Source organism: Jaculus jaculus, chromosome 10 (genome assembly GCF_020740685.1).
Source record: "Jaculus jaculus isolate mJacJac1 chromosome 10, mJacJac1.mat.Y.cur, whole genome shotgun sequence".
Lineage (NCBI taxonomy): Eukaryota > Metazoa > Chordata > Mammalia > Rodentia > Dipodidae > Jaculus > Jaculus jaculus.
This window is the reverse complement of record NC_059111.1, coordinates 73,137,457-73,425,814: the sequence shown is the minus strand read 5'-3', so window position 1 is coordinate 73,425,814 and position 288,358 is coordinate 73,137,457. Positions and strand designations below refer to the sequence as shown.

The 288,358-nt window shown below is 38.5% G+C and overlaps 3 protein-coding genes and 1 pseudogene across 7 annotated transcripts; 2 read left to right on the top strand and 2 right to left on the bottom strand.

Moving 5' to 3' along the window:
- Positions 1-74,512: 74,512 nt before the first annotated feature.
- Positions 74,513-158,152, top strand: Bmt2 (base methyltransferase of 25S rRNA 2 homolog). Its single transcript, XM_004671588.2, has 5 exons — positions 74,513-74,669; positions 92,183-92,324; positions 120,124-120,294; positions 150,064-150,178; positions 154,888-158,152. The coding sequence occupies exons 1-5, from the start codon at positions 74,516-74,518 to the stop codon at positions 155,515-155,517; spliced, it is 1,212 nt and encodes a 403-aa protein (XP_004671645.2). The 5' UTR covers positions 74,513-74,515; the 3' UTR covers positions 155,518-158,152.
- On the bottom strand, positions 101,975-102,196 carry LOC101617883 (ubiquitin-like protein 5). The gene has a single exon (XM_012951967.1). The coding sequence runs from the start codon at positions 102,194-102,196 to the stop codon at positions 101,975-101,977; it is 222 nt and encodes a 73-aa protein (XP_012807421.1).
- A 6,420-nt stretch (positions 158,153-164,572) lies between the features above and the next one.
- LOC101593588 lies at positions 164,573-165,111 on the bottom strand (annotated as a pseudogene).
- Positions 165,112-174,206: 9,095 nt separating this feature from the next.
- Positions 174,207-222,137, top strand: Tmem168 (transmembrane protein 168). Of its 5 annotated transcripts, none has more exons than XM_045160524.1 (5): positions 174,207-174,327; positions 178,347-179,592; positions 204,774-204,916; positions 206,932-207,206; positions 217,806-222,137. In XM_045160524.1, the coding sequence occupies exons 2-5, from the start codon at positions 178,465-178,467 to the stop codon at positions 218,351-218,353; spliced, it is 2,094 nt and encodes a 697-aa protein (XP_045016459.1). In that variant the 5' UTR covers positions 174,207-174,327; positions 178,347-178,464; the 3' UTR covers positions 218,354-222,137. The 5 variants fall into 5 exon arrangements, with proteins under 5 accessions (XP_045016459.1, XP_045016460.1, XP_004671646.1 ...); XM_045160525.1 differs by lacking the exon at positions 174,207-174,327 and adding an exon at positions 174,353-174,468; XM_004671589.3 differs by lacking the exon at positions 174,207-174,327 and adding an exon at positions 174,557-174,795.
- The last annotated feature ends 66,221 nt before the right edge of the window (positions 222,138-288,358 follow it).

Below are 288,358 nucleotides of genomic sequence, written 5' to 3'. Positions count from 1 at the left end.
ACACTATCAGAAAAAAAGAATTACCAAAATGGGATCTGGAAAGGTGCCTATGCAATCCTGAGGAATGGAGTTTAGATCTCCAGGATCCAGGTAAATGCTAGATGAGTGTTCAAGGCCTATCTGGGGCAGGATGGGAAGGGATTTTCCATATATTATTTTGAATGGAGTGATTCCTTTTACATAAAGAGTACAGCTGGCCCTTAACAGGGAAAAGGGAAGGAGTCCCACCCAACCTTAAGGGTTAATTTACTTAGAGTCTCCTTCAAGGTCCAATTTGTCCTTTCTACCTGTTCTGAACTTTAGGGATGATAGGCACAATGTAATTTCCAACTAATTCCCAGAATCTTAGTTAATTTCTTACTGATTTCTGACATAAAGGCAGGCCCATTATCTGATCCTGTTTTGAAGGGAAACCCATAGTGGGGAATTATTTCCTCTAACAATTTAAATAATTTGACTACTATTTGGGCTGTCTCAGTCTTGGTTGGGAAAGCTTCCACCTATCCTGAAAAGGTATCAACATAAAAAAGTAAATATTTATGTCCATACTGATCTGGCTTAACCTCTGTGAAATCTACTTCCCATTATCTATCTGGCTCTGTCTCCCACTCTCTCGCCTCCATTGGTGGTACCTTACCAGAGGAGGCATTTATCTGTTGGCAGGCCTGACAGTGGATGGTGGTGTCCTTGATGATTGAGCCCATACCTGGGAAGAAAAACTCCTTATTAGTTTGGATAGCTTGTTGCTTCCTAAGTGAGTTCCATAATGTAGCTGTTGAGCCAGTCTCTATCCTATGACCTGGGACAGCAGCAGTCATCCATGCTCCAGTTGGTGCCTTCCTTGTGGGGTCTGTTCCTTGGTCAGGTGAGAGGTGAGCTGCAGGTCCTGTTTCATGTATGTTGGCCTCTCAGGAAGACTGGGTGCCAGAAGAGTGACCAGACAATCTGATGGATGCTGAGAGGCAGCTCTTTTTGCTGCTATGTCTGCCAGTCTGTTTCCTCTTGCTTCTGTTGTCTCTCCTTTCTGATGACTCAGACAATGGATTATAGCCACTTTACCAGGCACCAAGATGGAAACCAATAAGTCCAGAATTTCATTATTGTTTTTAATGTCTTTCCCTTCTGCTGTTAATGGCCCTCGTTCCAGGTAGATGGCCCCATGTACATGTGCAGTGCAAAGGCATAAATACTGTGTAGATATTCACTGCCTTGTTTTTTCTCAATATCAAAGCTTTGGTCAGTGTTGTTGGTTCAGCTTTCTGAGTCACTGTACTCCTAAGCAGGGCCTCAGCCCACAGGGTCTCTTATAATCACCACAGCCACCCCTGCATACCTAATTTTATCGAAGACAAAGCTGCTGCCATCAGAATACATCACCAGATCAGGATCCGGCCAAGCCATGTCTGGCAGGTCTGGGAGGAGTCCGTGGAAGGTGGAGGTAATCTCTAGTCAGTCATGCAGAGTTGATGCTTCATCAGTTTCTGGTAGCAGGAAGGCTGGGTTCAAAGCCTTGGTTTGGTGAAACTGTATCCTTGGTTGATCTAAGAACAAGGCTTGATAGTGGATTATGCAAGAGTTTGAGAGCCATTGGTCCACAGGACTTTTTAGAAGAGTCTCCATTGCATGTGGGGCTGTAATCAATAAAGTCTGTCCCAAAGTTAGTTTGTTTGTGTCCTTTGTCAGAATAGCAGCAGCTGAAATAGCATGAAGACAAGATGGCCAACTAGCAGCTACTGGATCTAACTTCTTAGACAAGTAGGCCACTGGGCAATGCTATCATCACAGTCTCTAGGTTAGGACACCCCTTGCTTTCCCTTCTTTTTATCCATGCACAAGTGGAAAGGTTTGGTTAAGTCTGGGAGCACCAGGGCACAGTCTGATGTTAGAGATGACTTCAGTTCCTGGTATGCTTGTTCCTCATTTTGTGGGGTACTGTGTCACACAAGTAAGACCACTGACTTACAGAATGCTGGGTAAGAGCTGATGCACCAGGGCTACACCCTAGAGGTCAGGATCTCTGAGTGAAGCCTCAAATTCCTGAGTGTCAGCATTTACTGGACAAAACCACAAGATGTTCATTGCAAAAATAGGATGGGAGTTAAACCAGAAAGTTACATAAAGTTACTGTTAAACAAGGGGGGTCATTACAAAAAAGTCACAAGATATTCAATACACAGGTCATGTAGGCAGAACTGAGGCAAGGAACATTCTATGCTATGTAATCACAAAAGTATTTCAAAACAGAGAGGTGCAGGAAGATCATGGTACATTGCACAGAGGAGTCATCCATTCCTTATATAACAGAAAACACCTGTATTTTGCAATGAGGCCTGTGCTAATGACTCCTGAATCCTCTCCTTTATCTGTCAGGAAGTTCAACTTGGGTAGTGACCACCATTATGTGTGCCTAAAGATAAGGGCTGTACAGAAGAATATTTAACCAGGTCTATTATGTACTTTTGCTTTCCATTTTCCATGTGTGTCTTTAATCCCAGCACTTGGAAGGCAGATGTAGGAGGTTCACCATGAGTTCAAGGCCACCCTGAGACTACATAGTAAAATCCAGGTCAGTCTGGGCTAGAGTAAAACCCTATCTTGAAAAAAAAATTTTATGTTGTCTATAAGATACTCCTTTCTCCCTAAAGGTATGCATAGGCTGAAAGTAAAAATAGAAAATAATCCATACAAATGGCAAGCAAAGAAAGCTAGGGTAGGGATGGAAAATTTCTTAATGGTTAAGGCACTTGCATGCAAAGCCAAAGGATCCAGGTTCTGTTACCCAGATCCCATGTAAACTACTTACACAAGGTAGTACGTGTGTCTCTCGGTCTCTCTCTCTCCCACTTTTGCTGTCTCTCTCTCTCAAATAATAATTTTTTAAATTAATAAAAAAATAAATATAGGGTACCTATACTTAGGCTAAATAGAAATTAAAATATTGTTGCAAGAAACAAAGAATGTCATTGTGTAATGAAAATGAGATCATTTTATCAAAATAATGTAGCTATTGTAAATATCTGTGCATTGCAAAATCAAGAAAATAAAAAGATAAAGCATATGTTAACACTAATAGAAGAGTACCCAACATTTATACAGAAAATCAATAAAGACACAAAAGATTTAACTATCACCACAACTTAATGGCCATGACATGTGCGAAATATCAGCTGAATATACATTCTTCTCAGGCCCACATGGAACATTCTCTAAGACACATCATACATTAAATCATAAGGTAAGTCTTAGAAGTTCAAGAATATTGAAATTATATCAAGTCCATACTAAGCAAAGCAAGGCACAGATTCAATGCAATGTCTACTTAAATCCCAATGTCAGTTTATGCAGAAAGAAAAGAAAAATTCTAAAATTCATTTAAACCAAGTGGCCCTAAATAATCAAGGCCTCAAGATTGTTTATCTGGTCAAAAAGGAACAAAAACAGATGGGCATGGTTGTGCACATCTTTAATTCCAGCACTTGGGAGGCAGAGGTAGGAGGATTGCTATGAGTTTGAGGACACTCTGAGACCTCATAGTGAATTCCAGGTCAGCCTGAGCTAGAGTGAGACCCTACCTCAGAAAACCAAAATAAATAAAGAAAATAAAGAAAAGAAACAAAAGTAAAAATAACACATTACCCAGTTTCAAAGCTCTTGCAATCAAGATGGCATGGACTGACAAATACATACATATACATACACACACACACACACACACACACACACACACACACATATATGGAGAGAGAGAGAGAGAGAGAGAGAGATACACTCATGGATCCGCTTGTAAGCCTAGAAATAAATCTAGGCATTTATGGACAAATGACTTTCAACAATGGCACTGAAAACTTACAGTGAGGAAAGGCCAGTTTCTTCAATAAATAATGGTGTTGCCTATATCACTCCATGCAAAAGAAAGAAATTAAACCATTACTGGATATCACATATAAAAATCAATGCCAACCGGATGTGGTGGTACACACCTTTAACCCCAGCACTTGGGAGGCACAGATAGGGGGAAGGCTATGAGTTCAAGGCCAACCTGAGACTACATAGTGAATTGTAGGTCATCCTGGGCTAGAGGGAGACCCAACCTCAAAAAAAACAAAACCAAAAAAACTCCAATTATACTGAAAATTAAGTGTAAGACACTGAAACTATAAAACTACTAGAAGAAAACATAGGGGAAAAGCTATATGAATTTGATCAGGAAATGATTTTGATGCAACTCTGAGAGCTCAGACAGCAAAAACCCAAATAGACAGAAAGATTACAAACTATAAAGCTCCCCACACAGTAAACGAAACAATCAATAGAATGAAGAAATAACCCAAGAAATGGGAGAAAACATTTGCAAGTCATATACCTCATAAGGCATTAATGTACAAAATATATAAGAAACCCCAACAGCTTGATAGAAAGAACATAAAATATCCAATTGAAAAATGGGCAAAAGACCAACCTGAATAGGCATTGCTGAAAAGACATGCAAATGAAGAAATGCTCCTTATCACTATTGTCAGAGAAATACAAATAAAACCCACAAGGAAGTATCACTTCCAATCTGTTACAATCACACACAAATAAATAAATAAATAAAACACAAGTATGGAGGGAACCAAACCTTTATACATTGTCAGAGAGAAGGTAAATTAGTGCAATGATTGCAGGAATCAACATGAATATCCCTTAAAAACTTGAAAGTAGAGCTTCCAAATTATCCATCACTCACACTCCTGGCTATGTATCCAGGGGAAATGTACTCAGTACATTCAAAAAAAAAAATCTTTACCCCATGTTTTTTATAACATTTTTTACATTAGACAAATGCGGAATCAACCCAAGTATCCACTGATGAATAAATGGACAAAGAAAATTTCCTCGATATAAAAATAATAAATCTTGAATTTGTGATGTTTCACATTTTGTAACCCCAAAGAACATTCTTTTAAGTGAAATAATCCAGGCCCAGAAAGACAAATGTTGCTCCATGCTGTAGAGTCTAACAAAGTAGGGCAGAGACACAGGAAGTAGATTGATAAATGGCTGCCAGAGGCTGGAGGTAGGGGTGGGGTGAGGAGATGTTTGCCAAAATGTAGGATAATTTGGTTGGAAAGGATCAGTAAGTTCTTGGGATCTAATGCTTAGCATGGTGACTAATTTATGATGCATTATATATTTGAAAATCATTAAGACGGTAGATTCTAAATGCTCACACTAAAAATGATTAATATATGAGATTGTGGATATGTTCATTTGCTTCATTTAATCATTTTACTATATATATGCATATATATAATATATATGTACATATATATATGTTAGACACTGCAAATATAACATTTTTGTCAACTAGTAGTAAGTTATTTCAGAAAAAAGAAAAATTGAGACTTCTTTTGAAAAAATTATTTATTTATTTGTGCATGTGTGTGTTGCATGTGCATGCTCCAGGGACTTTTGCCCCTGCAAATGAATGCCAGACACATAGGGCACTTTGCATGTTGGAGAAAATACCCATGAGGAATTAAATCCAGATCAGCAGACTTTGCAAACAAGTGCCTTTAGCCACTGAGTCATTTCTCCAGCCCCCAAATTGAGACTTTTGTCTCATTTTGATCAGTACCCTGATTTCCTAGCCTGATTCCCCAAATCATTTCCTACCATACCATACATAAATAGAGCCATCTGAGTCTTAAGTGAAGTTCAGGGTTAGTCTCTGACAACATTGGCATGACATTGAGAATACTCCTGACAGAAAAGGTGCTGGGCTTAGATTAACTAGGTACAATCTAGCTTGAATGAAAGACATTTGAAATTTGATCAGTATATAACTTACTCTTACTCAAGTCAGAAAGATACAATGGTCTTCTTGCCAACCTTGATCATCCTTTTATCAGTAGCCAGTACAAATGCACTATGCAAACCTAGGTCTGTCTGCCTTTATTTAGTATCTCAGAAACTTCCACTGACAGCAGTCCACTCTTTTATGCTGGGTTTTCCTGGAACGGGGTAAAGGACAGGCCAGATTCAGCTCACAAAAGGACAAGATGGTTTTCATGAAGCAACTTCTCAAGTGACAGTCAAGGAAAAGACACACTGTGCAGATAGGAAGCAGTTGTTATGATAAGCGTATTAAAAAGCACAGCCATCTATAGTGCTGGAAGACTAAATATCTCAAATTTCATTCAGTTTATCTAAGTTCTATGGTCATATCAATGTGCCACTGCTTTTCACTGAGCTAAGAGATGATGTGTATCTCTGAGAAACAAGATCTTTGTTCCTAGGGAACAAAAGGCTTGTAAAAATCTTTCACATTTACAGTAAGAAAGGTAGAAAATATAATTATATCAACTGGTAGAACTTCATACATTTGTTGAACCAAACAAATGGAATGTAACATGAAAATTTGACTCAGACTTGATACCCATGTGTGCAAAGTTTTGATTAGTCAGTTAAAGCAAGATATTTGGCCTGTTCCCTGATTACTGCTTCATCATTATGGACAGGTGCAGAAGTGTAGGATAAGATTTGGATGAGAGCCTTGCAAATCATATCACAGAAAGCATTATTTTCTTTCACTATGTGCAAGGCCTCCACCAGTCCCGATTAGATAAACAAATCACAGTTTGAAGAGATTGTCTATCTTGTGGAACTACTGGAAAGTACAGAACAGAACTGTGATAGTTAACCTCTGTTGCCAGCTTGACAGGACTTAAAATCACCACTGGAACAAATCTTTGGGCATGACTGTAAGGGATTTTCTAGATTAGGTTAACTGAGAACCATCCTAAATGCAAAAGGCATCATTGGAATGCTAGCTGAGCACCAGCATTCATTGCTCTCTGCTTCCTCATGGTGGATGTAATAAGAGTAGTTTCTTAATGTTCCTGCTGCCATGTTGGATTGGAACCTTAAACTGTAAGGTGAAATAAATCCTTCATTAAGTTCCTTTTATCTCAGCAATGCAAAAGTTAACACAAGGAACAAGAGTGATCTGGTTGTTACTACATCTATGCCAACTGGGATACACACCTGTAAAAAATTAGACACCTGCTACCACACCCCATCTTTAGCAGCAGCCCCTATGCTCTCCAGGGTAAAGACTGAATAAGTTATCTCAGTTGAAGGTTATGGATGTAAGCTTCTGTGGCCTCTGGGAAAGCTAGCACTCCATTCAGTAAGGGTTATAAGGTTTAATTGGTTAGTGCCTCTAATGTGTGAGCCATCTAACTGTAGAGTTTGTAGTTTTAGTTTTATAGAATTAATTCCTTCCCAAAGGAGATATTTACAATTTTCTTAAGTGATAGATTTAACCTAATAACCTCTGTGGTTAAAAATCTTGATAGTTAAAAATTAAACATTAATGGGTTTCTAACAAGCTGAGTCCCAGCATATGCATAATTTGTTTCCCTTTCCATGGGAAGTCCCAGGTTGAATTTTGTTTCTCAGAAAATTTCAAGGACCAGAAAAGAGATATTTCCATTTTTGTTGGGAGCTATGAACCAAACCTCGGCCATGTTGACAGAAACCGCCATATAGCAAGTTAAGTTTCTATTTCCTCATCTAATGATCTATTGCCAGAAATGAAGAAGCCGTTACGCCTGGGTGATAGCCTCTCCTGGTGCTGCTGGTAATTGATGAAGAAACAAAGAAATTGCATTTAACCATTAACCCTGTGATCTCTGGCATGAATATGACTCCTTCCCCCTACAACCCTATATAAACCTACATGTAAAAATAAAATCTCAAGACCTTGACAAATACCTAGCTTGGTCTCCTTCTTGGGTCTGTTTGCCTTCTCCCATTCAGGTTAACTTCCCCTCGAGTCCTTGTTCGACTCCCTGCTGGCCGGGGCACATTTTCAGTGAAAAAATGGAACATTTCCATTTATATTGATCAATACTATAGTTTCTCATTGCATTGGTCATGAGTATTGGAGTAAAATTCTAGTACTTATCACCTATGTGAAGTTGAGCAAGTTGATAAATTTACATGTCTTTTTCAACAACTATAAAGTAGAGATAAATATTAGTTGTCAATATTGCTAAAATAATGCATGAAGAACATTTTAACACTTGTTTGGTTGATAAATGTATTCCACACATTTTTAAAATTTTTATTTTACTTTTTTTTTTTTTTTTTTTTTTTTTTTTGGTTTTTCGAGGTAGGGTCTCACTCTAGCCCAGGCTGACCTGGAATTCACTATGGAGTTTCAGGGTGGCCTCGAACTCATGGCGATCCTCCTACCTCTGCCTCCCGAGTGCTGGGATTAAAGGCGTGCGCCACCATTATTTTACTTATTAATCTGAGGGAGAGAAAAGAGAAACAGAGAGAGAATGGGCACTCCAGAGCCTCTGGCCATTGCCAAGTGAACTCCAGATGCATGAATCACTATGCATCTGGCTTTACTTGGGTACATGGGAATTGATCTGGGGTCGTTAGGCTTTTCAGGCAAAAGACAAAGTCAGCTCTCCAAACCTCCATCCAGTTTTATTGTTATTAAATGTCTCTGGGATATATCTTCTTATGAACATATAAAGTGTGTTAATTTATGTGTGTGTTTGTATGTGTGTGTTTTGTGTGTATGTGTGTGTGTTCAAAATCAAACATATAGCCTTGTATATGTTAGGGAAGAGCTCTACCATTGAGATATACTACAACTCTATATGCAGATATTTAATATGAAAAAGCAAACTTGAATTCCAAAGGTCAAATAAACACAATTTCAATGACTTTTGATTCTTATTTTGTTATAACAGAAATATCCTATCTCAAATCTTAGTCTAATTTATCTGGCAAATATCCATTAAGATAAAGCAATAATTGGCCTGACACTTTCAATTATCCAACCAAAAGATCCTAATGTGAGTATATTTTTCACTGTAATCTTCTGATTCTTAAGGTATTAAAGAATGGCTTATTTGCTGAGACATGTCTTTATATATTTGTATAAAGGGGCACATACTACTGTGCCATTTTATTGATTGAAGTAACTTGTAGAATATGCTGATATCCTAGGACAAACTTAAATAATAACTTCTTTAAATTCAACTCTAGTGTTTAAGCAGTATCAATAATACTGCTATGTGCAAGGCATGAAGGCTACATAATTAGAACAAGAAAGAGGAGAGGCATGTATATGTCCTATGCAATTGTCTGTTCCAGACACTGGTACATCCTGAGAGAAAGTTGTTTTAACAATTAGAGATTTCTTGAGAATTTTACTTTAATAAGAGATTTCTCAGGGATGGGACTGGGGAAATGGCTCAACAGGTAAGAGCACTTGCTGGGCCAGCATGAAGACCTGGGACCTCTGAGTTGATACCTACCCAGCACCCACATAAACAGCTGGGTATGGCCATGTATGCCTGTAACCCTAGTCTTGCAGGGAGCAGAGACTAGAGAATTGCTGGAGCTCACTGGTCCTCCAATCTGAGTGAAAACCACAGTTCCTGCTTCAATGAGAGAATCAATCTCAAGGAAACACTCAAATAAACAATAGAAGAAGACACTCAACTTTTCCTTCTGCCTGCCACATAAGTGCACATGGGGTATACACATCCATACATAAATGTGCATATCACACAAACACACACACAGACACACACACACAGACAAGAGATTTCCGAAGGCTGATATAAGATGTAAAGCAAGAAGAGTAAATGAGTGGGTAGATGAGAACATATCATAATAAAAGCCAATACCAGCTGGGCGTGGTGGTGCAGGCCTTTAATCCTAGCACTCGGGAGGCAGAGGTAGGAGGATCACCATGCGTTTGAAGCCACCCTGAGACTCCATAGTGAATTCCAGGTCAGCCTGAGCTAGAGCGAGACCCTACCTCAAAAAACCAAAAATTAAAAAAAAGCCAATATCTATATTTATATTTAATAACAAGATATTGTTAAAAAAAAAACATAAAATGTGGGTCTTGTTGATATATTTAACTGGGTCCAAACTACTCTCTGTTTTGTGACAAACATCAAAAAATATATAACAATATGTTCCTAGCAACAGGGAAAATTCAGAGAATCTCGTGATTCAAGAGGACACACCATTTGTGTTGTCCTTCTGGCCATAAAGCAAATTTATAAAATTTAGAATCATAATAAGCCACATTTAAAACATGTAATTGTATATTTGAAACTTTTAGTCATCACACTGAAAGCATTTTATATAGGATAAAAACTGACCTTCATAATGACTCTCCAACCATAATTTAGATGATAAAAACATTTATTGTATTTATAATGAAATTACTAAAGGTTATAAATTTAACAGATTTTTCAAGTCATATAGCTAATTCAATAAGGTATATTTTAATTTTATTATTTTTAAAATATAATGTGCTGAGCTAGGGTTGTCATTCAGTGAAGGAACACTTGTCTAGCATGCACAACACCCTGACTTCAATCACTAGCGTGCACATGCACACACACTCACAAATGCTAACATGTGCTAAGTATACATATTAACTGGGTTCCTTACGATATTTTAACACATGAATACAGTGTGCACTGATCAAATCAGAGTAATTAACATTTCCCTCTGCTTAAAATTTCTTTATATTTGGAGCATGTGTGCTCTTCTCATCCAGACCTTGGTTAAACTACTCACTAGGTTACTGTGAATAATAGCCATCCCACTGAGCTGCAGAACACCAAAAGCTGCTTCTTCTATATAACTCCTTTGGTGCTGATTATGTACCCTCCCTTTATATGCTTCGTCCAAACATCTTCTAATTACTACCCAACGTTCTGGTTGCATTTGCCTAACTTCCCCACATGGAAGACACATGTAGTCTGTGCCTTTTGTGTCTGGTTTGTTTCACTTAACATCATGACTTCCATTTCCACCAGTTTTGCTACAAATTACAGGACTTCCTTCTTCATTATAACTGGGTAATATACCATTGTGTATATATAGCACATTTTCTTTATTCATTGATTCCCACAAGTGCTTGGCAACCTAATTTGGTTCCATATATAAGGTATTTTGAATGGTGTCAATAACTGTGAAGAACAGGTATCTCTTCTATATGTGTACTTCATGTCCTTTGAATCTTTAATCACAACTGGGATAGCTGGGTTTGATAGCAGATCATTTTTCAGTTTTACTGCCACATTATTGGCCACAATGGCTGCATTAATTTATGTTCCTTTTTTTCACCATCCTTACCATTTGTTGCATTTTTGTTTGGTTGACAATAGCCATTCTAACTGATGTAAGATTGTATCTCATTGTAGTTTTAGTGAATATTTCTTTCATGGCTAAAGATATTAGGTATTTTCTGGTATATTTCTTGATCATTTGTAGTTCTTCTTTTAAGACATGCCTATTCAAATTATTAATTCGTTTTTACATCAGATACTTAGGGTTTTTTTTTTTTTTTCTCTCTTTTCCTTTTTCTTTATTAGAGACAGGGGAGAGAGAGAGAGAATGAGCATGCCAGAACTTCTAGTCACTAGAAGGGAACTCCAGATGCATCATGTGCATCCGGCTTATGTGGGACATGGAGAATCGAGCCTGATTCATTAGGCTTCTCAGGCAAGCACCTTAACCTCTAAGCCATCTCTTCTGCCTTTTTTTTTTTTTTTCTTTTTTTTTCAAGGTAGGGCTTCACTCTAGCTCGGGCTGACCTGGAATTTACTATATTATCTCAGGGTGGGCTTGAACTCACAGAAATCCTCCTACCTCTGTCTCCCAAGTGCTGGGATTAAAGGCATCACCACACCCGGCATCTTCTGTCATTTCTTTTTTCTTTTAATTGTTGTCATTTAGTTTTCCCAACCTCTTTTTTGTGTGTGTGCATGTTTGTGTGTGAACAAGTGTGTACAGAGGTGCATGTGTCCAGAGGCCAGAGGAAAACATCGAGTAGCCTCCTTTCTCTCCCATTTGCATATTTCTTTAGTGCCCCCCCCCCACCATCAATTTGGAACCAGACACAGTTTTCTATTGGAAGAGCTGCAGTGATTCTTCAGTCTGCACCCCCTGCAGGACTGAAGTCACAGTTGTGCATTGCTGAGGGGTTTGGGGTCAAGTAGCTCTTTTAGGCTGTTAGGGTGACTGTGACCCTAAAAATAAGAATCAGGAATGTGTTTGGGCCTATCTATGTGGTCTCCACTTTGCTAGAGATAAAAGTATGATCTGACTTCTTATCTCTTCCCTAGGTCTGTTTTTCCACAAACATCCTGGGCCCCCTGGAAAATGGAATGTAAAGGGACACAATAGACCTGGTTAAACATCCTCCTGTGCAGCCCTTGCCTTTAGGCATACATAATGGAGGCCACCACCCAAGTTGATCTTCCTGACAGACAAAGGAGAAGTTTCAGGAATCCTTATGCAAAATTCGGGTGTTTTCTGTTATCTAAGAAATGGGATGACCCCCTCTGTGCAATGTACCATGACCTTCCTGTACCTCTCTGTTTCTAAATACCTTTATGATTACATAGCACAGAATGTTTAAGGCCTCAGTTCCACCTGACTTCATATTTTAACATCCATCCTGTTTTTACAATGAACATCTTGTGGTTTTCTCCACTAAAAGCTGACACTCCCAGCAGTTCAAGGCTGCATGCTGAAATCCCTAACTCTGGGATGCAGACCTGGTGCACCAGTCTCTTTCTGTTTTCTTTTTCTTTTCTGTCTTTTTTTTAACCCAACAAAACTGCCTCACATTCTGTGGTTCAGAGTCAATGGTCTTACTTGTGTAACACCAGATACCATAACACCCTCCTGGGAGAGATTTATGTCCTAGGATTTAAATCTACCCCTTACATTGTGACTGGTCCAGCTAAAATCCTGAACTTGGCTGGCCTCTTCCTGAGACAGACCCTAGCCCAAACCAATCAGCTGTCCCTCAGCTCACCAGAGCCAGAAGGTTGGGCCCACCACCACAAGGTTATAAATATATTTGAAAGGGGAGAACAAAGTTTCTGAGCTGTCTGATGACTCACAAACTCACAAAACTCCAGCTGCTGGTGAATTTCTCTTTTTCTCTGCCCAAGTGGGCTAAACTGAAGGGAGTGCACCCTAACCCTTACTTTCCAGATGGGCTCTTTCTCCATATGGCAAGAGCTCTTTGAACTCTCTTTTCCATCCTTCCAGTGGTTTTTGCAGGCCCATCATATGGGCTCTCAAGCCACATGGGTGTCTCTGCTTGGTTCTGTACTTCCCTAAGTATATATGAGAATTTACTAATTATCCTGCTCAGTCATATTTTATTCAATTCTTTGATTAAAATGAGACGTGAACCTAGGGTTTAGGGTTCAAGGACTTTCCTAAAAACCCTAGCATGCTGTTTCATGGCCATGCCTATCTTTTATGGCAGGTACTGAGGAACTGTTTGGCAGCCTCAGACCTTCTCAAGCACTCTTGCCCACAGAGCCATCTCTACAGTAGCTCCAAACTTCTTTTTTTAGTCATGTCTTTCAGGCCCAGAGTGGTGGAGTGGTGATGCACACTTTCAATCCCAGCACTGGGGAGGCAGAGGTAGGTGGATCACTGTGAGTTCAAGGCTAGTCAAGGAGTACAGAATGAGTGCCAGGTCAGCCTGGGTTAGAGTAAGGCCTTACCTTGAAAGCAAAACAAAAAGTCATGCCTTTCAGACTGGGAAAATGGCTCATCTGTTAAAGATATTTGCTTGAAAAGCCTGCCTGCCTGGGTTCAGTTCCCCAGTACCCACATAAAGCCAGACACACAAAGTCGTCGATGCATGTGGAATTTGTTTGCAGTGACAAGAGGCCCTGGTGTGCCCATATTCTCCTCTCTTTCTCTCTCCCCGCAAATAAATAAATATTTTTAAAAATTAAGTCATGTCTTTCTTCTCATAGAACATCTCGTCACTCATATTAAAACGCTTAGTATTTAAGTGAGCAAAATGTTTTCCATAAAAATATTTGTAATATATTTAGCAAATGTCAGATTAATAACCACATATACTACTATTATTAAAGAACAGTAAACTAACCTGCATGCTAACTAACAAGCTAGCCTGCTATACTCTTCATGGACAATGACAGAGGGCCAATCTCTCTCAGAAACAAAAGGCAGCCTTTTGCTCTGAACAATAGCACTAGCCAGAATACCAGCATTTGCATTTGAACTCAGAGCCCCAATTCCCATAGGGTTGTGTTGTAGAGAGGAACTTTGAATGTCTGTGCCCACCCACTGCTCCAGGGCACACAGTGTCTCCACTTTCCAAGGTTATCAGCACTCTAACCCTTTTCTCTGAGGGAAACACTATATCCTCTGAATCTGTTCTCTTTCAAACATCCTTGAAAGGATAGTTCAGAACAAAAGACAGCTTGTGCATTGCTTTGCAAGCCCCGCAGTTCTTCAGAGATCAGGAGAGGACTACCCTCCCTACACTAAAGTGGTGGTTCTGGGGAAAGATTAGAGGGAGAGAGTAAATAGCCCCATGGTGATGTCTCAGGTGATGAAAGAAGCCTTTAGTACTCAGCAGGCTGGTGAAGAATGAGCTTCTGCTGTCCCTTGGAGCCTGAGAAAAACACTCCATTCCCTAGTCTGTCTTTCTTTCCTTCTTTCTTTCTTTCTTTCTTTCTTTTTCTTTCTTTCTTTCTTTTTTCCTGCCCCAATCTCCAAGTCTTTTGGAACACATTATAGTTAAGGCTTGGCCTACTGAGTACTGACTTGAAAATCAATAGCCTCAAAAATAATTTATAGTAGCAGTCAGAGTCCCAGACCATTCCTTTCACTACTTCCCAACTTAGTCTCCCCAAAGGCCCTCTTAACCCACAATGTATCTGATTTATAGAGCATTTAGTTTCAATTGCATTGTAAATTAAATAAACTTGGCAGGCTAGGTGAAGGCCATACCACCATTTCTGGAGTCTCAAATGTGGGGAAAATGTGTTTTAACAAATGAATTTAATGCATTTAACATATGAATTTCTGAACCATGGTTCTTATTAGGTTACATTATTTGATTTAATAATCCATGTTCAGGAGGAAGTTTACTTTTGCAACTGTCTGTTAAAATGAATAATGTGAAAAATGGTGCTGTTTTCTGTGGCAAAAAAAAAAAAAAAAAAAAAAAAAGTGTCCCCAAGCCAAAAGCCTGGAAAAAAAAAAGAAACTTAGTTTCTGACAGGGGATTAACATTACTATGTATGAGCCAAGAGCTCTGTCAGGTTATAATATTCTCTCCCAAGAGAACTATGATGGCCAAAAAAAAAAAAGAAATGAAGAAAGAAAAATAGTAAAAGTAAAGAAATTAATGCGCTTTCACGAAACTCCTGCAAAATGAGGAGCTGGATAGCATATATGTCAAAGAAAGAAAGAAAGAAAGAAAGAAAGAAAGAAAGAAAGAGAGAGAGAGAGAGAGAGAGAGAGAGAGAGAGAGAGAGAAGGAAGAAGAAGGAAGGAAGGAAGGGAAGGAAGAAAGAAAGAGAGAAAGAAAGAAAGAAAGGGAGAAAGAGCTCAAGAAAATCTATCCTCTTGTTGAAAAAAGATCATATCCCTGAGAAATAGTAGTCCCAGTTTACTCTCAGATGCTCTGATACTGTCAGCTCTTAAAATTCAACAGGACAGTGCTATTTGTCATCAAAATGTCATTTGGGATAGTTTACATTTGTTTAATACTACTCTAGTTACCCAAATCTTAAAAAAAAAAAAAAAACAGCATTTTTATTCCTTTTCATAATTTTAGAATTAATATTTTTTCCAGTGAAAAATAATCCAGTTAGTTGTGGGTTTTTTTTTTTTCTATATAGAGAGACAGAAAGCAGACTAAAAAAGCCACCTGTGATCTTTCAAGTTGTTGTGAGAGAGGCAATCACTATTTCTGTATTCTAATAGATTGCTAACATTTTATGTTTATCAAAGTGAAGATTCTGTTTTGTAAATTTGCCACCTTAACTATCCTTTATAATATTCTGTGTTCACAGGGTTTTTTATTATTGTTGATCTTGAGGAAAGGATGCCTCTTGGTTACTTTGCAATAGTGATTCACCATCACTGTTCCTCTTTGTAATGTATTTTTAATACTTCTAAGGTATACACACATGCAAAATTTTGGGGAATTCTTTTAAAGAATTTAAATTTACAAACTGCTGCTTAAAAAATAAAGTTATAGTAAATCCTTATTCTTAAAGTGTACATGTAATTTTCATGTAGAGATAATTGTCATCTATGATCTGATCAAAAACTTTGATTCTGACAAGAAGTCTAATTGAGCCTAAAATATTGGGTTATTAAAGAATGAGGGTGGATACATAAAACTAGCTTCAGTTCTGAAAATAACTTTAAAAATAACTTCTAGAAACTTCTGAACTTTCTCAGAGGCAATTGGCTCCACATTCTTATGACTCTTATGGCTCCTGAAAGATCCCTGTTTCAGCTAGTGGGAGAGATGTGCCACCTATGTCCTGGTATGCCATTGTTCTGAACTTATCTCATAAGCAATTTACTACAAGTAAATAGGGAGTTATTATAGGATTGTGAATAAATGAGTGACCTAAGTGACATGTTTGAAAGACTCACTCTGGATGATAGATTGAGAAAATACTTATGAGCAAGATTAGATGGGTAGACACCAGAAGTTAAATTAGAAGGAAACTATAATGTACAAGTAAGAAGTAATGGTGGCTGGAGCAAAGATATAAAATGGCAGTGGTGGAACTGAGAGGTGGCTCAGCAGCTAAGGCTCTTGTCTGCAAAGCCAAGTGACCCATTTTTCATTTCCCAATACCCACATAAATCCAGATGCACAAAGTAGGGCATGCATCTGGAGTTCCTTTGCAGTAGCTAGAGACCCTGATGCACCCATTATCTCTCTTTGTCTCTCTCTACATGAAAATAAATAAATTGTTTAAAAAATTGAAGTGGTAAAAAGTGATAGGAATCTGAACATATTTTGATGACACAGACAACAGAAATTCTAAATCTTGATCTAGATTTGACCACAACTGGGGGTCATCCCTCCCAGCCAGTGCACAGAGCTTTATCTGGAGATGATTTTGGTGGTCATATCAGGAAGGATGCTATAGATATCTAGTGAATAGAGGCCAGGCTGCTTCCAAGCATCCAACATCTCACAGGAGAGTCCCCCGGAATATGTACTGTTGAAAATCATCCGTCATTCATGCTGACACTGAAAAGCTAGGCTCTAGCTACTCTTGGGGCTCCACCCCCTGAGGTTCCCTACTAGACACTTTAAAAACCACATTATTGGGCTGGAGAGATGGCTTAGCGGTTAGGCGCTTACCTGTGAAGCCTAAGGTCCTGGGTGCTAGGCTCGATTTCACAGGACCCACGTTAGCCAGATGCACAAGGGGGCGCACGAGTCTGGAGTTTGCTTGCAGTGGCTGGAAGCCCTGGCGCGCCCGTTCTCTCTCTATCTGCCTCTCTCTCTCTCTCTCTCCCTCCCTCTCCCTCTCTCTCTCTCTCTCTCTCTCTCTCTCTCTCTCTCTCTCTCTCTCTCTCTCTCTCTCTGTGTCACTCTCAAATAAATAAATAAAATGGACAAAAAATATTTTTAAAAAATCACATTATGAGAATGTTGACAGTAAACTAAAACTATTCTTCAAAATGTCTACAGGAGAGGATGGGTGCTTGCAAAACCCATTTTACCAATAGACTCAGTGTCTAAACTAGATGGAATTCTCCCCAGTGGTCAAGGGATAATGAATAAGTCCATTTAGTGCAGCTTCACCCCAAAATTAATTCAGAAGGTTGATAGCTAAACTTGACCTTGTATTAGATGCCTGATACCTAGCCTTTGTAGCAGCCACTGAAGTTTACATTCACAAAAATTCCTTCTGATACTTCTGCCCAAGAGAGAAAATCTGTTGTTCATACAGGAGGACAACCACTGGACAGATCTGTCATTTTAAGGAAGAATCTACAATGAACTGATGTAGAACTTCTAGGTTCTCACTCCCAGAAGACATTTTGAGCTGTATGATGTGAGACAAATAATTAGACCTTGAAAAACTACTTTATGTTTGCAAACATCTTTTCATCTTTAAAAATAGTTAGTTTGAGCAAAGGATGAAGTTTAACTTTGTAAGATAGATATATAGGGTTAAAGTTAATTTGGAAGTAATATGAATGTTTTTATTGTCAGCACTACATAGAACTGGGCAAAGTCACACAGCTCTTGTGCTATCTGAATATGCAATAAAATTACAAAGAACCTGCTGGTTATCCATATATTTATTAGTGAAGACTCAGACTTATAAAATTTCTTATAAAACTGAAAAGAAATAAAATTGACTAACACTGAAGAATTCCTGTTTGACACTAGCTTTTACCTTATGCATCACATTGATGTGTTTGCCAACTTCTTATGAAAATTCTTGTGTGTTATAATAATCAATGAAAATGTAAATCTTGTAAAAGGTACAGGGTTTCATGATATCCACAAAATTGACTTGGAAAACAGCTCTCACCAATAAGAAATAAACTCTTTAAAAGCAGCAAAGAACACAAAGAAGCACTCCAATACTTTGTGAAGTGAACCCTTGTCATGAGTATGCTATAAACATCATGTGGGGAGGGAAAGTTGCTCTATTGTACTCTTGTATAATTTTGCTAGAAAATTTCATCCTCCAACAAGCTTTGATTTATTTTTGTATGCACACAAAGTCCTAAGAATTAGCACAATCATATGAAAACTCTAGCCTAGATGTTTCTCATTAGGATATAAAATAAGGTTCCAATGATAATTCAGAATAACATCTTTTTGTTTCCTTCAACATAAGATGTGGGGCTCCTTCCCAGTCAGGTAGGTAGTGCCGAGGGAAGGACCAGGCCTGCTGGTTCCTCCCTAGGGGTTGAGAAGGATGATGAGCGTCAGACGACTCAGACCTCTCCTGGCCACCGGAGAAAATACACACTGAGTCGGGAGTCTTTTTGATGCAGGAACTCACAGAAAAAACTTGCTTTATTACTCTGAGCAGTTGCCTATGTCATGATGGGGACGAAGGTGGGGATTTTAGGATGGGGGAAGAGGTAAGGGCCAATAGTAAACTTTAACTTTTGAAATGGTAATTACAACTGCCATGCAGAAGTGGCAGGCCAGAAGCCATTAGGTGTCTTGCTGAGTCCTAGCTGGGCAGAGACAGGTCGCCAAACTTTAGCTAGGCTCAGGAAGTTCCACTAGGCCTCATGCCTGGGCCTTTCAGAGCCCAACAATAAATATTGTGGTGGTTTGAATAGAATAGATGGCCCCCAATATATTCAGTTTTTTATTTGTTTGTAGTTTGCATCTGTAGCCACCTGGCTGGAGGCAATAGCACTGGGTGATCTTAAGGTGTGGTGGTGGGTTTCAGATTTCAATCTAAATATGTGCAAAGTGTGCCTAGCTGGAGTTCCTGAAGTGTGCTGTGGCTTTTGACCTTTAGGCTTGTACTTCTCTCTCTTTGCTTGGTCCTGTGAAGACAAGCCAGCTTCTCCTGCCATTTATGGAACTTCCCCTGGATCTGTAGGCTTCAATAAATATCCCTTCCTCCATAACTATGTTTGGTCTGAAAGTTCATCTCAGTGAACCTGAAGCTGTCTGTTACAGAATTTGGTACCAAGGAGTGGGCTGAGATGAACCTGACCATTTGGATGTTGATCTTTTGGAACCTTTGTTTTGGAGGAATAGGCATAAACTTGGAGCTTGCAACTGAGGATGTCTTTTGGAGTGGTAAGCCAAAAGTTTTATGGACTATTCTGATGAGAGTCTGAGAATGCTAAGTGCAGACAGCATTGAACTTTGAGGCTTGACTTATGAGCTTTCTAAGGGGAAGGAAAGACTGAAGAGGACTTTGCTCAAACTGGGCTACTGGCATAAGGGCTGGCTGTGTCCTGCTTCCCAGGCCCAGAGAGTTTGATCAAAGTTAAATTTGTAATGGACTGATGTGCTTGACTAAAGATATTGGATTGAAAGATTTAAGATTTTAAGCTGGAAAACCTCACGCATTGGTTTTAGGTTACTGAATCTGCTATTGTCAAACACATTTGCAATCTTAAAGGAAGATGGTCCAATTGCTTTACCATGGAAAGGATGCCTGAGGAAAGACTATCATAGAAATGCAAACACTTTTGGAAAGAGTTGACTGGAGAAGGAACCTGCTTTTCAAGGTTATGATCTATTTTATCTGTGAATTAAGAATATGACTGTGTCCTGCACATCTAGTATTGGTTTCAGAAGCATGAAAAATATGAGAAGTGGTCGTGAATTGCACATGCTTCCAGGAGCTGATGCTGAGATGTGGCATGGAGTAGGGCCTGATGCCCTGATAGGCTAAAAGAGCCTTTGGAAAATGTGAGGAGTGGTCATGAATTGTACACAGTTCCAGGAGCTGCTGCTGAGAGGCAGCATGAGGCAGGGCATGATGCCCTGATAGGCTGAAAGAGCTTTTGGAATATGGACTGTGGTTTGCATGAAGACCTCAAGATGTTTTGGATATACCAGGACTATGCAAGGGCTACCATAGAGCGCACTACTGGCCTGGAATGGAAGTGTTCCCTGGCTACTCTGCTGTGCTGGAAGGTCAGAATTGGAAAGTCTGGAAACTGTTAGTCTCTGGTTAGATTGAACTTGAACTGCAGAAGTTTGATGTCTGTTTGATGGTGGTTGAGTTTGCATTGTTTTAGTCTCTCCTTCCTATGCATAATACCAGTTGAAAATGTTTACTCTGTGCATTTATATATTAGAAGTGCATAATTAGTTTGATTTTACAGGTCTTAATATCTTAAATTGGTCAAGACTTTGGGGTCCTTTGAAATTGAACTGAGTAGAATTTACTATGTGTAATGGTTATAAATCTATTGGGGGCCAGGGGCGGAATGTGGTGGTTTGAATAGAATAGATGGCCCCCAATATATTCAGTTTTTTATTTGTTTGTAGTTTGCATCTGTAGCCACCTGGCTGGAGGCAATAGCACTGGGTGATCTTAAGGTGTGGTGGTGGGTTTCAGATTTCAATCTAAAGATATGCAAAGTGTGCCTAGCTGGAGTTCCTGAAGTGTGCTGTGGCTTTCGACCTTTAGGCTTGTACTTCTCTCTCTCTCTGCTTGGTCCTGTGAAGGCAAGCCAGCTTCTTCTGCCATTTATGGAACTTCCCCTGGATCTGTAGGCTTCAATAAATATCCCTTCCTCCATAACTGTGTTTGGTCTGAAAGTTCATCTCAGTGAACCTGAAGCTGTCTGTTACAAATATAAAGGGGGCTTTCACATAAATTCCCTTATAACTCCCCATTCCCACCTTTTACACCACAAACTCAGTCCTCAAAGCTGAATGGGACCTCCATGTGCTTCTGAGATCTGACACAGAATCTTGAGTTGTACTTTGTTTTCTACTTGGATTTCTGTTAAACGTTGGCTGTCTGTTCTCTTTCAGCTGTTGACAGTGAACACAAGTGTGTTAAGAAATATTCAGCCAGCTTCAATATACCTCAAGAAGTTCCTGAATCCATTGGTAAGTCCAATTAGGTTAGGTAAAAGCCTTCTTGAGAAAACTACTACCTAGAAAAGTAGATAGACTTCTTAGTGAATGAGAGGATTCTCAGCCCAAAGGTACCTTCAAAATAGTAAACAACTTGAGAGGAACATTCCAAGTACACCTAAGCTTTAGGCAACTCACTTGGTCTATATTTGAGCAACTCTCTTCTCACTTTCAGATAAAAACAACACCTCCACTGTGTTTCAGAAGAGAGTCCCTTCTCTGTACACTTCAGAAACTAGCCAAGATCCATAATGGATTTATGTGGGATTTCCCCTTTCATCACTCCAGTAAGAGCAACTCTCAATCTTTATTTTACAAATTGGGAAAACAGACTTAGAAAGACTGAAAAATGCCTCAAAGTCACAACCTAGTATGTTCTACAGTTGAGATACGAACCATATTAACTAGATCCCAAAGCCTACTCATGTTATCATAGCCTATATACTCTATAAACTTGAATACTGATGTCAATTTTGTGTTGAAACTTGAATTACACTGGAACAACTGTAGTCAGCCCCTTCTTCATGATGATGATCTCACTTATATAGAAATGAATAAATTCACATCCCTTGAAATTCCTTTAAACACAAAAGCTGCTGTATCTTGTGTCAGGAAAAGAGTGTGGTAGCACGCTTCTGAAGGCTGAGGCAGACAGAACATGATTTTGAGGCTAGCCTGGACTCTACAGCAAGACCCTGTCTCAAAAATGTGGCTTGGCATTTAAAACCAGACTAAAATTTAAAACAAGTAAGCCAACAAATCCTACCTTTCTGATCAGTATTGATGCCAACTTACTGCACACTCAATCTTTCCATGCCCATTATAAAGACACAACAGAAGGAGCAATAATACTTGGCCACTCCCCCTTAATGACTTTGTTAGTTAAAATTGGTGGGATTAATTCTCAGTATTTATTCAGGCCATTAGAAAAATAAATGTGCAAAAAATACCCAACTTTTGCTTAATTTTAGCCATTCCTTATATTAACTTTAACTTATATATTCATTTATTTTGCACTGATAGCATTCCTGGTTTGGTCATTGTAAGTCATTTGCTTTTACTTTGCACTCTGTGCTTTTACAGCTATATGAAGCATAGCCTTCATTCCTCACTTACTACATTGTTTTACAGTTGATAAGCCAAAAAGATGCCATCAAAAAATAAATACACAGAAAACTAGATTATGGTTTAAAATAAAAAACAACCATTATTCATCAATTACTTTGCCACCCTTTATATCATTTTAATGTAACTAAAAAGCCATGAATATTATTCTTCTATTTCAGGTGTCAATTTTGAATATTTTTATATAATTCACTTAATATTTATATCTCATTTTCCTTACAATCTTTCTTCTTGTGTTAGTAAACTAAATATCACTTATAATCATGAAAATGGTTTTTTCATCTAGTTTTATTTCTTCATTTCTATTTGTATGCATGCTATGGAGCACAATTATATTATTCTTTTGAAGTTCCTTGAAGGTACTATGTTAACAGGAAAACAGATGACTGCTTAAAGCTTCAATATTTTTCATTTGGTCTAAACAACAAGGCTTTGACATGTTAAGTTTTCTAAATGTTAGTACTCTCCTTTTGATGCTGTGAACATAAGAAGTATGACTATTTTCAAGTTTCTAAAGAGTAGGGTTTGTTTTATGGGGGGGGAGGGTTGTTGTTTGTTTGAGGTATTGCTGGGAATTGAACCTAGGTCATCATTCGTCCTACTCATAAATTCTACCACTGAGCTGAGCTGTATAACCACAGCCCTCTTTTTAGTTTTTAATTGAGACAGTATAACTTGCCCAGACTGACATCAAACTCTCTAACTCACGTAGGCCTTGACCTCACAATCTATCTGCTTCAGCCTCTTGAGTAGCTGAAACTACAGGTCTATTCCATGGGCCAAGTTTCCAGGCCTGTACTGACAGATCTAACTTAAAAAGTTACTTTTCAGGGCTGGAGAGATGGTTTAACAGTTAAGGTGCTTAATATAAGGACCCAGGTTCTATTCCTCAGTACCCACATATGCCAAATGCACAAGATGGTACATATGTCTGCCCTGGCACTCCCATTCTTTCTCTGTGTCTAATAAATTAGCAAAATAAAATAAAAAATCTACTTTTCAGAGTGTGTTTCCAGGTAACAGGCCATGGGAAAGTTTTAGAAATGTAATTGTTTGTTCCCCTCCCAGAATTACTGAATGAGAAGGCATAGGAGCAGGCTCCAGGCTACTTGTGCTTCAACATATCCCCATGCTGGTCTGATGTTCAACAACATATGAGAGCCACTGCAACATAGAGCTTATATTTTAACTTCCCTGAGATTATGAATGATAACTTTTATATTGTATGACTCTCATGAGTTCTCAAATCTGTTACCAGAACAGAATAGGTGCTTGTTGAATAGTCTTAGGATGAATGAATCCATTGAAGAGTGAGTCATTTCTATGATTAGCTTAGCAGTCTGTTCTCCTGACTTCTGTCTTCCTCCTTTGTCATGCAGAAAATTGAGATAATAACGTGGGGAAGTATTAAGCATGAACAAACCTACCCACACTGGGTTCTGTCACTATTCTCACAGCACAACATGTTCAGTGTGTAGTCCTCCCTGAGGAGTCATTTTTTGGGATGCTCAGAAAGTACCTCACCCAGGAAGCAAGAAGAGTGCAAAGAAACTGCAGGACACTCAGCTCTGCATCAGGCTGATACCATTGTATCACCTCATTTCCCTCCTAAATGCAAGACAAGAAGTCTATAACCAGATAAGCTTTTAGTTTAAGCACACATACAGCCACATTGTGCCCCAAATATAAAGCCAGGAAGACTAACCTTGGTATGTGAAACTATAGGCTTCATAACCATATGTGAGGTGCCATAGTGCTGTGCCACATAAATCTTATTTATCTGACTTGAGACTTAAAGGAGGAACATAGCTTGGTTTGTCCTTCCTTAAAGGAAAAGTAACTCTGTAAAGCTATGCAAAACATGATATGCATTTTTGTTTTCCATGATATAGCCATAATGACAGGTTTGCCAAAATTATGTAATCAACCATGTTCAAAATGGTACTGGTATAACTAATGTTTATTTGAAAATCCTCAGAGAGAAACAGAAGATATATCTCCAGTTTTGTAATGGTCCTGCTCTTCCAAAGACCTGGGCTGACACCTATGTAAATCCGATAATGTTTATGTGTGCATATTAATGAAGGTCAAGCTTTAATGTTTCCATGGGTGATCCAAAGGGGGAAAACATACCTCCTTCCCTCCCTGAGACAATATTGCCAACAGATTCTTATCCTAGCAGATCTAAACAAGACTAAAGAATAGAAACCTCCCTGTTAATGCTTCTAACACTCTGTTGTCTTATGTTACTGTCTTCTTAATTACTTTTTAAAAAATATTTTATTTTTATTTATTTGACAGAGAAAGAGGGAGATTGAGAGAGAGTGAGAGAGAGAGAGAATGGGTACACCCGGGCCTGCCACTGCAAACTCCAGATGTGTGTGCTCTCTTGTGCATCTGGTTAACATGGGTCCTGGGAAATCAAACCTGGGTTCTTTGGCTTTTCAGGCAAACACGTTAACCATGAAATTATAGAAGATCTGCGTTTTTTGGGGGGACAGGTTTATTTCACTAAGCCATCCCCCCACCCTTTGATTATTGTTTCTAATAGCTTAGTTTCATATGTTGTGAAGAGATCACTATAGAGAAGGAGCTTTGCTCTTCTACTCAGAAAACCTATATTTCAATCTTCTAACTACCATTAAGAAGATTTCTCCTTTTTGAAAATATTTTTACAGGGGGCTAGAGAGATGACTTAGTGAAATATACCTGTCCCAGAAAATGTAGATCTTCTATAATTTCACTTCTCTAAAGTATCAAAAATAATCATACTCAGAGAAAGGCAAAGTAGATTTCTGGTCTCCAGAAGCTAGATGAATGGAAATAGAAATGGAGAATTGCCCTGTGGCCATACCACTGTGGATACTCTGGATCTCATCAGATCTTGGGAGCTAAGAAGGGTTGGGCCTTGTTGTACTTGGATGGAGAATGGAGAATTGCCATTTAATGGGTAGAGTTTAGACCTAAAAACAAAAATGTCTTGGGATAAGCTGTACAAGGTGAATATACTTAATGCTACTGAAGTGCCCATTTCAACACACTTATGGCAGGAGCTTTCACACTGTGGTACAATTAATCATAAAATAAGAGCAGTTGCTAAACAAAAGTTAACTGCTTAAAAGAAGGGGTCCTGTATTGATTTGTTGTTTATCATGAGTTAATACTGTAAGTATTCCCAAAAAGTATAATTTTTAGGAGCCAGGCATGGCGGCACACACCTTTGATTCCAGCACTCAAGAGGCAGAGGTAGGAGGATTGCCAAGAGTTTGAGGCCACCTTGAGAACACACAGTGAATTCCAGGTCACCCTGGGCTAGAGTGAGACCTGACCTCAAAAAAAAAAAGAGGATAATTTTTAGAAATGTAATAAGAGTTTAAGGTTATTATATACCCATATTATAGTTGTCATATGTGGACAACACAGTGAAGGATTAGAAAGGTTACAAATATGTTTCCACTTAGGCTTGACTATGAATCCTGCACTGGAGATATGAATAGAGAAATTTCCATGAAAAGTATACCTTTCCAGAGTGAGAAAGAAGGGAATTCTTCTGGCTAACAGTGTCATTTTAATTCAAGTCAATAGAAGTCCACAGCAAGGATGAAAATGGGACAAGGTGGATGGCAAGCACAAGAAGCATGGCTTTGGCTACCACATACTCTTCTCTTCCCTTTGCTTCCCACACCCCCTTTCCTATCTCCTAGAATCATAGAGGAAAACACTGATTAATACTAAGACCAGGGCCACACAGTAGCTGTTTTTCTCAAGTCCCCAATGCAACAAGTATGACAGTTCAGCCAATCTCTGGAAATTTTGGCAGAAAGCAATTTGGAAGCAATTGGTTTCCATTTCCCTTTACTGTCACTCTCACTCTCTAACCTGAAGACACAAAGTAAACAAAGGCAGTAAGTCAGGCTGCTCCTCTTTCATTCATACCATATAACACTCTCTTTCTGCTGCACCCTACTTTCACAGAGAAAACCCTAACCCAGCCCTTCTGCACTGCTTCACACTCTGAATGCAAACCTTCCTTTTCCATCCCTCTTTCCCAAGAAACAAAATTGTTTTTCTTAGACCTCTCAGATCAGTATATTGCTTTGCATTCGGTTTCAATTGTTGACTGTGATATATTCCCAGAATATTTTCCAGTTTCAAATAGCATTTAACACCCAATACCAAAATATTCATTTAAATCTTCCTCAGCACTTTACTCTGTGCCTGTCAATCATGCCAAATAATCAGCTCCCTCATTGTAGGAACTACTCTTGCTCTTTGATACCTGGCCAATAACTTTGTCATTCTATAACTATTCCCTAGTCAAGCTAGTCAAAACAGGCCTATAATGGTAGCTACTCCAGTGGCTGAGGCAGGAGGATTGTCCATGCAGGATTTGTCATGATGGTGTCTTTAAAAAGCAACATATGGTAAGCAAGGCAAAGAAAAGAATGAGGGAGTAGTATGCCATCAAATCTGGGAAAATGATCTAGTTTGGATGTTTCACAATCTGGAACATTCAGTGGAAAGATACCTATATGACCAAGACATGAATCACAGGAAAAATAACCAGTGAAGACCTGATGTCACAGTTTAGTTCTCTGTGAATCTTTAGCCAGTGGCAGAGAAATACCATTTGCAAACCCTAACCAGAAATTACCTAATTCTCTGCACTGGAAAGAGGCATGTGTTACTGGTGTGAAATACCAGGGTCCTTGTGGTACTTTCTGAGCTTTCAGTGCTAAGATGGATGCCCCAGAAGCACAGCTAAAATGGAAAACAGAAAAGCTGGTCTCTTGGTACACAGAATCTGGTAGGCTGTTCAACTGAAAAACTGGAGGAACAAGGGATGGACTGATGGCTTCATGATGGAGACTTTACAAAACATCATTAATAGCAATGACATTGTTCATAAGCTTCCTGTCCTACAAAAACCACAGGTGAAAATGTCATTATGACTCCACATATTGTGCTGCTACACATTTAAGGTATGCAGAACTTCCCCTTGACACTGAAGATGCCCTGAATGAAGCTGTGGCTGATATAGAACCTGGGTCTCTTGCAACACCTGCCAGTTATCCTTCCTCTTTCCTCTACAGAAGTGTTGGGGATGACCCATTCTTGCACTCAGACTGAGTCATGGCATATTAGTTGACTATGGTGACCTTCATGGGAAGCACTACTGGCTTGTGAAAAGCATCTGGGACCTCCAGTTTGTTGAACAATATATTCATAAACAAAAAATAGTAAAAATTGTTGTGGGGTTGCTAGTTACTGCTCTTATCCAAAACTCTAGATGATCTTTTCATTTTATAACAAATCAAGAAGAAATATTCTCTCAACTATATTTTAACTATGGGGTCCAGAAGAAGTGAGTGTGCAATAGTTCATATATATTTACAATGCTAAAAAGAAAATATTTTAAAAGCACTTACCCATTAGCATAAACTGACAGCAAGTTGGCATAAAGATATCTAGAATTATTATAACTGGAGAAAACAACCTACACAAGACAATAACAGTCTTAATATACAATTGATTATTCAAAAATATATTTTAAAAGCTGGACATGGTAGCACACACCTTCGATCCCAGAACTTGGGAGGCAGAGGTAGGTGGATCACTGTGAGTTTGAGGTCACCTGAGACTACTGTGAATTCCAGGTCAGCCTGGGCTAGAGTGAAACCCTACCTCAAAAAAACAAAACAAAAAAAAAAAGCAAAACCAAATTGTGTGTGTGTCTGTGTATTCTAAATAGCAAATTTACTCAATAATGTATCCCATAAAGAAAGTTAAATAGTAACCATTAATAATCTTAGTGAGAAACAAAAATGTTTCTATCTTTCTTTGTTTTTTTTTTGTTTTTTTTTGGTTTTTCGAGGTAGGGTCTCACTCGGGTCCAGGCTGACCTGGGATTAGCTATGTAGTCTCAGGGTGGCCTCGAACTCTCAGCGATCCTCCTACCTCTGCCTCCCAAGTGCTGGGATTAAAGGCGTGCGCCACCACACCTGGCTAAATGTTTCTATCTTTTAAGGTGTTTTTTGGTTAGAAATATATCTCCATCTAAAAAAAATATGAAGAAAAATAACATGACTAGAGACCTCAGTGTTAAAGTGAAATACAAATGGAGAAAGGTTGTATAAATCATTAAGTTAACCTGAATAGTCTTTACAAGTACAAATCTTCAGCAGATGATAAACCACCAGGTAGCTTCAAAAAACTAAGTGTCTAATAACGTTCAATAGCTCATCACCTTCAAAATTATGCTCTAGAAAACTTCCATTTTCCAGCACCTATTTTCTTTGTTCAGTATTATATGCCACAGCTCATATAAAAATCTGGCCCATCTTCTAGCACAAGTAGGATGCTAGAAAATGTTAATGTCAAGAGTGTTCTGAGCCAAAATTAGCCAACTGTGTAATATGAAACCCTGTTCCACAAAAGGCGTATGGTGTCATGCCTCTACAAAATGGAACAGAAGGGCTGAAGAGGCAGCTTAGGGGTTAAAGCATTTGCCTAAAAAGACTAAGGGCCCAGGTTTGATTCCCTAGTACCCATATAAGCAAGATGCACTAGGTGGTTCATGCTTCTGGAATTCATTTACAGTGGCTGGAGGACCTATTGCACCCTTTCTCTTCCCTTCTCTTCTCTTCTCTTCTCTTCTCTTCTCTTCTCTTCTCTTCTCTTCTCTTCTGTCTCTCCTTCCTTCTCTTTCTCTCAAATAAATAAAATAAAGTAAAAATCTTCAAACAAGAAAGGGAGCTGGAAAAGAAGGGAATCATCAGTTTTCCATATTCTTCTGTCTAGTTTTTTGGGGCGTTTTTAATTTTAATTTTAATTTTTAATTTTTTTTTTTTAGCCTAGTATCAAGGTGCATGCCTGATTTTGCCTTGGAGGGCCTAAGGCAAGAGCATCATGAATTCAAGGCCAAATTGGGCTATTTGAAGGATTCTGTCAATATATATATATATATATATATATATATATTTTTTTGGAGGACACTGTTGCCATATATATATATATTACATACACACACATATGTATGTATATAGTGACAGGGTCCTTCAAATATATATTTTCTAATAAAAATATATATTATGTATACATTCTTTAAAATATTATAATGGCTACAAGTTACTTTTATAATTAAAAAGTCTTGACGCTTATGGTCAAATGGCAAATAAATGATGCTTCTACAGTTTGTTACTGAGAGAAACATCCTGTGCTCATAATCCATAAACTGAATTCCCTGACTCTCTAGATGTAACTTTCTTCCATTCTGTTGAGCGTGCCTCCATACATACAGGAATTACTTAGAATTATTGTAAATTGAGCCATGTAAAGTAGATAAAAAGCATCAATCCAAGCAGATGGGTATTTTATAGGTAATTGTTGCAGTCCAGGTCACATTGCTGGTAGAAATCACCCAACCAAGAGCAGCTTCTGGGAAAAAGAGATTTATTTTGGCTTACAGGCTCGAAGGGAAGCTCCATGATGGCAGGGGAAAACGATGGCATGAGCAGAAGGTGGACATCACCCCCTGGCCAACAGAAGGTGGACCACAGCAACAGGAGGGTGTGCCAAACACTGGCAAGGGGAAACTGGCTATAAAGCCCATAAGCCCACCCCCAACAATACACTCCCTCCAGGAGGCATTAATTCCCAAATATCCATCAGCTGGGAACCTAGCATTCAGAACACCTAAGTTTATGGGGGACACCTGAATCAAACCACCACAGTAATCTTATGCATTCAAAGAAACCATAAGAGAAACTGTGGAGAGGATGAACAAACTCCAAATCCAGATTATCAAGCCTGGCTGTGGCCTAAATAAAGTACTTCTTTATTTTACTTTATTTCATATTTTGCACTTGTAATTTAGTTCACTAAAATTCTAATTCCCCAGTCATCCATCTTATGGTTTATGTTCCTCTTTAAAATGCAAGATTGAATGAGTAACATATTATCTACTGCATGTTAGTATTAGTATTTATGCCCAATTAGCCTTGCAAAAGGGAAAAAAAGATGATCCATTTGAAAGCTTATTATTAGTGATAGAATATCTAGATGTGGAGCTATGAAAGGCTGTGAGTCTGGGAGTACTGAAAAGGACCCTATGGATAATCAAGGGTGACAGACTATAACAGAAGGTGATAGATTCCAAAATTCTGTGGGCAATTAAAAATAAATCTAGAAAGAAAAGCATAAACTAACTTTTCTTCTTTTAATTTCTTTTACTCATCTTTTTACCTTCTTTTCTTCATTCCTTTTTTCTCTTTTACTTCAAACTCTGAAGGAAGTACTAGAACTGGTCCCTCCTTATTTGAAATTTTGCATCCTCCTGTTTCAATCACCAGTAGTAGACCACCACCTGATGATATTAAGTGGAATAACCCCCAAATTTAAAAAAAAGTCTTGTCTCACATCACTGTGAGTAATGTGATGAAATCTCATGCCATTCTGCTTCATCTGGCCCAGGACATGAAACAATTCTCTTACCATTTATTAGCTGATTTGGTTATCTGTCAGGTATCACAGAGTTTGAATCACATAACTTGTTTCACTTAACAATGGCCCCACACCTCAAGAGGAGAGCACAGGAGTGGGACATAAAAGACAAAAGGACAATTAATTATGGTGCCATGTGGAAACACTTGAAGCATATAGGAATAAACCATAAACATCACATTCAGTGACACCTGCACTTTCTGTATCCAATAAGGGTCTTGGCATGTATTCCTTGTGCATAAGGAGGATACACTGTATTACAATTCAGTCACATATAACAGTATAAATAAAACTTTATTAAAGCTCTCTATACACACTCTTGCCCTTAGAACTTCCCACTGTCTCCTATATCCTAAACATACAATCCTTTAGCCCCTTCCCAAGGCAAGTTGAGGGAGAAAGCTCATTGAAAAATGTCAATAAAGGCTGGAGGGATGGCTTAGTGGTTAAGGCACTTGCCTGCAAAGCCTAAGGACCAAGGTTCAGTTCTCCAGGACCCATGGAAATCAGATGCACAAGAGTTCATTTGCAGTGGCTGGAGGCACTGGCATACCCATTCTTTTTCTCTGTCTAACAAATAAATAAATAATAATAAATCTTTTAAAGAAAGAAAGAAAGAAAAATGTCAGTCAAAAATGCATTTTGATGTTGATATGAAATTGACACGGGAAAGGATGAATTACACCCCAGAGGACCATATCTGACAAATATTAGTTGACTGATTCTTCAGCCAATAGAGAAATGGAGGCCATGAGGGAGAACTAAATTGCTGGGACCCATTGAGAGGAACTGAAAGATTTAAACAGGAGGCCAGAAGAGAAAAAGATATTTGGCATGAAAGAGGAACACTGAAAAAGGAGAATGTGGAAAGGCCCAACAGGAAGTGGTAAGTTTCTAATGTCTGCTGTGCAATCTTAGTATTCTTCCCCTGTTCCTTACAAAATTAGCTCTAAGTTGCACATAGATTGAAGAGTTGAAAGGGGTAAGGGTAAGGTGAAACAAAGGCTTCCCTTTGGGGCCTGCAACACTTCGTATGTAGAAAAGTATTTTGCTAATAACACAATAGTTTTGGTAGCATGGGGATCACCTGAATTTTTTTTTTATTTTTCATTATTGTCATGTTGTAGTCCTACATAAATATTCACATAATTTTTCCAAAAAAGAATTTTTAACTCAAGAGTGTATGCATGTGTGTATATAGGGCAGGAGGGAGATCAAAAGAAAGACTTGTTTGTCTAAAATGTGGAGATTCCAGCAAGGTCCAGTTTGCAGCCTGGTCTGAGTCATGCTGCTTTTACTAGACTAATGTTATGCTTCCCTACAGGTTTCATAGCTGCTCAGAACCACCAAATACACCTGTGGATTATTAAATCAGCCTATACATGTCACAAAGACAAAACAAGCCAGCAGGAATAGAGTTGGCTGTGCATTGAAAAAGCCATGACTAAGAGATTCCAGCAGGAAGGCACAGGATAAAGAACTCAGTGTACACACTGTCAATAATGGCCACAAATGCAAGCTAAATAAAAATGTAATATATTTTAGAGGTGTTTTCTTGGTTTCTTGGCATCATTTCTCAACTGAATAATGATAGTCCTGCTTTGAAGGAGTACTGTGAGTATAAATGAGATAACATAAATTGTTCCCCACCAAGGCCATGGACTATAGGGCGATACAGGAAAACCTTGTTACTAAAAATAGTGATACATAAATAAGTACAGCTTATAAATGATTTCAAAAATCATGAAATATGTTTTTACCTCCAATTTACGTTTTCCCCACTCACACTGTTCCCAACTATGTCACCTGTTTCTTCTTCTCAATACCAATGCAGTAAAGGAACACAGTCATCCTGCCAATATAAAAGCAGTGAAAGCCTTTTCATAGGCAACAGCTCCTATAAAACCAAATGCTCATGACCTAGAAATGACAAAGAGAATTAAACAGCTTCTTTGGAGAATGCCTTCCTTTCTCTAGCAGGCTTTCTTATTTAGATCTCATTTTTTTGTAGTTTAGTTAATGGTATTGTTTAGAAATGCCACTGTTTGGTATATTCAAATAAAAAGGGGAACATGTGTCCTCCAGAAGGAAAAAGATAAAAATACTTAAAGCTCAAAGGTATTGTAAAATAATAACCTTGGGTCCAATTGTCAAGATTCAAATTCAGCTCTTCCTCTCATGAATGATGACTCTAGACAAATAGCTTGAGTTTTCCATGCCTAATTATCCTCCTTGGTAAATAGATATAACAATTACATGCCCTAAAGGAATGGACACATTGAATAAATGCATATAAATTTTCAGGACATTGCCGAATACTGTAAGCCCTAAATAAATTTGAAACATCATTAACTTTTGTGGCATTTTTTTATAAGGAAGCTTATAAAAGTTTGATAATAATGTGATTTGATAAATGAATTTCACAAAAAGTTTAGGTGTCAATTAAATTTCTAGTTAACCAAATGCACTTTGGTATAAATAGCAATTTCTAAATATGAATTTTCACATGTTGACAAAACTATAGAAAGGGCAGCCTAAAATTTAAAATATTTTTGGCATTGGGCTGGAGAGATGGCTTCAGAAGCTAATGCATTTGCCTGCAAAGCCTGACAACCCAGGTACAATTCCCCAGTACCCACATAAAGCCAAATGCACAAAGGGGTGCATGTGGAGTATGTTTGTAGCAGCTGAAAGTCCTGGCATGCCCACTCCCTCTATCTTTCTTCTCTCTCTATCTCTCTTTCTCTGCTTGCAAATAAATAAATAAAATATTTAAGCAAATACTTTTGATCTTGCATAATTTTAAATTCAACTGTAGTAAAGACCGACTAAAATATGAACAAATGTGTACACTTGATAAAAACTGCACTGAGAAAGGCCCAATTTTAGCATGAGAAAAATAACTCATTTTTTTCTGACAGTTTAATATCCTACATAAAAATGAGGTGAAACCATAGCTGCAGATAAGACAGAGGGCCAAGAGAAATTGATATTGGCCAACAACATGTACTGACAATTAGCAAGTTGAGAAATCCAAAGACTGAGCAAAATGCTTCATAGTTGGTAACTTGATACTGTAGTGGGGAAGACCAGTAGGTAGGGAAATTTGAGAGACACGTGAAAAATTGCTGAAAGCTATGGGATCGGAGTATGAAGTTAATTTTTAAAAATCAACAGATGTCTGGAGTTTGCAGCAGCTGGAGGCCCTGGTGTGCAGATTCATTCTCATTCTCTCTCTCTCTCTCTCCCTCCTCTCTCTTTCTCCTTCCCTCCCCCTCAAACAAACAAAATTAAAATATTTTTTAAAAAATCAACAGAAATTTCTTGAAAAAACGACATTTACAAATATTGCTTAACAACCACCATGGGTGTTATAGTACTGTTATTACTTGTGTTAGAGGACAGGAAAAAAAAAATCTACCTATTGAACAACCTAAATTATAATAAATGGAATGGCTGAAGATAGCATCATTTCACAATAAAATAGATTAAGGTTACAATAGCTGAACCACATGGGATATGATCAAAAGTTACTGATAAAAATTTAGGGTACACATCAATCATGGGCTACAAGAGGACCTACACCTACTAAACTCTGTATAAAAAAAGTAGCCGGGAGTGGTGGCGCATGCCTTTAATCCCAGCACTTGGGAGGCAGAGGTAGAAGGATCACCGTGAGTTCGAGGCCACCCTGAGACTCCATAGTGAATTCCAGGTCAGCCTGAGCTAGAGTGAGACCCTACCCTGAAAAGCCAAAAAAAAAAAAAAAAAAAAAGTAGGGGCTATCTCATTTGTCCTGGTGCTAACTTACTCTCTGTTGGAGAATCTGCTTCTCTTTTTCAGATAGATGCAGATCCTAAGGAGAGAGCCACTCCATCATACCTCAAAAGAGCCCCGGCTGAAACTAAGGAAAATTGGCATAAACAAGCAAGGGTGCTGTTTTCCCGATAAACCGGATACCAGCACAAGGGGGAAGGAGACCAACACACAGAAAAATCCACGCCTACCAAATCAGAGAGCCAGAGCCCCAGAGGCCCCCAACACCTCATCACTGAAGCAAACCAAAAATGAACCCAACATGGCTCAGGGAAATTTTTCGGAAGAGGGGGTGGAAAGAATGTCAGAGTCACATGTTCGGTCATGATATGCAGAGACATTTATAGTACCAATAACTGTGGGCTAACTCCACAATGCACGACCCATATACCTCAACAAGGAGGCACCAATGAGGAGGGGGTAGGTCATGGATGAGCCTAATAATGGTACCAAACTGCCTGTACTTGCAGAACAGAAAACTAATAAAAAGAAAGAAAGGAGGTAGACTACCTATACAGTACGAGGTGTCCCCAGAAATGAGATACTGTTAAAGAAAGTAAAGCAGAAAGCTCCCCACTTGGGAAGGAGTCCCAATAGATAATATGCATAGTGACTTTTGGGTTTCTTTTAGGAATAAGGCTTTACTAGATGAGGTAAATGAGCTGGTTAGTCCAGTACCCAACTTATTTGTCTATTATTTGTCTAGGTGTCTTCCTCAAATTCTCACATCCTGTTTCTAGGAAAGGAGAACTCGTGGCGGGGGGGGGGGGGGGGGGGGGGGGGGGGGGGACACGGACGGACCCTCCTTATTCCTTTAGGCATTTCTGGCCTCTGACAAAAGTGGAGGTGCTGAGAACTCCTTTGGGAAAAAATAAAAAAGGGAAAAAATGTATTCCCTACCCCTTCTAGATACTTTCCACTTTTAAGTAAGAGGAAAAATAAATAGAAAATCTGCAGGAAAAAAAAAAATAGGGTACAGAACATCATCCCAATGGAATGCATCAGCAGCATATGACTAGAATCATTTCTGTGCCTATAACCCAGAGAAGCTCTTTTGCAGGCCTTGCTTCCCATGTTAACCTCACTGCTGTCCACAATGCCTCCACTGCTTCCTTGCCCTCAGGAATTCTCTCTTCACCATCTGTCAACAAAGATGGGTTGTCTTTACAACTTCAAACTCCTCTGCTATCCCCAAAGACAAACACCTCTCATAATCTCTGAGGGATGATAAAACCAAAACACATGGGGGAAACTAAAAATTTTAAGCAGTTTTACAATGGTGTTATGATTATATTACCTATATGATTATGTATCTTTGGATATTGACTTCTGAGTAGTTGCTGAAATGATCACGGAACTTCTCTGAGATTTATTGTTGTATAGGAGTTCTTCATCCTTTTCCTCTCCTTGCATTGTCCAGCTCAGGTTGTTTGACCCAAAAGAAGGGATCTTGACCACCTTCATGCAAAAAGTATTCTCATACTCTATCTGAGACCCCAACCAGTGAAGACCAAGTATGGGCCAGAGTGATGGCCCCTTGTGCATCTGGCTAACATGGGTCCTGGGGAATCTAACATGGGTCCTGGGGAATCAGGCCTTGAACCAGGGTCCTTAAGCTTCACAGGCAAGTGTTTAGCTGCTAAGCCATCTCTCCAACCCAATTTCTGACTTTTTAAAACTTCAAATATAAGCAATAAATATATTGCTTTTATTTCTGTTTTTTCCATTTTCATATATACATAATTCTTTTAATTTGTACTTGAAGTTATAAAATTCTAGAAAAAAGGTAACATTGGCCTTATTCACAAAGAATAGTAAAATTATAATGTCTCAAGGCCCAAAGTGCCAGATTTGTCAGCTTTCATTCTTTGCTTTGCATTATGGAGTTTAAGAGAACAGATAAAATGTTTCTGTAAGAAAGTGGTTAAAAATCAGTTGAAAAAATGATGTATAATTCAATGGGCTCTTCCTTCTCTCTCTCGCTCCCCCTCTGTCTCTCTGTCTAACTCTGTCTCTGTCTGTCTCTCTCTCTCTTCCATACACACACAGACATAAGAATAGGAAGAAGAGGGCTGGAGAGATGGCTTAGCGGTTAAGCGCTTGCCTGTGAAGCCTAAGGACCCCGGTTCGAGGCTCGGTTCCCCAGGTCCCATGTTAGCCAGATGCACAAGGGGGCACCCGCGTCTGGAGTTCGTTTGCAGAGGCTGGAAGCCCTGGCGCTCCCATTCTCTCTCTCTCCCCCTCTATCTGTCTTTCTCTCTGTGCCTGTTGCTCTCAAATAAATAAATAAAAAATTAAAAAAAAAATAGGAAGAAGATTCATTGGAGGAAGGATTTTAATGAGAGTAGGAGGGAATGGGGGAGGATAATGGGAGAGTGAATGATATCAAAATACATTTTATGCACATATAAAATTGTCAAAAATACAAAATCTAAAAGCAGAACAAGTTATGATCATATGGGTTCCTTCTAGAGGGTGATTCAGAAGTTTATTCTGAGCCAACTATTTTGAATTTGGAAACTTACATGATTAATATCATTTGATACTAATCAAATTTCTCAGTCCAAATTAAGGTATTAACATAAGAAATTTTAGTAATCACTTATTGGCTTATTGTAGCTATCAAACCATTTGAACATGAGTAGTTTAGACAAATACAAAAATGTATATTAATCAGACATTTTCTCAATATGCTTGTTAGGGAATAGCAGTAATTATTAAATATATGGCTAAATTGTTTAATACTTATATAGACTAAATCTAAATGAGATTCGTTTTTATTCTTCTTTCCTCAGAAAAACAGACCAATATGTTTTCAGTCACTTGCCTTCATAGTCAAATGTTTTTAAAATAGTACTGATACAACGTGGCACATGCATCTGGTGTTTGTTTGTAGTGACTGGAGGCCCTGGTATGTCCATTCTCTGTGTGTGTGTGTGTGTGTGTGTGTGTGTGTGTGTGTCTGTCTGTCTACTTGGAAATAAATAAATAAAAATATTTTTAAATAAAGTGATAGTAATTGATAGGTTCATGTACTTTTTGAATTACTATCAATTCTTTTCATAAAGCAATCATCTTATCAAAATGGGTACAGCAAAGTATTGTTTGCCAAACAGTCAACATTGTTGAGGTCAGATTTCATAGTTAATGTCTTCTTTTATCCTTAGAGAAAAAGTAAGTGCCACATACAAAGAAAACACTTAAAGGTTATCGTTTCTGAATCAATAACATTAAAGACTAACGTCTTTTATATTGTATTTTGAAATAGCACAGAGTGCCAAGATGTATAAATAAATCTATCTTTTTATGGGAAAGCTTTTTTAGATGTAGATAGATATGCCACACTTGGACTTATATCTTAATATAGTTGGGTCTCTCCCAAAGATAGGTTTCAAGTAAGCTTCCATTTTCAAATATAGAAACACATTATATCCATGTAACTCATATCAGAGAGAATTCATGCATCTTGAATAGGAATGGACATCTCAAAGAGGTGTAACTTTTAAAGATAATTTGTAATTAGTGATACTCTGAGGGCATGAAGGATGAGGAGGTTGTCATGGGCACAAAACCAACTGACTGCGTATGTGGGATCTCAGATGTTTTATGATACCACTGAGCACAGGAGGGCACATACCAAGAAGCATATGCAGAAGGTACAATGAAGTGTGGGCAAGGAGTTCACTGCCTGTTGCCATGGAGGCAGACAGTACTGGTGTATAAGGAACAAACAGGACATAAAAGGCATGACTGTGCACATATTCTGAGAAATGCTCATTTCCCATTGGTTGTCACTATGGAGACAGCCTTCAAAAGCCCATAGGAGATGGAAACTAGGTTTGATTGAGGCACACACACAATATTACAGAGGTAAGCATCAGCATAGAATTATTTAAGGTGAATTTATATGTTTATGTATTCTCATAAGCTGTTTCAGCTTTGATATGTACTTTAGTAATATATTTCAGGGAAAATCCACCTATATATAATGAAAATGTTGGCATTATTGAACCTTTTCTACAACTCTAGTACTCATTGCAGAAAGAATCAAAAGTGCATCCAATTTTATCTCCAGAATGCATGGCAGTTGTATTCCAACCTGTGCTACTCATTCCCATGAACAGGTCACCTTTTCAAATAATGAATACACTGTCCTGCTAAAAATGTTTATCTTCTTATGTTTGGCAGGTAGATACATTCCAAATTTATTTAGTTCTTTATACCTTGGGTGAATGTTTTGCAGTGGATCATTATTCACAAGGCCCCCCTTTATATCACATTATATGAAAGATTCCAGTGAGCTTTGAACTGATGCTCATGAAACATAAAGAAAATATTTGTTCCTTAAATTTTCTTCTGCATTTTTCACAATATAGCAGGTTGCTAAACTCAGGTATGAGACAAATACATCCATTCTTGAATACTTTAAAATTTTTCACTTGACCAAGTATCCTGTCATGTATAGTATCTAAGTAATCTAAAACCAAGGTTTGTTAGGCTAGAACTCAGAGCTAAGGCAAGATCATTCAAGTTTTATGCTAGAATGAGATACATATCAAGTCCTAGACCAGTATGGAATTTTTTTTTTAATTTTTATTAACATTTTCCATGATTATAAAATATATCCCATGGTAATTCCCTCTCTCCCCACCCCCTGGAATTCTTTTTAAAAAGGAAGGAAGCAGAAAGAGAAAAGAAAGAAAGAAAGAGAAAGAAAGAAAAGGCAAGTGAGCTTACAGTTATCCCATCTTAAGAATGATACTAGGAATACTAAACTTGGTCTAAAGAAAGTGTATCTTGTAGGAAAAATATGAAAATGATCTCACTGAGAATATGGAAATTACTTAACACTTTACTAAGAAACTAGCAAACAAAAGCATTAAATATCCTATTAAGAGAAGAATATTTCTCTTACTATTGCAACATAAGTTTATTTAGATAATATAATGGGACAAGTATGTGTTTTAACTTACTTGACAATACCCACTGAGATGAAGTTGTCCCTAAAGCTAAATTTTTAGGGAGCATAGAGCAGGTATCATAAATTGCACCTTTGAAGTGACTTCAAGGTGCAAATCATGGGTCATTATTACTCTTTTCAGTTGAGGACCATTGCATTCATTAAAGGGGCCTAACACAGAGAGAAGATACAGCCACAGGCAACAGAACTCCTCATATCCCCCTGAAAATACATTCTTTAAAATAAGATATGCTACAACAAAGGAAGGCAAAAATATGTTTTGCAAAAGTTGAACTATTAATAAGGTATAGACATTGCTGATCTACCCTTTAACCTCCTTTCCTTGGGGCCCTAACCAGTGGGAAGGACTATGCCTTCAGTCAGAAAGAGCAAACTCTGAAAGGTCAAAATCAAGGCAGACTCTCCACGAACCAAAAGATCCAAACATGAATCTGTCTGCCCTCCAGATGTCAGAGCCAAACAAGCCACCAGTCAGGCCACAGAGACTTAAATGAATTTTCTTCATACATAGGAATTCTCTGGAATTACAGATTTTCTTGGCTACAGATCAGCCAGCATTTGGAAGCAATAAAGTTCTGTCTATGCATTTGGTCTCAAAAGTAATTCTGTGCTCAATGTGCCTTGATATTTGTGGAATATATCTGCCACAAGCTGCCTATACAACAGTATGACAGATAAAAGAAATAGCAGCACCATTAAGATGATGAACTGGATTTTACCAGGTAGGCTATGCAATGTACTCACATAGTCTGTTAAATGCTCCTCTGGGTCTAACTTTATTTCTTTGATACCTAAAAAAAAATGCAAATCAGGGCTGGAGAGACGGCTTAGTGGCTAAGCACTTGCCAATGAAGCCTAAGGACCTGGGTTTGAGGCTTGTTTGCCCAGGACCCATGTTATCCAGATGCACAAGGGGGTACACGCATCTGGAGTTTATTTGCAGTGGCTGGAGATCCTGGCGCACCCATTCTCCCTCCTTCTCTCTCTTCTCTCTCTGCCTATTTCTCTGTCTGTCACTCTCAAATAAGTAAATTTTTAAAAATAAACAATAAAATTTAAAAATGCAAATCAACCTTCAAGTATGACTGATTTGGTATTTTTAAGCAGAAGGATGGATCTTATTTAAATATAAATTATCATTGTTGACATAACTCCTTCATACTGATTTGACGTGAAAATTTAGCAATGTGCTGAATGGGTTGTAGCATACAATAACTCCATGGTAATGCAGAGGCTGGGAAGTAGCATCAAGAGTAAGCTGGTCGGGCTGGAGAGATGGCTTAGCGGTTAAGCGCTTGCCTGTGAAGCCTAAGGACCCCTGTTTGAGGCTCGTTTCCCCAGGACCCACGTTAGGCAGATGCATAAGGGAGCACACACATCTGGAGTTCGTTTGCAGTGGCTGGAGGCCCTGGCACCCCATTCTCTCTCTCTCTATCTGCTTCTTGGTCTGTTGCTGTCAAATAAATAAATAAAAAATTTTTTTAAATTTTTTGAAAAAAGAGTAAACTGATCCATATTTCTAGGTTGGAGTAGTTTGAGTGAGCTAGCTCTGGCTAGGGGCAGGGCTTGAGCAATAATATTCCAATGCCCAGCTCAAGAAAAACTCCTTGCAGTCTTCCTTCCAAACTGGCACCAGCTGAGGATTGAGTCTTAATCACAAGTAACTGGGGCTATGGGGCACATTTTATATTCTAGCTCCCACAATGCTACATAGTATCACCTAAAAGTTCATTTAAAGAATGAATGTCATACTGGGCATGATTGTGCATGCCTTTAATCCCAGCACTGGGGAGGCAGAGGTAGGAGGATCACCGTGAGTTCAAGACCATTGAGAAACTACATAGTGAATTTCAAGTCAGCCTGGGCTAGAGTGAAACCCTACCTCAAAATACCAAAAATAAATAAATAAATAAATATAAAAAAAAAAAAGAATGAATTTCGCTTTTAGGACTCCTGTAAATAACAATAGTTATAGTTGTTCATGTGGATGTCAGAGGACAATCATGAGGTATCTGTGTTTTTCCAATTTCTGTAAAACAGGGCCTCTTGCTGCTGCAAAGAAACACCATCTAGTGGACCCTAGAGCTCTGGATTCTTCTAGCTCTGCCTCCCATTGTCATAGTTGCATAGGGATCACAGACATAAGAGCCATTTTGCACCTGGATTTTCACATGTGCTCAAAATGATGGAACTCAGTTTATCAGGGAAGGAAGGAGGGAGGAAGGGAGAGAGAGAGGAAAGGGGGAAGGAAAAACTAGAGTAAGGCTAGTTGGCCCCATGACACTGTCAGGGATGTTGGGGGTGGAAGCTAGAGACTGCTAGAGCATGGGGAAAAGCCCCAGTATGGTACCTATCCTCCCAATGGTCATACCTGTTCTCCAGAAATAGACCTAGAATTAGCAGTTTAAGATTTCATCCTAGCATTGCATGCATCTTTATTGTGTATCTCTTCTTATCTGAACCATGACAGATCACCTAGCAAATTCCCAGTCCTGTATATCAGTGGACGTTTTTTTGTGAGGATTAATATCAACTTATGTGTGGAGATCTGCAAACGAATGTGCTAGCTCCTCAATTTGTAAAAGCCAGAAGCTTGTTTTAGGGCCCTTGATAATTCTCCTAGAAGTTCTAACAAAATATGCTCACTTCAAAAACACTGAATTAGCAGTTAAAAATATAGTTCTCATAGTATAAACTTCTCTGTTTCATTCCAGCTTGCCAGGCTTCCTGCATTATCTGAAATAATACTTCCACATTTGCACAAACTTTATTTCTCCACTTGTGTTATTTGTGGAGTGCATGTCACTTTTTGTTGTTTGTTTGTCTGTTTGTTTGTTTTTTTGTGGTAGGGTTTCGCCCTACCAGGCTGACCTGGAATTCACTATGTAGTCTCAGGTTGGCCTTGAACTGATGGCGATCCTCCTGTCTCTGCCTCCCAAGTGCTGGGATTGAAGGCGTGCCACACCACACCTGGCCAGTATTCACTTTTTAATTGACCTTATAAAAATTTGTCATCTAATCATTTATTTTTAGTCAGCTAGAATTTCATACCATTCACTTTTGCTTAACAAGACACTTATTCTTAAAAATCTATATTTCTCAAGAATAGTTAATATAAGTGTGAATATCCTATTTTTGTGTACTCTATCTTTTGTGTACTTAACGAATGTATTTAGTCTTGTCACTCTGGCATTATATACTGAAGGAGAATTGAGTTTCTTAGTCTTATCTGATCCTTGCCTAGGTTCCTTAACAAAACTAACTCAAAATAATAATCTCACATACTTTAATATATAAACAAGATGCCACTGTCCACTATGTAAATTCATTCTTTAAGAAAAATCAGATGTTTTATACTTATTTCTTTGGAAATTGTCCACATCTTGTGAGAAGTTGTGACCTAAACCCTCAGTACCTCATGAATTCCACACATTCAACTGAATTCTTATGAAAATAATGGTCTAACAATCTCAAGAAGCGCAAAATCTGCTGAAGACCTCAAATACCTGGTTTCATATCCTTACTTTAGGGAAAACTGTTTGTTAGTACAGTTTAGAAGATTGCTCCAAATCACCAACTAAGTAACAAATATAAAACCAGAATACAAATTTCTTGGGACTAGGCCATTAATTTCCCAGGTCACTATGCCACTTCCTTCCTCAGCTATCTGATTCACTAAAATTTTTATGAATAATCTGAAAAAAGAGACTTTTTAGAGATAGAAAATATGATAAAATTAAAGTCTGTGGGAATTATAAGCTTCATTGTTACAATCTAGATAAATGTCCTACAGCATGCAACAAGCCCATTGTCATATTTTAAGGGAAAATTGCCTCTCTCTTTTATATTTTCTTCTTTATAGTCCCAGAAGCTTTGATACCAGTGTTCTCATTCCTTGCTAATCTCTGAGGCTATCACATAAAATGAAGAATCATTGGGCTGGGATATAACTGGTTGAGGGTTTGCTTAGCATGAGTAAGGCCATGAGTTGGATTCTTTAATTTTAGGACCCTTAACATCTAGCTATGAATAAGCCAGTCTTAAAGCATCCTTTTAATGTTTATTGTGTGAACATTTTCCTAAAACTATTTTATTCTTTCCCTGCTCTTTTCTTTTTCTTGTACTATTGATTCATTTATCATTTTAAATGTTTTATTGACCACCTCCATATGTTAAACAATGTATCATTATCCCCTCAATCATCCTGATTGAATTGACAGGTCCACAAACAGATGAAATTAAAATATTTGTACTTCCATCAAAATATCAAGATAAGTTTTCAGTTACATTCACTTAATGCCTTCTGGCAATCAGCCAAGAACTTGCATAGTTCTGCATCCAAATGAATAACCAATTCCATAGCAGAAGAATGCCTGTTAACAATCTGAAAAATGCTATGGTAGCCATTTATGTCTATATACAAAGACCTATATCTGTTAGTAATATTCAAAATAGGGCTTAGAACTTTTTAAAATTCAACTTAGCCAATTAAAAAATAAGAGTACCTTATAATTTCCTCAATTTTGTTGAATACTTCTGATAAAATTTTTAAAAAATCCTTGGCAATTTGTGTTTTCTTAGGCTGCAAGTTTTATGTTGAGCCTTTTGAGTCCCTTCTCTAAAAACCTCCAGGTACTTTTGCTCTGTGATGTGCTTTGTTGCTATACTCTCTCAGTTCTCATTTCTCATACCCTACTTCCATTTTTTTCTTTCAAGTATCAGCATAAACATTTAATATCTGCAAACAGAAAGCTCTGCTTGTTTTTCTACATACACAGAATATGATTCACTTGGAGAAATACCTATCAATAAAGCATGTTTAAAGAAACACTAAATCAGATCTCTATCTTTTCCACCAAGACTCAGGGAGTATCATGGAAAAGGAGGCAGAAAGATTTTAAGAGCTTAAGAGTGGGTGAGAGTAGCCTGAGACACCATGCTTTCCCCATCCTTGCAGAGACTGATTGAGGCCTCTAGGTCCCCACAATGAATACCAATAACCCCACCAAAGATTCTCAGCAGAACTGGGGTGGTGGGGGGAAGGAGGACTATGTGTACAACCATTTCATTAAAATAAAAAAATCAATGAGCCAGTTATGGTGATGCATGCCTTCAATCACAGGTCTCGGGCGATAGGAAAATTGACATGAATTTGAGACCACCCTAAGATTAAATAATTCCAGGTCAGCCTGGGCCACAGTGAGATCCTACCTTGAAAAACATATATGTGTGTGTGCAAATGAGGGTTAGAGAGATGGCTCAGCAGTTAAGGCACTTGCCTACAAAGACTAATGACTCAGGTTCGATTTTCTAGTACCCACATAAAGCCAGACACAAAGAGTGGCACCTACATCTGGAGTGTGTTTGCAGCAGCTAGAAGCCCTGGCAAGTCCAACTGTCTCTTGTCTTATCTTGTCTTGTCTTGTCTCGTCTCCTCTTCTCTTCTCTCCTCTCCTCTCCTCTCCTCTCCTCTCCTCTCCTCTCCTCTCCTCTCCTCTCCTCTCCTCTCCTCTCCTCTCCTCTCCTCTCCTCTCCTCTCCTCTCCTCCCCCCCCCCTCTGCTTGCAAATAAATATAAAGAATATTTGTTTTTGGTTTTTCAAGTTAGGGTCTCACCCTGGTCCAGGCTGACCTGGAATTCACTGTGTAGTCCCAGGGTGGCCTTGAACTCATGGCGATCCTCCTACCTCTGCCTCCTGAATGATGGGATTAAAGGCATGCACCACCATGCCCTGCTCTAAAGAATACTTTTTTTAAAGCAATAAATTTAAGGGCTGGAGAGATGGCTTAGTGGTTGAGGTGCTTGTTTGCAGAGCCTAAGGACGCAGGTTTGATTCCCCAGTACCCATGTAAAGCCAGATGCACAAGGTGGTGCATGCATCTGGATTTCATTTGCAGTGAGAGGCCTTGGCATTCCAATTCTCTCTCTATCTTCCTCTTCCTCTCTCTCTCAAGTAAATAAGTAAAATATTTTTAAAAAAATCAATAAATATATAAAAAAACTGGAATCAGGCATATAGGAAAAGAAGACTACCAGTTTAAAACTGTCTACTTGTTTCATCTTTCTGATCTGCTTCTATGAACTGGCCTTTGTCATCTATAAAATAAGAATTATAAAATACATAATCTAAGATTAAATAAATGGACATGTAAAAGGCCACTTGAATGTGTATTCCATAATATAACATAGATACATAATCTTGTACCATACACGTATGAGTTCTTGAACAGTCAAAAGGACGAGGATTGTAAATCATTATCAAAGATGTTTATGGTCAAATATAATCAAAATGAGCAAACAGATATTCAAACCTCTATAGAAAAATGAAATGAAATTTAATTATCAGGAAATACAAAATGGAAACACAACAAAATATCATTTCCTGCTCTTAGAGTAGCTGGTTTCCAAGTTCAATACTAAATGTTGGCATGGATGCAATGCAACTGCAACTTTCTCACATTGCCAGGAGTGTGTAAAATGACAGAGAGTATGTGGAAAGTTCTGGCACTTTCTTATAAAGTTAAATGTGCACCTTTCCAGGACAAGTAGCATCGCTACTACTCCTAAAAATTTCTTCAAAGTAAATGATAATACAACTCTACATGTACTAGCATACAAAAAGTTAGCAATAAAAATAATTTAAATGTCCACTGATAGGTGATCTGTTTACATAACAGAATATTACTCAGCAACAGAAAAAGAGAACGTACTATTGCACAACATGAATGACTAAGAGGTCATGTTATTTAAAAGAAATCAGACATATATTGTATGATTTCTCTAATAAGAAGCATAGGGATAGGAAAATTAATCTTATAGTGATATATTCAGAACCTTTATTTCATATACAATATGAAGATTAACAAGAAGGAATACAATGTAAATTTATGAAATAATGAAATTCTCCAATCTTTTATTTAACTTGATGTTTATATGCCTATATTCATCCATTTCAGCTTAGTAAGTTGTATATATGTTGTATCATGAGAAGAGAGTTTAAGCAATGTGTTGAGATTGCACTCACTTATAATTTAAATTCTTCAGTACCTCTAGTGAAGATAAACTCATTGTGCAGAATTATTCCCCAGGAAAATTCACTCTTGTACATAGTTCCCTATGCAATCACATACTACAAATAACAATGGTAAATATAGAAAGTGATATGAATAGAAAAAAAACGGAAGAAGAAATTTTCCAATTTTACCAAGTAGTGCTTATTTGAGCAAGAGAAACTACAGTGACTTTCTGTTCCTTGTTAACTCTCTTTTTGCCTTCAAGATTCAAGTTTTCATTATAAGTGGGAGAAAATGCAAACTGGCCCACATAATTGAATAGATTCAGTTGGAATGAATCCTGTTAGATCGCTGTAACATGAGATTTTATACTCTATATTCATGTCAATCTAGTATCTTGTCATTATAAAGCTAATAGTGACATATTGAAAGCTAACTCACATTTAGATTTTTAAAAATTGTCATTAGAGGTGGATGGTTAAAAAAACAAAGCCATAAGCAGTATGTTCTTAACCTTAGTGTGATCATTTATATTTGTTGTCAACTTGACAGGACCTGGAATTACCTTCGAGAGTTTATGTAGAATAAGTCAGCCTCTGTGCACATGTGTGGGGGATTATCTGCATTCAATTAATTAAGATGGAAAGATCCACCTTAAATATGGCCAGCACCATTTCATGGGCTGGGGTCCTAGACTATGAAAAAGAAAAGTTGATCTCTGCTTTCTCACTGTGGACTGAATGTGACCAGCTGCCTCAGGTTCCTGTCACCATGTCTTCCCCACCATGATGGACTGTAACCAGTAACTGTAAGAGCTGAAAAACAAATTTTCCTAAGCTAGGAAAGAGATATAAAGGGAAGAGAAAGGAAGGGGGGGGTGGTACTTAATAGGATGGTATTGTATATATGTAGGTAGAAGAATAGATTAATAGGGGTGAAAAGGCCCAAAGTGAGGTCAGGGGAAGAGATTAAGTAAAGATGAGGTAGAGGGAGGGCTAATCAAAATCTAAGAGGATATAAATAAATCATATGGAAACCTACTTTTTTGGACAATGGAACACTCAGGAGCCATAGATTGTTGCTAGATAATTTTCAGTGCTAGGGATGGGATACCTTCCAGTGAATTGTTGGCCAGGGAAGTCTCTGATGCCCCCAAAACATTATAGGCCATTGCCAAGGCCCTTGGTTTCCCACCAGGAATAGATGGTAAGACTCTATTGCTGAAAACTCCACATACTCGGGCTGCAAGGCCACTGAGAAATCCTGCTGGAACGGAGCTGATAACCTCCTCCATATAGACCAACTGACAGAAAGCTGGAAGAAGCCATTCTACATGCAGTTTAATGGGAGAAAGAAAAATCACCAGTGAAGATACTCAACAGTGGACACTGCAAGCCTTATATTTTGTTAGCCAGGCCGAATGTGTCAATGGGTACAGTAGTGGCACATCTGTCATGGTGGAAACCAACTGCCCTCTAATTGGACTGGAAGGCCACTCCATGGGAGGGAATACATCCCTGATAGTGAAAACTTAAAACAGGGGTAGTCATGAGCCCTAGGGGTGTAATGTCTGCTGCTGTCTGGCTAAATGTATATACCATGCTTATCAACCTGCCAAGTAATCACTTCTCTTAATATTCATACCCTTATATTAATGCTACTCTCACTTTTGGTAGAGAATCTTCTCTTTTCAGATGGCAGTGTCCTTCGGATGGCTCAGAAGGAATCACGGTGCTGGAAAGAAGTGACAGGAGTGCTCAGTACTGCAATATCTCTATCACACCTTCCAAGGCTCAGGGTCTATTGTGCAAAGACTGTAAGAGCCAAAGAAAGGATAGGACTTCTTACAATGTGCTCCCCCCAGACACAAAATGGCCTGAATATCCATGACCTCACACTACCTACACAAGACCATCATAATAGGAGATAAAGATGATGACATCAAAATAAGAGAGACTGATTGAGAGGGGGAGGGGATATGATGGAGAATGGAGTTTAAAAGGGGAAAGTAGGGAGAGGGAGGGAATTACCATGGGATTTTTTTATAATCATCAAGTTGTTAATTTAAAAGCAATTGAAAAAATTAAATTAAATTAAATACTTAAAAAAATTTTCGGGCTGGAGAGATGGCTTAGCAGTTAAGCGCTTGACTGTGAAGCCTAAGGACCCCAGTAGGAGGCTTGATTCTCCAGGACCCACGTTAGCCAGATGCACAAGGGGGTGCATGCATCTGGAGTTCGTCTGCAGTGGCCAGAGGCCCTGGTGTGCCCATTCTGTCTCTCTATCTGCCTCTTTCTTTCTTTCTTTTTTTTTTTTTTTTGGTTTTTTTTTTGAGGTAGGGTCTCACTCTGGCTCAGGCTGACCTGGAATTCACTATGTAGTCTCAGGGTGGCCTTGAACTCTTGGCGATCCTCCTACCTCTGTCTCCCGAGTGCTGGGATTAAAGGCGTGCACCACCACACCCGGCTTCTATCTGCCTCTTTCTCTCTCTTTGTCCATCGCTTTCAAATAAATAAAAATAAAAATAAAAAAAAATTTAAAAATTTCCTCCCTTAAATTTATTTTTGTAAGATTTTTTTTTTTTCAGCAATGAGAACATAATTAAAACACATAGCTGTCTACTAGCCTCTCCTAAGCAGATTTTGAAACATTGTAACCAAGGTTTGAGACTCACTAATTATAGCAGAATCTTTAGGAATGTTAATTCTACTGAATTATAAACTTCATGAAGAAAGAAGGCTGTTTCTTCTATTTTGTTCATTGGTATGTCCTCGGATCTCAAAACCACACCTGGAAGCTAGCAGACTGTCAATAAAAATATCATGGATGAATGAATAAGCATGGAATAAATGAGTAATTGTCAGTTAATAAATCATTTTCATTTTAAACATAATGGTAGAATTCCTCCATATGGTGTGGGACACAGTAATGCCATGCAATTACTTTACAAAAATATTTGATAATTTGCATTCCTTTTTACTTGAAAATTGCCTAGCCATTTTAGTGGAACTTCCCTATGATTCAGACATTATGCTCAGAGGATGGCATATAAATGCTAATTAGAAATTGGCCTGAATTTGAAAAAAAACACTGGTCTTTCATGTACTATAATATTACTTACATCTAGATATTAAGTGTCTAACACATAAACAATCATCTCTGTACCCACTGTTGAATTTAGTTAGCACTTATGTATCATCTAAGCATAGACTGGGATACTCTGTGGCAGGAAGACAAACATGAGCCTCTAGACTCACTATCCAGTGAAGGAAAAAATAATAATCAATGTTATTAAGGAACCAATTATAATATCATGTAGAATTTGGGTTTGGAGCAGGATACTATTTTGTATGTTATGGTTAGGAACTAATCCTCTAGGGAGGAAGCCATGGTGTGGAGATTTTAATGATGAAAATAAGACACAAAGCATAAAGGGTGGAGAATTTCTAGCAAAGGAAATACTGTATTAAAAATACCTGAAAAGGAATGTGGCATGTTTAAGCACCTGGGAAAAAACCAATGGCTAGAACATAAATGGAAGTAGAAAAATAGGAAGTAGAATAAGAAGTGGGATTATACAGTTCAAAACCTGGCAAGCCAAGGTAGAGTTTGGAATTTGTTCTGAATACAATATGAATAAATTTTAATAAATTTAATAAATTTTAACAAATTTAATAAATTAATAAATTTTAGCAAGAAAATAGTATGATATAACTTATGTACTCAAAAACCTAGTCTGTTTTCCTCATGTAGACTGAAAGAGAGAAATGATGCTGAGGGTTAGAATCTAGTTAAGACCCTTTTACTGAAGTTCAGGTGAGAGATGGCTGAGGCAGGATATTCCAGTAGCAGCTGCTGATATGGGGAATGTGAGCAGCTGTTAATGTATGTGGAGAGAATCAATAGGGCTTAAAGGAATCAGTGTGATGAGGGAAAGAGAGGAGTCAACAGTAACACCAGGTATCTAGATTATATCAACTCTAGAAATGAGGAAATTGCTTTGTAGGTGGGAAAACATAGGTCAACTCCAATATTTATAGTTTAGATAGAAACAGAACAAAAGAGGGAAGAGAAAGCACTAGCAAATGGGGACTGTCAGAATATGAAAATCTCCCTTAAACTGGAGAATATTTCAGGAAGGAAGAATTGATCGAATGTTATCAAGATGCAAAGTGACTGAAAGAAAAGCGAAAAGGTAGCCATTGGATATAGAAAAAAAAAAGTGGTTAGTAATTTTGACTAAGCAATTTCAGCATAATTTTTAGAATAAAATTCAGCTTGCAGGGCAGTAAAGGATATTTGAGGAAGCAGTAGTCCAAGCAGCAGCAAATGAGATCACTGGGTCAAATGAAGGCACCAGAACATCCTGGTACATAGATGGGCATGTTCTGGTATAAACCAAGGCTTAAATAGTCTAACAAAGAAGGTAAATTAAAAAGGAAGTCTGAGAAAGCAGCAAGGTTTCAAAAGATTGATGTCCGATAGAATATAAGCTAGAAAGGAGGAGAGAAGACTAACAAGAAATGACAATGTGACAGAAATGATACAAACATATGACTAAAGAAAGCTAAAAATAGCAATGAGTAATTTTCTTGGAAGGAAAAAGAATGACTTACAGGGAGACTGCTACTTTCTAGTCCTCTCCCCCCACCCCGCCCACTCACTTACCAAATACTGGCATTGTAGCAATATTAAGAAACTGTCACAGTGTTCAGAGAGATGATTGTGTCATGATGGTACTACCTTCATGAATGGATAAATGTCACAATGTGAAAACTGGCTCACTATCATGGAATGTATTTTTTATATATATATATATATATAGAAGGAAACTTTGGCTCTCGTCTCTGTCACTCTCCTTTTCTCTTCTCTCTCCTGTCCTCTGCCCTCTGCCATGGGATGGCAGAGTAAGGTCTCTTCCCTTGCCAGATGGCCAGCCTCTTCATCTTGGAGTTATCAGCTTCCAGGTTCAAAAAGAAAATTGTTCAGAATAAATTACCAAATCTGGAATACCAATAACCCCACTGAATAAGGCCGTCAGCAGAACTGGGGTGGAAGACAGAGGAGTCCAAGAGTACAACCTTCTTATAAATAAAAATAAATAATAATAAAAGCTATTTTCAATTGGGACACTAAAGACAGAAGCATAAGTATGAAGAAATGTGATATATTTTGAGGTTATAATGAATGCAGACAAAGACAATGATATTTCACGTTTGAGAGCTTAATTCTGAAGGTCATTGTATAACTTTCCAAAGGTTTTGCACTTAATTTATTAACAATCAATAATTGTTAAGACTACTTGAATTACAAATAATAGAAATCTACTTAGGTGAATTTAACAATACAATAAAACAATGAAATAAGATGGGTTGTTTAATGAAAATATATAGATGTTTTATAGAGTCTAACAATGTATCTGATGGGAACCTGGAAACAAAGTAGAATAGCGTCCATATTTTCCCACCAATCTCTCCATTTCTTTTCTAGTCTATGTTTCTTCTCCAGTCTTCATATTAAAATATCATAACCTCATAACTATTCACTGCATTTTTTTACAGGGAGTAAAATGTTTGCCTCAGTGTGCATCCACTCCTATTTCAGTCATCTATTACTGGAGAGTAGAACATCATTTAGAATAAACATGACTTCTGTGAGCCAATTCTCACTGATCAGCAGCTGGACTTATAGGAGATAATATTGTTTGATTATAGGCAGGCTTTGCTCAGTTGTGGACCCTGTGTGCTTAATCTGCCAGGAAAGATGTGCCCATTTATGCAAAAGTAGCATTACTGTTTTGGGGATAATAATATCTGTCTTCTGATTGGGTTTGAGGACCCCTCCACAGGGAGGAATTCATGCTTGCCACTTATGGCAAAACTTATCAAAAGCCCTGATTTGGAGGGTCACAGGCCCTTACAGGGAAACCTCCTATTGCTGGTATGCTAAATAGTCAGGTTGTCATTAGCTTCCTTCAGCCTTAATCACAAAAGGTTCTTTTTGTAGTGGGCACAGGTTAATGTAGATTTGCATAGCTGGTGAAAGTACTGAAAATAAGTGACTGAGCTCAGCAATATACTGGACACATGTATCACCCCTCCAAGGTGCAGGAAGAAGAGAATGGAATACCTGGAGGATGAGATCAGGACTGTGGAATGCTGGCTCTGGACAGGACATTGTTGTTGCACTCATGAACTCAGGGTAGCTGCACGCAATTGAGTCCATCGCATGCCATCATGGATGAGGGAGGATCATGAGGCCCTATTGGGCACTGCCAGACACAGGTTGAAGCCTTCAGGAGACAGGCCTGAGCTCTCCACTCATGGTCATGCAAGCAACCTCAAATGAACTCAGAGGCACTCTCTATATAGACACGTGATCAATGATAGATGGATAGATAGATGGATGGTTACATAGATAGATGATAAATAGATAGATTATAGATAGTCAGCTCACATAGACATGCAAATCCATAAAAGTAAAGAGAGGACTAGTTAGGAAGAGTAAGTGTGGGAGGGGAGTAAGATAGGGTAATGGCAAAGGATAAATATGATAAACATACATTATAATGTATGAAATTGTCAAAAAATAAAATGGCAAAAAGAGAAGTTAGGCAGATAGTCCTTAAGCCATGAAGACATAGATATAGTTAGCTTTTTTATTCTTAAATATAATATGATCAAGTCTATTACTTAAAAAAATACAACTCCCAGCAATAATAGAAAAAATAGAGTGGAACAGAAACAGATATAATCCAGAGGTAAATTAAGAAGACACTAAGAATATCTCAAGCTAAAAAGATAATAACAGGGGCTGGAGGGATGGCTTAGCAGTTAAGGCATTTGCCTGCAAAGCCAAAGGACCAAAGTTTGATTCCCCAGGACCCACATTAGCCAGATGCACAAGGGGACTCAGTGTCTGGAGTTCATTTGCAGTGGTTGGAAGCCCCAGCACACCCATTCTCTCTCTTTCTCTCTCTCTCTGTCTCTCTCTCCCTCTTTCTCTGTTAAATAAATAAACATAAAATATTAAAAAAATAATAATGATATTTATTTCAGATAGAAACACTGGCACTAGAGAGGCATAAACAGACACCAGACCCACTATAGAAAGAGAATAGACTGCATCTGCATATAGACAGTGAGGAAAGATGTTACATGAAAAGATGCTCTGAGTGTGATCAGCAGAAAGCCTAGGACTGACGATAACTGAGATGTGAAAAAGAATTTTAAAAATGTGAGGCTTGAGGGAACAAGCTCACATGCAGAATGTTATAGTTGTTATCCCCAGTGTTGGATATGAAGCCCATGAAAGTTTATAAGTCAGAACCAGAGAGGCCTATTGGTCACAGGTGGAACTTTAGAATTGCGCAAGATGGACAAGCCTGACAAGATAGACAAGCCTGTGCAATAGTGGCACCCAGCCTAGGTGGGAAATCAATGGTTCTCTGATTAATAGATGGGCTCAGTGGAAAGGAACCCAAAAATGAAAGTGGAAACTGAGTCAGAATACTATGGAGACCAAGATCCTGGACTCCAATGAGAAGTTCCCACTAGTCTTTAGACAAAAGAGAGGCTACACCTATCAAAAATCTCTCTTAATTAACAATTCTTACCCCACTGAACCTATGCTAACCTCATTCTCCACTGGAGAATCTGTTCTTCTTTTTCAGAAAGCAAAAAGAACTGAGGAGACAAACCACCCGTGGAACATCAGCCAGGGTATAAGTAAAGCCACAGAGATGCTGGTGAGATGAGCAAGAGTGCTGTTTCAATGGCAAGCCTGTCAACCAGTGCCAGGGTGATGGAGACAGTCACTGAGGATACTCAAAACGCACCAAAGCAGAAATCCAAAACTTGTTGAGAGCACAACACCAAGGTAGACTGAAAACACACCCACCACAGCTCAGGGAATTTTGCAGAAGAGGAGGTGAACATTGTAAGAGCCACAGAGTCAAAGGGAATGTCCACAGATATTGCCCCCTTTCTTTCAATGACATACTGCTGCTCTCACATCTCATAACACACAACCCCGTGGTGAATACCTGCAATCCCACTGAAAAGGGCCCCCAGTGGAATGGGGGCAGGGAGGAAGAAAATGATGGTACTAACACATGATATGACCATACAAAGTTTCTACTTAACCAAAAATAAAATAAAATAATAGGATGTGAGCTTCAAATATGGTAAAGTATTGAAAAATCATATCACAGCTGACCTTCCTAGAACAATGTAAGTAGAGGGCTCAATTGCAGTGAATAAAGAGTGGCTGGGAGAAGGAGTGAATGAAGTGCCTATGACAGGCTCTTTTCAGAAACTATATATAAATTAGAATACCTATCAGTATATAGAGATTTCTATTCTTTAAACTTATCACTGTATTGGTTGAATAAAAATACATCATTGATGAAGTTCTAATTAAACCATGAACTCTTGATTCTCAAATTTCAAAAGATCATCTTACCTTTAGACAAATTAATTTCCAGACTTTTTGCAAAAGTAGACCCAATTGTATTATATTTCATCCTTATTTGCACTTGTTTTTGTGGCACTGTTTTTAATGATTTGTCCCATCATAATTCCTTTTTCTCCTCTCCGCTCTCAGAAACATGACCTTTTTGCCAATCTCATTAAAGCTTGTGCTCATTTTCTCAAGTTTCCTATCAATCGAGGTAATTGCTTCCTACAGAAAACTCAGTCTTCCATTAACTAGCTCATTACCTTGAGTTAAAAGTTCAGAAACTTCTTCAAACTAAAATCACTGCAGTGTCCTGAAAAGAAACTCCTTGTGAAGATGCTAACACATCTGTAAGCTAATGCCCATCCAATTGGATTTGCTGACTTACAGATCCAACCTATATCTATCTAATTCCCATCTGCATGGCTTTTACTCCCTCTGTGCAATGGCACATTGACCACTCTCCACATCCTAATAGTGGTTGGTAGGCACAGGACATAGTAGAGGACAAAATCAGTGAATGTAGTGAACATAGACATAATGTGCTTCTGAAAAGGAACACTCTTAACGGACCTATAGTTCTCTCTCCTGCTGAGTATGATTAGGTTAATAAACATATCTACTCATTAGTTCCATGCTAACTAGTTTAATCTTTGCATTTTCTAGGCTTAGCTTGCTGATTCTAAGCAGTCTAGCAAGCTTTGGCATCTTTAGAGCTGTGAAAATGTCCAAGAGCTCTGAAGTTCAAAAAAAAAAAAAAATCTTTTTTTTTTCCCCATGAAAATGCAATAAAATAAATTGTCTGAGCTCATTATACTTGATGAGTAACTTAAATTCTTTCTTGGTACTCTAAGTAAACACCTTTTCTAACAGATTATTTAAAGCATCTGCTTAAGTTCAAGATGTATATCACTTTAAGTGGAAACCATCTAAAAGGAATTAAAGCAGTGATGGTGGCACATGCTTGTAATTTCAGCATTTAGGGGGCAGGAGCAGGAAGATTACTCCAAGTATGAGGACAGCTTTTTCTGCATAAAGAATTACAGGCCAAGCAAGGTTGCATAGTGAGATCTTATCTCCAAACCCCTCCAAAATGATTATAGATAAATATAAAATAGATAATAAATAGGTTGTAGATAGACTGATTGATGATAGATAAATATAAAATATGCCAATGTACAACTGTCTTCACTTATAAATATTTATGTAAAACATCTTACATGCTTTGCATAGACATAGACTTTAATTTATGTCCTCAAGGAGACAGATATACTATGTGTATGAAAGTTATAGTACAAGATAATGTGTTTAGTGAGAAATGAATAATACAGGGCCAAGCATATGGCTGAATGGTTAAAGGTTTGCAAACCCTGCCATCCTGGATTCGATTCCTCAGTACCCATGAAAAGGCAGATCACAAAGTGGTGCACATGTATGGAGTTTCTTTGCAACCACCAGAGGCCCTGCCATGCCCATATGTGTGTTCTTGTTCTCTCTCTCTCTCTTTCTCTCTCTCTCACTCCATCGCTTTCTTTGTTTGCAAATAAATAAATAAAACCAATTTTTTGAAATTTTTTGTTTGTTTTTATTTATTTATTTGAGAGCGACGACAGAAAGAGAAAGAGGCTAAGAGAGAGAGAGAGAATGGGCGCACCAGGGCCTCCAGCCTCTGCAAACGAACTCCAGATGCATGCACCCCTTGTGCAGCTGGCTAACGTGGGTCCTGGGGAATTGATCCTCGAACCGGGGTCCTTAGGCTTCACAGGCAAGTGTTTAACCGCTAAGCCATCTCTCCACCCCAAAGAAAAGAATTTTTAAAGAAGCATCAAAAACAAATGAACAGTATGGACAGTAAGGCAATCAGATTTTAACAAAAAATAGCTAAAACATCACAGTTGAATAATTTGAATATTTTCATGAAGAAACTCCTGTACACTTGCACAAGTGTTCCTTGTACTGGACCTGGGAATAAGTATAGGGTGTGGACTACAAAATAAAATGTGCATGAGGACAGCTTCATAGGTAAGAGAGACAACCAGGAAATGATCTAGAAGAAATACATTGCTGCTCAATATACATTAAATCAACTTGACCAGCAAATAGCCTGAAAGCTCATCTTTTGTGTTCTGGGAAAAGTTAGCTTCCATGTAAAGAGCCTAGCCTCCACAAGGTTGCTACACTGTGAGAAGCCTCATCCCTCTATTTTGGAATAGAAGCTCACTGGACCCGAGCTTCCAGTGGAACAAACCTATGGTTCTCTAAAAGTTATGACAACCAGTTCATAGTATTGATAACCCTGCCTGAATTTTGGGATTTTCAGCAAATTAATTATCAATGCTATTTAAATGGGGGAGTGCCATTGATATTTTCCTCCATATGGGGTAAGTGAAATAAGGAAAATTTTCTATGTGAATTAAGGAAATAGTTCGAGGGACTCATCCTTCACTATGATTCACTTTACCAACATTAAGTTTTTTCTGCTTGCCATAAGGATTTATCCTTACAAGGACCAGTTAAGTAATTTACCTTTATAAAATTCAAAGTTACCTTTCTAATTTCATTTATCTTTTAGCAAAGGAAAACAGGAATATGTCCATAATCCAAGCACTGTAAAGGTGGGTGGTTGGGTGGGAGTATGTAATGAAGTAGAAAGAAACAAACAAGTAAAGGTACCATGTAGAAGCCCAGAATTTCCAACTTAAGTCATTTTGCTTCAGATTATTTGTTCATTATTTTTGCTTGATTTCTCTATATAAAATACCACTTGTTGACTGAGGGTGTAACGCAGTTGGTAAAGTGTTTGTGTAATGTTAGCAAAGTTCTGGGATCAATCTCCAGCACCACAAACACTGGACTTGACAGCACATGTCTGTGACCCCAGTGCTCAGGACAAGGAGGCAGGAAGATGAGAAAAAAAGTTCAAGGTCATTCTTTGCTGCATAGTGAGCTCAAGGCTAGCATGTGATATGTGAAATCTATCTCAAAAACAAGCAAACACATAAAACACAACCATTCCATTCATAACAGTATTTTAAATTGAAAAAAAAAAAATCAAAATCAACTACTATTGTTGTATAAGTGTTATCTATCTTCCAATCTGTTATAGGGCACAACTGAACTGGCAGATAAGTATTTCAAAATAGTTGACAAGGGCTGGAAAGATTGCTTACTGGTTAAGGCTCTTGCCTGTAAAGCCAAATAAACCCAAGTTCGATTACCCAAGACCCAAATAAGCCAGATGCACAAGGTAGTGTATGTATCTGGAGTTCAGTTGCAGCAGCTAGAGGCCCTGGCATATCCATTCTCTTCCTCTCTCCCTCTCTATCGCACAAATAAAAATTTAAAAAATATTAAAAATAGTTGATAAAATATATTCTCCATGTAACGGTTTTCCTGATACACATAATAGTAACCAATGAAAAAACAAAAACCAAAGAAAAGCATAATTGTGAGGAGCTGAGACAGTCGCCATTACAAGATGGCGCTTACTTCCTGCCAAGGGGCAGGACAATCAACTCCTTACTTGGTCATGTCTTAGCGGCAGTCATGCTTGATGCTGCGCATGTGCGTGATGTAATGCACCCTGGGCCTATCCCGTGGCCCTGGGTGGTGGGTGAACAGGTGGCAGCCAATCCGTAGGTGCCTCATAGTGCTACACCCTATAAAAGCAGCTACACTCCCACGCCCCGGCCCCTCGCCATCAGCTTTCCTGTTAACCAAGAGGCTCTCCAATAAAGTGTGATCAAGAAGGATCTTCATTTGCTGGTCGTTCTTTTCCTGCTGGTCAGGGGGTTCGCCGCAAAGTGGTGCCGAAACCCGGGACGCCAGGTGCCTTGTAGGCATCGGGCGAGGGGCCGAAGAGGATCCAGAACTTGACACACAGAGAGGAAGGCCACGGTAAGTTACCCCAGTCATGCTAGACCCGTATTTGATTCTTGCCATTTTTATTCCTGTGTGGTTCATTTTTCTTGTTGTCTGCTGCTCTTGGTGCCGTTGTGACGAACCTGGAAGGGAGTGCCGCTGTTTTGAAGAGGATTAGCCTCGTGGTACGAATCGAAAGTAAAAGACCTTGGTAGATAACAGGGTTTTTCGATCTGTCGCACACTGCCTTGCCCTCTTCTTCTGGCCAGTAAATTCGCTGGTAGATAACAGCGTACGCCATGGGCAATTCCCAGAGCGCGAGCTTTGCACCCAACAGCTTTGTCCAACCCATAAAGGAACTGCTTAAACAGAGAGACATTAAGGTCTCGTCCGCGACCACTAAAAAGATTGTTAAAGACATGGATGAGATCGCACCGTGGTTTGCGGTGTCAGGTGATCTTTCACTCCTTACGTGGGAAAAATTGAGTCGAGATTTGGAGCGGGCAAAGAAAGAAGATAGAATAGGCAAAGGCACATTGCCATTCTGGCGCCTTATTCATTCTTGTTTGAGTAAAGGGAACCACATAGAGATCATTAAAAAAGGGCGGGAGGCTCTAGCAAAGCATCAGGATAGTCTTTCTGAGTCTGATTCAAATGGGGAGTCAAAAGTTAGGCCTAAGAAAAAGGGAGATATAAAGAAGGAGAAACATATACAAGATAAAGATAAAAGCCTGCAGGAGGAGCTTGAAGAGATGGGGGAAATGAGTCATCGCTTGCCTGAGAAAGGGACTAAAGGGACCTTTACCAGGCTGTATCCCCCTATTGAAGAGCTTGCACGTCTAAGTGTATTTGAGACAGAAAGGGAAGAGACAGATGAGGAAATCACCTCCAACTCAGACCTGGAGGAAGGGGAGGAGGAAGAACTATTACAAAAAGGGGGGGAAGGAAATAAGGAAGTTATAAGAGGGCACCTTTTACCTCTGTCTAGGCGCCCCCTACTGACAAAAGGAAAACAGGCCCAAGGGAATGGATCTCCGCAATTAATAGAGCCTTCTGCACCTCCCCCCTATAACTCTGCTAGAGACACATGCCGCTTCATAAAACCAAAAACATGGTCGCGGCTAGTCTCAGTTTTCCCTGTATTTGAGGATCCAGTAACCCAGCAGAGGAGGTATGATCCAATTTCTTACAAACAATTAAAAGACCTAGTTCAAGCGGCAAAAGATTTTGGGCCGGCTGCAGATTATTCTATAGTGCTGCTGCGCAGAATTATTACAGATCCTTTAACTCCTACAGATTGGACAGAATTGGGTAAAGCTTGCCTCTCAAAAGGCCAGTTTCTAGAGTGGAAGGCCCTAGTTACGGACAATGCTCAGGCACAGGCCAGGCGAAACATTCAGAGTGGCCATCCAGGATGGACGGTTGATATGCTCTTGGGGCTTGGCCCTCATATGGCTGACCAAGTTAACTTTCCACTGGAAGTTTATCAACAGATTAATGATATTCACTATCGGGCCTGGAGGGAAGTCCCTAATAAGGGAGAAGTAGCTGGTAACCTGACAAAGATTATACAAGGCCCGACAGAGCCCTTTGCAGATTTTGCCACCAGGCTGATGGAAGCTGCAGAAAAAAACCATTGGAGCTGCAGATCATACTCTGCCTTTTGTACTACAATTAATTTATGAACAGAGCACAAAAGAATGTCAGCGAGCTATAAACCCAGTTCGGAAACAAGGACTAGAAGCCTGGATTAAAGCCTGTCGAGAAATTGGGGGGCCACTCTGTAATGCTGGGCTGGCTGCCGCGGTCCTAGCGGCTACTAAGTCTCAACAGGCTCAGAAAAATAAAGGGTGCTTTAAATGTGGGCAGCTAGGACACTTTAGACGCCAATGCCCCAGAGCTGAACAATCCGCCCCGCCGGTAAAGGAGGGGTGGAAGCAGAGGCCTCCGGGTACTTGCCCGAGATGTAAGAAGGGTAAACACTGGGCAAATGAGTGCAAGTCAGTAAGAGATATTAATGGTCTACCTGTACCCCCCCTTCAATCTACTCAGGACCAAAAAAAAACGGGATGAAGGGCCCCCGTCCCCAGGGCCCTCAAATTTATGGGACACTTCAAACCCCAGCCCTGGCGCTGGGCCCGCCTCCACCCTCTCATGTAGGAGAGCCATGTCAGGCTCTGCAGGGCTGGACCTCTGTGCCGCCTCCGGATTGGTCCTAACCCCTGAGATGGGGATCCAAGCCTTGGAGACTGACGTTTGTGGTCCTTTACATAAAGATACTGTGGGGCTTCTTCTGGGGCAGTCGTCATCAACCTTGAAGGGGTTAATTGTCTTTCCTGGAGTCATTGACCCTGACTTTACAGGCATCATTAAAGTCCTCTGCCACTCCCCTTATGGGACGATCTCCATTGCACCAGGGGATTGTATTGCTCAGCTGTTGGCTTTGCCCTCCACTTATTCACAATTCCCTGCTGAACAGAGGGAAAGGGGGACAGGATGTCTTGGGTCCACAGGGGTGGACCTGGCCTGCTTGTCATGGGAATTAGATCAGAGGCCTCTCTTACAGTTAATCATTGAAGGCAGGATGTTCTCAGGCTTAGTCGATACAGGTGCGGACAGGAGCATTATAAAGCTGGACTCCTGGCCAAAGTCTTGGCCCCTTCAAAGATCCTCTCAGACCCTTCAAGGTTTGGGGTATGCAGAGACACCCCAGATGAGTGCAAAAGAACTAACATGGTATACTGATGAGGGGCAAAAGGGAAGAATACAGCCTTTTGTATTAGCGGTCCCTATCAATTTGCTGGGAAGGGATGTTCAATCCCAGTTGCGCCTCCGCCTGACTAATGACTATTCGAAGGCTAGTAAAAATATGATGAAAATACAAGGCTTTGTCCCAGAACAGGGACTAGGAAAGTTCCTTCAGGGGCGCCCCGATCCAATCATTCCAAAAGAAAAGCTGGACCGCTGTGGATTGGGTTTTTCCTAGGGGTCGTTGAAAATGCTGCTTCCGAGAGAGTCCAGGTGCCCATTCCTTGGTTAACTAACAAAGCCGTTTGGGTTCCTCAATGGCCCCTATCCCAAGAAAAATTAGAAGCAGCAAAACAACTGGTTCAGGAACAGGTGGATCTAGGTCATCTGGAGCCCTCTGTTTCTCCTTTCCTGCACGTAGCGCTTCTGCCAAAACTACCATCCGTGGGCTTACAGAATGCCTTATCCACCGTCATGGCATTCCACACAGCATTGCTTCTGACCAAGGAACTCACTTCACTGCCAAGGAAGTACGGCAGTGGGCTCATGATCATGGAATTCACTGGTCTTACCATGTGCCCCACCACCCTGAAGCAGCTGGCTTGATAGAACGGTGGAATGGCCTTTTGAAGAAACAGCTACAGCGCCAACTAGGTGGCAACAGCTTGGAGGGCTGGGGGAGTGTCCTCCAGCAGGCTGTATATGCTCTGAATCAGCGTCCTATTTGTGCTTGCTTAGCTGTAGACCCCCCCCCCTCGATTCCTCGGACCCAAGAACATTCCAGAGATACCTAGCCATGGAGGTTCTGCCCTCTTGCAAAAGATAGGTTCTGCAAACAAGTTACTGACCTAAGTAGGCTGGAGTTCCCACATGCACCCTCTCTGAAATTCCCGTGCACGTCCTCTTAGAACCAATCATTTTAAAAGTCACAATATGATGTAACCTTTCCTTTATAAATCCCTTTCCTCTGAGGGTCGGGGCTCTCTCCCTCACTACCGCTGTGCTGTACTGTGTGGACAGAGCCCAGGCCTAGCCTTGCAATAAAGAAACCTGGTGCTTTTACATTCGAGTGTCTCGGCTTCTGTGGCAGTTCTCTGGGTGACTTCTGGGTGACTGGGGGGTCTTGGCTCCTGGTCAGGAGTGTTGGCACAACAGTATACTCAAGCTAGGGAGATGGCTCAGCAGTTAAAGGAGTTGGCTTGCAAAACATGTGTGCCCAGGTTTGATTCCTCAGTACCCATGTAAAGCCAGATGTGAAATGTGGTGCATGAATCTGGAGTTTGTTTCCAGTGACAAGAGGGCCTAGTATACCCATTCTCTCTCCCTCTCTTTCTCTCTCCCTCTTTTTCTCTTTCTTTGTGCTTGCAAATAAATAAAAAAATATTTTATAAATAAATAAAAACCATACTTTTCTTAAATTAACTCAGCCTAAACTTCTGAGTAATAGTTTTAGTCTCTATCATTATCAATTACTTGTAATTAGATCAAATGAATATTTAAGACTTTCCTTATCATTTTCAACGTTAAATTCATGGACATTGTCAAAGAATTGATTATCAGGAATAATACAATATTGTTTTTTCCACTTTTGCTGTGTTCTTAGCTAACAAACAAAGCTGAGACTTTTCTCTTTTTACAACTGACTATTTGGCTGATCTAGGTAGCAATGATACATCCAACATCTGTATCGTTTCTTAAATTTATTTATTTTTTTGCTTTTTTTTTTTTTACACTGTGTGTGTGTGTGTAATATGGTGTATACCTGTATATGTGCCCTTGCAGCATCCTGTGAGCTTATCTGCAGTGACATTGTGGGTCCCCCTACATCATTTCTCTTCCCAGTTTTATTTTAACCTAAGTCTATTGCTGATACTAGAGTTTGATGGATTTTGGGGAGCCATGGGCAATTCACTGATCTCTGTTCCCCCTTTCAGAACTAGGATTACAAGTACTTGTGGCCTTAGCCAATTGTCTACATGACATCTAGAGATTGGAACTCTGAAGGTTTCAGGGCCCCCACAGCCCCTCATATTTGCATAATAAGATCATATAAATGCTGAGCTTATCCATTCAGACCTTAAATTTATTTTATAAATAAGAAATAAACAAGAATTTTGATGGCTTGTTTCCTCTTACTATTAACTATAAAATTAACAAAAAACCAAGATTTTGTTGCCATCAAAGCCATGTGAACTAAAGTTCCCAGAAAAACAGCTGTATCGGCTGCACCTACTTCCAGCAAGGCGGAATGGACTGATAAAGTTCTCTGATCACAGATAGATGGAATGTTGCAAGTCAGAGCTAAATTTCCTTGGCCCATCTTTAGCTCCTAATAGCCATTTATTGCCCACCTCTGTGTCTGAACTAACATCCTGGTAACTATCAGCTGATCAAGTGTAATCCTTTTTGGAATGCAAGAACAAGGCCCCCCCCACTTCCACCAAAGTCATCAGATAGCATCTGAAGCCTATGGTGATTTCCACATTTTACTATAACCCACCAACCTGATGGTCAGTCAATGTATTAGAAAATTGCCTTGATTTATGAATTTCTTTTGTTCTGTAACTATAAAGCCTTTATGAAATTGTTAACACATTGGAACATGGAATTTGGGGTAACCTCAATCAGTGTTCTGGGGCCATAATCACTCATATTAGTTCCAGAATAAACTATCTCTTATCCCCTTTGAGATGAAAGCTGTCAGAATGTCTGGCATATAATAATTATTTTATCAGCTTATTGAGTTAATAAATTAAAAATTTATAGTTTTATATTTAAAATCTACAGTTTGATAATATTTTCAATAAATTTATTTATTTATTTGCAAGCAAAAAGAGGAGAGAGAAAGCATGAATGGGTGTACCAGGGCCTCTAGCTGCAGCAAATGGACACCAGATGCATGCACCACTTTTTGCATCTGGCTGTATGTGGGTATTGAGGAATCAAACCCTGGTCATTAGACTTTGCAGGAAAATACTTTGATGCTGACCCATCTTTCCAGCCCTAATTTGATAACTTTTAACATAGTGACAGACTAGAAAAGCCACAATGAAGCTAAACATAATGTGCAAATCCTTAACCACCTATGTATCTTAACACTTCCTTGTCCCTTCCCTTCATCTCTCCTTATCCACACAACATCTATTGTATTTCTTGTCTGTGGTTGGTTTGAATGGAAATGTTTCCATAGGCTCACATGTTTGTGTTTGAGCTTTCTGCTTAGTCCCCATCTACTGGAGTCTTTGGCAGGTGAAGCCTGGCTGGAGGATGTGTGTTGGTAGGAGTGGACCTCGGGTTTGTGTTCAGAGTGAGCGAGTCCTTACTACTCTTGCTGTTGCCTCTCTGCTATCGATATATCATGAAGTGAGCGAGTTTCCTCCACCATGAGGAAACTTCCTCTTGAAAGTTTAAGCCTGAAATAAACACTTTCTTCCCATAAACTGCTTCTGATCAGTGCTCTGTCCCAGTAGCAAGAAGTAACTACAACACTGTCACTACATATTAGTTTGTGTTTCTAGAATTTCATATAAGTTAATGATGTAGTTTGTATTATTTTCTATCTGGCTTCTTTCATTCAGGCCAACTACTTTGAGATTTATTGAGATATTGTGGGGCTCCCCAGAGGGGTCCCCGCTCAGGGCTGTCTACGCGACCCCAAAAACACTCACGCAGGACGCTCTCAATGCAAATCGCACGAGGTTTATTGATTCCGATGCATCGGGGCTCGACACAAATTTCCTCTCGCAGGAAGAAAGGTGAAGAGCCCCTAGCCACGTGTTTGGTCAGCTTATAAAGGCTGAAAACCATAGGTATGCAGAGTCATAGGGGCTTTTTAGCCGTGGGTTCCCCTGATTGGGTGGGGCCCACGGGGTGGGCTCGTGAGGGTCCCTCTGATTGGGTAGGGCGTACAAAGGACCAGGTCCTCATGGTATACTTTTTACAAAATGGAAGTAGTTGCATACTTTTTACAAAATGGAGGTAGTTGCAAAATGGCAGTTCTGTGATTCAGTGCAGCAGCAAGCAAGCCATATTACAGAAGCTTAAAAAGGCAAGTTAGCAAAGCAGCTAGACAACAGGGCAGCAGAAATAGGGCAACTTGTATCCTTTCAATATGTGAAACTCTTTTCATGGCTCACTCTTATTGGTGGGTATAGCTATGCTACAGTCTATATTCATTCACCTGTTGATGGAGGTTTGTAATCTTCAGAGTTGAGGCTATTGTAGATCAAGCTACTGTGAACACTTACATATAAGTTTTTGCACAAACATTTTCCTTTTTCTTGGGTTACTATTTAGTAGTGAGATAGCTGAATCATGTGCTAGGGATATGTTTTATTTTATTTTATTTTTGAGGTAGGGTCTCACTCTGCCCTAGGCTGACCTGTAATTCACTATGTACTTTCAGGGTAGCCTTGAACTCATGGCGATCCTCCTACCTCTGCCTCCTGAGTGCTGGGATTAAAGGTGTGCACCGCCACACCCGGCTATGTTTGATTTTTCTTTTTTAATTAAAATTTTTTTTGTTTATTTTTATTTATTTATTTGAGAGCAACAGACAGAGAGAGAGAGAGAGGCAGAGAGAGAGAGAGAGAATGGGCGTGCCAGGGCCTCCAGCCACTGCCAACAAACTCCAGATGCCTGCGCCCCTTTGTGCATCTGGCTTACGTGGGTCCTGGGGAATCAAGCCTCGAACCGGGGTCCTTAGGCTTCACAGGCAAGCACTTAACTGCTAAGCCATCTCTCTAGCCCTATGTTTGATTTTTGAAGGGGCTACCAAAACTGCTTTCTAAACTGATTATATACGTCCCACTCTATTCTAGCCAACACATGATATGGTCAGTCATTTGAATTGTAACCCTTCAGATAGATACGGAATGGCACATTATTGTGGTTTTGCTTTTTGTCTCTTAATGATATTGAGCCATCTATATATAATTTTTAAAGGCTTTCTTACATTTTCCCCATTATTGTAAAAAGGGAATTGTTTTTAGTGTTCTTTGGTAACCTGGATACAAGTCCTCATGAAGTATTTGACTTCATTCACTTTCTCCCACTCCTTGTCTTACTATTTAACTTTCTTAACATATTGTTCAAAAAGCAGAAGTCTTAAATTCCAATAAAGTTCAAGTGCCAGTTTTTTCTTCTACAAATTGTGCTTTATGTTATATCCATAATCCATATTCCCTTGACCCTAGGTTATAAAGATTTTCTCCTGTATTTTCAACTGGAAGTTTCAAAAGTTCAGCTTTTATATTTGAACCTGTGCTATATTTTGAGTACTTTCTTTTTAAAGACATGTGGCATGAATTAAAGCATTTTTGTACATTTGGATGCCCAATTTGCCCAACACAACTTGTTAAAAGACTAACAAGTCACTACAAACTTAATCTTTGTACCTGTGTGGAAAAAACAGTATATACATGTATAACCCTACTTCTGAACAGTCTCTCCTGTTCCATTGATTATTTATCTATTTTTTTTCCCAAGACAGGGTCTTCCTCTAGCCCAGGCTGACCTGAAATTCACTCTGTAGTGTCAGGGTGGCCTCAAACTCATGGCAATCCTCCTATCTCAGCCTCCCAAGTGCTGGGATTAAAGGCATGTGCCACCAGGCCCCACTAGATTTATCTTTTTACTATTACTACACTACTATAATTAATATTATTACATAATATAACTTGAAATTTCTAGTTTTGTAAAAAAAGTTTTTTGGATTTTCAAATTTCATTGCATTTTCATAGGAACTTTTGAGTCAACATGTCAGTTTCTACAGAAACAAAACAAAACACCCTTGATAGTATTTTTGTTTTATTGCTACTTTATGAATCTTTGACTCGATTTAGAGAAAATGAAGTTATTAGCAAAATTGAGGCTTCTGACCCCATGATTCAAGTTACTTATTGAATAAAAGAAAATTCTTGGAAATTTGGTTTTAGAATGAAGAATGCGGGCTGGAGAGATGGCTTAGTGGTTAAGCGCTTGCCTGTGAAGCCTAAGGACCCAGGTTCGAGGCTCGGTTCCCCAGGTCCCACGTTAGCCAGATGCACAAGGGGGCGCACGCGTCTGGAGTTTGTTTGCAGAGGCTGGAAGCCTTGGCGCACCCATTCTCTCTCTCTCCCTCTGTCTTTCTCTCTGTGTTTGTTGCTCTCAAATAAATAAATAAAATGTTTAAAAAAAAAAAAAGAATGCTTAAGAATTGCTAGGCAAATTGAAAATATCAGGTTTATCGCCACATTTAATGGTAAACTTTAATCAGATTATTAACAAAAAACTAAGAATTCTAACATTCTTACAAGAAAATTTTGGAGAAACAATAGTCAACTTTCATAAGTCCATAGTGATTGCTTTATACTTTAACCTATAAAAATTATATATTTTATAATTATAATTATAAATTTTAATTGCTGAGGTATACAAGATTTTCTTAGAATATTCTACCATTAGAAAAAATAAAAATAATGGTCCAGTGACAAACCACTGAATTCTGAAAGCAGACTGCTCTAGGTACAACTTAGTTTCCTGTGTAGATTCTTGATTTAAGAAAAAATTCTTATACAGGACCTTTGGATACTTTGTATGTATACTTTTTATTGATGTTTATAATATTTTTTAATATTTTTGTCCAAGATTTCCTCTATTCATATAACCCAGCAGAGAACAAATCACCAGTGGTTACAGTGAGACCTTCTTCCAGGTTACCTGATTTTCTTTCAAAATGTCTCTTCACTAGACACTTGGTACAAAAAATAGACCACATTCTAGACAGTTCAAATATAAAAGGCATTTATTACAAACTCTTGAGGAGCCCACATCCCCAGAAGAACAAGAAAGGCTGACTTGGAGACTATCCAGTCAGACACAGCATCTGCTTTGAGGAAGGCCTGTCTGCTTTTAAGCTGACCTTTGAAATTGAACATTGGGGGTCTGGAGAGATGGCTTCAGCACTTAAGGCTCTTGCCTGCAATTCCTAACACCAGAGTTCAATTTCCCAGTACTCATGTAAAAACAAAACAAAACAAAACAAACAGAAAGAGTGAACGTTGGGCAATGGGAGATAGAACACCATCTGTGCAATCCTAAAAGACCCACACTCTCTAGTCCTTCCCAACACAGTACAGTTCCTTGTACCTTCTGACCCACACTTCTCTAGTCCTCCCCAACAGAATATCACTCCTTGAAACTTCTGCTTTGCTTTTTGACTTTCATATGAATAGATGCTTGGAGAATTTGTGAGCAGAGTGGTGGTCATTTAGCTGACAAGTTTCATTATGCGAGAATTTCCCAAAACAAAAGGAGGATATCCAACAGGAACTGAGCAGCTTCAACTCAGCAAGGAACATCTCACAAAGGTTTTCTCAAAATTGATGTGAGTCATGGAATTGTAGAATGGGAGCTAAAAGAAATTTTTCAAATTGCCAGTGTTTTCTACATTTTAGGCCATGACTCATTAGATGAACATAAAATTAATATAGGGTACTCCACACCTCTAAAAATAAAAACAAAATTAAAATGACTATGATACCATTCACTTAACCAAGGCAAGTCTTATTTGGTATAAAGTTTTTCTTTATGACACCTGTGTGGAGGGAAGAGAGAGAGAAAAGAGAAAGAGAGGGAGACAGAATGAGAGAGATGTTTAAATGTTCTGAGTTCCAGTATAAAATACATTTCTTTCTTAAATCTTGGTACACTAAGAATAAATAGATAAATTGAAAAATATTACCCAAGTATAACCCTTTCATTTTACATTTGGTAGAGGACAAATAAGGCTCAGACATCAAGACCTTTACTCTGATTATTAAGGAAATCTGGAACCAGAACATAATAAAAAATAAATCTGTCCTTTTTTTCAATCCAGAGATTGAACATAAGGCCTTTCTCATGCTTTACATCAACTCTGCCATTGAACTATACCCTCTCTCTCTCTGTTTTTAAATTTAACTTATTGCCTTTATATTTTGAGATTGGACCCCACTAAGTTGCTCAGGCTGGCCTCGTTCACTCTGTAACCTTGTTTCTGTCTCTGCCTTACAATTCATTATAAAGGCACCATGATGGTTAATCTGTGGTTGTCATTTCAATAGAATTTAGAATCACCATGGAAACAAATCTCTTGGCATGTCCATTAGGGATTTTCTAGGTTAGGACTCATCCTAACTATGAGTGGTGCTATTCCATGAAATGGGGTTCTGAACTTTATTAAAAGCAGAAAATTGGGGATGGAGAGATAGCTTACTGGTTAAGGGCCTTGCCTGCAAAGCCTATGGACCTAGGTTAAATTCTCCAGTACCCATGTAAGCCAGATGAACATGGTGGTATATGCATTTGGAGTTTGTTTCCAGAAGTTAGAGGTCCTGTTGTGTCATTCTCAATCTCTCTCTCTCCCTCTCGCTCTCTTTCTGCCTCTCTCAAATAATAAAAAAATTTTAAAAAGAAGAAAATTGATCATCAGCATTCATTGATCTTTACTTTTTCACTGCTACTGTGATGACATGAGCAGACTTCCTGCTATTGCCATGCCTTCCCGCCATCATGGCCTTCCCCTTGAAACTGTTAGCTGAAAATAACTTTTCCCTTCCTTAAGTTGCTTCTGGTTTGGCAGATTTTCCAGCAATGACAAAGTAACTAACAGCATCATAATCTATTGCCATTTTCTGGATAAAACTATTCATATCCAAAGGAATTAATTTTTCTCATAGGGTTAACTGTAAACCAGGTGGACAAGGTGTTTATCTTACCACTCAATAGAGTTTTTCTTCCTCATGGAAACCTTTTTAAGACACACCTGAGGGAGGGTGCAGAAGCTGGTCAAAACAAAAACAAAAACAAAAAACAAAGAATGGCAAAGAATGAGGATGAGAAATTAGTTACCAAGAGTGCGTATAGTCTTTAGAAATGACACTGCCTCCCAGACTGGTATGTCCAACAGCCATTTAAAATAGTAATGTAAAAAGTTAAAAAATAAGATGCTTGTGGTAAATAAAAATTTGTCATTGGATGGAAGGAGGATATGCTATGGTTTCCTGGGCTTACATCCCTTTTGAAAGCAATTAGAATAATTATTTCAAATAAATAGAAAATCCTATTCCCATTTCTTTGTTACTATAGCAAACAGGAAACTTTATGTTACATTGTTAATTATGCCAAAGAAAAGTAATTGCTATCCTTTTTAAACTTTTTTCCTATGGCCACTTGCTATGACTTTCTTTCTTTCTTTTTTGTAAAAAGAACACCTCAATATTAGTATTTACTAGGATACATTTGCCCATGATCCAATTGAAATTTTAAACAAAATATGACTGTTCAATTTTCATTTCTAGTGTTGCTTTTCAAAAAAGAGGTCAAGGGCTGGAGAGATGGCTTAGCGGTTAAGTGCTTGCCAGTGAAGCCTAAGGACCCCGGTTCGAGGCTCGGTTCCCCAGGTCCCACGTTAGCCAGATGCACAAGGGGGCACATGCGTCTGGAGTTCGTTTGCAGAGGCTGGAAGCCCTGGCGCGACCATTCTCTCTCTCTCCCTCTATCTGTCTTTCTCTCTATGTCTGTCGCTCTCAAATAAATAAATTAAAATAAATTAAAAAAATATTTTTAAAAAAGAGGTCAAAAAACAAATTAAAACATGTGGCAATTTGTGTAAAAAATGACTATTTGTCTAAACTATACTAGCTTTATTTGATTTTATAATAATATATTAAGCTAAATATTATGCCATCCAGAATAACTACTTTAGAAATAGCAGGAAGTTTCCTTCTATTTTTTTAAAATTTTTTTGTTTTATGTTTATTTATTTATTTGAAAGTGACAGACAAAGAGGCAGAGTGAAAGAGAGAGAGAACACCAGGGCCTCCAGCCACTGCAAACGAACTCCAGACATGTGCGCTCCCTTGTGCATCTGGCTAACGTGGGTCCTGGGGAATCGAGCCTCAAACCTGGGTCCTTAGGCTTCACAGGCAAGCGCTTAACCACTAAGCCATCTCTCCAGCCCTCCTTCTATTTTTTAAAATAGTAACATTTTGTAAATGGTAATAGCTGTATTTGGTAAGGATGTAAGGAAACAGACATTCCCATGCACTGCCCAACATGACATAAAGTCTTATTGTATTTTCTTAAAGGCTATTTGACAATCTATCCCAACAAGCTTAATATGTTTGATGTTTTGAATCAGGAATTTTACTTTAATGAGGTTTCCTTAATGATATGTACAATAAAATAAATAAACAAATATACACATGTGTTCCTCACAGGATTTGTAATGCACAAAAAAATGGAGACCACATAAGTATGAAATAATTTGGGGACAATTAATAAAATGGGAACTTAATAACAATGGCCACATAACCATTAAGAAATGTTCCGTTTTAATTGTGTGTACAAGCAAAAAAATGTTATACCAGTCAGGCATGGTGGTGCATGCCTTTAATCCCAGCACTTGGGAGGCAGAGGTAGGAGGATCACAGTGAGTTCAAGGCCACCCTGAGACTACATAGTTAATTCCAGGTCAGCCTGGACCAGAGTCAGACCTTACCTCAAAAACAAACAAACAAATAAACAAAAAAATGTTATACAAGGAAAAATTTTAAATATTTCTTCTTCCTCAGTGGAGGAATTCTAGGTTCCTTTTTTCATGATTAATCCTTCTTGTATTTTCCAATTTTCCTTTAGTGAACAACTTTAATTTTAAAAAGATCTTTGGAGCCTGGGCAGATGGATCAGCACTTAAAGTTTTTTTGCAAAATTGCTGCCCTGCATTCAATTCCCCATAAAGCCAGATGACCATTCATTTGCAGTGGCAAGAGACCCTGGCACACCCCATCCACACACACATACAAATAAAAGCAAAATTAAAAAATAAAAAGATCTTTGATGCTGGTTGTGGTGGCACACTCCTTTAATCCCAGCATTTGGGAGGCAGAGGTTTGAAGCCACTCTGAGACAACATAGTGAATTCCAGGTCAGCCTGGGCTAAAGAGACACCCTACCTTAAAATAAATAAATAAATAAATGAAAGATTTTTAAAATTCATGTTTTATAATGGTATGAAGGGAAATTTAACAACACACTTGCTATTCAGTACATGAAATTACTGCTTTCTTCACTGTCATTTTAGCTTTCAAATATGCTCACTTCTGTTTACCTAGCACACACACTAATATGTGGAAAGAACCACAAGAACATACGTGGTTCAAGCTCTTCTTTCTTCCCAAATGTAATTCCCCTCAAATAAGATCTCCATGTTCTCAGTTTATTAGTTATTTCTGTGTAATGTCTCTTCACAATTATAATTATAATAGTCCTTTTGAAGTTTATACACCCTGCTTCGCCTCTTCACTGTGATGGTACAAACATTATCTTCCACGAGTCTTTTTTCACCTCGCACCTCCTACTCCTCCTGAGCTACTACGGCAAGTCTATTGCTTTGGTCCTGAGGATCAGCTTAACTCAGAAGGAAACATATAAAACTGAGTGTTGCTCATTTTTACAAAATCATTGGGGAAGTTTTCATTGCAACAATGTCCATGCAACGTCACGTAACCAGCAATTTCTACATGGAGTCTACAATGTAACTTAATTCATTCCGGACTCTCTGCTTGTTGCATCTCTGAAGCTAGCAGGCCGAGTGCCAGCTAGGCAGCTAAAGCAGTTTTATCCAAAATTATGCAAAAGCATGAAGGCAAATGGTGACTGCCCAGCCCTTCAAACTCAAGTGAGACAGGTACCCTGAGGAGACTATTCTGAGTTCTGAGGAGAGCTATAATCAAGGTAGGCTTCCTGTAACATCGGTCACGAAGAAAATTCTAAGACATCCGTTGTGGCCTGTGTTTCCAAATCTGTCCTCCCACATCTCCTGTTGTTTTTCTCATCCCTCTCCTTTCCACTCGTTCTGACCTTTGTCTAGCAGCAGCATGACAGGCATTAGCCTGCGAACTAAATCAGGATTTGGTACCCTAACCTCTTTTGCACCCCCTAAACCCTCGCCAGAAATCGTGTAAACTCCATTCCTGAGGCTAAAACATTGTTTTCTTTAAAAGGCATCTAGCTAAGAGAATCTCCATAGATGTGACAGGATATAGGGAGTATTCAGGTTGGCAACTCTGTCCTGTGGCTTCATATTATAACCCCAAACCGGAAAAAAACGTTGGAAGACTGGTCAACGCTGGACCGTAGGGAGAAACACAAGTTAAGCATGCTGAGGCACTTGCGCCTTGCCTCTCACGTCCCCCCAGGCCGCACCACGGCGCCTGCGTGGATCCGGGAAGAGGCGTGGCCTGGAGCCCTGCGCTTCCGTCGGCAAGCCCCGCCCGCCCCCAGCTGCTCGCTTTCCCAAACAACCCGGTGCTCCGTCGCTGCTCACCGTCCATTGGCCCCTCGGCCTTTTCCGTTTCCGCCCAGCCCTCCACAGTCCACCAATCAACTGGCGCGTCTTGGAAGGCGGGGCCAGCTCCGCGGCTGGTCGCTGGGGTTCCTTCAGCCTCCTCTGGCTGCTGCCACCGCTGCTGCCTCCTCCTTCCCCACCTCCTCCGAGTGGGGAGCGACCGCGGGGGCCCGAGGGGCGGCGGCGGCGGTATGGAGCCAGGGCTGGGTGGCCGAGGCGCGGCTCGCAGGCAGGGACCCCCGGACGCCCCTCAGCCCCGGGAGCAGGAGCGGAAGCTGGAACAGGAGAAGCTCTCCGGGGTGGTGAAGAGCGTCCACCGGCGACTCCGCAAGAAGTACCGCGAAGGTAAACCGAGGCCTGGCCGGGTGGCAGGGGCGCAGGGAGGAGGAGCGGAGGGCGGCGCGTCACTCCCGGCGTCTTGTCACCTCTCCTCTCCCACCCCCGAGAGGCCACCATTGAAACGGGAAGGAGCTGCACGTCGGCCCGGTGGGTCGGTCGGTCGGCGTCGGGCGCTCCTCCGCCCCCTTTTCTGCCTGGGCCTGTCGTAGGGACTTGGGGTCTGGGCTTGAGCCGCGTCCCCGCGTCCACTCCCCAGCCCCTGTGTTCTGCCGGGGTGCTGAGTCGACTGTCAGCCCCCTACCCCTACCTCCAAGCGGGGCCCGCGGAGGTAAGCCGCGGAGACAGGTGGAATCCAGTGGGAAAGATGAGGAGAAGCGGAGTTGCCTCTCGCTGGGCCTGGCTCGGCCAGCCTGTTGTGCACCCCGCCCCCTCCGTCGCCCTGGTGGCTCGTTGCTCGGACCGGGCCTCAGCCTTCCCCCGCCGCGGCTTCCAGGGCTGCGAAGTCAGCTGGCCGAGCTCATTGGGAAGGGGCCATGGCTGTGCCCCACCCCCTTGCTCGGACACTTGACCTTCGTGTTTGTGGTAGGCAAGATCTCGGCTAGTCTTCTAGAGCCCTCTGATATGCATAGTGTCCAACCTTCGAGCCTTCTGAAGAAATGCCACCGGCCATCGGTGGGAGCCTCCTTCAGGGAAGACCATAAAGGAAAGCAAACCTTTTCTATGTGAGGCTTTTCTATCTGAGGTGTTTATAGTTGGAGCCTGACAGTCATCCTGGTATTTTGAAATAGAGGCTTTTGAACAAGAGCTACTTTGGAGGATTTTTTTTTTTTGATAGTGAACATTTTGTTTTTTTTAAAGAGAAATTTCTTACAAGTATCTAAATGGAATAACTTTCAAGCCCTTCTCGTATTAGCTCAATTGCAAATTCAAAGTCAGCAGCCTCCTGATGTTAGTCTTATACTTAGTTGTTAATTTAGGTTAGAAGCACAGTTAAAACTTGTAGGGAACAGAGGCATGTGAGATCATGTTTATTTTCAGTCATGCATACTTTTCAGTTACAATAGAAAGTCAAAACTGAATTATCTTTCTTTTTAAAAAATATTTTAGGGCTGGAGAGATGGCTTAGCGGTTAAGTGCTTGCCTGTGAAGCCTAAGGACCCCAGTTCGAGGCTCGGTTCCCCAGGTCCCATGTTAGCCAGATGCACAAGGGGGCGCACGCGTCTGGAGTTCGTTTGCAGAGGCTGGAAGCCCTGGCGCGACCATTCTCTCTCTCTCCCTCTATCTGTCTTTCTCTCTGTGTCTGTCACTCTCAAATAAATAAATAAATAAAAATTAAAAAAAAATAACTTTATAAAAAATATTTTATTTGAGACAGAGGCAGACAGAGAAAGGATGGGTGCGCCAGGACCTCCAGCCACTGCAAATGAACTCCAGACGCGTGCGCCACCTTGTGCATTTGGCTTACGTGGGTCCTGGGGAATTGAACCGGGATCCTTAGGCTTTGCAGACAAATGCCTTAACCGCTTAGCCATCAGCCCCTGAATTATCTTTTAACTTTGAATGAACTTGATGAGTTTCTTTCTTTGATAGCTTAAGCCTAGCTTTTAATAAAGGGCACTTGGAGTCTCAAAGATGGCTTATAGTTATTGTTTAATAGGAGCCAATAGAAGAGACTTGTTAAGCATGATTACAATACTGAAATTTTTTTAAAGAATGCTTTAATCCCCAACCACAATTCAATAAAATAAGTAGTTACTATAGCAACAGCTGCATCATTCTTGATATTCAAAGAACTCACTTACATAATGGTATTCATTACAGATTTTTGTATGAAGAAATAAGTGGACCCACTTTTCCGCAATTTGTCATGCTGTTTTATACAAATTTAAGTTCATCTTGTAAAAAGAAAGTTACTAGTACATAATTCAATTTTTATTCTTACCTTTCAATAATAATTTCATTGTTCATTTATTTATAAATGAATAGGCTCCTTTAAAATCTACACACTACTAATGTGGCAACTCTTCAAGTGCTGTTCATGCATGCTTATTTCTACACGTTTAAACATGTCTTTAAACCCAAATATTAACCACTGGGACATTTACCTATAATATGAATTGGCACTTGGAAGTTGCCAGAGCTAGCACAAATGTAGTTCAAAAGTTAGTGATCTAGTGTGCTTTCAGGACAGGTAGAGACCTGGCAGTCTAAGCATTTGAATGAGGCTATCCTTGAGGCATTTAAGTGCCCAGAATTCCATCATTGAGCTAGACTACACTAGGCTTTAGGCTGGTGGTATTCAACATCCCATGAGTTATCTAGAAAAGTGAATAGTTTTACTGAGGACGGTGTACCACCATTTCATTTGGACATTGCCAAATCTTACTTGTCAAACTGCTGTTTTTTAAAAAATGTCTGATTATGTACATAATCTCAAAGAAATAATCTCTAGTATTTTATTTTGGGAATATAAAGTTGCAATGCTGATGGTCCTCAGTCTGTAAACACAGTTTACATGTTCATTGGCAAATCAGCTGTTACCATAGTGTAAATGATGGTTTCGTGCTAGGCCAAAAGGCCTATTTAGTCAGTTATATACCTGAACTGTAATACCAATACCTATGGAAACCATATTCTGTATAACAATTTTCTTACCTGGAAATACAGTGAAAATTCTAGCTTAAAATCTTGAAATGTAACACATTAAGTATTTATTAATGATTCCCAAACATAGATGATCAGCAGATGTATCTGGGTACCTTTGACAAATTTTCTACATTCTATCTCAGGTCTGTAGTTTCAGTACCCCTATCATTAGGGCCTGGAAATTTGTCAGCCATATTTTTATTATGACTTACATTCTTTCATTTTATAGTTGAGTAAATTAAGTCCATAAAAGAATGAAAAGATTGCTTGAAGCTTGGCTAAGTTCATTAGTGCTATACATATTTTCTTGGAATATTCCCATTTTCTAAGCCTAATACATTAAATATTAGAAAGTAAGACAAAATGAAAAGAAAGAAGCGGCCCTCGAACTTGGGTTGGTGGAAATAATATAAATTGATGGAGATGGGTAATCCATGGGAAATGTATAATTGAGTTGGAGAAATGTTAAGTATGGGTTTTTCAGGGAGCTGTGGTGGAGAAAGAAGAACGTTGGATGAATGAAGTAGGAAACAGTACCATCACTGAAAAGCAAGAACATGATGGAGGACTGAATAAATGAGTGAAGTGTTGAAAAATAGTTTTCCTTCATCTCTGGTAGTGGCAGTGAAATGAAGAAGGAAGAAGAGTAAAAATGAGACTTTCCTGCTATGATAGGAAAAGTTTTTCTCCACTGCTGTAATCTGTCCAACATAGATAGTAATGAGCAAGATTTGGAGCAGAAGGTTTGATGCTCTCATTTACCACTTTTTCACTGTCAACTCCATTTTACTGCCTGTTCTGCATCATCACGTATGGGTTTTGTGGCCATTTGTATAAAGGTAAACTGAAAATTGGAAGTACAGGTCAGTGTTTTAGGAGGTACTTTATATCTGAAGTATAATTTCTAAAAGAGAATGTCAGAGAAACAGATTGCAGCAGTGATGCAAAAGGATGTTTCTGGTGTCCCAGCACTTGCAGATAAGCATTGCTGTAGATTTGGGTTTATATGAAGGAAAATGAGCTTTTCATATAGGTGTTTTCTGTCTCTCTGCTCTATAGAATTTAAAAATTTGATCTTCATTCCAATTAAAACATTTTAAATACTCATAGGAATTATAGCTAGCTTATTAATAAGAAACAACTAGTATTGCTTTCCAAAAGAAACTTAATCAGATTTACCTGATGAGTATATCTCAGATTTAGAACTCAGCTAGATATGTGTATTTTTAGTTGTATGGTTTGTTACTTGTTTCTATTCCTATCCATGTATCTCTACAATAATTATTGTGCACGGTGTTTTTTTTCTCAAAGTATTCATGAAGGAATGCCAAGAAAACATAAAAGGCTAGCTGGTGTTGTCAGTAGTAGAAGCAAAGTCCTCATTTAATTTTGCTTTTAAATCTGTTTTGGAAAATGTGTAGGTAATTTTGTGAATTCAGTCCCAGAATTTACTTAAAACACAGATTAAAACAATGTATCACATAAATCCATGCTGTTTATAAGTACAAATACATACTGTTAACAGTGGTATTTTCCAGGCACAGAGTAGTAGGTAGTTTACTATGCTTGTGTAAAAGTTCTTTAGTTGATTACTGCTATGGAAAGCACAAAATAAATTAGTTCTGTAGACTGAAGCGCAGGAAAAAAAAAGGTGTGACAAAGATTAATAATTGTGTGCAGGATTCTGGAGTCAATTATGGGAAGAATTGTGTTAAGTTACTTGACTAATAATGATCAATATTTTTCATAGTTATGCATAAAAGTGAGCTACAATAATAGTCGTACTGATGATCTTAGTGTACTTTGCTTGGATACCTACCTAGAGGAATGATGTCAGCACACAATAGAGATATCTGCTTACTCATGTACATTGGGGCCCTGTTCACAATAGCCTAGTCATGGACTCATCCTAGATGTATATCAGCAGATGAATGGGTAAAGGAATGTGATATATAGGGGCTGAGAAGATGTCTCAGCAGTTAAAAAGCTTGCTTTCAAAGCCTGCTAGCCCGAGTTCAGTTCCCAAGCAGCTCATGTAAGCCAGGCACAAAAATTATCATATGTGTCTGAAGTTTATTTACAGTGGCCAGAGGTCCTGGCATGCTGCTCTTCTTCTCTCCCTCTCTCCACCCCTCCTCCTCCTCTCTGTCTCTCTTGCTCACTCTCATTCTCTCTCTTCTTGCAAATAAATAAAATATTTTTATAAATGTTATACATATGCAAAACAAAGTTTTTTCAGCTATAAATAACAAAATTATGTCATTTGCAGGAAAATGGATGGGACTGAATATTATGTTAAATGAAATAAGCCAGATTCAGAAAACAGACTCCATGCTCACACATAAAAGCCTATGTATTTAAAACCATATGAAATGATAAGTAAAAGAGGTCTACTTTCAAGGTTGAAGAGGACCAAGAGGAGTGATGACAAGAGGATAATAGGGAGAATGAATATAATCAAAGCTTTTAAGTATCTGAAAATATGCTAATGAATTCTTTATTTTATACAATGAATATAACTAATAAAAACGATATGAAAATTACAGTTGTGATTAAATCTTCTCTAGCAAACACTTTAAATCAGGAAACTAGGAGGGAGCCATTTTAATTAGAAATTATTTAGAGCTAAAACAAAAAAGCCTCAAAATAGAGTGAATATAATATTGGTATTTTTTATGAAACAAAAATTTAAATTTAACAAATTAAAAAATTTGGACCAGAGACCATTTAAAAAATATTCCATTTATTTATTTATTTGAGTGAGAGAAACAGATAAAGAGAATGGATGCACCAGGGCCTCTAACTACTGCAAACAAACTTCAGATGCATGTGCCACCTTGTACATCTGGTGTTATAAAGGGAATCAAACTCAGGTCCTTAGGCTTTGCAAGCAAGTGCTAAAATTGCTGAGCTATTTCTCCAGCACACAGACCATATTTATTTGCACTTTATTTCATTTTTTATCTTCACTTGTCTTCTCCCATACCTCTTTTAATAAGTCGTTCTAATTCATGACTCAAGAAGCTTTAAACAAGTTCTCTTTGCTTTACTTTTCTCAAGTGAGATTTTCTTTTTTGTTTTAAATATTTTTCTCAGCCTATATCCATTTTAATAAAGAACCAGAAAAGTTTATTGTTGTTCTTGTGTTCTACTTTTGTTTTGTGTTTTGGGTAATTGAATCTTTGCTTGATCAGCAAAATAAATAGTAGTTGTCCACTGAAAGTCAATTAACTTTGCCCTAAAAATTTTGAACTCCTGGTTTAGCAGACGACAGAGGGGTGAAGGGAGGGAAGAAAAGAATTTAATAATCAGTAACACTAAAAGACAAAGGAACATTGAGTTCAGGGAAGAGCATGTAGTAGGGTACAATGTATGTTATTTCTTGACTTTGTATTATTATGCCTCTTTGTGATTTTCCAGGGGTTTTACATTTCAGAGTTTAAAAACAAATATATTGATGCATATATCCTTTGATTATTTTATAAAGCAAATAAACATAGTGGTTCTTACCTCATCCATATTGCTGTCATCTTTTGGAGCTTCACAGGATAAAAGTATCTTATTTAAAAGCTTTACACAGGGCTGGAGAGATGGCTTAGCGATTAAGCGCTTGCCTGTGAAGCCTAAGGACCCCGGTTCGAGGCTCAGTTCCCCAGGTCCCACGTTAGCCAGATGCACAAGGGGACGCACGCGTGTGGAGTTCGTTTGCAGAGGCTGGAAGCCCTGGCGTGCCCATTCTCTCTCTCCCTCTATCTGTCTTTCTCTCTATGTCTGTCGCTCTCAAATAAATAAATTAATTAATAAATTAAAAAATAAAAAGTAAAAAAATAAAAGCTTTACACAGTATTCCGTGGACAAAAAGATTAAAACACTGAACTAAAGGGCTATAGATTCCCGTGTAAAATAATCTAGAAAGGTTGGAGATTGGATAGGTGGGCTCCTTAATTTGCCTGATTTAATGTTGATACAGACTTGAGTAACAGTAGTGATTATGCAAAGAGAAAAAAGAGAGAACATTTTGAAGGTCAGAGGAAACTTCTAGTGAAAGTAAAAGGGAGGAAACAAAGATAATGTCAAGATTTCTTGACTGGGTAAATGTTACTAATAGCCATTAAGCATCTAGTTTAGAAATTGTGTGTGTGTGTGTGTGTGTAAGAAGAGTAGGAGTGCTATGCGAACAGGGCAGACAGCCAGGCTGGTTTGCATAGAGATGCGGGCGATGTCTTAAGTTGGGAATATATTGGAAAGTTTAGGATTGGAATCCCCTGTACATGGTGGTTAGGATTGGAGTATTGCAAGTAGTAATGATAAAGTCCAATTTAGGAGAGATCTTTGGAGAACACTGGTAGTTAAGGGTTAAAGGAGAGTAGAGCTTTCACAGAACAAATATTAAGTACTAATCTCAGGAGTTTTCTATAGTGCTAGGTGGTGACACTATAACTATACCTACTATTGTATGTGCTTCATTTATAGTGAAAGCGCATAAAGTGAACCTAAAGCCCAAGAAAAGGTAAAATCAAGATTCTAATATTAAGAAAGCAATGATTGGCTAAGGTTCTGAAAGATGTCTAGACATTGTTGGCATAAGTGCAGTGTTTTTATGCACATTTCTTTGTAGTTTTAAGAATCTAAGACAATTTCTCATGTTTTATTAAGTGTAAGAATCTTATGATCAGTATTTAAAATATTGATCCCTACTCATCTCCTCCTCCCCCCCCCCAAAAAAAAAATTGTGAAACTGAGACTAGGGAATAGAGATGTGCATATTTAACTGTCACTTGTATACTACTGATGCAAGTAACTGTTGATCCACTTTAAAAAAACAAAACAAAACAACAACAACAAAAAAAAAAAACCCACTGAACTTGAGTTTTGTTTTAGGTCCTTAACAAAAACAAGGTCTCTTATGCTGCTAAAGGATGTGTTTGTCTTGGGAGCTCTAATTGTGTTTTTTCAAATTCATTCCTAACATATATGTGCCTGTGGGAGACTTCATTTCTGTAACACCCTTATAGTATGTAGAAGTGAAGTATCAGTTGTGATAACTAATTATGTTAATGACTTTTCTAAGTATTCTTGTTACATCACTGTATAGAGTCACTTGTTTTTAAGGCACTCTATCTATATCAGTTGATTTTTGTTTGTTTTGTTTTATGTTTTACTTATTTATTTGAGAGCAACAGACAGAGAGAAAGAGGCAGATAGAGAGGAGAATGAGTCTGCCAGGGCTTCCAGATGCGTGTGCTCCCTTATGCATCTGGCTTACATGGGTCCTGGGGAATTGAGCATCAAACGGAGGTTCTTTGGCTTCACAGGCAAGCACTTAACCGCTAAGCCATCTCTCCAGCCCCCATATCAGTTGTTTTTAAATTTCTCTTTTGATATTTTTTTGATACCTAATTGATTGCCATTTTATTATTGCTGCTATCTCTGGTTGAGGTGACACACATGCATTATTAACTAAACCAGTGTCTGAACTCCCACTTCTATCAACCACATTGGATGAAGGATTTTCTTGAACCACACATTCAATCATTTAGATTGTAAATTCACCATATAGTCCCTGTTAAAGCCATCTCTTGTGGTATTTTTGTTCACTTAGAAAAATGTGGAAACACCTTTTCTGTTATAGATTAAAAATGGTCTATCATATGTAACTTTAGAAAAGTTAACCTCGAATCTCACTATGCTATTTTAAAATGTATTTTTATTTGAAAGACAGAGGGAGAGAAAAAGAGGCAGATAGAGAGAGAGATATACATAGATAGCAAGTGTGAATGGACGTGCCGGGCCTTCAGTCACTGCAAATGAGCTTCTGATGCATGTGCCACCTTGTGCATCTGGCTTACTTGGGTCCTGGGGATTCAAACCTGGGTTCTTTGGCTTCACAGGCAAACACCTTAATTGCTAAGCCATCTCTCCAGCCTTCATTTACTATTTTTAAGAGTAATTTCAAACTGTTAAAATGTTAATAATTGAAAGTTGTATTAACATTTTGTTTACTATCAAGTATCTTTTTGGCACTCTCACTTTTATTAATCCTTGCTAATTACTACTAGCAAGATCTCAACCTTTTCTAGTTACATAAATAAATGTAGATGTGTTACTTGTTAGCTATCCTGTCTTTACATTTCCAAAGTAGCATTAAGATGGCTCCTGAATACCATCCTTACCCTAACCCACCTTGTGGTAGTTTGAATTGAATTCCCATAAACTTATGTATTCTGAATGCTAGGTCCCCAACTGGTGGCAGTTTGGGAATTGAAGCCTTGCGGTAGGAGGTGTGTGTTGGGGAAAGGCTTATGGGTGTTCTAGATAGCTTCCCCTTGCCAGTGTTCAGCACAGTCTTCTACTGCTGTTGCCCACCTGATGTTGGACAGAAAGTGATATCCAGACTCTGCTCATGCCATGTTTTCCCCTGCCATCTTGGAACTTCCCCTCAAGGATGTGAGCCAAAATAAACTACCCCATTTCTTCTCACAAGCTGCTTTTTGTTGGGTGTTTTGTGCCAGAAATGAAAGTAACTGCAATACAACCTCCACACATTTCATGAAACATTTCCTGAAATGTGTGAGATCAGAAATAATGATATCCAGAAAGTGTAACCACATACTGTTTTAATAATGTAAAATTGAGAGTTTCAGCTGGACATAGCAGCACATGCTTCTAATACTAGCACCTGGGAGGCTGGAGCAGGAGAATTAAGAGTGAGTCCAGGTCTTAGGGGGATGCTCAGTGGTGAAGACCCTTGCTTGCAACCTGCTGACCTGAGTTTGACTTTCTTAATAGTCCATGTAAAGATGGACACAAAGTGACAGTGACATGCATGTCTGTAATTCCAACACAACCAACAGCAATGGGGTGTAGAGCATGAGGATGTGGAAGTTTGCAAGCAGCAGTGGCAAATCAACAAGAATTGTCTCAAAAACAGGTGGCAAAAGAAGAGAAATTCCCTGAGGTGGTTCTGACCTCCATGTGATACACACCCACAAATTTTAAAGAAAATATGTTTTAAAGTTTGAGACCAGTTCCAGCTACAGAAGAAGACACTGTAGCAAGGCTACCTTCAAACTCTAGGCAGTCCTACTTCATCCTCCTCATTGCTGGGATTATAAAGCATGAGCTCCACACAAAGTCAATCAGTTAATCAGTTTCAGATTATCAAGAAACATGGTTTAAAATTAGAAATCTTTAGGCTTCTTAAAATAACCTCATGGACATTTAAGCTGTTTTCTAAACAAACTCTAGCACAGATACTACATAAGTAAGTACCTTATTTATAGCACAGATATACTTAATTTTACAGTGTTCATAATGGTCTGGATTACTTTGTTGTCTTTTCACTAAACTTAGGTCCTTAAGTAGAGCTCTGCCTATTACATAGCTAAAACCTAATCTTATTTCCCTCACATAGATTTAAGGCATGCATACAAAAGAAACTAATGTAAATACTTCCAGATAGTTGCTTTTTATTGCCTTTACATTCTGAACTTTAAATTTTTACCTTTCACATACAAATCTTTTTTTTTTTCAGTTTATACTATTTTCTTCTGAGCATATCAACTGATTATATACCTTTAATAGTTGATCTGCATTATTCAGAGCTTCAGTCTCTGCATGTAAAATTACAAATAAAAGAGAATTTATATTTGCAAACCCTAAATTTACAGATAAAATTTGCAGCCCCAGTGTAACTCTCCTGTATCTTGTAGGTTAAATATCCATGCCCTTAAGTGGAGCATCTGAGTATTTCTTATTCCCATTTGCATATAAATCACTCTATTAAAAAAAATGAGTTCTAGAAAGCTGTTGACTTTATTTTTAAGTTCATTGTTAAACTTAAGAGATTTTTGTAGTCATAGGCACAGCTGTAAGTTAATATTCTCAAGGGAATGACAGATGTCAGTTTCATTGGTCCTGACTTTTCTTGTTTTATCTCCCTTAGAGGGTGTAGTCAAAGGCTTTTGCATTAGATTAAGATTTATTTATTTTATTTTATTTATTTATTATTTTTTTGTTTTACAAGGTAGGGTCTCACTCTAGCCCTGGCTGACCTGGAATTCACTCTGTATTCTCAGGGTGACCTCGAACTCATGGTGATCCTCCTACCTCTGCCTCCCGAGTGCTGGGATTAAAGGCATGCGCCACCACGCCCGGTTTAGATTAAGATTTTTAATCATAAGTATGTCTGTCATAAAAGGTTGCTCCAGGGGCTGGAGAGATGGCTTAGTGTTTAAGGCATTTGCCTGCACAGCTAAAGTACCCAGTTTAGATTCCCCAGGACCCACTAAACTTGTTTGCAGTGGCTAGAGGTCCTGGCCTGCCCATTATCTGTCTGTTTTCTCTTCTTCTCTTCTCTTGTTCCTCCCTCCCTCTCTTTCTCTCTCTGCTGCTGGCAAATAAGTCAATAAATAATTTTAAAAGGCTGCTTCATAATCCATGCATTTTTTTTTAATTTAGTTCAAGTATTTTTTTCATTCTTATTTTGGTTTTTCGAGATAGGGTCTTCCATTAGACCAGGTGGACATGGAATTCACTATGTAGTCTCAGGATGCCCTCGAATTCATGGTGGTCCTCCTACCTCTGCCTCCTGAGTGCTGAAATTAAAGGTGTACTTCACCATACCCTGCCTAATTCAACTATTTTTGTCCCAGGTCTTACTGCTCTTCATAGTATTGTACCAAGCAGGAGTTCACAACTTTGTTATAGGCTGCTGGTTTTGAACCATAAATATACAGTGGACACATCTGGAAGCATTAAAATAAATGACTATTTCCCACCCCAGATCAATTAAGTGACATTTTTGAGTGATTACAATGTATATCCAGAGTTGGCAGCCAGAGGAAATTAACAGAAAATGCAGCTAATGAGATTAAATAACTACATCTGCTTGACAAAAGTCCATGTATATATTGTTAGTATGGTTTTGCAAAGGTATTCATATGCCAGACTTGCCTCATTTCCATGAATGTTAAGGAATGTAAAACTCCTGAAGAGGTGCAGGGTGGTAGAGTGGTTAGAAGCATACATTTGCTCCAGCAAGTCATGAGCTTCTCTACTTACTTCATGTTAAGGTTCTGTAAACTTGTTATTGGTAATCTGGTCAACTAGTAAAAATCATCTGTTCTGAATTTTCAAAAGTTGAAGACTTATGATACCTAAATATTTGGGTTGTTTATTTTATAGAAACTAACACTGAAATTAATGAAATACAATTTTTATTTTGTAATATTTATCACAATACAGCTTTTGTGTGCTTACTATGCTCTTGCACATCATTTTTTTAAAATTATTTATTTATTTATTTATTTGAGAGTGACAGACACAGAGAGAAAGACAGATAGAGGGAGAGAGAGAGAATGGGCGCGCCAGGGCTTCCAGCCTCTGCAAACGAACTCCAGACGCGTGCGCCCCCTTGTGCATCTGGCTAACATGGGACCTGGGGAACCGAGCCTCGAACCGGGGTCCTTAGGCTTCACAGGCAAGCGCTTAACCACTAAGCCATCTCTCCAGCCCATTGCACATCATTTTTAAAACTTTGTCGTGGTATAGTTTGTATACAGTTGATATCATCCATGTAATGTGTACAATATCATGAAGTTTGATAGATAATATGTACCTGTGAAATTATTGCCACAAGATCCAGAACATTTCCATCACTCCCAAAATTTATTTGCAGTCAACTCTCTTATGTCACCATTAGGTTCATCTCCACTGTTTAGATTTTTATATAAACTACATTTTCTTTTGAATTGCAGCATTGTTACTCTTTGGTATTATTACTTATAAAGCTAACCTGCTAAGAATTATTATATTTTTGAGGCATACTTAGCAATTAAAAAATTGCAGTAGTATAGTTTGTGTAATAATTTCCAGTCAAGCTGATTAAAACCCATTACATAGTAGTTACTATGTGCATATCTCCAATGAGCTCCTTTAGAAGTTATATATATTCTGATGTAGTTCCTATATAATAAATTTGAGCTTACTCATTTTGTAATTAAAGCTTTTTTATTTAATTTTATTTATTTTAGAGAGAGAGGCAGATAGAGAATGGGTGCACCAGGACCTTCAGCCACTGAAAACAAACTTCAGATGCATGTGCCACTTCGTGCTTCTGATTTACGTGGGTCTTGGGGAATTGAACCTGGGTCTTTTGGCTTTGTAGGCAAGCACCTTAACCACTAAGCCATCTCTCCAGCCCTCATTTTGTAATTTAATTTGGACCCTTTTAATGATGTCTCACCATCTCTATCACCCCTGGGTGATCACACACTATTTCTTTAAGGCCTACTGCTTTAGAGTCTACATATAAAATATATGTGATGCTTGTCTTCTAAGTCTGGCAGATTTCATATACATAATAAACTCTAAGGTCACCCACTTTGTCATGAAGAGAAGAATTTTCTTTTTGAAAGGCTGAATTCTGGTTCACAGTTTATGTATATACATACTATAATTTCTTTACAGTTCATTCATGAACTCAGGTTGTTTCTGTAATGCTACAGTGAACATGGGAGTACAGATGTCTTTTTCAACATGCTGATTTTATTGTCCTTGCCTATATACCCTGAAAAGGAGCTGCTGTATCATATGATAGATTAATTTTTGATACTTTAACCATCTCTAATGGCAGTGCACATGAAGACTCTTTCCTCTACATCCAGCAATTGTTAAAAAATCTTTCTGATAGTGGTTGGCAGTCACATTTCTCTGTACATTTGTGTGTATCCTTAGTCAGCTTTTTATATATATTCTTTTAAAAACATTCAAGTCTTGGGCTGGAGAGATGGCTTAGCGGTTAAGCGCTTGTCTGTGAAGCCTAAGGACCCCAGTTTGAGGCTCGATTCCCCAAGACCCACGTTAGCCAGATGCACAAGGGGACACACGCGTCTAGAGTTGTTTGCAGTGGCTGGAGGCCCTCGCATGCCAATTCTCTCTCTCTCTATCTCTGTCTGCCTCTTTCTCTGTCTGCCGCTCTCAAATAAATAAATTAAATAAACCAAAAAATATTTAAAAAAATATTCAAGTCTTTCACCCACTCTTTTGTGTACATGTAGTATACACGTGTATGTGTGTTGATGTGTCTGAGCATGCACATGCTCATGCACCCCCCCCACACACAGAAGTTGATATCTTATATCTTCATCATTCTCCCCTCTGTTTTCTGAGGCAAAAATCTCACTTGAACCCAGGACTCATGATTTGGGCAGTCTAGTTCCCCAGGTACCCTTTGTCACCATCTCCAGTGTATTGAGATTACAGGCAGGTAGTGATACCTACCTGGTATTTTGTGTTGGTCCTCATGCTGTGCAACAAGCACTTCATCCACTGAACCATCTCCATAACCACTCTTTGCCCACTTTTAAAAATAGATTATTTTTGCAATTGAGTTGGATGCATTCTCTATACAATTAGAATTTAACCCTATGCCAGACAAGATTGGCCTCAGAGTTAAATGTATTAAATTCTTACCTATGTTTTATTTTAAATCTTCTAAGAATAAGAATTAATATGGGGTTTTAGAAATGTAAATATAGAGGGAATATAAAAAATTGAAGTAAAAGAAAAGAAGTAGAAGTAGTGATGTTACTTTGTTCTAGAATTTGTAAGAAAATTAGAAAACTATCTTTTATACACTCTAGAGCTTGAGTTAATTTGAAAACTATATTGGAGTGAGCAATTGTTATTCCTTCTCTGCTTATTCTTTTAGTTTGAGCATGAAGTATTTGTTAACAGCATATAGACAATGTTGCTTTCTAAAAGTAATTTTGAATTTTCTGTAGTTGGGCAAAGTCAAATTGTTTATTTTTTGGAGATACTCATGTTCTCTCTTTACAATACATGCAGTTTTTCTAAGATATGTATAGGAGGTGAATTCTAAAAATGAATTAAAAAATTAATCATATTGATTTTGAATCCTTCACAAATAGCTATTATAGTAAAATGAGTTATAAGCTTAATTCATTGAGAATTTTGAACTTAAATATTTACACATTTCTTAGACTGTTTTGAAATAGGCTTTTTGAGCAGACCTTAGGAAGTTCTAGTTCTTTATTTGCCTTTTAATAATGAAAAAATAATATGCTTTTAAATGAAATATTCTTTAAATTATTGGTTGACCTAATAAGTGATAGAAAATTTTTTGAGTCAAATTTTAACAGGTATTTTTTTGTGTGTATATAGATTGATCAACTCAGCAGGACTTTGAATACCTAAAGTAAACATTACCCATCTTACCTTTGGTGGCTTTTAGAATCCAAGTCCTAGAATATTTAAAAACTAGGGGCTGGAGAGATGGCTTAGCTGTTAAGGTGCTTGCCTGGGAAGCCTAAGGACCCAGGTTCAATTCTCCAGGTCCCATATTAGCCAGATGCACATCATGGCACATGCATCTGGAGTTCGTTTGCAGTTGCTAGAGACTCTGGCATGCCCATTCCCTCCCCCACGTCATATCTAATAAATATATGTGTGTGTGTGTGTGTGTGTGTGTGTGTGTGTGTGTATTTAAATCAGTGAAGCAGGCAGTACACCTGTAAACTGTTTTTAAAAATTGAAGACAGTTGTTGAGTGTGAAAAACAAATCTACAAAGCTGTAAGGAAGTGGGTTTCTATATATTTACAGTTGTCTTTGCATCTTTTAGTTAGCGGATAATTATGGAGTAAATTGAGTTTGTATTGACATATAAGAACACTGAACATTTGCAATAGATCCTCTTAACGCGTCACATAACAAATGGTTGGCTCCTTGCTATGATGGATGGACACTGAACTAAATCACCAGCCCTTCAGAGTTCCACTGTCACTGTACATTGCTTTTTCTGATACATTTCTCCAGCATAGCTGGAGCTCAGGTTCCCTGAGTCAGTGCTTAAGCTCAGACAAGAAATCTCAGCTAATAGGGAATGAGGTAAATACTTCAGCTTCCTATCTATTAGGTGCACAGTTTTAGCAGCATCCAGTATGGTTACCCTCAGCAGCAGCCTCAGTCACATGCCCTTGTTCTGTTAGCTTTTTCTCTTTCCCTGTCTTTCTGCTCACTTCCTCATTGCTGTTGCTTTGGGCTCTTCCAAATAAACAGCTAGTACCCAGATTTTTATCTTAAGCTATACCTACTATGAAGAATCTAAACTAAGTAATGCATGAATGAAAGTTTCCATCAAACTTAGAACTTTTGTTTGAATGATTTACATTATTACATAAGCGATACATTTGTGTATTTACTTATAATCTGTATATTATATAGGGTAGTGAAATTTACAAGTTCAAACAAAGGCCCCCTGCTGGAGTTGAAGATGTAGAACTTCACAGTAAATCAAAGCACCTTTAAAATTACATTATACACATTGAACCATAGAGTAATCAAATTAGATAGCTAAAATCCACAGTAATAATGCTATGCTAAAAGAGGATTTTGATTGGAGAATTTAGAACATTTTTGTTTGCTTCTTTTTAGGGGACAGATAACGCCAGCCTGATATAACAAATTTAAGAATATTATCATTACACAAATATAAGTCATTAACTTGCAGTTAAATATTCATCCACCTAAGGTTTTAAAATCACCATCAGTCTAAGACTGTAACTGAACTCTGTGTGTGTGTGTGTGTGTGTGTGTGTGTATGTGTATGTGTGTATACCATTATTTTTCTTTCTTGATATTGTCAGAACTATAGTTAGAGAGCTAACAGTTGGTTTTTAAATCAGTACTTATTAGACCATGAGACTGAAATATCAAGTAATTGAAATTAATTGGATTTTTTTTTTTAGATTTCAGTAGAAGTGTTGTTACATTTGAATTATTTTAATGTTTCCTTTGTTTAAAATGAAAGAGATGTAATCTTGCTTGGAAAAATATATTTTAGTATAATTTAAACCCCACAATTGGCTATTCTATTTGTTTCTTCTATTACCAGATTATGCCTACATTTGTACTTGGGACAGGAGAGCCTAATTCCTACATCCATCAGACATTGAATGAGAGCACTGTGATGATTTTTGTTTATTTTTTTCCCTTAAAGTCCTTTATTTGGCCAAATCTTTCTCCAGTCTTTATCAGCCTTCACAGTGGTGTTTTAAATTGCATCTTAAATGTGTTGAAGACTTACTTAATTAAAAAAGTAACAAAGCTGGGCATGGAGGTAGAAGGATCACTGTGAGTTCAAGGTCACCCTGAGCCTACATAGTGCACTCTAGGTCAATCTGAGCCAGAGTGAGACCCTACCTCGAAAAACCAAAAATAAATAAATAAATAACATGTGAGGTAATGCATTCATCTTACATTTTTTTATTTATTTATAAAAGCTCATATCTTTAGAGAGGCTTGTAAAATATATTGTTCCTAGCAAAAGTTTTGGTGTTTGCACTGTAATTACAATGTTCAAATACAGTGTACTTCAGTGTACTTAAAGTATTGCTAATTTACATAGTCATCTCACATATCTCCTAATGCTTGATGCAGGGAGCTGATAAGTATGTAATGAACCAAGCAAATAACTACCAAGACACGGGCTTGGGTGTTTGTGCACTTCTTTTGCAAGGTCTTATTGCCCAGTGATAACAGAAAAATTAATAGTCTATTGCTAGCCGTAGTTGTCCTCTACCAACAAGCGTTTGGTTTATGATTTGGTGTGTGTATGTGTGTATAAATATATAAATAATCAGTTGTGTTATCCTTTACAAATCCATTTAAAATGATAAATATTTTGGTTATTAGTTAAAATGATACATTTTTTATACAAAGGAACTTTCAAAATTTCATTAAGCTTTAGTTCATGATTTTTCTTGTACTTATAAAGTATTTTAATTTTGCTGGTTAGATTACACATGTTTTGAAGTAAAGTTAACTTAATTTGTCTTTTCTTTGTGCATAGTGGGAGATTTTGATAAGATCTGGCGAGAGCACTGTGAAGATGAGGAAACACTTTGTGAATATGCTGTTGCAATGAAAAATTTGGCAGATAATCATTGGGCAAAAACTTGTGAGGGTGAAGGTCGCATTGAATGGTGTTGTAGGTGAGTGTTTCTACCAACTAACATACTTAGTTTTTAATATAGTCTTTAAACTCTTAAATGTCGTAAAATCTCTGACATGTATAATTCTACCAAAAGGAAACTAGAAATATTTTTTAACAGATGTCTTTTAACAAACTCTAAATTTCATGATTCATTTTCACTAAGTTTATTCAACTTCTTTTGATTAAAATATTTTTCTTTGACATAATTTTATTATGTTTATAAAATATGCTTTAAATTTACTTAAACCTTAACATATTTAATATGTAAAAGAGTACTTGCCTCATCCAAATAAACTACAGAAATTTCTTTGCATAATATGCTTGAATTTAGCATTTTAAAAACATTTTAACAGCTCCAAAAACCCTTAATTTCTGTTATGTGACTTGAGGTATTCCTAGATTTATGTTTACTTTGTTTATTTTCACATAATACAAATTTCAATGTTAAAAACATCAGAATATAAAATATTTCTATTAATTTTATCAATTTGGTTAAATTAAGGGAAGATATTTATATTTTGAATTATAAAGTAAATTTCCAGAAGTTAACACATTACTTTTCTTTATAAGTAGGTTTATGGTACCTTTCAATTCATATTTCCTTTAAATTATTTTTATTCATATTTTATTTTAAAATTATATAATAATGCACAATTGATTAATTCCACAAACCAGAAAAAAAATGTGCATAGCCTAGTTCTTGTGTTAAGATCATCTACTTATAAAGAGAAAAGGTTTACTTTGGCTGATAGTTTTGGAGCCCCTGATAGGCTCTGTTGTTCTTGGGCCTGAGTTAGGTAGCTACCTTCATGGCATAAGTATGTGGTGCAAGATAACTGGCTGCCTCATGGACATAAAGCCAAGATAGTAAAGGATGTAAACACATGGCAGTATGTCCTACCTTCTAAAGACTTCACAACCTCCCAGTAACACGATTGTGAGGACTAAATTTTTCACACATGAACTTTTAGAGGACGCTTAAGATTCAAAGTAGTTCTTTTATTTCCTCATTTAACAGAAAATATTTACCAGTTGTTTACTTTGTACCTTTATACAATATAGGCATTATGAATACAAAGTCAAATACATAGAGTTCTTGTTCTCTTTGACCCTAATGTGCTAGTAGGGGTAAAAGAAAAAAAAAAGTTCAATTGATTACAATAATAGCAAGTCAAATAATGTCATGTGCAAAATGAAGCAAGGAGAAATAAAATAGCTTTAAGTAGGAGAGAGAAAAGGCCTCGCTGAAATGATACATATAAAATATAAGAAAGAAGTCAGAGCCAATCTGTCCTAATCCAGAGGCATAAGCATGTTGGCCTGTTTCAAAGACAGGAAGGCGACCAGTGTGGCAGTAGCTTAAGTTGGGCAATGGAGTGTTGTAGAAACTACGAGCAACTAGATTTTGTAGCAGCTTGCAAACCATTGTAAAGATACTAGCTTTTCTTCTGAGTGAGATGGGAAGTTACTGGATATTTTGACAAAAGAAATGATAGGATTTTTTTAAAAATATTTTTTATTATCATTTATTTATTTGAGAGTGACAGACAGAGAAAGAGGGGGAAAGAGAGGGAGGGAGAGAGAATGGACGCGCCAGGGCTTCCAGCCACTGCAAACGAACTCCAGACGCGTGCGCCCCCTTGTGCATCTGGCTAACGTGGGTCCTGGAGAATCGAGCCTCGAACCGGGGTCCTTAGGCTTCACAGGCAAGCGCTTAACCGCTAAGCCATCTCTCCAGCCCTGATAGGATTTTAACAACCTTTTAAAACGAGTCAAGTAGTTTCTAGAATCAATTGTACTATTAAGACTATGCTATATGAATGGCACAGTAAACAGAGAAGGAAGAACACTGCAATAGTCAAGACAGAAAGAACAGTTTTCTTAGAAAATGAGTACATGAACAGCGCAGTGTACAAAGATTAATGTTCAAATACAATGACTCAAGAGCAGCAAGGGAAGTGATGTATGTATTCTAATTATTCTGGTGATATGTGAGAAGGAGTTACAGTATGAGGTTGTGAGAGCAGTGAGGAGATGAGAACAGTGGGTTACAGAGTTAAAGAATTCTGGAGCTGGGGAACTAAAGGAAGAAGCAAAAAAAAAAAGAAGAAATGGAATGCTTGCAATTAAGTTTTTTATTGTATTTGCTGAGTCTTAGAATAATTTGTAGAGGTGAATGTTCTGTATAGTTTATGTTTTCTCTCTCAAGCTGAGAAACAAGAGATATACCACTAAGCTAAAAACTTCTTTGTCTTAGAAAGTGGCAGTACAGTCCTGTCAGGAAATCAGTACCATAACTGTTGCACACGAGGTTCTTTGATTTTAGCAATAATGCTTTTAAATTAATATTAAAAATCTGCAGACAAACCCTTTAAACTGCTGTTCTCTTTCCCGTTTTTATCAATAAAATATATTTTTTAACCTATAAGTTGTAATACATCCCCTCCTCTGGTCCTCATTTCCCTGTTATTCCCTCTTATTGGTGTTCACTGTAAGATAATTATAGTTATAAGATAATTAGGCCCTCTAATTCTCTAATTCTGGGAGGGATGGACTAGCTGTGTCTCTCAGACTGTTTCTCCCCCCTTGTGGATCTTAAAGTCTACCCACCACTTTCTTCTGAAACAATCCCTTAGCCTTAGCAGGTGTGTTATCAGTTAAGTGTTGACTTCTCTGTAGCCTCTGTATTTCTGTTTTGATGTGTTTCGGTTCACCACAGTGATTGTTGCTATTTTCCTGGATGTGGATGTTGGACCAGCATTGGGAGAAATACTCATATCTCTGCTTCCTCTGTATTTTCTTTTGGACCTCAGTAGGTGTATAGAGGTGGCATATCTCCTTGCATTCATTAAACTTTCTTTTCTCGTGTTGATAAGTCTTGGTTCTCTTTTATATTCTTTGTCATCTGTAAAGCAAAGCAGATTCCAACTAAGGATGAGAGCATTTTTGATTAAAGGTGATATGCCTAGGAGCTGGAGAGACATTTTGATGAGGTTACCCTACTCTACTTGTACAGGAAACTCTGGGTATCCTGACCATGGGTGCTGCTTTGGTTCTCTGTACCAGTTATGAGTTCTCTTCCCACTGAGCAAGCCTCATGTCCAGTCAGAGGGCAGTTGATAACCCACAAAGACCATGCCACTATTGCACAGTTGTGTAGTTCTCTGGCTGATGTATTGCATGGCTTGCAGGGTGTCCTACTTACTCATGCAATTAGTGGCCTTTTTCACCCTGGAGCTCCCATAGTACTTTCCAGTGCCATGAGGGTTTGCCAAGGAAGGAAAGGAAGGACTGGCTTTCCTCTCATTTCCCACATTTTCTTTTGGCTTTTGGGGCTGACCACCTATGTTTCTTCAGCAATAGGGTCTTACTTTTTACATGTCTGGTAACCAAGTCCTTGGCAAAGGCTTACATTGTTTGGGAGAATCTCTTAGATCACTGTGGCGTGCCCATTCTCTCTCTTTCTTTCTCCTCCTCTTTCTCAAATAAATAGATAAAAAAATATATATTTAAAAAAACACATATGTACACATTATTTCCTGGGTTGTTTGAAAGTAATTCACAAACAGTATGCCATTTCATCACTTAGCATATATTTCTCTCCTCCCCTCTCCACCCCTCCCCTCCTCTCCTGTCCTCCCCTCCCCTCCCCCAACCCCTCCCTCTCCTTCTTTCTCTCCCTCTCCCTTTCCTCAACAGTCAAACTAGTCAACTGCCCACTGTGGGGGGTTAACCCACATCTGGCCCAGGGATCTTCAAACCAGAGCCCATGGTTTAAGGATTAAGGTTTCTCCACTTTCTACTGGGCATTTCCATCTGGTCTTAATTAAAGGTAGTGAAGGACAGACCAGATCAAACTGCTTTTCTTAAATGGACTTTATTATGTGGTATTCTCATACCATTTGTACTTGCTGCTTGTGTAATGAATTTGCCTTGCATTCATTCTTCTTTCTTGATTTTTATTATTTCAAGAGTTGTATCTACATATGTTCTAAAAAGGGTAATTTTTAGGTCAAACTGATTAAAATATTAGTAAGAATTTAGCTCAAACACCTAGGGAAAAAAAAACAGTGGCAAGATAGAGTAGGATGTCTGTATATAAAATGACTGAGTCCAGCAGCATGTAACATTAATTTGAGTTAAATGTAATTCCGTTTTCTGTTGTTGATTATAAGAGAGCAATATTACATCAAAAGCTGCGGGCTTTAAAGGAGATTGAGAAAAAATTTGTTTCCAGTTATACTAACAGAACGTTGGTACGTGGAAAAAAATATTAACATTACCTTGCTAAGATTTTTATTATTTTGCTAGACTAACACTGTTTAGAATTTGCTTTATAAGAATAATTAAATTTTATATGTAATATTAAGTAATAAAAATGTGAGAAAATGATGTTAAACTATAGTAAAGGAATTTGTTCGTTCTTTTTACATACAAAAACACATATGGGGGCTGGAGAGATGACTTACCAGTTAAGGTGTTGTCCGCAAAGCCAAAGGATCCCAGTTTGACTCTTCAGGACTCACATAAGCCAGATGCACAAGAGGCCCATGCATCTGGAATTTGTTTGCAGTGGCTGGTGGCCCTGGCATGCCTATTCTTTCTCTCTCAAATAAATACATAAAATATATATTTATAAAAACACATGGGAACACATAACTTCCTGGGTGTTTGAAAATAATTCACAAATAGCATGTCATTTCATCCCTTAGCATATGCTCCCTTCCCTTCCCTTCCCTTCCCCTTCCCCTTCCCCTTCCCCTTCCCCTTCCCCTTCCCCTTCCCCTTCCCTTTCCCTTTCCTTTCCTTTCCTTTTTTCCTTTCCTTTTTTCCTTTTTCCTTTAGTTTTTTTTCTTTCCTTTTTTCCTTTCCTTTTTCCTTTCCTTTCCTTTCCTTTTTCCTTTCTTTTCCTTTCCTTTCAACAGTCAAGTTTATTTAAGGGCTCTCCCTGAGGACACAAGCTGTAGCCATTGGACAGGTACAATGTGTCTAGGAAAAGTAGCCCCATGGAAAAGTCTGTTACTCATGTTCCTTTCTAGGAAGAAAAAAGAGAGAATGTTCTTGTGCAGAATGGATTCTCTTGCATTTTTGATGAAAAATTATTATTAGTAGTAGTAGTAACATATTTTGTATGGATATATCATGTGTTAGTTCTTTCTTTTCCCTCATCCCTGCCTCCATTCCACTGGGGACCCTTCTTCGTGTGGTTGTAAAATTACCTGAGCTGTGGTGGATGAGTTTTAAGTCTACTTCAGTGATTATCTCAGGAGACTCTGGATGTCTGCTTTGGTAAATATTGAATATCAAGGTCTGTCTCCTCCAGCCTGGCGCTGATTATCAGGTTCAGGATGCAAACAGCACCCTTGCTCATCACCCTAGTTTCTCTGGTTTCAGCTGTGGCTTGGCTGAAGCGTGAGATGTAGTTTATCTCCTTGGTTCATGCTACCTTCTGAAAAAGACATTCTCCAATAGAGAGTGAAGTCAGCACTGTTTAAATGGGATAAGCATTATTTAGGGAGAATTTGATGTATATAACCCCTCATTTAGCCAAAGACTAGTGAGAGCTTTCCTCCCATTAGCTCATGTAGTGCTTTCTAGCACTAGAAGCACTATCTGGGGACTAGCTCTCTCCGGTATTTCAGCCAGGTCTCTCTATGCTGTGTGTCAGCAGCATATGGAGTCTTCAGCAATAGGGTCTTACCTTTTGCCTCAGGCGAGTAATTAACTGCTTTGACAGTAACCTGTCTTGTTTTAGGGACCTCCTGGGTCGCTCTGATCAACAGCTCATTGTGAGTAGCAACTTATTTCTGGTCCTGGCAGTTACAGGCCAGACACACACACACACACACACACACACACACACACACACACAAACGCAAAATGTGTTTTAATCTTAGACTTCATCCCACCCTCTCCAGGGTTCTTCTTTTCATGTGCTCCCTCCTTAATCCTGTTGAGGGTTATATCTTTTAGTCTGTCTCCAAGCAAAAGGTTTTTATGGTACCTGTTGATTTTGGATTTATTTTGTGTCTGTTTTTCCACCGCCCTCCTTTTCTCCAAGCCCTTCAGTCCCTAATGTCTGGGCCTTGAGTTGCTTATTAGGTATGTTAGCAACTCTAGCAGGTCCAGGTTAGGATCCCCGAGACAATGTAGCATTTGTCTTTCTGTGATTGTGTGAGTTCACTGAGTGTGTTCTGTTCCAAGTCTGTCCATTTTTCTATAAATTTCATTATCACTATTTTCTTATTGCTGAGCAGAATTCCATTGTGTAAATGTACCACAACTTCATTATCCATTCATTCAATGATGGGCACTTCGATTGATTGCAGACCACAGCTATAATGAATTGAACAGCTATAAACATGGTTGAAAAATATTTCTTTAGTGAAGCATGGAACATTTAGGATAAATGCCCAATAAGGGAATAACTGGATGTGTTAGTACCTCTATGTTCATCCTTTGCAGGGATCTCCATATTGATTTCCGTAGAGGTTGTACAAGTTTACATTTCCACCAACAGTGGTTCCTCTTTCCCCACATCCTCACCAACAGTTGTCATTGTTAGATTTTTAAGTGATTGCCATCCCTATTGGAGTAAGATGGACTCTCATAGTTGTTTTAATTTGTAATTCCCTGATAGTTAATGATGTTGAATATTTTCTTAAGTGTGTGTTAGCCATTTGTATTTCTTCTTCTAAGAACTCCCTATTCAATTCTCGGCCCCATTTTTGGAGTGAGTTGTTTGAGTTTTTATTGTTTAGTTTTTTGAGTTCTTTGTAGATTCTAGATGTTAGGCTTCTGTCAGTGGTAAAGCTGATGAAGATTTACTCCCATTCAGTGGGTAATCTATTGGCTCTGTTTATGGTATGCTTGTCTGTGCAAAAGCTTTTTAGCTTCATGATATCCCATTGGTTGAGTGATTGTTTAATTTTGTGGGCTACTGGGATTTTGTTCAGGAAGTCTTTCCCCACTCCTATAATGTGAAGACTTCCACCTATTTTTAATTCCAGTAGGAGAAGTGTTTCAAGGTCCTTAATCCATTTGAACTTAATCTTTGTGTATGATGAGATGAATAAGTCTAGTTTCATTTTGCTACATGTGGTTATCCAGTTTATCCAGCACCATTTTATGAAAATGCTGCCTTTTCTCCAATCTACATTATTGCCAACTTAGTCAAAAATCAAGTAGCTATAGTTATTTGACCTAGGGTTGAGGTCTTCTGTTCTTTTCTATTGGTCTATGTTTCTGTTTTTATGCCGGTACCATGCTGGTTTTGTTACTAAGGCTTTGTAATGTAGCTTCAGATCAGGTATGGTGATACAGAATTGTTTCTTTTTGTTGAGGATATGTTGGGGAACTGAGGCCTGCTACCATTGCATATGAATTTTGAGATCATTTTCTCTATCTCTATGAAGAATGATGCTGGAATTTTTAATGTTGTTGCATTACATATGTATATTACTTTTGATAGAATTGCTATTTTCACAATATTAATTCTACCTATCCAGGAGCACGAGAGTTCTTTGTATCTTCTCAAGTCCTCCTTGAATTCTTTCTTGAGTTTTTTATGTTTTCATTATATAGGTTTTTCACATCCTTGGTTAGTGTTATTCTAAGTTATTAAACTCTTTCTTGTTGCCATTGGAAATAGGACAGCCTCACTAATTTCTTTCTCTACATACTTGTCCTTTGCATATAGAAAGGCTCCAGTTATTTCTATGTTGATTTTGTATCCTGCCAGTTTATTGAAGGAATCAATCACCTTTAGATGTTTTGAGATGGAGACTTTTGGGTCATTTATGTATAAGATCATGTCATCTGCAAATAGGACTAACTTGACTTCTTCCTTTCCAATTTACATCCCTTTTATTTTTTTCTCCTATCTTACTGTTTGGGCTAGTACTTCTAGTACTGAGTAATAGCATTGATGAGAGTGGGCACCCTGTCTTGCTCCTGATCTCAATGGAAAATATGTGAGTCTTTGCTCATTAAGTATTATTTGGGCTTTTGGAGCTTGATATAGAGCCTTTATTGTGTTGAGATATAAACCTTCCATGCCTTTTCTTTCTAGCATTTTGATCATGAAGTGGTTTTGTATGTTGTCCAGTGCCTTCTCTGTATCAATTGATATGATCATTTGATTCTTATAGTTAAGTTTATTTATATGGTGTACTACATTGACCAGTTTCCATATATTGAATCATCCCTGCATTACTGAAATGAAGCCTGCTTGATTATGGTGGATAATGCTTTTGATATGTTGTTGAATTCAGTTTGTAAGGATTTTGTTTTGCTGGGTAGAGTATCTTGGGTTGGAAGTCATAGTTTTTTAGTCCTTGAAGTGTTCCCTCTGTCTTTCAGAGTTTCCTTTGAGAAAGCTAAGGTAATTCTGATGGAATTGTCGTTGGATGTAATATGTTATTTCTCTCTTGCTGCTTTTAATACTCTCTCTTTGTTTTTGTTGTTTCGAGATTCAACTATGATGTAACATGGAGATTGTCTTCTTTGGTCCTGTCTCTTTGGTATTCTGTGGGCTTCTTGTCTATAGATAGGTCTTTCTTGAGAGATTGGGAAAATTTGCCTCAATTATTTTGTTGAATACATTCACTATGGTTGTGGCCTTGAGTTTTTCTCCTTCTGATCCATGATCTGGATATTTGGTTGTTTTAGGAAATCTCCCTCAAATTCTGTTTGTATGATTGTTTGAACATTCCTGTTGTGTTATTTTCATCATGTCCATCTCTTTTTTTTTTTTTTTTTTTTTTGAGGTATGATTTCAGTTCTGACTTTTATTGATGCTTCCTGGAATTCATTCTTGTATTTCATCAAGTCTTCATTAAGCTTAATAAACTGGTTATTGAGATCTTGCATTTCTTTTTTTTTCTGGGAAAAAGAGATTTATTTTGGCATACATGCTAGAAGGGAAGCCCCATGATGGCAGGGGAAAATGAGGACATGAGCAGAGGGTGGACATCACCCCCTGGCCAACATAAGGTGGACAATAGCAACAGGAGGGTGTGCCAAATACTGGTAAGGGGAAACTGGCTATAATACCCATAAGCCTGACCCCAGAAATACACTGCCTCCAGGTGGCCTTAATTCCCATATTTCCATCAGCTGGGAACCTAGCATTCAGAACACCTAAGTTTATGGGGGGGCACCTGAATTAAACCATCATATTCCACCCCTGGCCCCCCAAAACTGATAACCATACATGATGTAAAGAGAGAGACAGGAAAGGAAGAAAGAGAGAAAGAAAGAAAAAGCGAGTGAGAGAGACAGAGTCTCATTTCTGTTTTATTATGGCATTGGGATCCTTTTTAAAGTCACTATGTACCAATGAGTAACTTAGGAGAATTTTTAGTTTTAAGAATTTATTGCTCTGTTCTTTTACAAAATAGGGTTGGTTCTTCATGATGCATTTGATCTCAAACTGCTGGACTCAAGCAACTCTGCAGTCTCAGTCTTCCTAGTAGCTTGACTTACAGGCAAGCACCATTGTGCCCAACCTGTTGTCCATTTCTTCACTTACTTGTTGCACACCGGAGTTGTCACTTCAGAAGGAAAATGCCTTAGTCAACTCTTCATTTGCAGGGGGCACCCAGTGGGACTGGGGGTGGGGAGCAGGGCAGGAGAAAAAAATCTGCTCTATTGGTAATAAAGCTCCAAGTTCATTCCATCATGAATTTCATAGTCTCCCAGTGACACGTGGTCCTTAAAAATCGTGTACCACTTTATAAGGACAATTTTGTTCCAAGAGGTGCCAGTTTGAGCTGCGATCAGTTTCTTAAGGTCCCCAATGGTGTCATCGGTGTTGCACTTCACGCAGACTTTCTTCTCCAGATGGTTGTTGCAAACAACCTCAATCATTCTGACTGGAGCTGATGGCTGCTCACAAATGCGAAGATGCTCACCAGCTAGTGACACAGACCAGCAAACTGTGAGCCAGAAGCTTCTCTCGCCGAGATCTTGCATTTCTTGATGAACCTTCAATTCATTTATATCTCTTTTGAGGCTTCTAAAGTCTTCTTCAATTAAGTTAAGCATAGTTTCAAAAGCTGTGTGCTCTAAGAGCCAGTTCTGTTCAATCTCACTTATATGATTGTTGGTTTTTTGATGGCCTCCTTCAGGTTTAGCAGTTCTTTTAATTTAATTTTTTAATAGCTGTATACACAGTGTGTATATAAACTCATGGTGGTACCAAAGTTAGCCTCGTCCTTGTCCTCCCCCTCTACAGGGACCCTCCTTGTTGGGGAATATGGGCTGTACATTGTGGGGTTAGCCATCAGTTACGAGTGAGAGGCAATCTGTCTGTGCATAATGACCCAACTTGTGGCTCTGTCTTTCTGCCACCTGTTCTGCAAATTTCCCTGAGCCATGTTGGGTTCGTTTTGGGTTTACTTCAGTGATGAGATCTTGGGAGCCTCTCTGTCGGGATATCTGGTTTGTCAGGAGGTGAGTGTTCTCTGTGTCTATTTCCTTCACCCTTGGGCTGATACCAGGTACACCAAGACAGCAGCACTCTTGCTCATTTCCCTAATTACTCTTGGTTTCAGCTGAGGCCCTGTTGAAGTGTGATGGGCTGATTCTGTCCTCAGGATCTGTGTCCATCTGAAAAAGAGAAGCAAATTCTCCAATGGAGAGTGAAGTCAGCACCAAATAATGGGATAACTATTATATTTTTAGAGATAATTTAATAGGTATAGGCTTTTGTATCCCATAATTGGTGGGAGCTTGATAGTGGAGAGTGGGCTCATTTTTTTGGATATAGTTCCGACTTGTTTCCCAGCTCCAGGTATGGGTTCCCTTCCACTGAGCGGATCAGTTACCCAAATCAAGAGCAATTGGTTACTCACCATGGCTGTGTGCCACTATTGCATTTGTCTGAGCATCACGTCAGGTTGTTTGCTGCTGGGTAGCTTAGACCACGAGTTGCTTGGACAGATGTTGGTCATTTGTCCCCAGTCACTCATTGTAGAACCTTCTGGCACTAGATGAGCTAACTGTCTGGGGACTGACTCTCTTCCAGATTCCACCCTGGTCACTTCATGTTCCATACCAACAGCATATGGTGTCTTCAGCAGTGGGGTCTTACCACTAACCTTTAGTGGGTCATCAAGTACTCTGACAGAAATCTCTCTTCTTTTGAGAAACCATGTACCAAGGAAAAGAAGGATGAAAAAGATAGGAAATAGAAAAAAGAGAGAGAGGGAAAAGAAAAGAAATGAAGAGTAAAGGGGAAGAGGAAGAGAGGAGAGATAAGGAGTGAGAAAGAGGAGAAGATTAAGGATAGTCATTCCTCTTACTCTCTCCAGGGTCCTGTTCCCTATAAGGACCTGATAAAGGTTCAGCCATTTATTCTGTCCTTTAGGATGTAAAATTTTATGGTACATTGCAATTTGGGTCCAGTTTTTTGTCCCCCACCCACACCCTTATTATTGTCTCCCGCCCTCCCCTCCCTATTGTCTAGTCCTTGAGATGCTTATTAGGTATCTCAGCATTTCAGCCCAATTCAGGTTAGGGGCCACAGATAGGTCCAACCATGTACCAGTTACCTTTTTATTGGTGAGTTTGCTGAGAATGATCTGTTCCCAGTTCAGCCATTTTTCTTCAAATTTCATTGTGTCATTTTTTCCTTACTCTGTGTAGAATTCCATCATGTAGATATACCACATCTTGTTTATCCATTCATCTAATAATGGACATCTGGGTTGATTGCAGCTCTTAGCTATTATGAATTGAGCAGTTTTAAACATGGTTGAACAAATCTCTCTGAACTGAGGCATGGAGCTTTAAGAGCAAATGCCTACTAAGGGAATAACTGGGTCTGTTGGTAACTCCAATAGTCAAACCTTTTTAGGAGTCTCCATATTGCATTCCATAGTGGTTGTACCAGCTTACATTCCTACCAACAGTGAATAAGCATTCCTATTTCTCCACATCCTCACCAGCATTTGTTTTCTTTTGATTTTTTAAAGTTTAATGTCCTTACTGGGGTAAGGTGGAATCTCATAGTTATTTTAATTTGCATTTCCTGGTGATTAGAAATGATGAACATTTTCTTAAGTGTGTGTTTGCCATTTGTATTTCTTTCTCTGATAACTGCCTGTCCAGTTCTTTTCCCCATTTTGTGAGTGGGTTGTTCGACTTTTTATTGTTTAGGTTTTTGAGGTCCTTGTAGATTCTAGAAATTAGTCCTCTGTCAGTTGTATAGCCAGCAACTCCCATTCTGTGGGTAATTTATTGGCCCTGCTTATTGTATGTTTGTCTGTGAAGAAACTTCTCAGCTTCATGAGATCCCAATGGTTAAGTGATTATTTAAGTTCCTGAGCTACTGGAGTTCAGGAAGTCTTTTCCCATTATGGAAAGTTTCTCCTATTTTTTTTTTTTTCCAGTAGTAGCCAATTTTCTGGTCTTATATTGAGGTCTTTGATCCATTTGAACTTTATTTTTGTGCATGGCAAAATGTGTGCATCAAGTTTCATTTTCATTCATATGGTTGTCCAATTTTTCCTTACCCTTTGTTGAAGATGCTGTCTTTTTTTCCAGCCTACATTGTTAGGGCCTTTGTCAAGTATCAAGTAGCTATAGTTACTTGACCCAAAGTCCAGGTCCTTGATTCTGTTCCATTGGTCTATAATCCTGTTTTTATTACTATGGCTTTTAACTATGGCTTTAGATCAGGAATGGTGATGCCTCTGGAGGTGTTACTTTTGCTGAGGATATGCTTCGATATCGATGCCATCTGCCATTCCAAATGAATTTTGAGATTATTTTTTCTATGTCTGTGAAGAAAAATGTTGGGATTTTTATTGGTATTGCATTAAATCTATATATTGCCTTTGGTAAGATCGCCAATTTCACAATGTTAATTCTGCCTATCCAGAAGCATGGGAAATCTTCCCATTTTCTCAAGTCCTCCTCAGTTTCATTTTTGAGTGTTTTTATGTTTTTACTGTATAGGTCTTTCACATCCTTGGATAATGTTATTCCAAGGTTTTATTGTTGTTGTTGCTGCTATTGAAAATGGGACAATGTCACTTATTTATTTCTCTGTATCTTTGTATTGTGCATATAGAAAGACCACTGGTTTTTGTGCATTGATTTTGTATCTTGCTACATTGCTGAAGGAGTTTATCACCTTTAAGTCTTTTGGAATGGAGGCTCTCGGGTCTCTTGTGTATAGAATCATGTCTGCGAATAGAGCTAACTTACCTTCTTCCTTTCTAATTTGTATCCCTTTTAATACTTTCTCCTATCTTATTGCTTGAGGACTTCCAATAATATTGAAGAGCAGAGGTAAGAGTGGACACCCCTGTCTTGTTCCTGATCTCAATGTGAATTCCTTCAGTCTCTCTCTCTTAAGTTATTATATGGGCTTTAGGAGCTTTATATATAGCCTTTATTATGTTGAGATATAAACTGTCCATGGCTATTCTCTCCAATGTTTTGATCATGAAGTGATGTTGTATTTTGTAAAAGGCCTTTTCTGCATCTATCAAAATGATCGAGTGGTTTTTGTGTTTAAGCTTATTTATGTGGTATATTACATTGACAGATTTCCATATGTTGAACCACCTCTGTGTTCCTGGGGTGAAGCCTACTTGATCAAAGTGGATGATGCTTTTGATGTATTGTTGAATTTGGTTTTTGTTCAGGATCTTTGCATCTAAGTTCATCAGGGAAATAGGCTAATAGTTTTCTTGTGGCTTCTCTGCCTGATTTTGGTATTAAGGTGATAGTAGCTTCATAGAAGGAATTGGCAGTTTTCCTGGTCTCTGTGTAGCACATTTTGAGAAAAATTGGTTTTAGTTCTTTCATGAAGGTTTGATAGAATTCAGCTGAGAAGCCATCTGATCATGGACACTTCATTTTGGGAAGGTTTTTGATTAGCTTTTCAATCTTGATGGGTATGATAGGTTTGTTAGGAGATTAATCTGGTCTGAGTTTAGCTTTGGTAGGTGGTATGTGTCCAGGAATTCCTCCATTTCCTCCATATTATCCTACTTTTGTGAAGTAGAGGTTTTTGAAAGAAGTCCTAGTGATTCTCCCAGTTTTACTTATATCTGTTGTGGTCTCTCCTTTTTCATTGTATTTTTTTTTTTTTTTTTTTTTTGGTCAACAGACTGACCACATTCAGTGATAAGCAATCCTGTAGTTCCATTTTGCAATTTCTTACAGCACTGTAGGTGAGACTTATCTGACACCATTTTCCCATGCCAAGACTTGTTGGAATGTGTAACACCTTCCCTCCCTCATACTCCACACCTAGTCCATCTCTGATACCTCCCACTTTCCCATGGGACCCACCCATTTCCATCTTCATGCATTCTGTACAGTTCAGACCACTGTGATGATACAGATATGCTCAGTAACAGCTCCCCACTGGTCTTCTGATTGCCCAACTTACTATATTCTGCAATCTTTACTAAGCACAATCATAGCTTTTTTAGTTCTTTTAGTTGACAACTTCCATGATTGTAAACTATATCCCATAGTAATTCCTTCCCTCCCCCTACTTACCCCTTTGAAACTCCACTCTCCGTCATATCCCCTCCCCCTCTCAATCAGTCTCTCTTTTATTTTGACATGATATTTTTTTCCTGTTATGATGGTCTTGTGTAGGTAATATCAGGCACTGTGAGGTCATGGATATCTAGGACATTTTGTGTCTGGAGGAGCACATTGTAAGTAGTCCTACCCTTCCTTTGGCTCTTATATTCTTTCTGTCACCTCTTCCTCAGTGGACCCTGAGCCTTGGAAGATGTGATAGAGATATTGCAGTGCTGAGCATTCCTCTATCACTTCTTCTCTACACCATGGTGCCTTCTGAGTCATCCCAAAGTCACTGTCATCTGAAGGTTCTGGAATGAAAAGTGAGAGTAACATAAATATATGGGTATGAAGGATAAGAGAAGTGCTTACTGGGCAGTTTGGTGAGCACAGTATATACATTTAGCCAGACAGCAGCAGACGTTACACCCCTAGGGGTCATGACTACCCCTGTTTTAAGTTTTCAGTATCAGGGATATATTCCCTCCTATGGAGCAGGCCTGCAGTCCAATTAGAGGGCAGCTGGTTTCTACCATGATAGACATGCCACTGTTGTACCCATTGGCTCATTTGACCTGGCTGGCCACTTGCAGTGTCCACTGTTGAGTATTTTCACTGGTGACTTCTCTCTCCCATTGAAGTGCATGCAACATGGCTTTTTCTAGCTTTCTGTCAGTTGGTCTACATGGAGGAGGTTTTCACCTCAGCTCTAACATCATTTCTCAGTGACCTTGCAGCCTAGGTATGTAGAGTATTCAGCAGGAGGGTCTTACTATCTTCCTGATGGGAACCAAGGGTCTCAGCAATGGCTTGTAATATTTAGGTGGTATCAGGATCTCCCTGGCCAGCAACTCACTGGAAAGTATCCCATCTCTGACACTGAAAATTTCCTATTAATAATCTGTAGCTTCTGAGTGTTGTCCAAAAAAGTAGGTTTCCATATGACTTATTTATATCCTCTTAGACTTTGATTAGCCCTCCCTCCATCTTTCCTTTACTCAATCTCTTTCCCAACCTCACTTAGGTCTTTTCACCCCCATTAATGTGTTTTGCTACTTACATATACAATACCATCCTATTAAGTCCCCATCCCCCGCCCTCCTTTTCTGTTCCCTTTACATCTCCTTTCTAGCATTCTTCTTAATTTTAAGTGTCTCTTTTTTTTTGTTGTTTGATAAAATTGGCCAGGTGTTTATCAATCTTGTTTATTTTTTCAAAGAACCTGCTCTTTGTCTCATCAATTTTATTAATTGTTTTCTTAGTTTCCAATTAATTTCTCCTCTGATCTCAATTATTTCTTTCCATCTAGAGCTTTTTGGGTTCGATTCTTCTTGCTTTCCTAGTGCCTTTAGATGGATGGTTAGGTCATTGATTTTGGATTTCTCTATCTTTGTTTTGGTGCTGTGAAGTTTCCTCTAAGGACTGCCTTCATTGTGTCCCATAAGTTTTAGTTCACGTCATTCATTTCTAGAAATTTTGCAGTTTCATTTTGTATTTCATCCACTACCCATTTATTATTTGTTTAAAAGTGTGTTGTTCAGTTTCCAGGATCTGACGGGATTCCTGGCACATCTTTTGTTGTTAATTTCTAGCAATACAGCCTTGTGATCTGATATCATGTGGGAAATTATGTCAGTAATCCTAAGTATATGGAAGTAGGTTTTATGGCCCAGTATATGATCTATTTTAGAGAAGGTTCCATGAGCTGCTGAAAAGAATGTGTAGTCTGTGGATTTGGGGTAGAATGTTCTGTAGATGTCCCGTTAGGTCTAATTGATTTATGGTTTTGTTGAGCTCTCTCACTTCCTTGTTAGTTTTCTGTTTGGATGTTCTATCTATTGCTGGTAGTGGTGTATTGAAGTCCCCAACTATGATGGTGTTGGTGGTTATTTCTGTTTTGGTTTTTTGTTAGTTTGTTTTTTTGTTTTTTGTCAAGTAGGTTTTGAATTGTGCACCTGAGATTTTTGCATATAGATTGATGATTGTGATATCCTCTTGTTGGATTGTTCCCTTGATATGTAGGAAGTGGCTGTCTTTGTCTTTTTTGATTACTTTTGGTTTGAAGTTTTTATCTGATAATAGTATAGCTGCGTCTGCTTGTTTTTTATTTTCATTTACTTGGAATATAATTTTCCATCCTTTCACCCTGAGGTGGTGTCTGTCTGTAGTGGTGAGTTAGATTTGATTTCATCCCTGGCATATCATGCTGGTTTATGTGTGGTTTGGTATTTTCTTGGACTTTGTAGTTTTTTTGTGCCTTCACTGAGAGTTTGGTTATTGTGATCTGCTTGTTACAGGCACTTGAGGTTGATAATTTGATTCTTCTGTGTGAAGAATCCCCTGAAGTACTCTCTGCAGGTTTAACTTTGTGTTCATATAGTTGTAAGCTGAGTTTTATTGTGGAAATCTTTTCTTTCACCATCATTTATGAGGGATGCTTTTATTGGGCAGAGTAGTTTCAGTTGGAAGCCATAGGTTTTTAGACTTGGCAGTGTTCCATTCCAAGCCCTTCTGGCTTTCAGGGTTTCAATGAGAAGTCTTAAGTAATTCTGATGGGGTTATCTTTAAATATAATGTGTTGTTTCTCCCTAGCTGCTTTTAGGACTTTCTCTTTGGTATTGATGTGTAGAGTCTTAATGATAATATGTCTTGGAGAATTTCTCCTTTGATCTAGTCTGTTTGGAGTTCTGATAGCTTCTTATATCTTGATGGGACTTTTGAGAGAATGGGAAAGTTTTCTTTGGTAATTTTGTTGAGTAAGGTCTCCATGCCTTTGGTCTTAATTTCTTCCCTTCCTGGTATTCCCATAATCTGAATGTTGGGACGTTTTAGGGTATCTCACTGTTCCTTCATACTGTGTTCAGAAAAATTTTGGAACTTATTGAAACTTTTTGGACTCATGAACTGTTTTGTTCTACTTGTCTTCCATTTCTCAGTTTCTGTCCACATGGCTGACTCTGTTCTTGAGAGCTTTTGTAGAGTTTTGGGCTTGTTCAATTTGGATTTTATTTTCTACTGTTATTTAAAATATATTTATTTGGAGAGAGAGAGGGGGAGAGAGAGAGACAGAGAATGGCCATGCTAGGGCCTCCAGCCACTGTAAGCAAACTCCAGATTCATGTGCCTCCTTATGAATCTGGCTTTATGTGGATCCTGGAGAATCAGACTGGGATCATTTGGCTTTGCAGGCAAACGCCTTAACCACCACGCCATTTCCATATAGTTTCCATCCCTCTGTTGAATTCCCTTTTCATGTCATTTTCTGATTTTCTTAATGCATTTTAGAATTCATCCTTACATTTCTTTATGTCCTCATTGAATTTAATCAACTGGTTATTGAGGTGGTCCTTTTTTTTTTTTTTACTCTTTCAGATCATTTAACTGACTTTGGATCCCTTCCTGGTTCTTGTCTGCTAGGTCCAATCTAGGGAGGACAGCATTCATAGAATTATTAGACCTTTGTTGCTTTTCTGCCAGTTCTGCTATTTGCTTGGTCAGGGTCCATTCTACTGGTGAGACTTTCTAGTGTTTCTGATTGGTATTTTTTCATTATATATATTTCCTTACTCATGTCTGGTATTGAATTTATTTCACTAATTTATTCATATTTGTTTTCTTGGGATTCCTTCAGGAGTTTGTCTTCTCCTTTGATTCCTTTTATTTCTTCTTTGATTTTATTGAACATAGATATAATCATTTTTTTTAATTCTTTGTCAAGCATTTCATCTAAATCAGTCCCTGAAAGGTAGCTTTGATCTGTCAGTAACTGAACTGGACTAGAGCTAGTTTACTTTAGTTTCAGTACACATTAGGTTTCATAAACTTCAGAAATGAATCTTCTATGGATTTTAGGGGAGTGACTCCTGCAGTATCTGGATATATTAGTCACCCCACAAAAGGACTACAGAGAATCTTTCCTGCCCTTTTTTCCCCATTCCCTGCCTCTTATTTATTTCACAGAGAGAAAGGTGGTGGGGGGGGGGGAGAGAGAGAATGGGTGCATCAGGGACTCCAGCCACTGCAAGTGAGCTCCAGAAACCTGCACTGCCTTGTGCATCTGACTAACATGGGTCCTAGGGAATCGAACATGGGTCCCTTGGCTTTTGCAGGCAAACGCCTTAACTGCTAAGCCAGCCCTCCAGCCCTATCCATTTATTTATTTGACAGAGAAAGAGGAAGAGAGAGGGAGAAAGAAAGAGAGGGAAGGAGGGAGAGAATGGGTGCACCAGGGCCTCCAGCCACTGCAAACAAACTCCAGCATGCGCCCTCTTGTGCACCTGGCTTATGTGGACCCTGAGGAATCGAACCTGGGTCCTTTGCAGGCAAATGCCTTAACCATGAAGTCATTCATCCAGCCCCTTGGAACAGAATCAAATTTAATCAGTTCTCCTTAGCACTTTAGTTTAGTGACCTTGGCTGGGATTACACCATAACTTCTCCTTAATATATACATACCTTGTTGTCTTACTCTGCAGATCTTATAGTGTTACTAGAAATTTATTGCACATTGTAAAAATGTATTGAAATATCATAATGAGCCCATGAAACAGGTCCACTGCCTATTTAGACAGTTGATGAGTTTTTTACCCTTTGATGTGGTAATTTTTTAGGAACATCTCATGAACACATACTTTTAAATCAGCTATATTGTCTACTAGAGTACAAAGTTCATTTTATATTAGTAGGATAAACCTTGCATTTTGTATTGTTTCTGTGACCTTAGTTGGTTTTCATTTGTTTACTTAAGAGGGTAGTGTTAAATTCCAGATTATGTCTCTCTTCATGATTATTTCCTTTGTGAGGATAACTGCTATGATAAATGCAACATAATTATTTACAATGATTATATCTTTGATTTAACTGTGGTCTTTCATTTTATAAATTACCTCCTTTTTGAGCCATTAAATGCTTGTTCTTCACTACCAGCTTCATTACCAGTGTTTCCCATCATCCCATGTATGAAGTTCATCTTCTTTGCAGGACAAAGTTCTTGAGTGTTTACTTATCGAACAAAAACTGGTCCAGACATACAACTTGGCTGGGTACTAAATCCTCTACTCGTACTTACTTTCATTCAGTTTCTGTATTCTTTCTTGTTTTCCACCAGCATTTTTTCCCCTCATTTTCTGCCAGACCATTTGTAAATCACTTGCTGAAGTAACAAGATTATAATCTGAGTGCTTCACTTGTGTCACCTGAGAGCATTCTGCTGCTGTACATCCAGGTTACATCAGTCACAGTTAAGGAACTTACCCTTAGTATGATGCTACTAACCAATACACAATCCATAATCAAATTTTCCAAGTTTTTATTGGTAATCTTTTTTTTTTAATTTTTTTTTGTTCATTTTTATTTATTTATTTGAGAGTGACGGGGGGGGGGCAAATAGAGAGAGAGAGAATGGGCGTGCCAGGGCCTCCAGCCACTGCAAACGAACTCCAGACGCGTGCGCCCCCTTATGCATCTGGCTAATGTGGGTCCTGGGGAATCGAGCCTCAAACCGGGGTCCTCAGGCTTCACAGGCAAGCGCTTAACCGCTAAGCCATCTCTCCAGCCCTTATTGATATCTTTTATACCTGAACTTTTCTTTCTGACCATTTCTTCAGGAATGTCTCATAAATCATTGTATTGTGGGAGATAGTTCTGGGTGGGTTTAGACCTCCCTAAAACAATGTCTCAAAGTTATTGTGTATGATTAGCAATGAATTGCAAACATTCAGATACAGAGAAGTGCAAATTATGAAAGATTTATTAAGAGAGAGTTGAGTTAAGAGAAGGGAAAGCAGGAAAGCTCCCAAGCCAAGATTAATTCCCTCCTTCTTAGCCAGACTGAAAAGGGAAAAGGACAGTCATGAAAATCTCATGTGGAAGTTTGGATAAGGTTCTTTTTTAAATTAAATAATACAATTGGGATGAGCCTCACTGCCAAGTTCAAATGTATATGAAGGGCCTTGATTGTTTAGTGGGCCCCGGAGTGAGTGCAGATGGAGAAAGGGTTCACCTACAAGGAGACCAAGCTCTCCAAACATTGAGGAAGAATCAGGAAGCTACGTTTTGTTGCCATCTTGGATCAGACTGGAACTCTAGGCTCACCAGAACAATGTGATATCCATGTTCATTGGGCCTGTGTCCCTGGCTGACCACCTCTAAAAGAAAATTACCTTGCACCTAATTGGTATCAATTGCACTTAGATGTTTAATCTTTTTAGTCCCTTTGAATCTAGAATTGTTAAGTCCCCTTTAGTTTGGGCTTGGTTTAGTTACTCTCTCCCTCCTTCCCTTTCTTCCCCTTGACTTTTGTGGCATGACTGTTCTTCCCCGTCCCCTCTGAAATAATTCCTTTTTACTTTATGTGAATTATTCATTCATAAAATAAGGTGGCGTATAGGTGCTAACTAAAAACAACTAAATAATATCATTGCCCTATTTTAATATCTTTTTACTTACTGAATACTTCTAATATACAAACATATTACAAATTGGTCATGTTCCCATTGGTTTGTACTCTTATGTCCCATATCCCCTGCTCCCATTCCACTGAGGGCCCTCCTCAATGGGGTTATAGCTAGTCATTGTAGGGTCATAAATACACTGGTCAGTTTCTGTAAGGGAGGACTATGCCCCAGAATATACTCTCCCAACCCTGTGGCTTTTTAAGTTGAAATTTTATAAGTGCCTCTTCAGTTTGGAATTGTCTCACTGTTTCATTTTGATTAAATTCAGGTTAAGCATATTCTGAGCAAGGATATTATATTGCTAATGTGTCTTGTACTGTAATAATGAGGAAATACATTCCCAAGATATTTGTTTCATTCTTATCCTTACTCTTTTTCCTTCCCCTCCCCCCTCATTGCATAGAGAAATAGACACCACACATAAGATAGGATTGGTTTGGTTCTGTTTTGTTTTGTTTTTGTATTTTTTGTGCATGTGTGGGGAGAGTTAATAAGAACTGTGTATTAATACCTCCTATTGGTTCTGTTCCTTTGAAAAAAATCTGACTAATACAACATATAAGTGATTAAATAAATTAGTTTGCCAGTATAAAAAATTGGCATTTGGGAATTTTGGTCTTTATCATTATAAACTATTCTCTTTTATTTTCTTTTTTTAACTATTTAGGTGCTTTTTAGTCAATACCAGCTTTTTTACCAATGGTTTTGATTATTTTGGCTCTTTAGACCAAGATACGAAAAATATAACATTTAGTAACATTGAGTTTATGAACATAGATAATCTCTCCATTTATTTAGTTTTCTGATTTTGCTAATTTCAAATTTGTTCTTTAATATCTTCAGTTGTATACTTAGTAATGTACAAGTAACAATGAGTAGTTGAGCTTTGCTTTTCTTTATAATTCTGTGTATGTGTAAAACTGAAAGGTTTATGGTTACTGAGCTTATTGTTTCTTTTAGGTATTTTTTTTCTTGCAGTGTTTTGGAGTTTCTTTGGCCATATAGCTGTGGTAGTTTGAATGTATGGCCCTATAGACTCAGGTGTTTTTTTTTTTAATTAAAATTGAGTTTGCTGTTTTAGCCCCTAGTGTCCAGACTTCTGCAGGTGGGGGAGAGGATGTGTTGGGGATGTGTTGGTAGGGGTGGATCTGAATTCCAGCCCAAAGGTGTGGAGAGAGCGAGTTTGAGCTCTGCTGGGATTCTTGCTGCTTTTTGGTGTTTTCTGACTGTTTGGTTGTGTCTCTCTGCTTGGATCTGTAGAAGGCAGCCAGTTTCTTCCACCAGTGGTGGAACTTTCTCTGGATCTGTAAGCTTGAAATAAATGCCTTCTTCCCATAAACTGTGTCTGTTTGGAAGTTCACTCCAACACTGTAGAGCAGACTGCAACAGAATTTGTTGCCAGAGAGTTAGGGTGTTGCTGTGATGAATTTGACCATATAGATTTTGGAATTTGTGTACTGGAGGAATGTGAATTGGGACTGCAAAAGCCTAAGAGAGTGGTAAGCAAAGATTTATATAATCGGATGAGAGCTTGAAAATGCTAAATGCACGGAAGAATTGTGTTGGGTTATGAAAAGGAAGGGAAGATAGTGAATTTTTGGAACTGAGCGTAAAGTCTAGTTGCCCCCTAAAAGTTTGATCAAGCTTGAATTTAAAAGAAGATATAGTGAAAGATAATTTTAAAAGTTCATACAAGTTTAAGGTTACTGGCCAAGAGAATGGTTTTAGGTTGCTAAAGCTACTAGTGTTAGCCAGATTGCCACCATTAAGGGTGGCCCTGCTGCCTTACATTACAACAGTAGAAAAGATGCCTTACGTAAAGTCCACTCTGGAAAGGCTAAAATGAATAGGAATGCAGATTCTTTCTAAAGGAGATGACTGAAAGGAAGAATTCTGAAAAAGGTAACCTTAGTCTTCAAAGTCAAGATTTATATCCTCCCATAAACTGTGTGTGTTTGGAAGTTGGTCCCCGCAACATGGAGCTGACTACAAAAGTAGCTATGAGCTGGGTCACTTGCTTTGGTTTTTAATTTTTTAACATTTTACTTAACTGCTACAAATATAAATGTATAGTTTAATACTGACATGTTTATACACACTTGCACACACAAACACCAGTAAATTTATTATTTTAGTTGCTTCATTCTTTCCCCTAATTAATGTGCCTCTAAAGATACCTCCTTTTTTCAAGGTGACTGCTTCTACTTTTCCAAGTCTTTCACCTCTGTTAGCAATACTTGGCTATATGCCTCCCAGACTTTGTTCTCTTGAAATTCCAGTGATGAATGCTTTAAGTAGGTCCCCAAGAATTCGTTAGTATTTCCTGGCTATATTTCCCTTTCTCCAGGGCAAGCCATATGATGTTGCCACTTTCATCATACTTCTCTCTCGTAAATAGTCCTCATTTCACTCTGTTAATGAGTTAGTTCTAAAGCCTACTCAGTTGGCCTTAGATTTAGATTTCCCAATTGCATATAATGTGAAGTGGTGTATTTCCTTCTTGTCTTTCCTACTTGTGCCATCACTGTGAGCTGCAAGTGCTCTCTAATTATTTGCTCTCTAATAATTTTCACTTTGAAACCATGTAGTGGGAGATTGGAGCTAAATGGCTGTTATTGTCTTCTTAGAACCTGGAATTCTAGCTCTTTCATTCTTTTGCTGCAACGTATCTTAATAACTATTAGATTGAAACACATAAAGTTGCAAATTTTGAGGCTTAGTAGCTGTTGAATATTGGCCTCTTTATATAGATCTAACTAATGGAAAGGTGAGCGCAAGCTTTTTGCTTTTTTGCTTCATTTCTTATGTTAGATGACAGATGCATTATTTTAAGGTTAATTCCAAATTCATGAAAACTAAATTTTTACCAGCTTCACAAGGTATATTTGTATAGTCAGATGCATTCATTCACTCAGAAATGCTTTCTGGCCTGGCATGGTGCTGCATACCTGTAATAACAGTACTCAGGCTGATTGTGATAATGAGTGATTGTGATTTCAAGGCCAGTTTGGGCTACACATGGCCCTCTATCTCAGAAGAAATAAAATAAGTGAACACTGGAAAAAGAAAGCTCATTTCTTTGTAGTCAGGCCTACTGCCTACCTACCACATAAAACTGCCAAGCTGCCTTAGATCAAGAGATTGAATTTATAAATGCCACATTAAAATGGACTTTGTGGTCTATGAATAAAGGTGACTTCTGTGTGCTGCTCTCAACCATTCTCTGACTGGTTCTTTACCATTCGTGTGCCTTAGACTGAGTATCTCTGCATGATCCATTCTGTTCTCTTCTTCCAGAGCTTTACTTTTGCTGACCTCTTTGCCTGGAATCTACTTTCCTCCTAAGCTAACATTCTTCCTTGCCTGACTCATGCCTACTTATCTTTGTACAGTTTACTTAACATTACTGATCTGAGATTGGGTTAGACATTTCATTTGTAAATAAGTATAACACAATCTTTGTTTTTCCTGTGTATTATTAAATAGTTATTTGTCCCCTTCATGAGTATAAGTTTCTTTAGTTTGTCCTATCATCACATTGTACCTCAATAAATTATAGGTATTTCATAAGTATGTGATTGATGAGTGAGTGTGGCAGTTTGACTAGCTGGCCCCCAATATATTCAGTGTTTTATTAGTCTGTAGTTTGGATCTGCAGCTACCTAGCTGGAGAAGGTACCACTGGGCAGATCTTAGGTGTGGTAGTGGGTTTGAAATTCCAATGTACAGATAAGCAAAGTGCCTAGTTCCACCTGGAGTTCTTGAAATGTGCTATGTGGCTTTTTAGCTTTGGGGCTTGTGGCTTCTCTCTCTCTGCTTGGCCCTTCTGCCATTATGGAACTTCTCCTGGATCTGTAAGCTTTAATAAATATCCCTTCCTCCATAACTGTGTCTGGTTTAGAACTTCATCTCAGTGAACCTGAAGTGGTCTGCTACAGTAAGTTTTTAGCTCCTGAAGAGATAAAACTAAAAATACATTGGATAAGTTAGAGAAATCTTATGTAATAGGAATTAAGAAAAAACTAAAGTTGAAATAATGGCATATATAAGTGCAAATGGTATAAGACATATAGGCATTCCTCAAGACAGGGATAGTATCAGCTATAAATAAATGTTTTAATTCTTTTGCCTACCATGTGTTTTGGGGACTTCGCCAAGCAGTCTATGGACAAAATACTTTTTAGAACAATAATAACAATTATTACTATGATTTAAGAATCTAAAAAGAGGGCTGGAATAATGTCTTAAACGTTGAAGTGTTTGCCTGTGAAGCCTAAGGACCCAGATTCAATTCTCTATTACCCATAGGCCAGATGGACAAGGTGGCACATGTGTCTGGAGTTCATTTGCAGTGGGTGGAGGCTGTGGTGTGCTCATTCTCTCTATCTGCCTCTTCTTCCCTCCCTCCCTCCTTCCCCTACCCTCAAATAAATTTTTAAAAGATCTAAGAAGAAGGTTTGCTTAGTTTTATCCTCCTTCACATAAAATAGCTTTTCAAGAGTCTATTACTTGTCAGAGCAACTGGAGTTTCACTAATTATTTTTCTCAGCTTTCTTGGCTTTGCTAGCAAATTAATATTGGGGTTGACCCTGTGTTACTTTCGTTGTTTCATTATGTATCTAGGCATAGTGGTCTAATATATTAATTCCATTACCAAATTAGGTACATCATAAGTACTAAGTAAGTCATTTACAAGTCAGTTTCATATCCATGATGACAATCTGATAGGGATTTAGCTGTGTGAACTTGAAATTATGCATATTTAAAATTCTCCATTTTAATTATGAGAGAATTGGCACAAATAGAAATGTCCCAAATGTTTTCATGTCCCAGCCATTCTGATGGACAAGTATAATGTCAGAACAAAACACCCACAAGCCACTAATATAAAAAACTCTTTGAGTCAATACATAGTTCTTTAAGCTTCTGTATTTGACCTGTTCAACTTCTGTTCTTGTTATGGTGGGTGTATGTTACTGTGATACATGTATTGTGGTTTTCATGCAGAGTATCTGAATTTTAACTCCCTCCCAAAAGTAATTTGTAAGAACTAGAAATTTTCTTCTTCATGGCATGTCTTAGAAACTCTAGTCTTCCCAGATTTTTTGTCAAAGTTGCATATAAAGAAATTTTCTGGGACTGGAGAAATGGCTTAGAGGTTAAGGCACTTGCCTGCAAAGCCAAAGGATCCAGGCATAGTTCCCCAGGACCCACATAAGCCAGGTGCACAAGGTGGCATATACATCTGGAGTTCATTTGCAGTGGCTGGAGGCCCTGGTGTGTCCATTCTCTCATCTGCACCTCCATCTCTCTCTCATACACACACACACACACACACACACACACACACACACACACACACACACAAAAATAAATAAATAAATAGTAATTTTCTAGTCCTGTCCATTTCTAAATAGTAGGTTATAATGTCTTCCTCATTCTAAGTGAATAAAGACATTTCATAATGGAACCAAGAAGAATGCAGGCCTTGCTGTTTTCACACTCAGTGCTTGAATTAGATCATGTTCTTTGTGAGTTCAATCACATTTTGACATGGCTGGCCATCCTGCAGTCATGGCTGTGCAAGGAAGTCTCCATAAACTCAAATAACTTGGTACAAAGGGCTTCTAGATAGCTGAATATATAGGTTTCTTGAAGAGGGCATGTAAGCTCTTTGACGTTTGCCACTTACTTCTCACCCAATTCTTCTGTTTTGTTTGTTTTTTCTAATACCATTTATTATGCTAGCAAAAAGAAGTCTCTTTCCGAATGTTGCAGGCCACATAAAAGGTTTGAGAAAGCCCAATTCATAGCTTGTCTTTCAGATGCATAAGCAAAATAATCTGGGGCTTGTGACTGGAATATAAGTAGGTAGGAGGACTGAGTCTGTTCCTACAGGAACTTTAGTCCTAGGTGATAAGCCTCCCACATGTTGGATCTAATAATATCCAAGTCATATAATATCAAAACTGCATTTGATTAGAGGATACCCAGGTGGTATCTGCTGCAGAAATATTTGCTTGCCTGGTGGTAGGTATTTGTACAGCTTGTGAGGCTACAGAAATCATCTTCAGTATCACTTGTTATATGAAGGAATGAGAAACAGTTTGGTTTTTCTAATACATATATTAGTTTTACTTGAACTAGATTTTTATCCACTTGTCATAGCAAATAAAAATGAAAATGGGGCTGAAGGGATGGCTCAAGGAAGGCATTTGCCTGCAAAGCCAAAGGACCCAGGTTTAATTCCCCAGAACCCACACTAGCCAGCTGCACGGGGGTGGGGGGTGCATGCATTCTGGAGATAGTCCCTCCCTCTTTCTCTGCCAAATAAATAAATTAAAATATTTTTTAAAAAATTAATGTGGTAACAAGCTGACTTTGTGGTTGTAAACCAAAAGAAACCTCCAAAACAACTGATGGGCTGTATGTCTACTGCCATCAAAGCTGGCTCAAGATGAACTCTGACTGCAGCTACTTCTGGATGCTGTCACTGAATAGAAATTACCTATGTTTTGTTGGACAAACTTAGTAGCTTAGTTAAAATTCAGTATAACATATACAAGTATATCGATGTTCCTAAAGAACATTTTTCATTTATTAAACACAGTCTGTTAACATTTTGTGTTATGTAATTGAACATTTCATAGAAAGTGATACAAGGTGCTCCAATTTGCCAATGTTTGGTAAAATTTTAAAAATATCTCATTGATTAATATAGGCAAATATTCTATTCTATTTTATCATTATATCCAGTATTATAAAATATATATTATTTTTTATTTGTAGTGTATGCAGAGAATATTTCCAAAATGGTGGGAAGAGAAAAGCACTTGAGAAAGATGAAAAAAGAGCCGTACTTGCCACTGAGACCACTCCAGCCTTAAACACACACGAGTCTTCTAAACTTGAAGGTCATTTAACCAGTCTCACCTTTACAAACCCTGAATTTATATCTGAGTAAGTATACTTGTCCATTTCAATTACTATTTCCTTAAGGAGCTATGCTAATAGAAAATAGTTTGTCTGTACTTAGTAGTGGGCAGTGTACTGGCAACTCTGGTAATGTCAATATGAGAAATGCATATTTATAATATTAAGTATAAAGTCATCATAAAATTTTCAGAAATATTTGGAAATTATTAATCTATAGCATATGTTGTGATTTGTAAAAATGAGAAGGAATAATATACCAAAAGTTATGATAATACAAAGAATCAAAAGCTACCTAAACTCTTTAATGAAGTTAGATACTAAGAAATTACTAATAAATAAAAAAGATTATTCATACTAATAAACTTTCTTTATATTGATCTGAAAATCTGCCTGTTGGTTATATATTATATGTATATAGGGAGAAACTGTGTAAGTTAATATTGTAATTCAGTTATTTTTTTATTGATGTTAAAGTTGTTATACATCTTAGTACCACAAAGATATTCCAGTACAGAGTAACGTATTAATTGTCTGAAAATGAACTTATGTGTTTCTAGAAACCTGGATAGCTGAAAAATTATTACGAAAGTAAAATTAAACTCAGTAATTCCAAAACTGCTACTTTGATTTTATACCATGCTAGAAATATTATCTAGTTATAGGTAATCCATTTAAAATGAATTAGCATACACTTGGTTGATTTAATAGGAAAGAACAAAGCATCTTTGAGTACTACAAACAGTACTACAAAGCTTTTAAAGCATGGTGACTTTGCCAGATATTTTCATCTCAGATGTTACAGTAAGTTTTAACTATTTTAGGGCTGGAGAGAGGGCTTAGTGGTTGCTTACAAAACCAAAGGACCAAGGTTCAATTCTCCAAGTCCAATGTGAACCACATGCACAAGGTGGCACATGCATCTGTAGTTCATGTGCAGAGGCTAAAGGCCCTGGCATGTGCAATCTCTCTCTCTCTGTTTCTCTGTTCTTGTCTCTCTCCCTCCCTCTCTCTCTCTCTCTCTCTCTCTCTCTCTCTCTCTCTCTCTCTGTCTGTCTGTCTGTCTCCATCTTTCTCTATCTTTCAAGTAAATAAAAATTTTAAAAAAGAAAGTTTTAACTATTTTAGTTTACCAACACAAGCAATTCTATTATACTTACATCAAAACAGGTAAACATGGAAGCATTAGCTCTAGAATTTCCATAGTGTTCTTTTGCTATATAGTCTTCTCATTATTGTCATAATTTTCTTTGATTCTGTTAACATAGTTTCTTTTAATTCTTTGAAAACATTTTAGTTTTTTAATACTTTATTTTTTTATTTATTAGACAAAGAGAGAGCAAGCATGCCAGGGCCTTCAGCCACTGCAAATGAACTCCACACACAGGTGCCACAATGTGCATCTGGCTTATGTGGGACCAGGAGAATTGAACCTGGGTACTTAGGCTTCCCAGGCAAATGCCTTAACCGCTAAGCATCTTTCCAGCTCCATCTGACCATTTTTATAATCACTGCTTTGAATTTTTCTCTACTAAATCTTATCTTTTGGGCTTATTCAAAGTAAACTTCTATTTATTGCCTTTTCTTTCCATGAGTATGGACTATAGTTTTGTTTTCTTTTTCATGTCTTATATTTTGCTAAAAATTGAACATCATTTATATGTTAAAAACTGTGATTTTGGAATTTCCCCTTATTAGGGAGTCAGGGAGTAGGATCTGTAAGGTTTGGGGGTGACCAAGACCACACAAACCACTCTGAGGCAAAAAGGAAAGCTTATTCAAGAAACGCACAAGCTGCCAGGACTGACTCAGGAGTAGAGCACAGCCAACCTGAGATTACAGATAGTGGGCTTTATAGGGCTCTTCAGTTGGGGGAAGGTGAGAAAGGGAAAAGTTGAATTAAAAAATGGTTTCTCTAGGGGAGATCTAAGATAGCTAAGGAGTGACACCAGAACAGTGACCAGGTCACTTACACAATTAGGGGGCAGGAAATCGTGTCCTGGGGAGTCATTGTTAAGCATGGAAGGGATAATGGCTGGGCCATTTCTAGAGGAATGTGGATGACCCACTTCCTTGTGTCTGTCAACATCCTACTGTCTTTGGTGACTTCATTTTGGGGAGGCCATCCTGTCCTTGTTAATGACAAGGGACCTTGGTTTTCCTCTTTTCTGTAGTATCTTCATGCTGACTCAAGGGGGTGACGAGTTCTTATGGGAGAGGCTGGGTAATGTGGTCGGTGGGTCTTCCTTCAGGGCAGGTGATGAGGAGACGGTTCCTTGGTGGCTAATGGCTGGTAGGAGATAGAAGAGGGATAGGTCAGTAAAAGTTGGTTGAATTTTCGGTGGGTGAATTGGTCCACCTGATTTTGGATGCATCTCAGAAGGCAGGGGGCAAGGGCAAGGGCAAGTAGCAGGAATAGTCTAGATATAGGCCCTAAGAGTGGCAAAAGGCAGGGCTTGACTGTCCCAAAGATGTTCCATGATCCGGAGGGAATTGGTGTTGGTACCTGAAGCTGGTTGGCCAGATTTTTATTTATTTATTTATTTTAATTTCAACCTCTATCTTGCCTAATTGGTTAACATAGTAATAGCATTCGTCATTCAGAAAAAGGCAGGTCCCTCCTTTGTCCACTGTCAAGAAGTCTAGGGCTTGGTGGTTCTGTAGCATGACTAAAGCCAGAGAGCTAAGTTGTTCCTGTAGCAATTGCAAGGCTTCACTGGACCCCTGGACTGCAGTACTCAGTTCTGTAGCAAACCTTTCATAGGAGATTAGACTATGGCTCAAGCCTCCTGCAGCCAGACCCGTGGCAGCTATAGAGGCTGCCAGGCTTACCCCTGTCATCATGGACAGGTGGACAGCTCTTTTGTAATGATGAGCCCACTTAGGAAGACGGACTGCCAGTTCTCCATCTGTGTACATGGTGAGGCTAGGTACCAAAGTGATTGGGGTGCAAGGGCCCAAGTGTGTTCTCAGAGAGATGCAAGTATACAGCATGGAGTCACACCAAAAATAAATTCCCTTAGGTAAGGCTTGGTTTTTAAACAATAGAGTTATTCCTGAAAGCTCCTGACCAGCATTGAGAGATGTCCTTATGCTAGCAATCAAGGTGGTTTGGAAGATAAAGTGGGAAAGGGAGCTTGGAGAGAGGATGACCGAAGCAGAGAGTGTCTGAAGTAGAGGTGTCATTGAACAGGGGGACTGCAGTAATGAAGGGCTGCTCAAGGAAGAAGACAGTGTGATTGGTAAGATTGAGTTGATTGAGGAGGGAGAGAGAAGAATTAAGGATGGACATCCAGGGCATGATGGAGAAGGTTAGATCATGCAAATCTTCCTGGAGCTTGCCATGAGCCTGTTTAATGTCGAAAACTATCTAGATATGGGTGTTTTGGGCGATCTTAGGGGCATTTTGAATGGATCTAAATATTTCTATTTGGCCCCCACAGAGAGAGCCCATAGTGTATTGGGTTGCCATCCCTACCATCCCATCTGCCCACTTTTGGTCCCATGGGTGGGAACATGAGACAGTTTTAAGTTTAAGAGGGCCTGTTGTGGTGGTGGTGTGCTTATACCTGTATGAGATAGGGTAAGGGAGGGCTAAGGAAGGAGGGGGCCTGAGGAATAGCTCTGATTCTAGCTAAGGCAAGTGGGAGGAGCTGGAGCTAGGGTTGGTGGAGTTTAGAAGTAAGCAAGGACAGGCAGAGGCAGAAGACATGCGTTAATGTTAGAGTTTAGTATCATAAGTCAGCATCAGACAGGGAAGCCTATTAGTCTGACTCATTGTTTATGTTGTAGTTATATTTTGTATTTACATTTTTCTCACTGGGTGATTAAGACCATGTAGGCTGCCAGAATTAACTATATATTTTAGAGGTCAATAATGGCACTGTAGGAGAGACTTTTTTGGGACCTGTGAGCTCTGTGACTCTCAGCCTTGTCATCTGCTAGGATAAGTCTAGGATAAGTGCTGACCAAGTGGCCCTCTCTCTTTTGGGAAGCCTAGAGAACTGATTTTCCTCCAATGTGACTCTCCTGTTGCAGATACACTAACTTGTTATTCATCGCTGGGTCTCCATACCTGCTGTTTTATTTCCAGGATCTTGCTGACTTCTGATTTACCTTCCAATATGCAGCTCAGTTTCACCAGGGTTATCACAGCAGTCCCACACTAGCATAACAGCTGATTTCCCTTTTTATTTCAACCAAGTTTATTACTTTTACTAAAAATACTCTGTAGGTTCCTCACCCTCTGCTCTAAATAAGTTTAGCCCTCCCCAGAAAGAAAGCTTCTGTTCCAAAGCCAGCCCTAACCTGGAGGAAATTTGGGGTCATCCCATGACAAATCAGCAAGGATGGTAGTGATGAGAGCAGCACCAGGGAAGCACACCACAAATCCTTGCTCTTCTTAACCCAGACTTAGTTGATTTTCAAAAGCAACCACGTTTCAGTTTGATTGCCTTTGGTTGAACACTAGAAAGGACTGTTTTGATGATTTCTGTCCAGCTTTGTAATTATTTCCTGAGGACCAAATTTGCTAACCTTTGCCATAGACAGACCAATTTTTCTGATTTAGTTTGGTTTTATGTATTTAGAGGGAACTATTTAACTGTGATTGTTTAAGGTCATAACTTACTTAGTAATATTGAGCATTAGAATGATTTGGGCTGAGTAATTCACTTTAGTGATTTTTCACTTTAAAGACTGTACTTTTTTAGTTTTGCCTTTGGTAGAAACATAAACATGTACATTCTTCTCTCCTGTTATTCCCAGAGTTCTTGAAGCCTGTATTCTAGTCATGTGGAACTATTATACATTTCCCTACTGTGCTGTGTGTTCATTCTCACATTCTGGAAGTTGTAAATGCAATATATTTCTGATAAAGTATCAAAATATTAGACTACCTTTCAGAAATATTTCTTATAGAGTTTTACCTAAACTACTCAGACAAATTGGTACCCTTTCTCACTAATGTTGAACTTTTCTTTTACAATTTCAGTACCTGTATCATATTAAAATTCATTATTGTGTATTTTTCTGACTACAAATAAAATATAGTTGTAAAAAATTCCTTTTTAAAGATTACAGATATGGGGAAAATCACTCAATACTGGTTACATTTTAAGTGTACTTATTCTATTCTTTTTGATATGCATTTGTTTTTATGAAACAGAGACTATGCCCCAATTTTGTGAACTCCTTTCTGTGCCAATAAGCACTCATTTTGTATAGTGTTCTTCATGAGTAATTAATCTTCTATGTAGCTATTAAGAGACTCTAAATAGAAAATAGTGCCCAATTTTCTTAATTTTTTTTTTGTTTTTATTTATCTGAGAGTGACAGAGAGAGAGTGAGGCCACTTTATATCAGGAGGGAGGTTATACTCAGTTTTTTATCCCTCTAACATTAGCACATCCTTGTCATCTAGAACATAAATACTTGTCACTGACACAATATAAGTACTTACTTTTCTGCAATTTAAAAAAATTTTAAAAAACATCAAATAAATTACATTTTGGCTATAAAACACACCTTGATATATTTAAAAGGATAGATTGTTATATAAAGAATGTCCTCAGATGAATAGAGATTTAATGTCCTTAACACAAAAGGAGTTTTTAAAAAAAAATTCCAAAATATCTGTAGATTAAACAACATAGCTTCTAAATAATACAAATCCAATAAACAGTTTCAAAAACTTAAAAGATACTGTGAAATAAAATAAAATGTAATTTTTCCATATGGGGGGTTATTTTATGTATTAGAAAAGAAATATATAAAATCAGTACTATGTGTTTTTTTAAATAAGTATCAATGAAATCAAAAGTTGGTTCTTGAAAGAATTAATAAAGTGAACAAACCTGGCTGGAGAGATGGCTTAGTGATTAAGCGCTTGCCTGTGAAGCCTAAGGACCCCAGTTCAAGGCTCAATTCCCTAGAACCCTTGTAAGCCAGATGCATAAGGGGGTGCATGTGTCTGGAGGCCCTGGCACGCCCATTCTCTCTCGGTGTCTCTCTCCCTCCCTCCCTCCCTCCCTCCCTCCCTCTCTCTCTCTCTGCCTCTTTCTCTCTCTGTCACTGTCAAATAAATAAATAAAAATAAACAAAAAAAGTGAACTAACCTGAATGCAGGCTAATGGAAAAAGACTCAAATTATTAAAACCAGAAAGGAGAGACGATGCAGCACTATTGATACTTTAAGTGGCAAAAATGCACAAAAACTATTATTAAAAGTTCTGTGGACTTTTTTTGGTTTCCATTTCATTAATTTCTGTCCTAATCTTTATTATTTCTTCCCATCTACTGATTTTTTATTTCCCTTGTTCTTCTTTTTTCCAAGGCCTGAAGATAAAACATTAAATTGTTTGCATGTGAACTCTCTAATTTCTTAATATAGGCACTTAGGAGTGCCTTCATTGTGTCCCAAAGGTTTTGGTATGTTGTAGCCTAATCATCATTTGAGTCTATGAATTTATTGCTTTCCTTTTTGATTTCTTCAATGACCCATTCATCATTCAATAGTGTACTGTTTAGTCTCCATGAATTTGTTTCTTTTTTTTTTAGGATTGTTTTTTCCCTGTTTCCTCATGTGTGTGCTTTCTTTCTTTCTTCAGCATGAAGGATCCCTTCAAATATTGTCTGTAGAGCTGGCTTAGTAGTCATATGTTCCTTTAGCCTATTTTGCTTGTGGAATGTCCTATAGTTTTACTTCTTGCTGATGTGTAGTTTAATCCCATTGTGGTCAGATAGAGTACAAGGGATTATTTGTTAAGATTTACTTTGTATCCTAATATATGGTCTATTTTAGAGAATGTTCCCTGTACTGCTGAGAAAAGTGTATATTCTAAGCATTTGGATGGCTTGTTCTGTAGATACCTGTTAGGTCCATTTGTTCCATGACATCATTTAATCCAAATGTTTCTCTTTTTATTTTTTGCCAGGATGACCTGTCAATTGATGAGAGTACACTATTGAAGTCACCCAGTACAATTGTGTTTGGTGTTATCTGTGACCTTAAGTCTAATAGTGTTTGTTTGATGAAATTGAGAGCTCCATATTAGGTGCATGTATATATAAAATTGTAATGTCCTACTGCTGGAATATTCCTTTAATCAGTATAAAGAGACCCACTTTATCTTTCCTCACTAATGTTAGTTTGAAGTCTGTCCTGTCAAGACATTAGGATAGCAAGCCCTGCTTGTTTCCTAGGCCCATGTGTTTGAAATACCATTTTCTATCCTTTCACCCTAAGGCAGTGTCTATCTTTTATTAAGAGATGAGTTTCCTAGAGACAACAAATGGTAGAATCCTCCCTTTTAATCCAGTCAGCAGGCCTGTGGCTTTTGGTTGGGTCATTGAGACCATTGATATTAAGAGTTATTATTGAAAGGTATGTATTTATTCTCTCCATTCTTCTTGTTTTGTAGTGCTTCCTGTTTTCCCTTTACTTACTTGTTTCAAGTATTATTTGAGTATGGATTGTTTTTTTTCCTGTTTCCTCATGTGTGTGCTTTCTTTTTCTCTTCCGCGTGAAGGATCCCTTCAGATATTTTCTGTAGAGCTGGCTTAGTAGTCATATGTTCCTTTAGCCTATTTTGGTTGTGGGATGTCCTTACTTCTCCATCAGTTTGGATAGATAGCTTTGCAGGATAAAGTAATCTTGGTTGATAGTTATCTTTCAGAACTTGGAAACCATCATTCCAAGTCCTTCTTGCTTTTAAAGTTTCTGTTGAGTAATCTGCTGTTACTCTGATGGGCTTGCTTTTGTAGGTGACTTGCTTTTTCTCTATAACTGCTTTCAATATATTTTCTTTAGTTTGTGTGTTTAGTAGTTTAATTATAACATGATGAGGAGAGGTTCTTTCCAGGTTTGTCTTGTTTTGGTGTGCTAAAAGCTTGTATCTGCACTGGCATTTCTTTCCCAATTTGGGGGAAATTTTCCTCTCTGATTTTGTTGAAAATGACTACTAAGCTTCTGGATTGAAATTCTTCTTCTGCTATACCCTGAACTCTTATGGTTGATCTTTTCATAATGTCCCAGATATCTTGAAATTCCCACTCATACCTTCCTATTAGCTTGTCTTTCTCTTTGTTGGACTGTATTAGATCTGCCACCTGGTCTTCTAGTTTAGATATTCTGTTCTCTCCTTCATCCATTCTACTGGTGAGACTTTCCATAGAGTTTTTTATTTGACTGACTGTGTTTTTCAGAGCTAGAATTTCTGCCTGGCACTTATACAGTATTTCTGTTTCCTTACTCATGTTTCTTAATCACCTGTAATCACCTCCTTATTTCATTAAGCTGGTTTCCTATGTTCTCTTTGAATTCCTTCAGGAGTTTGTTTTCTTCTTTGATTCCTTCTTTGATTTCTTTTAGTATAGACAAACTCATTTTTTCTTTTTTTGAAATCTTTGTCAGGTGTTTCATCTAAAACCGTCTCATTGGGGACCATTTCTGATAGATTTATAATTTGGGGTGGGATTGTGTTGTCTTAAATCTTTGTGTTTCTTGTTTTAAATGTTGCGATTTTTTTACATCCTGAGTTGATTTGATGCTTGAGTTTTATAATAATCTGCAGTGATTTTAGATTTGGAAATCCAACTTTATGTATCTTCAGAGTAGGAGTTTAAGGTGTCAGGTGTAGCTCTTCCATTCCAGACCAACCATGAAAATAATCCTTGGGGTTGAGTTTGCCTGCAATTGAAGTATTCTAGTGAACTGGGTGGAGCAATTTACTGGCAAATTCTAAAAGTCAACTGAGCAATATACACATTCAGTAAAAACCAACACAGAGTATGTAAGTGTGGGGATTGAAACAAACTGATAACCTTATAAAGCCACAATCCCTAATGGTGTATGTTGCTATACACCCTTAATCTTATCAGCTGGGAGGCTGAGATTTCTGTTCTGAAATAGGTTCCAGGTCATCCTGGGTCTGAATCAGACCCTGCCTCAAATAATGACAGAAGCAAAAGACAAAGGTCCTATAAATCTGAATGCATCAAAGGCAACAATAGTTAACCCCTGTAGCAGAAAGATTCGGGTTCACTGAGATAAACTTCCAGACCAGGCACAGTTATGGAGGAAAGGATATTTATTGAAGCTTGCAGATCCAGGGGAAGTTCCATAAATGGCAGAAGAAGCTGGCCCGCCTTCACAGGCCCAAGCAGACAGAGAAAAGCACAAGCCAAAAGTCAAAAGCCACAGCACACTTCACTCCTGCTAGGCACACTTTGCTTATTTTTAGATTGAAATTTGAAACCCACCACCACACCTAAAGATCTACCCAGTGATACTGCCTCCAGCCAGCTGGCTGCAGAATGCAAACTACAAACAAATAAACAATTGAATGTATTGGTGGCCATCTATTCTATTCAAACCATCACAACCCCCAGATACACCTTAATTGAGAATGGTAAAGCCAACCAAGATTATGTAACCCATAACCTGCCCTGACATTGAAAGAGAGATTAGCATTTCTAGTGCAGGCCTATATGTTCCTCCTTTTTTGTCAGCGGGCCTTTTGGGGTGGCTTTCAATCTCACCAATGCTGAATGCCCACCTCTATCCCTCTCTATTGTGCTTTTGAGCTGGTGTTATGATCAATTGTGCTAGATGCCCTGCCACTGGGGGCTGAATGTGTTCTTAGGAGGTTTAAGGTTCTTATGCAGGCTTAAGGTTCTCAGTGTTGGGGGATGGCAGAGTTCAGGAAGCCTGGAGTTGTTCTGGAACTGCTCAGCTGGTCCCTCCTGTATCTCTTTCAGCAGCTTCTTAGCTAATCTCTGCTGTCTCCCCTTCAGGGTTATTTGACTCTGCAAGGAGGCTGATAAGGTTGGAAAGTCCTTGCTCCTGAAGCTCAGCGCCAGGTGGGTGGGTGCAAGTTGCGCTGATAGTGCAGATTGGGGCTACAAGATCCTCAGTGGGTTTCTGGCCATTTTTCTCCTTTCTGGTGGATCTTGATCTCTTGCTTTTCCACTGTGGCTAATAAAAAACCTATACACCTTCCTCATTTCAGAAGAAGAGTGTATTTTGCTGTGGTTTTGCTTAAATCCCTTGCTAGGCTGGTTTGGCCTGTCTCCTATGCTGCCATCTTACCCGGAAGTCCCTAACCTAAATTCTTTTTTTTTTTTGGTTTTTTTTTTTTTTTTTTTTTTTTTTTTTTGGTTTTTTCGAGGTAGGGTCTCACTCTGGTCCAGGCTGACCTGGAATTAACTCTGTCATCTCAGGGTGGCCTTGAACTCATGGCAATCTTCCTACCTCCGCCTTCCGCCTTCCGCCTTCCGCCTTCCGCCTCCCAAGTGCTGGGATTAAAGGCGTGCACCACCACGCCTGGCTTAACCTAAATTCTTAATAGTGCCTATCTTATGATTGAATGATCTCTGATTTTGTAACATGCAAATGAATGAATGAAGGTTAGAAATAGAAAAAAACTAAGATTACTTCATTTCTGTTTTCAGCAGCAACATCAACAGTTCTCTTCGTCATCTAGACTGGTGTTTGACCAAATACCAAGATGAGTAGATATTCTGATACTGTCTTCCTTCACTGTCAAATAATTTTGTGTATTTCCCAGTACATTGGGGAATTTTTATGAATATCCTTTACAAATAGCCTTAGTGGAAAAAATTCAGAGAAAGACTTAAGAATGTTTCATTAAATACATAGGCTTTCAGAAGCAATCTCTGTTATGTAGTGAAACCTCATTAATATCAAATCCACAATTATTTACAATATTTAAATTTTGTTTTTACTATGACTGGTAAAAAAGATTTTAGACAAATAGTTTATGAAGTATTTCAGCTGTGATATTTAAACATTTAGGAATAGGAACATTGGAATTTCATTTTTAAAATCATTATAAATTTTAAAAGATTTGGGGGGCTGGGGACATAGCTAAGTTGCTAATGTGCTGTCCTTGCAAGCATCAGGACCCAAGTTCAATCTCTTGAACCCATGTTGGTTTAAAAAAAAAAAAAAAACAAAAAAACAAAAACAAGCAGCATATGTTGGCACATACTTTTAATCCCAGCACTGGCATGGCATGGTGGAGACAAGTAGATCTCTTGGGCTTACTGCCTTGCCAGTGTAGCTTAATTGGTGAGTTCCAGGCCTGTGAGAAACATTATCTTAATAAATAAATTGCATAGCCTCTGAGGAACATCATCTGCAGTTGTCCTGTGGTTTACATGTGTGGCTGAACACAAATGTGTGCACACACACACCACACACACACCGACACACACACACATCTCTATGAATTATGCCATCCCAGTATTACTGTTATCTTATAGTTGTTTGTGTCTTTTTAAGTTTTCTTTCAAAGTGTTCCTGTTATTTTATATCATATTTTCACCATCAGGATAAACATATTCTATATCTGCTATAGTTTTACATAGTTCTCTGTTCAGGTGCTAGCACTGCAAAAAGAGAAAGGAGAGGGCAGAAAAACTCTCCAACTGTTAGACTTATGCACAATATCAAAGAAAGTGGGTAGAGTTTTCCTCGTGACCTATTGAGTGAGAATCTTCATTCATTCATAACTCAGTGATCACATATTCATAGCATTGTATCCTATTTTCCAATGATACTAGACATCCTAGGGCTCACCTCTCTTTTCCACCTGTTGCTCTTAGACTGACAGACTCACCACATTGGAGATACCATAGGAGTTGGCATAGAGTGCTGACCATGTTTTACACTTGAGTGTTATGATAAGTGGGCCCACTTATAGGCAAATACTTTTGTCCTTTTTTGTGGTTCCTATTATGGATTAATATCTCTAAAACTTTACCAAATAAAAGCCATATCTGAAGTGATTGTGATTTTCTTCATTTTTTAAAGCTAATGAAAATGACATTTATTAAAATTGAATTTGCAAGTTGTCTGTGTACTCCTTTATAGTTAGATCTTTAAAAAAACAATGATTTTAACAGCAATTTTTGGTTCTTCTTATGCCTTCTTCTAGCCGCAGAAGTAAGTGTTCTTTGGAAACTTCTAAAATTATCAGTGACTAATACAATGTAAAGTATCTGTTCTTTTCAAGGATGGCGCAATAGATGGAATTCTGGAGATGGTCTCCTTTGTTTCCTGAATTTTCATACCCTTTTCTATTTAGTCAAACACTAATCTACCAACAGATTCTGTAAATATAGTTAAAGTTATTATGCAGTTGACCTTAGTATAGAGAGACTATTTGGATAGGCCTAATCTAATTACATGAGCATGTAGAGAACTTGTTCAGATTTAGCAAGAGAGATGGGGGAAAAAAGAAGTGATTTGAAGCATAAGAAGGATTTAATATTGTGTTTTTGGCTTTAATAAATGAAGTGGACTGAAATCCAAGAAATATGGATAATCTACAAAAGAGAGAAGGACTCTCAGATGACACCCAGAAAGGTAATACAGACTTCCATTATACAACCATGTGAATTTGAATTTTGACAACAGACTGAATGAGGCTAGAAGCGGGCTGTTTTCCAGAGTCCCTAGATAATAGTGCAGGCCAGATGCCTCCTTGATGTCAGTCTTACTGTATCCTTAGCAGTACCAGCAAAGCCAGCCTAGGCTATTGACCTGTTTTAAATGTTTGTGGTAGTGTGCTATTCAGTAGGAAACCAATACATATTATTAACTTGTTTTCAAAGTTCAGAGCTACTTTGATAGTGTGTTTATTATTCAGCAATAAATTCCATGAGATACTTATGTTTTACAAGGCCAATTAATTTGTATCTAAACTACTACTTCTACATTAGTAATAATAAATGTTGTTAAATATTAAGGCGAAGTCAAGCTTTATTTTAATCTTATTTCAAACTTCTTACCAGCTTTGAGGTATTGTTTAACTTACTTAAGCGTCACTCACCTTAGCTATAAAAATGAAAGTAATAGTATGCACCTACTTATAAGAACTGCAGTAGCCATTGTCATTGTTAGATATCTAATAATGCTGCCATGTTGATGTTGCCAGTTCAGTCAGATATCTGGACATTCATGGGAAACTTTGGCAGATTTCTTTCAGTTACTGTTTCTCTTTCTTTCTTTCTCTCTCTCTCTCTCTCTCTCTCTCTCTCAATTCTGTATCTGGGTTTTCCATCTGGGTTTGGAAACTAGATATTTTTGCCATTCTCATGAAGCCTTTTCTATTATTTCATTTACTCATTTCTGTGACCAAATACATGACAGAATAAAGGTTAAGGAAGGAAAGCATTTATTCTGGCCAATGAAAGGATGCAGTCCATCAGGGCAGTGAGAACAAACAGCAGAGGTGGTCAGTTTGTGTCCTTAACCAGGAAGCAAAAAACAAGAAGTAAAGCCAGGCTATAAAACCTCATTACCCATCCCCCAGTGACCTTCTTCATCCAGCAAGGCTCTACCTCATAAAGGTTCCACAACCTTTCCAAACAGTTATGAGCTGGGAACCAGTTGTTCAAACACATGAGTCTCTGGGGGTGGTGGGAGGTTTTATACCTTTCTCTGTCCCCGTCCTTAAAGTTTCCAAGAGAGATTTTATACTATACAAATTTGAAAGGGGTGTTTTTAGAAGAATAAATTTGGGAAAATGTAAACAATACAAAATATTGACTGTCTTCAAAGTGGTCATTGACTTACCTTACCTGTACAAAACCTAATACTGGGCCAAACCCCAAGTTGTTGTTTGAAGTTACAGGCACTGACACTTGTTTTAGGTTACTTACGCTGCTGCAGTTGTGAAGAAAGTTAACCACCATTAAGGATGGCCTGTATTGCATTGAAACATTGGAAATGTTGTCCTGAGGGTGAGCCATGGAAGTTTTTAGGCTAGTAAGAATGCAAATTCTTTTGAAAGGAGGTGGCTTGAGCAGCATAGCTGGAGGGGTGGAATTGGAACCTGGACTTCTTTATCATTGGTTACAGGTGTTAGACTTTAAACTGCAGATGTTTGGTATTTACCTGCTGATTATTGATTTTGCATTACTTCATTCTCTACCTGTTGTGCTCTCTTCTTTTTGCAATGGGAATGTTTACTCTATGTCTTGATAATGTTGAAAGTATATAACTTGCATTTTGAAGGGTTCATATTTAAGAGACAGTCTTAAATCTCAGATGAGACTTTGGGCTTTTGAACATTGTTAATGTTAGTAAAGACTATGAGGACCGTTGAATTTGGACTTTGGGCTTTGAACATTGTTAATGTTAGTAAAGACTATGAGGACCGTTGAATTTGGACTGAGTGCATTTTCATTGTGGGATGATCATGATTCTGTGTGAGCCAGGGGCTGAATGTGATGGTTTGAATGTAAGTGTTTGTCCCCTATAGATGCAGGTATTTTTGCTTAAACTTTCTACTTTGTCTTCAGTAGGCAAAGCCTGCTGGAACAGGTATGTCACTAGGGGCGAATCTTGAGTCCATTTCTACTACGTGTGTAAAGAGCCAGCTTGTGCTTTGGCTGCTGGTGCTTGTGGGTGCTGTTGGTATTGCCTGTCTACTATGGATGTATGACAGACGGAGCCAGCTTCTTCTGCCATCGTGGAACTTCCCTTGGAATCTGTAAGCCTGAAATAAACTCTTTCCCCCCATGAGATGCTTTTGGTTAGGTGTTTGTCCCAGCAACATGAAGGTAACTACAACAGTGGCCATTATGTTCATGACCTTACAGCAGCTGTTGTTACCTGAACAAGACCTGCATAGTATTGGGCTCATCAGCATTCTGTCATGCATAATGGAGGAGGGAAATTAAAAGAGAAGAGGGACTAGCTGGAAAGAAGAGAAGATTTAATTGAAGGAGGATTGGGAGAATGGCCAAAAGAAGGAATTAGAGGAAGAACTATGATCAAAATACATTATGTACAATTGCAATATGAAAATTTTCAATGTAATGTTTAAGGGGGGCTAAGGAGATGGCTTAGCAATTAAAAGAAACTTACTTGAGAAGCCTGTGGCCTTGGTTCACTTCTCCAGTATCCATGATTATTGAGTTCATTTACAGCAGCAAGAAGTCATGGCTTGCCAATTTCCTCCTTCCCCCATACTTGCCCCCTCTCAAATAAATAAACCTTTTTTGCAGTTACAAAAAAGATAAATTATTCATGGAATGTATTTTGGGAGAAACTGTTCTTTTACATATGTGATTAGCTCTGAGAGCTAAGGCCTATCTTTTTCTTCCTTGTTAAAAATTTGCAAAACTAGTATGGTAAACAGAATCTCTCTGTTTGTCTAATTTGTGATTATTGTTATCCTCTACCCAGTAGGTAGCATTTGATTACCATTCTTCCTTTCCTACCCACCCCCCCCCAAAAAAAAAAAAACTTGGTTCTCTGCTACCAAAATATGAAGAGGAAGTTGTTTTTCTGGTCATTACACAATGAAATCCAAACCAGTAATCTTTAGCCATTCATAATTTCAAGGATGTTCAGACATATGGAAGTGAGATATTCAAATGAAGGATGAGTTACTATACAAATGAGGAGTAAGCCAAATCGAATTAGGAAGTTTCTAACTGTTTTCCCTCTGTTCTTTGAAACCATGATTGAAAACTAATGGTAGAACTAGGAATAATGATTTCTATGTGATTCCTAGTATTTAGTGACAGATTTTACCTACTGGATGTTTTCTACTAGTCCTAAAACTTGACATTAGAAAAACCTCTCATACATATGACTGTTGTGAATCCCAAGTGATAACAGTACACTTGTTTACATACTGACTCAAACTTCCATCTTAGTTTTTCACCCCCTCAAAAACATAGGGCTGGGCTGGAGAGATGGCTTAGCGGTTAAGTGCTTGCCTGTGAAGCCTAAGGACTCTGGTTCAAGGCTCGATTCCCCAGGACCCACGTTAGCCAGATGCACAAGGGGGCGCATGCGACTGGAGTTCGTTTGCAGTGGCTGGAGGCCCTGGCGCGCCCATTCTCTCTCTCCCCCCCCCCCTCTTTCTCTCTCTCTCACTCTCAAACAAACAAAAACAAACAAACAAACAAACAAAACATAGGGCTGGAGAGATGGCTTAGCAGTTAAGGCACTTACCTACAAAGCCTGAGGACCCATGTTTGACTCTCCAGGTCCCACATAAGTCAGACACACAAGATGATGTAAGCACATAAGGTTGCATGTGTGCACAAGGTAGCACACATCTGGAATTCGATTACAGTGGCAGGAGGCCCTGGTGCGCCAATTCTCTCCCCTCCATGCCCTCCACCTCTCTTTCACTCTTGGTCATAAAAGGGACAGTTTGGCTTGCCTCAAATAAAAAAGTAAAAATAAAATAAAATAACGAAAATGAAAAATGAATTTACAGGGTACATGTGGCCTGGAGCTTTATGCAAGAGTCTTCTGTATCCTGAGTGGCAGAGGGTCTCTTACCATTCTGTTGTCATTTCAAAGCCATGAAAGCTGCCCCTTTGACTACCATTGGATTTGGTAATACTATGATTGCTAGTGTTTGTTTATGTATGGAACATTGGAACAGGCTCCCCTTGGAACTTTCCTGCTGACTGAAATCTGGCTGCTAAGACAATTTACTAGGTAGTAATTAAATGTGTGTGTGTGTGTGTGTGTGTGTATGTATATATACACATACATACATACATACATACATACATACATACATACAGAACCTGGGCAAGGTGGCATGCATGTGTTGTCCCAGCTCCTCAGAAAGCTGAGATACTTGAGAATCACTTTAGGCATTGAGTTTTAAACCACATAGACAATGTTTCAAACAAATAATCCAACAAACAAAACCCATACAAATTATTGTCATGTCGAACATGAGATAAAAAGGTTTGAATTAAACAAAAGAGTGGTATGTTATTTTGCCAAGAACAGATCTAAATTTTAGCATCATAATTATAGTGATATTGTTGATTAAATAAACAATGTCTACCTCCAAGCTCATATTTTGATTGCTTATTCTTTGGCCAAGTGGTGCTATTCTGGTAGGTTGTGAACCCTTTAAGATGGTGGGGCCTGGCTGGCAGAAGCAGATCACTGGGGGGTGGGGGGGACAGACCTTTGAATGTTATACGTGCACCATTGTTCATGTCCCATTGTCTCTGCTTCCACATCCACCACTGTGTGAATAATTGATTCCTTGCATTCCTGCCTTCATGCCTTCCCTGCCATGATGACCTGAAATCTCTGAAAACATGAGCAAAAAAAAAAAAGAAAAGAAAAGAAAAGAAAAGAAAAACACCAAAAACTCCTCCTTTAAGCTGGCTCTTTCAGGTATTTTAGTCACAATGAAGCAGACATAGCAATGCAAATTATCTTTGGAGGTCTTTTTCTTTCTTTCTTTTTTTTTGTTTTTTTTTTTTCATTTTAGAAATGAGGAAATTGATACCCAAAAAGTCTATTAAAATTTCTAAGGTTGGGCTGGAGAGATGGCTTAGCGCTTAAGCACTTGCCTGTGAAGCCTAAGGACCCCAGTTCGAGGCTCAGTTCCCCAGGTCCCACGTTAGCCAGATGCACAAGGGGGCGCACGCGTCTGGAGTTCGTTTGCAGAGGCTGGAAGCCCTGGCGCGCCCATTCTCTCTCTCTCCCTCTATCTGTCTTTCTCTCTGTCTGTCACTCTCAAATAAATAAATAAATAAAAATTTAACAAAAAAAAAATTTCTAAGGTTATGCAGCACCAAGTCATGCATTGAAGATAGAGCACTGTTGGTTATGTTTCCAGAAGTATTTTTTACTATGTCAAACTGTCGATAGCTGTTGTTTCTTTCTCCCTTTCTGTGACATGTAGTAGTTACCTCACTTAATCGTTATAAAAACATTAAGAACATGCTGCCATTGTTTTCTTACTTCTACAAGGGGAAATTACATTGCAGTGGCTATATTAAAGCATAAGTCATTTTGGGAAATACTGCCACATGTATATGTTTATTCAAAGGCAATCCACTTTTCAAATCTTAAGTCAATGAAAGAACTACTGTAAATATTTTTTCTCTATATCCTAGGGAGGTGATTACAGATATTTTTTAAATTACTTTTAAAATCCAAGTTGAATTTTAAAACAGTGCTTAGGGTATAAAGAACAAATAGGTGGCACTACAGACTTTAAAAACTACAATGCAGAGAAATAAAAACTGAACATTTCAAAAGGAACGTTGTGGTGAATTTCAAAGATTGTGGAATACTCATACCTACTTAAAATACCTGTACACTGCTTTCTTACAAAAATGACAGACACCTACCTAAGCCATCCTGTCTTTTGTATTTTCCACTGTATTTTCTTCATATTCCCCTGGGGAAAGCTTGTTTACCTTGCACTCCCCAAGGCTGGGGCTCCCTTTTCTTCTACCAGTATTCTACTCAGAAAACATTTTATCCACAACTCTCCTGAATATACAGTGTTACATTGCTTGCCTATGTGTTTTCACTGGGCTGAATTGAAGTGATAATTCCAAACCAGAATAAGTGGTCTTGAGGATTCTACACTTCTAGATTTTTAATGTAAATTTCTGGCTTCTATTGCCTCTCAAAATGAACTTTGTTTCCATGATTTGACAAACTTCATAGCTATAGTAACACTGAATGTTAGAATTTATAGTCTAAAGATGCCCCCCCTTCTTTTTTTGTTTTTGTTTTTTCAAGGTAGGGTCTCACTCTAGCCCAGGCTGACCTGGAATTAACTAGGTAATCTCAGGGTGGCATTGAACTGACGGCAATCCTCCTACCACTGTCTCCCAAGTGCTGGGTATTCAATTTCACTTTTTTGTTGTTGTTTTCTTTGTTTTACTTTTGTATTCTGTAAGTGAAAGGTGATCTGAACTATGGTTTGGTTACCAAGATACTTGAAATTTTATACCTTCAGCTATAATCAAGAGTGAGTAGAGTAGTTCAGTCATTACAACTCAGATAAACCAAGATTGTGTTATGTATTTAAAAAATTTTTTAATATTTTATTTATTTATTTGGGAGAAAAGAGAGAGGGAATACTCATATAAAGGGAGAGAATGGGATGCCAGGGCCTATAGCCATTGCAAACAAACTCCAGATGCATGATCACCTTGTGCATCTGGCTTACTTGGGTACTGGGGAATTGAACCTGGGTCCTTAGGCCTCGTGCACACACATGCATGTCACAAGCCATCTCTCCAGCCCTTTTAAAAAAAATTATGCCTATTTCTTATTAAATGATGTATTCTTACTTTGATAAGGCAGACATTTTGAAATGCAGTGATATAATGACAACATTAAGTGCTATTTAACCAGCAAATAAAAGAGGTTTCTTGAGTGTAGTAGTAAATTCCTGTTAGCCCAGTTCTGAGAATGCTAAAGTAGAAGGATTGCAAATTCAAGTTGTGGTGGGATACATAACAAGTCCCTGTCTGCATAACGCAAATAAATATCCTTGTATGTTTTCTCCTAAGTAAATTTGTAGTATGAAAGTATTTGTAAGTGGTAGTGATGTTGGTTGTTGAAATTTCCTGCTTCAAATACAGAAGTATTGGTGCTAACACTGAGTTTTATCAATGGCTTCCTATATAAAAAATTGCCTTCTTAGTCTGGTGCTCTGGTACATGCCTGTGATCCTAGTACTTAGGAGGATGAGGTGGCATGAGCATGAGTTCATCCCAGGCTATACATAGTGAGACCCTATCTCAGAAGAAAAAAATGATCATCTTGGTGGGAAGGTAGTTTTTGCTATTTTTTACTTGTGATTATAAATCACATAAGACCTTGTGAAGATTAAATCAGAGAGAGAGATACGATGTCTTTATGTGGAACTAATATGAAAGAATTACTGTTTTCATATAGAAAGTATTTTTTTTAATCTGTGTGTGATATTTTTTGACTGTACAGTTTGCAGTAAGTTTCTAAAATGCACGTATTCCAAAACAGAATTGTGGCTTATAATATCCAATTATATACAAATATGAAAATTAGTCTTAGAAAAAATAAAAATATGAAAAATAATACAGGACTAAAGATGAGATTAATATAAGCAGTGCTTAGTTGGATTCCTTGCATGCTTGTTAGCAATTGTCCACAAATTTAGCTCATAATCACCATGACTACCTACACAAGAAATGTTTTCCTTCCTTGAATTTTTTTTTTCTATTTGATAGGTTCCACTGTGTGTAATGAACCTGCCCAGGTTTAGTTTGTTTATAGTTAAACTCTAAAGGATTCCATGAACTTAGAATCAAAAACTTTTGTTTGTACTCATGTTTGTTTACTTGCTTCAGACAGGGTTTCAGATAACCCTAGCTGGCATTAAGCTCACTATGTAACACTAGCTAGCCTTCAGCTCCTGATTCTTCAGCTTCTGATCCTCCAGCTTCTACTTCCCAAACACTGAAATTGCATACAGATGTATGCCATAAGATCTGGCCTTCCTTCAGCTTCTCATTATGGATAGAAGCAGTGAAATGTAGTGTCTGCCTTTAGTTAGAAGAGATCTATGTCTTTTGTTGCAGCTGTTGTATTTATCTCAAAATATTCTCATCACTGCTTCGAACTATGATTCACTGCTTAATCTTTTTTATTGAAAGTGTTTCTAAAGAATATCCTATGCATCTACAGCATAATAAAAAACTGGTTCACGCCAAGCAAATGAATTTCCTTTTTAATTCAGTTTATTTATTTAGGAACATTTGAGAAAAGAGCCATGTACTTCATCAGACTGCTAAATATAGTCATATACAAAATATTTAAGAACCTTTGATTTAGAAAAAGAATGTGCACATGGTTTTAGGATATGAAGTCTTTTTTTTTTTTCCAGAACTCGTGTTTCACTATTTGAATATTGGGGCTGAAAAGATGGCTCAGCTAGCAGTTCAGGCGCTTGCCTGAATATGTTCTACTAGAATTCAACATGATTTTATTAAAGTTACCACTCTTGCAAAGAAGTTATATTTCAGAGCACTAAGAAAAAATGGGGGCTGGAGAGATGGCTTAGCAGTTAAGCGCTTGCCTTTGAAGCCTAAGGACCCCGGTTTGAGACTTGATTCCCCAGGACCCAAGTAAGCCAGATACACAAGGGGGCACATCCGTCTGGAGTGCATTTGCAGTGGCTGGAGGCCCTGGCGTGCCCATTCTCTCTCCCTCTCTTTCTCTTGCTCTCTCTGCCTTTCTTTCTCTCTGCCTCTTTCTCTGCCGCTTGCAAATAAATAAATAAACAAAAAAAATTTTTTTTAATGGTATTATATTTCTAGATAGTTCTCTTATTTGATTATAATTAGCTCTTCTCTGTTTTAGGTTTAAAACAGTTCTGCTACCCTATAATAAATCAATGTGCTTATATTATTGTTAACTGATTTTATGCTGGTCGTTTATACTAACTTGATATTTATTGACTGTTAACACATTCAGTTTTAAAAGTTAAACTAGATACATATTAGCTGAGTTTTCTAACTATTCTCTTAAACTGAAAGCAACAGCTTTAAAAATGTTTGTCAATAATATCATCAGATAACTGATAAAAGCAAATTCAAATGACAGCAGGAAGCATAAAGGTCAACAAAGTACAAAACTTCTCTTGCTTCGAGAATTTTGTAAACTTTCTATGGAGTGTCATAAGAACTGCTTCCTCAATTTGATGTGCCAGAAATAAGTATATCCCATTCACCTAGAGCAGGTACACACTGATAAGTTGAAAACATCAACAACCTAAGCACAGGTTCATTGTCCAAATTCACATCATCCCATGGTCACCCCCCCCCCACAAAAAAAAAATAAGACCTTGAGTTTATTCAATTCAACATTGTTCTTCGCTGGTGCTAGTTCAGGTTCCTTAAAATAACCCAAAATGAACTCTTTTGCTAAAAGAATTTTTATAGATAGGAGCTGGTGATGTGGCTTATTGGGTACAGTGCTTGCCATCTGTGATGGTTTCCCATAGCCATAGGTATTTTTTATTAAGATTACATTTTCAACTTAGTTTTCAGCAGGTAGAGCCCTGATGGAGTAGGTGTCTCACTGGTAATGGATCTTGAGTCTAGCCCTACTAGAGATGTTCTGAACCAGCTCAAGCTCTGGCAGTTCTCTCTGTCTGCTGTGGATGCATGATAAAGTAAGCCAGGTTCTTCCACCATGGTGAAGCTTCCACTGGAATGTGTAAGTCTGAAATAAACACTTTCCTCATATAAGCTGCTTCTGGTCAGGTATTTGTCTCAGCAACTAGAAGGTAATTGCAACTCATCCTATTATGAGGACCAGAAATAAAATCATCAGCACTAATGTAAATACTGGGTAACTGTCATGGTGACTGCTGTAAGCACAGTGCATACACAGTAGAGACAGGATCTTTGGAGTGAGCTGGGCAGGTAGACTAGCTTGAATTGGTAGGCACTGGGCTCTGCACACACATGTTCATATACCACATATACTACATTATACAAACATGCAAAAAAAAAAAAGAAAAAAAAAGAAAAGAAAAGAAAAGAAACCTGGCCATTTGAAAATCCAAAATTAAAATAACTTAAGCAAAGGTAGTGAATGTAATGAACTAAAGTGGAAGTGATTAAATAGGTAACATGTAGAATTCTACACACAAACAGAAATGTAATATACAAAACATTAAGGTGTTTAAGGACCTTAATATTAAAATATTAAGGTCAAGGTTACACCATATTGAAGTTGAGGAGGGAAGTAGGAAAAAAGAAAAATTCTAAAGATACATTTCAGACAGGAGAATGTAGCATATTCAAAGTCCAAGTTGACAGAAGACATGAAGAACCAAAACAATGATAGCTATATTGATAAACCTAAAATAACATATGCTAATAAGCAATAGGTAACAGAACTAAAATATATGAAAACACTTAATATAACTTAATCATAAGTTAACAGAATGTTAAGTGTTCTCAAATTGTTATGTAGCCTAGGAGACGATTAAGGTTATTCAGTAGTACATTTTTCTTTGGTGGCCATTGAGATAATAGAAATAATGTAAAAAAGTTTCAAATTAGTAAAGGAATAAAAACAGGAGTTATTAAAAATTTAAAGGCAGCATGTAACATTTATTCTCACCTTAGCTATATATCATGTCTATCTCAGAAGCAGTTAAAAATCCTCATCCTAGCTGGGCATGGTGGCACACACCTTTAATACCAGCACTCGGGAGGCAGAGGTTGGAGGATCATCGTGAGTTCGAGGCAACCCTGAGACTACACAGTGAATTCCAGGTCAGCCTGGACTAGAATGAAACCATACCTCAGGGGAAAAAAAAATGCTAATCCTCAGATTCCATCTTATGCCAGTAAATCAGTATCACTGGATGATTTCAAAGTTGCTATGGTGATTATATTTTTTTAACATTTACAAATTCATGTTTTTAAAAAATTGTTCCTTTTATTTCACTATGATGCCAAAATCCTCCCAAATTAAGCCAGTGGATGTTCCAAAAAAAAAAGAACCTAGTTCTTTTGATTTTTTTTTTGTTGTTGTTGTTGTTTTTTGTTTATTTGTAAGATTTTGAACCTGGTACCCTACATGTTGAGTGCAGTGATGTCATACAAGCTTGCCTTAGGCTTTCTTTGTTTCAACATTGGAATAAGGTTGTGGCATGCTAGGTTACTTTTAGTGAGGATTTTGCATTTGGAAACCATTCCTACTGGGATACTATAACATTTCATACCAACACAGTATTGCAAAAATTTGACTTACTTTGTGCACCCTTTCCCAGCTAAGGTCAAATGTGGAGCTCTACCTTATATTACCTCTTATAAATGAATCTCCTTTCCACAGTTTACTTGCTGTCTAAATTTTGTGATTCCTTTTCTTTCTTACTGATGATTTCACTTTTTTAAATGTGTGGGTTACTTAGAGTTTTTATTTATTGCATATAAAGCTGTTATGAGCACTTTTCTACAATTTTTTTTAGTACACAAGCTATTTTATCTGGTGAAATACATGCCTGAGTCTCATGAAAGGTATCTAGTTTTATAACAGGTTGTTGGACTGTTTTTTTTTTCAAATGATTCCATTTTACAGTTCAGTTACTTCTGCCATATACTCACCAACTCCTAAAGATTTTTTTTTCTTCTTTATGTTTATCATTATTAATAACATACTTTGTGGTGGTTTGATTCAGGTGTCCCCCATAAACTTTGCAACATTCATGTTACTCTCCACAATTTCTCTGTGGTTTCCAGCTGTGGCTTGGCTGAAGTGAGGCAGGTAGTTTATCTCCTCCAGTCTTTCTACCTTGTGAAAAAGAATAGATTCTGTAATGGAGAGTGAAGTCAGCATAATTTAAATGGGATAAGCATTCTTAATTTAGGGAGAATTTGATGTATGTAACCCTTCTTTTAGCTAAAAGACTACTGAGAGCTTGACACTGGAGAACATAATCTTTGTCTCCATCGGATTCTCATCTGGTTCCCAATTCCAGATATGGGTTCCTTTACACTGAGCAGATTTCTTAGCCAATCAGAAAGCCATTGGTTACCTACTGAGGCTGTGTGCCACTATTGCACTGCTGTGTACATTTTGTCAGGGTGTTTGCTTCTGAGTAGCTTAGACCTCTGGTTGCTCAGACCATTCTTGTTCACTTTCCCCCATTAGCTCATGTAGCACTTTCCAGCAGTAGACAGGTTGTGTGATGACTGGCTTTCTTCTGAATTCCAGCCAGGTCTTTCCATGCTCTATGTAAGCAGCATATGGTGTCTTCAGTAGTAGGGTCTTAGATTTTGTTTCAGGCTTGAAATCAAGTGCTTTGACAGAAAGCTGTCTTGATTTGGAGGCCTCGTAGGTCTCTCTGATTAACAGCTTAACTTGGGTAGTAACTAATTTCTGGCACTGGGAATTACAGGTCAGAGACAGAAAAGAAAAAAAGAACTTTTAAAGTTTAGGCTTCATTCCACCCTCTCCTACTGTCAAAAGCTTAATGCTCAGGCTGGAGGGATGGCTTAGCAGTTGAGGCACTTGCCTGCAAAGCCAAAGGACTGAGGTTCAATTCCCCAGGACCCATGTTAGCCAGATGCACAAGGGGGCACATGTGTCTGGAGTTTGTTTGCAGTGGCTGAAGGCCCTGGCACACCCATTCTCTCCCTCCCCCTCCCTCCCTCCCTCCCTCCCTCCCTCTCTCTCTCTCTCTCTCTCTCTCTCTCTCAAATAAATAAAAATAAAATACATTTTTTAAAAAATGTAATGCTTTAAGAGACAATTCTGTTCAATTCATTGATATGATTGTTGGTTTTTTGATAATTTGCTTCCAGTTCAGCAATCCTTTTGATCAAGACCTTACTGGTTGTTATGTTTCCATTTGGGGATTAAATTTCTGTTGATTGCTGTATGATTTCATTGGAGGCTTCCATTGTGGGACCAGGCATCCTTGGTGGAGATCTCTGTTTTCTGACTCTCATTGCCTTTTATACGTTGTGATCTACTCATTTTGGGAAATGTTTTATCTATTGAGGAGGAAGAAAGTATTTGTCCTTGTAGGATCTTTAGAGGGTGTTCTGTTTTAAATGTGAACTGGATTGGTGTACTGGTGTAGGATGTGGTTATAACCACAGATGAGCAGATTGTGGAGATTGCAGGTACATCAAAGGTACCCGGGAAACTGGCAACTCTGGCCTCCTCACTCTGCTTGCATGTACTCTTCAGCACATGGGGATTAAAGGTTGGGGATGCTGGAGAGCCAGGGGCAAGAGGCCAGTTTCTACAGTGGCCCATGTACCTTCTAACTCGGGAATAGGGATTTGCGGTCCCAGGAGCCCATCAAGAAACCAGAGCAGTACTGGAGAGATGGCTTAGCAGTTAAGCGCTTGCCTGTGAAGCCTAAGGACCCTGGTTCGAGGCTCGATTTCCAGCATCCAAGTTAGCCAGATGCACAAGGGGTTGCACGCGTCTGGAGTTCGTTTGCAGTGGCTGGAAGCCCTGGCACGCCCATTCTCTCCCTCCCTCCCCCCCCCCCTCTCTCTCTCTGTGTGTGTGTGTGTGTGTGTGTGTTTCTCTGTCACACTCAAATAAATAAGAAAAAATGAACAAAAAAAAATTAAAAAAAAAAAAAAGAAACCAGAACAAAGGCCCTGCCTTCATAGCCCATACACAGGGACCAGGCTTCCATATGGCAGCAGCAGGGGTACCAGGACCAGGAAACTGGGAGGTAAGGAACCAACCAGGAGCTCTGGCCTGCTCACTCTGTGCGTGCACACCCGCTGGAGCAGGGGATACAGGAATTGGGGAATCAGGGGCCATTCAATGAGGAATATGGAGCAAGGAGCCTGCTTCCACAGCAAGCTCGCAGGTTCCAGGCAGCCCCAAGCCAGCCACAGGAAAACCTACTGGGACCAGAGAACTGTGAGGAGGGGATGGAGAACAGGGAGCTCTGGCCTACTCTGTAGGTATACCCTCCAGAGCAGGGAATCCAGGAATTGGGGACCCACGTGCACTTCAATAAGGAAGGCAGAGCAAGGAGCCTGCTTCTGCAGCAAGCTCACAGGATCCAGGCAGCCCCAAGCCAGCTACAGGAGAACCTAAGGAGACCAGGGAACTGAAAAAAGCAGGGGGAACCGGGTAATCTGCTATTTCACTGTTTTAACAGTTCCAAGAATTTTTTAACAGCATCTAAGAGTGGCATTGTAATTTAGTGTTCCCCACACACCAGAAAACTCTTGTGCTTTACAAAGAAAATATCTGTTAGTAAACCTTCCTTCAAGCATAAATTACAATGCTATTGGCTTTGAGTTCAGTGTATATGCATCCAAGTATATATAGTAAATAAAATTTCTAAACAGAAGCACACATAAAATGAAGGGTGTATTGATCTGTGGATGAAAATGTGACCAGAAATCAAACTCTGTCCCTACCTTAGAGACCATGTATTCCCTAATTCAGGGTTTGTGGTAATTTAACAGCACATAACTATTGCCAGTACAGAGAACTAACTATAAATGTACCATATAAAACAACCCTTTCAAATTATGAAAAAAAGATAGTATATCAAACACAAATTAGATCCTTCCTAAGAATGTAAGACTGATTGAATTAGTCTTGAATATACTCCATTACTTAAAGAAAAGTCCTATCCTAGTGGAGACAATGGATTGGTTAAAATTCAATATTAGGGCTAGAGAAATAGGTTAGTGGTTAAGGTACTTGCCTGCAAAACCTAGATACCCAGGTTTGATTCACCAGAACCCACATAAGCCATATGCACAAGGTGGCACATGCATCTTGAGTTGGTTTGCAGTGGCTGAGGGCCTTGATGTGCCCATCTATCTGCCTGCTCCTCCCTCCTCCTCTCTCTCCCTCCCTCCCTCCCTCTCTCCCTCTCTCTCCCCACCCCCCATCAAATAAAACTTTTTTTTTTTTGAGGTACAGTTTCACTCTAGTCCAAGCTGACCTGGAATTCACTATGTAATCTCAAGGTAGCCTTGAACTCACAGTGATCCTCCTACCTCTGCCTCTGAAGTGCTAGGGTTAAAGTTGTGCGCTACCACACCCAGCAATAAAACATTTTTGTAAAAATTTTAATATTAATTGGTGTCAAAACAAGTAAATAAACAATTCTAGCTGAGCATGAAAGGACCTTCTTCAACTGTTTCAATAGTAGAACTGTATTTATTTATTTATTTTTTTTTTACAAAGCCTACAGGGCTAGAACGAGAGCTTAGCAGTTAAGGCACTGGCCTGCGAAGCCTGAGAACCACAGGTTCAGCTCCCCAGTACTCACGTAAGCCAGATGGACAAAGTAGTGCATGCATCTGAAGTTCATTTGCAGTGGCTAGAGGCCCTGGTGCACTCATTCTTTATCTCAAATATTAGGGCTAGAGAGATGATGGCTTAGCAGTCAGTTAAGGTGCTTGCCTGTGAAACCTAAGGACCCTTTTCAATTCCATAGAACACATATAAGCCAGATGCCCAGGGTGGTTCTTGCATCTGGAGTTCATTTGCAGTGGCTGAAGATCCTGGCAAGCCCATATTCATACTCTCATTCCCTCCCTCCCTCCTTATCTCCTTCCCTCCCTTACCCCCCACCTCTCACACACCACACACATATCTGCCTCTTTCTCTCAAATAAATAAATAAAATTGTTTTTTTTTAAAAAAAAAGAAAAATTAGGTTCACTTGGGTAAAATTTGTATTCCATCATATCCCTGTAAGCCCTCCTCAAGTATGTTCTGAAACAATACTCTATTTTAGCAAAAATCCTATTTAGTTGGTTCATATTATTTTTAGATACTGTACATTTCTGTGTGTACTCCATTGTGGTGGTACTTTATAGATGTTTTACAATCAAATGTCTGTTTATGTCTATAAAATATTGGGACATCAAACTTCTGGGTTGAAAATATAACCTCTTTATTGCATTTCTTCTCTTTAAAAAGTTACCATTAAATGATGATAATTTGCCTTACAGTTCCTATTCCAGAAAGTCACCATTTGTAGTTTAAAACCTATCTCAAGTAAATAATAGCCAAGATACAAGCAGAGCTAGACAGGTCCACTTTGCAGTCTTCTAAGGACTAAGATGATGTTCTTTCCCTATTGTTTACATTTTCTTTCTTTTATTTTTCCAATATGTACCATAATTTTTGTAAATAAAATTATCCTGGAGCTGGAAAGATGGCTCAGTGGTTAAAAAACACTTGCTTGCAAAGTCTGCAAGCCTACATTAAATCCTCAAATCATCTACATATGTAGGACACAAAAAGTAGTGCTAGCATCCCTTGCATTTGTAGAGGCAAGAGAACCTAGCATGCCTACACACACATGCATATGACCGTGTGCATGCACACTAATAAAATAAAATTTTAATGAAAGAAAATTATTCTAACATCATCTACACTGGCATGTGTGAAGTTGAAATATGAGTAATGTTTGTATTGTTGCTTTACTGCCTGAGCATTTGTATTATAGGCCTGATACCAACAAAATCCCTTCATTGTACCTGAGCATGGTGTAACACACCTTTAATCCCAGCTCTTTGGAGGCAGAAGTGGGAGGATTGATGGTGAGTTTGAGGCCAGCCTAGAACTATAGTATGAGTTCCAGGTCAGCCTGTGAAAGATTGAGACCGTATCTTGAAAAAGAAGAAGAAATTTTAAAAAAAAGAAAAGGAAAGTGGGCTGGAGAGATGGCTTAGTGGTTAAGGCGCTTGCCTACAAAGCCAAAGGCCCCAAGTTCAATTCTCTCTTACCCACATAAGCCAGATGCAGAATAGGTTGCATGCATTGGAGTTCATTTGCATTGGCTAAAGACCCTGGCGTGCCTATTCTCTTTCCCTCTCTCTATCTCTATCTGCTCCTTTCAGATAAATAAAGGAAAATAAATACAAAAAAAGAAGAAAAATTTCTCCTTGTTACATGGAGTCATTTTGTCAACATTTTTTCCTGTTTCTGGAAATAAAAAAAAAAATGGATACAATAAGAAAATTGGCTAACTTAAAAAATATACATTCTAAAGCTGGGAGTATGGAATATGTTCTGGTGTGCATGGCATGTAATGTTACAAAAACTTCATTGCCTAGGTAGACATTAACATCTAGTGAGCTATTATTATGCCAGATACTAAAAGATACTAAAAGAGTTCAAGAAATAGAAAGGAAGACCTCATTTTTTATAACCATTTTGAAAACTGGTATTTTTCCTTTAAAATAAAATATTTTATTATATATTTATATATATATATATATATATATTATATATATTATATATTATATATAACAGGTCACTTCCTAAACACAAGTATTTAAACTTTTCTTTCTTAACTTTAAATATGGTGACCCACATAAACAAAAAGCTATTCGAGCCCCTTGTCCTCAGACCAAAATTAAGGAGCTAATAGTGCACATTATGTTTAATCTCAGATATTCTCATTTTTTATAAGTTCCTTTAAGTTCGCCTTGTATAATGTGTACTTTCTATGTTTAGGTTGCTTCAAGCCTCTGGAAAGATCAGGTTACTTGATGTTGGCAGCTGCTTTAACCCATTTCTGAAGTTTGAGGAGTTTTTAACTGTTGGCATAGACATTGTACCTGCTGTAGAGGTATGTAATTTTATTTTCAGACTTGAATATTTTACACATGCATTTACAAAGAAAAAGCACTTTCTTTTTATTCCTAAAATAGAAAAGATGTGTTTACTATTTAATAACTAATAAATGATTTCTATTTAAAACTAATCTTATATTCTGGAAAACTTTTGAGCATTTTGTTAACCAGTAATTATGTGACTACTAACATATTTTCTTATTAAAAAAAGGGATTCTTGGGCTAGAGAGATGTCTTAGCAGTTAAGGCACTTGCCTGCAAAGCCTAAGGACCCAGTTTTCTACTCCCCAGAACCCATCTAAGCCAGACATACAAGGTAACACATGAGCAGAAGGTGCACAAGATGACACACACATCTGGAGTTCGATTGCAGTAGCTAGAGGCACTGGTATAACAACTCTCTTTTTAGTAAAAACAGGAAAAGAAAGGGATTCTCCCACCCCAACATGCACACTATATTCCCCTAGGACCTGGAAGATTAGCTGGTACATTATTTTCTAAAAGAACAGAATACTGCCTTTAAGCTAGGTTTGGTTCACCACCATCTCCTAGTCTTTTTAGTTTTCTTATTTATATAATAGGGTTAATAATGGACCCTATTCCATAGGATGTGACATATCCCTGGGAAAAATATTTAAACAGCATAACATTATATTATATTAATTATATAATGAGTACTAGAGAAATATTTACTTTTGTTTTTCAAAAATTTCTGTGTTAAGATTCTCCTATGATCTGAATCTTTTAATTATGTCATTTTGATAACTGTCTAGATTGAATTTGTCCAAGTAACATTAAGGGATAAGAAAAACACTATAGTCATTATTATCTCTAATTTCTAAATATAAATACTTGTTCTACTATAAAGTAAGTATTCTTAGTTTATAACTTCAGGGTCTGTTGTATCATTGGGAGTTGTAGGATATTTTTGGTTGGTTGGTTGGTTGGTTGGTTGGTTTTTTGAGGTAGGGTCTTGCTCTAGCCCAGGCTGACCTGGAATTCACTATGTAGTCTCAGAGTGGCCTCAAACTCCAACCTCTGCTCCAGAGTGCTGGGATTAAAGGTGTATGCCACCAAGCCCAACTCTAAGGGGCTGTAGTTTTAGCTTTCAAATGGTTTTGGACATGGATTCTCTTCCTTTCCTTCAAGACATATGAGATGTTCTTTAAGGATGGTTGAGACATGATAATACTTTATTCAGAACTCCAGGTTTAAATGTTCTTTTTAAAATATTAAGTTTGTGGTTGTGGGCTTGGGTCACTTGGTAAGAGAATTTGCATAGCATACACATCACTCTGGGTTCACTCTCTACTATCACATAAATTGAGTGTGGTGGTGCTGCCTGAAGACCTAGCACTTGAGAAGTAGAGGCAGCAAGATTAGAAGGTCAAGGTCATTTATTTATAGACAAATCTGTAAATTATCAGCTGAACAGTAATTCTGGATGGCAAATAAATTGCTATATCTAAGATAGTACAGTGGTCTAATCATATTTTAATAGTTCCATAATTCTATAGCCAAATTGAAAACAAACAGAAAAGACTTAATTATCCTGGGCTGAAAAACAGAAACCAGATTTGTTGTCTCTCTATCTAAAGCCAACTACAAAATGGACAAAACATATAAACCAGTTTAAATTACATTGTGTATCATGTAATGAAGGAACTAAAGGAACCTCTGCTGTTACACTCCAGCCTGGAGAGAGTGTCCAGTTATGGGTAAAACCCAGCAGATTTGAGCTGAATCCCTGAACTATAGGGATGGAATGGCAGAGCCCTGAATCTTAGGAGACTAAGGCAGTTACAGTGTTTAAGACAGAGAACCAAAAATGAGAAAGCTGCAAAGTAGGAAAAAAGTACTTGAGGCTAGAGAAAGACTGCTGGAAAACATTAAAAGTTGCAGTGCCCAGCACTCATGCAGGATGTGGAAACAAATAGTACCTGCTCCCACCAGCCACATTGTAAAACTCAGGATTCATAAGATGTTAGGTAAAATACACAGAAGGGCCATTCCTCAATAGTGAAAATAATGCTTAGAGTGAACACTGTTTTAATCTCACATAACATTTTAAAGAAAAATTTAAAAATGAAAAATATAATCAACCAACCTAAGTGTCTCAATGTCGAATCAGAACAAAGCCATAACTATCAAGAAACTACTCAACTTACCATCCAAGGAAAGAAGTACATCACAGAACACTGTGCCATTCTCCCTAGGGAGTCTCATTGACTATGCTCTGGTTGTCTGCCCACTATCAAAACTAGGGAGGCATTAGTGTATATCTGTTAACAGTGATTGCTACATGATTAGCTAACTAATTCTCTATCACTGTAAGACAGCCTATATTTGCTCAGAGTTGTAGTGGTTCCAGTCCCCTATAGAACACATTGCTTTTGAGCTTAACACACAATGGCAGGAATGCATGGCAGAACAAAACCACCCACCTCATACCAGGAATTAGAGGAGAGAAATAAGTGGTCTCCAGATACCACAGTACTGTCAAAAATGGCCCTATAGGTTCATATGTTTAAGCAGCTGGTAGCACTGTATGGGGAGGTTATGGGACCTGGGTGACAGAAGTTAGTAACTGAGGAACGATCTCTAAGGGTTACAGCCTCCTATAAGGTCCTTCTTCTTCTTAATCCTGCTACAGTGAATAGCTCTGCCACATGCTCCCACTACCACCAAACTGTTGCATAGTTACTTCCCCACCATAATGGACTCTACCCTCTGAAACTGTGAGCCAGAACATTTTCTGTGTTCATTTGTTTCTGTCATATATTTTGGCACAGTGACAAAAGTGACTAAAAAACAGAGTATTCTGCCAATAACCAGGAAATTTCCAACCCCCTCCCCCATGGGTGTGCCACTCCTAGAAGCAAGCCTTTACCACATTGACCTTTGGAGAACACTGAAAACGCATGATAGTTTTTTTCTTGCTATTTTTCCTATAGAGTTGTAGTATCCAGCAAATTATTTGTTGGACTTTCCTTGGTCATTTGACAGTGTTAATTAAATTCAATACATATTTTTAATTCAGGAATTAACTTTTTAATACAGTAGTTCTAATATTACTGTTGAAACAGTTGATGTTAAAATGCCATTTTAGTGACCTTAAAAACTGTTGGCATCCTTCTACTTTTATAAATTTTATAATGCCCGTTACATTTTGTCACCTTTCTATCATTGTGGCAAAATACCAAAGAAAGTCAAGTTTAGATGGAAGGTTTATTTTGGTTCAGGGTGTCAGAGGTTGCAGTCCAAAGTCAGCTGGCCTCCCTTATTTAGGCCTGTGGCAAGGCAAAAGAATATCATGATGGTGAGGTAGGGGTGTGTGTGTATGTGTAGAGAGACACACACAAAAAATAAAATGCATGGATGAATATAGATTTTTAGATAATTATAAACATAGATGTGGATAATTTTTTTTTCTCAAGAGCAAACCTTGGCTGACCCATTTCCTTCAATTAGGCCTTACCTTCTGCATTTTCTGTCACTTCCCAATAGTCCATTCAACTCTGTATCCATCAGTGGATCAGTTTATTGCCAAGATTAGATTACTGATGTTCCAGCCACCTGCCCTCCTCTTAACATCCAGGGATTGTAAGCCTTCAGAACATGAGCCCTTCCACACCCAGAAATACCCTCTATGGGCAAACATTTTATTAGTTATTTTTATATTAACCTGTTTTATGCAACTAAATAGTTGTAAAAGTAAATATAAATATGACTAATTAGATTGTAAGTTTTTATCCAAATTAAATTTCAACTAACCTTAAAGATTTTTAAAGATATGCTCTATATTATTTTTTCCCATCTAAGTATTAATAAGACCCAATCCTGCTTAACTTCCAAGATCATATGAGATCAGGTGCATTCTGGGTGGTATAGCTATAGAACATTATTTCTGACTTCAAGTTATTAGGCATGAAAAATTTTGTGGTGTGTGTTAGAGATAGAATGAAAATGAATATAAAATATAACTATAAATTTTCTGGATAATTACTTCTGAGATTTTTATGAGTATAAATTTTGGTTGAGCGTGGGTTATAGTGGCTCATTTCTATAATCCTAGCACTTGGGAGATAAAGGCAGGAGGATAAGGAGTTAAAGTTCTGAGCAAATTTGAGGCCAGCCTGGGTTAATAAGACATTATCTCAAAAAATTAAGAAATGGTGAAATGTATGCAGACTTAACCTTGAAGGAAAAGTACATAACCAAACTATAATTGTACTGTAAATCTGTGAAATATGAAAATTTTTTGTTTAAAGTGTGTGTGTGTGTCTGTGTGTGTATGTAAAAAGGTAGAAGTATCTTGTAATTGTGTTTTTAGTTCATTGTTTTTCTTTATACGAGTTAAGATCTAGCCTCCTGAGTACTGGGACTAGCAGGCATGTACCCCACATACTTATTAAAGATTTTTTTCCAAATATTTTATTTTATTTTTTATTTATTTATTTGAGAGAGAAAGAGGGAGGGAGGGAGAGAGAGAATATGGGCATACCAAGGCTTCCAAGCCATTGTAAACGAACTCCAGCTGCATGTGCCACCTTGTGTGTATCTGGCTTACATGGGTCCTGGGGAACTAAACCAAGGTTCTTTGGCTTTGCAGACAAGCGCCTTAACCATTAAGCAATCTCTGTAGCCCCTTTTGATATGCATGTACCTACACACCCATTAATATGCCTGTTTTTCCTTTCTACAGAGTGTATATAAGTGTGACTTCCTGAACTTACAGCTTCAGCAACCACTGCAGCTTGCACAAGACGCTATAGATGCATTTCTGAAGCAGCTGAAAAACCCTATTGATTCTCTTCCTGGAGAACTTTTCCATGTGGTGGTTTTCTCTCTTCTCCTTTCCTATTTTCCATCACCCTATCAGCGATGGATATGCTGCAAGAAAGCCCATGAACTGTTAGTGTTAAACGGTTTATTACTTATCATCACACCTGATTCCTCACATCAGAACCGTCATGCTATGATGATGAAAAGCTGGAAGATTGCTATAGAGTCTCTGGGCTTTAAACGCTTCAAGTATTCAAAATTTTCTCATATGCATCTGATGGCATTTAGGAAAATCTCCCTAAAAACCACAAGTGACTTAGTTAGTAGGAACTATCCAGGGATGTTGTATATTCCTCAGGATTTCAACAGTGTAGAAGATGAGGAATATGCTAATCCTTCCTGCTATGTCCGATCAGATGCAGAAGATGAGCAACTTGCGTATGGTTTCACAGAGCTCCCTGACGCTCCGTATGACTCAGACTCGGGGGAAAGTCAAGCCAGCTCTATTCCCTTCTATGAGCTAGAGGATCCTATATTACTTTTAAGTTAGTACACAAGCAAAAAGCCTTTTCAATCCAGACTCCTATGCTAATAACATACACTAATTGGAAATACTAACATGAACTCAGTACTTTTAAAACCTGGTTTGCATTGAAGAAATGCAAGATTTACAGAGTTTGCTATTTTTTTCTACTTCCGGATTTCAAAATTTATTCTTCTATAGGAAGCTTAAAAGTTTCATGTAGAGAGTGCTCCAACTTCTGTTGTAGCAGAAACCACTGTTACTTAGCATTTCACATGAAAATAGAAAGGTACCTTTTTTCCCTTTAGTGCTATGAAGTGAGATGAAGCATAATTTACTATGTATTTTCCTTTACAGTTGTTCAGTGTTGACTTTAAACCATTGTGTTGAGGAACTTTAAGATATGTAGAAAGCTGTAGATTGCACTTTGATGACTCACAATTTAAATATTTCACGAAATAGATTGGTTTAGTTTTTTTGTGATGCACTTATCTTTTTCTTTAAATTGTTACCTGTTAAAGATAGACATTTTCTGTTCAGTGTCATCTGATGTTCCAATATATCCTGAAGTTTTTAAATTGGTAATAACTCTTTCCTTTTTTCTTATGAATCTCATTTGGCAACATCAGACCTTGGGAGAGATTTCTCCAAAGTATGTATTTTTTTTAATCTCATTAGCACGTATAGTAAACACCATTGCCAGAGTAGTTCTTTCATAACTTTTCGTTAAACAGTTTGGCCTTGGTGTAAGTATATTTACCTGTGAAAGTTCACTTTAAGTTTTTAAAATTTAAATTTCATATAGAAAATTTTCTACCTAAGCAAGAAACAATGTATACCACTCAATACTGACTGAAAACCCCTTTGTGAAAGGGTTTGCACTTGTAAAAGACTTTATGTTCTTATGAGACCAACTTTAGTAGGGTCCACACCTTTCCATTCATGAGGTGCGCACTACAAGTCTGGAATTATATTAAACTTTTTTTAAAAAATTAACCCTGTACTGATAATCTAATTAAATGATCTCGTCCTTTCAGTATCCTAACTTCTTTCTAATCCCTATCAGAAAATTTTCTTTCACTATCTAAACCATTAGTTGGCTGTGGGAAATTTTCCCTTTCCACATTGATATGCCTTTCTGCGTTTCTGAATCAGAAGCAAATGATTAAGGAGAATATATGTCCAAGCAAGACAAGTTTAAACAGCTAAGAACATTTGTGCACAGTGTCTTGTCAGCCAGCATTTGTCATGTAAACTATCATTTTTAAGAGTGCCACTGTGTGGATTTTTTTCAAGTGGTTATTACATTAAAATTACCTCATACTGAGGTTTTTGCACTGAAATATCACAGTTTCAGATTTCATGGTTTGTGTGGGTGTGTGTGTGGGTGTGCAAATATATGAACACACACATGTATGTGTGTTTAAAGGAAACTTGCATTTTCAGTTGTTCCTAAATATCATAAGCTGCACTACGTTACTCTAGTGAAATTGATGTTTTGTGCTTATTGTGAACTGCTTTTGTTAATTTTGAATGTCGAATTTTATTTAGAAATATAAAACTTATCCTTTAAGATGTAAGTGTTGAGTATGTGTATCCAATATTTCAAATTAAGTTTGACACACTAAATTAATGAAAATAACAAGATTATAATTAACCTTTAAAAAGTCAGCTGTTTAAATGCAATAAATACTGGTTGTTCAAATATACCATAAATAACCTGAAATTATTCCCTTAATTTCAATAGTATAACAATCCTGTAATAATAAAGATTGACTTATTTTTCTAGTTAGGCACTACAGAATCATGTCTCATTGCTTCCTTAAAAGAAAAAAGGAAAAGATTGAAACCTGTGTCCAGAATAATACGAAACTGTATTTTGATGGTATCCCTCTTACCATACTGGCTTTTTTATTTGTTTGTTGTTGTTGTTGTTGTTGTTGTTTATTTGACTAATTGCATTCATAAGAGCAAAGGAAACAATACACCAAATGAAAACTTTGAAACTAAATTAAAACAGTGCTGTTGGAAGGTTGGTCTAAGGATGACCTTTGAAACAGCTTTTGTGTTACAGATAAAATGTTGGTGCTATCAGTTCTTCTGTTTACAGACAGATGTTGGTTCTGCTTATGCCTCAAAGTGTGCATGATGTATTTGAAGTAGTTCTTTTAAAAAAATATCTTTATAAAACCTACTACCACTTAGTAGAAATTTTGTTCGCATTTGTATCATTGTCCATTCATCTTACTTAAATTAGGTTGACACAGGACTTACACCGATACATATTCCATTAAGGCCATATCAGTATGTATACAAGTGTAGAAACAGCAGTCATGGCTTGGGGCCAGATTATGTTTTTAATGACAAATGAACTTTAACAAGTTTTCATACTGTATGAGTACTTGAAATATTATTTATTGAGATTATAAATAAGGGGCCTCCTGTCACACTCAAAACATTTTCTCCAAAAAGAATTTATGTTTTAAGAACCAGTGATAATCATATGGTTAGCTCTTTTAGGTTCATGAACAGATCACAAACAAGGTTTTCCCTTAGTTGCCAAGTGGTGGGAGGTAGCATACCTGAAAATGTATGTTTGTGTGTTGTATTTTTTCACATTTTGTGAACAAAGCACATTTATTAAAAATTTTAAATTTTCTAATATTCTTTGTCTATTACTTACAAATGTCAAGTTTTGGGGATTTTGGTATACTTCACAAAATGACTTAGGACTTGACTTTTAGAATATTTTTAAACAATATTCATTAATGCTGGGCATAGTGGTGCATGCTTTTAATCCCAGCACTTGGGAGTTAGAGGTAGGGGGATTGCTGTGAGTTTGAGGCCAACCTGAGAGTACATAGTGAATTCCAGGTCAGCCTGGCTAGAGTGAGACCCTACCTTGAAAAACAATATATAAATATATAGTGTTTATATATTATGTATATATTTGAGAGAGAGAATGGGTGCACCAGGGCCTCCTGCTACTGCAAAGAAGCTTCAGTTGCATGCACTACTTTGTGCATCTGGCTTTATGAGGGTACTAAGGAATGGAACCCCAGGCCAGCAGGCTTTGCAAGCAAGTGCCTTTATCTGCTAAACCATCTCTCCAGCCAAACTTTTTAAAATTTTGCAACTACATCTCATCTAATCAAATATATTTATCTTATAAATTCATTCCCTGAGATCCAGGAAACTTGACTGATGGCCCCATTATCTTGCATTACCATATTGTTTATGACGATAACAGCAAAAATTCCAATTCACTATGTCACCCATATGTAAAAAACTTTCAAAGATAATGACATATATGACCAGTTAATATAGTTAAGTATATCTTTTCTTTTAGGGAAGCATTCAGTATTATGTAAGATTTTTAATTAATTGACAATTGTTTGTATTCCACCATATTACCATATGCTGGGTAAATAAAATACATTGGGATTATCACAATCTCCTGCTTTCTTGGATCTTATCATATAATAGAGAAGATAAGCATTCCTTATGTAACATTTGTATCTAGAAATGATTACCTACTGAACTTCGCCCATTTTTTATCTTACAAAAATTGAACAGGAGATAAAGATAAAATGGAATTGGAATGGGTACAGCTTTAAATCCACACACAAAAATCTGATTAGCAAATTGCAAACATTGTGTGTGAGAAGGATGTATTATTGGTGTCATAAAAGGGAGCAGGAGAAGGTGCAACTGAGCTTTTGTTACATTTCCTACACTTTTCTGAGCACAGTGTAGCAGTAATATTCCTCAGTAAAAAGCTGGTGGTCTGTAGGTTAAGGTTTGAGCACCAATATAACTCAATGATAAGACAATATGCCTAGCGTGTTTGATGCCCTAGTTTCAGTCCTTCCAACTCAATGAAAAAAAAAGCATAGGTTTCTTCTCAATGTTGCAAATTATTAGATAGCAAAGATGGAAAACAAATTATTAATCAAAAAATACAATAATACAAAGTTTTCATGGAATGATTTTATTCTTTGCAGTGCTTTTATTATAATCTTAATATTAGTCACTAATGATAAAAAAAAACATATTTACAACAACTGTAATATGGCTCCTCAGAAATATTAGTGGTGCCCTATCCTATGCAATACTCAAAGAACAGGCATACGACCACAGCTAGCGATTGCATTATTTAAGGACCTGTACTTGCTACAGAGAAGAGAAATGCTACTTGTGTTTCAGAGAAATGCAAATGTCAACAATTGAATTTTTTCATTTTCCTTAACTTTTGCTTTGAGTATATCCTAAAATTGCATGGTGTGTCCTAAAAACTTGGTTCACATGGTAAGTAATTCACGTTTGTTTGCGTTTTCAGTGTGTGTTTGTATGCTTTTGCTTTTTTTTGCAAGGTCTCATTCTGTAGTCCTGCCTGGTCTTGAATTTATTGCTTAAATTCGCAGCAGTCCTCCTGTCTCAGCCTCCCAAGTGCTGGTATTCCATGTGTGAGCCACTATACCTGGCTTAAAGTTTAAAGTAAGATTCTTGGGACTGGGGAGATAGCTCAGTGATGAAATGTGCTTGTTTGCACAGCCTGCTGGCCCAGGTTCAATTCCCCAGCCAGCCACTCTAAAGCAGGATGGGCATTTCTTTGCAAGAGACCCTGGCACACCCATACACACACACACATAGACACATACAAATGAACATTTTTGAAGTAAAATGAGATATTGGGCTGGAGAGATGGCTTAGCGGTTACGTGCTTGCCTGTGAAGCCTAAGGACCCCGGTTCGATGCTCGGTTCCCCAGGTCCCACGTTAGCCAGATGCACAAGGGGGCGCATGCATCTGGAGTTCGTTTGCAGAGGCTGGAAGCCCTGGTGCGCCCATTCTCTCTCTCTCCCTCTATCTTTCTCTCTGTGTCTGTCGCTCTCAAATAAATAAATAAATAAATAAAAATTTTTTTAAAAAATGAGATATTTCTGGCAACAAGAGTGATAACATATTCAATAGAAAGAGTGAAGTAGTGTTCCAACTTTGCATTTTCATTTTTTCTTTGTGTGTGTGTATGGGTGTGTTGGGGTCTTTGCCCTTGCAAATGAACTACCAGAGGTTTGCACAAATTTTTGCATCCAGCTTAAGTGGGTTGGCTTGGGAGTTTAACCCTGGCTGGCAGACTCAATCACCTTTAACCACTTAGACATTTCCCTAACTCCTCGAGTTTTATTTTCAAGCATTTTACCTTTGCTAAGTTTTTAGAACGATCCCCCCCCACCCCCCCGCCGCCCCGTGCTTTTGTGCAATATTGTAAAGCAGTTTTGTTTTCATTTTGAGGTAGGGTTTCATTCTAGTCTAGGCTGACTTTGAACTCTCTATGTAGTAAGTATGTAGTCTCAGGATGGCCTCGAATTCATGGGAGTTCCTCTACCTCTGCCTCTCAAGGGTTGTGATTAAAGATGTGCGCCACCACGCCCGGTTTGTAAAGCAGTTTTATGTTCTTATTTTTAAATGGTCATGAACTCTTTTTCCACATCTTAACAATAACCATTACTGGGTCTTTTGTAGTATTTAATGTAGCACATATTCCATGTTTTTTAAGTTAACTGTTACAAAATATATGCCATAGATATTGGCTGAATAATTGTTTAATGCCATTAATTGCAAAACTATAAAAACAAATTAGTTAATATTGTTGGAGTGGAATGCCTGTGTAATGTATCAAAAATGTAGGGACCATTGCTCAAATGACAGAGCAATGTTTGATGTTTCCTACATTTGGGCCTGTTTTCTACTGTTTAAAGAGAAAAGCCAGGAAAATATACTTATATCCTTCTGTTGCATGTACATTCTGTATCTTCTGAATTCACTTGTAACCCAATACAATAGTGTCCTAACATCAGCACTTTTTCTGCAGCCCTTTTAGCAAATACAGGGCAGAATCTATCAAGAAGGAAATGATTGGTTGGAACAGAAGAAACACATGAAGCTATTACAGAATCCACATTTTAGTCATTTCCATTTCCCTTCAACCCTAGACCTCAATTTTTTACACAGTTAATTTTATTCATTATGTATGTCTGTCATTTTTCTTTGAAGGAAAGCAGTGTAGAACATTGTGGTCAATAGTAGTTTAGTTCTCACCCATACCCCATTAGCACATCTTTATTTAAGTCTCAGAGATGAAAATATGATGTAATAATAAGAGTCATAAAAAAGCAATCACAGGGATGGGGAAATGGTTCAATGGTAAGTGCTTTCCTTGCAAACATGAGTTCCCAGGTTTGCATCCCCACAACCCATGTAAAAGCCAGACACCAACACTGACATAATCCTATTTTGAAAATTGTCGGGGAGAGGAGAATTTCCCATTAGCTCATAGGCCAATTAACCTAGAAAACGCAGAGCAGTAAAGAACCAAGACCCTGCTTCAAGCAAGGAGAAAGACAAGGCTGAGACCCACAGTCCTGTAACCTTCTCATGCATGTTTCAGCATGTGTGTGGTGCACTCACACATACCAAAACAATCATAGTTTCCGTATTGCCACAGGACTTTTCATTAGGAGTCTAAAAGATATTATTTCCCCTGAAAAGTAAATAGGTGATATCTGAGCAGAAGAGAGGGCAGGCAGGCTAAATCCTTGGAGCCTGCCTACAAGGAGATGCCTATGAAACTGATGCATGAAGAAGACCCAATAGCTGCCTCGAAAGGGAGCTTTATGATGGCTGACCCAGGCAAACCACCAGCTCAGATGAAGTACCAGAGGGCAGGCTATAAGGGCTACAGTGGGACCTGGGAATTTGAAAGAAGATACATTTGTGTTTTTTTGTTTATTCATGGTAAGAAAGGTGGTGATCTGAAAGTTGTATAACCAGAAGTTTCAAAGTGTGAAGGGTCCTCGGGGGGGGGGGGGTGCTGGAGGTAGGTGCCAGGTGGAATGAGGGGATACAAAATGATAGTTTGGATGTCATCAGGCCATCTTGTCAAGTTTACTTGTGACATCCACTGAACTATTGTTTACCAACTTGACACTTAAAAAAAGCTCAAGTCTTTTAAGGAGCAAATCATTTCCAATATAAAATCTCAAGTGTAAGAAGCAACATTTTAGCATCATTGGTGAAAAGACAGTATAAGAAGTGGATAGTACCAAAACCACATTAATCTCATTTCTTGCCCAATATGAAGCATGACATTCAAAAGGGACTCTGGGTCATTGTGACATGATTTTAATAGTTAATTTTCACTCAACTAGACTTTGCTGCCATCTTTTATAACAGGGCTAAATATTCCATCAAAAGATTTTAAAACATGATCTAAATGTAGATACAGGACAAGATGGCTGAATAGAATTGTCAAGTACCTCCTCCAAGAAAGAATCAAAATAGCTGCTGCATAGCTGAATTTTGAGAGGAGGGACAATGGAAGATGACTGGAAATGGGAAAGAGAGGAAGTAAAACCTTACAGGCTTCAGAGAGCTGGGGCAAGAGTATTGCAGGGAAAGCAAGGAGTCCAGAATCTGTACTGGGGCTTAGGGGATAGACGAAGTGGGAGCAGGGGAAGGGATGGAGAAGGAGGGATGGGTGAGGGTTAATCAGAATTTAAGATGTTATGAATAAGCCATGTAGAAACCTATTTCTTTGCTAGCCAGTAACATTGGAACTGAGCTGGAACCTCCCTGTTGACTATGTGTCAGAATGCTGGAAGGAAGTTTGCAGCATGCAACCTTTTAGAAGTCACCAACAGTGTTAACCAGAAGTGGATCCTTCAAGCCTTAGCGCTTGCCAGCCAGGACAAATTGGCAACTGGTGCAATAGTGGCATGTATGTTATGAGGAAACAAACTGCCCTCTGATTGGACTGGAGATTCATGCCACGAGAGAGAATACATGCCTGGTAATGAAAACCTAGGCAAAAGACAGGGAGGTCATGAGCCCTAGGGGAGTACAGTTTCTCTTTTCAGATGGTGGTGATCACTGAGGTTAGTCAAAATTATAATAGTACTGAGAAGTAAGAGTGGAGTGTTCAGCACTAAGTGAAACATCTCTATCATATCCTCCAAGGCTCATGGTCCACTGCAGAAGAGGTACAGAAGGAATGTAAGAGCCAAAGGAAGTAGGACTGCTTATAGTGCTGTCTTCCAAACACAAAATGGCGTTGATGTTCATGATCTCACAGTGCCTGACACTAAACTACACAAGACATTCCTAATAGGAAAAGAAAAATGATGCCATCAAAATAGAAGAAACAAGGGATTCCATGGAGAGGAAATTTTGGAATGGGGAAATGGAAATGGAGGAAGGGAATTGTGATTTATTATATATATTTGTGGAAGTAGCCAACAAGTTTTTTTTTTTTTTTTTAAAGAAAAAGTTAGAAGCTGGGCATGGTGGCACACACCTTTAAAATCCCAGCACTTGGGAGGCAGAAGTAGGAAGATCGCCATAAATTCAAGGCCACCTTGAGTCTACATAGTGAATTCCAGGTCAGCGTGTGCCAGAGTGAGACCCTACCTCAAAAAAACAAAAAAAGGAAAGAAAAAAGAAAAGATTAGAATCTGAAACCCTGTCACCAACACAGCCTGGGTAGGAGTCATCTTCCCTTTGCAAAGAGGAAGAATGAGAGGCCAAAGCTACTATCCTAGCCACTGAACAGCTTCTCAATCTCCCCAGTCTTTACCCTCTTCGATAAGTCATCCGGAATCTGTTCAGTAGTTGTGCTTCAGAAAGCATCTCACATTGTCTGTGAGTTAACTGCTAAGGTGCGGAATCCAAGAGCTGTCTTGAAAAGGAATCTTTTTTTTTTTCCAGATTAATACTCCCTTTGTATCTTACAGTTAGCTAAAATAAATAAATAAATAAATAAATAAATAAATAAATAAATAAATAAACAAACAAATGTAAATAAAAAATTTAAATGCCAGGAAGTCCACAAAACAGGATTTGCTTTAAGACCAATCCACTAGCGGCTCTGGGATCTGCTGGTCCCAGGGCACAGTAGTGTTTAGCTAAGTGTCCAGAGCATTAAGGTCAAAATCCTGGCTGGAGGCACAAGGCACAAGGCCACCAGCTGTGGGACTCAGTGGTGACTGCACAGCTCCATCCTCAAGCAATAACTTGCAGGGTTATCACCACTCAGGGGACACATCGCTGTAGGTAGGTGTTCCTGGGGCCCACTATGTGGGCACAGTGACTGGGTGAAGGGCAACAGGAGCTGGAGAATGAGCAGTCATGGCCATGGTGACCCCGCTGCCCCTAGGGGTAGGGATGGGAGCAAGGTACACCCTTGCTGGCACGCCTTTGGGCTTCACCACCCTGGTATGATGGATGACGTGAGGGGGTGCTATATACAGTGGCTGTGTGTAATACATGCCCTGCTGGGCATATGGGCTCTGCTGGGTGTAGGCACGTCTCACAGGGTACACGCTGTCTTGTAGGGGTTGTGGGAGGAAGAGTATGGTGGCACAGCCCCGACGGTGAGGGAACAGGACACTTTATAAGGTATCCCAGGAGTGTAGCCTGTTTGGTAGGTAGGATTCTCTCCAGGGCACATGTTAGGAGAATAGGCAGGAGCTGCATAGCCCACAGGGAAAGCAGCTGGATAAACAATTCTTTTGGCATTTGCATAGGGAACCCCAGAAGACCCAGGGATATAAACAGGATTCATGATGTCAAGAAGGCCTCCCTGGGGGAGCCAGCGCAGCAGCCCAGGCTGTCTCAACGTGGGGCCAGGCGACAGATAGACCGCTAGGATGGGGGCCTAGCCACTCACCCCACGCCTCCACTGCTGCCTGCGTTGCCCTGAGAAGGACTCTTTTGTCTCAAAATATTCTAGGGGTCAGAAACTGATGCACATGCCCATCTGTGCAGTGCACTCTGTCAGGGAGTAGCCTTCTCATTATTAACCCAAGTTGGTCTAAAAGAATGTTCCCCAGGGTGCCCAGTATTATAAAGGCCAGGTGTGTGAACTCATGGCCCAGGAGATCAGGGAGCTTTTCCTCAGAGGCCATCGGCATGACAAGCTACATGTGGACTTTCACTAGTGCCAGGACTGAAGGCAACCATCCACGTAGAAATGCCACCCTTCCTCCTTGTTCTGTACTTTCCTGTTGCTGAGAAGGGAGAGGCAAGGGCCATCGTGGTTCCCAGTGATGCTCTGGCTGAGGAACTAGTGATAACACTAGTTCCAGCCTTTATCCCCATCTCTAGTGTAGAACCCCGAATAGACACTGCCTAAATGGACTTTGTCCAAACCTAGCAGCAGCAGCCCCACTCCTGAGAAATCGCAGCCAGGGTCGATGTAGAGAAAGGAAAAAACAGCTTCCATTCCCACGTTGCTCCCACTTTCACCATGCACAGCAGTCAAAAGTGGGCATGAGCACCACAGAAGGTTGTGAAGTTTCTGCCCCTATGAATCTTCACAGAGCGGAGGCCTGTATGCATGACTGCCCTGACGACAGGTGTTTCCTGGCCCTCTATCAGTTCCAGAAGCTACTGACAGTACCATGAAGAGTGAAAGGTCCTGTCACACCACCACTCCTTGTATAGGAATAGCCACACTGGGAACACCCCCCACTCTGTTGTCTGCTGCACACCTGCAAAATCTGCTAGAAATGGCCCACCAGGGACATTGGGCCTTTCTCACTCTGCCACAATAAGCACTGTTCCCATGGTCACTAAACCCAGCCAAAGATGCTACTGAAAGGCTACACATTGTACATGCTAAATGCAATGAAATTCAACATTGCTTGACAGGCTGACACCTCCAGACATATCTTCAAGAGAACACTGTTTACCAAGAATGGTCACACTGTAAAAGTGGTGGAGATAATACAAAAATCTCAACATACAAGAAATATGAAAATCATAATGCTTTCAGATCAGCATAACTCTTTAGCAACATTACAAAAAAAAACTGAAATGGATAAAGAAGTGCAGAATATAATTATAACCAGATGTGTTGGTGCACCCCTTTCATCCCAGCAAGAGGCAGAGGGAGGAGAATGGCTAGGCAAGGCTGTACTACATAGCAAGTTTGAGGCAACCCTGGGTGACATAGAAACACCTTTTCTGCATTAATTATTTATGTAAAATAATTACATAAATAAACCAATTATAAAATGAAATCCAAGGGAATGCAAACAGTTAAATAAAATTAGGAAGACGGAACTACATAAATGAGAAATTATGGAGGGTCTGGAGAGATGTATCAGCAGTTAAGGCACTTGCCTGAAAAGCCTGAGGACCTAGGTTTTATTCCCCAGTACTCACATAAAGCCAGATGCACAGAGTGGTGCATGTTTCTGGAGTTCATTTGCAGTGGCTAGGAGCACTGATGTGCCCAATCTCACTCTCTGTCAGATAGATGAACAAATAAATGAGAAATGATCCATGCCTTTAATCACAGCTCTTGGGAAGCTGGGGTAGGAAGATTAATGTGAGTTTGGGGCCAGTCTGAGACTACATAGTGAAATCTAGGATAGCCTGGGCTAGAGCAAGACCCTACATTGAAAAACCAGAAGAGAGAGAAAGAGGTTAAGCATTGATTTTGAGAAAGAATCAAATAGCAATCATGAAAATGAAGAGTTTAATAAGCCTAATAAAAAAAAAAAAACAGTCAAAAGGTGGGGTGGTGGCGCATGCCTTTAATCCCAGCACTTGGGAGGCAGAGGTAGGAGGATCGCCATGAGTTCAAGGCCACCCTGAGACTACATAGTGAATTCCTGGTCATGCTGGGCTAGAGTGAGACCCTACCTCAAAATAAATAAATAAAAACAAGAACAAAATAATAATAATACAGTCAAAGGTGGGAATAGAAGGCTACCATGTACAAGATAAACAAAAAATTAACAGAGAAAAAAGGAGGGGGAAAAATGAAAGATGGAAGAAAAGAATGAAGTATAATAAGAGTGGGTCACACCCAAGTTGAAGCCCAGTAATGTCTTGGAAAAGGTATATATATATTCACCCCTCCTCCCATTACTTTGAGGGCCCTCCTTAGTGGGATCACTGAGCATCTAGTTTATTTTACTGTATTTTTTTAACATTTTTGTTGAAAACTTCCATAAACCATGATAAATTCTTCCCCTTTTCCACTTGCCCCTTCCCAAATCCACTGTCCATCATATCTCCTCCCCTTCTCAATTAGTCTCTCTTTTATTTTGATGTCATTATTTTTTCCTTCTATTATGAGGGTCCTGTGAAGGTAGTACTAGGTATTGCAAGGTCAAGTTTATCCAGGCCATTTTGTGTTTAGACGATTGCATTGTAAGTAATGCTACCCTTCCTTTGTCTCTTATATTCTTTCTGCCACCTATTCTGTAATGAACTTTGAGCCTTGGCAGTTGTAACAGAGATGTATCTGTGCTGAATACTCCTCTGTCATTTCTTTCCAGCACTATTGTGCCTTTTGAGTCATCCCAAAGGTTACCTCCACCTGAAAAGAGAAGAGCCTCTAACCAAAAGTGACAATAGCATTAATATATGGGTATAAATGTTAAGAAAAGTGCTTACAGGGCAGTTTGGTGAGTATAATATATGTGTTTCGCCAGACACCTTCAGGCATTACATGCCTAGGGATCATGATCTCCCCTGCCGAAGTCCTTTGGCTAGGTTTGCAGTATCAGGAATGTATTCCCTCCCATGGAGCAGGCCTCCAGTGGAATTAGAGAGTGATTTGTTTTCCCCATAACAGACATGCCGCTATTATACCCGTTTGCTCATTTGACCTAGCTGGACAAACTTAAGACATGCAATTTCAACTGTTGTTTATCTCCACTGATGTCTTCTCTCTCCATAGGGCTTAAGGCAGCATAGCTTTTTATACCATTCTGTCAGCTAGTCTACAGGGAGGAGGTTTTCAGCTTGGCTCCAGCTTGATTTCTTAGTGACCTTGTAGCCCAAGCATGTGGAGTCTTCAGCAATAGGTTCTTACCATCAACCCTTGGTGGGAGACCAAGAGCTTTGGCAATGTCCTGTGATGTTTTGGGGTATCAGGAACCTCTCTGGTCAACAGTTCAATGGAAGGCATCTCATACCTGTTACTAAAATTTTTCTAGTAACAATCTATGGTTTCTGGATGTACCATTATCCAAAAAAGTAGGTTTCCATATGGCTTATTCATACCCTCTTAATTTTTTTTTGGATTTTTTTTTTTTTATTAATTAGTTTTATACTCAGTGAATACAGTCAATTTGGTATCATTGTTAGGCTCATCCATGTCCTACCCCTTCCCCTGGCCCCTCCTTGTTGAGGTATATGTGCCACGCATTGTGGAGTTAGCTCACAGTTATGGGTAGGATAAATGTCTCTGCATATCATGACCCAACATGTGACTCTGACATTCTTTCCACCCCCTCTTCTGCAAAATTTCCCTGAGCCATGTTGGGTTCATTTTTGGTCTGCTTCTGTGATGAGGTGTTGGGGGCCTCTGGGTCTCTGGATATCTGATTTGGTAGGAGTTGATTGTTCTCTGTGTTGATCTCCTTCACCCTTGTGCTGGTACCTGGTTCACCAAGAAAACAGCACCATTGCTTGTTTTGCCAATTGTTCTTAGTTTCAGTTGGGGCCCTTTTGAGGTATGATAGGGTGGTTCACTCCTTAGGATCTGCTTCTATCTGAAAAAGAGAAGCAGATTCTCCAATGGAGAGTAAAGTTAGCACTAGACAAATGGGATAACCCTTATTTTATATCTATATCTATATCTCTATCTCTATATCTATATCTATATATCTATATATCTATATCTATATCTATATATCTATATCTATCTATCTATCTATCTATCTATCTATCTATATATATATATATGTATATCTCGAGAGAATTACAGCCATGGTGGGAAACCAACTGCTCTTGATTTGGCTAACTGATCCCCTCAGTGGAATGGGACCCATAGCTGGAGCTAGGAAACAAGTCAGAACCATACCCAAACATGAACCTGCTCTCCATTATCAAGCTACCACCAATCATGGGCTACAAGAGGGCCTACCCTCTTAACTTTTGAATGATGCTTCCCACACACTTCCTTTAGTGAACCTCTTTCCCTGACCTCACTTAGGCCATTCCACCCCCAATAACCTGTTTGTCTAGTAACATATATACAATAACATCCCCTGAAGTCCTCCCCTCTTCTCCCTCTCTTATAGCCCCTTTCTACCTTACTGGCCTCTGCTACCAATTTTTACTCTAACTCACATACAAGACTAAACATTTGTAGCTAGGATCCACATATGAGAGAAAACATGTGGCGTTTGACTTTCTGGGCCTGGTTGCCTTACTTAGTATAATCCTATCCAGATCTATCCATTTCCCTACAAATTTTATAATTTTGTTTTTCTTTACCACTGAGTAGATCTCCATCATAAAAATGTATCACATCTTTATTATCCACTCACCAGTTGAGGATCATCTAGGCTGGTTACATTTCCTAGCTATTGAGCAGCAATAAACAATGTTGAGAAAGTATCTCTAAGGTAGTGAAAAGAGTCATTAGGATGTATGCCTAAGAGTGGTATGGCTGAATCATATGGTGCATATATTTTTAGCTATCTCAAGAACCTCTATGCTGAGTTCCATAATGGCTTTGCCAGATTACATTCCCACCAACAGTGTATAAGGGTTCCTCTTTTTCCGCATCCTCATAAGCACTTACTGTCATTTGTTTTCTTGATGATAGCCATTTGACAGGAGTAAAGTAGAATCTCAAAGTAGTTTTAATTTGCACTTCCCTGATGGCTAAGAATGTAGAACTTGTTTTTTGGATGTTTATATGCCATCTTTATTTATTCTTCTGACAACTCTCTATTTAGCTCCATAGCATATTTTTAATTTAGTTATTTGATTTCTTATTTAGTTTTTTGAGTTAATTGTATATCCTGCATATTAATGCTCTGTCAGATGTATAGCTGGCAAAAATTTTTCTCATTCTGTAGGTTGTCTCTTTGCTCTATTCAGTGTCCTTTACTGTACAAAACCTTTTTAATTTCATGAGATCCCAGTGGTTGATTATTGGTTTTATTTCCTGAGCACTGGGGTTATATTCAGAAAGTTATTGCCTATGCCAGTATGTTGAAGGGTTTCCCCTACTCTTTCCTGTAGCAGTTTCAGAGTCCATTACTTTGCTAGCTTAAGTATTATTTAAAGTAAAAGGTTAAACTTTCTCCTTCAGTACTAAGTGGTACACTACCATGGTAGCCAGTCTCTGACTGAAGGCTACTGCATAAATCTCATACAGCAGACATAAAAATATAACACAAACCAGACAATGTGTTAAAAAGCAATCTAGATGCAGGGATTCATTCTGAAAAGTGTGAGTTTGCTGGACCTACAAGATTCTTGCAAAGACAGAGTTCCTGCACACTGTTATAGCCAGCCACATATCTTGAACTCCTTTCCCTTCCACTGTGAAAAATTCTTTCCCATCCTTCATGTTAATTAAAGAACCTGGAGAGGAGATTGACATAGTGGTATTGAAAGTATTTGTGCATCTAACTCTGGAGTGAGGATTCCTAATTAGTGTCTTTCAAATGCTAATTAACCACCCTGGAGTATGCAGATTAAAGAAGTTAAATTTCAAACACATACACATCTCACTGAAATAGTCTAAAATATACAGACATGATAATAATCATCAATAATGGTTTCAAGGTCACAAGGCAGAGCATCATGTTTGAGAAAGAAGATGAAAGAGCTGTTTTAACAAGAGTCTTGGTGCAAAGCAACAGTAATTAGATTTAGTTGAGTTAGAAGGAAAAGGTATTTCTTAGAGGATGTCTAAGCTCAAATGACTGGCTGGAGATTTAGTTCTAGACATCCATGAACAGAGATTACAACTGAATAGATAGCTCAAGCAGCAATCACATAGAGTAGGAAGCAGGCTGCAGCACTGATGGAAGAGGCCTCTAGAGTTATCATCCTGAAACACAGGCATCTTGTGCCTTTGCACAGCTCTCAGTGAATGCCACCTGACACAGCAACCATATTCACTACTGTTACAAGTGCTCATCTTGCTGTGCTCTGCTCCCACAGCTGCTTAGGAAGCGTAGCATTCTGTGCCTCCTTTTCTGAGTCATTAAGCTTCCAGTAGGTACACAGGATTGGATAGCAAGTGTTTTGAACTTCAGCTTCTGCCACAGGATCCTAAGATGAGGAATTCTCCAAACAAGAAACAAAGTGTCACAGGTATGGTGGTTCATGCCTTTAATCCCAGCACTCAGGAGGTAGGAGGATCACTGGGAGTTCAAAGCCAGTCTGAGACTACATAGTGGATTCCAGGTCATCCTTGGCTAGAGTTAAGACCCTATCTTGAAAAACAAGACAAACAACAACAGTAAGAAAAAAGAATGGAAGCATCAGATGGCAGGCATGGAATAAACAAGGAATACTATCTTTACTCCTATACAAACAGGACATACCACTATACTGAAGGCCAGAAATACAGATTTGTCAGTCAAATAGTGAACATTTTGGAGGCTAGGGAGAATATAACACAATGATCTCATCTACATAACAATCTCCAATACTTATTAAAAGAAAATGATGGATTTCATACTCAGTTATAAATAGATAACATTAATGTGAAGTAAATAGCAAGAAACTAGGTGAAAGTTATCCTACACAATTATCTTGCTCAAAGAATGTTTAAGTGTTAACTATACTGGGCACTGAGCTAGGCTGATGAAATGGTGAGTCAAACTAGACATATTCCTATAATTGAGGAAATGAAAGCAGGCAGGGGTGCAGAGTTGGGGAATGTGTGGGAGTTTAACCTGAAGGTGAATAATACACAATTTGTCTGTGTTTATTTAAAGGTTTTTAAATTATCAGCTTACTCCAAACCAGAGCTGTAGGAGGAATTTGAGTTTTATCTAAATAGGATAAACCACCTAAAGGTTGCAAGGTGTTTTAAAAATATACATTGTCACTCAATCCATAGGAAAACCTTAGGTTAGTGATAGACATTGTTCAGAGGAAGAGCAGTCTCAGGCTGGAGAGATGGCTTAGCGGTTAAGCACTTGCCTGTGAAGCCTAAGGACCCCGGTTCGAGGCTTGGTTCCCCAGGTCCCACGTTAGATGCACAAGGGGGCGCACGCGTCTGGAGTTCGTTTGCAGAGGCTGGAAGCCCTGGCGCGCCCATTCTCTCTCTCTCTCTCTATCTGTCTTTCTTTCTGTCTCTGTCACTCTCAAATAAATAAATAAATAATTAAAAAAAAAAAAAAGAGCAGTCTCATTCAACAGAGAGGAGTTCAGACAAAACGCCCTTTTAGAATTAAAGCTTTATTAGGAGAGTGCCAGGCCACAGGCCCTTAATGAAGTCCAGAAGCCAGAGAGTGAGAAGCTCCAGAAATCTGGAGAACAAAGGGGAGGTGAACCTTTTTATGAGTTTTTGAGGGAAAGGGGAGGGTGGAAGCCATGGAGGAGAGAGTGGGAGATAAAGAAGGCCTCTGGTCCTTCAAGGTCTCTCAGCAGGAAGGGTTGTTCTGCTGCTGTCTAACTCATAGACAGGACCCAAGGCCATAATTCAGATGGCCTTGGGTTTCCCTGGCAACAGGGGGCTGGCAGCAGAACCTCTTAAAGTGACTGCATCTATGTTCTAACAGCTATCAGCATTAGTTTTATTTGAGGAAACTAGGGTTTTGAAATTGACTTCTGTGAGATCTACAAGCAGCATAAAATGTTGGTGGGAACAGATAGCAGGCAGAGAATTCTTTTTGAAAGGGAAAGGATTCTCATATATTTTCTAACCTGGCCAAATTGTATTCAGGCTTCTGAATTTTTCTACCTCCAACTGTGCACTCCCTGTAAAACCCAATTTTAACAAAAGAATCTTGTCAAGTTAGTTTAACTAGGCCCCTCAGGCTCCATATCAGATCAGTCCTCATCTCCTGTTTTCCAGGTAAGATGTGGTCACTCTGGCCCTCTTGGAAAGAATGCTATTAGGTCCTTTTTGTCAATGTCCTTCTTGGCCTTGATGTTTCTTCTTAGTAACTTTCTATCCATCCCTCTGCTCCTTGGCTGTAAGTTACCATTTGCACAGGCTCTATCTTCAGTGGAGCTCAAGCTCTCCACTGGAAGATGGGAGTGTTGCATTGGTCTCTGCACTTAGGGTAGTAAAGTCTTAAATAAAGCTGTCCTTACAACCACATTTTAAGAGGCATCATTGAAATCACTATTTTTCTTTTTGAAAAAAATTATATTTCTTTATGAGAGAGAGAGAGAGAGAGAGAGAGAATGAATATGGGTATGACAGGGCCTCTAGCCATTGCAAATGAGGTCCAGATGCATGTGCCACCTTGTGCATTTGGTTTACATGGGTCCTGGGGAATTGAACCTGGGTCCTTTGGCTTTGCAGGCAAGTGCCTTAACCGCTAAGCCATCTCTCCAGCCTATTTTTCTTTAACACTAATTTTATGTGGGAAAGGGCACATTGTTTCACTAAATATTCATAATTTGTGAAAAAGACATCATTACCTTTTTATGGGGAAACAAGATTGCATGTAGGATTGAAATCCCAGGACAATTTGGCCCCCACAAGTACTGTGAAATTCTGTTTTCAAAGAGCATCTACGCGTTGATTTAGTGCGTTCTGAATACCAGCGAAACTTAGTCATGCAGTTTGAAAAACCCCTGTGGTCGGGGAGAACTAAAGATGTAGGAGTAAAGATGCACGAGGTGTAGACTCCTAGTGGACTTCTTCATAAAAGCTGGTTGAGGAAAGGAGAGAATGGCTCTGAAGGCGGGCCTGAGCTGGGGCTTCAGCTGGGCAGCAGACACAAAGCCATTTATTATGCTATCTCTCTGCGCAGCAACGCCTCCTGCAGTAGTTACAGTCTTCGTGCGACTGTGCCACCAGAGCAGTCCCAGTTTCGGTCCACACCCTAATGTAATGACTAAGATGCTTTAAAAGACTAACATTTGGTGGTCTTCCAGCTTCTTGCTCTTTGCTGCTGAATCTAGATCCCGGGAGCAAAGCCAGTGTCCCAGGATGGGGCAATTGTCATTTTTGTGGCGCTGGACGCAGCAGGTTTAGTTTATTCGCGGCGCGCGCAGGTTGGGATGGGAAGGAGGAGGAGTCGGGTCTCTGGGGAGGAAAAGCGCAACGCGGTCTGACCCTGGCGGCGTTCCGTACCGTCGGGGACGCGGCGGCAGAAACATGGCGGTCGCGGCCCTGCCGGCAAACCAGAAAGTTTCTACCGACGCCGGGCTTTATTAGTGCGTGCGGCCTCGGGCCCTAGTCCTCCTGGTCCGGAACCTCCTGGTTCCAATTCACAGGGCCAGCCCAAGGGCCTCCTCTCCCTCGTCCGTAGTGGGCCTCGGAGCGCGGAGGGAGCGTTGGCGGCGACCGAGGCAGGTAGGGGCCGTGGTGGGGTTCGGGGCGGCGGGAGGGCGCGGCACCGCCCCGGGCTCCGCTCCGCCCCGCCCCGCCGGCCTCTCCCGGCTTGGGGTCCAGCCCTGGCTCGGTGGGCCGTAGAGGGACGCCTCTCCGTCGTCCGCGGGGACCCGAGCCGGGCGCCACGTTGTGGTCACCTTCCCCTTGGAAGCCGGGGAGGAGAGCAGGGTCCTGGGCCCCTCGGCCCGCCGCCTCGCCCTGGACCCGGCGCTGGGCGGCGAGCTGGGGTGCTCCCAGGACCGAGAGATGCGGCGTTCGCGGTGCCACGCTTGCCCTTCCTGAAGAGCCGGCCTGAGAGTTCCTGTGAACTCTCGCAGGCAAATTTCTTCTCCGTTGTGGTTCGTTCAGCTTTGTTACTTCCCTTAGGTGGAAGAGAGTTAGATCTTCAGTGAAAGATGAAAAGTGGCACGTTGTGCCTTGAAGCCATTGCAGGCTAGGGCGATGAGAACATTGTGATTTGGAAGAAATCGAGTGAATTAACTGAAGGTTAGAGAAAGGCCAAAACAAGCCAGTGATTCTGTGAATCTCCCTTAGCACTGCTGCTTATGAGCTGTACCATATTCTACAAATTATTTACTTTCTTTATATTGTCAAGTACGTAACAACCAGGTAGCATTATAGTTAAATGTAGCTTCTTCATATTAGTAGCTTTTTATATTAGTCTCTACTTCTTTTTCCGTCAACAAGTAGTTGTTGAATAACAACTTGATGCCAAACTTTCTGCTATATGCTGGACATATGTTTACGGAATACGGACCTCAGAGAGACTATGCACTACTGAGGAATGCAGGCATTAAACAAGTGAAAGATAATTTTTTGTCTATTACTGAGTAGGTGTCAGAATCACATAATGGGGTTAGAGGTAATTCTTTTAAGATAATGATCTAAGCTGACACCTGAAGAACAGGAGTAAGCCAGTTTGAGGACAGGTAGGACTAGAGGAAGAAAAGGAATGTATCTGGAGGGGGAATAGTATTTATCTATTTAGTATGTATTTGGTTCAGGATTGAAATACCAGTGAGTCTCTGAGTACAAAGTGAGAGGAACAGTAGTAACAGATGGGCAGGAAAATTCAAGTCCAATGTAGAGAGCTTTGTAAGGCACAGAAAGGAGTTGAGATTTTATTTATTTGAGAGAGAGAGAGAATGGGTGCACCAGGGCCTCTAGTCACTGCAAATGAACACCAGACATACATGCCTACTTGTGTATCTCGCTTACGAGGGTACTGGGGAATTGAACCTGGGTCCCTAGGCTTCACAGGCAAGTGTCCTAACGGCTCAGCCATCTCTCCAGCCCCCGACTTTAATGTTGGAGGATGGGAAGCCATTGGAGGGTTTTTCGCACTAATGACTTGATAAAATTTAGTCTTAAAACTGACACTGGGTAGAGGAAAAGCTCTTTTGATAAAGTGCTTGCCTTCCAAAGGGTGAAGACCTCAGTCTCATCCCCAGAACCTGTATAAAAATATAGCAATGTAGGGAAATGGGAGAAAGGCAGATCTCTGGGACTCACTGGCTGGCATCAGGCCTATAAGAGACCTTATCCGGAGTGCCCCAAAGGAGTACTATGGACGTTATGGCCTCCACACTCACCTCTACACTCCACACACACCTGCACATGCACACACAAAAGGTACTTTTTAAAGAAAGGCAGGAATGAATAAAAGGGAGAGGATAAAGTGGATGAAACTGAAATGGTGACATTAAGTATGAGAAGTACCAGAAATATTTGTAATGCTTAGGAGAAGTTGTCAGGGGCTGAGGAGATGGCTTAGCAGCTAAAAGTGCTTGCTTAGCAAGCTTGCTAGCTCAGGTTTAGTTTCCCAGTACCCAGGTAATGCCAGATGTACAAAGAGATGCATGCATCTGGAGTTTGTAGTGGCAAGAGGCCCTGGTGTGCCCATCTTCCCTTTCCTTCCTCCATCACTCCCTTCCTTTCCCTCCCTCCATCCCCCCTCCCTCCCCCCCCTCTCTCCCCCTCCTCCCCGTTCATCCCCCTGCTGTCCTTGCAGATAAATAAAATATTAAAAAACAAAGAGTAGTCAGGACCCAGTGGAGGTTAAATGGTAGGTGTAGGAGAGAAGAAGGTTAAAGTACTTTATGGATTGAAGGTAAGGAGGCACTGCCAGGTTCAAATCCAATTCATGGGCACTAGGGAATTGAACCCAGACCCTCAGGTTTTGCAAATAAGCACTTTTAACCACTGGGTCATCTTCCCAGCCCAAAGGTGACTTTTTCTAAAAGTATGTTGAAGAAGTTCTTTATGTACTTCGAATGACTGTTCATGAGCATTCCAGTTCCAGTGTTTTGATTATTATTATTATTTTTTTTTGAGATAGGGTCTCACTCTGGCCCAGGCTGACCTGGAGTTCATTATGTAGTCTCGGTGGCCTTAAACTCAGGGTGATCCTCCTACCCCTACTTCCCAAGTGCTGGGATTAAAGGCGTGCACCACCACACCGGGCTCCCTGTTTTGACTTTTGTCTAGCAAGTTCAGCAAATGATTTGCTTCAAAGACAGTATGTGGATTTGAAAAGTATGTTTGGTAATTAAAGTAATTTCTTGTAGTAGGGGTGAAAGTACAGGGGAATTATGGCTCAGCTTTAGTGACTGAGTAACTTTAACATAGTTAAATTTTACTTCTAGTTAAGTATTGCTTTCATAATGTAAAGACTAAGATTTTAGAGCTGCCTTGTAAAAAGATCTATGGGATTTTAGGAGTGTACAAAATGATTGCTGTTCTGTATACTATTGTTTTCCAAATTAGAAGTCATGATGTAGTCTCTCATTCCATCTAAGAGTTGAACAGCTTTCCATTATGCCCAAATCACATGCTTATTATCTAAGTTGAATTGAACTTTCAAATAAGATAGGTTAGGGGGCTGGAGAAATGGCTTAGCAGTTAAGGCATTTGCCTGCAAAGCCTAAGGATGCTAGTTCATTCTCCAGGACCCACGTAAAGCCAGATGCTCAAGGGGGCGCATGTTTCTGGAGTTTGTTTGCAGTGGCTGGAGGCCCTGGTGTGCCCATTCTCTTTCTCTCTCTCTTTCTCTCAAATAAATAAATAAAATATATTAAAAAGTAAGATAGGTTAGGTGAATCTTCACTATCTCAGGCAGGAAGGTTCCCTTGACTGTAATTTAGTCAGGCAGTGTTAGCAAGATGAATAGAAAGTGCAGCCAATTTCCATGGGATAAATTACAAAGTTTTAGAGCCAGAAACAGTTAGTATTAAAATTCATGTAAATCAGGGAGCCTAGGGAGATGGCTTAGTGGCCAAAGATACTTGTTTGCAAAGCCTGCATGTTTCTGGTATTTGTTTGCAATGGTGAGAGACCCTGACACACCCGTACACACAAACACTTGCAAATAAATAAAGTTTAAAAGATACATATAAATCAGACTTGGGACAGGATTTTAGAATAACGTATATTTTTCTCTTGTTATTTTGTACCAGAGATAGCACAAAACTACTGTGTAAAATTAACACTGATTTTTTTCTTCTTCTTTTTAGATCATTATAAAGAAAAATTCTGAGAAAATGTTGGAGTAGGAGTTACCAGTGCACTAGATTTGCTGACTGAAATACAAGAAGTTAATTTTGCGGGGGAGAGGCCGACTTTGCAGGTTACATGTGTAAATCACTGCGATACTGCTTTAGTCATTGTCTCTATCTAGCAATGACAAGACTGGAAGAAGTCAATAGAGAAGTGAACATGCATTCCTCAGTGCGATACCTGGGCTATTTAGCCAGAATCAACTTACTAGTGGCTATATGTTTAGGTCTTTATGTAAGATGGGAAAAAACAGCAAATTCTTTAATTCTGGTAATTTTTATTCTTGGCCTTTTTGTTCTTGGAATTGCCAGCATACTCTACTATTATTTTTCCATGGAAGCAGCAAGTTTAAGTCTCTCCAATCTTTGGTTTGGATTTTTGCTTGGTCTTCTATGCTTTCTTGACAATTCATCCTTTAAAAATGATGTGAAAGAAGAATCAACCAAGTACCTGCTTCTGACTTCCATAGTGCTAAGGACACTATGCTCATTGGTGGAGAGAATCTCTGGGTATGTCCGTCATCGACCCACGTTACTAACCACAGTAGAGTTCCTGGAGCTTGTTGGATTTGCCATTGCCAGCACAACTATGTTGGTAGAGAAATCTCTGAGTGTTATTTTACTTGTTGTGGCATTGGCCATGTTAATTATTGACCTGAGAATGAAGTCATTTTTAGCTCTTCCAAACTTAGTAATTTTTTCAGTATTGTTATTTTTTTCCTCATTGGAAACTCCAAAAAATCCAGTTGCTTTTGCATGTTTTTTTATTTGCCTGATAATTGATCCTTTCCTTGACATTTATTTTAGTGGACTTTCAGTAACTGAAAGGTGGAAACCTTTCTTGTACCGTGGAAGAATTTGCAGAAGACTTTCAGTCCTTTTCGCTGGAATGATTGAGCTTACGTTTTTCATTCTTTCAGCATTTAAACTTAGAGACACTCACCTCTGGTATTTTGTGATACCAGGCTTTTCCATTTTTGGAATTTTCTGGATGATTTGCCATATTATTTTTCTTTTAACTCTTTGGGGATTCCATACCAAATTAAATGACTGCCATAAAGTATATTTCACCCACAGGATAGATAACAATAGTCTAGACAGAATCATGGCATCCAAAGGTATGCGCCATTTTTGCTTAATTTCAGAGCAATTAGTTTTTTTTAGTCTTCTTTCAACAGCAATTTTGGGAGCAGTTTCTTGGCAGGTAAGCTTATGTTGTTTTCTTTGTGTGTGTGTGTGTGTGTGTGTGTTTTATATCAGTGCCTGTGATAGGTAACAAAATGTTAGCTTTAGTAGTTAAAATTGGGATTTTTTTGAGAATATATTTTGCAGTGGTTTAATCAGATGGCCCCCACAAACTCATATGTTTTAGATGCTTGGTCCTTAGCTGGTGGTAATTTGGAAGGTGGAGGAGGTGTGTTCTTGGGACAGGCTTTGGGGTGTTGTAGTCAGTTACCCCTTGCTGTAGCTCAGCTTAATCTCTAGCTATTGTTTTCCACCTGTTATAGCAAGGAGATGATGTCCTTTGTTAAAAAACCATCTTTCCCCTGCCATCATGAAGCTTCCCCTTGAGGCTGTCAGCCAAAGTAAATCATTTCTCTCATCAGCTGCCTTTGGTTGGGTGTTTTGTCCCAGCACCAGAAGTTAACTATAACATACTTTTAAGAGGGCATATCCAGAGTCATTGGTAGTAAGTACCCTAAAGCAATTAGCAACCTTATATGTAATCGCTGGTTTCAATACAGCACATTTCTTTATGTACCCATATTTTTCTGAAGATTTTACTTAAAAGAGTATATATATAATAGCCTATAGGGTTCATAATTATACATTAGAGGGTCTCTTTACACTGGAAAAATGGATTTATTTTATTTGCTGCTTTAGAAATGTTTTAGAAAAGATAGTCTTTAAACTGTATAGTGTGAGTTTATGTCTACAATATTAATCAGCCCAGTCTTCATTTCTTTTGACTATTGAACATACACTCAGTGTCAGGGAGTACACTGAGTGCTTAAGACTTCAGGTTATCTCTGTCCTTGAATGTTTCTGTAATGAATGGAGAAAAAGGGTGGTGTGTAAATAACTTCTGAGTATGGTGTGACAGACACTATAATCTGAGTACCTCAGGCTGGGGATGAGGTCCATATGGGAAGATCAGTTCTTCTTGCAATTCTTTGCACCCATTGGTGGCTGCTGCATGATTTCTAGATGTCATGTCAAAGGGCGATAACAGAGACTTGCCTCTGCCTTGGCATGGCACTTTCCAGTCAGTGTAGGCTGAGATCTGTGTGGGAGTACATTGAATAGTGAAAATATCTTGGGTGTTACCTGAGGGTAGCTTCTTCCCTTTGCTTTGCTTGACTGTGCTAGGGGTTGTCAGAATTATGTCAGAAATTCCAGGAAGAATTTTCCTTCCTTTTGATCGCCTTTCTGTGTTGGCCTCTTTCCTGGCTTTTTCTTCATGTTAGCCACATTCATGGAAGATGCCTTTCCAGGTAATCAAATCCTGTTAACAGAATACTGTCTTGATCACTGAATTCTTCTTTTTCGCATGTACCAATGGTCTTCAGCTAGATTATCTATACCACTGAAAGAACACAAAGCTTTCCAAGAAGCATGTCAACAAAAATAATTTTAGGAGAATCAATTTTCAGATTTTCACCTTCCACTGTACTCCTTCCTAAATTTGAGTTATTTGAGAATACCCCTCTGCTTAGTGATATCTCATTTTGGCTTTATATGTCTCTCAGGACTAGTAATTGATATCTTTTAATGCATGTATTAGCTATTTATCATTATTATTGGAGTATTTTTCAAATATTTTACACATTTATGAAGTAGGTTATTTGTCTTGAATTTTAAGAGTTCTGTATGTATTCTGTATATAATCTTTTTGTCAGATACAAGATTTGGAAATGTTTTCTTTTCAGACTATGTGTGATCTTTTCATTTTACAAAATCAAGTTGAGTTCTTTCTCTTTGTGGACTATACTTTTTGTAGTGTCTCTAAGAACCTGCTGAACTCTAGATTACTAGGATTTTCCTCTTGTGTTATTTTTTTTTCCAGAAGCATTATCACTTTTTAGCTTTCACACTTCGATGTGTGGTCCATTTGTAGCTTTTATTTGTGGTATGAGGTAATGGTCTTATTTTTTGTACATGAATATCGAATTGTTTCATTACCAGGTTTTGAAAAGTCTAGAAACCTTTGCCCTACTGAATGGCCTTATCGTATTTGTTCGACGCTAATTAAATATTGTGATGCTTCATTCCTGTTTTACTTGGTTAAATTGATCTATAGCGTTTCTCTCTGTCAATTCTATACCATCTTACAAGATGTTTTCTAATTTAATTTCCTTTGAAATTTCTTCTTTGATCTATGGTAATTTATAATTTTGTGGTATTGTAGTATTTGAGGATTCCCCAGCATTTCTTTCGTGTTTTTGATTTCTATTTTATCCATACATCATTTGGAGGACACAGTTTGTATGATTTAGGTGGTTATTTATTTATTTATTTATTTATTTATTTAAGAGCGACAGACACAGAGAGAAAGACAGATAGAGGGAAAGGGAGAGAATGGGCGTGCCAGGGCTTCCAGCCTCTGCAAACGAACTCCAGATGCGTGTGCCCCCTTGTGCATCTGGCTAACGTGGGACCTGGGGAACCGAGCCTCGAACCAGAGTCCTTAGGCTTCACAGGCAAGCGCTTAACCGCTAAGCCATCTCTCCAGCCCAAGGTTTTTTTTTGGAAAGAGAATATAGGCATGCCAGGGATGCTAGCCACTGCAAATGAAGTCCAGATGCATGGGCTGCTTTGTGTGTCTGTGTTGTGGTAGGTTAGGGGGAATGGAATTTAGGTCATTATGGTTTGCAGGCAACTGCTGAGCCATTTCTCCAGCCCCTGATTTTAGTTTTTAAAACTTGTTTTATGGCATAGTGTGTTAGTTACCTTTCTTGTTGCTGGGATAAAATACCTGGTAAATCAGTTTAAAGGAAGGGCTTATTTAATAGTTCCAAGTATGTACTCCATTCTGGTGGGAAAGGCATGTCAGTAGGAATGTGAGGCACTGATCACATTCAGTGCACAGGGAGAAGCCAAGAGCAGTGAAGGCTAGTGCTCAGTCAGCTCTCTCCTTACACAGTTCAGGACTCTAGCCCATGGGTTGGAGCTGCCTACAGTTAAGGTGGGCTTTCCCACCTTAATTAACATAATCAGGACAATTCCTCATTGGCATGCCCAGAGGCTCTTTTCCTAGGTAAACTTGGTCCTGTCAAGTTGACTATCAATATAAGCCATCATACCATATGCTTTTATATAATATAAGCCAAATACACATATGTTTTAGTTTATCTTTTCTTGCATAGAATCTTTAAAAGAATTAATGCTGTGTTACTGGTCAGAGTGTATACATATCAGCTGTCATGATAATAAAGTTACTCATGTCCTACATCCTTGCTGATTGTCTAGATCTATCAATGCTTAGACATTAAAATATGCATTACAATTGAATTGTCTACTTCCTCATTTGTTTTACTCTCTTATGTGTATTTCAAGACCTGTTCCTATTTGTAAGAGCTACTTACCTAATAGTTGACCTTTATCATTATGATAAATGTCATAGTTTAATAGTTTTATTGAAAACCCTATTTCCTAAAAAGCTTAAAATAATTGAGATGGGGAGGTAATATGATGGAGAATGGAATGCCAAAGGGGAAAGTGGGGGGGGGGGAGGGAGGGTATTACCATGGGATTTTTTTTATAATCATGGAAAATGTTAATAAAAATTAAATTAAAAAAAAGCTTAAAATATTAACTATTTGGCCATTTACAGAAAAAGCATGCCAACCTTTGTTCTTGATCATTGCTTCTCATGTGTACATATATAGGGGAACTAAATGTCTAGGACTCTGCTTTGCTAAAAATCCTGAGGGATGATGCAAAAACTCCTTGTCAGTAATACACCTTTTAAGTGGCTTATTAATTCAGCTGTTTAAGACCGATATAAATCTACCTGAGTGTGTCTGCATTCCTTAATTGGTTGCTACTTGATACTATCTGTGATACTGGTATTTTGCCTAACAGGTAATTAGATATTTTTAGTCTAATTTTAACTAATTGGTTATGAAAAGATTTCATAAATTCTTCTTTGCTGAGTGTTCTCTGAGATAAAAATGAGTACTCAGGGGGAAAAGTGTTAAAAGAAATGCAGAAAGGGAAACATTTACAAATTTATTTGACCACGAAATCCTTGTTTCTACCCCTTAGTAATTTTATTACCCACATTCCCAACTGATATACCATTTATAACCGCTGGGTGTGATCTCTTCTTGTACTTTTGCCTAGATCAAATGTAATGTAACTTGGGAAGCATCCACTGGACTTATATTAAGTTGCAATCCTTCCAAATAATGGAAGAAACAAAAAAATTATATAGTGAAAAACAAATAATTAAGGTCTTTGTAAGGACAAAACTGGGAATAACATCGTTGCTAATCCAAGTAAGTTTTCAGGATTATCTCAAATTCTTTTTTTAATATATATTTCATTTTTATTTATTTGAGAGAGAGAAAGAGGAGAGAGAGAGAAAGGGTGCACTAGGGCCTCCAGGTGCTGCAAACAAACTCGAGACACATGTGCCACCTTGTTTATCTGGCTTACATGGGTCTTGAGGAATTGAACATGGGTCGTTTGGTTTTGCAGGTAAACGCCTTAACCGCTAAGCCATCTCTCCAGCTCTCAAATTCTTTTTGTGTGTGTATGGGGGTGTGTTTGTGGCATGTGAATTTTTTATGCGCATGTGTGCTCAGATGCTCACACCTCATGTGTGCCAAAGGAGAACATTGGATATCATCCTGTATTGCTCTCATCCATGCATTTCCTAGAGACAGAGTCTCTCACCAAAGCTGCAGTTTTTGTGGGCCCCAGTGAATCTCCTGTTTCTATTTCGAACAAGACAGGTTGCAAGCCTGTGTGGCCATGTCCATCTGTTTACATGGGTGCTATCATCTCACGCCCTCTCCTGCCCTCATGGCATGAGCTCTTAACCACTGAGCCATCTTCCCAACCCCCCTCAAATTCTTTAAATTGGATTTTAACAGATCTTTAAATTGAACTATTTTTTGCTTAACATTCCTAAAGGATATTGGTACTACTTAACTTTGTAATAATGTATTTAAATCCACTCATGATATTTCTGAAAAAAAAATACTAAAGTTTTAAACTGGTTTTTCTCAGTGCCTCAATAGCATACCCTTTTTATGGATTTATGCTGAAAAACTTTCCCACTAATTGGGTGAAAATAGACCCAATGTGGTAAGAAAAAAAATGAGAAATCAAAAAAGTCTTTTTAAATAGATCAGCTTGTCAGCTTGGTCAGGATTGATGAAGTAGAGATGGCTTAGCAAGTTTATCAGTTGTTTTTCTTTTATGAATCTTCTGGTGCCATAGTTAAGAAATTCTTGTATAGCTCCATACAGGTAGCTTTGCTTTTTTTATTATACCAGTTTAATATTGCCAGAATGAGTCAGTAGTTTCACTCTAAGTCATTTACATTAAAAAACTGTAATTTTACCATTAACTTCTGTTTCTTGTGTGTTCATAATTTTATATTGAATTTAAAATACAGCATTACAGGTGTTGCTTTTTGCCATTTGTATTATTTTCATTGAATGTGTTATTTGTTTCCCTCTTTTAGAATTTTTTCCCTTTAAATGAGTCAATTAGAGCACTATCATAGCATAGCCAGTTTTGTTTCTTAGCTATAGACTTTTATGATAAGTGATAACTCACAGAACGGTGCAGGGGAATCCAGATACCTAAGGAAACGTGCCCATGGCATTTTCTTATGCTTAGACATGCTCTCTGAAATCTTTCATTTCAGATTTTTTTCTGCCTTTCCTTGCTAAGCAGTGTCATTTGCAGATTCCATGGGGATTTGATGCAGCTTTTTGTAAAATCTCTTTTGACTCAAACTAGGGAAAAGCTATAATGATGGTTGATACCACTGTAGGGGAAGGAGTGACAGTCACTTGGGTGTGTCAGGCGTCTTAATATCAGATTCACATCTAAGGAAGAAATGAAATCTATAAATATAGCACAACTTCATTTCTAGCAAGATGGAAGGATTTGCCATATTACTTTGCTTAGCATGGAGAGCAGGGAATTTTCAGACCTACTCTTGTGCTCATTATTTACATCTTTTTTTGTTGTTTTATTTTTTCATTTATTTTCATCTAGGCTGGAGCCATTTAGTCAAGTTACATGGGGGAATTCTTCTAAGTTGAAGCTAAAATTTTTGTTTTATCACTTTTGCCAGAATTCTGTAAAATGCCATGTCCTGGTACATTTTGTGTTGCTGGAATAGTACCACAGACTAGGCAATTATAAAGAAATGATACTGGGCTTGGGAGATTGCTTAGCAGTTAGGGCACTTGCCTGCAAAGCCAAATGACTTAGGTTCGATTCCCCATTACCCATATGCATATAGCTGGATGCACAAAGTAGCACACATATCTGGAGTTCATTTGCAATGGCTAGAGGTCTTGACATGCCCATTCTCTTTTTCTCTATCTCTTTCTCTTTGCTAATAAATTTAAAAAAAAACTTTTAAGAAGCTTAACTTTAATGAAATGATATGTATCTCATTTCTGACAATAAGAAAGGCCAGTTTCAAGGTGCCAAATCTGGTGAGGATCTTGCTACATCTCAAAGTGGAAGGAGAGGGAGGAGAAATAGTTAAGAAACAGTCATGAGCTATTTTATAATCTGTAATGCATCAGTGATGGCCAAACATAAGTTCTCTGTCCAGTGAGCCATGTACTTCCTATTCAGCAATCTCCTAAAGCTGTTATATTGAAGATTAAGTTTGCAGTTTATGCTTTTTGGAGGACATATTGAAGTCATTGCTCAGAATTAGATGCTTTTCTGTCTCCCTAAAACACCAAAAGCAATGATCTGAATGAATGTGACATAGTTCTTCATAGGGATGAGTTCTAAGAAATGCATTGTAATGTAAGAGATGTGTGAGGCTGCTGCTGAATTAACATAGCACACTATTTTTTAAATTTAATATATATTTTTTGTAACAATTATTTTTTTTATTATTGACAACTTTTATAATTATAGGCAATAAACCATAATTCCCTCCCCCTACCACTGTCCCTTTCACAACTCCACTCAGCACACTGTTTTACCAGTTTTAGGGATATCAGGACAGTAAATATATAAACTAATAATAAGCATTTATTGGTAAGTACTATGTTCTGTACATAATTGTATGGGCTATAGTCAGCTTTATATGATGGGAAGTACAAGCTTGACTATGCTAGCATCACAGCAGTGTGTGGTACTATGTTATTAACAGGCAATAGGAAATTTTCAGTTCCATCATGATCTTAGTGGGACTGCCTGTGTAACTGTGTTCATATACTCACAGTTGTTCTGTGTGGTCCACTGTTGACTGAACTGCATAACTCTTATTTCTTCTTCCCCTGGATTTTTCAACATTTAAAAACTGTCTTCTATATGTTAACCGCTGTGTATGGCTGTAGGTGTACCAGCATCCACAAAGACAGGTTTCCATATGGCTTATTCATAACATCTAAATTTTGTTTAATCCTCTCCCCAACCTTCTTTTCCTCAATGTCTTTCCCTGGCCTCACTTAGGCCATTCCTCCCCCAGTAATCTATTCATCTACTTACATATATGCAATACCATCTTGTTAAGTCCTCTCCTCTTCTCTTTCCCTTATAGCCCTTTCTAGCTTGCTGGCCTCTGCTCCTGATTTTTACTCCAACTCACATATAAATCTAAACATTTGTAGCTGGGATCCACATATGAGAGAGAACATTGGCTTTCTGGGCCTGGATTATCTCAGTATAATCCTTTCCTAATCCATCTACTTTCCTGCAAATTTCATCTTTACCACTGAATAGAACTCCATGGTATAAATGTACCTCATCTTCATTATTCATTTATCAGTTGAGGGACCTCTGGGCTAGTTCCATTTCCTACCTCTTGTGAATAGAGTGGCAATAAACATGGTTGAACAAGTATCTCTAAGGCAGTAAGAAGAGTCTTTAGGATTATATGCTTAGGAGTGGTATAGTTGAGTCATAAGGTAAATCTAGTTTTAGCTATCTCAGGAACCTCCACACTGATTGTGGTGGTTTGATTCAGGTGTCCCCCATAAACTTAGGTGTTCTGAATGCTAGGTTCCCAGCTAATGGAGATTTGAGAATTAACACCTAATGGAGGCAGTGTATTGTTGGGGGCGGGTTTACGGGTGTTATAGCCAGTTTCCCCTTGCCAGTGTTTGGCATACTTTCCTATTGCTTTGTTCCACCATATGTTGGTCAGAAGGGTAATGTCCACCCTCTGCTCATGCCATCGTTTCCTCTAGCCATCATGGAGTTCCCCTCATGCCTGTTAGCCAAAATAAACCTCTTTTTCCCACAAGCTGCTCTTAGTTGGGTGATTTCTGTGAGCAATGAGAACCTGACTGCAACACCAATATTTTACAATGGTTGTACCAGTTTACATTCCCAGCAACAGTTTAGAAGGGTTTATCTTTTTCTGCATCCTTGTCAGCATTTATTGTTATTTGTCTTCTTGATGATAGCCATTCTGACAGGAGTGAGGTGGAGTCTCAAAATAGTTTTAATTTTCATTTCCCTGGTAGCTAATGATCTAGAATATTTTTTGAGATGTTTACGTGCCATCTGTATTTCTTCTTTTGAGAACTCTCTATTTAGTTCCACTACTCATTCTTAATTGGGTTGTTTGATTTCTTTTTTATTTTATTTTGTTTTTATTTCTTTATTTGACAAAGAAAGAGGGAGAGAAAGAATGGGTGCGCCAGAGCCTCCAGCCACTGCATACAAACTCCACACACATGCACCCCTTTGTGCATCTGGCTAATGTGGGTCCTTGGGAATTGAACGTGGGTCCTTTGGCTTTGCAGGCAAATGCCTTAACCTCTAAGCCATCCCTCCAGCCCTGATTTCTTATTATTTAGTTTTTTTGCATTCTTTGTATATGCTGGATCTTAATCATTTGTCAGATGTATAGCTGGCCAAGATTCCTTCCTATCTGTGTGATACCTCTTTGCTCTGTTCACAGTGTCCTTTGCTGTACAGAAGCTTTTTGTTTTGTTTTGTTTTTTTGTTTTTTTGAGGTAGGGTCTCATTGTAGTCCAGGCTGGCCTGGAAGTCACTCTGTATTCTCAGGGTGACCTCAAACTCACGGCAGTCCTCCTACCTCTGCCTCCCGAGTTCTGGGATTAAAGGTGTGCGCCACCATGCCTGGCAGTACAAAAGCTTTTCAATTTCATGAGGTCCCAGTGGTGTGTTAATGGTTTTATTTCCTGGGCAACTAGGGTTATATTCAGAAATATATGAATATAACCTATGCCAATACATTGTCTATGCCAGTATGTTGAAGTGTTTCCCTTACTGTTCCTTGTAGCCGTTTCAGAGTTTCAGGTCTGATTGATACATGGTCTTTTATCTGTTTGGACTTGATTCTTATGCATGGAGAGAGAGAAGGATCTATTTTGATCCTTCCATATAGATACCCAGTTTTTCCAGTACCATTTGTTAAAGAGACTGTCTTTTCTCCAGTGAATATTTTTGGCATTTGTGTAAAAATGCAGGAAGTTGGAGCTGCCTAGATTTACATCTGGGTCCTTTGTTGTGTTCTATTGACCAACATGCCTGTTTTTGTGCCAGTACCATGCTGGTTTTGTTACTATGGCTCTGGAATATAGCTTAAAATCAGATATGGTGATACCATCAGCCATATTTTTGTGGCTTAATTTTTTTTTCTATTTGATTTTTTTTTTGTGCTTTGCAATTAATTTTAGGATGGTTTGCTCTATTTCTATGAAGAATACCATTGGAATTTTGATGGGGTTTGCATTAAATGTATAGATTGCTTTTGGTGAGATTGACATTTTAAAGACAGTATTTATTGTGTGTGCATTTTTATAGTTAAGACTGAAAATTGACATTTTCAAAATATTTATTCTACCAATCCAAGAACATGGGATCTCTCCCCATTCCTAGTGTCTTTTGCAATTTCTCTCAGGTTTTTTAAAGTTTTCATTGTAGAGATCCTTTACTTCCTTGGTTATGTTCATTCCAAGGTACTTTATTTATTTATTTATTTTGAGGCAGTTGTGAATGGGAGTGACTCCCGATTTCATCCTTAGCATGTTTGTTGTAAGTGTATAGGAAGATGACTGGTTTCTGTGGGTTTATTTTGTATCCTACTACACTGCTGAAAGTGTGTATCAGCTCTAACAATTTGCTGGTAGAGTTAGGGTTCTTTATGTATAGGATCATATCATCTGCAAATCATGATAATTTGATCTCTTCCTTTCCAATTTGTATCCATTTTATGCGTGTCTCTTGCTTTATTTCTATAGATAAGACTTCCAGTACTATTTTAAATAATAGTTGGGACATTGGACACTCTTGTCTTGTTCCTGATTTTAGTAGAAAAGCTTCTAGTTTTTCCACATTTAGTATTACGTTGTCTGTAGGGTTGTCATAAATAGCCTTTATTATGTTGAGATATGTTCCTTCTATTTCCAATTTCTTTAGGACTTTTACCATAAAGGGATGTTTGATTTTGTCAGATGCCTTTTCTCTAATCTTATCGAGAGGATGTGATTTTTGTCCTTGAGGCCATTTATATGGTGTACTACATTTATTGATTTGCATATGTCGAACCATCCCTGAATCTCTGAGATAAAGTGTACTTGGTTGGGGTGAATGATCTTTCATATATATTCATTTTTATTATTTGAGAGCAACAGGCAGAGAGAGAAAGAAGGGGAGAGAGAGAGAGAGGGAGGGAGAGGGAGAGAGAATGAGAATGGGAGCGGGAGCACCAGGGCTTCCAGCTACTGCAAATGAACTCCAGACACGTGACCCCCCCCCCCCCCTTGTGCATCTGGCTAACATGCGTCCTGGGGAAGCAAGCCTTGAACCGGGGTCCTTAGGCTTCACAGGCAAGCGCTTAACTGCTAAGCCATCTCTCCAGCCCTTTGGTATATTCTTGTATTCTATTTGTTAATATTTTTTTGAGAATTTTTCCATCTGTGTTCATGAGGGAGATTGGTCTGTAATTTTCTTTGCTTGTTCCATCATTGTCTGGTTTTGGATTATGATGATAGTAGTATTCCTTGCTTTAAATTTTGAGAAGCATTGGTGTTAGTTCTTCCATAAAAGTCTGGTAAAAATTCACCAGTGAATGCAGCTGGGCCTGGACTTTTAAACTTTATTTTTATTTTTATTTATTTGAGAGAGAGAGAGAGAGAGAATGGGTGCACCAGGGTCTCCAACTCCAGACATGTGCATCTGGCTAACATGGGGTCCTGGAGAATTGAACCTGGGCCCTTTGGCTTTACCTTAACCACTAAGCCAGCTCCCCAGCCCCTGGACTTTTATAAATTGGGAGATACCTTATGTGGTGGTTTGATTCAGGTGTTCCCCCCTGAACTTAGGTGTTCTGATGCTAGGTTCCCAGTTGGGAATTAATGCCTCTTGGAGGTGGTGTATTGTTGAGGATGGGCTTATAGGTGTTATAGCCAGCTCCCCTTTGGTAGTGTGCAGCTCTCCTGTTTCTGTTATCCACCTGATGTTGGCCAGGTAGTGATGTCCACCCTCTGCTCATGCCATCATTTTCCCTGCAATCATGGAGCTTCTCTTTTTTCCCACAGTCTCCTCTTGGTTGTGTGATTTTCCCAGCAATACGAACCTGATTGCAACAACTTATAACTGCATTGATCTCTGTATTTGTTAGATGTCTATTTAAATGGCTTATCCCACCTTGTTTTAATTGTGGTTGGTCATATAAATTTAGGAAATCATCCATTACTTTCAGATTTTCAAACAGTGGAGTATATGTTCTTAAAGTATGTCCTTACAGCTTTCTGAGTTTCTGTGTCTTTTCTCTCTTATGGTCAGATTTGCTAAGGTTTTATCAATCTTGTTCATCCTTTCAAAGAACTAACTCATTGTTTCACTGACTTTTTGCATCTTATTTTGTTTCTATTTCATTAATTTCTGTCCTAATCTTTATTATTTCTTTGTATCTATTGATTTTTGGCTTGCCTTGTTTTCCCTTTTCTAAGATCTTAAGGTGAAGCATTAAGTTGTTTATATGTGGGCTTTCTAATTTCTTAATATCACTACTTAAAGCTATAAATTTCCCTCTTAGGATTGTCTTCTTTGTGTCCCAGAGGCTTTGGTATGTTGTAATATCATTTGAGCCTACTTGGTTAGGGTGAATGATCTTTCTGATATACTCTTATATTCTGTTTGCCAATATTTTTTTGGGAATTTTTGCATCTATGTTCATGAGGGAGATTGGTCTGTAATTTTCTTTTTTTGTTCTATCTTTGCCTGGTTTTGGTATCAAGGTGATGCTGGCCTCATAGAAGGAGTTTGGTAGAATTCCTTCTTTTTCTATTTCCTGGAAAAGGTTAAGAAGCAATGGTGTTAGCTCTTCCTCAAAGGTCTGGTAAAATTCAGCAGTGAATCCATCTGGGCCTGGGCTTTTTTAGTTGGGAGATTATTGATAACTGTTCAGATCTCCAAGTTTGTTATAGGTCTATTTAAGTGATTCAACTCATTTTGATTTAATTTAGGTAGGTCATATAAATAAAGGAAATCATTCATTTCTTTCAGATTTTCATACTTTGTGGAGTATATGCTTTTATAGTATGTCCCTATGATTTTTTGAATTTCTCTGGAATCTGTTGTTATGTTACCTTGTTCATCTCTGATTTTATTAATTTGTGTCTCTTCTCTCTTTCTTTTGGTCAGATTTGCTAAGGGTTTATCAATCTTGTTTATCCTTTCAAAGAACCAACTCTTTGTTTCATTAATTCTTTGGATTGTTTTTTGTTGTTGTTGTTTGTTTCTATTTCATTAATTTCTGCCCTAATCTTTATTATTTCTTCCCGCCTACTGATTTTGGGTTTGCCTTGTTCTTCTTTTTCCAAGGCTTTAAGGTGAAGCATTAGGTCATTTACGTGCGACCTTTCTAATTTCTTAATATAGGCACTTAAGGCTATAAATTTACCTCTTAGAACTGCCTTCATTGTGTCCCAGAGATTTTGATATGTTGTGTTCTCATTATCGTTTGACTCTATAAATTTTTTGATTTCCTTTATGATTTCTTCATTGACCCATTCATCATTTAGTAGTGTATTGTTTAGTTTCCATGATTTTGTGTATGCTCTATAGCCTTTCTTGCTACTGATTTGTAGTTTAATTCCATTGTGGTCAGATAGAATGCAAGGAATTATTTCAATTTTCCTGAATTGGTTAAGATTTGCTTTGTGTCCTAATATATGGTCTATTTTAGAGAATGTTCCATGTGCTGCTGAAAAGAATGTATATTCTGCATGCAGCCTTTGGATGAAATGTCCTGTATATATCTGTTAGGTCCATTCCTTCTAAGACCTCATTTAGTTCAGATGCCTCTCTATATTTTTTCCCGGGATGACCTATCAATTGATGAGAGTGGGGTGTTAAAGTCACCTACCACCACTGTGTTTGGTGTTATCTGTGACCTTAGTTCTAATAGTGTGTGTTTGACGAATTTGGGAGCCCCCATGTTAGGTGCATATATGTTTAGGATTGTAATGTCCTCCTGTTGGAGTGTGCCCTTAATCAATATAAAGTGACCTTCTTTATCTTTCTTGACTAACGTTGGACTAAAGTCTACCTTGTCAGATATTAGGATAGCAACCCCTGCTTGTTTTCTAGACCCATTTGCTTGAAACACTGTCTTCCAACCTTTCACCCTAAGATAATGTATATCCTTTGTAGTAAGGTGAGTTTCTTGGAGACAACAAATTGTAGGATCCTGCTTTTTAACCCAGTCTGCAAACCTATGTTTTTTCGTTGGGGCACTGAGGCCGTTGATATTAAGAGATATTATTGAAAGGTGTGTATTTATGTTTGCCATTTTGTTTTTGGGTTCCGGTTCTACCTGTTCTCTCATGTGTTAACTAGTATTTGAATGTTGCTTGTTTTGTCTAGGTTCCTTATATGTGTGCTTTTCCTTTTCTTCAGCATGGATGATTCTATCAAGTATTTTCTGTAGAGCTGGTTTTGTCTTCAAATACTCCTTTACCCTGCTTTTGTCATGGAGTATCCTTATTTCTCCATCTGTTTGAATGGATAACATTGCAGGATAAAGTAACCTTGGTTGACAGTTGTTATCTTTCAGAACTTGGAATATATCACTCCAAGCCCTTCTGGCTTTAAACGTTTGTGTTGAATAATCTGCTGTAATCCTGATGGGCTTGCTTTTGTAGGTAACTTGATTTTTCTCGCTAACTGCTTTCAATATTTTTTCTTTGGTGTGTGTGTTTGGAAGTTTGATTATAATATGGCGAGGAGAGGTTCTTTCCAGCTTTTGTCTGGCTGGGGTTCTAAAGGCTTCCTGTATCTGCATTGGCACCTCTTTCCCAATTTAGGGGAAATTTTCTTCTATGATTTTGTTGAAGACGCCTACTATGCCTTTGGAGTGGAATTCTTCTCCTTCTACTATGCCCTGAATTCTTATATTTGATCTTTTCATAGTGTCCCAAATATCTTGAAATTCCCACTCATACTTTTCTATAAGTTTGTCTTTCTCTTTGTTGGACTGTATTAGATCTGCCACCTGGTCTTCTAGCTTAGATATTCTGTCCTCTCCCTCATCCATCCTACTGGTGAGATTTTCTACAGAGTGTTTTATTTCATTAACTGTGTTCTTGTTGCTAGTAATTCTAACTGGTTTTTCTTTATTATTTCTATTTCCTTACTTATGTCCTGTATTGCCTTCTTTATTTCATGAAATTGGTGGCCTGCATCTTCTGTGATTCCTTTGATTTCCTCTTTGACTCCTTTGATTTGTTCTCTGACTTCTTTGAACATATTTACAATCATTCTTTTGAAATATTTCTCAGGCATTTCCTCTAACTCCTTCTCACTGGAGGTCATTTCTGATGCATTAATACTTGTAGGTGGAATGATATCGTCTTGCATTTTAGTGTTTCTTGTGTTATAATGTATATATTTTTGCATCTTGGATTAAGTTAATGCTTGCATTTTCTAGCTAGCTATGTATTCTTAGCTGTGTCAATTGATTTGATGTTATATATTTTCAGGGTAGGACCTTAAGCTGTTAGGTGTGGCTCTTAAGACTCTCAGAGTATCTACAAAAGTGCTCCTAGGGTTTGAGTTTCCCTGCTATGGGAGTATTCAAGCAGGCTGAGTGGAATAAAATACAGGTAGATTCTAAAATTTAACTAAACACTGTACACATTCAATCAAAAACAGCCCCAAGTATGTATGCAAGAGTAGTTACTATAATGACCAGATCCTCTATCAACAAAGAGGTTAAGATTTCTGGTCTGTTGAGGGATCCAAGTCAGCTTGCAACCAAGTGAGCGCCTTCCCTGGTTAATCCCAATTACCTTGGATGATTCTGGTCTCAGTCAAGTTCCTGCCTGGGTCGTCGGGCTGCTGTTCTGATTTCTGGAGCTGGGCACTGGCTTCCTGCGGGGCAAACCGAGCCTGGCAAGTGTGACCCTGCAGATCAGCACCCCTGCTGCTGGAATTGCTGCTGCTAAAGCTGCCGCTGCTGGATCTGTAGCTGCTGTTGCTGAAGCTGCTGATGCTGGGCCCACTTCTGCTGCTGTTGTAGCTGCCACTGCTGCTATAGCCGCTGCTGCTGGGTACAGTGCCGCTGCTGCCACTGAAGCTGCTGCTGCGCAATCTGTCACTGCTGCTGCTCCTGGGTTTGCTGCTGCTGGGTCTGCCGCTGTTGACGCTACCGGGTCTGCTGCTGCTGGGGCTGCTGTTACCGGTGCCAGAGCCGCTGATGTTGCTGCCCTACTCTGCTTGGGTCCCACTGTCCGCCCAAGTTGGCGTGGCCGGGTCACGGGACGCTGCTCTGTTCACTGGAGCTGGGCTCAGGTGGTAGGGGAGGGGAGGCAGCTGCAGCTGCTTTGGTTCTCTTGCTGTTCCATGTGTTCTTCTACTTCATGGTCTGCTCCACCGTTGCTCACTGCTGCTCTCCCTTCACGTGTCCTGAGTTGCGGAGAGCGCCAGTGTTAGTGGAAGTTCCCGCACCTGGCTTTTCCTGTGGCTGGAGCCGAGCCTGGCCACTTTCTGGTGCACTGCCATTGCCGCGGTTGGCGGAGCTGTCAGGGCCGCTTTTGCTGGCCTGTGTGGGCTCTGAATGCTCTGGATCTCTTCTACTTCTCCGCTGCCGCTTCAATTTCCTATACACCTCCCTTTTTAGTAAAAGTGTGAATTTTGCTGAGTTTTTTTGGTCTTTTTTCCCCCCTAGGCTGCTTTGTCTGGTACGTACGCCGCCATCTTAACTGGAAGTCTCACTGTTTATTTATAGTTTAATCCCATTCTGCTCAGACAGGACCAGGAATTACTTCAGTTTTCCTGTATTTGTTAAGAGTTGTGGACTTCCAGTTAATATGGCGTTGTAGGTACCACGCCAAAGCAGCCTGGGGGGGGGGACCAAAAAGCCCCAGCAAAATACACACTTTTACTAAAAAGGGAGGTGTATAGGAAATTGAAGCAGCAGTGGAGAAGTAGAAGATATCCAGAGCCTGCACAGGCCGGCAAAAGCAGCCCTGGCAGCTCCGCCAACCGCGGCGGTGGCAGCGCACCAGAAATCCACCAGACACTGCTTCAGCCGCAGGAAAAGCCAGGTACGGAGAGCTTCCACTCACACCGGAGCTCTCCGCAACTCAAGAAACGTAAGGTGAGAGCGCCAGTGAGCAATGGTCGAGCAGACCACGAGGTAGAAGAACACATGGAACAGCAAGAGAACCAGAGCAGCTGCGGCTGCCTCCCCTCCCCCACTGCCTGAGCACAGCTCCAGCAAACAGATCAGCGGTCCTGGGACTGGCCACGCCAACTTGAGCTGACAGTGGGACCCAAGCAGGAGCAGAGTCCGGCAGCAACATCAGTGGCTCTGGCACCGGTAACAGCAGCCCCAGCAGCAGCAGATCCAGTAGTGGCAGCAGCGGCAGACCTAGCAACAGCAGCTTCAGTGGCAGGAAGAGCAGTGGACCCAGCAGCAGCAGCTTCATCAGCAGCGGTGGCTCCAGCAGTGGCAGCTACAGCAGCAGCAGCAGAGGCAGCAGCAGCAGTGGACCCAGCAGCAGCGGCAACAGACCCAGCAGAGGCAGCTTTAGCAGCAGCAGTTCTAGCAGCGGGTGTGCTGATCTGCAAGGCCACAGTTGCCAGGCTTGGTTTGCCCCACAGGAAAAGCCAGTGCTCAGCTCCAGAAATCAGAACAGCAGCCCGACGACCCAGGCAGCAACTTGACTGAGACCAAAATCATCCAAGGTAACTGAGATTGCACCAGGGAAGGATCTCACTTGGTCACAAGCTGACTTGGATCCCTCAACAGACCAGAAATCTTAACCTCTTTGTTGATAGAGGATCTGGTCATTATAGTAACTACTCTTGCATACATACTTGGGGCTGTTTTTGATTGAATGTGTACAGTGTTTAGTTAAATTTTAGAATCTACCTGTATTTTATTCCACTCAGCCTGCTTGAATACTCCCATAGCAGGGAAACTCAACCCCTAGGAACACCTTTGTAGATACTCTGAGAGTCTTAAGAGCCACACCCAACACCTTAAGCTCCTACCCTGAAAATATATAACATCAAATCAATTGACACAGCTAAGAATACATAGCTAGTTAGAAAATGCAAGCATTAACTTAATCCAAGATGCAAAAATATATACATTATAATACAAGAAACACTAAAAAGCAAGATGATATAAATCCACCTAAAAGTATTAATGCATCAGAAATGTCCTCCAGTGAGAACGAGTTAGAGGAAATGCCTGAGAAAGATTTCAAAAGAATGAGTGTAAATATGTTCAAAGAAGTCAGAGAACAAATCTAAGGAGTCAAAGAGGAACTCAAAGAAGAAATCAAAGGAATCAAAGAAGACACAGTACACCAATTTCATGAAATAAAGAAGGCAATACAGACATAAATAAGGAAATAGAAATAATAAAGAAAAACCAGTCAGAGTTACTAGCAATGAAGAACACAGTTAATGAAATAAAAAGCTCTGTAGAAAATCTCACCAGTAGAATGGGTGAAGGAGAGGACAGAATATCTAAGCTAGAAGACCAGGTGGCAGATCTAATACAGTCCAACAAAGAGAAAGACAAACTTATAGAAAAGTATGAGTGGGAATTTCAAGATATTTGGGACACTATGAAAAGATCAAATATAAGAATTCAGGGCATAGTAGAAGGAGAAGAATTCCACTCCAAAGGCATAGTAGGCGTCTTCAACAAAATCATAGAAGAAAATTTCCCCTAAATTGGGAAAGAGGTGCCAATGCAGATACAGGAAGCCTTTAGAACCCCAGCCAGACAAAAGCTGGAAAGAACCTCTCCTCGCCATATTATAATCAAACTTCCAAACACACACACCAAAGACAAAATATTGAAAGCAGTTAGAGAGAAAAATCAAGTTACCTACAAAAGCAAGCCCATTAGGATTACAGCAGATTATTCAATACAAACTTTTAAAGCCAGAAGGTCTTGGAATGATATATTCCAAGTTCTGAAAGGTAACAACTGTCAACCAAGGTTACTTTATCCTGCAATGTTATCCATTCAAACAGATGGAGAAATAAGGACACTCCATGACAAAAGCAGGGTAAAGGAGTATTTGAAGACAAAACCAGCTCTACAGAAAATACTTGATAGAATCATCCATGCTGAAGAAAAGGAAAAGCACGTATATAAGGAACCTGGAAAAATCAAGCAATACTCAAATGCTGGTTAACACAAGAGAGCACAGGTAGAACTGGAACCACAAAAAAAATAGTTTTGTACTGTATCCTAGTATATGGTCTGTTTTAGAGAATGCTCCCTGTGCTGCTGAAAAGAATGTGTATTCTGCAGCATTTGAATGAAATGTTCTGTAAATATCTGTTAGGTTCACTTGTTCTATGTTCTCATTTAATTTAGATGTCTTTTGACTTAGTTTTTGCTGGGTTGACCTGTCAATTGATGAAAGTGGGGTAATGAAGTCACCGTCTACAATTGTGCTTGGTGTTATTTATAACCTTAAGTCTAATAGTGTTTGTTTGATGAAATTGGGAGCACTAATGTTAGGTGCATATATGTTTAAAATTGTAATGTTCTCCTGTTGATTTGTTCCTTTAATGAATATAAAGTGACCTTTTTAAATCTTTCCTCACTAATGTTGGTTTTGAAGTCTATCCTGTCAGATATTAGGATAGCAACACCTGCTTGTTTTCTAGTCCCATATGCTTGAGATACCTTTTTCCATCCTTTCACCCTAAGATAGTGTCTATTTTTCATGGAGAGGTGAATTTCTTGGAGGCAGCAAACAGAAGGGTCCTACCTTTTAATCTGATCTGCAAATCTGATTTGATTGCGGCATTGAGGCCATTGATATTGATTAAGAGTTATTATTGAGAAGTATGTGTTTATTCTTGCAATTCTTCTTGTTTTGTAGTGCTTCCTGTTTTTCCTTTGCTTTCTTGTACTAATTACTATTTGAGTATGGTACATTTTTTTCCTGTCTCCTTATGTGTTTGCTTTCTTTTTTCCTCAGCATGAAGAATCCCTTCAGATATTTTCTATAGAGCTGGCTTATTGGTCATATATTCCTTTAACCTGTTTTTGCTGTGGACTGTCCTTATTTCTCCATCAATTTGGTAGATAGCTTTTCTGGATAAAGTAATCTTGCTTTACAGTTGTTATCTTTCAGAACTTGAAATATGTCATTCCAAGCCCTTCTGGCTTTTAAAGTTTGTGTTGAGTAATCTGTTGTTTTCCTGTGGGCTTGCCTTTATAAGTGACTTGATATTTTTAACTTTCAGTATATTTTCATTGGTTTTTGTGTTTGGTAATTTAATTATAATATGGTAAGGAGAGGTTCTTTCCTGATTTTGTCTGTTTGGTTTTCCTAAGGCTTTCTGTATCAGCATTGGCATCTCTTTCCCTATCTGTGGGAAATATTTTTTTAATGATTTTGTTTAAAACACATACTATATCTTTGGAGTGAAATTCTTCTCTTACTATAACCTGAATTCTTATGTTTCATCTCTTCATAGTGTCCCAAAATGTCTTGAAATTCCCATTCACATCTTCCTATTAGTTTGTCTTCCTCTTTGTTGGACTATATTAGGTCTGCTACCTTGTCTTCTAGTTTATATATTCTGTTTTCTCCTTGATCTATTCTACTGTTGAGACATTTTACAGTTTTTTTTTTTTAACTTACTGTGTTTTTCATTGCCAGTATTTCTGATTTTTTTTTCCTTCAGTATTTCTATTTCCTTAGTAATGTCTTATATTGAGCTCCTTATTTAAGTTGGTTTCCTATGATTTTCTTCAGAAACTTGTTTTCTTCCTTTCTTCCTGTGATTTCTTCTTTGAATTTTTTGAATATAGTTTTAATCATTGTTTTGAAATCTTTGTCAGGCATTTCTGCCACCACACCCAGCTTATCATTTAAGAGTCTTATTGGAGGTCATTTCTGATGGATTTATAATTCTTGGTGAAATTATATTGTCTTGATTTTTTTGGTTTTCTTGTACTATAATGTGGAGATTTTTGCATCTTGGGTTAATTTGATGATTGGGTTTTCTAATTCCCTGTAGTATTCTTAGACCAGAAAACCTGACATTATATATCTTCAGGATAAGAGCTTAAGGTGCCAGGTGTAGCTCTTGTATTACTGCCAGAGTAGCAGCAGAAGTGAGCCTTAGTAGGCTGGGTGGAGCAAAATAGAGGCAAATCCTTAAATTCTACTAAGCAATATACACATGCTATCAAAACCAGTATTTAGGTAAGAGAGGGTATTAAAACAAACAGATAATCTAATAAAAAGTCTAAGTCCCTAAGGGTGTGTATTGCCTCACACCCTTAAATCCTTTCAACAGGGTGGCAGAGATTTCTGGTTTATAAAGGGTTCCAGGTCAGCCAGGGCCAATGAGACCCTGCCCCCATGAATAATAGAAGAAGACAAAGGCACTAAATACAGCTTATTTAAGAGTGGTAATCGGCTGCAGGGATGGCTTAGTGGTTAAGGCATTTGCCTGCAAAGCTAAAGGAACCAGATTTGATTTCCCAGGACCCACATTAACCAGGTGCACAAGAAGGCGCATGCATCTGGAGTTCGTTTGCACTGGCTGGTGGCCCTGGGGTGCCCATTCTCTCTCTCACTTTCTGTCAAATAAATAAATAAAAATAATAATATTTTTATAAAGAGTGGTAAAGCTGACCATAAACCAAATCTTAACACATTACTTGCCCTGACATGAAAGGTGAGATTAGCACTGTGGCCTACACATCAGGTTTATGGGCAGGTATTGACTCTGTAAAAGTAGGCTGTTACCTTTTGTGATGGCTTTGGTTTCACCTATGCTATATGCCCACTTGAATCCCTCTTTACTATGCTTCAGGCTAGGCTAGGCTGGTTGGGTTGGTGGTCTGCTGCTCTGATCTGCTGTACTGGATGTGTGTGTGGCTGGGTTCCCTTCCCCAGATCACCAGTGGTTGACAGTGCTGGCAGTTGGGGGAGGGAGCCTATAGAGTGTGTGTGATGTTGTACCGGAACTGCTCAGGTAATCCTGTTTGTGTTCTCCTTCAGCAGCCAATCAGCTGGTCCCTGCTGTCTTCTTCAGGTTTTTGACTTTGTGAGGTGGTTAGTGTGAAAGAAAATCCCTTTATCTGGCTTCTGCCTCTTTGGCTCAGGCTGGGCGAGAAGCTCTTCCTAGAGGCTGGGACTGGTGTCACAGCAGGAGCTGATCCTGGCTGCTTCTCTGATTACTAGAAGCTCTGGGTCTCCTGCTTATTGTGGTGGCTTTTTTTTTTTTTTTTTTTTTTTTTGGTGTTTTTGTGCTTATTTCTCCCTTTAAGCTGTTCTGGCAGCTACTATGCCATCATCTTAACTGGAAGTCTTCTCTCAATTTTTTTTTCCTTGAGCCTCATCATTTGTCCTCTTAACTTCTCTAAATACATGTGGGCTTTTCTCAAGTTTCCCTACACAGGATCCTAGATTCTACTTTATGTGCCAGCAACTTTATGCTGATTTCTCTGTAGCCTCAGTTTCTTTTAAGTCCACATGCTTTTGGCTCTACTTCAGGATTTTTTTAAAAAAATCTTAATTTCTCTTAAACGTTATAAACTATGCAGTGTTTCTACATGAGAGCATATTTCCTATACCCCACAATTTGTGATTTCTCCCTAAATAAACTTAATAATTCATAATTTATCCTTTTTGGGTCTGTCTTTATCAACTCTTTGTTAAAGGCAGTACAGAACCCAAAACTTGGGGTTCATAATTATGGGAGACCCCTCCTGAACCTAAATATCCTGCATCACTATTAGTGCTCCAACCTGGATTTGATGATCAAACTAGGAACACGATATATAGACTGGTAATATCTCCAGGTCCCTGGCAAAGACACACACACACACACACACACACACACACACACACACACACACACATCTGTAGAAAGTATTATTTCTAAGCCTAAAATCTATCATAATGATTTTCTGTCTTGTATGTACAATATTCAGCTCATAAACACAAGGAGGTGTACTAACATGTACATATATGAACAGTAAAATGCAACACTGTTCACTGCAGCAAAGTGTCTTGAGACATTGGAATTAACAAATAGAAAATAGCCATGTTTACAACCTCATTAAATAATTAAAAGCTAAAGTTAGAAGGAGACTGGAAATGGTAAGGCAGATTTGAAAGAGGAGTGAATAGATGTTTGGGGATCAGAAAATATTTAAAATTTATTCAGTGTGCATGTTTAACTAGTGAACATTAATGAACATGGGGAAATAGTTCAGAAGGTGTGCAAGAAAGAACATATAAGAGGAAAACATAGGAAATATTGAGAAGAAAGGGGTAAAAATTTTGAAGATTCAGTGAGGTTATCATCGGTATTTGAAGCCCTAGAAACAAGGGTGGGATGGGCTGATTAAGGCCAAAGGTGATATTTAAAGAAAGACAAGCTGGCCATGGTGGCACACACCTTTAGTCCCAGCACTCTGGAGGATCACTGTGAGTTTGATGCCACCCTAAGAACATATAGTGGATTTCAGGTTATCCTGGGCTAGAGTCAGACCCTACCTTGAAAAACCAAAGAAAGAAAGAAGGACAAATAGCAAAAATGATAGACAAACTGGAGAGGCCAAAAGCAGATAAATAGAAAAAGGATAGATAAGCAAACAGCTGATTCATTATAATGATGGCACTTCTACAGTGATGTAGAATGCTGATATTGTCAGTAATTAGTGCTTGGACAATTGGATAGTTGTATAGAAAAATGAAATTGGGCCATTATCATAAAAATCAATTGCATTTGGGTTATAGACCTAAATGTGTAGGGCAAAGCAAAGCCTTTTGAAAATAATGTGAAACATTTTGTCCTTTGGATGGACAGGTTTCTTGAAACAGATTAAATACAACACTATTAACTTGTGTTAAGCCAAAAGCAATCAAAAAGTCACAAAAAGGTGAAAGAATATTTGTAATAAAATCATATAAAGCAGTTTATCTGAAATGTATATTAGGAACAAAGCAAGAATAGTCCCATGGAAGAGTGGGAAAAATATTTAACACTTTACCAGTGATGCAATCTAAGTGATGAAAGGTCTTTAACATCAGTAATAATCAGAGATCTTGAAATTTTTTCCTGTAGTTTTCTTGATAAAAATGGTAAATTATAAGCAATCTAAATACAAAAAAATATGGGAATCTATTCAGTCTTTAGAAATGAACTTTAATTGTACTAATGGTCTTATAGTACAGTAAAAATCTCACAGGACATTAAATGTCATTTTTTATAAAAATACATATACACATGAATGTATTTGTGATTATATTATAAAGTTCAAAAATACTCAAAAAAGTTGTGTTTCAAGAGATCTCAGTCATATCTTTGTTTTACTTTTTTATTGTTTTTAAATTGAACATGCATATTATATAAATCAGCATGTTTTGTGCTAAATAACTGCATATAATGTAATATAATATAGCTATATAATTGTTAATATACAGTGTGCCAAAATAGGGTAGGATAGCCATTTTGTGATTATGGGGTAAATTTTCTAACTTTTTAATTAAAATTTTGATGAAATAAACTATTCCTTAATGTTGAAAATTTGTTCATGCATACAGGCATATTTATCTGTACAGAGTAGTAATAAAAAAGCAACTGCAACCGGGCATGGTAGTGCACACCTTTAATCCCAGCACTTGGGAGGCAGAGGTAGGAGGATTGCTGTGAGTTCGAGGCCACCCTGAGACTCCATAGTGAATTCCAGGTCAGCCTGGGCTAGAGTGAAACCCTACCTCGAAAAATCAAAAAACAAACAAACAAAAAAAAGCAATTGCAATGACACCAGTATTAAGATATATTTCAGTACTGACCATACATTAGTTTTTTTTCTGCTTTATAATTGAAATTAATATTTAATCTTGCTTTCTCAATTTATTTTTTTTTCCTGTCTTGTATTTTGCTTTCAGGGTACTTAAATGTTATACTTTCTTTTTTGTTATTACTTTTAATTAGAGATTTGGAGGCTTTACAAAGATAAACTATTATAAGAATGGAAGTCATTTTTATTACCTTAAGGTCATAAGTTTCCTTAAAGTGTATTCTCATAATTTTTGGGTTCTTCCATCATTTGGAGTTGGAGGGTCATGACATTCATAAAATATTGAGCATGTTATTTGAAATAAAATGACACAAGGCATATGAGTTGAGCAAGCACATATGCTTTTGGCTTTTTTTCTCTGTCAAAGAGTTGTTTTGATTTCAGTGTGAGCAGAATGTTATTTAACATATTTTAAAAGATATATTATGCTACATTTACCACAAATTCTAAGAAGCTTTGAGGTGAATTTAAGACTATTTAAAACCATTAGATTAATTTGCTCATTCATGTCTTATCTACATGTCTGCTTTAGCTTATAATTGCTTTTACTTATTTATTTATTTGCAAGCAGAGAGAAAGAGAGAGAAAAGAGGCAGACAGTCAGAATAGACACACCAGGGCCTCTAGCCACTGCAAACAAACTCCAGATGCGTGTGTCACTTTGTGTATCTGGCTTTCCATAGGTACTGGGGAATCAAACTGAGGTCACTTGGCTTTGCAAGGAAGCCCCTTAACTGATGAGACATCTCTCCAGCTGTATAATTGTTTTTTGATTATTGCTTTTTTATATTTCTTGAAAGGAAAACAATTACAAATCAGTATGCATGTATGTAAATTTCGACATACTAACCCATAAACATGTTTTGAATTTCTTGTAGCCGACAAATGGAATCTTCTTGAGCATGTTTCTGATTGTTTTGCCATTGGAGTCCATGGCTCATGGGCTGTTCCATGAATTGGGTAATTGTTTAGGAGGTACATCTGTTGGATATGCTATTGTGATTCCCACCAACTTTTGCAGGTACTATGATTTATTATAGTTAATAACATCTACCTGATCCATCACATTCTCTTAATTATATGTGTGAATATACAGTTTTATATAAAATTTTCAAAATGTTATCCTATGTGTCATTTCATTAGTCTGTACTTATAGAAAGCTTTATTTTGAGTGCTAATATTATCTTCAAGGTTAAATATATTTTCATAAGCATGGATAGCTTATATTTTAGCTAGAAATCAGAACATAAGAATTAATTTTTGAAAGAAAGCTTTTTTTCCTAAAAGGAATATCTTAAGAATAGTTTGTGTGAAACAGTATGGTAAAATAGAATGTCTTTCACCTAAAATGTAGTAATACCTATTCTGCCCACCATGGAGGGATGTTATAAATAACTACTAAGAATTTGAATGCAAAAGCGTTCTACCTTTGGAAAATGTTACACAAATGTCAACAATTTAAAATATTAACTAACAATGAAATTGAATAAAAATTTATTTTATTTCAATTTTATTCAAAATCATTTTTGTCCCCCTGGAATATGGGACAAAATATGTATGAATCTGTAACTATTGCTAAATTTTTATTTTTTTCTTACAATATTTCCTTAAAATCAAAAAAATATTTTGCTGCAACTGATAAATTCTCATTAGTTAATTTTCATTATGGTTTTCTTAGTTAGGAAAATATCTTGAAATAAAAAAGGTTTAATAATGGCTTCAGATATTTGATAAAACCCCCAAAATAGACTTGTTCTAATTCCTTGATATTAAAGGTTTCTTAAAATGTAGAAGGTTCTTCTATGAAGTGAAGAGTGGAAGGAGGACATGCTATCCTGCCAAAAGAATGTATGCAAATAGTAATATGACAGAGTGGGAGGCTCTCAAGGAAGACATGGTGATCCTGCAGAAAGAATGTATGCAAGCAGTAATATGCATATTGAATTTTTGTTTCATTATTTTTCTTTTTTGCTTATTCTTTTACTTTTTATAACTATTTTATTAAGAGTTATAGAACACAATATTTTAATAAAAAAATAAAGTGTCACTAGGATAGTATTGATAGTAAATGAAGCAAAATTTTCAACTTTCAGAGTATCTGATAGAAATTAATCTTTGGAAAGAAATGATTTTTTTTTTTTCTCTCAACATTAGTCCTATTTTCTTTCTGCTAGTTATAAAATATGGCTTAATGTTTTTACTGGGGTACCATTTGTTCCAGGATCTGACATAGGTCTTCAATTAGTACTCAGAAGCACAAGGTAGTGAACCTAAGTCTTAAAAATTGTTTCTAAATTATATGTATTAATAGATCATTTCTTTAGCCATTTATGTACTATACCTTAAGCTAGTGACACGAGAATACAATATTACAAAGATCCAGTTTTGAATATAGAAATTAATTATTTAATTATAATAATATGTTTATGTTTTATGTGTTTTTTTTTTAGCTTCAAGAACAAATGATTCTTAACACCTGGTTCCCATTCAGGTGTTCTCGAAACAATCTTACTTTTAATATTTATTTATTTATTTATTAGAGAGAGGGAGAGGGAAAGGCAGATAGAGAATGGGAGTGACAGGACTTCCAGCTGCTGCAAATGTACTTCAAACACATGTGCCACCTTGTGCATCTGCCTTACGTGGGTCTTAGAGACTTGAACCTGGGTCCTTTGGCTTTGCAGGCAAATTCCTTCATTGCTAAGCAACCTCCAACCCCAATATTACTTTGAAGTATGTTTATTCAGTGTTTATCACTTGGTAAGCAAAAAGGAATAAGAAATAAATAATACTACTTTGTGACATATTATATTTGTTTTTAGTTTTATTGGTAAAAAGTATTTTTAGAAGCTTGATTGATTGTTCTAAATTTAAATCTTAGCATGACAGAAATATTTGAGAAAATGGCTTTAAGATCCTGCCATTTGGTTAGCAGCAACTATTATGATTCTTAGATAATCAATTATAAACGACAGATAAGTATGTGATGGGGTAATATTTGCTAAAAGTCATAATAATTGTTTTTTCCTTGTTCAGTCCCGATGGTCAGCCAACACTGCTCCCACCAGAACATGTACAGGAGTTGAATTTGAGGTCTACTGGCATGCTCAATGCTATCCAAAGATTTTTTGCATATCATATGATTGAGACCTATGGATGTGACTATTCTACAAGTGGACTGTCTTTAGATACTCTTCATTCCAAATTGAAAGCTTTCCTGGAACTTCGGACTGTGGATGGGCCTAGACATGATACATATGTTTTATATTACAGTGGACACACACATGGCTCAGGAGAGTGGGCTCTAGCAGGTAAATTCTCCTTTGTCAGTTTTACTGTTGTGGATATACATGAATTTATGGAACCTTCACACAAGGAAACTAAATTTCTCAGTTTTTCACCTCTGAATTTTCCAAGAATATGCTAAGTTTTTATTTGCTCTAGTATGACTGTTAATTTTAGTAAGCTATAATAAAGGTCTTGAGAATTATGTCTTTTTACATTAGGAAGGAGAAATACCTGTTTTTTTTTTGTTCCTTATAATTTCTCCCATTAAGTATATTCAGAATTATTAATTTAGTAATACTTTTCATAAGTTAATGAACTTCTTTGATTAATACCTGTTAATTTCAAATACTATAAATACAGATTTCAGTGGTGCTTCAGATGTATATTTTTATTTATGTTGGAAAACTCATCTGAACTTTAGACACAAGGCATTGTGATCTGGTGGGAGTAGTACTTGGTCAGAAGACCTTGATTCTGTTCCTAATTGCCACAGTAGTGTTCTTTCAGTTCAAGTCCTCCATTGGCTTTACTTTCCTCAGCTGTAAAATGAAAGGGTGATAGTGAGTGGTAATTGTTTCACTATAAGCTATAAAATTCAATTGGGGTAATTTAGATTTTCGATGCTTTTTTTAGGCTGTTAAAAGAAAATCATGAAATAACTTTGGTTGATTTGCATAATGGGAAAAAGAAAAGACTTTCCTCAAAAGAGAAATAAAATCTCTCTATATAATATGTAAATTTGTTTGTAGTCTTATTGTCTATACTAGACACTCCATTAGTCTTGGGCTGTTTTCTGCCTTATGTTCTTAGAACGTAGAACAGAGCCTGGAACATAGCCGGGATCCTTAACAAATTAATAAGTACATGAAGTTATTGAGCATATTGTGAAAAAGGTAATTTTCTCATCTTGTATTAGAAATCATTCATTCATTTAGATTTACTTACTTCATGCCTGCTTTTTTTTTTTCTTCCCAAAGTAGGGTTTTACTCTAGTCCAGGCTGACACAGAATTCACTATGTAGTATCAGGGTGGCCTCGAACTCATGGTGATCCTCTTACCTCTGCCTTCTGAGTGCTGAGATTAAAGACATACGCCATCACGCCTGGCTCATGCTTAGTTTTAAACTAAAAACACATAGTAACAATAAAATATAATTGGGAACATTGATAAAGCATATCTGTGGGAGTGTTTGATGGCTTTTCCAGACAGGAGGAGGAAGAATATCTCTGACTGTGGGTGTTGTGGTCTTATTGCTGGGAGTGTGGGGAGCTGAATGAAATGAAAAGGGAAATGAGAAAGCTAGTTATCTGCTTCTGGAAGCCATGATGTGCATAGTTCTCTCCAGTGCTCTTTTCACCATCATGCTATAAAACTTCTGAAATCATGGGCAGGATAAATCCTTCCCCCCTTAAGTGGTTTCTGTCAAGTATTTGCTGAGTCATATGGTAGATCTATTTTTAGCTGTCTTAGGCACCTCCACACTGATTTCCATGATGGCCGGACCAGATTGCATTCCCACCAACAGTGTAGAAGGGTTCCTCTTTTTCTACATCCTCGCCGGCATTTATGATCATTTGTTTTCATGTTGGTAGCCAATCTGACAGGAGTGAGATGGAATCTCAATGCAGTTTTAATGTGCATTTCCCTGATGACTAGGGATGTAGAATATTTTTATCAGATGCTTATATTCCATCTGTATTTCTTCTTTTGAGAACTTTATTTAGTTCCATAGCCCATTTTTTAATTGGCTTGTTTGATTTCTTTTCTTTTCTTTTTTTTTTTTTTTGGTAGGGTCTCACTCTGGCACAGGATGACCTGGAATTAACTATGTAGTCTCAGGTGACCTTGAACTCATGGCAATCCTCCTACCTCTGCCTCCTGAGTGCTGGGATTAAAGGTGTGCACCACCATGCTTGGCTGATTTCTTATTATTTAATTTTTTGAGTTCTTTGTATATCCTAGATATTAATCCTCTATCAGATGTATAGCTGGCAAATATTTTTTTCCCCATTTTGTAGGTTTCCTCTTTGCTTTATTCACAGTATCCTTTGCTGTACAAAATCTTGGTAATTTCATGAGGTCCCACCAGCTAATCTGTGGTTTTATTGCCTGAGCAATTGGGGTTATATTCAGAAAGTCTTTGCCAAGACCAATATGTTGAAGGGTTTCCCTTACTTTTTCCTCTGGCAGTTTCAGAGTTTCAGGTCTGATGTTAAGGTCTTTAATCCATTTGGATTTAATTATTGTGCATGGAGAGAGAAAAGAATCTCTTTTGATCCTTCTACAGATACATACCTAGTTTTCCCAGCACCATTTGCTGAAGAGGCTGTCTTTTCTCCAATGAGTATTTTGGGCATTTTTATCGAATATCAGGTGGCTATAGCTACCTGGACTTACATCTGGCACCTCTATTCTGTTCCACTGATCTACATGTCTGCTTTTGTGCCAGTACCATGATATTTTTGTTACTAGGGCTCAGTAGTATAGGTTAAAATCAGGAATGGTGATACCACCAGCCTTATTTTTGTTGCTCAGTATTATTTTAGATATTTAAGATTTTTTGTGATTCCAAATGAATTTGATGTTGAGTTTGCCTGCTATGAGAGTATTCAAGTAGGCTGAGTGGAACAAAATACAGGCATATTCTAAAATTTAACTAAACAATGTATACTTTCAATGATAAACAGCACAGAGTATTTATGCAAGAGTAGATATTATGACAACCAGATCCTCTAACAATATCATTGTACCTTAAGGTGTATGGTGCCCTACACCCTTAATCCTGTCAACAAGGAGGTTAATATTTCTGATCTGTTAAGGGTTCCAAGTCAGTTTGTGACCAAGTGAGACTCTTCCCTAATGTACAACAGAAGAGGAAACAAAGGCACTATAAATCAAGAAGCAACAAATAACAAGCCCAAAATATAGCTTATTTCAGAATGGCAAATCTGACCATCCATCAGATTTAACCTATAATTTATCCTGGTATGGAAGGTACAATTAGCACTTCCAGCTCAGGCCTATATACCAGGCTTATTTGGTGGGTACTGACCTGTTTCAATCCCAATTACCTTTTGGGATGATTTTGGTCTCAGTTATGCTGGGCTCCTGTTTGAGTCCCTCTTTGGTGCACTATGGGTTCACATAGGCTGGCTGGGTGAGTCATTGGATCTCTGCTCTGTTCACTGGTGCTGGATGCTGTGATCTCCCTTACCCTGGTCTCTGGTGCTTGTTGGCACTTGAGCTGGAGGTGGGGGAGGGGAGGCTGAGGATGGTGGCTCTATTTCTCCCGCTGGTCTGCATGATCCTCTACCTTGTGATCTGCTCCTTCGTTGTTCACTGCCATTCTCCCTTCACGTTTCTTGAGTTTGCAAAGAGCTCTGGTGTGAGTGGAAAATCCCCTCACCTGGCTTTTTTCTGTGGCTCAAGCTGAGCCTGGCAGCTGTGGCTCTGCCTTCCTGGTGCTGCCCCTGCTGGAGCTGCTTCTGCCTGCCTATGTGGGCTCTGGATGCTCTGGATCTCACCTACTTCTCTGCTGCCCTTGGTAATTTCTTATGCCCCTAGTTTTTAGTAGAAGAGTGTATTGTGCAGAGTGGTGTTTTTTGTTTTTTTGTTTTTTTTGGCTTTTTCTCCCCTAGACTGCTTTGGCGTGGTTCCTATGCTGCCATTCAAGTATTTGTTTAACTGATGAGAAAGTCTGTGATGTACATACTAATGTAAAAGAAGCAGATAAGGACACAAATACCTCCCATCTCAAGAATGCCAAAAGGATACAAGCTCAGAGTTAAACTAGAGATGATTTTTAGGCCAGCATGATCTCACTTCATGCCAGACTTATATCTGAAGTTTTATCATGAATAAAAATACCATATGAAATATTTTCTGGAGAAATATTAAATAACATGATGGCTGTGTAGGAGGAGTAGAGGTAAGCAGTTGACACCTTTTTAAAAAATATTCATTTATTTACAAACTTAGAGACAGAGAGGAAAATATGAAACTTAAGAGACAAAGAGAAAATATGAATATGAGTGTGTCAGGGCCTTTTGCCACTGCAAATGAACTCCAGAGGCATGTGCCACTCTTTGCATTTGGCTTTATGTGGGTATTGGGGAATTAAATCTGGGCCATCAGGCTTTGCAAGCAACTGCCTTAATTGCTGAGCCATCTCTGTAGCCCCAAACATTTTTCCCTCCAAGGTAGAGTCTCACTGTACCTAAGGCTAAGCTGGAGCTCACTATGTAATCTCAGGCTAGCCTTGAACTCACAGTGAACCACCTACCTCTTCCTCCTCAGTGCTAGGATTAAAAGTGTGCTAAAGGATGCCTTTTAAGTGTAAGCTACTGTGCTTAGTACAGGACTGTGTAAACAATGTCAGATTTCATTTTCACATGAAACCCTTTAAGATAGATACCATCACCTACATTTTTCAGAGGAGAAAATGGAAGATGAAAGTGGTAAGTACCTATGGTCAAGCCCAGGTCTGCTGGACTCTTGAAAAAATTTTGCCCACCTGTTTCATGTGGCCACCATGATGATAGAGAAGTTGCATTCTCTCACTGAACAAAAATTTTGTCAGCATAAATCAACCATTTTCATAAAAGTAGAATATAAAAGAATGTGTTCAATTCCAACTACTTAAGCATAGTTTATAAAACAACGTACTTGACTGAGGTTTTTCAATCACATTATATTAAACAATATTCATAGCTAATTCAGTTCCATTAAGATGTGCCATTCTATGTATTCCAACTCAAAACACAAGAGAAAAAGTTTAAATCAATTCAAAAGTCTTATTTGCTATATTTACAGAAAGGCTATTGAAAATTTACTGTGATGTTTATAAAAAAGCTTCACAAATCAAGTGGGAAAATGTGTATAATTTTTTGGTTAATAAATATTATGAGAAATTAATAATTTTTAAAAGGAGTCTTGCTATGTTGCCCAGAATTGTCTTCAATTCTTGGAATCAAGTGATCCATGCCACCTCAGCTTCCTAAATGGACCTGGGTGCACACCAGCATATGCAGCTACATAAGAAAATAATTTTTAAATGATGTTTTCATGTGTATTTACATGAAGAATTTATACCAAACAAATATTTTTCCAAAAGGTTGTATTTTCTTAAGTATTTTAGAATGTATTTCAAATATTTTAAAAATAAACTCTAGGCATTCACTTTTTATAAATATTTTTACTTGAGAGAGACAGGGAAAAAGACGCAGATAGAGAGACAGACAGAGAGGGGGAGGGAGAATGGGTGTGCTAAGGCCTTCAGCCTCTGCAAGTGGACTCCAGACATATATGCCACTTTGTGCATGTGGTTTATGTGGATCCTGGGGAATTGAACCTGAGTCCTTTGGCTTTGCAGGCAAACACCTTGACTTCAGCCCAAGGCATTCATTTTTCTAATGTTCAGGCCTGCCTTACACATAGCCCTCTGGCACTGATTCTGCCTTGAGATTGAACTGACCCCAATCCCTGTGGAAAATCTATTCTAATTCAAGTTACAACTTTAAACTCTGGGAAGCTATCAAAATTCATCTTTCTAAAGGCCGGTGCCTTTACTTCCACCAGAGGTAGGAGGATTGTCATAAGTTTGAGGCCACCCTGAGAATACATGGTGAATTCCAGGTCAGTCTGGGCTAGATCGAAACCCTACCTCGAAAAACAAAATAAACAACAACAAAAAATTACCTTTCTAGTAACCTTGAAATAGCATGACTAGATTTCACTGGGGCTAACAATGGTAGACCTAGAACTAAATATTGCTTTGGGAAAATGAATCTCAGTTTGCTTCTCATCACATACTTTTACACACAGGACTATTAAAACGTTGGTATTTTTACATTTGTAGAGTTTCATCATATGAAACTTGGTATTTTTACCTTTTTGCTTTAGGCCAATAAACAAATGTTGTAATTATAAGAGAGAAAGAAAAAAAAAATGATAAAATGTAGATAATAACAGATAAGCAAAGTCCTTAAAAAGCATTCTCAGTTGAAATGCATCTAATGGCTTTTTTCAGAGATGTATGTCAGCACTTTGCATCTGGGCCAAAGCCAGATGCAGCATAGGACCTACAAGAAAGCAAGGCAGAACACAAGAAAGAATAATTGTAAAGGCTTTATGCTGCTATAAATCTTTGTTGATGCCTGATGAGCATTTACACAAGATAATTGGGGTAGAATGTACTGAAAAATACTGAAATAGTTGCAGATGTCATGGGAGGCAATGATATGTTAATCATTGCTTTTAATCTTTGTCATATACTGATTTCTAGAGATATGGAAATTATGAATTTATTTAGCCATTTTTGAAAAGGTAGCATCTTCTAAAAATATTGGTGAAACAGTATGGGTGGCTAACGGGGCCTATATAGATGGAGTTAGATTGCCGTAGACCAAACTGCTCTGCCAGCAGAGATAAAGTGAAAAGCAATTGACTATACAAGGTCCAAATATCAACAGAATAAACTGAAGATTATATTATAATGTTTTTCCAGCTTGAAAAACCTGAGATCCAATGCCAGAACTGTTCCCTGAATGGCACTGTAGTATCTGACATGGTCTGTTCCTGTGGGTCTTGTAAAGCAAATGATATGTTAGTGGAGTTATCAGGAATACATACACATTTAACCTTTATAATGGCACATATACCACCTTAGGCTACTGTGAGGATATCAAATGCCATGAGAGTTTGTGTAATTGCCTTTCTTATCATTTAGAAGGGAGATTCCCTCAGCTGTGTCATTTAAAATTTGGGGGCTATTCAGGGAAACTTTCTATGTACCAGATGACATATCTTAAGTCAGTTGATGAAATAAAAACTGAAACTAAATCATCATACAGTTGAAAACCATTCCTACTCCATCAGAGTTTTAAAACTGGTAAATTGGCTGAGCACTCTTAAGGTTTTTCCTTGTCACCCTTGTATTTAAGGCAATCCCAGAATGCACTTTCCAATCTATCCTGGGCCAAAGGTTGGCACCACAGAGCCGTTGGGTGCCCATTAGGGGATACCCAGTGTAATTTTTGCCTCAGGACACATTTAGTAGCAAACTATTTTGATGTTTGGAGGGTATTATTTTGGCCTAAGTCTGAAGGAATCCATCCTAGGTAACAAACATTACTGGAATATTTTGAGCTAGTGTTGGTTCTTTGTTCCCAGTATAATGGAGCCTTTTGATTTAAACAACCTTTGGTTGGAGTCGTCCACATATATATATATCACAGGTTTGGAAGTAACCATCCTGATATCTAGAATTATTCTTCCTTATTATGCAGCAAGAACTAGCTGGAGATGGGGCTAACATACCTTAGTAGGGCTTTGTTGGCCTCTTGGAATGCTCTTTCTGTTTCCCTGTTTGTTCCTGGTCATGTTGATAGGCCATTGAGAAACATCCCATCAAGTAACCGGAATTAAAGCAGGAATGCTAACTCTTTCCTGGTTCCAGTATATATTTGTTATTGGTTCCAGTCTTCTCTTTGGAGAGGAAATACCCACTATGGAAGGCCAGAAATGCTGGAAGTGGGCAAGAATCCACAAACCCAGTGTTAGTCTGATTACTATTCTGTGTGTATTCTTGGGTCCATGCGAGGAATGAGTTTTCATCCTGAGTATAGACAGGCAGAACGGAAGGACCAAACAACAGCAAGGATAAGAAGTGAGGCATGCTTTGTGGTAAGAGGAAGAGCAGATTTCCCTGTTTGTCTCTTGTTTTTAGGCTTTGATCTATTACTTTGAGTTTGGTTATACTTCTTTTCTTTAGTCTAAGGAGAGGAGAGATTCTTCTCTGATCTGTAGTAAAGTAGAGATTGCAAGGGAAGACTTAAGGATATTTCTGCTTTTTATTTTCGGGGCCCATTAACCCTAAACTACCTAAAAAAGCTACCTAACTCCCTCTCATTTGAAACTGTTTGAATTCTAAAAGTAACAGGCTTGATGTAAAAAATCTTAGAAAATTTTGAAAAGTATTTTGTTGTTGTTATTGTTGTTGGAAAAGCAAAAATCCCAAACACCAACAATACCTACTGTTAAACTGTGTGTAGATAAGCTGTGTCAGGCTTTATCTCTAATAAAATGACATTTTCTCATAAAAATTTTTCTTTCTATTCTCCCTGTTTCAGATTGTATATTCCCTTAAATATCAATGGGAAAAAGATCTTTGTGTGTATAAGTTCTCTCTACTTCTGTTCTATCCTTGGGGTAGATTCCTGGAATTGAATGATTATCTCCATGTATTGGTGAGGCAGAGACAGGACTAGGAGAGGGGAAGTGAGACAGACTGCCTGAGGTATAAAGTTGAAGCATGGCATGAAATTTCCTCACCTTCTATCCTTAGAATACCCTAAAAATCCCAGAAGACTGTTGGAACTGATGGATTCAACAGTGTCATAATACAGATCAACATATAAAATATAGTTGCTCTTCTTTGTGTCTGTAGTGAAGTAACCAGGAAAGCAATCCCATGTTCAAAGCTTAAACACACACATACAGCAAAATAAAAGAAAATCTGAAAAAAGCCTAAAAAGGACAGAAAAAGCCTCTGTACTGAAATTACAAAACAGTGAAGAAAGGAATTGAAGAAGACATAAGTAGAAAGATGTTCCATGTTTATGAATAAATAAATTTAAAGAAAATATCTTCCATGTTTAAGAATCAGGAAAGTAGTGCCGGGCATGGTGTACTTGCATTTTATCCCAGCACTCGAGAGGCAGAGGTAGGAGGATCACCATGAGTTTGAGGCCACCTGGAGACTACATAGTGAATTCCAGGTCAACCTGAGCTAGAGTGAGACCCTAACTTGAACAACAAAAACAAAAAACCAAAAAATAAGAAAATAAAAAAAATTGGGAGAGTAAATGGACATACTCTAAAAGTGATCTACTGATTGAACATTCCTTTCCTTCCTCCCTCCCTCCCTTCTGCTCTTTCCCTTCCCCTCTATCTGTCTCTCTTTCTCATGGTAGGTGCTGATATCTCTCCTTGTGTTCAGGTGACTACAGAATTAAGAAAGTCTGTGGCACTATTAAAGTGTAACACACTGTTACTATTAAGTCTTTATAACATAATTTATAAATTTAAAGTTTTGGAAACTTTAGTTGTCCTATCAACTTTGAGAAAAAGGTATCTCAGTTTACCATGTTGAATTGGCATTATATAAAAATTAATACTGATACTAGTTTAGAAATGTTATTTTTTTCTAGTTGTATAAGGGTAATACCCAGAATTCAATATGTAAGGTCTCATCTATAAAATTTGAAAATAGAAACTAATAAAATCTTCTCTAACAAAAAATACCTCCAGTTATTAAAATAAATGCTATTTTATTACATCAGCCTTATAAATCTAAATTACTACAAAAAAATTCCACAGTGAGCCAGATATAAAACCTACTGACTGTAAGGCAGGTTTCAAGTTTAGAAATGTGTTCACTTTAGATCTTTCTGTGTTTTTTCTTTAACCTTTTAAATTTTTTGGCTATAGTACATTTTAAACTCTGATACAAGTAATATTGTAAGTTTTTGCATTTAGTCAATGCCTACTTAGGAAGGTAAGGAAACATTGGTTTTCCTGTGATACAGAACAGGGGTCAGCAAACTTATTCTTTTTTTCAGTAATATTTTATTTATTTGCATGGAGAAAGAGAGAGAGGAAGAAAGGTTGAGAAAGGGCATGCCAGGGCCTCTTACTGTGCTATAAAAGAACTTCAGATGCATGCTCCACTTTGTGCATCTGGCCCTGTGTGGTACTGGAGAAATGAACCTAGGCCACCAGGCTTTGTAAGTAGGGTCCTAACTACTGAGCCATTTCTCCAGCCTCAGTAAACTTATGTCTATCTAGCGCTAGGTATTTTGAGCCTTTTACATTTTCAGCTGTAGGATTGATCTTGCCACTGCAGCTGTAAAAGTAGGCACAAACAGACTATTAGGACACAATTACTCTTCTCTTACCCAATCACAAAGATATGCCAAACTAATTATGCAATGTAAAACCAATTCTTAATTCTTAGATTATGAAAAACAGGTGGCAGGTTGCATTTAGCCCACGAGCTGTAGTGCTATTCTTGTTTAGTGCATTTGCTTTTCTGTATAAATTTAAATTTTATTATTTTAAATTTAAATGTAGTCTCCATTTTCAGGAGTTCAACTTAGTGCTTTTGAATTTTTCTCTGGTGCAAAAGCACATATAATCAATAAAAAGCCGCCTTCACATTTTATTCTTTTACCATGATAGTAATATGCAATGTGATAACTTTTGGAATGCCAGTCAGTGTCAGCCAGCTGCAGCTCCTAGCCAGCCTCATGGTCATGGATGTAGACACTAATGCTCAAGGATGCACTGTGTTGCTAAGACGTCGTATTCAGTACATGAGGTGTGCTAATTGCATTCAAAAAAAATTTGTATATAAAGCATTTTTCTTCAGTTATCATAGCATTTTTAATGTAAGTTATATAAAGGTAATTTTTTTGGACATGGAGTCAAAATCTGTTTTTAAAATATTTTCTGAAAATGTACTTTGAAAGTTCCTTTCATCTTTTTTGTCTACATATTCTAAAATTTACAGAAATGAGGGGTGTCAGAAATGACCATATATTGAATTTTTTCTTGTCCACAGGTGGAGATATACTACGTCTTGACACACTTTTAGAATGGTGGAGAGAGAAGAATGGTTCCTTCTGTTCCAGGCTTATTATCATGTTAGACTGTGAGAATTCAGTGCCCTGGGTAAAAGAAGTGAGAAAGATTAATGACCAGTATATAGCAGTCCAGGGAGCAGAGCTTGCAAAGACAGTGGATATTGAAGAAGCCGACCCACCACAGCTAGGTGACTTTACAAAAGATTGGGTTGAATACAACTGCAACTCCAGCAATAACATCTGTTGGACTGAAAAGGGCAGAACTGTGAAAGCAGTGTATGGTGTGTCAAAACGGTGGAGTGACTATACTCTGCACTTGCCAACAGGAAGTGATGTAGCCAAGCACTGGATGTTACACTTTCCTCGTATTACATATCCACTTGTACATTTGGCAAACTGGTTATGTGGTCTGAACCTTTTTTGGATCTGCAAATCTTGTTTTAGGTGCTTGAAAAGATTAAAAATGAGTTGGTTTCTTCCTACTGTGCTGGACACAGGACAAGGTTTTAAACTTGTCAAATCTTAATTTGGACACTATGGGGGTGTTATTGAGAGTTCATGTTACCATATAGCACTCACTTGCCATTATTTTGTATGCTGTATTTTTTTTTTTTTTGTAGAAAATATCTTGCTCCTTTTGTAGTTGCTATCACTTTGTCTTTTTTCAAGTAATTATGGGACATGTAAGATATTGGGGATAAGCATTATTTTATACTAAAAGTATATAAGGAGTCATAAATGCTGACTGCAAATGTATAAAATATTTTAAAACTAGCAATGCACTTTCAAAATGTTTGCATTTGCCCCTGAGTAGAAAGAAGGAAGCATTGTCTATGTTCTGCAATGGCCAATGAAGAATTACTAATGCCTTATTTTCTAGGCATACATTTGAAACTATAGACTAGGCAACTTTGTTTACTATTTTAAGAAAACTACCAATTTACTTAATCAAAGATTCTTTTTTGTGAACAATAATGTTGGACTCAGACCATTTGCAAAAGTATAAAGTCTTAGAAAAGGAAGAAGTCTGTTCATAATGAATGCAAATTCCCTTCTCATTCAAATGTCTTGGTTGTGACCTGTGACCAGTATAGCAGAGAAGCCCCAGTTGCATCTTAGATGCAACCGTAAGAGGTTAGAGCCTACAAATTGTTCCTTCTTGCATTGGTGAGGCCCTCTGTAAACACTATTTTAAGAGTCTTTCTCAGGGTAACAATGTTTTCTTAAGGAATAGTATTTCCAGTCATACATCCTTTCCTAGTAAATTGCCTTTCTTTTTAATAAGATATTTAGCAATTTCTCATTGACCAATTCAGTCTAAGTTTGAGAAAACACTTTGATCTCTGTGGAGTTAATATTCTGCCATGAAAATTAATTTTCAACTCCCTAATTGAAATAACCTTTTTTCTATTGAAGGTCAAAGGATTATAAGAGGCCATTTTTTTTTCTTGCATACCTGTATTGTATTATGTAAAGTATTCATGCTGGTAATTTTAGATAAGCATAAAGGTATGGTTGTAATTTTTAAATCTTAAGTCAGTATTTTCTCAGCATAAAGTCGGCACTCATCAGAGTATTTCCTAAGAGGTAATTCACTTCTTATTTCCTTCTGATTCTCTTTACATTCTAAATTTTCATTTTTGAAAGCTAATAGGGACATATGAGTGAATTTGGAGATAAATCTAATTTTTGTTGTTCAAATGATGTGATTTCACACCATTAGTCCAGCCTCAGAAAGGAGATGATGCCACTACTGTTTCCTACTGTTGGCGTAAATACTGCAGCTTTAGTTAGGAAGAAGTCACAACATCAGGGAACTTGTACACCACTATCTATGCAGCACTGTTACAGCCTGACTGTTTTCTATGGTTTGAATATGGTTTTCCTAATTCTTTGAATAAAATTTTGTTAAAAAATTATTTTTCATTTAATATGCAATTAAACGTTACTATTTTAGTATGTTAAAAGTAGAAGACATTCTAAATGACTATGTTTTAGAGTTCATGTCTGGTGGAAGACTGTTTTGAAATTTTACATTTGATTGCTTATATTAACCATCACTCAAATGAAACAGCACAATGTTTCATGATTGTTTTATTAGAAAATCTGTGTGCTAAAAAATTAGTTTATAGCTTCTTAAAACAGTTAATATTCAGTAAAATCTTCTTTTACATTTCTCAGCTAATAGTTACCAAATCAGCTTAAGTAAAGCATCTCTTTTCACTCTCAGAAGGCCAAATATAAAAGTATATTTTAGATTCTTTATGAAATGTTAAATTAATACTAAAATTACATTTAAAAAATAGCAGATAATTTTACAGACATAAGGTGTGTGTGTGTTTGTGAGTGTGTGTATGTGTATTTAATGTAAAAATAATCCAAAAAGGTCTTTGGGATAAAAATGTAATTTGAGATAATTAAAAAGTTATAGACCATTTACTTGGGTGAATTTCTGTACATAAACGAAAACTACAAATTAGTCTTTAGGAAAAAATATTAAAGCTGCCAATTTAAAAACAATAACAGATACTATATAGGAAGAAATTTTATAAGAAAGATACTATTAAAAGTGCTTACTTTGGTCTAAAAATTTTAAAGCAGATATCAATGGTGAGATTATGTGTATGTAATTGCTATTTAGTATGTTATTGCAAAGGATTTTATTGTTAAAAAGAATTAGGGCAAAACTTTTTACTATTGTATTGAAAAAGGAAATATGGAGATATTTTACATAATTTGCAATAATATTTGTTTCCCTACATGGTACCTTGTTAAAATCACAAAAGTACTAGTCTGTGAAAACATCTTTTAAAAAGTGTATCCCATTGTATGAAAATTCAGGAGCCAAGTTCCTTCACTACTCAGTACTTTTCAGTTATGCTGCTATTTCATTCAAATATTTTTCTTAGCCAGGTAATCATTACATCCCAGAGGTAGAAACAGTAGGATCATGAGTTCAAGATGAGCCTGGACTACATAGCAAGAACCTGTCTCCAAACAAGTAAATAAATTGCTTTACTAGTTATTTATTTTGTTTTTGTTCTAAACTTTTCACTAGGAAACTTGAAATTTGCCAGGCATGGTGGTGCATGCCTTTAATCTCAGCGCTCAGGAAGATTGCTGTGAGTTTGAGGTCACCCTGAGAGTACATAGTTGATTCAGGGTTAGCTTAAGCTACCTCAAAAGGAAAAAAAAAAAAAAAAAAAAGGCAAGTTGAAATTTATCTTTCCATAGAGTTCCATCTTGCTTTCTTTCAAAATTCTATAGAAAAGATCTGTTTTAGTAATTTGTAATCAGTGATTCATAAGTTATATGCTATTGAAAATACTACATTTTTAAACGCATTGAGTGGGTGGATTTGTGAGTTGGTTCTTTAGATCTGCATGTAACTTTATTGGCTTGCTGTCTGGGCACAGCTTTGTAAGGTGTGTTCTTTTACTTGCAGAGCTCTTCATTTCTCTGTAGATATGCTCACATCTTTCCACAGGTGATGGATTATTACTGTGTTTGCCAAAAGAAATGTTTAATACATAGAGTGTGATTAGGCACAAGTAAATGAAAGTAAGCGTTCAAAGGAGTTATATCTAAGAGTGTTTATGTGAGGTTCTACTGGGAACCACCAGTCTTCATCTCTTAGGGAAAGCTTGTGCATCTTGGCCTTTCTGCACACGATTACTTAAAAGTATGTTTTGTCCACAACAGAAAGCATAAATAAATATCTTTCACTGAGTGGATGAATTTAGAATCTAAAAGAGAAATTAAGATGGCTTGATTATAAATTAGATTTTTTTTTTTTTGGTTTTTTGAGGTAGGGTCTCACTCTAGCCCAGGCTGACCTGGAATTCACTATGGAGTCTCAGGGTGGCCTTGAACTCATGGCAATCCTCCTACCTCTGCCTCCCGAGTTTCTGGGATTAAAGGTGTATGCTAGATTTTCTTTATAATTTTATTTAAGTGGCTTTTTCCCAAGAACTTTGTTAAGCAAGTGAGTGGAAGAGATCTTATATTTGAAGTGGAATAAGTTATGTCAAGATTAGAAAAGGAAAACCTCTCTCACACTGGTTTGATTGAAAGCAGCTGGTACTTGTAGGTTCAGACCATTTTAGTAGACTTTGTTGTTATTTTCATCCAGACTTAAAGAAGGTGAATTGATTCCAAATGTTTAACAGTATGCCAGGTATAGGGTGTTTCTTCCTAGACAAACAATGTTTATGTTAAATAAAACTATTTTTATATTAAAATACATACTAATGTATTACTGAGCAACATTGCGTTAGTTTTTAATATAAAGCATAACACTTCAAACAGTTTTAATCTTGTGGTGTGTCATTTGTTGGGTATAATATTGGAAACTAATGATATTCCATGCAGAATATTATTTTAAAGGTTTTATGGCTTGGAATATAAATAGCACAATGAATTTTCACTAAACAAATCATTTTTTGTGTATATCTACAGAATTTCAGGTAGATGTCATTTAAATGTAGTTTATAATATTTCTAGGTTCTTCAATATTCTTCCTTTCCATATAAAAGAACTTACCCAACATAATTAAAAATGAACATGGCAGTTGTCTACTGTTAACTATGTACTGTACTAAGCGCTTTTTACTCTTGATTTAATTAAATCTCCTTAACCACCTTTAATGGTATATAGACTTCACTTTGTAAATGAAGAAACTGAGGCATTAGATGTACTTAACATGTCTTAATCCAAAATGACTGATCTCAAGCCATTGTGAGACCCAAATTGTCCTAGACTCAGTGCTGTCGCTGGTCTTGTAACCACTACTTTCTAGTTCTCCTAATTTATATCTTTTATGTATATGGAAAGAATATTGAGAGGATTTCTCACTTAGTCTCCAATTTTCCAGTGTTCATTATATCTTATGTCCATGGCCACTTGAGTTCCACCTACAGCTTTCTTTGCTGACATTCCTGGTGACTCAGCCATAACCTCCATATGCGTAGACATTACCTTGTTTGATCTCTGTAGCATTGTCAACTACTTTGCTTCTCTGTTTTTTTCATCTTTGGCTTCTACAATACTATTCTTGGTTTTCCTGCTACTTCTCTGAATTCACCTAAGTTTTGCCAGCTCTTCTTTCTTTAGGAAAGATGTTAGCTTGGAGGCGCCAATGCTCATTCCATCACCTGTGGTTAGTAACATTAACAACATTTGGGACTTCTGTTGCAGTTTGTTGTTTACTCTTAAATGTCTGCCTTGGTCATTTGTCTCTCTGGCACTTTGAACACATGTGGCATTTCATAAAATCTCAGAGCCCCACCTTACCCTCTTGAGTTACTTTATCCTCAGCCATATACGTGTGAATGTCACCACTCTTATTCAAACAAAAATGACAGCTTTACTTTACTTCTTTATACGTACATCCCATAACTCTACCAATTCTGTTATTTCATAGAGTCCCATGTTTTCATTCCTTATGAAGCTTTCACCATTTCCTCAACCAGTTATTGTCATAACTTAGCAATTCTTTTCTCCTGTCTCAAGCCCTGTTGTCCTCTATGTAATGTATATGATTAAAAGGTATGTTCTTCCTCTTAGTGTATTCAGACCTGTCTTTGTGTTTTAGCCCTTCTCCATTTCAGTCATTTACATTTTTTGTTATTGAGAACTATTTGTCTCAGGAAATGCCATACAATTTAAAAAATAGTTCCATGTAGGTAAAAACATGCTGATCTCAAAAATACATGAGTCATAGATAAAGCAACACATGAGTCACCTTGGCAGGGGGGATTGACTGCTGTGAGGTAAATCTGGTATAAGAAGGGGTTTCCTGTATTATGTCTGAATCACAGTTGTACATTCAGTAGAGATGCTCAGAGTGCAAAACAAGCATTAACAGTAATTAATGAGTGTAACAGCTTGAATGCATGGATTTTTGTGTCATGCTTCCCAAGACAACATGTAGATGTGGAAGGAGCATAGCAGGTGGAGGGGAGAGCCTTATATCTGGTGGGGAGCCAGCTCTAGAGGGCTAGGCTTGGCTCACAAAGCTTTGCAACATCATGGCCTATTTCAGTTTAGATGTAAGAACTTGCCACCTAAGCTTTACTAACACAGGGTAACATTATCTAGGTGGTGTTGAAAATAAGATAGAAACTGTGATGTCCAGGGGTAAAATGGACAGCCTGCTTACAAACCATGCACTGTTTGATGTTTCTGTTTGTTGGCCACTTGACTCTAGAGATGTTCAGCAGAGTGGCCAGTGAAACAAGAGTAGCATTGGTAAGGTACTAAATAGTTTTTCCATGGTCTGTCCTAAAAGGGAGGCTTGCCAATTCATAAAGATCAGGGGCCCTGCAAGTTATTTTGCAACATTGTTCCCATTACATTACATTTAGTAACTGGATCCCAGAGATAAGGTAATTCTTTGTTAAAAGTGAACCCACATTCCATAGTGGAGGGACTGTTCCCTACTTCCACACCTGAACTTTTTAAGTAATACAACACAGACCTGAGTCATCCAACTCAAACATGAGCAGTGGAGCAGCTCCACAAAGAAGGGGATTGTGTTATCCTTCTAATAGAACCAGCCAGCTCCTTTCCAGAAGTGCCACTATACTTGAAGTTTGGGCCTGCCAGGACCCTCAGGAGTTCTTGGATACAGAGACACCTCTGTATCTGTTGCTAAATGACGTCAGTCAAAATACTTTGTATTCTGTAGTACCATGAATTTGATGCCTAAGATATATAGAACTTGTAAAATCAGTATGCTTTTCAGGATGCCAGACTTTCAGGTGTATTCTGAGAGGCAGACTCACTAACTATGAAAAAGTGAGCCTTTGCCAATACAACCTGAAACACAGGTAACTTCTTATCCCTGAGAAACAGTCAAGGAATAAGTTTGGCACTCTGCTGCACTCAAGAGTCCAAACTTGTTTATAGAAGTGATTATTATAGATGGAGGTGCAACCAAGCTGTCGGAACTGGTATGGGGTGAAGTCCAGGCTAATCTGGAATAGATCACAAATAGAGGGTTAAACTCAGTTGTGGAACCGTGAAATGCATCAAGACCACTAGCTTAAGCCATAGTTATGGGCTGGAGAAAAACTAAGAGCTCGAAGGAGCTAGAATGATAGGTAATTGCACTGTTGCCTTAATCCTGGACAGGAGGGGCCTGTAACTTTGATATGAGGTCCCAGAAGAAATTCCATGTGCAAGGAGCAAAGAGCCAAGGCTCAGCTCCTTGAAGACAAACAAATGAAAACCAAGCAAGCTTAAATACCATTCAGGAGCTGGGCTGAGTGAAAATGTTCAGCTCAGGGACAACAGTACAAAAGCCATAGAAGAGTGTTAGGGATTTAGTGAAGATAGTACAGAGAATGTGCAGGGGCAGAGAAGTATAGCTGGAGACTCAAAGAGAAATGTGCCTGATATAATGAATGGTCAGCATGCAGGAAGTGTAATTGAAAAGTAACTGTTTGGGCTGGAGAGATGGCTTAGCGGTTAAGCGCTTGCCTGTGAAGCCTACGGACCCCGGTTCGAGGCTTGGTTCCCCAGGTCCCACGTTAGCCAGATGCACAAGGGGGCGCACGCGTCTGGAGTTCGTTTGCAGAGGCTGGAAGCCCTGGCGCGCCCATTCTCTCTCTCTCCCTCTATCTGTCTTTCTCTCTGTGTCTGTCGCTCTCAAATAAATAAATAAAAAATTTTTAAAAAAAAAAAAAAAGAAAAGTAACTGTTTACCTACTTTTTCTTTAAATTTATGTGATAGGCCTAATATTTTTTTCACATGCTGGATGAAAATTTAAGTGATTTCATGTTTTCTTGTTTGTTTTTTTCTTGAGCATATTTTAATGATATGATCACACTTGCATATGAAAATGATGATTTCTATGACATAGTCAAAAATTCCAACTTCTTCAAAATTAGAGCTATTCAAACCACTATCTAGTGAAAGGAATAAGAAAGAAATGCCTTTATTTTTCATTCTTCAGGTTAAATGATGGACATCTTGAAGGCTCAATGTGATAGGGACTAGGAGGGTAGATAAGATTTAATGTGGTTAGGATGTGGTAACCTGCCTCCAGCCCTGCGTCTAGGTATTTACAGCACATTCTGCAGTGATTCTCCCATGGCTAGGGGTCTCCTGCCTGTGTGCATTTGCTTAGTCCCCTTACTCTTTCCATAGCTTAAGGAACTCATCTGACACTACTGCTTCTCTGTGCTTATACCTGTCCTTAGAGTAGCCTCTTAAGCATGACCTATACTGCACAGTGTTCTTACCCTTTTGTGGGAACACATTCACAACCTTGCTCTGACAAGTCTGGGCATGCATACTCTTCAGCTCACTTCTCAGCACCGGATCAGTCCTCATGAAAGGTCAGCACTGCTGCACCGTGCCTGCAGCTGCAGAGCCATGAATTTACTCCTCTTAGGGCCCCAGTGCTTGTGTTTGTCAAAATACCTGACAGAAACTATTTAAAAGGAGGAATGATTTACTTTGGTTCTCAGCTCCAGATGTTTCAGTCCATGGTTGCCTGGCTCAGTTACTTCTGCACAGGTGCATCATGGTGCAAGGGTGTACAGGATAAGGTAAAACCTCAAAGTCATGCCCCAAGGGACCCATTTCTTTTAACTAGTATCTCCTCTTGGCCAGTTCACCTACAGAGTCACCACTGGCTTAATTCATTGATAGGATTAGCACCATCATGACTCAATCACTTGTTAGCAGTACCACCAGGTGTGGAACAAGCTTTGAACACAGGAGCCTTTGGTGCCATCTTATATCCAACCATAGTGCCTTTTCTCTTGAGATGTGAGGTGTGGGGAAGGCATCCTTATCCTCCCCACTGTGTAAGGATACAACAAACTTTTGCCAACCGCCTTTACTCTCCAGCTCTTGAATTTTAGTATAGCCTTCATGGGAGTGAAGAAACAAGAGTTCTGTGACTCCTTCTTGAACCTTGTCTTTGACATTTTTCATCTTTGAATTCTCTGTTGGCAGTTATTTTATTATTTTGTGTGTCTTTATGCTAAAACATTTATTTCACCAGTAATAACTCACTTCAAATATAATGGGGCAAACATTCTTTTACCAATAGCAATAGAAATAGAGAAATCAGAAATATTTGTGGCCTGTAAAAAGAAACCAGTATTTCCATTGAAATGGACACTTCCTCTTTTGTATGACCTTTCCTCTGTAGTTTACGATTGTCTCCTATACCACAGCATGTGAAACCCAGATTTTTCTTATGCTTATCTAAAGGTTAACAATGCATGCTATCTTGTTTTCCTACTGAGTCTTTTCCCTTAGAGAGGTCTCTCCTTCCAGTCAGCAACATTTATTCTCTAAAGCACAGATTCTTAAGCCAGCCGTAGCCTGTATGAGGTCACATAAATGAATGTGGGAGGCCACAGAAGATGGTTTATGAAAGCAAGATGACCAAAAATTAATTCCAAAACCACATACACAACAAACTAGAGACATTTCTGGCAGCATATGCCTATACTGCATCTCAATGCTTCATTGCAGCCTAGGTTCTGACCATGCACATTTTACATTGTATGTATTCTAATGTCATGTAATGCCAACAAACTACCCAAAACACCGTGGCACACATTTGAGACTTTTGTATCTATTGCAGTCAGTTTTGCATTGCTGGCAGAAATCACCCAACCAAGAGCAGATTTGGGGGAGAAGAAGGTTTATTTTGGCTTGCAGACTTGAGGGGATGCTCCATGATGGCAGGAAAAAACAATGGCATGAGCAGAGGGTGGACATCACCCCCTGGCCAACATCAGATACACAACAGGAACAGGAGAGTGTGCCAAACACTGGCTTGGGAAACTGGCTATAACACCCATAAGTCTGTCTCCAACAATATATCACCTCCAGGAGGCTTTAATTTACAATTGCTATCAGCTGGGGAGACTAGCATTCAGAATACCTAAGTTTATGGGGGGGGACACCCGAATCAAACCTTGCAACATTTGTGCTTTTATAGAAACATGGTAGTTTAATTTTGGAAAGCAGAGACTTCTAAAATCTTCCTAATATAATTCCTTAGCAAGTCAGGATTATAGTGTATCTTGGGATTGTATTGTGTTAGAATGTTTAATATTTCTGTTTGAATTGTTGATTTGAGTTACATAAAAATTATTTATTGAATTTTTATCTTGGACTCAGGACAGAATTTCCAGAAATTTCTGAGACAATCCTAAACATACACCTGTATGTTCTTAGCATTGACAATAATAAAATCAAAATAGTGACCAGCTCAAAAATAATGCTATACTTCTTACAGTACCAAATATTCAGCCAAATTTTAATTTAATTTTTATGTAAACATATGTAAGTACAGCCATCTCATTAGCACACAAATTTGCTTTCATCTTTCATAAATGGTATATGTATGCCAAGGAATTATTTTAAAATAAGTGTCTTTATGATTATATACTTGTTTCACATACCTATACTCTGAGGTTCCTTAAATTTTTCTTAGATGAAAGGGGTCATGAGTGGAAAAAGTTTAAGAAGCCCTGCTGTACAGCTCTTGTCATCCTGCGCCTCCGGGACATGCCACTATTGGAAAACATCTTGACCCACATTTCCCTCTTGCTCATTTTCTGACTTTAATAGCAGTGCTTCATGATATACATTCTACAGAAAGAACACATGGAAGATAAGTGTCTTTTGTGTGCTAACACAGTTGTCATTCTGCCTTACTGTTGATGATATGACTATAGAGAATTGCAGTCTAGAGACCCAACAGCAATGCCCCTGCTGCTGCATGTCAGCTAAAGTCTTGCTCCTTTGACAACAATCGTTTTTTCACTATTAAACTTTTTTTTTTTTTTTTTGGTTGGTTGGTTGTTCGAGGTAGTGCTGAACTGGAATTCAGTATGTACTCTCAGGGTGACCTCAAACTCATGATGATTCTCTTACCTCTTCCTCCCAAATGCTGGGATTAAGGGCAAGTGCCACCACACGCAGCTCAGTATCAAAGTTTTATGATTTCTTCGAAATATTTTCTGTTTAGTCAGCTTTGAATGTGAATATATTTTAGTCTGTCTGTTTATTTTTTGATACCATGTCTCACTATGTTTCCCAGATTGGTTTTAAACTGGTGATTTTCCTGCCTGAGCCTCCCCAAGTGTTAGGAGTACAGGTGCATACCACTATACCTAGCTATTTTAGTCATTCTTATTAGTATTCCATAGCAAGCCCTCCCTTTTCATTCCTGTCTTTTTAGAGCTCTGAAAAGTATATTATTTCCTGAGATATTTTCTTGTTTTCTGTATTAATATCCTACTAATTGGATATAGAGCTACCTGTTTTCTATTTGATTTTGTTCTGTAGTTTGGAAGCTTTCCTTGGGTTTATCTTTCACAACTCCTCATGATATTTCCTCCTCAGCCATGAGACTTTACCTTTCAGAACTCTTACGAATGTTTACAATTTCCTTTTCATGATTTTAGAAATTTAGTATTATAAATTACTGGAGATTTTTTAAATCTCTTTGCATTTATGATCTTTCTTTGCTTCTTCTAGAACTTGTCATTCTGCTATCTTCCATAGTCTCTCTTTTGCATTCCCGAATTTCCTCAAACATCTGAACACTTCCAGCTGTCTGTTGCTGAAGGAGGCATTATAAAGGCTGTCTTAAATCTGTTCTTGGTGTTAACTGTCAGCAGAGGGCTTCATATTTAAGTGAAATGATGGAAATCCAGCTGGTGTGTTTTCTGGATTCCTATCATGGCAGAAAAGGGAATGGCTTAATTTGATGTATAAATATCTGATACATGCCCTTTAAAGAACAGTTGGAGTTATTTTGCTTAGGGGCTAAACTTCTGACTGTAAGCACAGGGGAAAGAGTAATTGGTCAATATGAAAAAATATCTTCAGGGCTGTAGGGATGGCTTAGCAGTTAAGGCATTTTCCTGCAAAGTCCAAGGACCCAGGTTTGATTCTCCAGGACCCACGTAAGCCAGATGTACAAGGGGGCATATGCGTCTGGAGCTGGTTTGCAGTGGCTGGAGTCCCTGGTGTGCCTATTCTCTCCCTCTTTCTCTGTCAAATAAATAAATAAGTAAACAAAAATAAAATATTTTTTAAAAAAGATCTTTATTAAGTGCACAGTTATCACCCTGGCTTCCTTAACACTCTGATGCTATAGTCTTTCTGGGGTTGTGCTAAATGTCATTCGCATATCCCAGCAGTGACTTCTGTGAGGCCACTAGGCCTCTCTGACCTGCCAGTCCATACTTTTCTGATTTTTATTGTCGGTATATACATTGAAATCTTTGGTCTAATGATAGATCTTCCAATCTTCAGCTTGATGGCATAGTCACTTGTTTACTCCCGTATTACTAATTTAGTGGGAGCTACAAGAGAATAAGTAAAGGCATGTGCTTACTATCTTCAACTATAAGCCAAGGTAAAAATCAGTTCTTATAAAATACCTCAATCAATTTTCACTTCTGGCAAGGATATAAAATTCAAAAGAATTTTACTCTAGTGGAAATTTTAGAAAAATTCCAGATCAAATAAATGTGTTCTTTAATGCGGTTATTGTAGAGCAGTATGTATAAGCAAATTTAGATGCAATAAATGCAGCGGGATGAATTCTCATAAGAGCAGAGACTGAGACGGCTAGGGGTCAATGCCTGGCTAAGTGTTGCTGGGTTAGGAATGGTCATGCCAGCTTTGTAGGGTTGAAAAAACTGGCTGAAAACTGGAATTGTGAAATGGACTTGCAAGAATTAGCTTGGCTTAACAGCCAAGGCCTAGAGGGCCTGGGAGGTGAGGAATTCCACCTGCATTGTCAGTGCTTGGTTTCTCCTGCTTGTGGTGCTGGAACTCAAGCTAAATTTGAATCAAAATCATCTAAATTGAGCCTTCAGTCTCTTCTAGTTCAAGCAATACGATGATCTGAAGAGCAGTGTCTTGACAGCTGAGGCATAGGAGGTTAAGGACTAAGCTAATTGGAAGAGAATTCAATCTAATTAAAGCTGCAGCCTAGCTGTAGCTCAGCTAAATGTACAAGGTATTCTAAATGCTTCTGGACACACACATTACTCTCTACTTTTAAATTCAACACAGAATACAATTAATAATGTGAGGAATTTGACCCATTGTCAAGAAGAGTAAAGGGTCAACAATGGTATCACTTGAAAACAAACATTTCTAAATCTGGTAATCTATAACTATTCTTGTTTTGATTTTAATTTCTTTTTCCCTACTCCCACACTGAAGTTTGAATGCAAGTCTTTGTTTGTACTTGTGAGGCAAATGAATGAGCTGTACAACCCATCCCTTGTCCATTTTACATTTGTATTGTTGATCCTTTGATCTTAAGAGCACTCTATTTGGACTATATCGTTTGAATGTGGCTGGTTAGCTCAGTTGGATAGAAAATTATATCCTTTGTATGTGTATGTATGTATGTATGTAGTATGTATGTATGTGTTCTGTTAGTGGCATTTTAGATTTCCTGTGTTTTGAAAAAGAGATTTTTTTAAACGTAGCTAATTTTTCCCTTCACTTATTTTTTAGCTTTAAAGTTTTTTTTCATCTGTGCTACATTTAAAAAAAAAATTTTGAGTATATATTTATTTGAGAGAGAGTGAGAAAAAAAAGGGAGAGAGAAAATGGGTACACCAGGGCCTGTAGCCGCTACAATCAAATTTCAGATGTATGCACCACCTTATGCATCCGGCTTTGCATGGGTGCTGAGGAATCGAACTGGGGTCCTTAGGCTTTGCAGGCAAGTGCCTTAACCACTGAGCAATCTCTCTAGTCCCCATCTGTCATACATTTTTTATATTATTATTATTTTTATTTATTTATTTGAGAGCGACAGACACAGAGAGAAAGACAGATAGAGGGACAGAGAGAGAATGGGCACGCCAGGGCTTCCAGCCTCTGCAAACGAACTCCAGGTGCACCCCCTTGTGCATCTGGGTAACATGGGACCTGGGGAACCGAGCCTCGAACCGGGGTCCTTAGGCTTCACAGGCAAGTGCTTAACCGCTAAGCCATCTCTCCAGCCCCTGTCATACATTTTTAATTGTGTGTGAGTTCATGGAAATACACTTTTATAAACTCAGATTTCAAGAAAAGAATAAGAAGCTATTAGATTGATAAATATTACTAGAAAACAAGAATTTTCTAAAAAAATATGCCTAGAAATTTCTAGGCAAAATAAACATATCAAGAGGAGAGCAAATATTAGGACCAAATGAAAATTTAGGACTAATACATTAGAATTATAAAGAAACCTCAGGATGGCATTCATAGTGGGTGTGGATGGGAGGTGTCTAGCATGGGGTATTAGGTCATGATGCAGGACTCCACAGAGTAATGATCAGGTATGGCCTGAAGAGAGTATCCATAGCAGCGATAGAATGATGGGAGACTGGTAATGTGACAGAGGATTTATCTAGCAATAAAATAAAGAAAATTCTTTTGAAGAACTTGCAAACATGGAAACAAGAACATGACACTACCAAGGGTATAAGATTGGAAGAGGAATTACCAGACAGGTATAGACATAAATGCAAAGATAATCATCCCTACACGTGGATAGGAAATTTCTTAGACACCAACATCTCTATATTCCTAAGGCTCATACATAAAATGGTATAGTAATTGCATATGCTGTGTGCATGCCCTCTTGTACAATTAAAATTTCCAGATTATTTGTAATGCATGTAGATGTTACATAAACAGTTGCTAGAATAATGCTATGAAGAACAATCTGTATGTGTTCAGTACAGACTAAACCTTTTCTTCCAAAATCTTTTTAATCCACGACTGATTGGATATGTGATGCTAAACCATGGGTAGAGAACTCTGCTGTGTATTTGTAATGAACCCAGCTAGATCCAGATTTTGGCTTTGGATACTATTCTCCACAGAAAGGAACAGAGCTCATTAGAGATATAACCATATCTGCCTACTTTTTCTTTTTTTAGACATCACAAGTAAAAAAAAAAAAAAAAAAAAAAAAAACTTGGAATATTTTAGTATCAGAAGGCAAAACATTGTTCAAAGAAAGGAAGTCAGAAGCCAGTCTGAAACAGCTACCAACAGCCAGCACTGAAACAATTTGAGCCACAGCACCAATAATGATAGTGACAGACTATCACATAGGAAACTGTGCCCACACTGGTGAAAATAAATGAACGGATCAAAACTTTGCTTAAAACAGGATGTGTATATAAAAACAAAGCAAACAGATATTAAAAATCAAGAGAATAAAATAAAGCTTTTTAATTAAACTGTTGGATGGACCCAATATAAAGCAGGGCAGGAAGTATACAGGGATGGAGAGTCACTAAGACAAGTAGAAAACAAATAGCTAGGTTTAAAAATCTCTCTTACTGGAGCTGGAGAGATGACTTGGCAGTTAAGGCACTTGTCTGCAAAGCCAAAGGACTTAGGTTTGATTCCCTAGGACCCATGTAAGCTAGATGCACAAGGTGGTGCATGTGTCTGGCATTCATTTGCAACAGCTGTTGGCCCTGGTGTGTTCATCTGCTATCTTCCTCTTCCTCTCAAATAAATAAATGAAAAAAACTAAAAAAAAAAAAAATATTTAAAAAAATCTACCTTACTGATAATTAAGTATGAATAGACTAATAGCTTTGATTAAAATCAAACTGTCAGTGTAGATCAGACTTTCTCAAACAGCAGTGTTAACATATGGAGCCATTCTCTGCTACAGGAAACTGCCTGGACATTGCAGGATGCTTTCAGCATCCCTGTGATATATAGTATTACTCCCCTTCTTTCCATTGTGATAACTACAGTTGTCTCCAGAATTGCCTAATGTCTTTTGAGATAATGGGAATCACCCTCTGAATGAGAACCACTTGAAGATTAAAAACTCAAGATCCCAGTAGAGTTAAAAAAAAGATGCAACTAGGGCTGGAGAGATGGCTTAGCGATTAAGCGCTTGCTTGTGAAGCCTAAGGACCCTGGTTCGAGGCTCGATTCCCCAGGACCCACGTTAGCCAGATGCACAAAGGGGCGCATGTGTCTGGAGTTTGTCTGCAGTGGCTGGAGGCTCTGGCGCACCCATTCTCTCTCTCTCTCTCTCTCTCTCTCTCTGCCTCTTTGTCTGTTGCTATCAAATAAATAAATAATTTTTTTTAAAAAAAGATACAACTAGATATAAAACATTGTTCTATGCGAATGTTAATCATAAAATATTTGGCACATCTTCATTTAATACAAGCTAAAATAGATTTTAAGATTGAAAGTACATTACTAGTATGTAGATCCTTTTCTCACAATAAAGTATTTTTATCAAACACCTAGTAAAATTCAAAATTCATGGAGTAAATTGTCAGAAATAAAGGAAATGAAAACACAAATATATAATCATATTTAAGATTTTAAACACTTCTCTTTCAGTAACTGTTAGAACAATAAACAAGGTAAATATGGTTGCAGAATATTTCCGTAAAACTCTTGGTTGATGTAGATCAAGTTGGTTACTTGATTTCAGTGACACTACAGAGTACTCTGCAGAGTACTTATCCGTCACTCAAAGAATTCCCCAAGATAGGCCAAAAGGCAAGTCTTATTTACAGAAAAATGTCTGTAATCAAACAAAATGTTTTCTTTAGTCACAACAAAAATAATTTAAAGATCAATAATGAAAATGCATGTAGAAAAATTCTGAAATACTCCAGATAATCTTGATCAAAGAATCATGAGAGATATTTTTAAATACTTATAGATGGATTCCAAAGTTTTTCAAGACAATTTCTTTTCTGTACCCAGCAAGGTACTTTAGCAATTAAGGAAGTGTTAGCCAAGTCAGCAGGATTATTTTCACTCTGGACATAGAAATTCAGTTTCTTGCTGCAAATGCCAAGCCAAATTATTCTTGGAAAGACCATGTTATTTATTAGTAAAGGAAAAATTTAAATAATACATAAAGCCATTTTTTCAACTCCAGGGTCTCTGAGGTCCCCCTTGTGGAGGATTATAGAGCTCTCACATATAAAACTGCTGGTTCTTCTCATTTATAGTCACTGAAGTCCCTTACTGACCAGGGCTGTTTACCACAGGCATACAATTTACCTTATTCTGAAATTCCTACCTTGTATGGAAATCTGAGCTTTTTTCGGTGAGTATATATAGCTCTCAGTTATTAACTACCACTAAAATCTGTGGCTGCCCATGAAGAGCTTGTCCTCACTGGATTCTTCTCACATGGTGTATGCAAACTGTGCCTGGATTCTTCAGTGGGAATCCTTCTGCACAGAATGGATATATTCAGCTGTTTAACCATAGGATAATAACTGATTACTCTTTCATTAGTCATTTGTCATATTAGGTTTAAAAAAATCTTTCCTCAAGTCTAATAAGGTTTACATAGTCAGAAGGGTTTCATTAAAATATTTTATTTCCTTGAATATTTGGACATTCACCTTTCTTTTTATGCTGTGATGGTTTAAAAGTAAAATATTCTCTATGGCCTCATGTGTTTGTGATCAAGCATTCTACTTAATCCCCAGCTGGAGGAGCCTTGGGGAAGTGGAGCCTTACTGGAGGAGGTATGTTGTTAATGGTGGACCTAGGGGTTGCAAGGTCCAGCCCAGAGAATGGGAGCTAGCTCACTCAGCCTGCTCCAGCTCTGCTGCTGAGCTGGTCACCTTGCTTTCTTCACTATGATGAAGTTCCCCTCAAAACTGTAAGCCTAAAATAAACCCTTTCCTCCTGTAAACTACTTCTGGTTGGGGGTTTTGTCCCAGAAACTCTACGGTTACTGCTTCATTCTCATCACTTGTCAGAATGGAAGTTAAAGTAATCAATGCCGTATTTGCAATTAGCTATTTAGAGGAGAAATATAAAATAAATGATTCACTGTTCTCTGATAAGTCAAGGAACTCTTATACTGTTTGGATATAGTCAATGCTGGAAACAATGTGTTTTTGGCAGTGATGTTTTGTTCGTGCAAGTAAGACTTTTGTAACTAGAAGTAAACTGATAATTTTACCTACATATAAAAAATTTAGAATGCTGGCATGGCGATTTTTATATTTTGTTTATTTGAGAGAGAGAGAGAGAGAGAGAGAGAGAGTTAGTTCTGCACATGTGCCAAGGTCTCTAGCCACTGCAAATCTCCAGATGGATGTGCCAGTTTGTTCTTTTGGCTTTATGTGGATGCTGGGGAATCAAACCTGGATCCTTTTGCTTTTCCAATAAGTGCCTTAACCACTACACCATCTCTCCAGCCCCTAACTTTTTAAAACTGCATATGTAGATATATTACTGAAATTGTAGAAAAGTCAATAAAAATAATCTAAAGCAACTAAATTTTAATCAAGGAGAGATTATCTTGAAAGAAGAAAAATATGCCCTGATGTTTGTAACTTACCATCAGCACCCAAAGAAAATAATGAAGAGGGCTGAGGAAATGGCTCAGTGCTTGCATGCATGTTTGACTTACCTGAGTTCAGGTCCTCAGAACCCACAAATAAGCCAGATGCCATGGCAGGTACCTGTAATCGCAGTGTGTTTATGTTGAGATGAGAAACAGAGGCAGAAGGATCTCATGCCCATTCATCCACAGACACACCACCACCATCACCACCACCACCCCCAACAATAAGAGAAACAGAATAATGACCAACAGAGAGTTCCATAATCTGGCAGAAGTATGCTTCCAAAATGAAGATGAACAGTGTCGATAAAAACTGGGAAGACTTTGCTGTCAGGTAGAAAATAAGCTTGTTCTTTGAACAGATGGAAAATAATGCCAGTTTCAAGATTGCCATAAATAAGTAGGCAAATCTAAATGACAATTGATTCTACAAAATCATAGTAAAAGTTCTATGAAGTTCAAAATAAATGGAAAATTAAATAGTGTATTTTGAACAATATCTGTATTTCCTTGTGGTAAAATTAAAGTAGAAGTTAATTTTGTCATTTCTAGGGTCAAAAATCTGTGGACTTTAAAATCATGGACTTTCAAAAATGGAATAAAAGAATCAATTACTGCATAAGAGAGCAAGAAAGGAAAGGAAACCGAAAAATAGAACAAGCAGGACAAATGGGAGGCACAATGAAATATAAGCCTGTGTTTACCATTTTGGGCCTTTTCAGGATTGTGATAGAAATGTCAATCAAATTTGCTTGGTCTTAAGAAGTTCCCAAGACTAGAAGTTTAAAATCTGCTGCTACTTTGATGCTTTTTGTACTAAGAGAGCACCAGGAAGACACTCTGCATACATCATGCCTACTAGTCCCCACAGGGAGCTCTCTTGGTAGATTGCACACCCTCAATTTGGAGGTAAGGATGGCCTAATAATTTTTAGACAGTAAGTGAAAAAAAAAAAAGATTCATCTAACACATCTTTAAGCACAACACATCCCACTAACAATTATGTATTAACTTACATTTAGTCATGTTCAAATATATCCTGAGTACTTAATTGTCCAGAAGAAACATATGGACAGACATTTCCAACAAACATTTTAGTGTGGAAACTTTGAGATTTCTCAAGTTATAAAAATGGTGCTTCAAAACAAATGTCCTAAACTTAACCTATATCCTGCATACAGCCACTCATGCTCAGTTTAAGTACTCACAGTGGTACTGTTCTCCCCGGTTTCTCATACTGTGTTCTATGCTGCATGTACATTTCAGGTTCTGCCCAGGTCTCCACTTAATTCTGCTACACACATTCATTTTTTGTTAAAAGCAGAGTTTTCATTTCCTAACTGATTTATAACAGAGGAAAATATAATTACATTGAAGACATTTTAATTTACAAATTCATTTCCAGCTAAGGTTTGTGCAAAATAAAATCTAATTTATGCTAAAGAACATCAGACCTGCTAATCAATTCTCTTTTAATGAATTCCCAGGAAGAACTGGTGTTGGTTATCATTCTTCACATAGTAGTTATCTTCCAACCATATTGCTTTTTAAAAAATATTCAATCTATTTTTATGCTCTAGCAGAATGAGAATTGGATTATCTATTTACCACAAAATGGGAACTTTGTAGCCTGAGCCATTAAAAAATGAGTGTGTTGGATTGTTTTCCATCAGGTTATTTTTTCCAGGTACATCCTATTTTTATTATTATTTCCTTTACGATTTTTACTGCTTCAAGTCCTAATGCCTTCTAGACCTGCTTCCCTGTGTTTTAATATTATGCAATTTGATGATATAACAATAGCTTGCCCCAGGACCATTCCAAGAGAACAAGTTAAAGAAGAATCATCACAAGAAAAGATAGATGGAAGAATCAGTGGTTCTGAAAATGAAAAATCCCATGGAAGAGATGAAAAGTTACCAGCAAACATGAACCACCTCATTAAATTTATGCTAAAATTCCACCAGCCATTGATTTTAAATGCTATGTTCATTATTTATGATCCTCTTGCATTCCTTATATACATTTCAAATTAAGCTTTATCAAATGAACTGGTTACATCATGATGCTCAGTACATCATTGCTTTAAAGTATCTCAAAGGCTAATTCACAGAGGAAAAAGCAGCAGATGAGCTGATGTTTAGTGATGCAAATGATGAATTGTTAAATGTCAAATTCTCAGGTGTAATTGCTACTGTATTTGAAGTGACCTAAAAAACTACCAACATATTCCAAAGCACACTTTGGGACAATCAAGGTAACCTTGCTTCCTCTTCCTGTATTTCCATGGTACCCTTCAGCCATACCCAGATAGGCCATTTGCTTCATAACATACATATTATCATGGAAAGACAGATTTGAATATTGCTGCTTATCAAAGCAAGGCAGATGAGTTTTCATAGTGGGGTCTAGAAATGTCCATTCTGTAGACATACTAAACAACCTTTTGAGATTTCTGTAGGATGTAAATTTTTTGTGTTACGTATAAAAAAGTTATAAAGTTATTAAAATGGGGCTTCATAAGCCTGCTTATAATTAATTAGTAGACTAAAACTAGCTTTGTTACAATGGAACTATATCAAAAATAAATTACCAGAAGCTAGGTAATTTGAAAAACTTAAAATTTTATTTTAATTTTACTGACAAAGTTTTCTTTTATAATCTAGGATGGAAATCACTATGTAGACTGGACTGACTAGGGTTGAACTCTTAATATCCTTCTACTTCAGGGTCTCTAGTGCAGACATTATAGCATGCACCACTGCGCATGGCCTTGACAGATGTTTTTGAATTTATTACTAGATGCTACCTAACATTCCCTAACCTTAATGTAGCCAACCTCTGACATAAGCAACTGGCATATGTTAACTCATTTAATCCTTTTTAAAACCCTATGAAAGGAGGTATTATTTCTATCCCTGTTTTAAGGATGATAAAATGAAGCAGAGAGATAAGATGAGGTAAAAATAACTCAGGCAAGACCACTTAGGATGAGAGAAAGGGATTCAAGCTGGGTGATCTGGCCTCAAGTCTTTAATCACTGGGCTAAGTTGTCTCTCTTCAAGTGAGCATTCTAATGGAGTACAGAGTGCTTTCTTTTATTAAAGACACAGACTTTGGAAGAATCCTAGCATTTGCAGGAGGCCTTACTAACTTAAAATTGAGCCAATCATCAGTTGAATTACTAGACTTTTTCCCATGACTTAAAGTTCCCTGAAAGGAGCTGCACCTGTGCTAAGCCTTCATGGCTCATTAGAACTGCAATGATTGTGGGGAGCTGGAACGTGGCAGGTCCAGACTCAATTTATCTTGGGCTATTTTAGCCTCTTAAGTGATCATTTACTACCATTTGTGACCTAACAGCCTGTGACTATTGGTAAATCCTATTGATTGTGTAAACAGACCCTTAGCTTCCCTAACCAAAAAGCCAGAACATCATCAGATAGCATCTGAGGCCTATAGTGGTAATGACCACACTTTGTTGTAACCCACTTTCTTGATGTTTCCCCTAATGTATTTGATAATTATATTTATAATTTTCTTTGTTCCATTACTATAAAAACTTCATAAAATTGTTATCATGCTGGCACATGGGTCATGGTCACTCATATTTAGCTGCAGAATAAATTATTTCTTATTCCCTTTGAAGTGAGAACCATGCTTTTTGTGTCAACACATCAAGCTTTATTTCTATCAAAAAGTCTGTTCTTGTAGACTTTCTATCCCATTTAAATTATTTTTTGTGCTCTATCTCATTTAAACTACACAACAATTCTGTGGGTTAGAATGGATTTCATTATCTCTACTTAAATCATCATACAACTCAGTGCTATGGTTTGGACCTTAAATATCACCCAAAGGTACATGGATTAAGGATATGATCCCTCCTTTGTCACTTCTGGGAGGCAGTGGAACCTTGCAGAGGTAGGTCTAGAGGAAGGTCATTTGGTCATTGGGAGTTTTGTTTCAAAGTGATTATGGGATTCTGGTCTCTTCTTTCTGTCTTTCCCTTCTCTACTCCAAGGTGAGTGATTTTGCTTTACCATATGTTTCCACCATGATATGCAAGCCCATCCTCTGCCAGAGCAAAAGACTGAGATCAAAGACTGGAATCTCCAAAGATATGATAAGTTGATTGTTCCAGGTATTTGTTTGGTTTCAGAAAGCTGATTTGTGGACCACTGCACAATGAAATCAGGGTCATCACAAATGTTAATTCTGAAAATGTTAAGGGCTTAATATTATTTGCACATCCATTGTTTTTTTTTTTTTTTTTTCCATAAACACTTTTGCCTTGGGCTGGTTCAGTGACTAAAGGCACTTGCATATAAAGCTTGATATCCTGGATTTGTTTCCCCAGTACCCATGTAAAGCCAGAAGCGCCACGTGGTGCATGCATCTGGAACCCATTTGCAGTGGCAGGAGGCCCATATTCACTCTGTCTGCCCCTGTCTTTCTCTGTCAAATAAAATGTATGTATGTATGTATGCATGTATATATATATATATAATCTTTTGCCTTAAAAACTTAAGACTACAAATTCTAGCATAAAAGTATTTTGGTACTTTGTTCTCTAGCAGTTATTCTAACAGATAAGTTGATTTAAGTGATGTTCATATAATATGGACATTGGGGTGGGTTATAAACTGCTTTTCCAAGTCAAAAGCATTTTATAGAAACAAGATTACAAACACCAGCAACAATGAAAGGACCCCGGTAAGTAATGCGACAGCCTTAGCCATTTTATCTGTAGCATAAAAAAAAAAAAGAAAAGAAAGAAGAGCCCGTATTAGTACTTTCTAACCGAAAATAAAGACTCCCCAGCTCTTTACTCCTAGCAGGTCCACTCTGTGCTTTACTCCTCTTGGAAAAAGCCTCCGGGTCTCTGATCCACTGACCTTGCCTCCAACTCTGTCAGCCCTATCCCCAATTAAATGTTGTCACCATTTCTGTTCTAATGCTGTGTGTAATTTAATATTCTGTCTGTGGGTCCTCATCAAGATGAACATCCAGCCTTCATCAGTCATTTTAATTCCCAGGTATGAATGATTTTTTTGGTATTAATAGTCCTTTGGTTATCATTATAAAGCTAGCTGTGGTAGTTTGAATGTAAATGTATCTGCATATTTAATCCCCAGTTGGTGGTGCTGTTTGGGAAGGTCTTAGAGCCTTGGTGGAGGAAGTGTGTCACTGAGGGGCAGTTCTCCAAGTTTTATATCTCTTACTGTTCTTTCTCTGCTTTGAGACACTGGTGAGATGTGAAGTGTGCTTGCTGTTGGAGCCTGCCATACCTTTCCAACCATGATGTAACTTCTGTTTTTAAAAATTAAACCCTTTATTTCCATAAGCTGCTTCAAGTTAGGTACTTTGTCCTAGCAGTGAGAAAGTAACTGATACACTTAGGAATCTGTGGACCCAATTGTGTTGAAGGCAGGGGAAAAGGCTGTATGTTTAAATGCACTTGTATAACAAGCTTGCTTTAGCATAAGTAAAAATAATTTATGTTAAGCACCAGCTCATAGCAGGATATATCAATACATATCTTGCAGCAATGTAAAGTGTCTTTCATACCTATTTTTTCCCCCTTGGGAAGGGAGTAGAACTCAAGGCCTTATGCATGCTAGGCAGGTATACCGAACTATGCCGTGGCCCTAGTTTTGAAATGTCAATTAAAGGAAAAAGGTAACCGATTACCCCCTTCTACTTCTACCGTGCTATAACCTTTCCTAATAATGTTCCCTGAAAGTTCTCAAAATATTTTTTTCTTTAATTTGTGGGACTCTTAGCTACCGCTTTCAGTATAAACATGAACACTTTTTCTCTGTATTCCAAGGAACTTTTCTTTCTGTTTTCAAAATTTATTTATTAGAGATAGAGCGAGGGACAGAAAGAGAGAGAGAGAGAGAGAGAGAGAGAGAGAGAGAGAGAGAGATAATAGGCATGTCAGGGCCTCTAGCCTCTGCAAATGAACTCTAGATGCATGTGCCACTTTGTGCATCTGGCTTATGTGGGACCTGGAGAATTGAACCTGGGTTCTTAGGCTTCACAGACAAGTGCTTTAACTACTAAGTCATCTTTCCAGCCCTCAAGGAACTTTCCATCCAGAAATGGATAGGCTCTGCTATGAGGTGGTAGGTGTTACCAGACTTAGCAGTTGAGACTGAAGAAATGTTTGATCTGTCTGCTCACGTTGTTTGTCTTCAAATATGTTCTGCTGTTATACTCAAAGTGCCTGCCATTAAAACTGCATGTTGCCTTGATAAGACAATTGTTTTATTAGTTGAAATAGGTGAATTTTATTTCTTTGTAATGTATCTCTGACTTATATGAGATGATCAACAATAAAAATAATATGTCCCTTACAGAAATTGGAAGTAATCCTTCCCATTTTCCCTACTATTCCCTATGTATCCTTACCTCATGCAATAATAGAAATAAATATATATCAACATTGATTCAGCCTTGGTTAAAAATCACAAGAATCCAAAAACCACAAGAGTATTTGATTATGTTATATCAGAATATTCTGGTGATGTCAGGTGCATGAGAAATAAAGAGACCAAATAGGTAAGGGAAGAATTTTATATGGAACTGAAGGGGAATTAGGTCACCAGTTAGGGCCATTATTAGAGAGCCCATCAGAAGAGATGGCCCAAAGAGGGAATACTGTGCCTGCCTGTTTCAGCATCTGATTCAGATTCAGCTCTCCTTGCCCACTCACTACTCCTGAGCCAGGCCCTGAGCCTAGACCAACCACTTCTCAGACTCACCTGAGCCTGAGGGGTAAAGCTCACCAAAATAAGATTGTAAATAGATAGTTTTCAGGTGGGCAAGGCCTCTTGTTTTGGCTTTTAACTTTTCCCAAAATTCCAGGTTACTGTTCTGGTAAGCCCCTCTAATCTCTACCAGGCTGGGCTGAGATGGGAGGGAGGAAGACTACCCCTACTCTCACGTGGGCTCGTTACCCACTCCTGCCTTCCTCGTGACAGGAGATCTCTGTACTTTTCTTCCTTCAATCTAATAAAGTCCCTTGAAGTCTTACCCTTTGTACGTGGATTTTAATTCTTTAAATTCATAAGAATCCAGGGTACCCAAAATTGGTTGGTGTGTTGGAGTATTGGTATATTGGCAAGGAGCTGCCAAACTCCCGCTACTAAATTAATAAGTGTGCCAGGTACTAAGGATTTGTATCTCAGGTCTATCTTTTATGTGATGCTAGAGCTGAGCCTTTCCAAAAACAATGCTTCCACACTTTGGACTTTCCATCTGTGTCCCTGTTAAGTTCTGTCAGTTGTAGTGGTGATGGTGGTGTGTGTGCTGGGGATGGGGAGTGTGATTAGAGGGCATGTACAGTGTGGGAGGGCAGGAAGCAATTACCTGCTCCTTCCTATCTGCTTCCTGTGCCTGGGAGCATCAGACCCACCGCTTCTCCCCTGGATAGCAGCAGTTCCTCCCCCTCACAGCACTAGTGGAGTTAGCAGTGGCTCCTCAGATGCATCAGGAGCAGCTGCCTGGAGACTTTTCACAGGAGGGGCGTTTCAGCTCCATGGGGTTTCTCCTCTCAGCTTCTAAGTTTTATTTTGTCCAGCCTCTTCCCTTTGTTTCCCAGCCCTAAACTGCCTCATGTAGTTGATATCTCTTGTTCTCTTATTGCCTTTTCAGTCACATAACTAACAATTGTTCATACTATGCCTTCCTTGTTCAATAGCTAGTATATCAGTGTTGTATCCTGACAGGATGTTACTGAAAACAATGGATAGAGGCCAAGTCTCTTATTATGTTCACCTACCCTTCCCAAGCCAGGCACACTCTTCCTGAGCTATTGATGTAAATAAAGGTCTTTCCATGATAGTCTATCATACTTTTTTTTTTTTTTTTTTGGTCAAACTAAAGTTTCTTTTAAGAAGCAAAAATGTAAAACATTGTTTTATTCATATTTTTCTTTAGGCTTATTGTAAAGACTGCAATTTGTTCTCTTTAAGTTATAAATGAACTATTAGTCAGATCCTTTATTGCATGAGTCATATGTCAGTTAGAAAAGCCCAAGACTCCAAGTCTAATTGTGCTATTTGCTGTCTTAGTAAATAAAATGAAGATGATAGTGGTAATAGTTTAAAAAATAAACTCAAGAGGAAGTCTGGGTTCTTCTTTAATGTTTTGCCATTAGAAGGGTTAAAAACATTTAAAAGTTGAATGAATGATTGCTTGTTCTAAAAAAAAAAAAAAAAAGCAGAGTGGTGATTACTATGGGAACCAATGGTTACATTTTTAAACTAGATTTATCTTTTGGCTTTCTGCAAGCCAAGCCAATAAGCATTGCTTTTATGGACAAGTAAAATGAAGTTGACCTTTTCTTCCAGGTATTAGTCCTTTAATAATGGGAAGGTCTAATCACCAAGGCTCAGGAGTTCTAGCACAAATAGTACATACAAGGCTGAGAGAACCAATCTTACAACAATATAAAGGCTGAGGTTATGAGGCAAGAAGGACCTAGATTTTAAGTTTACCAGAAACCTATCTTAAAAGTTATATCTGTTCAAGATTACTTTAAGAATAGAACACAGTAGTCAAAATATTGGGGGGAAAACTGTCAAACAAGAATTCTATACCCAGAAAACTTTGAGTGAACTCAATTCTGCCTAGCAAGAAATACTAAAAGGAAGACTTTAAATTCATAGAAAACAATATAGGATGGTAAAAAAATGAAATTACTTGATAAATATGTAACTTTAAAAATGTATAAATACATTTCTGGTTTTTATTTTTTACTGTCTGAAGAGATAAGCTTGTCTAAAGCATAATTATAAAATTGTACTTCAGGTTTCTAATATTAATTGTGAATAATGTAGCATAATAGCACCAACAAGACAGAAAAAAAGCCACAATAATATACATGTGTATATATATATATATATATATATATGAAAAAGTTTCAATATTTTACTATCAATACTAACATTTTAGTAATTTGACCTAGACTTAATAAAGTAGAATGGGTACAATAATCTGAAGCACAGCTATTAAGAAAATGATGTTAAAAGTACCCTTAACAGTTTGACACAGAAGGCAGGACATGACTCAGACCTGGAAACCCAGCACTTTGGAGGCTGAAACAGCAGAGCAGTCGGGTTGACACTGAGTTCAAAGCCAGACTGAGAGGTATGAAACCACCTGGGAAAAAAAAGAAAAAGTTCATCAGAGGAATTAAAATGATCCACCAAAAACTTGTGACATAAAACAGGCCATAGACAGGAACAGACACAAAATTCTCAAGGTATTTAGAGGTCAGGCAGCAAAATGGCAGGCATATTTTCAATGAAATCACTAAGTACAATAAATTTGATTACAGGAAATAGAGACTGTAAGATGGGATAAAAAGATAATACAAATTCCAATATAAAATTGATTAAGATAAAAGGTATAATAATTTAATTGGAATGGATATATAAGGTACAATAGAAATTAAGGAAACATTACTAGAGACTCTGATAGAATTCTCATAATAATGAAAGTCAACATATATGAAAGTAGCATAATTTTGTAAAATTTTTATTTGAGAGAGAGAGAGGCAGATAGAGAGAGTGGGCACTAAAGGGTCTCTAGCCACTTCAAACTCAGGTGCCACCTTGTGCATATGGCTTAACCTGGGTCCTTAGTCTTTGCAGGCAAGTGCCTGATTCACTAAGCTATCTCTCCAGTGCAAAAATAACAGTTTTTAACCAACTATAATTGCCTCACAAAAGAACCTGAAATAAGAATTATAAAGAAAATACAAAAAGAAACAGACTATTTAAACACTACAGAGATTTTAATGCCCTCTTCTCAATATTGGATACAACAAATGGACACAAAATCAAACATGTTACAAAAGAATTCAACACTATCAAGCAGTTTCATTTAACTGATGTGGGTGATGATGAGGTAACATGGAACATCACCGATGTATTAGTTACCTTCTTATTGCTGAGAAAAACATCTGACAAAAATCAGGTTAAGGGAGAAAAAGGTTTCTTTCAGCTTATAGTTCCAGGTTACAGCTCACTGTGGCAGGGAAAACATGGCAGCAATAGCTGTTTACTGCCCAACAGTGAAGAAGCAGAGGAGGGTGACGAATGCTCAAACTGTTCTCATTTTAATTTTTAACTTAATTTAATTTATTTGAGAGAGAGAGAAAGAGGGAGGGAGAGAGAGAGAGAAAGAAAAAAAGGAAGAAAGAAAAAATAAAGAAAGAAGGAAGGAAGGAAGGAAGGAAGGAAGGAAGGAAGGAAGGAAGGAAAGAAGGAAGAAAGGAAGGAAGGAAAGGCTCCAGGGCTTCTACCCACTGTAAATGAACTCCCGACTCCAGATGCATGCACCACCTTGTGCATCTGACTTACGTGGGTTCTGGGGAATGGAACCTGGGACCTTAGGCTTCATAGGCCTTAATCACTAAACCATCTTTCCAGTCTAGCTTTCACATTCTTGTACAGTTCAGAACCTCAGCCCATGAAAAGGTGCTGCCCACAGTTAAGGTGGACTTTCCCACATTAATGAACCTAATCAATATAAGACCTCACAGACACATCCAGATGACAACATCTAACTGCCTCATTCTAAGGCAAGTTGACAATCAATATAAACTACCACAACCCACATTTCTTCCAAGGTACATGTTCTTTGCAAGCCTGCCTAGAACATCTAATGAGAAAAAATTCTAAATATATGGGATACAATTAATACAGTAGTCAAAATTATACATGTACATATACAACTTTTCAAAGCAATATATTTTTTGAGGCAAGCCCAACAGACTGTCTGTTTTTATGTGTATGTATGTGCATGTGTGTGTAAGAGAGAGGGAAGGAGAGAGAGAGGGAAGGAGGGAGGGAGAGAGACAGCGAGCAAGAGAGAGAATTGGCATGTCAGGCATCCAGCCACTGCAATAGAACTCCACATGTATGCCCCCCCCCCGTGTGCATGTGCAACCTTGTGTTCTTGCATCACTGTGCGTCTGGTTTACATGGGACCCGGAGAGTTAAACATGAGTCCTTAGGCTTTGCAGCCAAGCACTTTAACCACTAAGCCATCTCTCCAGCCTTCAAACCAATATTTGATAAGCAAAACATCTTGAATTGGTAATATAAGTTTTTACTTTTAGGACTATAGGAAAAGAGCTTGGTAACTTCAAATGAAGAGTAAGTAAGGAGCAAGGAAAAAGTCTGAACCCATCCTAGGAGGTCAATGGTACCTTGATATGAAAATCATACAGAATTCACAAGAAAAGAAAAATGGGGCCAGGCATGGTGGTGCATGCCTTTAATCCCAGCACTTGGGAGGCAAAGGTGGGAGGAGTGCCATGAGTTCGAGGCCACTCAGTGGCTACATAGTGAATTCCAGGTTATCCTGAGCTACAGTGAGACTTTTCCTTGAAGAAGAAGAAAAATGGACCAGCACAATATATTATCATAACTTTTTAATAAGACACTTTAAATAAAATTCAGGATATATGAAAGCTACTGTGATGTTGGTCAAGTATGATGATTTATCAGAGAAATGCAAACTTGGTTAATGAAATAAAATCAATTAATAAAATCTATCATATTCATAAAATATAAACCAAAGCCAAAATATTATCTTAATGGACTCAGAAAAAAAAATCATTCAACAAAATGAATGACATTTCATGATCCAAAACTCTCAACCTAGAGATAGAAATATACTTTTTTAGCCTGTAAGAGTCTAAAGAAATGTATATTTACCTTACTGGTAAGGGTGGGACTCTTAACCCAGGGTTCTAGAGATGACTGAATGAAATCATGGGCACTTGACAGATGAGACTCATGGCAATGAATCTGTCCCACCTACATGCAATCAAGGAAATAATGCTATTGCATGATATGCAGGGCCACACACAGGCAGCATTGGAGTAGAGAGAAAACTAGGGGCTGAGGACAAGGTTTTATGGTACCAGGGGGTAGTGATGAGGAGCCCCTGGTGCCATTAGGAGGATGTGATTTTTTTTTTTTTTTTTTTTTGAGGTAGGGTCTCACTCTAGACCAGGCTGAGCTGGAATTTACAATGTAGTCGCAGGCTGGCCTCAAATGCATGGCTATCCTCCTACCTCTGCCTCCGGAGTGCTGGGATTAAAGGCATGTACCACCATACCCAGCTTTAGGATGTGATTTTTTTTTTTTTTTTTTTTTTTTTGAGGTATAGTCTCACTCTAGTCCAGGCTGACCTGGAATTCACTGTGTAGTCTCAGGGTGGCCTCACACTCATGGTGATCCTCCTACCTCTGCCTCCCAAATGCTAGGATTAAAGGCGTGCGCCGCCATGCCCGGCTGATTTTTTTTTTTTTTTTTTAACTAGGAAGTTCCAGAGTCTGACAGGACCTGGACCCCACTATTTGGAGACAACCAGGAATTGTATCTGCTGTTTGATGACCTTTGGCTATGGGACCTTGTTCGTGGGAATGGAGGAGAAATTATGGTTATGGCATTGCATATGGTTATGCAATTTTGCTAGGTATCAATGATAGTTTTACCTTGATTTTAGACCTCACACCAAACAAACCGGCAACCAAAAAGCATATCCAATATTCTCTTTGTGAAAAGAGTGATTACTTCCTGGTATCATGAGAAAGGCAAGGATATCCATCCTCACTACTTCAGTTCAACAGTGCACCAGGCTTTGTCCAGCCAGCAAGGTAAAAGAGAAAGGTACATACATACATACATATTAGGAAGGAAGACATAAAACTATTTTATTTGTAGATAATGTGGTATTATTTGGAGAAATTCCTAGTGAAACTATAAACTCTTACTAAAACTAATAAGCTAGGTTGGCAAGATTTAAAGGAATGATATAACAATGCAAAATACAATTACATTTTTATATTCTAGAAATGAACAATCTGAAGAGAAAATTAAGGAAATAATTTCAAAATCTTCAAATCATCAAAATAACAAAATACTTAGGAATAACTTTCTAATAAGGTAAAGTTTTAGACAAAGAGGCACAGATTAGACCCCTGAGCATTGTTGAAGTATGTTTAAAAAGTCTTAACATGCTGAAGAGATGAAGCATGTGCATGAATTGAAAGAATGCATCACACCAAACAGAGTCAGTGTCATCCCTACTAAAATCTTAGTAGGCTGCTAGATATAAACAGGCAAGTCAGTCCTAAATGTTATACTGAAATGCAGAGAATCTAGAACAGCCCAAGAATTTTTGCTGGGAAGACTAAAGCTGGATAAGAAATACATTTTTATCTTAGCCATGCCAACAGCTACAGTTGTCAAGATGGTACATTACAGATACACATAGTAATGTAACTAAAGAAGAATCTAGAGGTAAACACTTACATCCTTGGTGAACTGAGGGTCCCCCCGCCCCCCGAGGTAGGGTTTCACTTTATGTCAGGCTGACCTGGAATTCACTCTGTGGCCTCAGGGTGGCCTTGAACTCATGGTGATCCTCATACCTTTGCCTTCCAAGTGCTGGGATTAAAGGCGCATCCACCACACCCAGCCCAACTGAGTTTATTATTTTTTTGTCATATTTTGTTTTTTCCTTTTTTTGTTCTTTTCTTCTTTTCTTTTTTTTATTTATTTTTTTCTCTTTTAAATTTTTATTAGCATTTTCCTTGATTATAAAAAAAATATTCCATGGCAATTCCCTCCCTCCCTCCCCCAATTCCCCCTTTGAAATTCCTTCAAATGACTTCCCATCACAAACATTGTACTTACATATATACAATATCAACCTATTAAGTACCCTCCTCCCTTCCTTTCTCTTCCCTTTATGTCTCCTTTTTAACTTACTGGTCTCTGCTACTAAGTATTTTCCTTCTCACACAGAAGCCCAATCATCTGTAGCTAAGCTCCACATATGAGAAAGAACATGTGGTGCTTGGCTTTCTGGGCCTGGGTTACCTCACTTAGTATAATCCTTTCCAGGTCCATCCATTTTTCTGCAAATTCCATAACTTCATTTTTCTTTACCGCTGAGTAGAACTCCACTGTATAAATGTGCCACATCTTCATTATCCACTCATCTGTTGAGGGACATCTAGGCTGGTTCCATTTCCCAGCTATTATAAACTGAGCAGCAATAAACATGGTTGAGCACGTACTTCTAAGGAAATGAGAGGAGTCCTTCGGATATATGCCTAAGAGTGCTATAGCTGGGTCATATGGTAGATCAATCCTTAGCTGTTTTAGGAACCTCCACACTGAGTTCCACAATGGTTGGACCAGATTGCATTCCCACCAGCAGTGTAGAAGGGTTCCTCTATTTCCACATCCCCGCCAACATTTATGATCATTTGTTTTCATGATGGTGGCCAATCTGACAGGAGTGAGATGGAATCTCAATGTAGTTTTAATCTGCATTTCCCTGATGGCTAAGTGACATAGAACATTTTTTTAGATGCTTATATGCCATTCGTATTTCTTCGTTTGAGATTGCTCTATTTAGCTCCATAGCCCATTTTTTTTTTTAAATTTTTTTCTGTTTTATTTATTTATTTGAGAGGGACAGACAGAGAGAGAATGAGGCCGAGAGAGAGAGAGGGAATGGGCACGCCAGGGCCTCCAGCCACTGTAAACGAACTCCAGATGCGTGTGCCCCCTTGTGCATCTGGCTAACGTGGGACCTGGGGAATGAAGCCTTGAACCGGGGTCCTTAGGCTTCACAGGTAAGCGCTTAACCGCTAAGCCATCCCTCCAGCCCTCCATAGCCCATTTTTTGATTGGTTTGTTTGATTCCTTTTTATTTTACTTTTTGAGTTCTTTGTATATCCTAGATATTAATCCTCTATCAGATATATAACTGGTGAAGATTTTTTCCCATTCTGTAGGTTGCCTCTTTGCTTTTTTCACTGTGTCCTTTGCAAAGCAAAATCTTTGTAATTTCATGAGGTTACAGTGATTAATCTGTGGTTTTATTGCCTGAGCAATTGGGGTTGTATTCAGAAAGTCTTTGCCAAGACCATTATGTTGGAGGGTTTCCCCTACTTTTTCCTCTAGCAGTTTCAGAGTTTCAGGTCTGATGTTAAGGTCTTTAATCCATTTGGACTTAATTCTTGTGCATGGTTTGAGAGAAGAATCTATTTTCATCCTTCTGCACATATGTATCCAGTTTTCCCAACACCATTTGCTGAAGAGGCTGATTTTACTCCAATGAGTATTTTGGGCATTTTTTATCAAATATCAGGTGGCTGTAGCTACTTGGGCTTACATCTGGGACCTCTATTCTGTCCACTAATCTACATGTCTGTTTTTGTGCCAGTACCATGCTCTTTTTGTTACTATGGCTCGGTAGTATAGGTTAAAATCAGGTATGGTGATACCACCAGCCTTATTTTTGTTGCTCAATATTATTTTAGATATTTGAGGTATTTTGTGATTCCAAATGAATTTTTGGATTGATTTTTCTATTTCCATGAAGAATGCTTTTGGAATTTTGATAGGGATTGCATTAAAGGTGTAGGTTGCTTTTGGTAAGATTGCCATTTTCACAATATTGATTCTTCCAATCCAAGAACAGGGGATGTTTCTCTATTTTCTAGTGTCTTCTGCAATTTCTCGCTTGAGAGTTTTAAAGTTCTCATTGTAGAGATTCTTTACTTCCTTGGTTAGATTTATTCAAAGGTACTTTATTTATTTTTTTTTTTTGATGCAATTGTGGATGAGAGTGATTCTCTGATTTCATCCTCTGTGTGTTTGTTGTTAGCATATATGAAGGCTACTGATTTCTGTGTATTTACTTTATATCCTGCTACATGGCTGTAGGTTTTGATCAGCTCTAACAATTTGCTAGTAGAGTTTTTAGGGTCTTTTATGTATAGAAACAAGTCATCTGCAAATAATGATAACTTGATCTCTTCCTTTCCAATCTGTATCCCTTTTATGTGTGTCTCTTGCCTTATTGCTATGGCTAAGACTTCCAGAACTATATTAAATAAAAGTGGGGACAGTGGAAACCTTTGTCTTGTGCATGATTTTAGTGGAAAAGCTTCCAGTTTTTCCCCATTTAGTAATATGTTGGCTGTAGGCTTGTCATAAATAGCTTTTATTATATTGAGGTATGTTTCTTCTATTCCCAGTCTCTGTAGGACTTTTATAGTGAAGGGATGTTGGATTTTGTCAAATGCTTTCTCTGCGTCCAATGAGATGATCATGTGATCTTTGTCCTTCAACCCATTTATATAATGTATTATATTTACAGATTTGCGTATATTGAACCATCCCTGCATCTGTGGGATAAAGCCTACTTGGTCAGGGTGAATGGTCTTTTTGATATACTCTTGTAATCTGTTGGCCAATATTTTGTTGAGAATTTTTGCATCTAAGTTCATGAGGAAGCTTGGTCTGTAATTTTCTTTTTTTGTTCTATCTTTGCCTGGTTTTAGTATCAGTGTGATGCTGGCCTCATAGAAGGAGTTTGGTAGAATTCCTTCTTTTTTATTTCCTGGAAAAGCTTAAGAAGCAATGGTGTTAGCTCTTCCTTAAAGGTCTGGTAAAATTCAGCAGTGAATCCATCCGGGCCTGGGCTTCTTTTAGTTGGGAGATTATTGATAACTGTTCAGATCTCCATGTTTGTTATAGGTCTATTTAAGTGATTAATCTCATTTTGATTTAATTTAGGTAGGTCATATAAATCAAGGAAATCACCCATTTCTTTCAGGTTTTCATACTTTGTGGAGTATTTTTTTAATATATTTTCATATTTTTTTATTTTTATATTTTAATATATTTTTATATTTTTTGTGGAGTATTTGTGGAACTTTTATAGTATGTACCTATGATTTTTTGAATTTCTCTGGAATCTGTTGTGATGTTACCTTGTTCATCTCTGATTTTATTAATTTGTGTCTCTTCTCTCCTTCTTTTGGTCAGATTTGCTAAAGGTTTATCAATCTTGTTTATCCTTTCAAAGAACCAACTCTTTGTTTCAGTAATTCTTTGATTGTTTTTTTTTTTTTTTTGTTTCTATTTCATTAATTTCTGCCCTAATCTTTATTATTTCTTCCCGCCTACTGATTTTGGGTTTGCCTTGTTCTTCTTTTTCCCAGGCTTTAAGGTGAAGCATTAGGTCGTTTACTTGAGACCTTTCTAATTTCTTAATATAGGCACTTAAGGCTATAAATTTACCTCTTAGAACTGCCTTCATTGTGTCCCAGAGGTTTTGATATGTTGTGTTCTCATTATCATTTGACTATATAAATATTTTCATTTCCTCATTGACCCATTCATCATTTAGTAGTGTATTGTTTAGTTTTCATGATTTTGTGTATATTCTATAGCCTTTCTTGCTACTGATTTGTAGTTTAATTCCATTGTGGTCAGATAGAATGCAAGGAATTATTTCAATTTTCCTGAATTTCTTAAGATTTGCATTGTATCCTAATATATGGTCTATTTTAGAGAATGTTCCATGTGCTGCTGAAAAGAATGTATAGTCTGCAGCCTTTGGATGAAATGTCCTGTATATATGTGTTAGGTCCATTCCTTCTATGACCTCATTTAGTCCAGATGCCTCTCTGCTTATTTTTTCCCTGGATGACATGTCAATTGATGAGAGTGGGGTGTTAAAGTCACCCACTACCACTGTGTTTAGTGTTATCTGTGAACTTAGTTCTAATAGTGTTTGTTTGACGAATTTGGGAACCCCCATGTTAGGTGCATATATGTTTAGGATTGTAATGTCCTCCTGTTGGAGTGTGCCCTTAATCAATCTAAAGTGACCTTCCTTATCTTTCTTGACTATCGTTGGACTGAAGTCTACCTTGTCAGATATTATGATAGCAACTCCTGCTTGTTTTCTAGGTCCATTTACTTGAAACACTGTCTTCCAACCTTTCACCCTAAGATAATGTCTATCCTTTGAAGAAAGGTGAGTTTCTTAGAGACAACAAATTGTAGGATCCTGCTTTTTTAACCCAGTCTGCAAACCTATGTCTTTTCATTGGGGCATTGAGGCAATTGATATTAAGGGATATTATTGAAAGGTGTGTATTCATGTTTGCCTTTTTTTTTTTTTTTTGTGGATCCGGTTCTACCTGTGCTCTCTTCTGTTAACTAGTATTTGAGTATTGCTTGTTTTTTCCAGGTTCCTTATATGTGTGCTTTTTCTTTTCTTCAGCATGGAGGATTATATCAAGTATTTTCTGTAGAGCTGGTTTTGTCTTCAAATACTCCTTTAACCTGCTTTTGTCATGGAATGTCCTTATTTCTCTGTCTATTTGAATGGATAGCTTTGCAGGATAATGTAACCTTGGTTGACAGTTGCTATCTTTCAGAACATGGCATATATCACTCCAAGCCCTTCTGGCTTTAAAAGTTTGTGTTGAATAATCTACTATGTAATCCTGATGGGCTTGCCTTTGTAGGTAACTTGATTTTTCTCTCTAACTGCTTTCAATATTTTTTCTTTGGTTTGTGTGTTTGGAAGTTTGATTATAATATGGCAAGGAGAGGTTCTTTCCAGCTTTTGTCTGGCTGGGATTCTAAAGGCTTCCTGTATCTGCATTGGCACCTCTTTTCCAATTTGTGGGAAATTTTCTTCTACGATTTTGTTGAAGACACCTACTATGCCTTTGGAGTGGAATTCTTCTCCTTCTACTATGCCCTGAATTTTTTTTTTTTTATTAATTAATTTATTTATTTGAGAGCGACAGACACAGACAGAAAGACAGATAGAGGGAGAGAGAGAGAATGGGCGCGCCAGGGCTTCCAGCCTCTGCAAACGAACTCCAGACGCGTGCGCCCCCTTGTGCATCTGGCTAACGTGGGACCTGGGGAACCGAGGCTCGAACCGGGGTCCTTAGGCTTCACAGGCAAGCGCTTAACCGCTAAGCCATCTCTCCAGCCCCGCCCTGAATTCTTATATTGGATCTATTCATACTGTCCCAAATATCTTGAAATTCCCACTCATACTTTTCTATAAGTTTGTCTTTCTCTTTGTTGGACTGTATTAGATCTGCCACCTAGTCTTCTAGCTTAGATATTCTGTCCTCTCCTTCATCCTGGTGAGATTTTCTACGGAGTTTTTTATTTCATTAACTGTGTTCTTCATTGCTAGTAATTCTGACTGGTTTTTCTTTATTATTTCTATTTCCTTATTTATTTCTTGTATTGCCTTGTTTATTTCATGAAATTGGTGTCCTGCATCTTCTTTGATTCTTTTGATTTCCTTTTTAAGTTCCTCTTTGACTCCTTTGATTTGTTCTCTGACTTCTTTGAACATATTTACAATCATTCTTTCGAAATCTTTCTCAGGCATTTCCTCTAACTCCTCACTGGAGATCATTTCTGATGCATTAATACTTTTAGGTGGATTTATATCGTCATGCTTTTTAGTGTTTCTTGTGTTATAATGTATATATTTTTGCATCTTGGACTAAGTGAAGGCTTGGATTTTCTAGCTAGCTAGGTATTCTTAGCTGTATCAATTGATTTGATATTATATTTTTTCAGGGTAGGTGTTTAAGGTGTTGGGTGTGGCTCTTAAGACTCTCAGAGTATCTGCAAAGGTGCTCCTAGGGGTTGAGTTTCCCTGCTATGGGAGTATTCAAGTAGGCTGATTGGAATAAAATACAGGTAGATTTTAAAAGTTAACTAAACACTGTACACATTCAATCAACAACAGCCCCAAGTATGTATGCCAGAGTAGTTATTATAACAACCAGATCCTCTATCAACAAAAAGGTTAAGATTTCTGGTCTGTTGAGGGATCCAAGTCAGCTTGTGACCAAGTGAGACCCTTCCCTGGTGCAATCCCAGTTACCTTGGATGATTTTGGTCTCAGTCAAGTTGCTGCCTGGGTTGTCAGGCTGCTGTTCTGATTTCTGGAGCTGGGCACTGGCTTTTCCTGCGGGGCAAACTGAGCCTGGCAACTGTGGCACTGCAGATCAGCACCCCTGCTGCAGGAACTGCTGCTGCTAAAGCTGCCTCTGCTGGGTCTGTCAGCAGCTGAAGCTGCTGTTGCTGGGCCCACTGCTGCTGCTGCCTCTGGTGCTGCTGTAGCTGCCACTTCTGGAGCCACTGCTGCTGCAGCTGTAGCTACTGCTGGGTCCACTGCTGCTGCTGCCACTGAAGCTGCTGCTGCTGCCGCTCCTGAGTGCTGCTGCTGGGCCTGCCACTGCTGCCGCTCCTGGGTCTGCTGCTGCTGGGGCCGCTGTTACCAGTGCCGGAGCCACTGATGTTGCTACTGGTCTCTGCTCCTGCTTGGGTCCCACTGTTTGCCCATGTTGCTGTGGCTGGGTCCCGGGACCACTGCTCTCTTCACTGGAGCTGGGCTCAGGCGGTGGGGCAGGGGAGGGAGCTGCACCTGTCTGGATCTCTCACTGTTCCACATGTTCTTCTACCTCATGGTGTGCTCCTCCATTGCTCACTGCTGCTCTCCCTTCATGTTTCCTGAGTTGCAGAGAGCGCTGGTGTGAAGGGAAGCTTCCGCACCTGGCTTTTCCTACAGCTGGAGCTGAGCCTGGTGGCTTTCTCATGCACCACCGCCACCACCGCCATGGTTGGGGAGATGCCTGGGCCCCTTTTGCTGGCCTGTGGGGGCTCTGGAAGCTCTGAATCTCTTCTACTTCTCTGCTGCTGCTTCAATTTCCTATAAACCTCACTTTTTTAGTATAAGTGTGTATTTTGCTGAGTTTTTTTGGTCTTTTTTACCCCCAGGCTGCTTTGGTGTGGTACCTATGCCGCCATCTTAACTGGTAGTCTCCCAACTGAGTTTTGACAAAAATGTTAAGTAAGGGGCTGGTGAGATGGCTTAGTGGTTAAATGCCTGTCTGTGAAGCCTAAGGACCCCTCTTCGAGGCTTGATTCTCCATTACCTACCTAAGCTAGATGCACAAGGTGGCACATGCATCTGGAGTTCGTTTGTAGTGGCTGGGGGCCTAATGCACCTATTTTCTCTCTCCTAATCTCTTCTGTCTGTCTCTGCCTCTTTTTCTCTCTCTTTGTTGCTCTCAAATAAATAAATAAATAAAAATCAACACCAAAAAGTAAAAAAATATTTTAAGATATATATTTTTTTATTGACAACTTCTATACTTACAGACAACAAACCATGGTATTTCCCTCCCCTGCCCTCCCCTAATTTCTCCTTCATAACTCTTCTGTCTGTCATATCCCTCCCTCTCTCCATTAGTCCCTCTTTAAATTTGATGTCATCATCTTTTTCTCCTATTATGAGGGTCTTGTGTGGGTATTGATAGGGACTGCGAGGTCTTGGATATCGAGGCCAAATTCTGTCCAGATGGTTGTATGTAAGGAGTGGTACCCTTCCTTTGGCTGTTACATTCTTTCTATCACCTCTCCACAATGGACACTGAATCTTGGTGGGTGTGACATGTTTCAGTGCTAGAAACACCTCCATCCCTTTTTGTCAGTACTATGTTGCCTTTGGGGTCATCCCAGTGGTCATCACCATCTGAAAAGAGAAGCTTCTCTAACCAGAGGTGAGAGTAACATTAATATATGATTATGAACATTAAGTGTAGTGTTTTCAGGGCAATTTGGTGAGAGTAATATATGCAATTATCCAGACAAGAGCAGAGTTTATACCTACGACCTCCCCTGCCATAGGCTTTTGATTAGATTTTCAGTATCAGGCCCATATTCCCTCCCATAGAGTGGGCCTTCAGTCCAATTAGAGAGCTGTTGGTTTTGCCCAGAGCAGACATGCCACTATTACACTTGTTCAGTCATTTGGCCTTTCTGGCCAAACTTGAGGCTGCCAGTGTGCACTATTTTCACTTCTGATTAACTTCTGTCTCCCATAAGACTGCATATAGTGTGGCTTTTTCCACTCCTCAGTTGGCTGGGCTATAGGGAGAAGGTTTTCTGCTCAGAACCAACTTAATTTCTCCGTGACTTTGCCTCTCAGGCATGTGAAGTCTTCAGCAATAGGGTCTTACCATCTTTCTCATGGGGAACCAAGGGCCTTGGCAATAGCCTGTAATGATTTGGAGGTAAGAGAGAACTCCCTGGCCAATGACTCACTGGAAGGTATCCCATCAAAGGCACTGGAATTTTTCTAGTAACAAAAAATCCAAAAAAATATTTTAACTAAAAAAATGCTAAGTAACTCTGGGGAAAGCCTGCTGCATGAAAGGCATTACTTATATGCCCCAAATAAGAAAGAATACCAGGGAAAAGAACTTCTACCCTCTACATTATATGGAAAAGTCAACTACAGTGGCTCAGAGCCAAAATTGTAAAATTTTCAGAAGAGAAGTTCCGTGATAATGGGTTAGAAAAGAATTCTTACACAAAACACCCAAAGCAAAATTCATTAAAGAAAATATTTTTAAAAGTTTTTATTTATTTATTTTCAAGTATAAAGAAACAGAGAAAGACAGAGAAAAATGAAGAGAAAGAGGCATACCAGGGTCCTCAGCCGTTGCATATGAACTCCAGATGCATGCACTACTTGGTGCATCTGGCTTTACCTGTGTACTGGGGAATCAAACCCAGGTCATTAGGCTTTACAGACAAATGCCTTAATCACTGAGCCATCTCTCCAGATCCATTGTTCATCCATTTTATGACTTTTATTTATTTATTTTTTTGTCAGTCTTTATTATCCATGTGGAAATGTTGATGAGTTCAATATATGGTGTAGGTCTTGAGAAAATAAATGAGAGCTTCTGTGAGGTCATGAAGTAATGGACACTTTGTGTTCAGAAGATAAAGCCTTTAGATGATCCTCCCCATCTTTTGGCTTTAATATTCTTTCTGTCCTCTTGTGGCAGTCAGGTTTGCATTGCTGGCAGAAATCACCCTACCAAGAGCAGCTTGTGGGAAAAAAAAAGGTTTATTTTGGCTTCCAGACTTGAGGGGGAGTTTCCGTGATGACAGTAGAAAACGCTGGCATGAGCATAGGGTGGACCTCACCTCCTGGCCAACATCGGGTGGACAATAGGAACAGGAGAGACTGCCAAACACTGGCAAGAGGGAGCTGGCTATAAAACCCATAAGCCCACTCTGAACAATACATTGCCTCCAGGAAGTGATAATTCCCAAATCTCCATCAGCTGGGGACATGGCATTCAGAAACCTAAGTTTATTGGGACACCTGAATCATACCACCACAGCTCTCTTGCTCAATGTTACCTGAGTCTTGGAGGGTGAGATAAAGATATCTCATTTAGTACCGATCACTCAACAATCATCTACTATTAGCACTTTGATGAGTTTGAATCTCTTTAGTAGTTACTGTCATTTGCAAAATGGAACCTTTTTTTAAACCAAAGGTTAAAATAGCACTAATTAATAGGCACAAATATAATATAATATTAGAAGGCAATTTGATAGGCATAACATATCCTTTTAGTCAACCAACATAAATGGCTTCTCCCTTGGGATCTATGATCTTCCCAGATGTAGGTTTTTGACTAAGTTTTTAGTACAGGGCATCTCCTTCCCATGGAATGTGTCTAATATTCTATCAGAAAGCAATTGATTACCTCAATAATAGTCAAGCCACTATTGTATCATTAAAAATTATAAAATATGGGCTGGAGAGATGGCATAGCAGTTAAGGTGCTTGGTTCAATTCCCCAGTACCAACATAAGCCAGATGCACAAGGTGCACATGCATTTGGAGTTCATTTGCAGTGGCTAAAGGCCCTGGTGTTTCCATTCTCTCTCTTGGTTTCTAATAAGTAAAAACAAAACAGTTTAAAAAGTAACTCCATTTTAAAAATAGGAAATATGGTTTTTAAAATGTATTTTTATTTATTTATTTGACAGAAAGAAGGAGGGAAGGAAAGAGAGAGAGAGAGAGAGAGAGAGAGAGAGAGAGAGAGAGAGGGAGAGAGGGAGAGGGAGAGAGAGAGAGAGAGAGAGAGAGAGAGAGAGAGAGAGAGAGAGAGATTGGGTAATTGGGTGTGCCAGGGCTCCAGCTACTGCATATGAACTCCAGATGCATGTGCTTCCTTGTGTATCTGGCTTACGTGGGTTCTGGGGAATCAAACGTGTCCTTTGGCTTTGCAGGCAAGCACCTTAATCACTAAGCCATCCTTCCAGTCCAGAAACATGTTTTAAAATATGTTTTACTGACAAAATCTGACTACATACTCGATAAGGGGTTGATATCAAGAATATATGGTACTCCAAAAATTCCAGATCAAAAGTCTCAAACAAATTCAATATAAGGAATAAATATAAAGAGACATTTTTCAAAAGAAGACATATGAATTACCAAGAGGCACATGTTGTTATTTGAATTTTGGTTTTGTTTTTGGGAACAGGGTTCTCACCATAGAATCCATGCTGGCCGCAAATTCAGACTTATCCTGACTCAGCCTCCACAGTGCTGTGACTAAGGCATGTACCACCATGCTCTGCTCATGAAAAAATGTTTAATGTCTGTTGCAGTCAGGTTCACATTGCTGGCAGAAATCACCTGACCAAGAGCAGATTTTGGGAAAAAAAGGATTTATTTTGGCATATAGACTTCAGGGAGAAGCTCTATGATGGCAGGGGAAAATGATGGAATAAGCAGAGGGTGGGCATCATCTCCTGGCCAACATCAGGGGGACAACAGAATAGGAGAGCATGCTCCCCAAAATACACTGCCTCTAGGAGATGTTAACTCCCAAATTTCCATGAGCTGGGAACCTAGCATTCAGAACACCTAAGTTTATTGGGACACTTGAATCAACCACCATGTCACTAATGATTAGAGAAATGTAAATAAAAACAACCATACCTCACTTCAGTTAGAATTATTGTGGAAAAGGCAAAAGATAACACGCGCTCGGTTAGATTTAGATAAAAGGGCACTGCTGCACATTGTTGGTGGTTATGAAATTAGTACAACCGTTATAATGAAGCACTGTGTAGGTTCCTCAAAAAGTTAAGAGAGAGGACTTCCAGTTAAGATGGTGGTGTAGGTACCATGCCAAAGCAGCCTAGAGGGGAAAAAGACCAAAAAAAACTCAGCAAAATACACACTTTTACTAAAAAGTGAGGTGCATAGGAAATTGAAGTGGCAGCAGAGAAGTAGAAGAGATCCAGAGCATCCAGAGCCCGTACAGGCCAGCAAAAGCGGCTCCGGCAGCTCTGCCAACCGTGGCGGTGGCAGCACAACAGAAAGTGGCCAGGCTTGGCTGAAGCCACAGGAAAAGCCAGGTGCGGGGAGCTTCCCCTCACACCGGCACTCTCCGCAACTCAGGAAACGTGAAGGGAGAGTGGCAGTGAGCAACGGAGGAGCAGACTGCAAAGTAGAAGAACACGTGTAACAGCGAGAGAACCAGAGCAGCTGAGGCTCCCTCGCCTACCCCACCACCTGAGCCCAGCTCCGGTGAACATGGCAGCAGTCCTGGGACCCGAACACACCAACTTGAGCCGACAGTGGGACCCAAGCAGGAGCAGAGTTTGGCAGCAATATCAGTGGCTCCGGCACCAGTAACAGTGGCCCCAGCAGTAGCAGCTCCAGTCACGGCGGCAGCAGCAGACCCAGCAGCAGCAGACCCAGGAGTGGCAGCAGCGGCAGATCCCGCAGCAGCAGCTTCAGTGGCAGCAGCGGCAGTGGACACAGCAGCAGCAGCTTCAGCAGCAGTGGTGGCTCCAGCAATGGCAGCTACAGCAGCAGCAGAGGCAGCAGCAGCAGTGGGTCCAGCAGCAGCAGCTTCAGCAGCAGCGGCTACAGAAAAACCCCTCCCCCACTGCCTGTGCCCAGCTCCAGCAAACAGATCAGCGGTCCTGGGACTGGCCACGCCAAATTGAGCCGACAGTGGGACCCAAGCAGGAGCAGAGTCCGGCAGCAACATCAGTGGCTCCAGCACCGGTAACAGCAGCCCCAGCAGCAGCAGATCCAGTAGCGGCAGCAGCGGCAGACCCAGCAACAGCAGCTTCAGTGGCAGCAAGAGCAGTGGACCCAGCAGCAGAAGCTTCATCAGCAGCGGTGGCTCCAGCAGTGGCAGCTACAGCAGCAGCAGCAGAGGCAGCAGCAGCAGTGGACCCAGCAGCAGCAGCAACAGACCCAGCAGAGGCAGCTTTAGCAGCAGCAGTTCCAGCAGCGGGTGTGCTGATCTGCAGGGACACAATTGCCAGATTGCTGGTATTACAGACATGCTACCATACCTACCTGGCATTTATGTGGGTTTTGGGGATCTGAACACAGGTTCTCACACATGCATGGCAATTGTTTTATTCACTGAACTATCTCCCCAGACCTCAAGAATTGATTTTTAAAAAGCAAATATGTTTATTGTTAATGTTTTTCAGATAAGAGAAAGTGCATACATCCTTGAAAAGCCTTTTATTAAAATAAGAAACTAGAAGTTTACACAGACTCCCTTATTATAACTTAATGAGAAAAGGGGACAATATATTATTAAGATACCTTTGAATGCAAAGCAATTCATTAAAAAATACTAAGCTAAAGTTTCATAAAGGGGCTGAAGAGAGGACTCAGTGCTAAAAGGAGTTTGCCTACAAAGCCTGAAAGCCTGATATCTGAAGCTCAATTCCCCAGTGCCAATGTAAATCTAGATGCACATATGTCTTCAGTTTGTTTGCAGTGGAAGGAGAACCTGATGTGCATCCCTCTTTTTGTCTGCTTCATTATCTCATCCTCTCTCTCTAATAAATGAATACTAATATTTAAAAAAATAAAATTTCATGAAGTTCAATGTTGACTGAGACACCAACAATAGAACTTCCACAGCACACTGATGCAGTGTTTCTGTTGAACAACACTCTGAATGTTGTATTCAGCACTAAGTATTGAAATGTAGGAAATATATTCCATATCTCTTCAAGTATATAAACTGTTTTTTTTTTTATTAAAGAACAAGCCCTCAGAAACATAGAGACTTTTTCTTCCATAAACCAGGGCGAGTTCTATCTTTTGAGGTTGAAAAATAAAAATTTCAGGCACTTTTTTTTGAATAATTTAGAAGGTTCTAAGCCTTGATTCATAATATGAAATCATTACTGCACAGCAAGTAATTTTGGACTAGTCATTCTCTTGAAATCTGATAGCAACAGAAATTATGTGCAAGAGACGTGCATATTCTGCCTGTACTGAGCCACTCTTAACCATCAAGTTTCTCAGTTTATTAAAGATTCATACATTCTAAACCAGACTTAAAAGCTGTCATGAGAATCTCCCCACATGAAGGCTAGAATTTTCTTCTATTTGTTTGTTGTGTACCTTAGTTTGAATATTTTAAGTTTGTCCTTATGTTGGTGATGGGATCTTTAAAAGGCACAATCTATCAAAAGTGCATGCTCTCAGAAAGGATTGTGGGCCACATCTTCTCTGGCTTCCAGTTTGGAGATCTCTCACTGTCAGTTGTAATTCTGCTCTATCTATTAGTCTATTACCAAAATTATCACCATGCTATTTGGACTTCTAACCTTCAAACATGTGAGCCAAATCACCCTCTTTTCTTTGTAATGTTGGGCCTTGAGAGGCCCAGCGGTGAGGCCTAGTGGTACTTCCTGAGCCTAGCTAAAGATTGGCAATCTGCCTCTGGCCAGCTATGACTCAGCAAGATGCCTAATGGCCTCTGGGCTGTTACTTCCGCATAGGAGTTGGAATTCCCACGTGTGCACACACTTAGAACCAATCATTTCAAAAGTCACAGTATACTATTGGCCCTTACCTCTCCCCATCCTAGGATCCCCACCCTCATTTTCAACGCTATATAGGCAACTGCCTATAACAATAAAGTGAGTTCCTGTTTTGACGAGACTCCTGGCTTGGTGGTTTGTTCCTGGCCATTGACACCCACCCTCCTCCTCAACCTCTTGGGAGGAACCAGTGGGCCTGGTCCTTCCTCAGCACTACTTGCCAGGGGAGCCCGGCAGTCTGGCACCCAAGGTGGTGCTACAGGAACCTGACAGATTGGTGCCCCATGTGAGGCATTCTCATTGAGGAGGTCAATCGGTGTGCGCGTGTGGGTGAGTGTACCCTCATAAATTATAAGGCAGTTTTCATATTTAATGTGCTAAAATTTGCTTGTATAACCTGTACTTGCTTGTCAACATCTCTTCATTCTCTTTCTCTTTCCTTCACTTTTGGTTCACCAGAAAGCTGCATCTGCAGCTTTTGTATTTCTGAATGGGTCATATGTCCCTAGTGGACACACTGGGTGACTTTTTGGATTTTGGCTTGTAATTCTCTCTCTCTGCTTGGTCCTGTGAAGGCAGGCCAGCTTCTTCTGCCACTTATGGAACTTACCCTGTATCTGTAGGCTTCAATAAATATCCCTTCCTCCATAACTGTGCCTGATCTGGAAGTTCATCTCAGTGAACCTGAAGCTGTCTGATACAGAACTTGGTACCGAGGAGTGGACTGAGATGAACATGACCTTGTGGATGTTGATCTTTTGGAACCTTTGTTTTGGAGGAATAGGCATGGACTTGGTTCTTGCAACTGAAGATGTCTTCTGGAGTGGTAAGCTAAATTTCATGGACTATTCTGATGAGAGTCTGAGAATGCTAAGTACAGATAACATTAAACTTTGAGGCTTGGCTTATGAATTTTCTAAGGGGAAGGAAAGACTACAGAGGACTTTGTTGGAACTGGGCTACTGGCATAAGGGCTGGCTGCATCCTGCTTCCTAGGCCCAGAGAGTTTGATCAAGGTTAAATTTGTAATGAACTGATGTGCTTGGCTAGAGATACTGGACTGAGAGATTTAAGATTTTAAGCTGGAAAACTTTAAGCAAGTTAAATGTACTGGCACAGAGACTGTCTTTAGATTACTAAAGCTGCTATTGTCAACACATTAGCAATCTTTTTTAAAAAATTATTTATTTATTTATTTATTTATTTGAGAGCGACAGACACAGAGAGAAAGACAGATAGAGGGAGGAAGAGAGAATGGGCGCGCCAGGGCTTCCAGCCTCTGCAAACGAACTCCAGATGCGTGTGCCCCCTTGTGCATCTGGCTAACGTGGGACCTGGGGAACCAAGCCTCGAACCGGGGTCCTTAGGCTTCACAGGCAAGCGCTTAACCACTAAGCCATCTCTCCAACCCCACACTAGCAATCTTAAGGAAGATGGTCCAATTGCTTTACCATGTAAAGGATGCCTAATGGAAGACTATCATAGAAATGCAAACACTTTTGGATGGTGGTTGAAATTGCATTCTTTTTGTCTCTCCTTGCTATGCCTTATACCAGTTAAAAATGTTTACTCTGTGTCTTTATATGTTAGAAGTGTTTAACTTGTTTGAGTTTATTCAGTTGTTTATTTGTTTGTAGTTTGCATTCAGCAGCCACCTGGCTGGAGGCAATGTCACTGGGTGGATCTTAAGGTGTGGTGGTGGGTTTCAGATTTCAATCTAAAGATATGCATGCAGGAGTTCCTGAAGTGTGCTGTGGCTTTTGGCTTTAGGCTTGTACTCATTATTTCCCCTTTGGAAAACTTAAATATATTTTCTTATCAGTTGATACTTTCTCTCGTGCCTGTTGGGCATCTGCACATGCTGGGGAGAAATCTAAACATGCTATTGGTCATATGTTTCAATGTTTTGCCACTCTTGGGCTGCCCAATGAAGTAAAAACAGATAATGGCCCCTGCTTTGTAAGTCAAAACTTTACAAGTTTCCTCCAGACATGGCAAATTACACATGCCACAGGCATTCCATATAACCCTTGAGGCCAAGCCATCTGGAAAGATATAACCAAACACTTAAATCACAATTACAAAAACAAAAGGGGGAAATCACTACCCCCTCCATGACCAGCTAAAGAAAGCATTATTCACCTTAAATATTTTAAACTTTTCTAGAAATGAAAAAAATGTCTCCATTCCAACAACATTGGTCATCCTCTGTTACACACAGCTCGATTAAGGTCAGATAAAGAGACTCATTGACTGGTGCCTGGAGAGGACCAGACCCACTCCTCATAGCAGGGAGAGGGTTTGGATGCGTCTTCTCTCAAGATGAAAAAAGACCCATTTGGGTGCCAGTGAGAGACCTAAAATATTTGTCCCAACAAGGGGACACTGACAATCACTTCTCAGGGAGTATCCCACTCCTGAGGACTATTCCTAAAATGATCTTTACCCTGCTAAACCAAGCAACTCCCTTCCTTGTGGAGGATTGCTGGCTTTGCCTCAAATCTGGGCCTCCCTGGCTGCTTGCAGTAATCACCCATGATACAACTACAGTTGCCCATACAACCCTAAAAAATTGCTCAGCCACCTTCCCCATCCCCGTCCAGCTTTTCCCAATGTCTCCTTCTAGAACTTGCATTTGGGCCCTGCCTTCTCCTAATAATTCCAGTCTAGATGTGGGATACATTCATCCTTCCTTCTGTACTTTTAACACAACTGAGCCCAGTGCTCAATGCTGCCCACCTTCTAGAATGGTTTATGTTTGTGGAGGCGGGATGGCCTATGACTTTCTGCCCACCAACTGGATGGGCCTTTGTGTCCCGGTCACCTTAATCCCAGATGTAGATATCATTCCTGGAAATGAGACCCTCCTTATGCCCTCTTATGATTATATTGGAGGGAGACCTAACAGAGCTGTACAAATGATACCTTTACTTGTCATGATGGGAATAATCACAGGCATGGCCACCAGAACAGCCAGGATGGGTATAGCAATCCAACTCCACAGAAAGCTCTCTCTCCAGTTTATCAGTGACATAAAAGCCATGTCCAGTACTATCCTTGATCTCCAACAACAGCTAGATTCCCTGGCTGAGGTAGTCCTACAAAACAGGAGGGGCTAGACCTATTAAGCTGAAAAGGGAGGCATATGCTTGTTTTTATAGGAAAAAATGCTGTTTCTACCGCAATAGATCGGGAATTGTTCAAGACAAGACCAAAAGACTTCAAGAGGACCTGAAGAAGAGATGGTGGGACCTCCAGGACAACCCACTATGGACAGGCATGCATGGCTTCTTACCCTACCTCCTCCCTCTACTTCAACCCCTCCTTCTCCTTCTCCTTCTCCTCACTGTCGGGCCTTGTGTAATTAACAAAATTACATCATTCATTCACCAGAGGCTAGAGGCAATAAAAATCCATCATGTTGAGATACATTATCACAGGCTGGTAAGTCAGGAATTAAATTCCTCATGTGACCCAATGCCACCTCCTCTGCCCTCAATGTGACCAATGACAGGTAAGATCTCAGACTGACTGAGACAACCTAAGACAGGCCATGGAATGGATTCTCAGTGAGCTAAACACATGGTACCCAGTGATGGGTAAGATCCCCAGAGGGGGACAACCTAAGATGGGCCATGGTGACTAATGCTCTTACAAAAACAAAAGGGGGAGATGTTGGGCCTTGAGAGGCCCAGATGGGAGGCCTAGTGGAACTTCCTGAGCCTAGCTAAAGTTTGGCGATCTGCCTCTGGCCAGCTATGACTCAGCAAGATGCCTAATGGCCTCTGGCTTGTTACCTCCACATAGGAACCAATCATTTCAAAAGTTGCGGTATACTATTGGCCCTTACCTCTCCCCCCACCCTAGAATCCCCACCCTAGTTCTCAACGCTATATAGGCAACTGCCTGTCACAATAAAGTGAGTTCCTGCTTTGACAAGACTCCTGGCTCAGTGGCCGTCAACACTCATCCTCCTCCTCAACCCCTTGGGAGGAACCAGCGGGCCTGGTCCTTCCTCAGCACTACCTGCTGGGGGATCCTGACATTGTAAGGCTTTTGGGGTATAGATATTTCATTATAGAAATAAAAATAACCCACTGCCTATTAGCATTTTATGCTACTTATTAAACAAGTCCATTTGGCCACTTCTGAAAGTGATTAGAGGGAGATCATACCTGAAAAGCTATAGATGCTGGGCAATCTTTTTTTTTTTTTTTTTTGATTTCTTGAATTTTTTTTTTGAGGTAGGGTCTCGCTCTAGCCCAGGCTGACCTGGAATTCACTATGGAGTCTCAGGGTGGCCTCGAACTCAACGGCGATCCTCCTACCTCTGCCTCCCAAGTGCTGGGATTAAAGGCATGCGCCAACACACCCGGCAACTGGGCAATCTTTTAAAACCATTCTGTCATTGTGAAGTTTTTCATTCTTTTCCAAAGACAAAAATCACCTCTCATCCATGATGCCATTTGTATTATCATTCTTCACAGGCAAGAACAGGTATAACCCATCTTTATCACTAGTGTTTATTATCAGTATTCACCATCCTGAGATACAATTGCATTTGTTCAGTATTGTCATCTGGAAAATACAAATCATACATAAATTATGTTTTCTAATTATCACATTAGTATCCTTTTCATTTTCATAGTTTCCACTCAATGAATTTTAATTCCTTATTACTGGCTTATAACTCTTTAAAATATTGAACAAATGTAATGCATGTTCATTGAATGCCACCATATCCCTTGTGTAATTGTTGAAGACTGTGGTGAAAACGATGGCTATAGTTCCTGCGTTAGTGGTGGAGACCAACAGTGAGGAGTTTACCATACCATTATCATGTAAGAACTCTTCAGGAACAAAAGATGCATGCCAGTAATATGCATATAAAGGAGTCAATACAATGTTTTAAGGATTTTAGCCTAGAGAAGTTGTGTTTGAGCAGATCTGAAATGATTTGGAGTAACCGGAGTCAAATGTTAGAAGTGTGAGGAACTCAGGGCTGAGGACTGAGGAGAGGTGGCAAAGGGGAGAGCATGGCTATCTAGTAGCTCTGCGTTTTATTCAAGTGTCATTGAAAGATTTCTAAAGCAGAGTATTGCCATTTTCAGAGGTTTCCAGTATTCTACTGGAAAACGAAGTGAAGTCATCCTTTCAGCTTAAATTGGAGAACACAAAGGAAGACAACTAGGAGCCCATTAGAGCAATTCAAGAGAGAAGTAATTAATTTCTTGGATGATTCTGTTGATGCCAAAGAATAAGAATAAGAAGTATGATTCAGAAGCAAAGCTGCAAATGTGGCCTGTATCCATAGTTACTAGTGGGTAAGGTACATGTAGGATATACACATTCTGTTTGTCATATCTTGAGTATGTACAGGACTAGAATGTGAATTAAAAAGGACATGTCTTCCCTATATTGTTCATGGCTGCCTCCTGGTTCCCCACAGGATGTATTGAAATAGAGTTGCAGAGTAAGCAGATTTTTAGTTCAATGGGCTTGGGCTTAAAAAAATGTGCAAGTCAGTCAGCTTTCTCCAGATGCTGTCAGAAGCCAGAAAGTGGTAAGCTCCTTAGAGAGTGGGAAAAGCTGAGAGTAGAAAGAGACAGGCTCCAGGCTCAGTGCTGTTACTTCTGTGCAACACTCAGCATGGTGGAGAAAGAATTTAATGTTCATTCCCATATCATAGTCTATGTGAGACCCATCATGGTTCACCTTTGTGGGTCGTGAGCATGTTCAGGTCATAGTGTCTCTGGTGCAACATTCATTCAATATAGCTCTGCCTTAGGAACACCAAGCTGTCTATCCTGCGCTATCATTCCTGTCACTCCGTTGCTCCACAGAAGAGAAATGAATGACAGGAATTAGGAGAGTAGAGTATGGGGTAAAATACAGTATGATACAGATGTGCAGATGGAAGATGGGATTAATGATCTGTCATGCTTACCAACCAAGGCCAGGTCAGAGGAGCATAACCAAGCTGCTCTCTCTCTAGCCATGCTTTCTCCGCCCAGTCCTTCTGGAAGAAGTCCTTTCTCTGACTTTTCACTGTTCTAAATACACCCAGTGCAGAAAGAGATTTGTTAATCTCCTAAGTGCAATTTGTTTATCAGTTAACTAGATTTACTATGAAAAAAGTAAACATCCTTATAGATTTTGTGTTTTTTTTTTAACTTGGACTGGGGTGTCACCAGCATCTTTAATAATTACACATCTAAAGACCTTTGAAGCTACATGCTTCATAATTAATTTCTTCTTAATAAAATGAGATTTAATAAAATGAGATCTCTCATAGTATGACAGTAACTAAAGATACAAATGTTCTAATGATGAAACCAAATTACTTTTCTCATAAAAGATTAATCCCAAAATGTAATTTGCTTGCTTTATCTACGTTGATTTCATTTTCTATGAAAAAGTGCTTATTAGAATATATACTGTGCTAAGTGATCAATACAACTTGTCCCCAAGATGAAGAAAGCATAAGCCACTGAATTATGTTTTTAAAAACACAGAACCTTATACCGTATAGCTACAATAATATAATTATATTTCTCATAATCAACAATATGCTTTATTTTCAAAAGATTAAAAGGTTACAGGCACATTCTGCTCAACTCTTGTCAGCACATGACCTGCCCAAATTCTAATTAAGTTCATTGAATACATACGACTATCATACCTGAACTTTAGTGAGTTAATTTCAATTTTTTTTAAATACCATTCATATGCTAATTATATGACTAAATATCCAGTTAACCCATTGTACACATGATTAGCAGCGAAATGCAAACAGGTCATTATAGAAAATGAGAATGATGATGATCAATCACTACATTAGTTGTGAGAACTAAATGGATAAACATTTGGAAAGGATTCAGAACAGTGTCTATCACACACCAAGCCATATTCATTTTTGCTGCTATTGCTGCTGTTCTTATTTGGAAACAACTATGGCTTAAGCTGCATCTGAGATTAACACCAGGCTGGGCATCATGACCGTGTGGATTCTAGTCATTATTTAAAATATGATACACTTGGTTACTAAGTACGAATTTTGTGTATAAATAAAATAATTTATATGATGCCAGAAGAGCTCATATTCAAAACAATTCTTTAAGTACATAATTGCTTTTTCAGAAACCCCAAAGATGCTCACAAGTAAAGGAAATTTCCCACATTCCCCTAGCAGCTGTTCCAGTTTGCCTCTGTGTAGTATGCTGAAAAATCCATCCAGTTTGGGTTGGAAGGTAGTATGTGGCAAGAGCTCAGAGCTGGAAAATGACCTCAGGCTATATAGCTCTTTCCCAGTCTGAGAATCATTCACTCATTTTTTTTTTCCCATTATCAGTCCTTCTTACTTTCTGAATGTTCACTGTTGGGTCTTTATCTCTTTTCCTACTCTTATAGGGCTTGTAGATTGGTTTAAAAATATTTTTATGTATTTATTTTCAAGAAGACACACACACACACACACACACACACACACACACACAGAGAGAGAGAGAGAGAGAGAGAGAGAGAGAGAGAGAGAGAGAGAGAATGAGAATGAGAATGAGAATGAGAATAGGAATGAATGAGTAAGCCAGGGTATCACTGTCTTTAACCACTTAGCCATCTCTCTAGCTCAGGATGGTCCTCTTGACTGCCAGCCACTATTTAACTATTTGTCCTGGTCCTTCCCAGTGATTTCTGAACTATCACCTGTAACTTACCATTGTGATATATTGTCACACCATTTGAATCCCTTCTCTTTTTTGAGACAGATTTTTTTTTTTTTATAGCCCAGGCTGAGCTTGAACTTGTTATACTTCTACCTTATCCTCTGAAGTGATGGGATCACAGGGGTGGGCCACCTTGTCTGGCCTGTAGTCTCCTTTCTTGGATTTACTCTTCAGGCAGGGTTCCACCTTACTGTCTTTCGGACTGGCCTGTTACTGTTTACACCCTAACATTTGTAGTCAAACACATGCTGTGGACTTACACGTTTCCCCATTTTTGGGAGGAGTGATGAGTTTTATTGAACTCTTGCCTTCGATTTCTTTGCTTTTTCCATTTCTTTCTTTTCATTTTTCCCTTTTCCTCTCTTCTTTTGACTTCTATCTTTTTGGGTGTGTCTATAATAGGTGGTTTGCATGACTATGTGCATGCATGTTTGTATGTATGGACATGCATGTGAACCCCAGAGATCAATTTTGATGGGTGGGGGGTTTCATCAGCCTGTGCTTTGGAATAACAATGGGCCTATCACTGTTGAGCCAAATCTCAAGCTGCTAACAGTGGACAGATATTTCCACTCTGTTATTGCTTAGAGTTGCTGGAAGCCACCACTGTTCTCTGAGAGTAGCTAGCTTACTGAGCTTGGAACTCACAAATTCATTTTGACTAGCTAGTCAGTGAGCCCCATGGATTCTGTCTCCACCTCCCTAGCGCTGGGATCACAGGCATCCACCACCATGCCTGACATTTTATGTGGGTGTTGGGGATCATAATTCAGCTTTAATCACTGAGATATCCCCATGCTGCCTCATTCTTTCTACTTCTGTTTGAAAAATTTATAAGTGAGCCAAGAAATAATGAGAATGCTGGTGAGTTTGATGTAAATAATTATAAATTCTTTCAAATTATTTCCCACCCTCCCCCAGACTCATACATACTGACACTTTCATCAAAGGGCAGAATTGCTTTACTTCTGGATCCTATGATGAGACTGAGAGGAACTGAAGCCTGGCAGGGTAGCCACACTAACCATTTGCTCCAATGATTTGTTAGAACAAATGATGAAAATCCAGCTTGAGTAGCAATATCCCACCAGGTACATCAATAGAACACCTAGGAGCACAGTGCAGTAGCCAGGTCTTCTGCCTCATTGCAGTTACAACCAGGATGAGACAGAGCTGCAGGCCTAGTCTGTGAGAGCTCTACTCATTGCAAGAGATGACCTATACTTGAAGACTGTCTGTGCTTTTGAACATCAGTGGGCCTATCACTGTTGGGCCAAATCTCAAGATACTAACAGAGGACAGACATTTCCACTCTGCTATTGCTTAGAGGTTCTAGAACCCACCACTAACTTTCATAAGTGTTATCAGTCAACAGGACAAATTCAGCAACCCAAAGGAAAGAAGCACTCATATATATAAAACAGAATAGTTGAATGCCGAAAGAATTACCTAGGTGGAGGATAAAAACAGATTGTGGTAATTTGAAGTATTTTTATTTTTATTTATTTATTTGACAGAGAAAGAGGGAGAGAGAGAAAGAGAGAGAGAGAGGAGGAGGAGGAGGAGTTGAGAGAGAGAGAGAGAGAGAGGGAGAGAGAGAGAGAGAATGGGAATGCCAGGTCCTTCAGCCACTGTAAACGAATTCCAGACGCATGTGGCCCCTTGTGCATGTGGCTAACTTGGGTCCTGGGGAATCTTACTTGAGTCCTTTGGCTTTGCAGGCAAATGACTTAACCACTAAGCCATCCCTCCAGCACAGATTGTGGTAATTTGAATGGGATAGTTTGAATATATGGGCTCATAGACTCAGTTTTTTTTTTTTTTAAATTAAACTTCCTACTTGAGCCCCTAGCAAGCAAATCCTGCTATAAGTGTGTGTGTGTGTCACTGGGAGTGGGTCCAGGGATCCAGCCTTAAGGGGTCTTTTGGGATGTCTGTCTAGTCCTGCCCTACCAGGTGTGCAGAGAGCCATTTGAGCTTTGGCTATTCATGTTTTGTGGTGCTGGATATTGGTGATGTCTCTCTGCTCAGATCTATGAAAGGGAGCCAGCTTCTTCCCCCATTGATGGTGTTCCCCTGGACTCTTAATCCTGAAATAATCCCCTTTCCTTGCATAAACTGTGTCTGGTCAGATGTTTGTCTCAGCAATGGGGAACTGAATACAATACAGACAAAATAAGAGCATACGCTGTGTGATTGCACCCATATACAGTTTTAGTGATGCAAACACATCTTTAGTGATGCACTAAAAGCAAAAGGACAGAAGTGTTTCAAAATAACTTGAGGAATTATTTGATGGTGATGGATAGGTTAATTATCTTGACTTTGATGCTGGTTTCATAGATGTTACATTAGTCGAAATTCATTAAGTTATACACTGACAATTTTAAATATGTTTTACTTTAATGAGCTAATTACATCTCAAGCTATTTAAAAAGTACAGACCCACATTCAACTATGAATATATTATATGATAATAATAAATGTTCTTATTAAACCAACCTTGCCTTCTTAGAATGAATTCAAGTTAATGCTAATTTTTTCTTTTCCTTTTTTTTTTCAGTTTGAAGTGTAGTTTCTTTTTTTAAATTAGATATGTACATATTTAGCATGTAAGCAACACATGTTGATACCATTCTTTCCTTCCTCCTTGCCCTTCTTTTGAAGAGACCTTCCTCATTGGGGATGCAGGTCAAACCCATGGGGATTGTGATTCATGCATTATGGGGAGGGGGAGAATCAATGTCTCTGTGCAAAATGTCCCAACTTGTGGCTCTAACAATCTTTTCTCCCCTCTTCCATAGAATCCCCTGAGCCATGCTTAGAGCATTTTAAGCCTACTTCAGTGATGGGCACTTAGGAGCATCTGGATCTCTGGTTTGGTATGTATTGAGTATCCTCAGTATCTATTTCCATCATCCTTGTGCTGATATCAGATTCACTAAGAAAGAAGCACTCTTGATCATTTCCCCAATTCATCTGTGTTTCAGCTGGGGCCATGGTGGAGTGCGCTGGGTCATTTATCTCCTCAGATTCAGCTCCTATCTAAAAGAGAGAAGCAGATTCTCCAAGGGTGAATGAAGTCAGCACTGGTTAAATAGGATAACCATTATTAATTTAGAGAGAACTAAAAGGGTGTAGACCCTCTTATAGTCTAAGGTTAGTGGGAGCTTGACAATTGGAAAGCAGAATCATTATCTGTATATGATTCTGACTTGTTTCCCAGTTCCAGATATGGTTTCCTTTCCAATGAGTGGATGTGTTAACCAATCCAAGAACAGTTGATTATCCACCATAGCTGTGTGCCACTATTGCACTTGTGTGAACATCATGTCAGGTTATGTGCTTCTGGGTTGCTTAGACTTTGAGTTGCTTGGACAAGTATTGGCCATTTTCCCCCAGTAGCTCCTATTGTACCTTCTAGCCCTAGATGGGCTAATTGGGGACTGGCTCTACTTCAGATTCCAACCAGGTCTCTCCATGGTCAGTGCTGATAGCATATGGTGTCTTAAGCAATAGGATCTTACCACTAACCTCTGGTGGGTAATCAAGTGTTCTGACAGAAGTCTGTCCTGTTTATTTTGGGAGATCTAGTAGGTCTCTCTGATCAACAGCTCATTGTGGATGTAGACCATATCCTTGTACAGGGAATTACAAGCCAGCACCAAAGGAAAAGAAAAAAGAAAGTGACAGAGAAGAAAGAGAAACAGGAGAAATTTGAGGTTAGGTTTTGTCTTACCCTCTCCAGGGCCCTTTGACTCAGGTCCTCCCTCTAAGGTCCTTTTTATTGTTCCACCTCTTAGTCTGACTTCTAGTATATAGGATTATATAGTACCAGTTCAATTTGGGTTTAGCTTTTTGTGTCCTCCCAATCCTTACCCCCCCCTCCCCAATTGTACCCAAGCCTCAAGATGCTGTTTAGTTATGTCAGCAACTTGGGCTGATCCAGGCTAGGAACTGCAGATGAGCGAGATCATGTTACATTTGTCTTTCTGTGATTGTGTGAGTTCACTTAGAATGATCTGTTCCAAGTTTGACCATTTTTCTACAAGGTTCAATGTGTCATTTTCTGCTTAATCCTGAGTAGAATTCCATCATGTAGATAATACTACATCTTGGTTATCCATTTATCCAATGATGGGTACCTGGGTTGATTCCAGTTTTTATCTATTATGAATTGAGCAGCTATAAACATGGTTGAACAAATTTGTCTGAACAAAGATGTGGAGCTTTTAGGGTAAATGCCCAGTAAGGGAATAGCATGGTCTGCTGGTAAATCCATGTTCATTCTTTGCAGGAGTCTTCATATTGATTTACATAGTGGTTGTACCAGCTTACATTTCCACCAACAGCGAATGAGTGTTCCTATTTCTCCATAGCCTTGCCAATTTAAAAAAAAATATTTTATTTTTATTTATTTATTATGGGGGGAGGGGGAGGGGGAGGAAATGGGCGTGCCAGGGCTTCTATCCATTGCAAATGAACTCCAGACACATGTGCATCTGGCTTATGTGGGACCTGGAGAATTAAACCTGGGTCTTTAGGCTTTGCAGGCCTGTGCCTTAACTGCTAAGCCACCTCTCCAGCCCCATTTTTTAAAAAAATGTTTGCTATCCTTACTGGGGTAGGTGGAATCTCATAGATGTTTTAATTTTCATTTTCCTAATGGTTAGGGATATTGAACATTTTTTTAAGTGTGTGTTAGCAATTTATAATTCTTCCTCTGAAAACTCCCTATTTAGTTCTCTACCCCACTTCTGGAATGGGGTGTTTGATTTTTTTATTGTTTAGTTTTTTCATTTCTTTGTAGATTCCAGATATTAGGCTCTTGTCAGTGGTATAGCTGGCGAAGATTTTCTCCCATTCAGTGGGTAATCTATCTCTGCTTCTGGTATGTTTGTCTGTGCAAAAGCCTTTTAGCTTCATGAGATCCCATTTGTTGAGTGCTTGTTTAATTTCCTTGGCTAATGGCATTTTGTTCAAGAAGTCTTTTTCTAGTCCTTTATCATGAAGAGTGCTTCCTACTTTTTCTTCCAGTACTTGAAGAATTTCCAGTCTTATTTGGAGGTCTTTAATCCATTTGGACTTGATTTTTGTTTATGGTGAAGAATGGGTCTAATTTCATTTTTCTACATATGGTCTTTCAATTTGTCCAACACCATTTGTTGAAGATACTATCTTTTCTCCAGTTTCTGTTTTTATTCCAGCACCATGCTATTTTTGTCACTATGTCTTTGATGCTTTAGATTGAATATGGTGATACAATCAGAGATTTTCTTTTTTTTTTTTTTTTTTTTTTGCTGAGGATATGTTTGGATATCTGAGGCTTGCATACATTCCATATGAATTTTGAGATCTTTTATTCAATCTCTGTATTTTTAGTGGTATTGTATTAAATCTGTATATTGTTTTTGGTAGAATTGCCATTTTCACAATATTAATTCTACTTATCCAGGAGCATGGGAGGTCTTTCCATCTTCTGAAGTTCTCTATTTCTATTTTTTTTAAATGTTTTTGTTACATAGGTCTTTCATATCCTTGGTTAGTGTTATTCCAAGGTATTTAAGTTTTTGTTGCTATTGAAAATGGGACAGCCTCACTGATTTCTTTCTCTGCATATTTGTCCTTTGCATATAAACAAGCTACTGATTTTTGTGCATAAATTTTGTATCCTGTTACTTTGCTGAAGGAATTTATCACCTTTAGATGTTTTGAGATGGAGAATTTCAAGTCGCTTATGTATAGGATCATTTCATCTGCAAATTGGTCTAACTTGACTTCCTTTCGAATTTGAATCCCTTTTATTTCTCTCTCCTGTCTTGTTCATTGAGCTAGTATTTCTAGTACTATGTTGAAGAGCAGTGGTGAGAGTGGACACCCCTGTCTTGTTCCGGATTTCAATGGGAACTCCTTGAGTTTTTCCCCATTAAGTATTATTTGGGCTTTAGGAGCTTTATATATAGCCTTTATTGTGTTGAGATATAAACCCTCCATGCTTATTCTTTCCAGTGGGTTTTTTTTTTTTTTTTTTTACTATCATGAAGTGGTGTTTTATTTTGTCAAAGGACTCCTCTGCTTCAATTGAGATGATCATGTGATTCTTATGGTTCAGTTTATTTATGTGTTTTGTTATGTTGACTGATTTCTGTGTGTTAAGCCATCCCTGCATCCCTGTGATGAAGACTATCTGGTCAAAGTGGATAAGGCTTTTGATGTGTTGTTGAATTTGGTTTGCAAGGATTTTGATCTTTGCATCTAAATTCATTAGGAATATAGGCCTATAATTTCCTTTCCTTGTTACATCTCTACTGATTTTGGTATTAGGATGATGCTTGCTTCATAAAAGGGTTGGGGAGGATTCTCTGTTCTCTAATTATGTGGAAAAGTTTAAGAAAAATTGGTTTCAGTTCTTCATTGAAGATTTGGTGGATTTCAGCTGAGAAGCCATCTGGTCCTGGACTTTTCTCTTTGAGGAGGTGTTTGATTGCATTTTCAATCTGCATGGATGTGATGCTTGTTTTGCAGATTAATCTGCTTTGAGTTTAGTTTTGGTAGGTGATATATGTCTAGGAATTCATTCATTTCTTCCAGATTATTTAATTTTGTTTAGAAGAGGTATTGGAAGTATGTCCTGATGATTCTTTCAATCTCATTGATGTCTGTTTTGATTTCTCCTTTTTCATTTCTGATTTCGTTAATTTGAGACTTCTCTTTTTTCTGCTTGGTCAATTTGTCCAGGGTTTGCCAATCTAGCTTGCTTTTTCAAAGAACAAATTCAGTTCTTTATTTCATTGATTTTTAAAATTGTTTTCTTAGTTTCCAATTCATTAATTTCTGCTCTAATCTTGCCTTTTTTTTTCTTTCCATCTGGAGCTCTTTGGGTTGGATTCTTCTTGTTTTCTAGTGCTTTTAGGTGGACCCTTAGGTTATTGATCTGGGATCTCTCTGACTTTGTAATGGAGACATTTAGGGCTATGAATTTTCCCCTTGTGACTGCCTTCATTGTGTCTCATAAGTTTTGGTATGTTGTGTATTTATTATCATTCAATTCTATGAATTTTACAATTGATTTTTTGATTTCTTCCATGAACTATTCATTATTTAAAAGTGTGTTGTTTAGTCTGCAGGAGCTGGTGGAGTTCTTGATGTGTCTCTTGTTGTTAATTTCTAGATTTAAAGCATTGTGAAGCAGGAAGTTACTTCAATTTTCCTGACTTTATGAAGGCACACTTTATGGCCTAATACATGGTCAATTTTGGAGAAGGTTCAGTGGGCTGCTGAGAAGAATGTGTATTCTGTAGAGCTGGGGTGGAAAGTTCTATAGATGTCTGTTAGGTCTAGTTGATATATGATGTTATTGAGCTCTACTATTTCCCTGTTGATTTTCTGCTTGGATGATCTGTCTGTTGACCATAGTGGAGCACTGAAGTCTCTGACCCTGATGGTGGTGTTTGTTTCTGTTTTATTGTTGAGTAGATTTTGTTTTATAAACTGTGATGCACCTGTGTTTGACGTATATATATTTATGACTGTGAAGTGCTCATGTTGGATCATTCCCTTGATGAGTAAGAAGTGGCCTTCTTTGTTCTTTTTGATTACTTTTGTTTTGAAGTCAATTTTATGAGATATTAACAGCAACATCCACTTGTTTTTTATTTCCATTTGTTTGGAATCTCATTTTCCTACCTTTCACCCCAAGGAGGTGTCTATCTTTAGTGTTGAGGTGAGTTTCTTGAACAACAGATAGAAGGGTCCAGTTTTTTGATACATTCTGATACTCTGTGTCTTTTGATGAGTGAGTTAAGACCATTAATATTTAAGGTTATTACTGTGAAGTTTGAATTAATTCCTGCCATGACAAGTTGTTTTATGGGGTTTGGTGCTTTCTTGTATTATACACTGTTTTGAGCTTGGCCTATTTTGGTTATTGTGATCTTCTTCTTGGCTCTTGAGATTGATTGTTCGACTGTTTTGTGTGGAGTATTCCCTCAAGTATTCTCTGTAGTTTTGGTTTTGTGTTCATATAGTCAGAGTTGACTTTTTTCATGGAAAGTTTTTTTTCACTATCTAGTATGAGGTAGTATTTTGCTGGGTAGAGTAGCTGGGGTTGGAAGCCATAGTTTATCAGACTTTGAGGTATTCCATTTCAGGCCTTTCTGACTTTCAGGGTTTCCATTGAGAAATCTGATGTAATTCTTATGGGATTGCCTTTGTATGTTGTGAATTGTTTCTCTCTTGCTGCTTTTAACATTCTCTCTTTGTTTTCATTGTTAAGCATTTTAACTATGATGTGTCTTGGAGAGTTTCTCCTTTGGTCCTGTATGTTTGGTGTTCAGTGGGCTTCTTGTATCTGGATGGGCCTCTCTTTTGAGAGATTCAGAAAGTTTTCTTCAGTCATTTTGTTGAATATGGTCTCTATGCTTCTGGCCTGGATTATCTCTCCTTCTGGTATACCCATGATCCAGATGTTAGGTCATTTTAGGATGTCTCACAGTTCCCTCATATCCTTTTTTTTCAATATTAATTTTAACTTTATTTGTTTTTTCTTTTTTTTTTAATTTTTATTTATTTATTTATTTGAGAGCGACAGACACAGAGAGAAAGACAGATAGAGGGAAAGAGAGAGAATGGGCACGCCAGGGCTTCCAGCCTCTGCAAACGAACTCCAGACGCGTGTGCCCCCTTGTGCATCTGGCTAACGTGGGACCTGGGGAACTGAGCCTCGAACCAGGGTCCTTAGGCTTCACAGGCAAGCGCTTAACCGCTAAGCCATCTCTCCAGCCCTGTTTTCTCTTTTCATAATTTTTATTAACATTTTCCATGATTATAAAAAATATCTCATGGTAATACACACCCTCCCCACCCCCACACTTTCCCCTTTGAAATTCCATTTTCCATAATACTTCCTGATCTCAATCATTGTACTTACATATATACAATATCAACCTATTAAGTACCCTCCTCACTTCCTTTCTCTTCCCTTTATATCTCCTTTTCAACTTACTGGCCTCTACTACTAAGTATTTTCCTTCTCACACAGAAGCCCAATCATCTGTAGCTAGGATCCACATATGAGAGAGAACATGTGGCGCTTGGCTTTCTGGGCCTGGGTTACCTCACTTAGTATAATCCTTTCCAGATCCATCCATTTTTCTGCAAATTTCTTAACTTCATTTTTCTTTACCGCTGAATAGAACTCCGTTGTATAAATGTGCCACATCTTCATTATCCACTCATCAGTTGAGGGACATCTAGACTGGTTCCATTTCCCAGTTATTATAAATTGAGCAGAAATAAACATGGTTGAGCATGTATTTCTAAGGAAATGAGATGAGTCCTTAGGATATATGCCTAGGAGAGCTAGAGCTGGGTCATATGTAGATCAATATTTAGCTGTTTTAGGAACCTCCACACTGATTTCCACAATGGCTGGTCCAGATTGCATTCCCACCAGCAGTGTAGAAGGGATCCTCTTTTTCCACATCCCCGCCAACATTTGTGATCATTTGTTTTCGTGATGGTGGCCAATCTGACAGGAGTGAAATGGAATCTCAATGTAGTTTTAATTTGCATTTCCCTGATGACTAGTGACATAGAACATTTTTCTAGATGCTTATATGCCATTCATATCTCTTCCTTTAAGAATGCTCTATTTAGCTCCATAGCCCATTTTTTTGATTGGCTTGTTTGATTCCTTATTATTTAACTTTTTGAGTTATTTGTATATCCTAGATATTAATCCTCTATCAGATATATAGCTGGTGAAGATTTTTTCCCATTCTGTAGGTTGCCTCTTTGCTTTTTCACTGGGTCCTTTGCAGTACAAAATCTTTGTAATTTCATGAGGTCCCAGTGATTTATCTGTGGTTTTATTGCCTGAGCAATTGGGGTTGTATTCAGAAAGTCTTTGCCAAGACCAATATGTTGGAGGGTTTCCCCTACTTTTTCCTCTAGCAGTGTCAGAGTTTCAGGTCTGATGTTAAGGTCTTTAATCCATTTGGACTTAATTCTTGTGCATGGTGAGAGAGAGGAATCTATTTTCATCCTTCTGCAGATATATATCCAGTTTTCCCAACACCATTTGCTGAAGAGGCTGTCTTTTCTCCAATGAGTATTTTTGGCATTTTTATTGAATATCAGGTGGCTATAGCTACCTGGACTTACATCTGGGTCCTCTATTCTGTTCCACTAATCTACATCTCTGTTTTTGTGCCAGTATCATGCTGTTTTTGTTACTATGGCTCTGTAGTATAGGTTCAAATCAGGTATGGTGATACCACCAGCCACATTTTTGTTGCTCAGTATTATTTTAGATATTCGAGGTATTTTGTGATTCCAAATGAATTTTTGGATTGTTTTTTCTATTTTCATGAAGAATGCCTTTGGAATTTTGATAGGGGTTGCATTAAATGTGTAGATTGCTTTTGGTAAGATTGCCATTTTCACAATATTGATTCTTCCAATCCAGGAACAAGGGATGTTTCTCCACTTTCTAGTGTCTTCTGCAATTTCTTGCTGTAGAGAAATTTCTCATTGTAGAGATTCTTTACTTCCTTGGTTAGGTTTATTCCAAAGCAGTTTTTTTTTTTTGATGCAATTGTGAATGGGAGTGATTCTCTCATTTCATCCTCTGTGTGTTTGTTGTTAGCATATATGAAGGCTACTGATTTCTGTGTATTTATTTTGTATCCTGCTATATGGCTGTAGGTTTTGATCAGCTCTAACAGTTTGCTAGTAGAGTCTTTAGGGTCCTTTATGTATAGAATCATGTCATCTGCAAATAATGATAACTTGATCTCTTCCTTTCTGATTTGTATCCTTTTTATTTATGTCTCTTGCCTTATTACTATGGCTAAGACTTCCAAAACTATATTAAATAAAAGTGGGGACAGTGGACACCCTTGTCTTGTACCTGATTTTAGTGGAAAAACTTGCAGTTTTTCCCCATTTAGTAATATGTTGGCTGTAGGCTTGTCATAAATAGCTTTTATTATATTGAGATATGTTCCTTCTATTCCCAGTCTCTATAGGACTTCTATCATGAAGGGATGTTGGATTTTGTCAAATGTTTTCTCTGCGTCTAATGAGATGATCATGTGGTTTTTGTCCTTCAACCCATTTATACAATGTATTACATTTACTGATTTGCGTATATTGAACCATCCCTGCATCTCTTGGATAAATCCTACTTGGTCAGGGTGATTGATATTTTTAATATATTCTTGTATTCTCTTTGCCAATATTTTGTTGAGAATTTTTGCATTTATATTCATGAGGGAGATTGGTCTGTAATTTTCTATTTTTGTTCTATCTTTGCCTGGTTTTGGTATCAGGGTGATGCTGGCCTCATAGAGGGAGTTTCATAGAATTCCTTCGTTTTCTATTTCCTGGAAAACTTAAGAAGCAATGGTGTTAGCTCTTCCATAAATGTCTGGGAAAATTCAGCAGTGAATCCATCCAGGCCTCGGCATTTTTTAGGTGGGAGATTATTGATAACTGTTTGGATCTACATGCTTGTTTTAGGTGTATTTAAGTGATTAACTCATCTTGATTTAATTTAGGAAGGTCATATTAATCAAGGAAATCATCCATTTCTTTCAGATTTTCATACTTTGTGGAGTATGTGCTTTTATAGTATGTCCCTTTGGTTTTTTGAATTTCCCTGGAATCTGTTGTGATGTTACCTTTTTCATCTGTGATTTTATTAATTTGCGTCTCTCCTCTCTTTCTTTTGGTCAGATGTGCTAAGGGTTTATCAATCTTGCTTATCCCTTCAAAGAACCAACTCCTTGTTTCATTATTTCTTTGGATTTTTTTTTGTTTGTTTGTTTCTATTTCATTACTTTCTGCCCTAATCTTTATTATTTCTTCCCATCTACTGATTTTTGGTTTGCCTTGCTCTTCTTTTTCAAAGGCTTTTAGGTAGTTTACTTGTGACCTTTCTAATTTCTTAATATAGGCACTTAAGGCTATAAATTTACCTCTTAATACTGCCTTCATTGTGTCCCAGAGATTTTGATATGTTGTGTTCTCATTATCGTTTACCTCTATATATTTTTTGATTTCCTTCTTGATTTCTTCATTGACCCATTCATCATTTAGTAGTATATTGTTTAGTTTCCATGATATTATGTATGCTCTATAGCCTTTCTTGCTACTGATTTGTAGTTTAATTCCATTGTGGTCAGATAGAACGCAAGGAATTATTTCAATTTTCCTGAATTTGTTAAGATTTGCTTTGTGTCTTAATATATGGTATAATAGGATCCTGCTTTTTAACCCAGTCTGAAAACCTATGTCTTTTGGTTGGGGCATTGAGGCTGTTGATATTATGAGATATTATTGAAAGGTGTGTATTTATGTTTGCCATTTTTTTTTTTTTTTTGTGGTTCCGGTTCTACCTTTGTTTTCTTGTGTTAACTAGTATTTGAGTATTGCTTGTTTTTTTCAGGTTCCTTATATGTGTGCTTTTCTTTTTCTTCAGCATGGAGGATTCTATCATGTATTTTCTGTAGAGCTGGTTTTGTCTTCAAATACTACTTTAACCTGCTTTTGTCATGGAATGTCCTTATTTCTTTGTCTATTTGAATGGATAGCTTTGCAGGAGACAGTAACCTTGGTTGACAGTTGTTACCTTTCAGAACTTGGAATATATCAGTCCAAGCCCTTCTGGCTTTAAAAGTTTGTGTTGAATAATCTGCTGTAATCCTGATGGGTTTGCCTTTGTAGGTAACTTGATTTTTCTCTGACTGCTTTCAATATTTTTTCTTTGGTTTGTGTGTTTGGTAGTTTGATTATAATATGGTGAGGAGAGGTTCTTTCCAGGTTTTGTCTGGCTGGGTTTCTAAAGGCTTCCTGTATTTGCATTGGCACCTCTTTCCCAATTTGGGGGGAAGTTTTCTTTTATGATTTTGTTGAAGACGCCTACTATGCCTTTGGAGTGGAATTCTTCTCCTTCTACTATGCCCTGAATTCTTATATTGGATCTTTACATAGTGTCCCAAATATCTTGAACTTCCCACTCATACTTTTCTATAAGTTTGTCTTTCTCTTTGTTGGACTGTATTATATCTGCCACCTGGTCTTCTATCTTAGATATTCTGTCCTCTCCTTCATCCATTCTACTAGTGATATTTTCTACAGAGCTTTTTATTTCATTAACTGTGTCCTTCATTGCAGCAATTCTGACTGGTTTTTCTTTGTTATTTCTATATCCTTATTTATGTCTTGTATTACCTTCTTTATTTCATTAAATTGGCGTCCTGCTTCTTTGATTTCCTCTTTGATTCCTTTGATTTCCTGTTTGATTTCTTGTTTGATTCCTTTGATTTGTTCTTTGACTTCTTTGAACATATTTACAATCATTCTTTTGAAATCTTTCTCAGGCATTTCCTCTATCTCGTTCTCACTGGAGGTCATTTCTGATGCATTAATACTTTTGGGTGGATTTATATTATCTTGCTTTTTAGTGTTTTTTGTGTTATAATGTATATATATTTGCATCTTGAACTATGTTAATGCTTGGATTTTCTAGCTAGCTTGGTATTCTTAGCTGTATCAATTGATTTGATGTTATGTATCTTCAGGGTAGGAACCTTAGGTGTTAGGTATGGCTCTTAAGACTCTCAGAGTAGCTACAAAGGTGTTCCTAGGGGTTGAGTTTCCCTGCTGTGGGAGTATTCAAGTAGGCTGAGTGGAATAAAATACAGGTAGATTCTAAAATTTAACTAAACACTGTACACATTCAATCCAAATCAGCACCAAGTATTTATGCAAGAGTACTTACTATAACAACCAGATCCTCTATCAACAAAGAGGTTTAGATTTCTGGTCTTTTGAGGGATCCAAGTCAGCTTGTGACCAAGCTAGACTCTTCCCTGGTACAATCCCAGTTATCTTTTTGGATGGTTTTGGTATCTCAGTCAAGTTGCTGGCTGGGTTGTTGGGCTGCTATTCTGATTTCTGGAGCTGGGCATTGGCTTTTCCTGTGGGGCAAACCAAGACTGGAAACTGTGGCCCTACAGATCGGCACCCCTACTACTGGTACTGCTACTGCTGCTCCTGAAGCTGCTGCTGCTGGATCCACTGCTGTTGCTGCCACTGCTGTAACTGCCACTGCTGGCTCTGAAGCTGCCACTGCTGGAACTGCTGCTGCTACCACTGAATCTGCTGCTGTTGGATTTGCCGCCATTGTTGCAGCTGGATCTACTGCCGCTGGGGCCACTATTGCTAGTGCTGGAGCTGCTGATGTTGCTGCGGGACTCTGCGCCTGCTTGGGTCCTGTTGTCAGCTCAAGTTGACATGGCCAGGTGCTGGGACTGCTGTTCTGTTTGCTGGAGCTGGGCACAGTCGGTGCTGGGGTGGGGGGAGGGAGCCCCAGCTGCTCTAGTTCTCTCGCTGTTCCATGTGTTCTTCTACCTTGTGGTCTTCTCCTCCATTGTTCACTGCCACTCTCCCTTCACTGTTCTAGAGTTTGCGGAGTGCTCCGGTGTGAGTGGAAGCTCCCTGCACCTGGCTTTTCCTGTGGCTGGAGCCAAGTCTGGCGGCTTTCTGGTGCACCTCTGCTGCCACAGTTGTCAGACCTTCTGGGGCCACTTTTGCTGGCCTGTGCAGGTTCTGGATGCTTTGGGTCTCTTCTACTTCTCCACTGCCGTTTAGATATCCTACACACCTCACTTTTTAGTAAAAGTGTGTATTTTGCTGAGTGTTTTTGTTCTTTTTCCCCTCTAGGCTGCTTTGGTATGGTGCCTATGCCATCTTAACTGGAAGTCCATTTTTTTTTTTTTTTTTTTTTTTTTTTTTAGTATAGGTCCTGGGGATCAAACTTGGGTCCTCAGGTTCTCATACTTGTGCAGCAAGCACTTTATCAACTGAACCATCCCTTCAGTCCTCCCAGCCATTTGGCCATCCAATACTGTTTCTTTCTGTAGCTGCTCACTCCTACCTCCCTCATATTCTGGTCACTTGATTTTTTATTTTTTTGTTTATTTTTATTTATTTATTTGAGAGCGACAGACAGGGAGAGAAAGAGTCAGAGAAAGAGAGAATGGGTGTGCCAGGGCCTCCAGCCACTTCAAATGAACTCCAGATGCACGCACCCCCTTATGCATCTGGCTAACATGGGTCCTGGGGAATCAAGCCTCAAACTGGGATCCTTAGTCTTCACAGTCAAGCGCTTAACTGCTAAGCCATATCTCCAGCTCTCACTTGATTTTTTTGAACTTAGCAAAGTTTTTGTCCTCCTGATCAATTTCTTCTGTCTTACCTTCCAGGTCAGAGGTTCTGTCTTCCACATGAGTAACTCTGTTAGTGTGAGGTTCTAGAGAGGTTTTTATAATTTCTATTTGATTTTTTGTTTTCTGTTCTGTTGTCTTGCATTGTGTCCATCTCTTTTTTGTGGTATGATTTCAATCAAGTTCTGATTTTCTTGATGCTTCCTGTAGTTCATTCTTGCATTTGATCAAATCTTCATTAAGCTTAATCAACCAGTTGTTGAGATCTTCCATTTCTTGACTTACCTTCAATATTTTCATATCTCTTTGGGAGTCTTAACATTTTCTTCAATCACATGAAGCCTATTGTCAAAAGCTGAATGCTCTAGGAGATGATTCTGTTTAATTTCATTGATATAATTGTTAGTTCTTTGATAGGTTGCTTTTAATTCAGTGATTTTCTTGACCAGGGTCTGGTTGGTTGTTGTGTTTTCATCTTGGTAATGAATTTCTGTGATTTCATTTGAAGCTTCCATTGTAGGACTAGGCATCCTTCTGGACATCTTTGAGTTTTCTGACTTTCATTGGCTTTTTGCATTGCTTTCTACCCATTTTTGAAAGACTATTTTATTGAAGAGGAAGCAAGTCCCCCCCCTTTGGCCCTTGCACCCTCTGGCTCACGTAAACAGGGATGTTCATAGCCTGTGGCTAGTTAGGATACCTGAGGAAAAGGCCTGATTTCACAGCTCACACAGGGACCAGTCCTCCCCAAGCAAGGTACAATGGTACCTACAAGGACCAGGGCACTGGGAGGAGCAAAGTAACAGGGATGTGGCCTACTTTGTGCCATGCCCTCCAGCACACTGACCAGTGCAGGTAACCCAGACCAAGGACATGGTAGGAGTCCATAAACAGGGGTCTATCCTACTCATACCAGACTGCCACTCCAGCCCACACTGTCCATGCCAGCAACTCAGACCAGGGAAGTGGAGGAGCCCAGGAACAGGAGTCTGGCCTACTCACTCCAGACCACACACTGAGAAAGGAACTGAGACTCAGTATTTTGTTCTCTTAATGTGGTGTCAAATTAATATTTTATTAGTTTTTTCTTTCTTGGTAATTTTTACTTTAACCTTTATTTCTATAGTTAGTTATTTTACATTCAAGTTTGAAATGTTCCATTAATTAAATTCTGTTAGGTCTAAATATATTGTTTGCTGTATTTGATAATTTATGATCATAGTGATTCATTTTTTTTTTTTTCGGTTTTTTGAGGTAGGGTATCACTCTAGCTCAGGCTGACCTGGAATTCACTCTGTAGTCTCAGGGTGACCTTCAACTCATGGTGATCCTCCTACCTCTGCCTCCCGAGTGCTGGGATTAAAGGCGTGCAGCACAATGCCTGGCCTAATGATTCTTTTTTTGAAAAAAAATATTTTATTTATTTATTTGAGAGAGAAAAAGAGGCAGACAGACAGAGAGAGAAAGAGAGAGAGAGAGAAAGAGAGAGAGAAATAGAGGAAGACAACAGGCACGTCAGGACTTTCAGTCACTGCATATGAACTCCAGATGCATGTGCTCCTTTGTGCACCTGGCTTATGTCAGTCCTGGTGAATCAAACAAGGATCCTTTGGCTTTGCAGGCAAATG

Bases quoted from the DNA above. Each gene is read 5' to 3' on its own strand.
- Tmem168 (XM_045160524.1), top strand. From the start codon at position 178,465: ATGTGTAAATCACTGCGATACTGCTTTAGTCATTGTCTCTATCTAGCA. The intron at 204,917-206,931 runs GTACTATGATTT...TTCCTTGTTCAG, and splicing joins ATTCCCACCAACTTTTGCAG to TCCCGATGGTCAGCCAACAC. The intron at 207,207-217,805 runs GTAAATTCTCCT...TCTTGTCCACAG, and splicing joins AGGAGAGTGGGCTCTAGCAG to GTGGAGATATACTACGTCTT.
- LOC101617883 (XM_012951967.1), bottom strand. From the start codon at position 102,196: ATGATTGAGGTTGTTTGCAACAACCATCTGGAGAAGAAAGTCTGCGTG.
- Bmt2 (XM_004671588.2), top strand. From the start codon at position 74,516: ATGGAGCCAGGGCTGGGTGGCCGAGGCGCGGCTCGCAGGCAGGGACCC. The intron at 92,325-120,123 runs GTGAGTGTTTCT...TTTTATTTGTAG, and splicing joins CGCATTGAATGGTGTTGTAG to TGTATGCAGAGAATATTTCC. The intron at 150,179-154,887 runs GTATGTAATTTT...TCCTTTCTACAG, and splicing joins ACATTGTACCTGCTGTAGAG to AGTGTATATAAGTGTGACTT.